At 45.0% G+C, this 264,647-nt stretch overlaps 2 protein-coding genes across 4 annotated transcripts; both read left to right on the forward strand.

Annotated features, from left to right (window-relative positions):
* Positions 1 to 5,250: 5,250 nt before the first annotated feature.
* LOC115130242 (isocitrate dehydrogenase [NADP] cytoplasmic-like) lies at positions 5,251 to 19,304 on the forward strand. 3 transcript variants are annotated; one of them, XM_029661174.2, is made up of 9 exons: positions 5,251 to 5,336; positions 8,253 to 8,382; positions 11,785 to 12,076; positions 16,220 to 16,322; positions 16,738 to 16,915; positions 17,170 to 17,321; positions 18,182 to 18,322; positions 18,629 to 18,791; positions 18,887 to 19,304. In XM_029661174.2, the coding sequence occupies exons 1-9, from the start codon at positions 5,303 to 5,305 to the stop codon at positions 18,978 to 18,980; spliced, it is 1,287 nt and encodes a 428-aa protein (XP_029517034.1). In that variant the 5' UTR covers positions 5,251 to 5,302; the 3' UTR covers positions 18,981 to 19,304. The 3 variants fall into 3 exon arrangements, with proteins under 3 accessions (XP_029517034.1, XP_029517025.1, XP_029517042.1); XM_029661165.2 differs by lacking the exon at positions 5,251 to 5,336 and adding an exon at positions 5,373 to 5,433; XM_029661182.2 differs by lacking the exon at positions 5,251 to 5,336 and adding an exon at positions 7,252 to 7,359.
* A 7,731-nt stretch (positions 19,305 to 27,035) lies between these two features.
* On the forward strand, positions 27,036 to 192,478 carry LOC115130232 (pleckstrin homology domain-containing family M member 3-like). The gene is made up of 9 exons (XM_065018943.1): positions 27,036 to 27,163; positions 29,355 to 30,299; positions 42,173 to 42,413; positions 42,660 to 43,441; positions 62,382 to 62,527; positions 62,741 to 62,934; positions 99,603 to 99,666; positions 126,524 to 126,681; positions 191,942 to 192,478. Exons 2-9 carry the CDS (start codon positions 29,816 to 29,818, stop codon positions 192,102 to 192,104), a joined length of 2,232 nt encoding a protein of 743 aa, XP_064875015.1. The 5' UTR covers positions 27,036 to 27,163; positions 29,355 to 29,815; the 3' UTR covers positions 192,105 to 192,478.
* Positions 192,479 to 264,647: the final 72,169 nt, after the last annotated feature.

Here is a 264,647-nt window from a genome sequence, read left to right on the forward strand (position 1 = left end):
CTATGATGGATGACATCATCAACTGGGGGTCCACAAAAGAAGAACACGATGCGAGAGGGAGACAAGTGCTGGACCTGACACGGAAAGTCAACCTAAAACTAAACAAGGACAAATCCGAGTTTGGTGTGAAAACACTTACCTTCGTGGGAGATGTACTTTCTGAGGACGGAGTCAAACCAGACCAGAGGAAAACATCAGCCATTAACAACATGGAACGTCCGAAGAACAAGGACGATGTGAGACGCTTCATGGGCATGATCACCTACCTTGCAAAGTTCATACTTCAACTGCCAGCACAGTCCGCTTCACTCAGATGTCTTCTGGAACAGAAAAATGAATGGGAATGGTCCCATGAACAGGAAAACTGCTTCAAAAACCTAAAGAAGACAATCACAGAAGAGCCAGTGCTCAGGTTCTATGATCCACAGAAAAGCACAAGGATTTCTGCAGACGCGTCACAGTTTGGCCTGGTAGCAGTTCTTCTGCAACAGCATGACGACACATGGCAACCCGTCGCTTATGCGTCCAGAGCCTTGACAGGCGCAGAGACAAGTTATGCACAAATAAAGAACTACTGGCGAGCACATACGCTTGCGAAAGGTTTCACCAATACATCTACGGACGAGACTTTGAAGTAGAAACCGACCACAAACCATTGGTGTCAATCATGTCTAAGCCACTGAATGATTGTCCAATGAGAATCCAGAGAATGTTGATCAGACTGCAAAAGTATGATGTGAAGATGATCTATACCCCGGGAAAGTTCATGTTCGCCGCCGACACTCTTTCTCGAGCAGTTGACAAGGAGAGCTTCGACACACAGAAAAACACTGAGATTCAGGCCTACGTCGACATGATCGTAGCATCACTTCTTGTGTCTTCTGAGAGTGGAGCAGATCAAAAGAGAGACCTCAGCTGACCAAACAATGACAGAGTTGAAAGAAACAACACTAGGATGGCCTGCACAGAAAAACAACTGTCCAAGGAGAATACAGAGCAGAGCTCACCGTTGTGGTTGACACAGTGTTCAAAGGCAACAAGATTGTCATTCCCATGACACTACGCAAAGAAATGCTACATAAAATACACAAGGGCCACTTGGGTGAGGAAAAATGCAAACGACGAACACGAGAAGTAATGTACTGGCCAAGAATGAACCAGGAAATCAGCCAGACCACTGCTTCATGTGAACTGTGTTTGACCTACAGGCCAAAGCAGCAAGCAGAGCCGCTAATGCCTCATCCAGTACCCAACAGACCCTACTACAAAGTTGGAGTTGACCTTTTTGACTGCAATGGCAAAAGTCACATTGTTGTTACTGACTACTACTCAAACTACCCTGAAGTAGCAACACTGCCAACTACCTCCAGCAAAGCTGTAGTCACCTACCTGAAATCAGTCTTTGCAAGACATGGAGTTGCGTCTGAACTGTACTCGGACAATGGCCCGCAGTTCTCAAGTTCCGAATTCCGATCGATCACTGACGACTGGGGATTCCGACACAACACCTCCAGCCCCAACTACCCAAGGTCCAATGGCTTAGCAGAGAGTTCAGTCAAAATTGTCAAAGGTCTGATGAAAAAGGCACATGGTGGAAAGGAGGATTTCCTAAAAAATCTGATCTACCGCAGCGCACCGTGGCAGAACAGACTTTCACCTGCACAAATGTTGATGGGACATCGCATCAGAACCAACCTACCCATCCATGAGGACTTGCTAACACCCAGAGGTGTTAGCAAGTCCAACAAAAATAGCAACACGAGAAAAGTACAAGACACTTACCTGAACTGAAACCTGGAGATCATGTACGACTCCGAGACATCACTACAGGAACCTGGATGCAGCAAGGGTGTGTGCAGGGAGAAGTTGCACCACGATCCTATGAGATCCAAACGGAGCATGGATCACAACTGAGACGAAACAGAGTGGATCTAAGGCTTCAGCCATTCACTCAAGGGACTGAGGATCATCAGGAGGATACTGCTGAAGCGTCAAATGCCTTTAGAAATGGACAATTCAGTCAGAACACTGACAATGAACGCTGTCCAACTGTTTCAGGAAGCACTTCAGCAGAACGACCAAAAAGGTCTGTCTGAGCCCCTGAAAGGCTTATTGAGAATTGCTAAATATATACAGTGGGGAGAACAAGTATTTGATACACTGCCGATTTTGCAGGTTTTCCTACTAACAAAGCATGTAGAGGTCTGTAATTCTTTATCATCTCCAGACCTGAACCCAATAGAAAATCTTTGGAGGGAGCTGAAAGTCCGTATTGCCCAGCGACAGCCCCGAAACCTGAAGGATCTGGAAAAGGTCTGTATGGGGGAGTGGGCCAAAATCCCTGCTGCAGTGTGTGCAAACCTGGTCAAGAACTACAGGAAACGTATGATCTCTGTAATTGCAAACAAAGGTTTCTGTACCAAATATTAAGTTCTGCTTTTCTAATGTATCAAATACTTATGTCATGCAATAAAATGCAAATTAATTACTTAAAAATCCTACAATGGGATTTTCTGGATTTTTGTTTTAGATTCCGTCTCTCACAGTTGAATGACAGACCTCTAAATGCTTTGTAAGTAGGAAAACCTGCAAAATCGGCAGTGTATCAAATATATATAAATACAAAAAGGGGCACCTGGACCGAATGTTTTGTTAATGTGAAAAGAAATAGAGCCACAATAGAGTATTGTTGGACAGACTATATTTAGTTGAATTTCTTTTTTAAATTTAAGGAAAAACATTTGGGGAAAGAAATGTGTGTTATTGAAAATGGCATGTTTTGCAGGTTGAGTAAACAAATGTGATGTGGCGTGTAATAACATAAAAAAGTAGTTTTCTTTTAAAGGAAAGAAGATGTTGTGTTAATAAGATTTAGACTACGTTACCCAGCAGGCTATGCGGGCTATGCGAATGGTTAAAGAACGCTTTGCATGGCTAAACATGGAATTTTCTAGCTGAAGTATATGTTCATTATTAAAAGTAGTTAAACCTACGCCCCGGTTTGTCATTATATAAGGAACAAACATAACAGCAAGCAAAGTTGATTATTCAATTAAAATATGTGACGTCAAAGTTATATGGTTAGCTAAAGTTGAAACGTTATTAGAATTTGAGCAGGTTTGTAAGATAGCTAGCAGAAAAAAGGCTACTTTAAGTCGCCACTTTACAAGCTTGCCAGCGAACTCCTTCAAACAGTATTTCATTCTTTGCCAGCCTGCCATTGGCAATTAGCTTATTTCATTATTTGCCAGCCTGACATTGGCAATTAGCCTATTTCATTATTTGCCAGCCTGACATTGGCAATTAGCTTATTTCATTATTTGCCAGCCTGACATTGGCAATTAGCTTATTTCATTATTTGCCAGCCTGACATTGGAAATTAGCTTATTTCATTATTTGCCAGCCTGACATTGGCAATTAGCCAATTTTAATTTTACCCAGCCTGACATTGGCAATTAGCCTTTTTCATTATTTGCCAGCCTGACATTGGCAATTAGCATACCAAGGAAATGTCTGTAGAGCGCCGAGGCACAGATATGGAGAAGGGTACTTATGATGGCTTATGGTAGAGAAATTAACATTTACATCTCCGGCAACAGATTTGGTGGACATTTCTGCAGTCAGCATGCCAATTGCACGTTCCCTCAACTTGAGACATCTGGCATTGTGTTGTGTGACACATGCACATTTTAGTGGCCTTTTATTGTCCCCAGCACAAGGTGCACTTGTGTAATGATCATGCTGTTTAATCAGCTTCTTGATATGCCACACCTGGCAGTTGGATGGATTTTCTTAGCAAAGGCGAAATGCTCACTAACATGGATGTAAACAAATGTGTGCACAACGTTTTAGATAAGCTTATTGCGCATATGGAACATTTCTGGGATCTTTTATTTCAGCTCATGAAACATGGGACCAACACTATATGTTGCGTTTATATTTTTGTTATATATATATGTGTGTTTGTGTGTACAAAACATTAAGGACACCTGCTCTTTCCATGACAGACTGACCAGGTGAAAGCTATGATCCCTTATTTGATGTCAAGGTTTGTGTCAAGACTGCAAATAAGACTCACATCAAAAATAAGTTACAAAGACAAATAGAAAAAAATGTGTATATTTGGGACTCGAGCATGATACATTACCCAACACTGTCAACCAAGAGTCAGGACTAAACCAATTCACCTTGGTGGTGTGCAGACTGGTTTTATATTATTCTTAACGATTTCGCACAAACCGGGAAAAAAATGCAACAATATGTCTGTGAAACTATACATTCACAGTATTATGAATGAATTGTGGTTTATTTGGTAGCACTTCATAGTGTGACTCATTTTACTAATTGCATTAATACTGTACAAAGTTAAAGGTGCGCTATATGATAGATTTCCCGCTTCCCCTAGCTAGGGCCTCTAGTGGGGAGACCTGAGGTCAACCTACCCCCGCCCTACCTCCTACTTCTGAATGGGAGACCTTCCCATGCAGTAGCTTGCCTAGCTCAAACTAGAATCAGGGCGTCCACTCCGACAAGGTTAATTGACGGTCAGTCCCACACGGTGACATATCATTGGTTAATTGACGGGCAGTCCCACACGGTGACATATCATTGGCGTGACGTGAAAATGAGCGATAGAAAACCAGTCGCGGCTGCCCATGTCGCCGATACCTAAAATCCTCCACTGGATCAAGAATGATCCTCCACCCAAAGGACATTCAACCAACTTGACAACTGTGGGAAGAATTGGAGTCAACATGGGCCAGCATCCCCGTGGAACGCTTTCGACACCTTGTAGAGTCAACATGGGCCAGCATCCCCGTGGAACGCTTTCGACACCTTGTAGAGTCCACGCCCCGACGAATTGAGGCTGTTCTGATGGCAAAAGAGGGTGCAACTCCATATTAGGAAGTTGTTCCTAATTTTTCTGTATTTTTATCCGTCCGATGTTGCCACAGCACTGTGTTCTTTTTAGAGTTCAACGTTGTGCAACATTGCAACACAAGCATTAAGGGTGGGGTGCCGTTGTTGATTTGGCAATGTGATCATAAACTTATAGAAAACACCCAGGCGAGTGTATATCATAAGTCTATCCTCGCCTGGGTGTTTTTTATAAGTTAATGATCATATTGCCAAATCAACATAATGCTCGTGTTGAAATGTTGCACAACATTTTACTTTAAAAATAAGCCCTCCGTGCTGTAGCAACATCGACCTGATCAAAACATTGAACGCGTCTGTCATTCATTGTAGGCATACGTTCTTTGAGGCAGACGAAGCTCCCTATACTTCGTTTAACGAAGACATGCTCGGTGCGCCAGATCGACTACGGTTTGGAGGTCAGTAATGATCATACATTTTCGCACTTGTGCATTGATGAGGCCACCTCAATGAACAGTCTGTTCAAAAAGCTGCAGAGACGACGATTTACATACGGTGAGAGAGTAGGAACGGCAGAATTGTGATAGCCTAGGTTAGTTGTGTTGAAATGGGTGTGTTTGGGAACCTAAAATCAACTGCATTTCCTAATAATTTAACATGAACTGTTACATTTTTTTATTTTTTTTATTAAAAGGATTCGCGCAGAGCAATTGAGTCCGCCGCGTAGCACAAACAACCCTCTTGGAAAAAACCAACTACCCGCCCATAAACACCCTCCCATAGCCGTGTGGGATTACTCTATTGGCTGGTTTAGGAAAAGATGGTGGATAAATGAAGGTAGTGAACTAAGACAGTTTACCATTGACGTTTCAGTCAACTTAACTGGGTGTGTCTCCCACAGACACCAATGTAATAGCCGCTGGATCTGGTCTACGTAATACATTATTTCATTGAGAACAAAAACAGCGAGTTTGGTTTAGGTTTTGACATTTCCCCTGATTGGCTCAGGGAGTGTCTGTCTTGCGGGTGAGTTCACTGGTGCTGACCAGGAGGGGATTCGATTAATGGCGTGGGTAAACCGGGTTAGCATTGATTACGAGGATGAACCGGTTTCCCCAGTTAAAGCCGAAGATGAAGTTGGCTGAAAACCAAAATGGCATAGTTATTTTTTTATTTCACCTTTATTTAACCAGGTAGGCTAGTTGAGAACAAGTTCTCATTTGCAACTGCGACCTGGCCAAGATAAAGCATAGCAGTGTGAACAGGCAACACAGAGTTACACATGGAGTAAACAATTAACAAGTCAATAACACAGTAGAAAAAAAAGGGAGTCTATATACATTGTGTGCAAAAGGCATGAGGAGGTAGGCGAATAATTACAATTTTGCAGATTAACACTGGAGCGATAAATGATCAGATGGTCATGTACAGGTAGAGATATTGGTGTGCAAAAGAGCAGAAAAGTAAATAAATAAAAACAGTATGGGGATGAGGTAGGTCATTTGGGTGGGCTATTTACCGATGGACTATGTAAAGCTGCAGCGATCGGTTAGCTGCTCAGATAGCAGATGTTTGAAGTTGATGAGGGAGATAAAAGTCTCCAACTTCAGCTATTTTTGCAATTCGTTCCAGTCACAGGCAGCAGAGAACTGGAACGAAAGGCGGCCAAATTAGGTGTTGGCTTTAGCGATGATCAGTGAGATACACCTCATGGAGCGCGTGCTACGGGTGGGTGTTGCCATCGTGACCAGTGAAATGAGATGAGGTCGGAGCTTTACCTAGCATGGACTTGTAGATGACCTGGAGCCAGTGGGTCTGGCGACGAATATGTAGCGAGGGCCAGCCGACTAGAGCATACAGGTCGCAGTGGTGGGTGGTATAAGGTGCTTTAGTGACAAAACGGATGGCACTGTGATAAACTGCATCCAGTTTGCTGAGTAGAGTGTTGGAAGCAATTTTGTAGATGACATCGCCGAAGTCGAGGATCCGCTAGGTGGGTTCGCTAGGTGGGTTGGCGGGTGGGTAGGGTTCGCTAGGTAGGTTGGCGGGTGGGTAGGGTTAGCTAGTTCTATGTAGGCCAGTGTTTTTACAGACAAAAGTTTTGCTCTTTATATAAACACATCATTTTACCTGCCTCCCCAAGGGAAACTACTTAAATTATTATATTTATTTATTAGAAAATACATGTTTTATGTTTATGAGCGATGTATCATGTTATTTTGTTGACATTGTGGCCCTGTCCAGCTCTATTTGAGCCAGGCGCTCCTCCCTTACCGCTTTTGCCCGGTGAGGGGCAATAAACCCGTTTTATTCCGGTTCAGTGTAATCAAACTCCCTCCTGGTTGACGCCTCTATTTATATGAAACCGCGCCTCTCCTCTCGTCAGTTGTAGCCGCAGCCTTCTAGAATCAGTCCGTGCAGAACAAGCCGCTCTACAGCCTAAACTATTACCAACATATTGTGGTTCTGTTAGAAACGAAGGTAGGCACTCATAGTATCTACTGCTTAGGTATATAGGGTCTAAACGCTTTTATTTGGTCTGATCATCGCTAAATCCCCGTTGTCTGGCAACAGTGGCTACAATAGCCCAACTAACCATTGTTGGACATAACAAATACCATCGGGGTCTTAAAATACAGTGGCCTATTTGATACGAACATGTATATTGCAATATGTGTTATGGAGAGAGATGTAGGTAGGCCTGTTGAGTTTTGTTGTGAACATAGATAATGACAACTCTCACACCGGCTGATTGTGCACACATTCAGTAAATTAATATTCACGATTAACATTAGGTAATTTAGCCCAGACTAACGTTAGATTCTTTAACTTCGTCTAGTCTTTGCCAGTATCCCTAGACTCCTCATCATACGATGGCCAGTCGGTGTTCAATTTATGTAACATTCTGGGGTTATCTTTTCCGGGTGGAATGTTACAACATTGTTACGAAGTTTTCAGAAGAAGCAATGTATCGACTCAGCTGAAGCACCAGTACTGCCTTGTTGATTGGATGCGTTTTATCTCAAGGTTTCTTGCCTGTAGCTAATGTAGGCTATCCCATGTTCAGTTTCGAGAAATGGGCCATAGGTGCTAAAACTAATTCTGGTTCAGGTGAAGTTGTTATTACTTGTAAAACTAGAGGTTGGAATCTCTTTGAAACTGTCCCTGTTTAGCAAAATGGCATTTAATACAAGAGAAATGCTGACTCACTGGTCTAGTAAGCCAAGTTGTAAATGAATTTGATATGTACTTTAGACCAGGGGGAAATTGCCTTGACTGTATCACTGCTGAAATAACTTCCACATGCAGAAGGCTTGCCAGCTGCCATTTTCTTGTTACTATTGACTGACTGACTCCTACTCTGCCTCCCCCAGGTTTCAGGATGTCCCAGAAGATCAAGGCAGGGTCGGTGGTGGAGATGCAGGGGGATGAGATGACCAGAGTCATCTGGGAGCTCATTAAGGAGAAGCTCATCTTCCCCTACCTGGAGATGGACCTGCACAGGTGACTGGTACCTGCTGCTACACCTGGGCTTGTAGTCATTACTGTACGCCGTAGCAAAGGGTAACGGGAAACATTTTACAATGAAAATGAGCACTTCTTATTGGACAAGTTCAGGTAGTCCACCCTGTTTTGACACAGTTCCTATACCTTAAATACATAGCTAGAACTGGAATGAATAGAGCAAAGTTATAGCAGTGTTCTGAATCTACGTGGGTAGGGTTCGCTAGGTGGGTGGGCGGGTGAGTAGGGTTCGCTAGGTGGGTGGGCGGGGGAGTAGGGTTCGCTAGGTGGGTGGGCGGGTGAGTAGGGTTCTCTAGGTGGGTGAGTAGGGTTCGCTAGGTGGGTGGGCGGGTGAGTAGGGTTCGCTAGGTGGGTGGGCGGGTGAGTAGGGTTCGCTAGGTGGGTGGGCGGGTGAGTAGGGTTCGCTAGGTGGGTGGGCGGGTGAGTAGGGTTCGCTAGGCGGGTGGGTATATAAATATCACCAAGGACAGGTTTGTTAGTTGTCGCTGCACATTATTGTGCAACGTGTTCTGTATTGTACTCTCATGCTATCCTGTATTAGATGTCTGTTCAGAACATGTGGCATGTTTCAAGTGTTGGGTAAAAGGTATTGTGATGGACAGATCAAAGGGACTTGTATAATCATTTACCATTTTTGAAAAGACAAATGCATTTTGAAACTGTGAGGACCAGTTTGTTCCTAGAGGTAGCTGTTTTAAAGAGCAGTGTATTACCCAACCCCCCAGACAATCTGATCACATGATGTCAGCAGACTAGTTGAGCTGGATGTGGCGTGATTGATCCAGAACCAATCCTTTCCAAGAGCTACAACTCTGGTCTGTCAAATCTGAACTGTTCAAGTCCTCTGCTCTAGTCCAATCCTCTGCTCTAGTCCAGTCCTCTGCTCTAGTCCAGTCCTCTGCTCTAGTCCAGTCCTCTGCTCTAGTCCAGTCCTCTGCTCTAGTCCAGTCCTCTGCTCTAGTCCAGTCCTCTGCTCTAGTCCAGTCCTCTGCTCTAGTCCAGTCCTCTGCTCTAGTCCAGTCCTCTTTGCACTAGACCTTCAGACTGTGGACTGATATTAAACACACGCAGGACATTGGCTGCAGTGCTGTGATTATTACAATTGTACATGAGCTTTTCAGTGTCTTAAAACCGTTAGAAAAGTTGATGTTTTTAAGAACTGGCAGTTAAAGGATAAACGCATACGGACTGTTTTAAGAACTTCGGAGTTCTTACTACTTTTACAATATTTCCAGAATTGATGCAACATGATAGGTTGTAATGGATATTCTATAACCAACAAGAACCCATGACCTCATACCAGTGTTCCAAACCCATGATCTAACCTGGTCTCCAGGCTATTGTGCACAGCACATAATAAGCCTGGTACATCAACTATTCAAATTTGGTCTGTGGGAATGACCATTTAGAATTTGGTGGGAGTGACCTTAATGAGTGAACTATTTTAATTTTGGCGAAACACACTACTGAGGTGGGCTCTGTGCTTGTGGTGTGCTATTGTATGGGAGGGTTAGGGGGAAGGTGTTGTGGGTAAAATAAGCTGATGTCAATGCGTCGGGAGTTTCTCCTGGGCTTTCTGCTAACGAAGGTCAAGTTTGACGTGTTCGTCCACTAGACTCTACGTGCATTTGTGAAGAAGTGTTCTGGAAAGAGATTACCCATGTCCTGACCTGGGTCATGCCCATGACCACATGACCTGACCTGTGGTCATGCTTGTTACCCATGTCCTGGGCAGATTTATTAATTTTGTAATTTTTTTATCTCCAGTAATTAAAAAATGTATCAAATTATTGGCATCTGAAGTTGGTCAAGTGAGAAGGATAGCTTAAGTTTTTTAAATTCATTTTTATTCTTGCAGGTTTGTTTTATTCCTGCTGTCCCAGTTTCTGTGTCTGTAAGGCACACTCATTGGTTTCACAAATCTTAGGAATGCATTCGGTCTGGTTGGGGATGTGGGGTGTGTGGACGGGTCATCTTGGTCAACCACAGTGCGCACACAGTCCTCAGGCAATTTATCGCCATCTCGCACCATTACACAACAGCTGTAGTGCTGTATCACAGTATCAGATGTGCTGATTTCCCAATGGCATTGAGATGCACATCTAACCTGCGGTTGTCTGTGGAGTTGCACATTGTTGTAGTACTAGGCCAAGGGGGAGGGAGAAACTGGGTGAAAGGTTGTTGAACAAAACCCAGTTTACACAAGGAAAGGCTTACAAGGAAATGAGCTATTTATGCTTAGTCTTGTCTTTTTTGATGTACGGGTGCAGTGCACTTTATTTGTGGGGTGATTTCAATTTAGTGTTAAATCAATAAACAAATAAAAAGTTCCTTCTTGCATTGTTGGGGTGGCAGGGTAGCCTAGTGGTTAGAGCGTTGGACTAGTAACCGGAAGGTTCTGCCCCTGAACAGGCAGTTAACCCAACCCACTGTTTCTAGGCCGTCATTGAAAATAAGAATTTGTTCTTAACTGACTTGCCTAGTTAAATAATGGTAAAAAATGTGTTGTAGTTTGTGAGCAGACAACCCGGTCTCTAACTGTTTGTAGAACTGGGAAGTTGGTTATGTAATAATACCTCAAACTAATAGTTCATTGCCGTCCAGGAGTAGCACGTCAGTCATCACTAGCTGTCATAAACCCTGCCTATTATTACAATTTCTCTTGAAATAACATTTTAAACAACCTTAATCACACTGCTAACCTTATGCCTAACCTTAAATTTAAGACCAAAACGACACCGTTAAAAAAAAGATCTAGCCAATTGACTTTTTGCTTGCGGTAACTAGTGGAAAACAAGAGCACCCCATCGCCTGCTAGGATGTGTTGGGTCTTTCAGAGGAGTAATTCATTAGTTCAGTCACGTAGCAGCAGCCTGCGAAGACTGGCCTCTTTGTTCACATGTTAGCATCTTGTATACTGTTTCTGGTTCAGCCTCTCACCAAGCTTACTCTATAGTGATGACACTATGTGACATCATTTCACACTGATTTGAATGTTGCTCTGTTCGACAAAATACATTCTACTTTTTGCAATTGTTTAATTCCTGCTGCATTTGAAACGGGAAGGTTTTGTTTACTGGGTCCTGTTTTGATTGGTAGTGTGTGGCTCTGTTAGACCTGATAGAGTAGGGAACTCCCTGATGAGGTGGTTCAGTCATCAGAGGTAGGATTTTCATTGGGAATCCCCACTGACTTCATTATAGAAGGCTACATGACATCAAACAAAAACACACAGTAAATGTATTAAACTTTATTCTGATAGAAACATTAACTTTTTAATTGGTTTCACAGGCCCACATACTCTTCATAGCATTTGTCCTCCCATGAACCCTAAAGGTAACAATTCTCCTCCTCCCTGCTGCTCTTCTGCCCTTCCCTCAGCTACGACCTGGGCATGGAGAACCGCGATGCCACGGACGACAAGGTGACGGTTGAGGCGGCGGAGGCGACGCGGCGCTACAACGTGGGCATTAAGTGTGCCACCATCACGCCGGATGAAAACCGGGTGGAGGAGTTCAAGCTAAAGCAGATGTGGCGCTCACCCAACGGGACCATCCGTAACATCCTGGGAGGCACCGTGTTCAGGGAGGCCATCATCTGTAAGAACATCCCCCGCCTGGTGCCCGGCTGGGTCAAACCCATCATCATCGGCAGGCATGCCCACGGAGACCAGGTAACCTTTTACCACCCCTTCAGTAGTAGAACCCTTGCTAACCATTCATCAAAATTAGAGGTCGACCGATTAATTGGAAGGGCCGATTTCAAGTTTTCATAACAATCGAAATCTGTATTTTTGGACAACCATTTTTAATTATTATTATTTTTTTACAACTTTATTTAACGAGGCAAGTCAGTTAAGAACACATTCTTATTTTCAATGATGGCCTAGGAACAGTGGGTTAGTTGCCTTGTTCGGGGGCAGAACGACAGATTTTCACCTTGTCAGCTCAGGGATCCAATCTTGCAACCTTACGGTTAACTAGTCCAACGCTCTAACCACCTGCCTCACGAGGAGCCTGCCTGTTACGCGAATGCAGTAAGAAGCCAAGGTTAGTTACTAGCTAGCATTAAACTTATCTTAGAAAAAACAATCAATTAATCATAATCACTAGTTATAACTACACATGGTTGATGATATTACTATTTTATCTAGCGTTTCCTGCGTTGCATATAATTGATGCGGTGCGCATTCGTGAAAAAGGACTGTTGCTCCAACGTGTACCTAACCATAAACTACAATGCCTTTCTTAAAATCAATACACAGAAGTATATATTTTTAAACCTGCATATTTAGCTAAAAGAAAGGTTAGCAGGCAATATTAACTAGGTGAAATTGTCATTTCTCTTGTGTTCATTGCACGCAGAGTCAGGGTACAGTGGGGCAAAAAAGTATTTAGTCAGCCACCAATTGTGCAAGTTCTCCCACTTAAAAAGATGAGAAAGGCCCGTAATTTTCATCATAGGTACACTTCAACTATGACAGACAAAATAAATAAAAAATTCTCCAGAAAATCACATTGTATGATTTAAAAAAAAAAAGAATTTATTTGCAAACTATGGTGGAAAATAAGTATTTGGTCACCTACAAACAAGCAAGATTTCTGGCTCTCACAAACCTGTAACTTCTTCTTTAAGAGGCTCCTCTGTCCTCCACTCGTTACCTGTATTAATGGCACCTGTTTGAACTTATCAATATAAAAGACACCTGTCCACAACCTCAAACAGTCACACTCCAAACTCCACTATGGCCAAGACCAAAGAGCTGTCAAAGGACACCAGAAACAAAATTGTAGACCTGCACCAGGCTGGGAAGACTGAATCTGCAATAGGTAAGCAGCTTGGTTTGAAGAAATCAACTGTGGGAGCAATTATTAGGAAATGGAAGACATACAAGACCACTGATAATCTCCCTCGATCTGGGGCTCCACGCAAGATCTCACCCCGTGGGGTCAAAATGATCACAAGAACGGTGAGCAAAAATCCCAGAACCACATAGGGGGACCTAGTGAATGACCTGCAGAGAGCTGGGACCAAAGTAACAAAGCCTACCATCAGTAACCCACTACGCCGCCAGGGACTCAAATCCTGCAGTGCCAGACGTGTCCCCCTGCTTAAGCCAGTACATGTCCAGGCCCGTCTGAAGTTTGCTAGAGAGCATTTGGATGATCCAGAAGAAGATTGGGAGAATGTCATATGGTCAGATATAAAATATAACTTTTTGGTAAAAACTCAACTCGTTGTGTTTGGAGGACAAAGAATGCTGAGTTGCATCCAAAGAACACCATACCTATTGTGAAGCATGGGGGTGGAAACATGTTTTGGGGCTGTTTTTCTGCAAAGGGCGACTGATCCGTGTAAAGGAATGAATGAATGGGGCCATGTATCGATTTTGAGTGAAAACCTCCCATCAGCAAGGGCATTGAAGATGAAACGTGGCTGGGTCTTTCAGCATGACAATGATCCCAAACTCACCGCCCGGGCAACGAAGGAGTGGCTTCGTAAGAAGCATTTCAAGGTCCTGGAGTGGCCTAGCCAGTCTCCAGATCTCAACCCCATAGAAAATCTTTGGAGGGAGTTGAAAGTCCGTGTTGCCCAGCAACAGCCCCAAAACATACATCATTGCTCTAGAGGAGATCTGCATGGAGGAATGGGCCAAAATACCAGCAACAGTGTGTGAAAACCTTGTGAAGACTCACAGAAAACGTTTGACCTCTGTCATTGCCAACAAAGGGTATATAACAAAGTATTGAGAAACTTTTGTTATTGACCAAATATTTATTTTCCACCATAATTTGCAAATAAATTCATTATAAATCCTACAATGTGATTTTTCTGGATTTTTTTTCTTCTCATTTTGTCTGTCATAGTTGAAGTGTACCTATGATGAAAAATTAAAGGCCTCATCTTTTTAAGTGGGAGAACTTGCACAGTTGGTGGCAGACTAAATACTTTTTCTCCCCACTGTATATGCAACAGTTTAGACCGCTTGGGTCATTGCGAACTAATTTGCCAGAATTGTACGTAATTATGACATAACATTGAAGGTTGTACAATGTAAAAGGAATATTTAGACTGATGGATGCCACCCGTTAGATAAAATACGGTTCCGTATTTCACTGAAAGAATAAACGATTTGTTTTCGAAATGATAGTTTCCGTTTTTGACCATATTAATGACCTACGGCTTGTATTTCTGTGTGTTATTATGTTATAATTAAGTCTATTTGATAGAGCAGTCTGACTGAGCAGTGGTAGGCAGCAGCAGGCTCGTAAGCATTCATTCAAACAGCACTTTCGTGCGTTTTGCCAGCAGCTCTGCTGTTTATGAATTGAAGCCTATCAACTCCCGAGATTAGGCTGGTGTAACCGATGTGAAATGGCTAGCTAGTTAGCGGGGTGCGCCCTAATAGCGTTTCAAACGTCACTCGCTCTAAGACTTGGAGTAGTTGTTCCCCTTGCTCTGCATGGGTAACGATGCTTCGAGGGTGGCTGTTGTCGTTGTGTTCCTGGTTCGAGCCCAGGTAGCGGCGAGGAGGGGGACGGAAGCTATACTGTTACACTGGCAATACTAAAGTGCCTATAAGAACATCCAATAGTGAAAGGTTAATGAAATACAAATGGTATAGAAAGAAATAGTCCTATAATTCCTTTAACTACAACCTAAAACTTCTGACCTGGGAATATTGAAGACTCGTGTTAAAAGGAACCACCAGCTTTCATGTTCTGAGCAAGGAACGTAAACGTTAGCTTTCTTACATGGCACATATTGCACTTTTACTTTCTTCTCCAACACTTTGTTTTTGCATTATTTAAACCAAATTGAACATGTTTCATTATTTATTTGATGCTAAATTGATTTTATTGATGTATTATATTAAGTTAAAATAAGTGTTCATTCAGTATTGTTGTAATTGTCATTATTATAAATAAATAAAAAATCGGCATCTGCTTTTTTTGGTCCTCCAATAATCGATATCGGCGTTGAAAAATCATAATCGGTCGACCTCTAATCAAAATGTCTTTATATCATGCCCCCCCCACCCCTAATGATTGGCTCTCTAGGTTTCTCTAGGCCCTTCCTCACTCACTTCCTTGAATCTGATTTTACCTCGAGAGACAGAGGATGGAGAGCTATGTGTTAGTGGTACTCCGTCTGTTAACACGTTTTTAATTAAGGGCGATATTGTACAGTCTCCAGGTGATCACATGTTAACTTCATGCCGACTAGAGGTGTGATGGTCAGGCCTGCTCACAGAGAGACAAATAGACTGGTTTTGTCACTGAACGCTCAGTCACTGATTTAAAATGGCTTTGTTGTCCTTTAGACCATGATGTCGCTCCACGTCTCAAAGTGGAACGTCATTCATACTGTACTGCAGCTAGAGAACAATGTAACCTCTACGTGGCACCATGCCGTTGTCAATACGCTTCAACTCCATTGAGAAATGAGGTGGGAACTTGACCTTTTGGTTGGTTACTGTATTTGACAATCACGTCACGGTATGGCCTGGATTTTTTAATATTGTAATGCAGTGCTATTTCGGATTGCTCTTTCGGTTGCATCCACACTACTGTTTGGTTGAAGACAACCATAACAATGATTCATTTTGACCAGACACATCTGTTTTTCAGATCTCTAAAAGCAATGTAACCTGTCATCTATTCTGAGATTACAGGTTACTGTCATCTACCCAGTGAACAGTAGTCCAGTGCCTGGTTGCCCCAGACAGGGATTGCCCTTTTATTTTCCTCCACTAGATGGAGCCCTTGTCTGTTTCATCTATGACCTCTCCACTCTCTCTCTCTCCCCTTTGCAGTACAAGGCCACAGACTTTGTGGTACCTGGACCTGGGAGACTGGAGATGAAATTCACACCCAGGATTGGGGAGCCAATGAACTTTGTCGTCCATGACTTTGAAGGTAAAACCACAAGTTTTACTTGTCAATGAAAATCAATCTTAAAATGTAACCTTTGCTTGTAAGGGAAAATAATGTCCAGAATAGATTTTGTCTGTTATATAATATTGTGTTAGCCTATGGTGCCAGCCTGTGTATGTCAATATGACAATCTTTACATATGTTTGCTTTGTAAATATTACAATATGAGAACGGCAGTATCTGATTTAACTCTGAATGATAAATCAGCTGTGTACCTCCCTCTTCTGCACATACTGTAGACAAACAGAATTTTGATTAACTAGAGGTTGTGATTAAGGTTGGCTCCATTGTTCTGTTTGCAAAATGGGGGAGGGGGGAGGTGGCTGTCTTAGTATGTGTGGTGTATTCATGTGAGTGTACAGTATCTTCATGAGAATGATGTGTCTTTGTCCTCCAGGTTCAGGTGGTGTGGCTCTGGGGATGTACAACACAGACAGCTCCATCAGGGACTTTGCCCACAGCTCCTTCCAGATGGGGCTGCAAAAAGCCTGGCCTCTGTACCTCAGCACAAAGAACACCATCCTCAAGAAGTACGACGGACGCTTCAAAGATATCTTCCAGGAGATCTATGAAAAGTATGTCTGCCTGGCCTCAGACATTTAATTGCTGAGTAAATATTTATTTTCCCTATTGACAATATATTTTTCAGCATTGTAGACTATACACACGAGTCACATACCCTTTATCGTCAACCATACATTGTAATTGGCCGACAAGCCCCGCCCCCCCACCTACTATGCAAATGTTCAATTTCTGACTCCTTTATAAAGGACAGTATGAGGTTTAGGTGTGTAAACCCTGTTCTCAGACCTGTACCTGTGTGTCCCAGGCAGTACCGCTCTAAGTTTGAGCAGAAGGGGATCTGGTATGAGCATCGCCTGATTGATGACATGGTGGCTCAGGCCATGAAGTCTGATGGAGGATTCATCTGGGCCTGCAAGAACTACGACGGGGACGTCCAGTCTGACTCTGTAGCCCAAGGTAAGACCAGCTAGTCCAGTCTAGTGTACTCTGTAGCCCAAGGTAAGACCTGCTAGTCTAGTCTGATTCTGTAGCCCAAGGTAAGACCAGCTAGTCCAGTCTAGTGTACTCTGTAGCCCAAGGTAAGACCAGCTAGTCTAGTCTGACTCTGTAGCCCAAGGTAAGACCCGCTAGTCTAGTCTGACTCTGTAGCCCAAGGTAAGACCCGCTAGTCTAGTCTGACTCTGTAGCCCAAGGTAAGACCCGCTAGTCTAGTCTGACTCTGTAGCCCAAGGTAAGACCCGCTAGTCTAGTCTGACTCTGTAGCCCAAGGTAAGACCCGCTAGTCTAGTCTGACTCTGTAGCCCAAGGTAAGACCCGCTAGTCTAGTCTGACTCTGTAGCCCAAGGTAAGACCAGCTGGTCGAGTCCAGTCTGACTCTGTAGCTCAAGGTAAGACCAGCTAGTCCAGTCTCGTGTACTCTGTAGCCCAAGGTAAGACCAGCTAGTCTAGTCTACTCTGATGTAGACTCTGTAGCCCAAGGTAAGTCCAGCTAGTCCAGTCTGGTGTACTCTGTAGCCCAAGGTAAGACCAGCTAGTCCAGTCTAGTGTACTCTGTAGCCCAAGGTAAGACCAGCTAGTCCAGTCTAGTGTACTCTGATGTAGTCCAGACGCTAGTCCATTTTTGAATTAGTCTTAAAATATTCCTTAAAATATTCCTTAAAATACACTATCTCAATAGAATGCCTTTTAGTTCCAGAACACAGGAGAATGCTGATATATATATTTTGTCTTGGCACTACTGTCCCTGAGCGTTTATATTCAGTTAGCTGTTAAGTACTTTGTGACAGATGTATTTAATACCTCTGTGTGTACCCCAGGTTATGGGTCCCTTGGTATGATGACCAGCGTGCTCATCTGTCCTGACGGTCGTACGGTGGAGTCGGAGGCGGCCCACGGCACGGTAACACGCCACTACAGACAGCACCAGCAGGGCAAGGAGACATCCACCAACCCCATCGGTAAATTAGACACGGATACCATGCATGTTCTATTTCATTCGGTCTCCGACTGATAATGCCTGTTCTATAAAAACCATTCAGCCTCATTCCCCTTCTGGATGTAGATCTGCATGTAGCAGGGGTGTATTCATTACACTGATTATGTTGCAAAATGTTTCTTACACCAAACTGGGAGGGACCTACCTGAATTTGTCCAATAGAAACTGTGTTTTCTATTGATTACAGCACAGAGAAACACAGGCAACACGAGGACCTAGAGCTCAATGTTTTGACATGTCCCTAACGTGTGTGTGTGTGTGCGCGCAGCGTCCATCTTTGCGTGGTCGCGGGGGCTGCTGCACCGGGCGAAGCTGGATGACAACGCAGAGCTGCGTGTGTTTGCTGAGGCCCTGGAGGTCGTCTGCGTGGAGACCATCGAGGCTGGCTTCATGACCAAGGATCTGGCTATCTGTATCAAAGGCATGGCAGGGTGAGTAGCATGCATACATATGCACAGTAAATCTGACTCTGAAACTAGACTGACTCCAACGGTCTTTCTTTCCTTCATCTTCTCTTCTCCCTTAGTACCAAACGCTCAGACTACCTGAACACCTTTGAGTTCCTGGATAAACTGTCAGAGAACCTGAAGACCAAGATGTCCAACCAACCCAAACTGTGATCACCTCATCTCCCAACTTTAAACACACACACTATTGACAGCAGGGACTATGGGCCCCGGCCAACACTGAACCACGGGGGACTGTCTGCCCAGAACGCAACCAGAGCTTCTAGAAGACCTAGGACCCTCGAGACTTAATCATTCCCTCCACAAGCAGGTTGTCTGCTTCAAGGAGGTGTCTTGTCCAGGGGGGGATGTCCTCCCAAAGCTAATTAATCATTCCTATCTAAACTACTTGCCATTGCTGTCCCACTCTCCCCATGCTTGCTGTTGCTTGGCAATATGAATATTCATGTGGACTCATTAAACTCAACTTGCCTCTTATTTCATTGCTGTTCTGGACTGTTTCAATGTTACCCAACAATACAGACCTACTCCTTCTGCATCATAAAAGCTGTTGACCCCCTACAACTCTAATGCCATCTGCTCTGCCCCTTGAACACGCCCCCAACTCTCCTGATGAACTAGCTGGCCAAGTCAACACTGCTCTGTCTCCCTCAATTCCCCACTGTCAGCAAACTACTTCAGCCTCGTGACGACGCCTTCTCTACTCCCTCCACTGAACTCTGCAATTCCTTCCGTCAGCTATTTTCAAGGAAGAGCTCACCAAAATACACTTCACTGACTGATCAATCTCTCTTATCCGCCCCTCCCCCCGTCAACCGTCACCCCTGAAACCCGGCTCTACGAATTTGCACTCATTGACTCTCCCTATATCTCAAAATTCATGTCATCAACACCACAACTTACTCATCACAGCTCTGTTCTCATTAAAGCCTGCCTGCTCTCTGTCCATCCCTGGATCCTCTCCCTACTGTTCTCATTAAAGCCTGCCTGCTCTCTGTCCATCCCTGGATCCTCTCCCTACTGTTCTCATTAAAGCCTGCCTGCTCTCTGTCCATCCCTGGATCCTCTCCCTACTGTTCTCATTAAAGCCTGCCTGCTCTCTGTCCATCCCTGGATCCTCTCATTAAAGCCTCCCTACTGTTCTCATTAAAAGCCTGCCTGCTCTCTGTCCATCCCTGGATCCTCTCCCTACTGTTCTCATTAAAGCCTGCCTGCTCTCTGTCCATCCCTGGATCCTCTCCCTACTGTTCTCATTAAAGCCTGCCTGCTCTCTGTCCATCCCTGGATCCTCTCCCTACTGTTCTCATTAAAGCCTGCCTGCACTCTGTCCATCCCTGGATCCTCTCCCTACTGTTCTCATTAAAGCCTGCCTGCTCTCTGTCCATCCCTGGATCCTCTCCCTACTGTTCTCATTAAAGCCTGCCTGCTCTCTGTCCATCCCTGGATCCTCTCTCTACTGTTCTCATTAAAGCCTGCCTGCTCTCTGTCCATCCCTGGATCCTCTCCCTACTGTTCTCATTAAAGCCTGCCTGCTCTCTGTCCATCCCTGGATCCTCTCCCTACTGTTCTCATTAAAGCCTGTCTGCTCTGTCCATCCCTGGATCCTCTCCCTACTGTTCTCATTAAAACCTGCCTGCCCTCTGTCCATATATCACACACCATCAACCTTTCCCGTGCCCACGGATCTCACCCCTCCAACTACAGAACAGCTGCAGGCACCCCTCCCCCATCTTAAAAATGCCAGGAACGGACACCATCTTTCTGCACAATTTCCAACCTTCCTATCCAAGACTCTGGAAGAGACGGTTTCCTCCCAATTCAAACCCACCTGCTAGTAAACAAAGAATTCAAGCCCCTCCATTCTGGTTTCCACCACAGTACTGAAACTGCACTCAAAGTTGTGAATGACCTCACCTCTGCTGGTGCTGATGTCCTTAACATCCTGATTCTCCTTGACCGGAGTGCCACTTTTAGCACTGAGTCATCAGATTGAGGGTACAGCACTTTCCTGGCTACAATCATAAACCGGACCCACTACATCTCCCTCAATGGCCATACCTCAGACGCCACGGCAGTCACACAGGATCACCTCGGCACCAAATCCCTATTCGACCCACATTGAATTTCCTTTCTCGGCAATAAAAACATGGCTGCAACAACACTTCCTCAAGCTAAACATTTATAAAACGTAACTCCTACTCATAAGGCACCAAATCCATCTTCACCAAAGCTGGTAATCTTGCGATTGACACCACTGTCTCCCCCCACACACACAACCTTGGCTTCACCCTCTCCTTTGACCATCACATAAGATGGACAGACTGGCAAATTGTCATTCTTCCACCTCCGCAACATTGCCAAAGTCAGGTCCACCTGTCCTGCCGTTGAAACACGCATTCATCTCCTCCTGTCTTGACTACTGTAACTCACTACTCTCTAGCGCCAACTCAAGCTCCCTCCATAAGCTCCAAAAGGTTCATAACTCTGCAGCCCGACCCCCTCACCCACACTAAGTACTGGTAGCACATCTCCTCTGTGAACTTCACTAGCTCCCTGTCTCTCAACGCATTGATTACAAGCTCTTCTTTCTGACCTACAAAGCCCTTCACCACCTTGCCCCCCCCCCCCCCCACCTCTGACATTCTTGTCCCCTACCAACCCACATGCCCCTTACCCTAAACCAGGTTCGTATCCTAACCCTCCCCTCCCCTCCCCCACCTCTGACATTCTTGTCCCCTACCAACCCACATGCCCCTTACCCTAAACCAGGTTCGTATCCTAACCCCAACCCTCCCCTCCCCATACACTGATACATCTCTTATTTCAGCCCACCCACCTCTTTATTCATGTTTTTGTAAACTTTCTTTTTTTCTTTTCTTTTTTTACAATTGTTTAGACTTTGGTCCTTGAAAAGTGCTATATTAATCCCATGTTGTTTTACTATATGTAGGGTTCAGATGTAGGTTGAGTTTATTTGTATTTTTACAGGGACAGTGCACATTAATCAACGTTTCAGTAAAAGTGCTGGTTTTAGCCAGCCGACTAATTTTCAACCGCAGTCCCTGGGCAGGTTGTTGATGTGAGGCCCTCTTCTCCATTGATTTACCACTATGGTCTAGCCATATCTTTTGGTAACACTCAGCCAATCTAAGTGGCCTGAATCCTAATTTGAGATCCACAAGCATAACTTGTGATTTTTAAGCAATCGCCTAGTGAAAAATGTGTTTATAATTCTGCCAAGTATGACTGTTTTTAATGAATGATGGACACAGAAATAAGCAGTGTTCTTTACGCTAATTGCACTAAGGTCCCCCTATGGTTGTATTTTTTTTGTGTGTGTGTGTTGTCGGTCAGTGAGCAGTGATCGCTAGTCCTGCCTGAGGGTGATCTTACCCTTCTGTTGCCTTATGTAACATGACTTCAGTCTGTCACACCATTTTATATATATATATTATGCCATGACGACTACTGTAGCCTGTTTAGATTTTGACTGTCTTGACTTGGTGTCATTGATTCACAAAGCTATACTAGCATCACTCACTCCCTGTTTGTGGTTATGGAAGTGGTCGTAAGATATTAAAAACACACTTAACACCTTACCCCCTCATACAGAAACGAGTGTCCAAGTACCTTCCTCTGCCAGTAAGCACACACAACCAGGGGATGCAGGTTTGTACTCCACAGTGTGGTCAGAATATCAACTCAATAAATGGGTTTTGGAGGAAATTGTCTAGTGCTTTTAGTATTTATTTTCTATTACCCCATAAATGTTGTGTTGTAAAACTTTATCTAGTGCCACGGTCTTACAAAAAACACTTTGGAAGATTTTAGTCTTAGTTTGCCACCAGATGGTGCCATTGTAATCTGAGTGACATTGTTCATCAGGTGTAATGCATCTTATCTGCATGAAATGGAAGAAGCAAATGACTGTATCCAACATATTATCAGTTGCAGCACAACATCCCTCAAATCCTTCTAAAGCACCGACTATGGTATGTCCACATGGAGTATAGGCCTACTGCGATGCACCTTCCACATGTACAGTCAGGAGCACCCTTGGCATGATTAGCTTTTCTGCACCAGATGGAATCCACATGGTTAATCCTAGCGGGAGCGGCGATGGGTGGATAGACCCAGAGGAAAAGAAAGGAAACTGAGGCACTCAGACTTCCAATGGAAGATGGCGAGAACCAAGGCTTCCAAAAAGGTATCAAAGCCTGGAGGGCTGCTACTATTGTCCCAATGTAATTGGATTTTGTCTGGGAGAAGGAAGTCTCATTTTACCAGTCTGAGGCTCCACATGGATCACTTGCCACTGAAAGAGCAGGATTGTTAGCTGCGAATGGGAACAGTGGTTACTATTTTTAAAACCTGGCTGGATGGGACAACATAGCTTATGTGGGGCTTCTTGATCTATCAACTCTGAGGGAGTAAACACATTAGCTGGTATTGAACCAAAACTCATTTGTCAGTCTTAAAGAACTTCCAGCAAAAAAATGATATCTAAAAAGGTAAATATATTCACAAGGCCCACAGCAGTAAGAGACTACCATAGAGATGGCCATCTCTGCATTGTAGGAAGGCTGATGTTCTGAGGCTTGTTTTTATTTTTTACATTCGGCATCACTACGTCGAGGTAAATATCTTTGTTAGAAAGAATACTATACATGTATTTCAGGATGTGTATCCCTGGAAATATTCAGAATTCATGTACACAAGCTTTGAAAACATCGCTTGTTCAAAAAAAAAAAGTGGTCTCTTGGTGCATCTTATGTAAATTGAGGTGCCTTGGGGTAAGTGGGTGCTGATATCGTGTGCTGGTAGGTCAAAGTTGAATTCATGGAAAAGGGGTGTGGTATACTGTATATCTTAAATGTATGCCTACATTCAGATAAAGATCTCTCAGTTCAATATCACTTACCCTTCCATTTCTTGACCAGTTGTCTGGAATGTTATTTCGATGTTCCAATTTGTAGGCAAGTTCTCTGCATTTCAGGTTACTTAGCCCATGAAACTGTTCAGAAGATTCTTGATATGTTAAGCTAACTTTTTTTGTTGTCAATGAATCCCTTCAATGTCATTGTCTGTTTTCCTCACTTGTTGCTGCTCTAATGGATATCTTCCCTTCATGGGGAATGACGGTCTGCTTTGAAACAATGCAAATGCACTATCTGGAGTTCATATGCATGACATGTTGCAAAAATATTGCATAAAACGGACTAAATTATAGTAATTTGTATGGGGTATGGTGGCCATTGGCACAACTTACCCCAAGGCAAACAAGTTGATATCACCCACACAGAAAAGGTTTATCAAGATCGGTGTGGAATAATTTGATTGGCCTGCACTGATCTCAACCCCATCGAACTCCTTTGGGATGAGGTGGAACGCCAACTGCGAGCCGGTCCTAATCAACCAACATCAGTGCCCGACATCACTAATGCTCTTGTGACTGAGTGGAAGCAAATTCCCACAGCAATGTTCCAACATCTAGTGGTAAGCCTTCCCAGAAGTGGGGAGACCAACTCCATACTAATGCCCATGATTTTGGAATGAGATGTTTGATGAGCGTCCACATTGGTCATATAGTGTATGTTGACACCGTGTTGGTTTAGTCTGTGCTTTGAACACATTCAGGATCTCTAGTTTTGTGGTCCTAAATGTTTATTGCTACACATTTGGCTGCCTTTCAAAGCAGTCTTTGTCAATCCTCACTCTGATATCCTATATGAATGATGTTTAAATAATAAGGCAAGAGGGTGTGTGGTATATGGCCAATATCCCACTGCTAAGGGCTGCTCTTAATCACAACGCCTAAGAACAGTGGTGGTTCGAGCCCTGAATGCTGATTGGCTGACAGCTGTGGTATATCAGACTGTATACCACGGGTATGACAAAACATTTCTTGTTAGTGCTCTAATTATGTTGATAACCAGTTTATAATAGAAATAAGGCACCTTGAGGGTTTGTTGTATATGGCCAATATACCACGGCTAAGGGCTGTATCCAGACACTCTTGCGTTGCGCATAAGAACAGCCCTTAGGCATGGTATATTGGCCATATACCACACTCCCACGTGCCTTATTTCTTAATTATAACATACTATGCTCTATACAAGCGCTATGGTACAGCACATATAATGGCAACATAATGGTACATGATTGTTCTGTTTGACCTTTTTACCTAGGATTGAAATGTACTGGATGTCTAAGGGACTTAACATTACCTATCAAAAAGACATTCTGGCAAAAAAAAATGCCATTCCAGTATAAAGAAAACTGATCATAATACAAAGACAAATTGAACCTATTTCTCCTGAAATCACTTCCTGTCCAAAGATTTATAAGATAAGAGCTGTGTTTTTCTTTCTTTGTCTGTCTGTCGGTCTTTAAACTTTGTCTCTGTTCTGATATGAGAACACCTTGCTCCGGTAGGTAGGACATAAGAGGCCTCCTCGCTGCAGTTTCCATGGGGACCCAACAGCCACTCTACTCTTCAAAAGCGGGGAGCAGAGCAGAGGTAGTGGGCCTTTTGTGTTGGAGAGGGAGAGAGCAGAACAACACTGGCCAGATGAAAGCATTGCCATCCTTAAACCCAATCATAATTTAGTCATCAGTACAGGAGGATATAATCAAAATAAAGGGGTAGATGGATGGGAGAGATAGCCAGAGAGAAACGAGAAATAGGGGGAGGGAGAGTGGAGTTCGTAGGTCAAGGAACGAGAGAGGGAGAGAGTGCTGTTAGATGTAAAAAATTAGAGAGGATATGGATAGACATGATTTTGTTCTTAACGTTGACGGTACCTTATTTGCAATGTCAATCTCGTATCCACTTAGATTGAAAGGTTTGTTGTGTCTTTCCTGGAGCAAGATGACAAATAATATTACAACGTCACTGACCAGGACATTGTACTCCACAAATATATGTAATCAATATGGGACAAATGAACATTTCTACTTTATTGGGAAAATTAACATTTATTTTGAGTATCCGAATGAAGCAACAAATACCATTCAATGTTAGTAGTGTTTGTGCTACATGTTATATCATTGTGTCAAATGCCCTGGTGTCCTTGAGGTTATCATACTATATTTCTCTATTTATTTATACATCCCATTTGAGAAGGCATTTATACATTACAGTATTACAGCTGTAAGACGTATCCAACTAGAAGTACCTCTCTGCTTCCTCCTGCATCTCTACCAAAGGGCCCAATTGCTGACTGCCATAATTGACTCTCCTCTCAGAACAAAATAAAAGAGAGGAGTTTGCTGGGACAAATAGCATTTAGCAAGAGTTCACATGCAGCTCTATGTAGGTCATACACAATATGGCGTCTGCAAGTTTACAGCTGGGGCTCATAGAGCCATTATCCCACAACAATGCTCCGGAGAGGAACATATTTGAGCCCATTAGCCCGGGCAGGGCCCCCTCCTCCTTCATTAGAGAAGGACTTTTTTAAACGAGCCTAGACAATAAGCACATAGAAAGGGTACAGGGGGGCTCTGAGGGACCGAAGGAGGGGTGGTTGCATGTTTAGCCGAGAGAGCCCACGATAATTACTGTGTTTCTCTCTCTGGCCTGAAAGAGACCAATGTTTCTCTTTCTGTAGGGTCAGCACAATGGACGCTGGGTAGCTTCAAGCACCGCTAGCTTTGCCCCATTAGGAAAAAAATATGCTCCGTTCTCTCCCTGCTCACCCCCCTTTCCTCCACCCCTCCACTCAGATTCGTCATTAGAGAAATGTCTTTATGACCTTTGTTGGAGGATTTTCAGTTTGATATGTGGTCCCTGCTGCTGTCACCTGCCTTCGTCATTAAATTAGTAATATATTGGTTTTGCCGCAACTATAGGTTAATTTGTGTGATGTTGGGGAATGGGTATGGAACATGGTTGGAGTAATTTAAAAGGACTTTAAATGTTCAGTTACAAAAAAGCTATGTTATTTTCGTGCAAAACACAGGGGGACAATGAGACATAGGGATTATTATTGCTACACACACTTGTGTAATAATGATCATGTTGTTTCCATCCATGTTGAGATTATAATTACACCAGAATTATCATGTTAGTAGTGCCATACTATTGTATTATTACTTATAGAATCAATCATAAATCCCATGTTATTGCAGAATTGACAACTCTCTGCAGTAATTTCTCTGAACTGATCTGGGGAAAATGAATGGTTGAGAATCAGGACACCCTTTCTCCAGAATGCATGGCCAACTCACACAAGTTGCAAGAGACGGAACATTTAACGAAGGAACTATCAGTTCTGTTCGGTGAACGTTTCCTCTGACGGACCAGAAAATCATATATTTGTAAACAGAATCAGGTGAGTCGAGACTTGTTAATTATTCTTTCGACACCGAGTTTGTGGTTATTTAGCATATTTTTTTTCCGAACAATGATATTAACAAATATAGATACATATTTGCGCGTGTAGCTAGATGATTTTTACCGCTAGAATGGAAATGACATTGTTCAAGGATGGGAGGCTAGTTGACGTTGCTAACTAGATGATGGACACTCGCACCTGCTAGCTAACAGAGCCGTTTATCTCGCTAGCTTGGTAGGCAAGCTTTACTAAGTATTATGTCAACGACGAATGTTAGAAGTGAACCGATATTCGGTGTTAGCTTGGAACTAGCTAGCTAACTATGTTAGTGAACCACTGAACTAGGATGTAGCTGGTCTGGGTGTATATGTAAAACGATAACTAACTAGCTTGCTAGGATAGCTGCATTGATTGCGTTACATGCTGCACTGTTGTCAGAAGTTATACGCAAGGCACCTGTCTTGACAGCGCTGTCCCCTTGTGTTGATCAATGAATTGTTAACTACACCAGAGTTAGTTACCCCATTCATGTCAAATGAATAGATCATATACAGATGTGTAGACTACATGCACACACACACACACACCTGTCCTAGCTACTGCAATGAGGGAAGATATGATGCCTGCTGTGTGAGAGGGCTATAAATAGACCGTCAGTGAGGAGAGACTGTGTGCTTCTGTGTCACACCTGCCAGTCTGCTGGGTAAGGTGAGGACACACAGTCGTGACTGCTGCTCCTTGCTGCTGGTGGTGCTGCTTGCCTCAGACAGTCATGCACTAGGTCACTCAGACAGTCATGCACTCGGTCACTCAGACAGTCATGCACTCGGTCACTCAGACAGTCATGCACTCGGTCACTCAGACAGTCATGCACTAGGTCACTCAGACAGTCATGCACTAGGTCACTCAGACAGTCATGCACTAGGTCACTCAGACAGTCATGCACTAGGTCACTCAGACAGTCATGCACTAGGTCACTCAGACAGTCATGCACTAGGTCTCTCAGACAGTCATGCACTAGGTCTCTCAGACAGTCATGCACTAGGTCACTCAGACAGTCATGCACTAGGTCACCAGGATGTGTTTATTTTTTTTACACAAGCTCTTCGGGATAGTTGAATATGTTTTTCTAGTTTTGAGCTGGTCGTTCTCGTTAGTGCAGGATGATTGTCTGTGTGAACATAGCCATGATGACAATGTTTCATTGGATGCAGTGAACTCATTGATGAGACAGATCCCTGTAGCTACTGTACCTGGAGTTGTACATGGAGTTGCAGAGTTACACCCTGCCCAGGGCTCCCCCAGGGGCTTGTTGTCACGACGACAACATTCCTAAGCACAGCCTCATCTGGCCTGGCTGCCCTCCTTGATCCCTCCACCTCACCCCTCCCTCCACCTCATCCCTCTCTCCACCTCCCTCTCCTCACGTCACCCCCCTTTCCCAGTGAAGTGCTGCCTGTATGCCATCCAGGGATAGGCTAGTGGTGATGTCCTCTAAATAATTCATGTCTGGAAGAAGGTGAAAGAGCTGGGAGGGAGCAATGGGCCTGTCAGTGACAGAGAGAGAGAGAGGTAGCGAGGGGTGAGGAACCCTGGAAGTGAGAGGCTAAACTGTCTGGCCAGAAGGAAGGGAACCCCGCCCCAACCAGGTTGGTCCAAGCCTGAGGCACAGGTTAGCTGTCTGTGTGTTAGGCTAGGCTATTCCATTTACTCCCTCTACCCGGGTTGGTCCAAGCCTGAGGCACAGGTTAGATGTCTGTGTGTTAGGCTAGGCTATTCCATTTACTCCCTCTACCCGGCTTGGTCCAAGCCTGAGGCACAGTTTAGCTGTCTGTGTGTTAGGCTAGGCTATTTCATGTACTCCCTCTACCCGGGTTGGTCCAAGCCTGAGGCACAGGTTAGCTGTCTGTGTGTTAGGCTAGGCTATTCCATTTATTCCCTCTACCCGGGTTGATCCGAACAGCCGAGGGAGCATCCGATGGTTGAGGGTAGCTGATTGATTGTAGGTAATTGTCTTTGATTTACAATAGTGTTTGTAAACTGTTATCTGTCAACTGGATAATGCCTATGTTGTTTGATGAGATCAGGAAATGTTATGCTTGCTAAGCCTTGTTCATTGCTAAACATATCTGATCTTCACCCTGTTCAGCGTCCCTTTTTCTGTTCCCTTTTCTGTCCCATGACACAGTGAAGCCTCACATTGTGCCCTTTTGATGGCATCATCATCATCATCCAATGTGGAGGAGGAGCATTCTTCTTTGTTACACACATCCTCATGTGGATTCATGTGAGAGCTGACTCACACAGAGAGAGAGAGAGAGAGAGAGCCATCAGCCTGTGTAAGAAAAGCAGTGCCACCCCAAGACTGTGTCATAAGAATTTCTGGCAAAGGCCAGAGCTATCATAAACTCAATAAGAGTGTCCGCCTCTAGCTAGTTGATTAACAGAGCTGTGTTAACGAGGAATTGTTTTCCTGGAAGAAGCCTCCTACCCTCGAGGAACACGGCTTCCCTCTGGGGCTCAGACTGCAGATGCTTCAGCTGCGAGGTCCAGAACCGCTTGGATCGTCCCCTGCCCAGAGAACCACCCAGCCCCATAGAGAACCACCTGCCCTAACAGCCTCCACACGGGGCCAAGCCGAGGAGCACCATGGAGGAGGTAGAGGACATTAGCCCTGCCCTGGAGGCCACCGAGGACTTCCTACACTGCCTGGACGGAGGTGGAGGCCAGGGAGGGGAGGGGGTCCGGCAACCCAGGCAGCACCACCCCAAGCTGCAGGAGATGTCTGTAGCCCTGGGGAAGCTGAGCTCTAGCGGGGTGTGGGGCCTGCTGGCTGGGGAGCAGGGAACAGAGGTGTCCCCGCGTAACGTGGCCTGGGCTGACCAGCCCTCGGCCTTCAGCGTGCTGGCTCTGAGGCAGGGGAAAAGGAGCCGTGCTTGTTCCACTAATGACCTGGCCGCCCACACCAAGGACACCAACAACACCTCCTCTAACGCCGCCTTTAACAAAGGCCACAACCGCTCGCGGTCTGATGTTAATTACCGGCCGTCCTACATGGACAACGCTAACGGCCTGCCTGCTGTGGACAAGAATACGCTGAAGAACATGGCTCTCAACGACCATAGAGAAGAAGGTAAGGCAGGAAGGAGAGAGTGTGTCCTTCTTTGGTTAGCTGATAAGGACATACTGCCTATTTTTTATTGGTTGATACTCAAATCAATGTCAGTGTCTATGAGCTTCAAACAAATCTTCAAAATGTTTGCTAAATAGGCTGTCATGACGTGCTTTAGAGCTGGGACGATAAACCGAAAGTGATGGACGCCGACCATACCGATCACTTATCGCATTTTACTGATATTGTTTATTACGATAAGTAGCCTATACTAGAGAAATGTAAAGTTTGAAATGAAGTAAGTGTGCTAATATGGGTGATTGTTAAATGGGACAATTGATGGCTACAACCATCAAACTAGTTGTAGTAGTTTAAAGGATAATTAAACACAAACTGTAGTTCACATTGTTATACACATATAGTTCTATTTATAGTTATCACATCAACTCAGGTAATTTATCGCCCAGTTTTAGTACTTATGTTATCGTGACACTTGTCCTCTGTGTCAGAGACTAGATTAAGCCTGGGACTAGCTTCCACTTCCACGTTATGAAGATGATTTCAGTGTCCTACAGAAAACAATTGGGCCTAGACTGTACTGCAGCAGCCAGCATTTTATTCGGATGGAACTGAGTTTCCACTGCAGTGACCAGGATGTGGTGAATAATACCAACCTCCCTGACACATTGTTTAGTCTGCCTGTTTGTGCTTGTTTAGAGATGTGATTGTGAAGATTTTCACCAAAGACCATAATAGGATGTAATTCTGTCACCAAACAGACCCAAATAAGGAGAAAGAGAGTGGCCCAATTATCCCTCGTATTAGGAAGGATTAGCATATGGCTGAAAAGGCCTTAGTTGGCTCTGGGCAGGGAGGAGGGATGGATAGTTGGGCTACACAAGAGGACAGTAAAAGCATGGGCTGCATTCAACAGCACTTTGCATCAGAATACATACTGCTCTTTGCCAGTCGTTACGGTTGGCAATGCTTTCATACACTGTAGCCTAATTGTATCCTCTCGTGCCCTGTAAACATGTTTCCATGACGTGTGAAGTGTGTAGGTAGGCCTAGGCAAGGGCCCATCTCTTCTTAGGACAAACCTCAGCATATCTGTTTAATTGCTAAGAGAGAGAACCATGACATCCCCACTACCTTGAATAACATGGGGTTCCACTGCAGTTCATGTTTTCACATTGGATGCAACAGGGAAAGGAGGCTTTGTAGCTACTGGCATGCAAGAATGCTTTCACTCTGTCTCACTGGTAGCTGTTCCCCCATAACGAGCCCAGCCCACACACTGCTACTGAGTCCCCGTGGGGTGACACTTACTGATTTCCTCAGCAACACACACGCTAATGTTGATGGATCAGTTGATTTCGGCATGCGAGAGCGAGCAGGCGTCACTGAGCCTTCAGCTGTCAGTGTTCTAGTGCTGTAGAGGTTTTACATCATTTACCACTCTACTCTGTAAGGTTTTATATTGCCCTCTGAATACATTAGAGCAGACATGTACCTCAGGGATTTGAATGTATAGCCTAGCTTTATTAGCTGTTTAATGGTCTTTCCGTTGGTTCATTCATCTAATGAATCTCTGTTATTTTGGCTTTTGATTTAATTAGGTACACCACAGAATTAAATACAACACTTAATATATGTATCTTCACATAATTGTTTTATTTTTTAAATTCACCTTTATTTAACTAGGTAGGCCAGTTGAGAACAAGTTCTCATTCACAACTGCGACCTGGCCAAGATAAAGCAAAGCAGTGCGACAAAAAAAAACACAGAGTTACACATGGAATAAACAAACGTACAGTCAATAACACAATAGAAAACTCTATCTACAGTGTGTGCAAATTGAGTAAGGAGGTAAGGCAATAAATATGCCATAGTAGCGAGGTAATTACAATTTAGCAAATTAACACTGAAGTGATAGATGTGCAGATGATGATGTGCAAGTAGCAATACTCTGTTAACTAACTCTGTTAACTAACTCTATGTTAATTAACTATGTTATAACTATGTTAACTAACTCTATGTTAACTAACTACATTATAACTCTGTTAACTATGTTATAACTATGTTAACTAACTCTATGTTAACTAACTCTTATAACTATGTTAACTAACTCTATATTAACTAACTCTATGTTAACTAACTATGTTATAACTATGTTAACTAACTACGTTATAACTCTGTTAACTAACTCTATGTTAACTAACTATGTTATAACTATATTATAAACTAACTCTATGTTAACTAACTATGTTATAACTATGCAGCTGTACATAGTCCATCGGTAAATAGCCCACCCAATTTACCTACCTCATCCCCATACTGTTTTCATTTATTTACTTTTACTTTTATTTACTTTTCTCTTTTGCACACCAGTATCTCTACCTGCACATGACCATTTGATCATTTATCACTCCAGTGTTAATCTGCTAAATTGTAATTATTTGCCTACCTCCTCATGCCCTTTGCACACAATGTATATAGACTCTTTTTTTTCTACTGTGTTATTGACTTGTTTAGTGTTTACTCCATGTGTAACTCTGTGTTGTTGTCTGTTCACACTGCTATGCTTTATCTTGGCCAGGTCGCAGTTGTAAATGAGAACTTGTTCTCAACTAGCCTACCTGGTTAAATAAAGGTGAAAAAAATTAATAAAAACTATGTTAACTAACTATGTTATAACTCTATGTTAACTAACTCTATGTTAACTAACTATGTTAACTAACTCTGTTAACTAACTATGTTATAACTATGTTAACTAGCTCTATGTTATGGATGTTTACTTTATTCCTGACCTCTTTGGGTCTGTCACGGTGTTCAGGAATCACCAGGGGGTCCAACATCTGCTTCTTTAAAGGCCAAAGTTCTAAAATGGCACTTGTTGTTATGATTGGCTGTCCCAGTCGTTGGTCTGTCTGGGTGTGGCAGTCAGTCAGTACAGTAAGATAATTGCTAGAGCAGTCCCTATCTGCCCTTTATGTCTTTGGCAGGTTTAGCTAAGTGAGCTGACCTAACCAGTTCTCCCTTTAAACTCCCTGTTTATTCCCGGAACTGTTTACAATGTTTAAGCCTCCCCCAAAAACCTTAACTGTTTAAACCCACGGAACTGTTTAAACCCCTGCTACAGTGTTTAAGCCTTACACGTGTTTAAGCCTTACGTGTTTAAACCCTGTTTAAGCTGTTTAAACCTTACACGGAACTGTTTAAACCTTACACGGAACTGTTTAAGCTGTTTAAACCTTACACGGAACTGTTTAAACACGGAACTGTTTAAACCTTACACGGAACTGTTTAAACCTTACAACTGTTTAAACCTTACAACTGTTTAAACCTTACACGGAACTGCCTTTTAAACCTTACACGGAACTGTTTAAGCCTTTTAAGCCTTACAGAAACCTGTTTAAACCTTACACGGAACTGTTTAAACCTTTTTAAACCTTACACGGAACTGTTTAAACCTTACACGGAACTGTTTAAACCTTACACGGAACTGTTTAAGCCTTACACGGAACTGTTTAAGCCTTACACGGAACTGTTTAAACCTTACACGGAACTGTTTAAACCTTACACGGAACTGTTTAAGCCTTACACGTGCATACAATTATTTTGTCCCCCTACACCAAACGCGATCACGACACACTTCAGCGAGCAGGCCTTTCTAATCGACCTGGCCCGGGTATCCTGGAAAGATATTGACCTCATCCAGTCAGTAGATGATGCCTGGTTATTCTTCAAAAATGCCTTCCTCACCATCTTAAATAAGCATGCCCCATTATAAAAATGTAACCCTTGGTTCTCTCCAGACCTGACTGCCCTTGACCAGCACAAAAACATCCTGTGGCGTTCTGCATTAGCATCGAATAGCCCTCGTGATATGCAACTTTTCAGGGAAGTTAGGAGCCAATATATACAGGCAGTTAGGAAAGCTAAGGCTAGCTTTTTCAAGCAGAAATTTGCATCCTGTAGCACAAACTCAAAAAAGTTCTGGGACACTGTAAAGTCGATGGAGAATAAGAGCACCTCCTCCCAGCTGCCCACGGCACTGAGGCTAGGAAACACTATCACCACCGATAAATCCACTATCACCACCGATAAATCCACTATAATTGAGAATTTCAATAAGCATTTTTCTACAGCTGGCCATGCTTTCCACCTGGCTACCCCTACCCCGGTCAACAGCCCTGCACCCCCCGCAGCAACTCACCCAACCCTCCCCCTTACCTCCATCTGCCAAATCCAGTCAGTTGATGTTCTGAAAGAGCTGCAAAATCTGGACCCCTACAAATCAGCCGGGCTAGACAATCTGGACCCTTTCTAAAATTATCTGCCGAAATTGTTGCAACCCCTATTATTAGCCTGTTCAACCTCTCTTTTGTATCGTCTGAGATTCCCATAGATTGGAAAGCAGTCGCGGTCATCCCCCTCTTCAAAGGGGGAGACACCCTAGACCCAAACTGCTACAGACCTATATCTATCCTACCCTGCCTTTCTAAGGTCTTCGAAAGCCAAGTTAACAGATTACCGACCATTTCGAATCGCACCGTACCTTCTCCAATATGCAATCTGGTTTCAGAACTGGTCATGGGTGCAGCTCAGCCACGCTCAAAGTCCTAAACGATATCATAACCGCCATCGATAAGAGACAGTACTGTGCAGCTGTATTCATCGTCCTGGCCAAGGCTTTCGACTCTGTCAATCACCATATTCTTATCGGCAGACTCAACAGCCTTGGTTTCTCAAATGATTGCCTCGCCTGGATCACCAACTACTACTCTGATAGAGTTCAGTGTGTCAAATTGGAGGGCCTGTTGTCCGGACCTCTGGCAGTCTCAATGGGGGAGCCACAGGGTTCAATTCTCGGGCCGACTCTCTTCTCTGTGTACATCAATGATGTCGCTCTTGCTGCTGGTGATTTTCTGATCCACCTCTACACAGACGACACCATTCTGAATACTTCTGGCCCTTCTTTGGACACTGTGTTAACTAACCTCCAGACGAGCTTCAATCCCATACAACTCCCCTTCCGTGGCCACCAACTGCTCTTAAATGCAAGTAAAACTAAATGCATGCTCTTCAACCGATCGCTGCCCGCACCTGCCTGCCCGTCCAGCATCACTACTCTGGACGGTTCTGACTTAAAATATGTGGACAACTACAAATACCTAGGTGTCTGGTTAGACTGTAAACTCTCCTTCCAGACTCACGTTAAGCATCTCCAATCCAAAATTAAATCTAGAATCGGCTTCCTATTTCGCACAAAGCACCCTTCACTCATGCTGACTCTCGCGAGCAGTGTGGGTGCAATAATTGAATAACATGGATTTCTACACGCGTATTGTCATGGATATTGCGCAGAAACGTTGCAAAATAAATGTAGAAATCCATGTTATTCAATTATTGCACCCACACTGCTCACGAGCGTCTGCGTTGCCAAAGGCTAAAATAGAACTCCTTTCTATATCTGACTCAGATCGCGCTGCAAGTCCTGCCTCTCCCATCTCCTCATTGGTTTATAGAAGTAGGTACCCACGTGCCATCTCCTCATTGGTTATACCCACGTGCCATCTCCTCATTGGTTATACCCACGTGCTATCTCCTCATTGGTTATACCCACGTGGGTGACTGAAAGACGAACGAGGTCAGTGGCGGTAAAAGGTAGCTGCTTCCCGGCTGAAGAGTTCGTGCATATATTATGATGACATTGTGTGACGTTTTTGTTCATTTAGGACTTCGATGAGGGTTGTTCGGGCACACAATGTTTTCTAGAGGCAATTTCGGAGCCAAACTCTACTCCACTTCGTCGGTGATTGGTCAAGAGTGGGGCTTGGTCAACCAGCAGCGGTCTAGCCCTACAATGTCCTACACCTCCACTGAATCGAACTGTCCTGTCCTGAACATTCTTCCATCGTCTTTTTTTTTCATTCAATGAGAGACGACTCATTTTCAGGCACATTTTTCATTGAGAAATACTGCACCAAACATCTTACTTAGATGTAAAATTCCGCGACTAAGATCTCCTCTGCAAAAATGTCTGACTTTTGAGGAAGCTGGCTACGGCGTCTCAAAATGGACAAACAGTACTATTGCAGCTTTTTTTCTCGTTTTTCATGCAAAGGTCTTTTAATGGAGTATGCAAGCACACTCGTTCGGTTCACCTTGCCGAGTTGGGCTAGCCTCCAGCTGAACTGAAGCATGCTGACGCCTTTAGTGGGATTACATCTCTGGGTGGACTGATATCCTAGTTCTGCGTTTTGACAGCAGGGTTGAGGCAATTGGGCCCGAGGCTGTGTGGCGTAACGTTAGCTTGTTTATGTCTCACAGCGTTACCGGAGCATGATGTCACGACACACGGCGGAGGTGTAATTGAACAGACACACACTGACACACTAATTCTGCTCCAAACTCCCCTGAGCGTGTCGACTGCCGATCGGAGGCTGAATCCCAATCGAGTTTCCACTGCATCCACATATTTATTAGTCCCTAAAGAGAGTTTAGTTTAGCATGCAAGTGTGAAATTCAGTGACACCTTGTCTGTCAATGATTTTGTGCAGTAAGATGGATGGGACACAGGATTCTCCCCGGGATTTATTTTTAACAAGGTGGTGCTGCTGAGTACGCTGGAGGGGGGTGTCCCGGAGGGGGGGGGGTTTAACACCTCTAACAGCCTTATATGGTAACAAATAAAGAATTAAAAATTTTTTTTAAATGATTTGTGGAGAACCCTGGGACACACCACCACCCTTCTTTACCTCCGTTATTAAAAAAGCAGGAAGGAAAGGAAACTAGGGGAGAAGGGGACCGTTGTCCATTTAACCACATTTAGCCACATATTAGGCTAGTTCATCTAGTGAAGCTATTAAGCTATCACTAGGGGACAAGGCACCATTGTAAGTTGAGTATAATATGAAGTGACGTCTTAGACACCAACAACGAGTTCATAAGATGGCCTCTCCTCACCTGCCTCTGGGCCAGACCATTCACATCACGTTAATGTTAAGACCCTGTGACGTTTCAGCAACGCTACCGCATCAGGTGGCCAGGCCAGGACAGGTCAGGCCAGGACAGGCCAGGACAGCCAGTTGAATTCAGTGGAGGTGTAGGACATTGTAGGGCTAGACCGCTGCTGGTTGACCAAGCCCAGCAAAGCAGAGCAAAGCGCAGACTGCTAATTGAGTCATGTCCGTGTGCCTTGTTTCCTCTGTAGCGTGAAATGAACAGTGACCTGCTCCGCACCCACATGCTCACGGGAGCCTTTGAAGCCCAGGGGGACAGGCGAGCCCCCTAGCACCCCCCACCGTCGCCTGAGTGGCTCCTGAAAGCCAAAGCACAGCGGTCCGGCCGTCTGGTCGTCTGCCCCGGGCTTTGCTCTTGGCATCTGCTCCTCTCACCCTGACAAACATAGACAAATTAGCCCACAACCTCAATTGCCATCGGCCTCGATTGATGGCGTTGAAGGGAGGAGGTTGGGTGAGACAGCCCCCTGAAGGGGAGTAACAGTGGTTGGTAACAGTAAATGCTGCTACACACTTCATGTAAACAGAGCGACAGAGCGTCGTATACAGTCCCATTCCAAAATTTGAGCCACACAGAAGTACGTAGAACTATGTGTGAAAACGACTTTCCATCGCTGCGTTTGTGTGAAGTGTGTAGCGGCCTTGACACTAAAGCTTAGCACAGGGATGTACTGAAATGAACTGTCTTAATCCCTGCCAATTGATTATCACTTATTATCATTGATTGGTCAAGGACTACACACACACCTGTTAACCCGGGTGTAACTAGGTTTCTGATAAGGATAAGGATGAACACAAGTATACTTTGCAACCCTCAAGGCCTAGAGTTGTTCCCTTGATATGATATTCTAGGCCTAGAGTTGTGTTCCCCTGATATTATATTCTGGGCCTAGAGTTGTGTTCCCCTGATATGATATTCTGGGCCTAGAGTTGTTCCTCTGAGATGATATTCTGGACCTAGAGTTGTTCCCCTGATATTCTGGGCCTAGAGTTGTGTTCCTTTCATATGATATTCTGGGCCTAGAGTTGTTCCCCTGAGATGATAATCTGGGCCTAGAGTTGTGTTTCCCTGATATGATATTCTGGGCCTAGAGTGAGTTGGAGAGTTACAGATAAGGAAAACATCTCCTATCTGTCTCATGGGGCAGTGCTCCGGGGCCACTGGTAGGTAGATGGAGTCTCACCCCGGTCCCTCTGCTCCGGGGCCACTGGTAGGTAGATGGAGTCTCGCCCCGGTCCCTCTGCTCCGGGGCCACTGGTAGGTAGATGGAGTCTCACCCCGGTCCCTCTGCTCCGGGGCCACTGGTAGGTAGATGGAGTCTCACCCCGGTCCCTCTGCTCCGGGGCCACTGGTAGGTAGATGGAGTCTCACCCCGGTCCCTCTGCTCCGGGGCCACTGGTAGGTAGATGGAGTCTCACCCCAGTCCGTCTGCACCCTATGTGCAGCCAATAGCACAAGTCAAAACCCATATCCACTGAGCAGGAAGCTGAGAGATGAGATTAATAAAGGAGGAATATAAAGAAAGGAGTGTGTGAAAGAAATGGAAGAGCAGAGAGAGTGTGTGCTGCAGATGAGTCAGTTTCTCCTGTTTCTCTGTTTGTGTACAGCGTTCTGATTAACAATGCTGTTTCTTCCTGCTGACCTCCGAGGAAGCACTTTTACAGCTAGCCCCGCTGAACTGGACATTCTGAACTGGACATTCTGAACTGGACATTCTGACCTGGACATTCTGACCTGGACATTCGGATCTGGACATGCTGTGGTAGATGGCACTTTTGACACGTTGTTTACCAGAGCATGTCCAGGTCCGAATGTCCAGGTCTGAATATCTAGGTCAGCGTCACTACAGACCCGGGTTCGATCCCAGGCTGTTTTCACAACCGTCCATGACCTGGAGTTCCGTAGGGCGGTGCACAATTGGCCCAGCGTCATCCAGGTTAGGGGAGAGTTTGGCCGGGGTGGACTTTACTTGGCTCATCGCTCTGTAGCGACTCCTTGTGGCGGGTCGGGTGCCTGCAGGCTGACTACTGTCGTCAGTTGAACGGTGTTTCCTACGACACATTGGTGCAGATGGCTTCCGGGTTAAGTGGGCAGGTGTTAAGAAGCGAGGTTTGGCGGGTCATGTTTCGGAAGAAGCATGACTCAACCTTCTCCTCTCCCGAGCCCGTTGGGGAGCTGCAGCGATGAGACAAGATAGCATTTGAAATTGGGAGAAAAGGGTAAAAATACCCCAAAAATAATATATATATATATATATACATACATACATACATACAGTACCAGTCAAAAGTTTGGACACACCTCATTCCACTTTATTTTACTTTGTAGAATAGTAGTGAAGACATCAAAAAAATACCACTTATGGAATCATGTATTAACCAAAAAAGTGTTAAACAAATTGAGATTCTTCAAAGTAGCTACCCTTTGCCTTGATGACATCTTTGCACACTCTTGGTATTCTCTCAACCAGCTTCAACTGGAATGCTTTCCCAACAGTCTTATGGGTTATTTCATAGTTTTGATGTCTTCACTATTATTCTACAGTGTAGAAAATAGTAAAAATAAAGAAAAATTAGTAGGTACAGTTGAAGTCGGAAGTTTACACACCTTAGCCAAATACATTTAAACTCTGTTTTTCACAATTCTTGACATTTCATCCTAGTAAAAATTCCCTGTCTTATGTCAATTAGGATCACCACTTTATTTTAACAATGTGAAATGTCAGAATAATAGTAGAATAACAGAATAATAGTAGAGTGATTTGTTTCAGCTTTTATTTCTTTCATCACATTCCCAGTGGGTCAGAAGTTTGCCTTTAAATTGTTTAACTTGGGTTAAACGTTTCAGGTCGCCTTCCACAAGCTGCCCACAATAAGTTGGGTGAATTTTGGCCCATTTCTCCTGACAGAGCTGGTGTAACTGAGTCATGTTTGTAGGGCTCCTTGCTCGCACACGCTTTTTCAGTTTTTCCCTCAAATTGTCAATAGGATTGAGGTCAGGGCTTTGTGATGGCTACTTCAATACCTTGACTTTGTTGTCCTTAAGCCATTTTGCCACAACTTTGGAAGTATGCTTGGGGTCATTGTCCATTTGGAAGGCCCATTTGCGACCAAGCTTTAACTTCCAGACTGTTGACTTGAGATGTTGCTTCAATATATCCACATAATTTTCCGTCCTCATGAAGCCATCTATTTTGTGAAGTGCACCAGTCCCTCCTGCAGCAAAGCACCCCCACAACATGATGCTGCCACCCCCGTGCTTCACGGTTGTGATGGTGTTCTTCGGCTTGCAAGCCTCCCTCTTTTTCCTCCGAACATAACGATGGTCATTATGGCCAAACAGTTCTATTTTTGTTTCATCAGACCCAAGGACATTTCTCCAAAAGTACGATATTTGTCCTCATGTGCAGTTTCAAACCATAGTCTGGCTTTTTTATGGCGGTTTGGAGCAGTGGCTTCTTCCTTGCTGAGCGGCCTTTCAGGTTATGTCGATATAGGACTCGTTTTACTGTGGATATAGATACTTCTGTACCTGTTTCCTCCAGTATCTTCGCAATGTACTTTGCTGTTGTTCTGGAAGTGATTTGCACTTTTTGCACCAAAGTACGTTCATCTCTAGGAGACAGAACGCGTCTCCTTCCTGAGCGGTATGATGGCTGCGTGGTCCCATGGTGTTTATACTTGCGTACTAATGTTTGTACAGATGAACGTGGTACCTTCAGGCATTTGGAAATTGCTCCCAAGGATGAACCAGACTTGTGGAGGTCTACAATCCTTTGCTGAGGTCTTTGCTGATTCCTTTTGATTTTCCCATGATGTCAAGCAAAAAGGCACTGAGTTTGAAGGTAAGCCTTGAAATACATCCACAGGTACACCTCCAATTGACTCAAATGATGTCAATTAGCCTATCAGAAGCTTCTAAAGCCATGACATCATTTTCTGGAATTTTCCAAGATGTTTAAAGGCGCAGTGTCTGTATACTTCTGACCCAATGGAATTGTGATACAGTGAATTATAAGTGAAATAATCTGTCTGTAAACAATTGTTGGAAAAATTACTTGTGAATTGCACAAAGTAGATGTCCTAACTGACTTGTCAAAACTATAGTTTGTTAACAATAAATTTGTGGATTGGTTGGAAAACGACTTTTAATGACCCCAACCTAAGTGTATGTAAACTTCAGACTTCAACTGTATGTCCAAACCTTTGACTGGTACTGTATATAAAAGTGCTATCAGATTTGTGGCCCTCAAATGGGTGGAATTGCATAGTAGGCTTATTAATTTTGTGTGAAAAAGCTGGCTAGGCAAGCTGATCCTGAATAGGCTAGACATAACCTGAATAGGATAGACAGAACCTGAATAGGCTAGACAGGTCCAAGCCCCTGCTCTTAGTGATGTGTTGCGTTTGATTTGTGGTTTTTAATAAGCTGGGAATTCTATGTTTTGAAGATGTGACTTTAATGAGTGGAGAATGAATGTCCTATGTGGTATATTAGCGAGAGAACACTGAGAACACTGCTGAGTGCTGACTGACAAATGGAGGCCAAGGTTATTGATCCAATGAGCAGATAATAAAAATGAAATTGTTGCAGAGACATTCTGTGAGTGGTAGTAGTGTGTGGGGCCATTTGAATGGACTGCCCCCCCACCCCATCAGATCATCTCTATTATTTTATCCGCCCTCTGAATCTTTCAAAGGCAGTTGGCTTCTACTTGTAACCTGTTCCAGTAGGCTATATGGTATTAAATATAAGTTAGGCCTAATAAATGTAGTCCTAGTTAGTATTATTAGTATATACTTAGTATATTAAATAGTGTCTTCCGCAGATGATTCTTTTGCTGAATATACTGTGTTTTTTTGCAGGCCGTAAGGACAGCAGCGGTAGTGTGGTGAAACAGGGTACCCTGGAGCATCGTGAGGGTCAGAAGGGTTGTTGGAGCGTCTGTCACGTAGAGCTGACCCCATGTGAGCTGCGCGTCTACAGCCTGGACAGCAGCGGTAACCGGCAGCTCTGCACCTCCTACTCCCTGTCCCACTGCCAGGGGGTCAGCCAGTCCCAGCCGCCCCAGGACGGACGAGTCCTCCAGGCCCTCTTCTTCAACAGGTAATGGAAGAAAACCATGGTTCTCAACTCTTATCCTCTTGCCAGGTCTCCCTTGTAAAATAAGTCTTCTGACCTCAACAGGACTTCCTGAATAAATATAAATTAAATGTTTATGTCAATCACATAAACATGAAAGAAATGGCCTGCACTCACTTGAAAATAAGTTGTAATTTAAGCTTTGTTGTAATGTTCTTTCTCTCATAGCAACGTGTTAAAAGATCACTCACTGACCCTCTTCTTCAACAGCTCCACCCGCCTGCAGTTACGTGCCGCCTGCCAGTGGGAGGTGATAGACTGGAGGAGGCTGATCTGGGAGAGAGTACTGGCTGCCCAGCCCGCCCACAAAAATGCAGAGTGTCTTCCAGCCTTCTCCCCGTCATCTTCCGTTACCTCTGGAGGTCACGACACTAGACCAGATCCCCGTGGTCCTGCTGAGGCTGCCCTGGCCCCTGGTTGCTCCCATCTCTTCCCGGCCCGGCCCACGGCCCTGCCCCTGTTCACCCACTGCTGTACGGATATCCTCAAGGCTGGGCTCCTCCACCAGCTGACTGACCAGAACAACTGGAGGACCTTCACCTTCGTATTGAGTTGCTCCACGCTGCAGGCCTTTCCCACCGAGGGCCGGGGGCCCGTGTCTGAGCCCGTCCTCCACTACCCGCTGGCCTCCTGCCTGGCCGTGCAGAGGGACGAGGCCGAGGGGGTGAGCGCTGGCTGCTTCCAAGGCGTCTTCCCCAGCGAGGTGCTCCGTCTGCGGGCTGAGAGAAAACTCAAGGCCCAGGACTGGGTGGAGGCCCTGCAGATGGCCGTGGCAGCCCAGAGGCCCCAGGGTGAGGAGGGACAGGGTTCCGGCCAGGCCCAGCCGGGTGCAGTGTCAACGGGGATTCTGCTGAGGAGCAAGCCCTCCAGGGAGAGGAGGCAGAGGGACACCCAGAGGGCCAAGAGACAGTCAGTCACCACCAGCTTCCTCAGTATCCTCACTTGCCTGGCTGTGGAGAAGGGCCTGACCACCCAGAGCTTCCGGTGTGCAGGTAGAGACCTGCACCTCTTACCAACCACACACACACACACACACGCACAGAGTGATAAAGTGACACATTCTTCACTAGAAGAATATCCTGTCACTTCACACCCCACATAATGGTTCACCTACATATCTCTGTTAATGGAAAGATACATGCCAAATGGCTACCTGGACTATTTGCATTTTGTGTGTGTGTGTGTGTGTGTGTGTATTTGTGTCCCCCAACCCCTCTTTTACGCTGCTGTTTACTCAATGTTTATCATCTTTGCATAGTCACTTTAACTATACCTACATCTACATATTACCTCAAATAGCCCAACTAACTGGTGCCTGTATATAGCCTCTCTACTGTATATAGCCTCTCTACTGTATATAGTCTTGCTACTGTTATAGCCTCGCTACTGTTATAGCCCCTCTACTGTATATAGGCTCTCTACTGTATATAGCCTCTCTACTGTATATAGTCTTGCTACTGTTATAGCCTCGCTACTGTTATAGCCCCTCTACTGTATATAGTCTTGCTACTGTTATAGCCTCGCTACTGTTATAGCCCCTCTACTGTATATAGCCTCTCTACTGTATATAGCCTCTCTACTGTATATAGTCTTGCTACAGTTATAGCCTCGCTACTGTTATAGCCCCTCTACTGTATATAGCCCCTCTACTGTTATAGCCTCTCTACTGTATATAGCTCCTCTACTGTTATAGCTCCTCTACTGTATATAGCCTCTCTACTGTATATAGCCTCTCTACTGTTATAGCCTCTCTACTGTTATAGCCTCTCTACTGTTATAGCCTCTCTACTGTATATAGCCTCTCTACTGTATATAGCCTCTCTACTGTTATAGCTGTTATAGCCTCTCTACTGTTATAGCCTCTCTACTGTTATAGCCTCTACTGTATATAGCCTCTCTACTGTATATAGCCCCTCTACTGTATATAGCCTCTACTGTTATAGCCTCTCTACTGTATATAGCCTCGCTACTGTTATAGCCTCTCTACTGTTATAGCCTCGCTACTGTTATAGCCTCTCTACTGTATATAGCCTCGCTACTGTTTTAGCCTCTCTACTGTATATAGCCTCTCTACTGTATATAGTACTGTTATAGCCTCTCTACTGTATATAGCCTCTCTACTGTATATAGCCTCTCTACTGTTATGTTATAGCCCCTCTACTGTATATAGCCTCTCTACTGTATATAGCCTCTCTGTATATAGTCTTGCTACAGTTATAGCCTCTACTGTATATAGCCTCTCTACTGTATATAGCCTCTCTACTGTTATAGCCTCTACTGTATATAGCCTCTCTACTGTTATAGCTCCTCTACTGTATATAGCCTCTCTACTGTATATAGCCTCTCTACTGTTATAGCCTCTACTGTATATAGCCTCGCTACTGTTATAGCCTCGCTACTGTTATAGTCTCTCCTGTATATAGCCTCTCTACTGTATATAGCCTCGCTACTGTTTTAGCCTCTCTACTGTATATAGCCTCTCTACTGTTATAGCCTCTCTACTGTATATAGCCTCTCTACTGTTATAGCTCCTCTACTGTATATAGCCTCTCTACTGTATATAGCCTCTCTACTGTTATAGCCTCGCTACTGTTATAGCCTCGCTACTGTTATAGTCTCTCCTGTATATAGCCTCTCTACTGTATATAGCCTCGCTACTGTTATAGCCTCTCTACTGTTACAGCCTCTACTGTAAATAGCCTCGCTACTGTATATAGCCTCGCTACTGTATATAGCCTCGCTACTGTTATAGCCTCGCTACTGTATATAGCCTCGCTACTGTATATAGCCTCTCTACTGTATATAGCCTCGCTACTGTTATAGCCTCGCTACTGTATATAGCCTCGCTACTGTTATAGCCTCTACTGTATATAGCCTCGCTACTGTTATAGTCTCTCTCCTGTATATAGCCTCTCTACTGTATATAGCTTCGCTACTGTTATAGCCTCGCTACTGTATATAGCCTCGCTACTGTATATAGCCTCGCTACTGTTATAGCCTCTACTGTATATAGCCTCGCTACTGTTATAGCCTCGTTACTGTTATAGCCTCTCTACTGTTACAGCCTCGCTACTGTTATTTTCACGTCTTTTTACTGTTGTTTTTATTTCTCTACTTATCCATTGTTCACCTACTACGTATTCTTTACTTAAAAATTGCACTGTTGGTTTGGCGGATGCCAGGAAAACGTTACCTGCCCCAATGCATAGTGTCAACTGTAAAGTTTTGGTGAAGGAGGAATAATAGTTTGGGGCTATTTTTTATGGTTTGGGCCTCTTGTAAGATGGCGCCAGAGAAGAAGGCAGACGTTTTACCTGATTGTGTTTTTTTTTGTTAGTTTATTTGCGTTGTTTGTAACTTTAAAAAAGTAATTAAACTTATTTTGTACATAATGTTGCCGCTACCGTCTCTTATGACCGAAAATAACTTCTGGACATGCGATTTCTCGCCACGGACTGGCAGAATACTTTTTTTCCGAGTCTGACGAGGCCGACGCGAACGATATACTGCTTTCTCGGGAACAGGCCCAGATCCCTGTGATTTGCGTGAAGAGGTGGAGAAAAAGGGGCCGGAGGGCAGGCTGCCTTCTGAGAATTCATAGGCGATCGAATAAATCCCCACTTCCTTCCATTCTGCTAGCGAACGTGAAATCTTTGAACAATAAAATAGATGACCTACGCGGAAGATTAAACTACCAATGGGACATTAAAAACTGTAATATCTTATGCTTCACGGAGTCGTGGCTGAACGACGACACTATCAACATACAGCTGGCTGGTTATACGATGTACCGGCAGGATAGAACAGCGGCGTCTGGTAAAACAAGGGGCGACGGACTATGTATCTTTGTAAATAACACCTGGTGCACGGTATCTGAGGATGTCTCGAGCTATTGCTCTCCTGAGGTAGAGTTTCTCATGATAAACTGTAGACCACACTACCTACCTAGTTTTCATCTGTATTTTTCCATAGCTGTACATACCGCCACAGTCAGAGGCTGGCACTAAGACGGCATTGAATGAGCTGTATTCCGCCATAAGCAAACAAGAAAACCTTCACCCAGAGGCGGAGCTCCTAGTAGCCGGGGACTTTAATGCAGAGAAACTTAAGTCCGTTTTACCAAATTACTATCAGCATGTTAAATGTGCAACCAGAGGAAAACAAAAACTCTGGACCACCTTTATTTACTCCACACACTGAGATGTAAACAAATCTCTCCCTCGACCCCATTTGGCAAATCTGACCATAATTCTATCCTCCTGATTCCTGCTTACAAGCAAAAAATGAAGCAGGAAGCACCAGTAACTAGATCAATAAAAAAATGGTCAGATGAAGCAGATGCTAAGCTACAGGACTGTTTTGCTAGAACAGACTGGATTATGTTCTGGGATTCCTCCGATGGCATTGAGGAGTACACCACATCAGTCATTGGCTTCATATATAAGTATATTATGCATTCTAAATTACCGCCCATTTGGAAAAGGAAAATGCAATAAATATTTACTCTGAGCTGCGCTTCAGTAGGTTGGTGGTAGGTGGAAGGCCGTGTTGCCAAACCGAGTCCTCTGTCCTTTGAAGAATGTCTCTGGTGGTCACTTGGATAAGTTGTAGTAACGTCGTTGTGTGGTAGATGGGATACTCTGTCTGTTCCTTCCTAACCTGCTTTTGCAGCTGCGGTCGCTAACTCAACGGCTAGGAGGTATCACTTCTGTCGTGAATAAGAGTTCAAAGTTCATACCATTCGCAACCAAAGCTCATGCTAATGTTGGCTTCGTTCTGTAGTTTTTTCCTGAACCATTCTTACATAGGACCATCATCTCACATCCGCGGAACAGATAGTTATGTTGTAGTCAAGAGCTTATATGGGAAGGAAGAGGAGGGTGTGTTTGAAAAGTTTTACAGCCTTTGTCCCTTCACAGGGGAGGGCCACTGATTGAGCAGCCCTAACTTATGAAAATCAGAATCTCACATTATAGAAGCTAAAATCACATTTCATCCCATCACAAATAATTCATATTCAAACATTTAAATTGAACAACAATTCCATGTGAATCTGATAACTCTGATGTATAGACTTTCCACTGTGGAGTTTATGTCATCTTATCATTGATGAGAATGTCTCAGATGACAACCGAACTGACATCATATTCATTAAGTACCACTGCATATGTTCAATTGGTCGGATTACCAGAATATAGTTCATTTCGCTCCACATACTAACGTTCCCAGAATCTCTATGTTAACCAAGGTTTTTTTTAAATGTAACCTCAGTAGGTTAGAGAAGAGAAAAGGGGGGAAGAGGTATTTATGACGGTCATAAACCTATCCCCTAGGCCAACGTCATGACACTACCGACCCGTAGCACTGTAGCCTGTAGCCATGAAGTGCTTCAAAAGGCTGGTCATGGTTCACATCAACACCATCATCCCAGAAACCCGAGAGCCACTCCAATTTGCATACCGCCCCAACAGATCCACAGATGATGCAATCTCCATTGCACTCCACACTGCCCTTTCCCACCTGGACAAAAGGAACACCTATGTGAGAATGCTATTAATTGACTACAGCTCAGCGTTCAACACCATAGTGCCCTCAAAGCTCATCAATAAGCTAAGGACCCCAGGACTAAACACCTCCCTCTGCAACTGGACTTCCTGATGGGCTGCCCCCAGGTGGTAAGGGTAGGTAGCAACACATCCACAATGCTGTTCTTCAACACTGGGGCCCCTCAGGGGTGCATGCTCAGTCCCCTCCTGTACTCCCTGTTCACTTATGACTACATGACTCCAACACCATCATTAAGTTTGCCGATGACACAACGGTGGTTTCCTGATCACCGACAATGACGAGACAGCCTATACGGAGGGAGGAGGTCAGAGACCTGGCCATGTAGTGTCAGGACAACAACCTCACCCTCAACGTGATCAAGACAAAGGAGATGATTGTGGACTACAGGAAACAGAGGACCGAGCACGCCCCCATTCTCATCGACGGGGCTGCAGTGGAGCAGGTTGAGAGCTTGAAGTTCCTTGGTGTCCACATCACACCAAGACAGTCGTGAAGAAGGAACGACAAAACCTATTCCCCCTCAGGAGACTGAAAAGATTTTGCATGGGTCCTCAGATCTTCGAAAGGTTCTACAGCTGCACCAATCATCCCCAGCTTACAATTGGCTCATTCATCCCCTCTCCTCTCCCCTGTAACTATTCCACAGGTCGTTTCTGTAAATGAGAATCTGTTCTCAGTCAACTTACCTGGTAAAATAAGGGTTAAATAAAATAGATAAACTCTACAGCATACAATGACATTCTAGATGATTATGTGCTTCCAACTTTTTGGCAACAGTTTGTGGAAGGCCCTTTCCTGTTTCAGCATGACAAGCCCCTGTGCACAAAGCGAAGGTCCATGCAGAAATGGTTTGTGGAGATTGTTATGGAAGAACTTTACTGGCCTGCACAAAGCCCTGACCTCAACCCCATCGAACACCTTTGGGATGAATTGGAACGCCTACTACAAGCCAGGCCTAATCGCCCAACATCAGTGCCCGACCTCACTAATGCTCTTGTGGCTGAATGGAAGCAAGTCCCTGCAGCATTGTTCCAACATCTAGTGGAAAGCCTTCCCAGAAGAGTGGAGGCTGTTATAGCAGCAAAGGGGGGGTCCCACTATTAATGCCCATGAATGAGATGTTTGATGAGCAGGTGTCCACATACTTATGTTCACTACCGGAGGGTTAGTAGTGGTCTGGAAACATGTCCCGAGGATTGTATACGTTTTTCTTTCTTTATTTAACTAAATCAGTTAAGAACAAATTCTTATTTACAATGACGGCTGAACCTGGACGACACTGGGCCAAATGTGCGCTGCCCTATAGTACTCCCAATCACGGCCGGTTGTGAAACAGCCTGGAATCGAACCAGGGTCTGTAGTGACGCCTCTAGAACAGAGATGCAGTGCCTTAGAATGCTGTACTCTGTTCAGTAGGCATTCTTGTCGTCTCTGTGTATAATTCAGTGGAGGTTAGGAGGGAGGTCAGCTATCTAAGGACTGTCAGATGGTGCAATGCAGGTCTTGTCTCTGAGTCCAATATAAGTAGAACAGACAAACAGAGATAAGCATAGGCCCTGTTGAAGAAGTCCAGTGTGACATTAGCCAATGGGTGCATAATATCCTAAACCCTATCAGAAGGACTCGTCCCTTATCCTCTTCGTCAATCTTGACCTTTGACCTCTTAACCCCTTTGAGGTTACACAAGGAAGTGTGCGGGTGGGTGCGGCGTATCTGTTCATCAACCCACATTTCACCACGTTTATGACGCCAACTTGAACGGCATGTCCAGACCTGAGTAAGACCAGTGTCCTTGAATCCTTCGCCGTTCCTCTTTCCCTCCAAACAAACAATCAAACAAGCGGACAGCAGCTCTCCAAAGCAACACTTGATAGAACGTCAGATTCTTTTTTAGTCTGAACCTCAACCCAAACACAGACCCTTTTTTGTTTGTCTTCATTTTCCATGGTATTCCCCAGAGTCCTGTGCAGTGACAAAGCAGCTTTGTTGTGGTTAGCTTCAAAACGGCGGCTGGGGGTCATGGTTTCTGGGTCTCTCACCCACCACCATCAGTTCTTTTGAGCTCAGATCATCTGTTACACTACTGGGGGTCACAGACACCTCCCCAAAATTAACACCTTACACACACACACACACACACACACACACTGGCCATTGTCTGGTGGTAAATGTTTTAGTATTCACTATGGCCTGTCTGTAATATATGAGTTCCATTACTATGCAATTGAAATGCAATTACTCAAGTACTATCTATGTAACAACACGTTATTACAATGTTGATACTAGTGTAAATAGTACACAGTTATAAGAGCAACTTAATGTAAATTGTCATCTAGAGATATAGTTCATAATTCCCCCTAGAGATGTCCTACTCCCCACTATATCTGTTTGCGTCATCAGCCTCTGGACCCTAACTGATATGTCACTACCAGATACAGAGAGACTTCACAAGCTGACTGACAGACAGCTCAGTAAATGGAACCATGGCGGCGTTGTGTTTGGTCTCTCTGGGTGTGAAATGTGTGCTCACTAAGAGGGATGAATGAGGTGCTTTCCTCCTCTTCTGTAACCAGTCCTCTATTAATGCATGCCATCTGAAAGGTCCTCTGAACAAGGAGAGCGGGCACCTGACAATAATTGGCCGGCATAAAGCGGACGGGGAAAAAAATCCTTTTTTAGAATCAAAGACAGGCGGCCGGGCGGCCGGGATGCTATGGTCAATGCGGAAGCTAATTGTTTGATTCAGAGGCTCTGTTCTGTTCGCTTTGGCTGCAAAGGTGTTTGAATGAGGCGTGTCGAGACCCAAGCTTAGAATAACAGCTGGATACAGCTTTTTCCATGCTCTGTTCACACACCTCTTTTATTATGTTCTCTCCCCATTTATCCTCTTTCCTTTCTCGTTCATTCAGACTCACTCGTCTCTCAGGCTCTCACTGTTTTCACTGAACTCTAGTCTCTCTCTCTCTCTCTCTGTCCCGCTCTCTCTCTCTTTCTCTGTTCCCTCTTTCTGTCTAACTCTCTCTGTCCCGGCCTGGCTCCTTGGTAGCGTGCCAGTTTCCTTTTGACTGCTTGGTCTTGTCAGTCACTTATCTTAGGACAGAGAGTCAGGGGCCAGTCTGTTGTATTACACTTTAATCACTTTTCCCTAAACAAATATCTCTGGCCACCAGGGCTCGTTTAGGGGGATTAGGGGGCGTGAGGACAGCAGGCAAAGGCAGGGACAGAGTACGAGAGAGCTAGTGGAAGAGAGAGATAATGGAAGTTAGAGAGGGGGGGAGCATAGAGGGGAAGTTACCATTGTGGGGTCTGACAGAGGGGGAAGTTACCATTGTGGGGTCTGACGGAGGGGGGGGTCTGAAGTTACCATTGTGGGGTCTGACGGAGGGGGAAGTTACCATTGTGGGGTCTGACGGAGGGGGAAGTTACCATTGTGGGGTCTGACAGAGGGGGAAGTTACCATTGTGGGGTCTGACCGAGGCGGGAAGTTACCATTGTGGGGTCTGACAGGGTCTGACAGAGGGGGAAGTTACCATTGTGGGGTCTGACAGAGGGGGAAGTTACCATTGTGGGGTCTGACAGAGGGGGAAGTTACCATTGTGGGGTCTGACAGAGGGGGAAGTTACCATTGTGGGGTCTGACAGAGGGGGAAGTTACCATTGTGGGGTCTGACAGAGGCGGGAAGTTACCATTGTGGGGTCTGACAGAGGCGGGAAGTTACCATTGTGGGGTCTGACGGAGGGGGGAAGTTACCATTGTGGGGTCTGACAGAGGGGGGAAGTTACCATTGTGGGGTCTGACAGAGGGGGGAAGTTACCATTGTGGGGTCTGACAGAGGGGGGAAGTTACCATTGTGGGGTCTGACGGAGAGCACAATGTCCAGGGAGTGTAGGAGGGGGTTTGGGGGTCCCCATTACTGTAGCTTTTGCCCCTCACCTCTCTGTCTATTTGGGGTCTGTGATTGAGCACCCCACCGCCCAACACCCCCCATGTCCCAATTTGTTACCCCCTCCCCCCACAAAGGATAGATGGTGGATTGGCCCCTCTCCTGTGCCTGTGTGAAGGGCTCTGGGGGGGAGCATGTGCACCCTCCTTTCAGCTGGGCTCTGATGTCTCCTAATTACCCATCAGGCCTCAGCAACTTAGTGGACTAGGAATTTGTAGAAGAGGCCAGAGCACAATGGATAGAAAAATGCAACACCAGAATTAACCAAAAACAATTGTTGTGTTGAATCTTCCTGTCTGCCTTCCCTCCTGCCTTGCCCTGTCCTTTTCCCTGGTAGCTTCTTCCCTCCTGCCTTGCCCTGTCCTTTTCCCTGGTAGCTTCTTCCCTCCTGCCTTGCCCTGTCCTTTTCCCTGGTAGCTTCCTCCCTCCTGCCTTGCCTTGTCCTTTTCCCTGGTAGCTTCTTCCCTCCTGCCTTGCCCTGTCCTTTTCCCTGGTAGCTTCTGCCCTCCTGCCTTGCCCTGTCATTTTCCCTGGTAGCTTCTTCCCTCCTGCCTTGCCTTGTCCTTTTTCCTGGTAGCTTCTTCCCTCCTGCCTTGCCCTGTCCTTTTCCCTGGTAGCTTCTTCACTCCTGCCTAGCCCTGTCCTTTTCCCTGGTAGCTTCTTCACTCCTGCCTAGCCCTGTCCTTTTCCCTGGTAGCTTCTTCCCTCCTGCCTTGCCCTGTCCTTTTCCCTGAGTATCATTGTTAGAGCAGCGGTTTGTCATGAGGAATTTTGGCCTGGCGTTTCAAAGCTACTTACTCACATGAACCACAAACAACATTCTCAAAAATTTTCTGGCCTGGCTGAACACATTCAATGTATCAGTTCTTGATGAATATTGAACTTAAGACCTGAATGCCACTATTATATTAACTGGCCAGATGAATACTACTATTTGAATGCACTACAGTGAATTCGGAAATTATTCAGACCCCTTGACCTTTTTCCACATTTTCTTACGTTACAGCCTTATTCTAAAATGGATTAAGTAGTTTTTTCCCCTCATCAATCTACACACAATACCCCATAATGACAAAGCAAAAAACAGGTTCTTAGACATTTTTGCAAATGTATTAAAAATTAAACATCACATTTACATGAGTATTCAGACCCTTTACTCAGTACTTTGTTGAAGCACCTTTGGCAGAGATTAGAGCCTAGAGCCTGTATTTGGGGAGTTTCTCTCATTCTTCTCTGTAGATCCTCTCAAGTTCTGTCAGGTTGGATGGGGAGCGTCGCTACACAGCTATTTTCAGGTGTCTCCAGAGATGTTCAAGTCCAAGCTCTGGCTGGGTCACTCAAGGACATTCATAAACCTTTCCCGAAGCCACTCCTGTGTTGTCTTGGCTGTGTGCTTAGGGTCGTCCTGTTGGAAGGTGAACCTTCGCCCCAGTCTGAGGTCCTGAGAGCCCTGGAGCAGGTTTTCATCAAGGATCTCTGTACTTTGCTCCATTCATCTTTCCCTCGATCCTGACTAGTCTCCCAGTCCCTGCCGCTGAATAACATCCCCACAGCATGATGCTGCCAACACCATGCTTCACCGTAGGGATGGTGCCAGGTTTTCTCCAGACATGACATTTGGCATTCAGGCCAAAGAGTTCAATATTGGTTTCATCAGACCAAATAATATGTTTTCTTATGTTCTGAATGTCCTTTACTTGCCTTTGTGACAAAGTCCAAGCGGGCTGTCATGTGTCTTTTACCAGGGAGTGGCTTCCATCTGGCCTCTTTACCATAAAGGCCTGATTGGTGGAGTGCTGCATAGATGGTTATCCTTCTGGAAGGTTCTCCTATCTCCACAGAGGAACTCCGGAGCTACAGTGGGGCAAAAAATAATTTAGTCAGCCACCAATTGTGCAAGTTCTCCCACTTAAAAAGATGAGAGGCCTGTAATTTTCATCATAGGTACACTTTAACTATGACAGACAAAATGAGAAAAAAAAATCCAGAAAATCACATTGTAGGAATTTTTATGAATTTATTTGCAAATTATGGTGGAAAATAAGTATTTGGTCAATAACAAAAGTTTCTCAATACTTTGTTCTCAATACTCCTTCATTGCCCGGGCGGTGTGTTTGGGATCATTGTCATGCTGAAAGACCCAGCCACGTTCCATCTTCAATGCCCTTGCTGATGGAAGGAGGTTTTCACTCAAAATCTCACAATACATGGCCCCATTCATTCTTTCCTTTACACGGATCAGTCGTTCTGGTCCCTTTGCAGAAAAACAGCCCCAAAGCATGATGTTTCCACCCCCATGCTTCACAGTAGGTATGGTGTTCTTTGGATGCAACTCAGCATTCTTTGTCCTCCAAACACGACGAGTTGAGTTTTTACCAAAAAGTTCTATTTTGGTTTCATCTGACCATATGACATTTTCCCAATCTTCTTCTGGATCATCCAAATGCTCTCAGACGGGACTGGCCTGGACATGTACTGGTTTAAGCAGGGGGACACGTCTGGCACTGCAGGATATGAGTCCCTGGTGGTGTAGTGTGTTACTGAATGTAGGCTTTGTTACTTTGGTCCCAGCTCTCTGCAGGTCATTCACTAGGTCCCCCCGTGTGGTTCTGGGATTTTTGCTCACCGTTCTTGTGATCATTTTGACCCCACGGGGTGAGATCTTGCGTGGAGCCCCAGATCGAGGGAGATTATCAGTGGTCTTGTATGTCTTCCATTTCCTAATAATTGCTCCCACAGTTGATTTCTTCAAACCAAGCTGCTTACCTATTGCAGATTCAGTCTTCCCAGCCTGGTGCAGGTCTACAATTAAGTTTCTGGTGTCCTTTGACAGCTCTTTGGTCTTGGCCATAGTGGAGTTTGGAGTGTGACTGTTTGAGGTTTATACTGATAACAAGTCCAAACAGGTGCCATTAATACAGGTAATGAGTGGAGGACAGAGGAGCCTCTTAAAGAAGAAGTTACAGGTCTGTGAGAGCCAGAAATCTTGCTTGTTTGTAGGTGACCAAATACTTATTTTCCACCATAATTTGCAAATAAATTCATTAAAAATCCTACAATTTCTGGATTATTTTTCTCATTTTGTCTGTCATAGTTGAAGTGTACATATGATAAAAATTACAGGCCTCTCTCATCTTTTTAAGTGGGAGAACTTGCACAATTGGTGGCTGACTAAATACTTTTTTGCCCCACTGTATGTCAGAGTGACCATTGGGTTCTTGGTCACCTCCCTGACCAAGGCCCTTCTCTCCCGATTGCTCAGTTTGGCCAGGCGACCAGCTCTAGGAAGAGTCTTAGTGGTTCCACACTTCCTCCATTTAAGCATGATGGAGATCGCTGTGTTCTTGGGGACCTTCAATGCTGAAGAAATGTTTTTGTACCCTTCCCCAGATCTGTGCCTCGACACAATTCTGTCTCAGAGTTCTACAGACAATTCCTTTCACCTCATGGCTTGGTTTTTGCTCTGACATGCACTGTCAACTGTGGGACCTTTTATATAGACAGGTGTGTGCCTTTCCAAATCATGTCCAATCAATTGAATTTACCACAGGGTGGACTCCAATCAAGTTGTAGAAACATCTCAAGGATGATCAGTGGAAACAGGATGCAGCTGAGCTCAATGTCGAGTCTCATGGCAAAGGGTTTGAATACTTATGTATGTAAAGTATTTCTGTTTTTAAGTTTGCAAACATTTCTGTAGATTTATGTGGAAAATGTCTCATTTAATCCTTTTAGAATAAGGTTATAACATAACAGAATACTTTCAGAATGCCCTGTATATTAGCAAATCTATACAATCATCTACACTGGTCTATATCTTGTTGGCCAGTCATGCAGGACTCACCATGAAAGACCTTCCACCCGTGTGTTGTCTTCGTCAATTTGTTTCAACTGAATAGAATTGCACCACATATGCATATGCGAGCCCCACCCCCTTCCACGACAAGTGATTGTTCACATCAAACCCATACTGAACCAGTATTTAATTAGCAATATTTATTCAGCAAATTACACATGGAGGAACACAGGGTTGTTCTTTTGTGGCCGGTGTTCGTTTGAAGCCTGAGACCCCCCCAATACCACCACTAGCCCTCGATGGGGTGCAGAATGTACCCCCAGGTTCCTCTCAAAGTTTGCTTGATCCTGCTCATTCAGCTTGTGTGGATTCACAGGGTCCGCAGAGGAGAGGGCTTTGTAGGGACAAGGAGGAGAGGAGAACTGAGGAGAGAACTGCACTGTCCATGCACTCACTGTGTTCACTGCATTCTCTACTATTCCGCTCTGTGCTTTTCTCTCTCTTTCTTTCTGTCTCTCTCTCTCTCTCTGTCTCTGTGTTTCTGTCTCTCTTTCTGTCTCTCTCTCTGTGTTTCTGTCTCTCTGTTTTCCACCATAATTTGCAAATAAATTCATTTAAAATATCCTACAATGTGATTTTCTGGATTCTTTTTCTCATTTTGTCTGTCATAGTTGAAGTGTACCTATGATGAAAATTACAGGCCTCTCTCATCTTTTTAAGTGGGAGAACTTGCACAATTGTTGGCTGACTAAATACTTTTTTGCCCCACTGTATATGTTGAAGAGGGTGGGGCTTAAGCTGCATCCCGGTCTCACCCCACGGCCCTATGGGAAGAAATTAGTGTTTTTTGCCAATTTTAACCGCACACTTGTTGTTTGTGTACATGGATTTTATAATGTCGTATGTTTTACCCCCAACACCACTTTCCATCAGTTTGTATAGCAGACCCTCATGCCAAATTGAGTCTAAGACTTTTTTGAAATCAACAAAGCATAAGAAGACTTTGCCATTGTTTTGGTTTGTTTGGTTGTCAATTAGGGTGTGCAGGGTGAATACATGGTCTGTTGTACGGTAATTTGGTAAAAAGCCAATTTGACATTTGCTCAGTACATTGTTTTCACTGAGTCTGCTGTTAATGATAATGCAGAGGATTTTCCCAAGGTTACTGTTGACGCATATCCCACGGTAGTTATTGGGGTCAAATTTGTATATTGGGGAAGATGCCAGAGCTAAGGATGATGTTAAATAGTTTTAGTGTAGCCAATTGGAATTTGTTGTCTGTATATTTAATAATTTCAGTAAGAATACCATCATCAACACCACAGGCCTTTTTGGGTTGGAGGGTTTTTATTTAGTCCTGTAGCTCATTCAAGGTAATTGGAGAATCCAGTGGGTTCTGGTTGTCTTTAATAGTTGATTCTAAGGTTTATATTTTATCCTGAATATGTTTTTGCTCTTTATTCTTTATTATAGAGCCAAAACGATTGGAGAAGTGGTTTACCCATACTTCTCCATTTTGGATAGATAATTCTTCGTGTTGTTGTTTGTTTAGTGTTTTCCAATTTTCCATGGGTGTTTCGGTCTCTCTTTCTCTGTGTTTCTGTCTCTCTTTCTCTGTCTCTGTGTGTCTTTCTCTGTGTTTCTGTCTCTGTTTCTGTCTCTGTGTTTCTGTGTCTCTCTCTCTGTGTTTCTGTCTCTGTGTCTCTGTGTCTCTGTCTCTGTGTTTCTGTCTCTGTGTTTCTGTCTCTGTGTCTCTGTCTCTGTGTTTCTGTCTCTGTGTTTCTGTCTCTGTGTCTCTCTGTGTTTCTGTGTCTCTGTCTCTGTGTTTCTGTCTCTGTGTTTCTGTGTCTCTGTCTCTGTTTCTGTGTTTCTGTGTCTCTGTCTCTGTGTTTCTGTCTCTGTGTTTCTGTTTCTGTGTCTATGTCTCTGTCTCTGTGTTTCTGTCTCTGTGTCTCTGTCTCTGTGTTTCTGTCTCTGTGTCTCTGTCTGTGTCTTGTGTTTCTGTCTCTGTGTGTTTCTGTCTCTGTGTTTCTGTCTCTGTCTCTGTGTCTCTGTGTTTCTGTCTCTCTGTCTCTCTGTCTCTGTCTCTGTGTTTCTGTCTCTGTGTTTCTGTCTCTGTCTCTGTGTTTCTGTCTCTGTGTTTCTGTCTCTGTGTCTCTGTCTCTGTGTCTCTGTCTCTGTGTTTCTGTCTCTGTGTCTCTGTGTCTCTGTCTCTGTGTTTCTGTCTCTGTGTTTCTGTCTCTGTGTTTCTGTCTCTGTCTCTGTGTTTCTGTCTCTGTCTCTGTGTTCTGTGTTTCTGTCTCTGTGTTTCTGTCTCTGTGTGTTTCTGTCTGTCTCTGTCTCTGTGTCTCTGTCTCTGTGTCTCTGTCTCTGTGTTTCTGTCTCTGTGTCTCTGTCTCTGTGTTTCTGTCTCTGTCTCTGTGTTTCTGTCTCTGTCTCTGTGTTTCTGTCTCTGTGTTTCTGTCTCTGTGTCTGTGTGTCTGTTTCTGTCTCTGTCTCTGTGTTTCTGTCTCTGTGTCTCTGTCTCTGTGTCTCTGTCTCTGTGTTTCTGTCTCTGTGTTTCTGTCTCTCTCTCTCGGTCTCTGTGTTTCTGTCTCTGTGTTTCTGTCTCTGTGTGTCTGTGTTTCTGTCTCTGTGTTTCTGTCTCTGTGTTTCTGTCTCTGTGTCTCTGTGTTTCTGTCTCTGTGTTTCTGTCTCTGTGTTTCTGTGTGTTTCTGTCTCTGTGTTTCTGTCTCTCTCTGTGTTTCTGTCTCTGTCTCTCTGTGTTTCTGTCTCTGTCTCTGTGTTTCTGTCTCTGTGTTTCTGTCTCTGTCTCTGTGTTTCTGTCTCTGTCTCTGTGTCTCTGTCTCTGTGTTTCTGTCTCTGTGTTTCTGTCTCTGTGTCTCTCTCTGTGTTTCTGTCTCTGTGTTTCTGTCTCTGTGTTTCTGTGTTTCTGTCTCTCTCTCTGTGTTTCTGTGTTTCTGTCTCTGTGTTTCTGTGTTTCTGTCTCTGTGTTTCTGTCTCTGTCTCTCTGTCTCTGTGTTTCTCTCTCTGTGTTTCTGTCTCTGTGTTTCTGTCTCTGTGTTTGTGTTTCTGTCTCTGTGTTTCTGTCTTTGTCTCTGAGTCTCTGTCTCTGTGTTTCTGTCTCTGTGTTTCTGTCTCTGTGTTTCTGTCTCTGTGTCTCTCTGTCTCTGTCTCTCTGTCTCTGTGTCTCTGTCTCTGTGTTTCTATCTCTGTGTCTCTGTCTCTGTGTTTCTGTCTCTGTCTGTGTTTCTGTCTCTGTGTCTCTGTCTCTGTGTTTCTGTCTCTCTTTGTACACATTTTAATTTGAGTGTTGAATGAGACACATCAAAGAAGAGGCCTCTTGTGTTTGCCCCCTGTGTGCGCACACACACACACACACACACACACACACACACACAGAGGTGTAAACCGTCGGACAGTTGAAAGCGTGGCTGAGTGGGAGCCCCTTTCTGGGGACGACAGAGCAGAAAGACCCTCTCTAGCTATGGGACTGGGGAACAGGGGCCACAGATTCACCATAGAAGGCAGGCCTGGGGGGCCTCAGTATTAGAATAGTGTTTCTGTTCTAATCTACGGTGGCCTCTCAAGTGGGAGCATGAGATGAGGGGCGGGAGTCATGGTTTGATACCTCTTCTTCTTTCCCACTTCCCACACTGGTGGACACAGGATTTCCAAGAGGGCATGTTGTTCCCATGAGCACCACTGCTCTGTCCCTCTGCCCTCTACACTCTACCTTAGAAGGCTTCTAGAATGCATCCAGCTGTGTTAGTGAGCTGTGGTTCTTTGGGGAGGACATATACACATGAAGTAGCTCCACATGCGTTTGTGATTATAATTTTTTGTGCAAGGGTTTTTCTTGTTTGTTTTCTTTACTGACCATTTCAGCAGTGCTGTCCACATGACCCAGCACCCAGCTGGGTCAGAGCGTTTGGCCACTGGCACTGACCATCCTCTCTGCTGGCTGGACATTCTCCCTGGAGGCCTTGGCTTCCATCTCACTCTCACTAAGGGAATCCACATTGTCCACATCATTAGTATAGGAGCCGCACCATCCAACACAAGTTAAGGTCCAGATTTAGAGATGCTGGTCTATTTCAGAGAATATAGACCATACAGAAGCCAAGGTGTAGTTGTGTAAACGACGATGTTAGCGATTTGGTAACTTAACAATCATCAATAATTTCTGAGGAACCCTTTTGAGAAAAACCCCAATGGCTAAACCCCATCCATCCGCTGTGAGTTGAGTGGATGGGTAGCAGAGCAAGCGGGTTTCTGGGGGGGTGGATGTATTTATGGAGCAGGGGTGGTTAGTGTGGGTTTGTGCTGCGCTCCTACGTTGATGACAGGGCAGCCTCGACACACGACACCCCACTGCGTGGTCTGTGGTACGCTCTGCACTGCAGCCTCCAGGGCGTGTGTGGTGTGTGTGTGTGTGTTGTTTATGCTCAGGGTTGGATGGTAGAGAGGGGACTAGAGTTGAGGGGGGAAGACACCAACTCTGTCTTTTTATAGCTTGGGGTCCCTGCCCCAAAAAGCTCAAGTTGACATTAGCTCCAGTGTGCCTGATGGTAGCTGGCGGGTGCATAGCTAGCTCCTAACCTCAGCCAGTGGCAGGGCAGCCCCTGTATTTATGCCATATTGGTTTGGGTTTAGGAAGGCATAAGGAGGAGATGGTCTCTCTCTCCAAGAGAAACAGGGTCACACATCAGTCCCTGCTTAGTAATTTATCATACTCATTTATAATGGGGCCTCTGTTATATTGCGTTGGGTTGAGTTCTAAGTTTTTCCCTCTGACAGAATAATAAAGTAGAAACTAATGGTCCCCGAAGTCTGAGGGGACCTTAAGGGAGACATTACTCTAATGAAGATGTCAGCTGGGGAGGTTTTGTGGTTTATGTATTCTTTGAGGGCTGTAAGGTTTTTTACATCGACTTCTCTTTTGTCCACAGTGGGGAATGGAATACCAACTCCCAGATTAATTTTACACTTGGCCCTCCATTAAAAGTGCTAGGCTTCATCTGGGTCCAGGAATACTCTTGAACCGGCCCTTTATGTGTTTTAGTTGACCTATTACCCTTTGTTTTCTCTCTGTATCCCTAGAGCAGTAGAGCCAGTCTCACTTCCTCTTCATTGACAGAGCTTCAACAACAGCCAATAGAAAGCCTCCGCAGATAAATAGCAGAAAACAGAGACTTGCAATGTTGTTCACAAAAGTTCAATCAGGAAGGCTGATCTGAATGCTCAATCAGGAAGGCTGATCTGAATGCTCAATCAGGAAGGCTGATCTGAATGCTCAATCAGGAAGGCTGATCTGAATGCTCAATCAGGAAGGCTGATCTGAATGCTCAATCAGGAAGGCTGATCTGAATGCTCAATCAGGAAGGCTGATCTGAATGCTTGTTTTTCAGCAACAGTCTTGGACAACCCTCCGCACCCCCCACCCCCACCAGCTATAATAACCTGAAGGCCCATTACTGGACCTCCTTTCCCCCAGCGGGGGGGTTTCGATACCAGCTGCCCAGCAGAGGGCTACCTGTCATCAGCATCTGGCTCCAAGGAGACGAGGCCATACCCCAAACTATTTAATAAAATTCCATATTGCATTCTGTCTCTGTTGTCCATTCAGTTAATTAAGCCTGTAGTCGATTGCATAGGGTTAATTCTGAACCTCTCTCCGGTCCAGATCGGCTGTTCTGATAGCCGCTGTTGGTGTGTTATCCTCTGTTTTTTCTCTCCTCCGTCTCTTTCCTTCTTTCTCTCTATCCACGTCTGATCTCTTCCCCGTCTCGTCTCTGTGAAGTACAGAGGCAGAGGCGCTACGCTCCACCGGAAAAGACAAAGAGCGTGCAAGTCCATATCCGTCTGCGCTCCCTCTCCCTCCCCCTCCATTACCTTCTCCATCTCCTTCTTCCCTTGTTCCTTTCTTCCTCCGTGGCGTCCTGGGCCCCGTCCCTCCCAGATCGTCCTGGGGATAAGGGACACCTGCCGTTGCCGCGGTCACCTGTTTGGGTTCTGAGCGTGGCCCATGGCGTGGGCCCAGAGTGTTTGGGGGAGCGCAGACAGGAACAACAAAGAGACCAAGACAAAGCAGAGAGTTTTCAGAGGATAGCAGCACTACTGAAGGACATCAATAGAAGCCTAGGATATTTCCTTTCTACTGTTTTCTAAGACAGTAGAGCATTGAATTCCCCTCTTATTGTGACTACAGGGAGGAGTGGGGAAACCTCCGCTTCAACTGGGTTGGAGGGATTCACTGAACGGGATGTTTTTGGAAGTCCTTGTAGTTCTAGATGTTGGTTTGCTTGGTTGCAAGTGGTTTGTGTGGTATTGAGAGAGAGGTACATATGAAAGTCTTGCAGACTGGGACTCTAATCATTAACCATGGCAAATCTGTTTTTCTGTCTCCTGACCTTTGACCTGTGGAGGTCAACAGCCGCTCAATCGTTGACCTGCAAGGCTGTTGCAACGTCTAATAACAGCTAATAAATTAGGGACTTCATCACTCACCTTTTTGAATTCTAGATACAGAGAGTGTTTGGTGGTTTAGTTTATCTGTAGACCCATACACTCATTCACACACACACACTCCCTCACCCAGTATCTCCTCTCTATCTCTGTGCAGGGTGTCAGAAGCAGGTAGGGTTGTCGCGGGGCAAGGCCAAGGTGTGTTGCTACAGTGGCTGGTACTACTGCCAGAGCTGTCACCAAGACAACCTGTTCCTCATCCCTGCCCGCCTGCTGCACAACTGGGACACCAACAGACACAAGGTGAGAATGGTGACGTTCTACACACGTCGTCTGAGTCATTTACCAGAGTGACTTGTATGTGTTCATATCCACTCGCACGCAACATATTCAGAAACCTACAGAAAAATTCTGAAACACCCACTGAGTGAGAAAGTTTTAGTTACATACACTTCTGAAGTTAGGATTTGACCTTACACACACACAGCCCACCCCTCCTCTCCCTATTCTGTCCAGGTGTCCAAGCAGGCCAAGGAGTTCCTGGAGTTTGTTTATGAGGAGCCCCTACTGGATGTGCAGCAGTTGAACCCGTGTCTGTATGAACACTGTGGGGGCCTGGCTGCAGTCCTACGCCTGAGACAGCAGCTCCAGTCCCTCAGAGCATACCTGTTCAGCTGCCGCGCCGGCGTGGCCGAGGACCTCCGGAGAAGGTGAGAGGGGAGGGGAGAAGATGCTGTATGGGTATGGAGTGTGAGGGGGGTGTAGGGTAGAAGAGGCTGTATGGAGTGTGAGGGGAGGGGAGGGTATAAGAGGCTGTATGGAGTGTGAGGGGAGGGGAGGGTATAAGAGGCTGTATGGAGTGTGAGGGGGTGTAGGGTAGAAGAGGCTGTATGGAGTGTGAGGGGAGGGGAGGGTAGAAGAGGCTGTATGGAGTGGGAGGAGGGGGGAGAAGAGGCTGTATGGAGTGTGAGGGGGTGTAGGGTAGAAGAGGCTGTATGGAGTGGGAGGGGAGGGGAGGGAGAAGAGGCTGTATGGAGTGTAAGGGGAGGTAGAAGAGGCTGTATGGAGTGTAGGGTAGAAGAGGCTGTATGGAGTGTGAGGGGGTGTAGGGTAGAAGAGGCTGTATGGAGTGTAAGGGGAGGGAGGGTAGAATAGGCTGTATGGAGTGTGGGGGGGGTGTAGGGTAGAAGAGGCTGTATGGAGTGTAAGGGGAGGGAGAAGAGGCTGTATGGAGTGTGAGGGGAGGGAGAAGAGGCTGTATGGAGTGTGAGGGGAGGGGAGGGTAGAAGAGGCTGTATGGAGTGGGAGGGGAGGGTAGAAGAGGCTGTATGGAGTGTGAGGGTAGGGTAGAAGAGGCTGTATGGAGTGTAAGGGGAGGGAGGGTAGAAGAGGCTGTATGGAGTGTAAGGGGAGGAGGGTATAAGAGGCTGTATGGAGTGTGAGGGGAGGGGGGAGAAGAGGCTGTATGGAGTGTGAGTGGAGGGAGGGTAGAAGAGGCTGTATGGAGTGTGAGGGGGGGGAGAAGAGGCTGTATGGAGTGTGAGGAGGGGAGGGTAGAAGAGGCTGTATGGAGTGGGAGGGGAGGGAGGGGAGAAGAGGCTGTATGGAGTGTAAGGGGAGGGAGGGTAGAAGAGGCTGTATGGAGTGTGAGGGGAGGGAGGGTAGAAGAGGCTGTATGGAGTGTGAGGGGGTTTAGGGTAGAAGAGGGTGTATGGAGTGTGAGGGGAGTGTAGGGTAGAAGAGGCTGTATGGAGTGTGGGGGTGTAGGGTAGAAGAGGCTGTATGGAGTGTGAGGGGAGGGGAAGAGGCTGTATGGAGTGTGGGGGGAGGGGAGAAGAGGCTGTATGGAGTGTGAGGGGAGTGGAGGGTAGAAGAGGCTGTATGGAGTGTAAGGGGAGGGTAGAAGAGGCTGTATGGAGTGTAAGGGGAGGGGAGAAGAGGCTGTATGGAGTGTAAGGGGAGGGTAGAAGAGGCTGTATGGAGTGTGAGGGGTGGAGGGTAGAAGAGGCTGTATGGAGTGTGAGGGAGTGTAGGGTAGAAGACGCTGTATGGAGTGTGAGGGAGGGAGGGTAGAAGAGGCTGTATGGAGTGTGAGGGGAGGGGAGGGTAGAAGAGGCTGTATGGAGTGTGAGGGGTGTGTAGGGTAGAAGAGGCTGTATGGAGTGTGAGGGGAGGGGAGGGGAGAAGAGGCTGTATGGAGTGTGAGGGGGTGTAGGGTAGAAGAGGCTGTATGGAGTGTGAGGGGAGGGGAGGGAGAAGAGGCTGTATGGAGTGTAAGGGGAGGGTAGAAGAGGCTGTATGGAGTGTGGGGGTGTAGGGTAGAAGAGGCTGTATGGAGTGTGAGGGGGTGGAGGGTAGAAGAGGCTGTATGGGGTGTAAGGGGAGGGGAGGGTATAAGAGGCTGTATGGAGTGTGGGGGGTGTAGGGTAGAAGAGGCTGTATGGAGTGTAAGGGGGAGGGAGAAGATGCTGTATGGAGTGTGAGGGGAGGGTAGAAGAGGCTGTATGGAGTGGAGGGGAGGGAGGGTAGAAGAGGCTGTATGGAGTGTGAGGGGAGTGTAGGGTAGAAGAGGCTGTATGGAGTGAGAGGGGAGGGTAGAAGAGGCTGTATGGAGTGTAAGGGGAGGGGAGGGTAGAAGAGGCTGTATGGAGTGTAAGGGGAGGGGAGGGTAGAAGAGGCTGTATGGAGTGTGAGGGAGGGGAGGGTAGAAGAGGCTGTATGGAGTGGGAGGGGAGGGGAGGGGAGAAGAGGCTGTATGGAGTGTAAGGGGAGGGGAGGGTAGAAGAGGCTGTATGGAGTGTGAGGGAGGGGAGGGTAGAAGAGGCTGTATGGAGTGTGAGGGGTGGAGGGTAGAAGAGGCTGTATGGAGTGTGAGGGGGAGGGGAGGGTAGAAGAGGCTGTATGGAGTGTGAGGGGGTTTAGGGTAGAAGAGGCTGTATGGGTGTGAGGGGAGTGTAGGGTAGAAGAGGCTGTATGGAGTGTGGGGGTGTAGGGTAGAAGAGGCTGTATGGAGTGTGAGGGGAGGGAGAAGAGGCTGTATGGGTGTGGGGGGGAGGGAGGGAGAAGAGGCTGTATGGAGTGTGAGGGGGTGGAGGGTAGAAGAGGCTGTATGGAGTGTAAGGAGGGTAGAAGAGGCTGTATGGAGTGTAAGGGGAGGGGAGAAGAGGCTGTATGGAGTGTGGGGGAGGGGAGGGGAGAAGAGGCTGTATGGAGTGTGAGGCGGGTGTAGGGTAGAAGAGGCTGTATGGAGTGTGAGGAGGGTGTAGGGTAGAAGAGGCTGTATGGAGTGTGAGGGGGTGTAGGGTAGAAGAGGCTGTATGGAGTGTGAGGGGAGGGGGTAGAAGAGACTGTATGGAGTGTGAGGGGGTGTAGGGTAGAAGAGGCTGTATGGAGTGTGAGGGGAGGGGAGGGTAGAATAGGCTGTATGGAGTGTGAGGGGGTGTAGGGTAGAAGAGGCTGTATGGAGTGTGAGGGGTGTAGGGTAGAAGAGGCTGTATGGAGTGTGAGGGGAGGGAGGGTAGAATAGGCTGTATGGAGTGTGAGGGGGTGTAGGGTAGAAGAGGCTGTATGGAGTGTGAGGGGGTGTAGGGTAGAAGAGGCTGTATGGAGTGTGAGGGGAGGGGAGGGTAGAATAGGCTGTATGGAGTGTGAGGGGAGGGTAGAATAGGCTGTATGGAGTGTGAGGGGGGTAGGGTAGAAGAGGCTGTATGGAGTGTGAGGGTGTAGGGTAGAAGAGGCTGTATGGAGTGTGAGGGGAGGAGGGTAGAAGAGGCTGTATGGAGTGTGAGGGGAGTGTAGGGTAGAAGAGGCTGTATGGAGTGTGAGGGGAGGGGGGAGAAGAGGCTGTATGGAGTGTAAGGGGAGGGAGGGTAGAAGAGGCTGTATGGAGTGTAAGGGGGGAGGGTATAAGAGGCTGTATGGAGTGTGAGGGGAGGGGAGGAGAAGAGGCTGTATGGAGTGTGAGGGGAGGGGAGGGTAGAAGAGGCTGTATGGAGTGTGAGGGGGGGAGGGGAGAAGAGGCTGTATGGAGTGTGAGGGGAGGGGAGGGTAGAAGAGGCTGTATGGAGTGTGAGGGGGTGTAGGGTAGAAGAGGCTGTATGGAGTGTGAGGGGGAGGGAGGGAGAAGAGGCTGTATGGAGTGTGAGGGGGTGTAGGGTAGAAGAGGCTGTATGGAGTGTGAGGGGGTGTAGGGTAGAAGAGGCTGTATGGAGTGTGAGGGGGTGTAGGGTAGAAGAGGCTGTATGGGTGTGAGGGGAGGGGAGGGTAGAAGAGACTGTATAGAGTGTGAGGGGGTGTAGGGTAGAAGAGGCTGTATGGAGTGTGAGGGGGTGTAGGGTAGAAGAGGCTGTATGGAGTGTAAGGGGAGGGAGAAGAGGCTGTATGGAGTGTGAGGGGAGGGAGGGTAGAAGAGGCTGTATGGAGTGTGAGGGGAGGGTAGAATAGGCTGTATGGAGTGTGAGGGGTGTAGGGTAGAAGAGGCTGTATGGAGTGTGAGGGGGTGTAGGGTAGAAGAGGCTGTATGGAGTGTGAGGGGAGGGGGGTAGAAGAGGCTGTATGGAGTGTGAGGAGTGTAGGGTAGAAGAGGCTGTATGGAGTGGAGAGGAGGGTAGAAGAGGCTGTATGGAGTGTAAGGGGAGGGGAGGGTAGAAGAGGCTGTATGGAGTGTAAGGGGAGGGAGGGTATAAGAGGCTGTATGGAGTGTGAGGGGAGGGGAGAAGAGGCTGTATGGAGTGTGAGTGGAGGGGAGGGTAGAAGAGGCTGTATGGAGTGTGAGGGGAGGGGAGAAGAGGCTGTATGGAGTGTAAGGGTAGGGGAGGGTAGAAGAGGCTGTATGGAGTGTGAGGGGAGGGGAGGGTAGAAGAGGCTGTATGGAGTGTAAGGGGAGGGTAGAAGAGACTGTATGGAGTGTGAGGGGAGTGGAGGGTAGAAGAGGCTGTATGGAGTGTGAGGGGAGTGTAGGGTAGAAGAGGCTGTATGGAGTGTGAGGGGAGGGGAGGGTAGAAGAGGCTGTATGGAGTGTGAGGGGAGGGGAGGGTAGAAGAGGCTGTATGGAGTGTGAGGGGGTGTGTAGGGTAGAAGAGGCTGTATGGAGTGTGAGGGGAGGGGAGGGGAGAAGAGGCTGTATGGAGTGTGAGGGGGGTGTAGGGTAGAAGAGGCTGTATGGAGTGTGAGGGGAGGGGAGAAGAGGCTGTATGGAGTGTAAGGGAGGGTAGAAGAGGCTGTATGGAGTGTGGGGGTGTAGGGTAGAAGAGGCTGTATGGAGTGTGAGGGGGTGTAGGGTAGAAGAGGCTGTATGGAGTGTAAGGGGAGGGGAGGGTAGAAGAGGCTGTATGGAGTGTGGGGGTGTAGGGTAGAAGAGGCTGTATGGAGTGTAAGGGGAGGGGAGAAGAGGCTGTATGGAGTGTGAGGGGAGGGTAGAAGAGACTGTATGGAGTGGGAGGGGAGGGGAGGGTAGAAGAGGCTGTATGGAGTGTGAGGGGAGTGTAGGGTAGAAGACGCTGTATGGAGTGAGAGGGGAGGGTAGAAGAGGCTGTATGGAGTGTAAGGGGAGGGGGGTAGAAGAGGCTGTATGGAGTGTAAGGGGAGGGGAGGGTATAAGAGGCTGTATGGAGTGTGAGGGGAGGGTAGAAGAGGCTGTATGGGAGTGGGAGGGGAGGAGAAGAGGCTGTATGGGTGTGAGGAGGGGAGGGTAGAAGAGGCTGTATGGAGTGTGAGGGGAGGTAGGGTAGAAGAGGGTGTATGGAGTGTGAGGGGGTGTAGGGTAGAAGAGGCTGTATGGAGTGTGGGGGTGTAGGGTAGAAGAGGCTGTATGGAGTGTGAGGGGAGGGAGAAGAGGCTGTGTGGAGTGTGAGGGGAGGGGAGGGGAGAAGAGGCTGTATGGAGTGTGAGGGGAGTGGAGGGTAGAAGAGGCTGTATGGAGTGTGAAGGGGAGGGTAGAAGAGGCTGTATGGAGTGTAAGGGGAGGGGAGAAGAGGCTGTATGGAGTGTGAGGCGGGTGTAGGGTAGAAGAGGCTGTATGGAGTGTGAGGGGTGGTAGGGTAGAAGAGGCTGTATGGAGTGTGAGGGGGTGTAGGGTAGAAGAGGTTGTATGGAGTGTGAGGGGAGGAGGGTAGAAGAGACTGTATGGAGTGTGAGGGGGTGTAGGGTAGAAGAGGCTGTATGGAGTGTGAGGGGAGGGGAGGGTAGAATAGGCTGTATGGAGTGTGAGGGGTGTAGGGTAGAAGAGGCTGTATGGAGTGTGAGGGGGTGTAGGGTAGAAGAGGCTGTATGGGTGTGAGGGGAGGAGGGTAGAATAGGCTGTATGGAGTGTGAGGGAGGGTAGAATAGGCTGTATGGAGTGTGAGGGGGGGAGGGTAGAATAGGCTGTATGGAGTGTGAGGGGGTGTAGGGTAGAAGAGGCTGTATGGAGTGTGAGGGGTGTAGGGTAGAAGAGGCTGTATGGAGTGTGAGGGGGTGTAGGGTAGAAGAGGCTGTATGGAGTGTGAGGGGAGGGGAGGGTAGAAGAGGCTGTATGGAGTGGGGGAGGGGAGGGTAGAAGAGGCTGTATGGAGTGTGAGGGGAGTGTAGGGTAGAAGAGGCTGTATGGAGTGAGAGGGAGGGTAGAAGAGGCTGTATGGAGTGTAAGGGGGGGAGGGTATAAGAGGCTGTATGGAGTGTGGGGGAGGGGAGGGTAGAAGAGGCTGTATGGAGTGGGAGGAGGGTAGAAGAGGCTGTATGGAGTGTGAGGGGAGGGAGGGTAGAAGAGGCTGTATGGAGTGTGAGGGGGTGTAGGGTAGAAGAGGGTGTATGGAGTGTGAGGGGAGTGTGTGGGGTAGAAGAGGCTGTATGGAGTGTGAGGGGGTGTAGGTAGAAGAGGCTGTATGGAGTGTGAGGAGGGGGAAGAGGCTGTATGGAGTGTGGGGGAGGGGAGGGGAGAAGAGGCTGTATGGAGTGTGAGGAGTGGAGGGTAGAAGAGGCTGTATGGAGTGTAAGGGGAGGTAGAAGAGGCTGTATGGAGTGTAAGGGGAGGGGAGAAGAGGCTGTATGGAGTGTGGGGGGGGGAGGGGAGAAGAGGCTGTATGGAGTGTGAGGGGGTGTAGGGTAGAAGAGGCTGTATGGAGTGTGAGGTGTAGGGTAGAAGAGGCTGTATGGAGTGTGAGGGGGTGTAGGCTAGAAGAGGCTGTATGGAGTGTGAGGGGAGGGGAGGGTAGAATAGGCTGTATAGGGGGTGTAGAGTGTGAGGGGGTGTAGGGTAGAAGAGCTGTATGGAGTGTGAGGGGGTGTAGGGTAGAAGAGGCTGTATGGAGTGTAAGGGGGGGAGGGTAGAATAGGCTGTATGGAGTGTGAGGGGAGGGGAGGGTAGAATAGGCTGTATGGAGTGTGAGGGAGGGGTAGAATAGGCTGTATGGAGTGTGAGGGGAGGGGAGGGTAAATAGGCTGTATGGAGTGTGAGGGGGGTGTAGGGTAGAAGAGGCTGTATGGAGTGTGAGGGGGTGTAGGGTAGAAGAGGCTGTATGGAGTGTGAGGGGGTGTAGGGTAGAAGAGGCTGTATGGAGTGTGAGGGGGAGGGTAGAAGAGGCTGTATGGGTGTGAGGGGAGGGTAGAAGAGGCTGTATGGAGTGTGGGGGAGGTAGGGTAGAAGAGGCTGTATGGAGTGAGAGGGGAGGGGGTAGAAGAGGCTGTATGGAGTGTAAGGGGAGGGAGGGTAGAAGAGGCTGTATGGAGTGTAAGGGAGAGGGAGGGTATAAGAGGCTGTATGGAGTGGGAGGGGGGAGGGTAGAAGAGGGTGTATGGAGTGGGAGGGGAGGGAGGGGAGAAGAGGCTGTATGGAGTGTAAGGGGAGGGAGGGTAGAAGAGGCTGTATGGAGTGTGAGGGAGGGAGGGTAGAAGAGGCTGTATGGAGTGTGAGGGGGTTTAGGGTAGAAGAGGGTGTATGGAGTGTGGGAGTGGGGGAGTGTAGGGTAGAAGAGGCTGTATGGGTGTGGGGGGTGTGTGAGGGTAGAAGAGGCTGTATGGAGTGTGAGGGGAGGGGAGAAGAGGCTGTATGGAGTGTGGGGGAGGGAGGGGAGAAGAGGCTGTATGGAGTGTAAGGGGAGTGGAGGGTAGAAGAGGCTGTATGGAGTGTAAGGGGAGAGGGTAGAAGAGGCTGTATGGAGTGTAAGGGGAGGGGAGGGAAGAGGCTGTATGGAGTGTGGGGGAGGGAGGAGGAGAAGAGGCTGTATGGAGTGTGAGGGGGTGTAGGGTAGAAGAGGCTGTATGGAGTGTGAGGGGGTGTAGGGTAGAAGAGGCTGTATGGAGTGTGAGGGGGGTGTAGGGTAGAAGAGGCTGTATGGAGTGTGAGGAGGGAGGGTAAAGAGGCTGTATGGGTGTGAGGGGGTGTAGGGTAGAAGAGGCTGTATGGAGTGTGAGGGGGGGAGGGTAGAAGAGGCTGTATGGGTGTGAGGGGAGTGTAGGGTAGAAGAGGCTGTATGGAGTGTGAGGGGGGTAGGGTAGAAGAGGCTGTATGGAGTGTGAGGGAGGGAGGGTAGAATAGGCTGTATGGAGTGTGAGGGGGTGTAGGGTAGAAGAGGCTGTATGGAGTGTGAGGGGGTGTAGGGTAGAAGAGGCTGTATGGAGTGTGAGGGGGGGGGGTAGAAGAGGCTGTATGGAGTGTGAGGGTGTAGGGTAGAAGAGGCTGTATGGAGTGAGAAGGGTAGAAGGCTGTATGGAGTGTGAGGGGGAGGGGGGGTGTAGGGGCTGTAGGTGTAGAAGGGGTAGGCTGTATGGGGAGGGGAGAAGAGGCTGTATGGAGTGTAGGGAGGGGAGGGTATAAGAGGCTGTATGGAGTGTGAGGAGGAGGGTAGAAGAGGCTGTATGGAGTGTGAGGGAGGGGAGGGTAGAAGAGGCTGTATGGAGTGTGAGGGAGGGGAGGGTAGAAGAGGCTGTATGGAGTGTGAGGGGGGAGGGTGTAGAAGAGGCTGTATGGGTGTGAGGGGGGGAGGGTAGAAGAGGCTGTATGGAGTGTGAGGGGAGGGGTAGGAGTAAGAGGCTGTATGGATGGTGGAGGGTAGAAGGCTGTATGGAGTGGGAGGGGGTGTAGGGTAGAAGAGGCTGTATGGAGTGTGAGGGGGAGGGTAGAAGAGGCTGTATGGAGTGTGAGGGGAGGGGAGGGTAGAAGAGGCTGTATGGAGTGTGAGAGGAGGGTAGAAGAGGCTGTATGGAGTGTGAGGGGAGGGGAGAAGAGGCTGTATGGAGTGTGAGGGAGGGGGGTAGAAGAGGCTGTATGGAGTGTAGGGGTGGAGGGTAGAAGAGGCTGTATGGAGTGTAAGGGGAGGGAAAGAGGCTGTATGGGGGAGTGTGGGGGGGAGGGTAGAAGAGGCTGTATGGGTGTGAGGCGGGTGTAGGGTAGAAGAGGCTGTATGGAGTGTGAGGGGTGTAGGGTAGAAGAGGCTGTATGGAGTGTGAGGGGGTGTAGGGTAGAAGAGGCTGTATGGAGTGTGAGGGGAGGAGGGTAGAAGAGGCTGTATGGAGTGTGAGGGGGTGTAGGGTAGAAGAGGCTGTATGGAGTGTGAGGAGGAGGAGGAGGGTAGAATAGGCTGTATGGAGTGTGAGGGGGTGTAGGGTAGAAGAGGCTGTATGGAGTGTGAGGGTGTAGGGTAGAAGAGGCTGTATGGAGTGTGAGGGGAGGGGAGGGTAGAATAGGCTGTATGGAGTGTGAGGGAGAGGGGTAGAATAGGCTGTATGGAGTGTGAGGGGAGGGGAGGGTAGAAGAGGCTGTATGGAGTGTGAGGGGTGTAGGGTAGAAGAGGCTGTATGGAGTGTGAGGGGTGTAGGGTAGAAGAGGCTGTATGGAGTGTGAGGGGGTGTAGGGTAGAAGAGGCTGTATGGAGTGTGAGGGGAGGGGAGGGTAGAAGAGGCTGTATGGAGTGGGAGGGAGGGAGGGTAGAAGAGGCTGTATGGAGTGTGGAGGGGAGGGTAGAAGGGCTGTATGGGTGAGAGAGGAGGGGTAGAGGCTGTATGGAGTGTAAGGGGAGGAGGGTAGAAGAGGCTGTATGGAGTGTGAGGGGAGGAGGGCTGTAGGGGAGGGTATAAGAAGATAGGCTGTATGGGTGTAAGGGGGGAGGGTAGAAGAGGCTGTATGGAGTGTGAGGGGAGGAGGGTAGAAGAGGCTGTATGGAGGGGGGTTTAGGGTAGGAGGTGGGAGTGTGAGAAGGTAGGAGGCTGTATGGAGTGTGGGGGTGTAGGGTAGAAGAGGCTGTATGGGTGTGAGGGGAGGGGAGAAGAGGCTGTATGGAGTGTGAGGAGGAGGGAGGGTAGAAGAGGCTGTATGGAGTGTGAGTGGAGGGGAGGGTAGAAGAGGCTGTATGGAGTGTGAGGGGGAGGGGAGGGAGAAGAGGCTGTATGGAGTGTAAGGGTAGGGGAGGGTAGAAGAGGCTGTATGGAGTGTGAGGGAGGAGGGTAGAAGAGGCTGTATGGAGTGTAAGGGGAGGAGAGGCTGTATGGAGTGTGGGAGGGTAGAAGAGACTGTATGGAGTGTGAGGGAGGGAGGGTAGAAGAGGCTGTATGGAGTGTGAGGGGAGTGTAGGGTAGAAGAGGCTGTATGGAGTGTGAGGGGGTAGGGTAGAAGAGGCTGTATGGAGTGTGAGGGGAGGGGAGGGTAGAAGAGGCTGTATGGAGTGTGAGGGGTGTGTAGGGTAGAAGAGGCTGTATGGAGTGTGAGGGAGGAGGGGAGAAGAGGCTGTATGGAGTGTGAGGGGGTAGGGTAGAAGAGGCTGTATGGAGTGTGAGGCTGTAGGGTAGAAGAGGCTGTATGGAGTGTGAGGGGGTGTAGGGTAGAAGAGGCTGTATGGAGTGTGAGGGGAGGGAGGGTAGAAGAGGCTGTATGGAGTGTGAGGGGAGGGTAGAAGAGGCTGTATGGAGTGTGGGGAGGGGAGGGTAGAATAGGCTGTATGGAGTGTGAGGGGGTGTAGGGTAGAAGAGGCTGTATGGAGTGGGAGGGTGTAGGGTAGAAGAGGCTGTATGGAGTGTAAGGGAGGGGAGAAGAGGCTGTATGGAGTGTGAGGGGAGGAGGGTAGAAGAGGCTGTATGGAGTGTGAGGGGAGGGTGAATAGGCTGTATGGGTGTGAGAGGTGTATGGTGAGAGAGGCTGTATGAGTGTGAGGGTGTAGGGTAGAAGAGGCTGTATGGAGTGTGGGGGAGGGGAGGTAGAAGAGGCTGTATGGAGTGTGAGGGGAGTGTAGGGTAGAAGAGGCTGTATGGAGTGAGAGGGGAGGGTAGAAGAGGCTGTATGGAGTGTAAGGGGAGGGGAGGGTAGAAGAGGCTGTATGGAGTGTAGGGGAGGGGAGGGTATAAGAGGCTGTATGGAGTGTGAGGGGAGGAGGAGAAGAGGCTGTATGGAGTGTGAGTGGAGGGGAGGGGAGAAGAGGCTGTATGGAGTGTGAGGGGAGGGTAGAAGAGGCTGTATGGAGTGTGAGGGGAGGGAGGGTAGAAGAGGCTGTATGGAGTGTGAGGGGGGAGGGTAGAAGAGGCTGTATGGAGTGTAAGGGGAGGGGAGAGGCTGTATGGAGTGTAGGGGAGGGTAGAAGAGACTGTATGGAGTGTGAGGGGAGTGGAGGGTAGAAGAGGCTGTATGGAGTGTGAGGGGAGTGTAGGGTAGAAGAGGCTGTATGGAGTGTGAGGAGGGGAGGGTAGAAGAGCTGTATGGAGTGTGAGGAGGGGAGGGTAGAAGAGGCTGTATGGAGTGTGAGGGGGTGTAGGGTAGAAGAGGCTGTATGGAGTGTGAGGGGAGGGGAGGGTAGAAGAGGCTGTATGGAGTGTGAGGAGGGCTGTAGGGTAGAAGAGGCTGTATGGAGTGTGAGGGGAGGGAGGGTAGAAGAGGCTGTATGGAGTGTGAGGGGGGGGGTAGAAGAGGCTGTATGGAGTGTGAGGGGGGGGTAGAAGAGGCTGTATGGGTGTAAGGAGGGTGAGGCTGTATGGAGTGTGAGGGTGTAGGGTAGAAGAGGCTGTATGGAGTGTGAGGGGAGGGTAGAAGAGGCTGTATGGAGTGTGAGGGGAGGGTAGAAGAGGCTGTAGGAGTGAGGGAGGGAGGGTGAAGAGGCTGTATGGAGTGTGAGGGGAGGGGAGGTAGAAGAGTATGGAGTGTGAGGGGGGAGGGTAGAAGAGGCTGTATGGAGTGTGAGGGGAGGGGAGGTAGAAGAGGCTGTATGGAGTGTGTGGAGGAGGGGTGAAGAGGCTGTATGGGTGTAGGGGAGGGAGGTATGGAGTGTAGGGTAGGGGAGGGTAGAAGAGGCTGTATGGAGTGTGAGGGGAGGAGGGTAGAAGAGGCTGTATGGAGTGTAAGGGGAGGGTAGAAGAGGCTGTATGGAGTGTGAGGGGAGGTAGGGTAGAAGAGGCTGTATGGAGTGTGAGGAGTGTAGGGTAGAAGAGGCTGTATGGTGAGTGTAGGGTAGAAGAGGCTGTATGGAGTGTGAGGGGAGGGGAGGGTAGAAGAGGCTGTATGGAGTGTGAGGGGGGGGAAGGGTAGAAGAGGCTGTATGGAGTGTGAAGGGTAGGAGGCTGTATGGAGTGTGAGGGGGAGGGGAGGGGAGAAGAGGCTGTATGAGGGGGGTGTAGTGGAGGGGGGGAGAAGAGGCTGTAGGGTAAAGAGAAGAGGCTGTATGGAGTGTGAGGGGGTGTAGGGTAGAAGAGGCTGTATGGAGTGTGGGGGGGGGGAGGGTAGAAGAGGCTGTATGGAGTGTGAGGGGTGTAGGGTAGAAGAGGCTGTATGGAGTGTGAGGGGAGGGGAGGGTAGAAGAGGCTGTATGGAGTGTGAGGGGGTGTAGGGTAGAAGAGGCTGTATGGAGTGTGTGTAGGGGAGGAGGGAGAAGAGGCTGTATGGAGTGTGAGGGGAGGGGAGGGTAAAGAGGCTGTATGGAGTGGGAGGAGGGTGTGAGGGTAGAAGAGGCTGTATGGAGTGTGAGGGGAGGGAGGGTAGAAGAGGCTGTATGGATGTAAGGGTGAGAAGGGCTGTATGGAGTGTGAGAGGGGAGGGTAGAAGAGGCTGTATGGAGTGTGAGGGGTAGGGTAGAAGAGGCTGTATGGAGTGTGAGGGGAGGCTGTAGGAGTGGGGAGGGAGAAAGAGGCTGTATGGAGTGTGAGGGGAGGGGAGGTGTAGAAGGGCTGTATGGAGTGTGAGGGGTGTAGGGTAAGAGGCTGTATGGAGTGTGGGGAGGAGAAGGGGAGTGTGGCGGGGGGAGAAGAGGCTGTATGGAGTGTGAGGGGGGTGTAGGGTAGAAGAGGCTGTATGGAGTGTGAGGGGGGAGGGTAGAAGAGGCTGTATGGAGTGTGAGGGAGGAGGGTAGAAGAGGCTGTATGGAGTGTGAGGGGAGGGGAGGGTAGAAGAGGCTGTATGGAGTGTGAGGGGAGTGTAGGGTAGAAGAGGCTGTATGGAGTGTGAGGGAGGGTAGGGTAGAAGAGGCTGTATGGAGTGAGGGGGGGTAGGGAAGGGGTATGGAGTGTGAGGGTAGAAGAGGCTGTATGGAGTGTGAGGGGGGTAGGGTAGAAGAGGCTGTATGGGTGTGAGGGGGGTAGGGTAGAAATAGGCTGTATGGAGTGTGAGAGGGTAGAAGAGGCTGTATGGAGTGTGAGGGGGAGGGAGAAGGTAGGCTGTATGGAGTGTGAGGGGAGGGTAGAAGAGGCTGTATGGAGTAAAAGAGGCTGAGGGAGGGGGTGGAGGGTAGAAGAGGCTGTATGGAGTGTGAGGGGTATGTAGGGTAGAAGAGGCTGTATGGAGTGTGAGGGGGAGCAGTGTATGGGTGTGAGGGAGTGTAGGGTAGAAGAGGCTGTATGGAGTGTGGGGGAGGGTGTAGGGTAGAAGAGAGGCTGTATGGAGTGTGAGGGAGAGGGGAGAAGAGGCTGTATGGAGTGTGAGGGAGGAGGGTAGAAGAGAGCTGTATGGAGTGTGAGGGAGGGAGGGTAGAAGAGGCTGTATGGAGTGTAAGGGTGGGGTAGAAGAGGCTGTATGGAGTAAGGGGAGGGGAGAAGGGCTGTATGGAGTGTGGGGGAGGGAGGGGAGAAGAGGCTGTATGGAGTGTGAGGGGGTGTAGGGTAGAAGAGGCTGTATGGAGTGTGAGGGGGGTGTAGGGTAGAAGAGGCTGTATGGAGTGTGAGGGGGTGTAGGGTAGAAGAGGCTGTATGGGTGTGAGGAGGGGAGGGTAGAAGAGACTGTATGGAGTGTGAGGGAGGGGGTAGAAGAGGCTGTATGGAGTGTGAGGGGGTGTAGGGTAGAAGAGGCTGTATGGAGTGTGAGGGGAGGAGGGTAGAATAGGCTGTATGGAGTGTGAGGGTGTAGGGTAGAAGAGGCTGTATGGAGTGTGAGGGGGTGTAGGGTAGAAGAGGCTGTATGGAGTGTGAGGTAGGGTAGAAGAGGTTGTATGGGTAGAGGGGAGGGTAGAAGCTGTATGGAGTGTGAGGGGAGGGAGGGTAGAAGAGGCTGTATGGAGTGTGAGGGGAGGGTATGGAGTGTGAGGGGAGGGAGAAGAGCTGTATGGAGTGTGAGTGGAGGGGAGGGTAGAAGAGGCTGTATGGAGTGTGAGGAGGGGCGAAGAGGCTGTATGGAGTGTAAGGAGGGGGAGGGTAAAGAGGCTGTATGGAGTGTAAGAGGGAGGGTAGAGAGCTGTATGGAGTGTGAGGGGAGTGGAGGGTAGAAGAGGCTGTATGGAGTGTGAGGGGGTGTAGGGTAGAAGAGGCTGTATGGAGTGTGAGGGGAGGGTAGGCTGTATGGAGTGTAGGAGGCTGTATGGAGTGTGAGGGGGAGGGGAGGGTAGAAGAGGCTGTATGGAGTGTGAGGGGGAGGGAGAAGAGGCTGTAGGGTGTAGAGGGGGAGGCTGTATGGAGTGTGAGGGAGGGAGGGTAGAAGAGGCTGTATGGGTGTGAGGGGGTGTAGGGTAGAAGGGAGGAGTGTGAGGGGGAGGAGAAGAGGCTGTATGGAGTGTGGGGGGTGAGGGTAGAAGAGGCTGTATGGAGTGTGAGGGAGGGAGGGAGAAGAGGCTGTATGGAGTGTGAGTGGAGGGAGGGTATAAGAGGCTGTATGGGAGTGTGAGGGGAGGGAGGGGAGAAGAGGCTGTATGGAGTGTGAGTGGAGGAGGGTAGAAGAGGCTGTATGGAGTGTGAGGGGAGGGAGAAGAGGCTGTATGGAGTGTAAGGGTAGGGGAGGGTAGAAGAGGCTGTATGGAGTGTGAGGGGAGGGGAGGGTAGAAGAGGCTGTATGGAGTGTGGGGAGGGGGAGGCTGTATGGAGTGTAAGGGGAGGGTAGAAGAGGCTGTATGGAGTGTGAGGGGAGTGGAGGGTAGAAGAGGCTGTATGGAGTGTGAGGGAGGGTAGGGTAGAAGAGGCTGTATGGAGTGTGAGGGGAGGAAGGTAGAAGAGGCTGTAGAGGGGAGGGGAGGGTAGAAGAGGCTGTATGGAGTGTGAGGGGGTGTGTAGGGTGAAGAGGCTGTATGGAGTGTGAGGGGAGGGGAGGGTAGAAGAGGCTGTATGGAGTGTGAGGGGGTGTAGGGTAGAAGAGGCTGTATGGAGTGTGAGGGGAGGGAGGGAGAAGAGGCTGTATGGAGTGTAAGGGAGGGTAGAAGAGGCTGTATGGAGTGTGGGGGTGTAGGGTAGAAGAGGCTGTATGGAGTGTGAGGGGTGTAGGGTAGAAGAGGCTGTATGGAGTGTGGGGGGGGAGGGTAGAAGAGGCTGTATGGAGTGTGGGGGGTGGAGGGTAGGGAGTGTAAGGAAGAGGCTGTATGGAGTGTGAGGGGAGGGTAGAAGAGACTGTATGGAGTGGGAGGAGGGGAGGGTAGAAGAGGCTGTATGGAGTGTGGGGGAGTGTAGGGTAGAAGAGGCTGTATGGAGTGAGAGGAGGGTAGAAGAGGCTGTATGGAGTGTAAGGGGGAGGGGAGGGTAGAAGAGGCTGTATGGGTGTAAGGGGAGGGGAGGGTATAAGAGGCTGTATGGAGTGTGAGGGGAGGGTAGAAGAGGCTGTATGGAGTGGGAGGGAGGGGAGGGGAGAAGAGGCTGTATGGAGTGTAAGGGGAGGGTAGAAGAGGCTGTATGGAGTGTGAGGGGAGGGTAGAAGAGGCTGTATGGAGTGTGAGGGGGGAGGGTAGAAGAGGCTGTATGGAGTGTGAGGGGAGGTAGGGTAGAAGAGGCTGTATGGAGTGTGGGGGGTGTAGGGTAGAAGAGGCTGTATGGAGTGTGAGGGGAGGGAGAAGAGGCTGTATGGAGTGTGGGGGAGGGAGGGAGAAGAGGCTGTATGGAGTGTGAGGAGTGGAGGGTAGAAGAGGCTGTATGGAGTGTAAGGGGAGGGAAGAGGCTGTATGGCGTGTAAGGGGAGGGGAGAAGAGGCTGTATGGAGTGTGAGGCGGGTGTAGGGTAGAAGAGGCTGTATGGAGTGTGAGGGGGTGTAGGGTAGAAGAGGCTGTATGGAGTGTGAGGGGGTGTAGGGTAGAAGAGGTTGTATGGAGTGTGAGGAGGAGGGTAGAAGAGACTGTATGGAGTGTGAAGGGTAGGGCTGTATGGAGTGTGAGGGAGGAGGGAATAGGCTGTATGGAGTGTGAGGGTGTAGGGTAGAGGCTGTATGGAGTGTGAGGGGGTGTAGGGTAGAAGAGGCTGTATGGAGTGTGAGGGGAGGGAGGGTAGAATAGGCTGTATGGAGTGTGAGGGGGGTGTAGGGTAGAATAGGCTGTATGGAGTGTGAGGGAGGGAGGGTAAAATAGGCTGTATGGAGTGTGAGGGTGTAGGGTAGAAGGGCTGTATGGAGTGTGAGGGGGTGTAGGGTAGAAGAGGCTGTATGGAGTGTGAGGGGGTGTAGGGTAGAAGAGGCTGTATGGAGTGTGAGGGAGGGAGGGTAGAAGAGGCTGTATGGAGTGGGAGGGGAGGAGGGTAGAAGAGGCTGTATGGAGTGTGAGGGGAGTGTAGGGTAGAAGAGGCTGTATGGAGTGAGAGGAGGGTAGAAGATGCTGTATGGAGTGTAAGGGGAGGAGGGTAGAAGAGGCTGTATGGAGTGTGAGGGGAGGGGAGGGTAGAAGAGGCTGTATGGAGTGTGGGGGGGGAGTAGAAGAGGCTGTAGGGTGAGGGGAAGAGGCTGTATGGAGTGTGGGGAGGGGGGAGGCTGTATGGAGGGTGAGGGGAGGGAGGGTAGAAGAGCTGTATGGAGTGTAAGGGGAGGGAAGAGGCTGGGAGTGTAAGGGGAGGGAGAAGAGGCTGTATGGAGTGTGAGGGGGAGGGGAGGGAGAAGAGGGTAGAAGAGGGTAGAAGAGGCTGTATGGAGTGTGAGGGGGGTGTAGGGTAGAAGAGGCTGTATGGAGTGTGAGGGGGTGTAGGGTAGAAGAGGCTGTATGGAGTGTGAGGGGAGTGTAGGGTAGAAGAGGTTGTATGGAGTGTGAGGGGAGGGTAGAGGGTAGTGTAAGAGGCTGTATAGAGTGTAAGGGGAGGGGAGGGTAGGTATGGGTGTGAGGGAGGGTAAGAGGCTGTATGGAGTGTGAGGGAGGGGAGGGTAGAAGAGGCTGTATGGAGTGTGAGGGGAGGAGGCGAAGAGGCTGTATGGAGTGTGAGGGGAGGGGAGGGTAGAAGAGGCTGTATGGAGTGTAGGGGAGGGTAGAAGAGACTGTATGGAGTGTGGGGAGGGAGGGTAGAAGAGGCTGTATGGAGTGTGAGGAGTGAGGGTAGAAGAGGCTGTATGGAGTGAGAGGAGGGTAGAAGGGCTGTATGGGTGTAAGGGGAAGAGGCTGTATGGAGTGTGAGGGGGGAGGGTAGAAGAGGCTGTATGGAGTGGGAGGGGAGGGAGGGAGAAGAGGCTGTATGGAGTGTAAGGGGAGGGTAGAAGAGGCTGTATGGAGTGTGAGGGGGGGAGGGTAGAAGAGGCTGTATGGAGTGTGAGGGGGTGTGGGGGGGGTGTATGGAGTGTGAGGGGGGAGGGTAGAAGAGGCTGTATGGAGTGTGGGGGGTGTAGGGTAGAAGAGGCTGTATGGAGTGTGAGGGGAGGGGAGAAGAGGCTGTATGGAGTGTGGGGGGGGGAGGGAGAAGAGGCTGTATGGAGTGTGAGGGGAGGGAGGGTATAAGAGGCTGTATGGAGTGTGAGGGAGGGGAGGAAAAGAGGCTGTATGGAGTGTGAGTGGAGGAGGGTAGAAGAGGCTGTATGGAGTGTGAGGGGGAGGGAAAAGAGGCTGTATGGGTGTGAGAAGGGTAGAAGCTGTATGGAGTGTGAGGGGAGGGGAGGTGTATGGAGTGTAAGGGTAGAAGAGGCTGTATGGAGTGTGAGGGTGGGGTAGAAGAGGCTGTATGGAGTGTGAGGGAGGGGAGAAGAGGCTGTATGGAGTGTGAGGGGGGGGGAGGGTAGAAGAGGCTGTATGGAGTGTGAGGGGAGTGGAGGGTAGAAGAGGCTGTATGGAGTGTGAGGGGAGGCGTGTAGGGTAGAAGAGGCTGTATGGAGTGTGAGGGGGTGTAGGGTAGAAGAGGCTGTATGGAGTGTGAGGGGAGGGGAGGGTAGAAGAGGCTGTATGGAGTGTGAGGGGTGTAGGGTAGAAGAGGCTGTATGGAGTGTGAGGGGAGGGAGGGTAGAAGAGGCTGTATGGAGTGTGAGGGGGGGTAGGGTAGAAGAGGCTGTATGGAGTGTGAGGGGAGGGGAGGGTAGAATAGGCTGTATGGAGTGTGAGGGGTGTAGGGTAGAAGAGGCTGTATGGAGTGTGAGGGGGGTAGGGTAGAAGAGGCTGTATGGAGTGTGAGGGGGAGGTAGAATAGGCTGTAGAAGAAGGCTGTATGGAGTGTGAGGGGAGGGGAGGGTAGAAGAGGCTGTATGGAGTGTGAGGGGGGAGGGTAGAAGAGGCTGTATGGAGTGAGGGGGCGTAGGGTAGAAGAGGCTGTATGGAGTGTGAGGGGAGTGGAGGAGAAGAGGCTGTATGGAGTGTGAGGGGAGGGAGGGTAGAAGAGGCTGTATGGAGTGTGAGGGGAGGGGAGGGTAGAAGAGGCTGTATGGGAGTGTGAGGGGGGGGAGGGTAGAAGAGGCTGTATGGAGTGTAGAGGGGAGGGGGAGAAGAGGCTGTATGGAGTGTAAGGGGAGGGGAGGGTAGAAGAGGCTGTATGGAGTGTGAGGGGAGGGAGGGTAGAAGAGGCTGTATGGAGTGTGAGGGAGAGGGAGAAGAGGCTGTATGGAGTGTGAGGGGAGGGGAGAAGAGGCTGTATGGAGTGTGGGGGAGGGAGGGGAGAAGAGGCTGTATGGAGTGTGAGGGGGAGTGGAGGGTAGAAGAGGCTGTATGGAGTGTAAGGGGAGGGTAGAAGAGGCTGTATGGAGTGTAAGGGGGGAGAAGAGGGGAGGGGGGGAGAAGAGGCTGTATGGAGTGTGAGGGGGGGTGTAGGGTAGAAGAGGCTGTATGGAGTGTGAGGGGGAGGGGAGGGAGAAGAGGCTGTATGGAGTGTGAGGGGGGTGTAGGGTAGAAGAGGCTGTATGGGAGTGTGAGGGGAGTGTAGGGTAGAAGAGGCTGTATGGAGGAGAGGGGAGGGTAGAAGAGGCTGTATGGAGTGTAAGGGAGGAGGGGAGAAGAGGCTGTATGGAGTGTAAGGGGGAGGGTATAAGAGGCTGGGGTGTGAGGGGAGAGAAGAGGCTGTATGGAGTGTGAGGGGGGGAGGGTAGAAGAGGCTGTATGGAGTGTGAGGGAGGGGCTGTATGGAGTGTGAGGGAGGGGGAGGGGAGAGGCTGTATGGAGTAGAAGGTAGAAGGCTGTATGGAGTGTGAGGGGGTGGAGGGTAGAAGAGGCTGTATGGAGTGTGAGGGGGGTAGAAGAGGCTGTATGGAGTAGAGGGGAGGGTAGAAGAGGCTGTATGGAGTGTAGGGGAGGGGAGAAGAAGAGGCTGTATGGAGTGTGAGGGGGGAGGGTAGAAGAGGCTGTATGGAGTGAGAGGTGAGGCTGGAGTGTAAGGAGGGTAGAAGAGGCTGTATGGAGTGTGAGGGAGGGGAGGGTAGAAGAGGCTGTATGGAGTGTGAGGGGGGGTAGGGTAGAAGAGGCTGTATGGAGTGTGAGGGGAGGGGAGGGAGAAGAGGCTGTATGGAGTGTGAGGGGAGTGTAGGGTAGAAGAGGCTGTATGGAGTGTGAGGGAGGGGAGAAGAGGCTGTATGAGTGTGAGGGGGGGAGGGTAGAAGAGGCTGTATGGAGTGTGAGGGGAGGGAGGGTATAAGAGGCTGTATGGAGTGTGAGGGGAGGGGAGGGGAGAAGAGGCTGTATGGAGTGTGAGGGGAGGGAGAAGAGGCTGTATGGAGTGTGAGGGGGGGGAGGAGGCTGTATGGAGTGGTAGAAGAGGCTGTATGGAGTGTGAGGGGAGGGGGAAAGAGGCTGTATGGAGTGTAAGGGTAGGGAGGGTAGAAGAGGCTGTATGGAGTGTGAGGGGAGGGAGGGTAGAAGAGGCTGTATGGAGTGTAAGGGGGGAGGCTGTATGGGGGAGGGTAGAAGAGACTGTATGGAGTGTGAGGGGAGGGAGGGTAGAAGAGGCTGTATGGAGTGTGAGGGGAGTGAGGGTAGAAGAGGCTGTATGGAGTGTGAGGGGAGGGGAGGGTAGAAGAGGCTGTATGGAGTGTGAGGGGAGGGAGAAGAGGCTGTATGGAGTGTGAGGGGGTGTGTAGGGTAGAAGAGGCTGTATGGAGTGTGAGGGGAGGGGAGGGGAGAAGAGGCTGTATGGAGTGTGAGGGGGGTGTAGGGTAGAAGAGGCTGTATGGAGTGTGAGGAGGGAGGGGAGAAGAGGCTGTATGGAGTGTAAGGGGAGGGTAGAAGAGGCTGTATGGAGTGTGGGGGTGTAGGGTAGAAGAGGCTGTATGGAGTGTGAGGGGGTGTAGGGTAGAAGAGGCTGTATGGAGTGTAAGGGGAGGGGAGGGTAGAAGAGGCTGTATGGAGTGTGGGGGGTGTAGGGCAGAAGAGGCTGTATGGAGTGTGGGGAGGGAGAAGAGGCTGTATGAAGGGGAGTAGAAGAGACTGTATGGAGTGGGAGGAGGGTAGAAGAGGCTGTATGGAGTGTGAGGGGAGTGTGGGAGGGGAGGAGAGGGAGGGTAGAAGAGGCTGTATGGAGTGTGAGGGGAGTGTAGGGTAGAAGAGGCTGTATGGAGTGTGGTATAAGAGGGGAGGTGAGGAGGGGGTAGAAGAGGCTGTATGGAGTGTAAGGAGGGGAGGTAGAAGAGGCTGTATGGAGTGTGAGGGAGGGTAGAAGAGGCTGTATGGAGTGTGAGGGGAGGGGGGTAGAAGAGGCTGTATGGAGTGTGAGGGGGGGAGGGTAGAAGAGGCTGTATGGAGTGTGAGGGTGTAGGGTAGAAGAGGCTGTATGGGTGTGGAAGAAGAGGCTGTATGGAGTGTGAGGGAGGGGAAGAGGCTGTAGGAGTGTGGAGGAGAAGAGGCTGTATGGAGTGTGAGGGGGGAAGGTAGAAGAGGCTGTATGGAGTGTAAGGGGAGGGTAGAAGAGGCTGTAGGGTGTAGGGGAGGGAAAGAGGCTGTATGGAGTGTGAGAGGGGTGTAGGGTAGAAGAGGCTGTATGGAGTGTGAGGGGGGTGTAGGGTAGAAGAGGCTGTATGGAGTGTGAGGGGAGGGCAGAAGAGGTTGTATGGAGTGTGAGGAGGGAGAAGAAGGCTGTATGGAGTGTGAGGGGGTGTAGGGTAGAAGAGGCTGTATGGAGTGAGAGGGGGGGAGGGTAGAATAGGCTGTATGGAGTGGAGGGGGTGTAGGGTAGAAGAGGCTGTGGAGTGTGAGGGGGTGTAGGGTAGAAGAGGCTGTATGGAGTGTGAGGGGAGGGGAGGGTAGAAGAGGCTGTATGGAGTGTGAGGGGAGGGGGTAGAATAGGCTGTATGGAGTGTGAGGGGAGGGGAGGGTAGAAGAGGCTGTATGGAGTGTGAGGGGAGTGTAGGGTAGAAGAGGCTGTATGGAGTGTGAGGGGTAGGGTAGAAGAGGCTGTATGGAGTGTGAGGGGAGGGTAGGGTAGAAGAGGCTGTATGGAGTGTGAGGAGGGAGGGTAGAAGAGGCTGTATGGAGTGTGAGGAGGAGGGTAGAAGAGGCTGTATGGAGTGTGAGGGGAGGGGGTAGAAGAGGCTGTATGGAGTGTAAGGGAGGGTAGAAGAGGCTGTATGGAGTGTGAGGGGAGGGGAGGGTAGAAGAGGCTGTATGGAGTGTGAGGGGAGTAGGGTAGAAGAGGCTGTATGGAGTGTGAGGGGGTGTAGGGTAGAAGAGGCTGTATGGAGTGTGAGGGGAGGGGAGGGTAGAAGAGGCTGTATGGAGTGTAAGGAGGGGAGGGGAGGGTAGAAGAGGCTGTATGGAGTGTGGGGGAGGGGAGGGTAGAAGAGGCTGTATGGAGTGTGGGGGAGTGAAGAGGCTGTATGGAGTGTGAGGGGAGGGGAGAAGAGGCTGTATGGAGTGTAAGGAGGGGAGGGTAGAAGAGGCTGTATGGAGTGTGAGGGGGGAGGGTAGAAGAGGCTGTATGGAGTGTGAGGGGAGGGTAGAAGAGGCTGTATGGAGTGTGAGGGAGGGTGTAGGGTAGAAGAGGCTGTATGGAGTGTGAGGGAGGAGGGTAGAAGAGGCTGTATGGAGTGTGAGGGGGTGTAGGGTAGAAGGGCTGTATGGAGTGTGAGGGGTGGAGGGTAGAAGAGGCTGTATGGAGTGTGAGGGGAGGGGAGGGTAGAAGAGGCTGTATGGAGTGTGGAGGGGGGAGGGTAGAAGAGGCTGTATGGAGTGTGAGGCTGTATGGAGTGTGAGGGGAGGGGAGGGTAGAAGAGGCTGTATGGAGTGTGAGGGGAGTGTAGGGTAGAAGAGGCTGTATGGAGTGTGAGAGGAGGGTAGAAGAGGCTGTATGGAGTGTGAGGGGGGGGGAGGGTAGAAGAGGCTGTATGGAGTGTAAGGGGAGGAGGGTATAAGAGGCTGTATGGAGTGTGAGGGGAGGGAGAAGAGGCTGTAGGAGTGGGAGAGAAGAGGCTAGAGGCTGTATGGAGTGTGGGGGGAGGGGAGGGTAGAAGAGGCTGTATGGAGTGTGAGGGGAGGGTAGAAGAGGCTGTATGGAGTGTGAGGGGTGTAGGGTAGAAGAGGCTGTATGGAGTGTGAGGGGGTGTAGGGTAGTAAAGAGGCTGTATGAGTGTGAGGAGGGAGGGTATAAGAGGCTGTATGGAGTGTGAGGGGAGGAGGGTAGAAGAGGCTGTATGGAGTGTGGAGGGGAGGAGAAGAGGCTGTATGGAGTGTGAGAAGAGGCTGTAGGAGGGAGGCTGTAGAAGAGGCCAGGGTGAGGGGAGGGTAGAAGAGGCTGTATGGAGTGTGAGGGGGGAGGGTAGAAGGGCTGTATGGAGTGTGGGGGGTGTAGGGTAGAAGAGGCTGTATGGGAGTGTGAGGAGGGGAGAAGAGGCTGTATGGAGTGTGAGGGGGAGGGGGAGGCTGTAGAAGGGGGAGGGGGTAGAAGCTGTATGGAGTGTGAGGGGGGTGTAGGGTAGAAGAGGCTGTATGGAGTGTGAGGGGGGGTGAAGAGACTAGGGTAGAAGAGGCTGTATGGAGTGTGAGGGGGGGGAGGGTAGAAGAGGCTGTATGGAGAGGTGAGGGTGGAGGGTAGAAGAGGCTGTATGGAGTGTGAGGGGAGGGTAGAAGAGGCTGTATGGAGTGTGAGGGGAGTGTAGGGGTAGAAGAGGCTGTATGGAGTGTGAGGGGAGGTAGGGTAGAAGAGGCTGTATGGAGTGTGAGGGGAGGGGAGGGTAGAAGAGGCTGTATGGAGTGTGAGGGAGGGGAGGGTAGAATAGGCTGTATGGAGTGTGAGGGAGAAGAGACTGTAGGGGAGGGTAGAAGAGGGGCTGTATGGAGTGTGAGGGGGTGTAGGGTAGAAGAGGCTGTATGGGTGAGGGGGAGGGTAGAAGAGGCTGTATGGAGTGTGAGGGGAGGGAGGGTAGAAGAGGCTGTATGGAGTGTGAGGGGGGAGGGTAGAAGAGGCTGTATGGAGTGTGAGGGGGTTAGGGTGTAAGAGAAGAGGCTGTATGGAGTGTGAGGGGAGGGGAGGGTAGAAGAGGCTGTATGGAGTGTGAGGGGGTGTAGGGTAGAAGAGGCTGTATGGAGTGTGAGGGGGGAGGGTAGAAGAGGCTGTATGGAGTGTGGGGGTGAGGGTAGAAGAGGCTGTATGGAGTGTGGAGGGGAGTGGAGGGGAGAAGAGGCTGTATGGGTGTGAGGGGAGGAGGGTAGAAGAGGCTGTATGGAGTGTAAGGGGGGGTAGAAGAGGCTGTATGGGTAGAAGGGGAGAAGAGGCTGTATGGAGTGTGGGGGGAGGGGAGGGTAGAAGAGGCTGTATGGAGTGTGAGGGGGGTGTAGGGTAGAAGAGGCTGTATGGAGTGTGAGGGGGGTGTAGGGTAGAAGAGGCTGTATGGAGTGTGAGGGGGGAGGGTAGAAGAGGCTGTATGGAGTGTGAGGGGGGGAGGGTAGAAGAGGCTGTATGGAGTGTGAGGGAGGGGGAGAATAGGGTATGGAGTGTGAGGGGGTGTAGGGTAGAAGAGGCTGTATGGAGTGTGAGGGGGTGTAGGGTAGAAGAGGCTGTATGGAGTGTGAGGGGAGGGGAGGGGGTAGAAGAGGCTGTATGGAGTGTGAGGGGAGGGAGAATAGGCTGTATGGAGTGTGAGGGGGGGAGGGTAGAAGAGGCTGTATGGAGTGTGAGGGGGTGTAGGGTAGAAGAGGCTGTATGGAGTATGAGGGGGTAGGGTAGAAGAGGCTGTATGGAGTGTGAGGGGGGTGTAGGGTAGAAGAGGCTGTATGGGTATGAGGGGAGGTAGGGTAGAAGAGGTTGTATGGAGTGTGAGGGGAGGGGAGGGTAGAAGAGGCTGTATGGAGTGTGAGGGGAGTGTAGGGTAGAAGAGGCTGTATGGAGTGAGAGGGGAGGGTAGAAGAGGCTGTATGGAGTGTAAGGGGAGGGGAGGGTAGAAGAGGCTGTATGGAGTGGGAGGAGGGAGGGTATATAGAGGCTGTATGGGAGTGTGAGGAGGGGGAGAGGGTAGAAGGGCTGTATGGAGTGTGAGGAGGGGAGGGTAGAAGAGGCTGTATGGAGTGTGAGGGAGGGGAGAAGAGGCTGTATGGAGTGTGAAGGGTAGGGGAGGGTAGAAGAGGCTGTATGGAGTGTGAGGAGGGAGGGGTAGAAGAGGCTGTATGGAGTGTAAGGGGAGGGAGAAGAGGCTGTATGGAGTGTAAAGGGAGGGGAGGGTAGAGACTGTATGGAGTGTGAGGGGAGTGTAGGAGTAGAAGAGGCTGTATGGAGTGTGGGGAGGAGGGTAGAAGAGGCTGTATGGAGTGTGAGGGAGGGAGGGTAGAAGAGGCTGTATGGAGTGTGAGGGGGGGAGGGTAGAAGAGGCTGTATGGAGTGTGAGGGGGTGGGGTAGAAGAGGCTGTATGGAGTGAGAGGGGAGGGGAGAAGAGGCTGTATGGAGTGTGAGGGGGGTGTAGGGTAGAAGAGACTGTATGGAGTGTGAGGGGGTGGGGTAGGGTAGAAGAGCTGTATGGAGTGTGAGGGAGGGTAGAAGAGGCTGTATGGAGTGTGAGGGGGTGAGGGGTAGAAGAGGCTGTATGGAGTGAGGGGGAGGGGCAGAAGAGGTGTAGGAGTGTAGAAGAGGCTGTATGGAGTGTGAGGGGGAGGGAGGGTAGAATAGGCTGTATGGAGTGTGAGGGGAGGGTAGGGTAGAAGAGGCTGTATGGAGTGTGGGGGAGTGTAGGGGTAGAAGAGGCTGTATGGAGTGTGAGGGGGAGGGTAGAAGAGGCTGTATGGAGTGTGAGGGGAGGGGAGGGTAGAAGAGGCTGTATGGAGTGTGAGGGGGGGGGAGGGTAGAAGAGGCTGTATGGAGGTGAGGGGAGGGTAGAAGAGGCTGATGGAGAAGTAGGGAGGGAGGGTAGAAGAGGCTGTATGGAGTGTAAGGGGAGGGGAGGGTAGAAGAGGCTGTATGGAGTGTGGAGGGGAGGGGGAGGGTAGAAGAGGCTGTATGGAGTGTGAGGGGAGGGGAGGGTAGAAGAGGCTGTATGGAGTGTAAGGGGAGGGTAGAAGAGGCTGTATGGAGTGTGAGGAGGGGAGGGTAGAAGAGGCTGTATGGAGTGTGAGGGGAGTGTAGGGTAGAAGAGGCTGTATGGAGTGTGAGGGGAGGAGGTAGAAGAGGCTGTATGGAGGAGGAGGAGGTAGGGTAGAAGAGGCTGTATGGAGTGTGAGGGGAGTGTAGGGTAGAAGAGGCTGTATGGAGTGTGAGGGGGGGAGGGTAGAAGAGGCTGTATGGAGTGTGGAGGGGAAGTAGGGTAGAAGAGGCTGTATGAAGAGAAGAGACTGTATGGAGTGTGAGGGGAGTGGAGGGTAGAAGAGGCTGTATGGAGTGTGAGGGAGGGGAGGGTAGAAGAGGCTGTATGGAGTGTGGGGGAGTGGAGGGTAGAAGAGGCTGTATGGAGTGTGAGGGAGAGGGTAGAAGAGGCTGTATGGAGTGTAGGAGGGAGGGGAGAAGAGGCTGTATGGAGTGTGGAGGGAGGAGAAGAGGCTGTATGGAGTGTGGGGAGGAGGAGAAGAGGCTGTATGGAGTGTGAGGGGAGTGTAGGGTAGAAGAGGCTGTATGGAGTGTGAGGGGGGTGTAGGGTAGAAGAGGCTGTATGGAGTGTGAGGGGGGTGTAGGGCAGAAGAGGCTGTATGGAGTGTGAGGAGGAGGGTAGAAGAGACTGTATGGAGTGTGAGGGAGGGAGGGTAGAAGAGGCTGTATGGAGTGTGAGGGGAGGGGAGGGTAGAATAGGCTGTATGGAGTGTGAGGGGGTGTAGGGTAGAAGAGGCTGTATGGAGTGTGAGGGGGTGTAGGGTAGAAGAGGCTGTATGGAGTGAGGAGGATGGTAGAAGAGGCTGTATGGAGTGTGAGGGGAGGGGAGGGTAGAATAGGCTGTATGGAGTGTGAGGGGAGGGGGAGGGCAGAATAGGCTGTATGGAGTGTGAGGGGAGGGAGAGTGTAGGGTAGAAGAGGCTGTATGGAGTGAGGGGGTAGAAGAGGCTGTATGGAGTGTGAGGGGGGTAGGGTAGAAGAGGCTGTATGGAGTGTGAGGGGAGGAGGGTAGAATAGGCTGTATGGAGTGTGAGGGTGTAGGGTAGAAGAGGCTGTATGGAGTGTGAGGTGTAGGGTAGAAGAGGCTGTATGGAGTGTGTGGGAGGGAGGGTAGAAGAGGCTGTATGGAGTGTGAGGAGGAGGTAGAATAGGCTGTATGGGAGTGTGAGGGGGTGTAGGGTAGAAGAGGCTGTATGGAGTGTGAGGGGTGTAGGGTAGAAGAGGCTGTATGGAGTGTGAGGAGGGGAGGAGAAGAGGCTGTATGGAGTGTGAGGGAGGGGAGGGTAGAATAGGCTGTATGGAGTGTGAGGGGTGTAGGGTAGAAGAGGCTGTATGGAGTGTGAGGGGTGTAGGGTAGAAGAGGCTGTATGGAGTGTAGAGGGGTGTAGGGTAGAAGAGGCTGTATGGGTATGGAGGGTAGGGTAGAAGAGGTTGTATGGAGTGTGAGGGAGGAGAGGGGAGGGTAGAAGAGGCTGTATGGAGTGTGAGGGGAGTGTAGGGTAGAAGAGGCTGTATGGGTATGGAGGGTAGGGTTGAAGAGGCTGTATGGGGGGGTAGAAGCTCCAGTCCTTCAGAGCATACTTGTTCAGCTGCCTTGCTGATATCACCGAGGACCTCTGTAGAAGGGGAGGGCTGGACAGGGGAGGGGTAAGGGGGAGGGGTAAGGACGAGGGAGGGATGGACAGGGGAGGGGGATGAGGTATGATTCATCAAGGCCTTGATTGTTAATTAAATCCATTTTGACTAGAGATGAATATGGTTGTCAATGGGCAAGATGTTGGGGGATGAGAGTGAAAGGATGACGCAGTACCATAGTAGGAAGATGAAGGAGGAAAACAGAGAATGGTTTTATGAGACTGGGAACATCAAAGTACGCTTTCAAAAAACACAGGAACATAATGGAGAAGTATGGAATGGTAATTGTATGTCTGATGTCCATTGAAAGCACCTTTTGTTGACTTGATTCCTAGTCCATGTTAAGCATGAATGTGTGAAGTGTATCCTGAAGGCTCCTCTGAGGCCAGTATGTGAGTGTATGATGGGAATGTGTTTATGTGAGGGTGCCCAGACTTAAAGGCCTGTCTCTGGGGTGATGGACGCTCTCTGACTCTCCCTAACCCCTCCTCAACCTCCACACACACTAGCTCTGTTTGATACATCAACTTTCAACATGTCTGTGAAAACAGTGTTCTCAGGTCAGTCAATTTGTAATTGAGAAGCTCATTTCCCCCATCAATTCCTGGCATTCAAAAAAATATATACAGTTGAAGTCAGAAGTTTACATACACGTTAGCCAAATACATTTAAACTCAGTTTTTCACAATTCCAGACATTTAATCCTAGTAAAAATGCCCTGTTTTAGGTCAGTTAGGATCCTCACTTTATTTTAAGAATGTGAAATGTCAGAATAATAGTAGAGAGAATGATCTTTTTCAGTTTACATACAGTCAATTACTATTTGGTAGCACTGCCTTGAAATTGTTTAACTTGGGTCAAACGTTTCAGGTAGCCTTCCACAAGCTTCCCACAATAATCTGGTTGAATTTTGGCCCATTCCTCCTGACAGAGCTGGTGTAACTGAGTCAGGTTTGTAGGCCTCCTTGCTCGCACACAATTTTTCAGTTCTGCCCACACATTATCTATAGGATTGAGGTCAGGGCTTTGTGATGGCCACTCCAATACCTTGACTTTGTTGTCCTTAAGCTATTTTGCCACAACTTTGGAAGTATGCTTGGGGTCATTGTCCATTTGGAAGGCCCATTTGCGACCAAGCTTTAACTTCCTGACTGATTTCTTGAGATGTTGCTTCAATATATCCATATAATTTTCCGTCCTCATGATGCCATCTATTTTGTGAAGTGTACCAGTCCCTCCTACTGCAAAGCACCCTCACAACATGATGCTGCCACCCCCGTGCTTCACGGTTGGGATGGTGTTCTTCGGCTTACAAGCCTCCCCCTTTTTCCTCCAATTATAACGATGGTCATTATGGCCAAACAGTTCTATTTTTGTTTCATCAGACCAGAGGACATTTCTCCAAAAAGTACGATCTTTGTCCCCATAAACCGTAGTCTGGCTTTTTTATGGTGGTTTTGGAGCAGTGGCTTCTTCCTTGCTGAGCGGCCTTTCAGGTTATGTCGATATAGGACTTGTTTTACTGTGGATGTAGATACTTTTGTACCTGTTCCCTCCAGCATCTTCAAGGTCATTTGCTGTTGTTCTGGGATTGATTTGCACTTTTTGCACCAAAATAGTTCATCTCTAGGATACAGAACGCGTCTCCTTCCTAAGCGGTATGACGGCTGCGTGGTCCCATGGTGTTTATACTTGCGTACTATTGTTTGTACAGATGAACGTGGTACCTTCAGGCATTTGGAAATTTCTCCCAAGGATGAACCAGACTTGTGGAGCTCTACATTTTTTTTGCTGAGGTCTTGGCTGAGACGAATGGAGAGAGTGGGGCTCTGAGACGCTCCTACTCCACACACACCCTGGGCTACAGAGTTATCCCAGCTGGTTGTCGGAAGGGGAAGAAGGCCGTGGTGTTTACGGCAGTGTTGGCGACCCCGGAGTGCTCCTCTCTCGCTAGAGACCCTGTTTACCACTACACCATTAGCGCTCGGCGACTAACGCCCTGCCCTTCAAAACACTGCAGGATTAATGAGGCCGGTGGTGCTAAACCCTTCCCCCGGCCAACCATGGACCCTCTATTGGCCAACCATGGACCCTCTATGGGCCAACCATGGACCCTCTATGGGCCTACCATGGACCCTCTATCTATGGGCCTACCATGGACCCTCTATCTATGGGCCTACCATGGACCCTCTATCTATGGGCCTACCATGGACCCTCTATGGGCCAACCATGCACCCTCTATGGGCCAACCATGGACCCTCTATGGGCCAACCATGGACCCTCTATGGGCCTACCATGGGCCATGGACCCTCTATGGGCCTACCATGGGCCATGGACCCTCTATGGGCCTACCATGGGCCATGGACCCTCTGGGCCCTCTGGGCCTACCGTCGGCCATCCATGGACCCTCTATGGGCCTACCATGGGCCATGGACCCTCTGGGCCAACCATGGACCCTCTATGGGTCTACCATGGGCCATGGACCCTCTGGGCCTACCGTCGGCCAACCATGGACCCTCTATGGGCCTACCATGGGCCATGGACCCTCTATGGGCCTACCGTCGAGCTATCCATGGACCCTCTGGGCCTACCGTCAGCCTGGAGGGGGCGCTGAGGAGGCCTGTCATGGCCATCACCGCCCGCACTGATCTAACACACACCTCTGAACCCCACGGATGTACCACACACACACATAAGGATGCACACATAGTACACGTTAGACACACAGATCTGCTGCATACGTGTGGATAGTCTGCACGCACACACACATGCACATATGAACACAGGCAGTCATTTATACTATTTAAAGACATGGTTCTGTACTACAGTCATATACCCTTTAAAGACATGGTTCTGTACTACAGTCATATACTGTTTAAAGACATGGTTCTTTACTACAGTCATATACTGTTTAAAGACATGGTTCTGTACTACAGTCATATACTGTTTAAAGACATGGTTCTGTACTACAGTCATATACTGTTTAAAGAGATGGTTCTGTACTACAGTCATATACTGTTTAAAGACATGGTTCTGTACTACAGTCATATACTGTTTAAAGACATGGTTCTGTACTACAGTCGTAAACTGTTTTAAAGACATGGTTCTGTACTACAGTCATATACTGTTTAAAGACATGGTTCTGTACTACAGTCATATACTGTTTAAAGACGTGGTTCTGTACTACAGTCATATACTGTTTAAAGACATGGTTCTGTACTACAGTCATATACTGTTTAAAGACATGGTTCTGTACTACAGTCATATACTGTTTAAAGACATGGTTCTGTACTACAGTCATATACTGTTTAAAGACATGGTTCTGTACTACAGTCATATACTGTTTAAAGACATGGTTCTGTACTACAGTCATATACTGTTTAAAGACATGGTTCTGTACTACAGTCATATACGCTCTAATAGCGTTTCAAACTTTACTCGCTCTGAGCCTTGGGGTGGTTGTTTAGCTTGCTCTGCATGGGTAACGCTGCTTCGATGTGGTGGCTGTTGTCGTTGTGTTCCTGGTTCGAGCCCAGGGAGGAGCAAGGAGAGGGACGAAAGCTATACTGTTACACTGGCAATACTATAGTGCCTATAGGGGCGGCAGGGTAGCCTAGTGCTTAGAGCGTTGGACTAGTAACCAAAAGGTTTCATGTTCAAATCCCCGAGCTGACAAGGTACAAATCTGTCGTTCTGCCCCTGAACAGGCAGTTAACCCACTGTTCCTAGGCCGTCATTGAAAATAAGAATTTGTTCTTAACCTGTTCAACCTATGGGGGCGCTATGTCATTATTGGATAAAAAGACGTGCCCGTTTTAAGCGCAATATTGCATGGAATTTAAGCTCGACTATGCATGGAATTGACAGCCTTGGAAAGACAAAACTCTGACGTCTCCAAAACTGCAAAGATATTATCTGTAAGTGCCCCAGAACTAATGCAACAGGCGAAACCAAGATTAAGTTTCATACAGGAAATGCCCCAGATTCTGAAGGCGCTGTGTTCCAATGTCTCCTTATATGGCTGTGAATGCGCCAGGAATGAGCCTGCGGTTTCTGTCTATTCCCCGAGGTGTCTGCAGCATTGTGACGTGTTTGTAGGCATATCATTGGAAGATTGACCATAAAGAGACTACATTTACCTGGTGTCCCGCCCGGTGTCCTGTGTGCGTAATCTGTAGGTCCATGCGCGTTCCATTTCTTCAGAAGAGAAAGTAAACTGCCACGATGGATTTTATCGTCGATAGATATGTGAAAAACACCTTGAGGATTGATTCTAAACATCGGTTTGCCATGTTTCTGTCGATATTATGGAGTTAATTTGGAAAAAAGTTAGCGTTTTAATGACTTAATATATATATATATATTTTTTTTCCCTCCCCAAATGTGATGAACAAAACGGAGCGATTAGTCGACACAAATAATATTTTTTGTGAAAACGGAACATTTGCTATCTGAGAGTCTCCTCATTGAAAACATCCGAAGTTCTTCAAAGGTAAATGATTTTATTTGAATGCTTTTCTGGTTTTTGTGGAAAATGTTGCATGGTGAAAGAGAGGCATAATACGATGCTAGGCTATCAATACTGTTACACAAATGCTTGTTTAGCTATGGTTCAAAAGCATATTTTGAAAATCTGAGATGACAGTGTTGTTAACAAAAGGCTAATAAGCTTGAGAGCAAATAGATTAATTTCATTTCATTTGCGATTTTCATGAATAGTTAACGTTGTGTTATGCTAATGAGCTTACGGATAGATTTACACAATCCTGGATACAGGTTTTTTTTCGTAGCTAAACGTGACGCAGAAAACGGAGCGATTTGTCCTAAACAAATAATCTTTCAGGAAAAACTGAACATTTGCTATCTGAGAGTCTCCTCATTGAAAACATCTGAAGTTCTTCAAAGGTAAATTATTTTATTTGAATGCTTTTCTGGTTTTTGTGAAAATGTTGCCTGCTGAATGCTAACGCTAAATGCTACGTTAGCCATCAATACTGTTACACAAATGCTTGTTTTGCAATGGTTGAGAAGCATATTTTGAAAATCTGAGATGACAGTGTTGTTAACAAAAGGCTAAGCTTGAGAGCAAATAGATTAATTTCATTTCATTTGCGATTTTCATGAATAGTTAACGTTGCGTTATGGTAATGAGCTTGAGGCTGTATTCACGATCCCGGATCCGGGATGGCTCGACGCAAGAAGTGACTGACTTGCCTAGTTAAATAAAGGTAAAAAGAATACATCAAAATAAGAACATCCAATAGTCCAAGGTTAATGAAATACAAATGGTATAGAGGGAAATAGTCCTATAATAACTACAACCTAAAACTTCTTACCTGGGAATATTGAAGACTCATGTTAAAAGGAACCACCAGCTTTCATATGTTCTCATGTTCTGAGCAAGGAACTTAAACGTTAGCTTTCTTACATGGCACATATTGCACTTTTACGTTCTTCTCCAACACTTTGTTTTTGCATTATTTAAACCAAATTGAACATGTTTCATTATTTATTTGATGCTAAATTGATTTTATTGATGTATTATATTAAGTCAAAATAAGTGTTAATTCAGTATTGTTGTAATTGTCATTATTACAATAACATGTTTTTTTTTAATCGTCCGATTAATCGGTATCAGCTTTTCTGGTCCTCCAATAATCGGTAGTCTTGATTATGGAACAGGTTGCAGCTGGTGGGGATCTGCTCTGCCTCCAGCACACCTGTCTCTACTCACACAATCAGAAACACCCACACAGAGGGAGAGAGCACTGGGGGAGTGGCGGCAGGTTAGGGAGACACGGGATGAGAAGTAGAGGGCGTGGAAGGGACAGATGTAACTCACGTATACAGTATATGCACTCAAATTCACATTCATATAGATACTACTACCCCTTCCCACAAAGGTTTCCATGGTATCTGCATAGAGCTGTGTGTCCGTCCCTCTACACTCCCAGGAGAGGCATTGGAGCTGTGTGTCCCTTCAGTGTTAATGCAGAGAGGGACAGCATTGTGTTATTAGTGCAGAGAGGGACAGCATCGCGTTATTAGTGCAGAGATGGACAGCATCGCGTTATTAGTGCAGAGAGGGACAGCATGGTGTTATTAGTGCAGAGAGGGACAGCATGGTGTTATTAGTGCAGAGAGGGAACACATGGTGTTATTAGTGCAGAGAGGGAACCCATGGTGTTATTAGTGCAGAGAGGGACAGCATCGAGTTATTAGTGCAGAGAGGGACAGCATGGTGTTATTAGTGCAGAGAGGGACAGCATGGTGTTATTAGTGCAGAGAGGGAACGCATGGTGTTATTAGTGCAGAGAGGGAACGCATGGTGTTATTAGTGCAGAGAGGGACAGCATGGTGTTATTAGTGCAGAGAGGGACAGCATGGTGTTATTAGTGCAGAGAGGGACAGCATGGTGTTATTAGTGCAGAGAGGGACAGCATGGTGTTATTAGTGCAGAGAGGGACAGCATGGTGTTATTAGTGCAGAGAGGGACAGCACGGGGTTATTAGTGCAGAGGGACAGCGTGGGGTTATTAGTGCAGAGGGACAGCGTGGGGTTATTAGTGCAGAGAGATACAGCGCGGGGTTATTAGTGCAGAGAGAGACAGCGTGGGGTTATTAGTTCTGAGGGGGACAGCGTGGGGTTATTAGTTCTGAGGGGGACAGCGCAGGATTATTAGTGCAGAGAGGGACAGCGCAGGGTTATTAGTGCAGAGGGGGACAGCGTGGGGTTATTACTGCAGAGAGGGACAGCATCGCGTTATTAGTGCAGAGATGGATAGCGCAGGGTTATTAGTGCAGAGAGGGACAGCGCAGGGTTATTAGTGCAGAGAGGGACAGCGCAGGGTTATTAGTGCAGAGGGGGACAGCGTGGGGTTATTACTGCAGAGAGGGACAGCATCGCGTTATTAGTGCAGAGATGGATAGCATCGCGTTATTAGTGCACAGAGGGACAGAATCATGTTATTAGTGCAGAGGGACAGCATCGTGTTATTAGTGCAGAGAGGGACAGCATCGTGTTATTAGTGCAGAGAGGGACAGCATGGCGTTATTAGTGCAGAGAGGGACAGCATCGCGTTATTAGTGCATGTCTGGCAGACATATCCGTGTGGATGACGGATCACCACCTCAAGCTGAACCTCGGCAAGACGGAGCTGCTCTTCCTCCCGGGGAAGGACTGCCCGTTCCATGATCTCGCCATCACGGTTGACAACTCCATTGTGTCCTCCTCCCAGAGCGCTAAGAACCTTGGCGTGATCCTGGACAACACCCTGTCGTTCTCAACTAACATCAAGGCGGTGGCCCGTTCCTGTAGGTTCATGCTCTACAACATCCGCAGAGTACGACCCTGCCTCACACAGGAAGCGGCGCAGGTCCTAATCCAGGCACTTGTCATCTCCCGTCTGGATTACTGCAACTCGCTGTTGGCTGGGCTCCCTGCCTGTGCCATTAAACCCCTACAACTCATCCAGAACGCCGCAGCCCGTCTGGTGTTCAACCTTCCCAAGTTCTCTCACGTCACCCCGCTCCTCCGCTCCCTCCACTGGCTTCCAGTTGAAGCTCGCATCCGCTACAAGACCATGGTGCTTGCCTACGGAGCTGTGAGGGGAACGGCACCTCAGTACCTCCAGGCTCTGATCAGGCCCTACACCCAAACAAGGGCACTGCGTTCATCCACCTCTGGCCTGCTCGCCTCCCTACCACTGAGGAGGTACAGTTCCCGCTCAGCCCAGTCAAAACTGTTCGCTGCTCTGGCCCCCCAATGGTGGAACAAACTCCCTCACGACGCCAGGACAGCGGAGTCAATCACCACCTTCCGGAGACACCTGAAACCCCACCTCTTTAAGGAATACCTAGGATAGGATAAAGTAATCCCTCTCACCCCCCCCTCCTTAAAAGATTTAGATGCACTACTGTTCCACTGGATGTCATAAGGTGAATGCACCAATTTGTAAGTCGCTCTGGATAAGAGCGTCTGCTAAATGACTTAAATGTAAATTAAATTAGTGCAGAGAGGGACAGCATGGTGTTATTAGTGCAGAGAGGGACAGCATGGTGTTATTAGTGCAGAGAGGGACAGCATGGCGTTATTAGTGCAGAGAGGGACAGCATCGCGTTATTAGTGCAGAGAGGGACAGCATGGTGTTATTAGTGCAGAGAGGGACAGCATGGTGTTATTAGTGCAGAGAGGGACAGCATGGTGTTATTAGTGCAGAGAGGGACAGCATGGTGTTATTAGTGCAGAGAGGGACAGCATGGTGTTATTAGTGCAGAGAGGGACAGCATGGTGTTATTAGTGCAGAGAGGGACAGCATGGCGTTATTAGTGCAGAGAGGGACGGCACGGTGTTATTAGTGCAGAGAGGGACGGCGCGGTGTTATTAGTGCAGAGAGGGACGGCGCGGGGTTATTAGTGCAGAGGGACAGCGTGGGGTTATTAGTGCAGAGAGGGACAGCGCGGGTTTATTAGTGCAGAGAGGGACAGCGCGGGGTTATTAGTGCAGAGAGGGACAGCGCGGGGTTATTAGTGCAGAGGGGGACAGCGCGGGGTTATTAGTGCAGAGAGGGACAGCGCGGGGTTATTAGTGCAGAGAGAGACAGCGCGGGGTTATTAGTGCAAAGAGAGACAGCGCGGGTTATTAATGCAGAGGGACAGCGTGGGGTTATTAGTGCAGAGAGGAACAGCGTGGGGTTATTAGTGCAGAGAGGGAAAGCGCGGGTTATTAGTGCAGAGGGACAGCGTGGGGTTATTAGTGCAGAGAGAGACAGCGCGGGGTTATTAGTGCAGAGGGGGACAGCGTGGGGTTATTACTGCAGAGAGAGACAGCGCAGGTTTATTAGTGCAGAGAGGAACAGCGTGGGGTTATTAGTGCAGAGAGAGACAGCGTGGGGTTATTACTGCAGAGAGAGACAGCGTGGGGTTATTAGTGCAGAGAGAAACAGCGCGGGGTTATTAGTGCAGAGAGAAAGTGTGGGGTTATTAGTGCAGAGAGGAGTAGCGCGGGGTTATTAGTGCAGAGAGAGACAGCGTGGGGTTATTAGTGCAGAGAGTCTATATGATCCCATCTCTCGCCCTCTCCATCTTTCACTCCAACTCCCACCTCTCTGTCTCTTGCTATGTCACTTTGTGGATCCTTGAACTGTAACGTGAGCTGGTGTGGGTGAGTGTGTGTGAATTACTGTGTGTGTGTAGGTTTGGTAGAGAGTGTTGTGCAGAGGGCTATAATAGCGAGAAGGAGAGAGCAGAGAGAGACCTCCACTTCGCTCCATTATAAGGCAGAGAGCTTTTAAACACCCATTCCCCTTCTGCCCCAGCCCGACTCTCATTCTATTGAATTAACCCCCATTTTCTCTGCAATTTGGCCCCGCCGTTACCATGGTTACACAGGCACTATCATGGTCCGTGTGTGTATGTGTGACATGACTCATCGTGTACAGTTTGTTATCGTCCTTTATGAATCTCAACATGAACCTCACATCTCCTTCCTGTCATGTTTTAATATATGATAAACCATTTCACCAGCGTTGCTGTTCCAGGTCAGTACAGTGAGAGACAATGACACACACCATTGAATTCTACTTTTTATTGGTGGGGCCACCCATACACACAGTGCTGTAAGTCTGCTCAATGGCATGTAATATTACATTTTCTGAAAGGATCTGACTTATGCTTCTAAGAAAATTGCATAACTAAAATGGTCAAAATGTTGGTCTTTCTCTCTCCCCTAAAGGATCTTCCCCAGAGATTACCTACTGCAACATATCCACCTGTACTCACTGGCTGACCTGCAACAGGTAATACACACTACACACATACTGTATAGTGGACACACTCACTTTCAAACATCAGACCGTTACAGGCACACACTACACACTCACTGTGTTATATTTAAGCAGTCAGGTGTGGTATATGATCAATATACCACGGCTAAGGGCCGTTCTTATGCTTGACGCAATATAATGCCGTGATATAATGGCCATATACCACAAACCCCCGAGGTGCCTTATTGCTATTATAAACTGGTTACCAACATAATTAGAGCACTAACAAGAAATGTGTTGTCATACCCGTGGTATATGGTCTGATATACCACGGCTGTTAGCCAATCAGCATTCAGGGTTTGAACATTCAGTTTACACGTGTCAGGACAATGCATGGCTGCTCGGACTCAGACAGGCATGTGGAGCTAAAGCAGTCCCTCCCAGTGAAGAGGTGCTCTGTCTCTGACACCTCAACCTGCTAGCAGCACTAGGCACTGGGAGAAGAGCTCACAGTCTGAGGACAAATTGTCCTTTGCCAGTTACAGTGGGGAGAGTTTCCCTCAGCCCTCTTTACAGTGGGGAGAGTTTCCCTCGGCCCTCTTTACAGTGGGGAGAGTTTCCCTCAGCCCTCGTTACAGTGGGGACAGTTTCCCTTAGCCCTTGTTACAGTGGGGAGAGTTTCCCTCAGCCCTTGTTACAGTGGGGAGAGTTTCCCTCTGCCCTCGTTACAGTGGGGAGAGTTTCCCTCTGCCCTCGTTACAGTGGGTAGAGTTTCCCTCAGCCCTCTTTACAGTGGGGAGAGTTTCCCTCTGCCCTCGTTACAGTGGGGAGAGTTTCCCTCAGCCCTTGTTACAGTGGGGAGAGTTTCCCTCTGCCCTCGTTACAGTGGGGAGAGTTTCCCTCAGCCCTCTTTACAGTGGGGAGAGTTTCCCTCTGCCCTCGTTACAGTGGGGAGAGTTTCCCTCTGCCCTCGTTACAGTGGGGAGAGTTTCCCTCTGCCCTCGTTACAGTGGGTAGAGTTTCCCTCAGCCCTCTCACTAGCAGTTTCTAGGCTGTTATGAAGGCATGAATAACTGTTATTGGGATGAGGGTTACTTTGGTTTGGCGTAATCTCTTGCCTCTCTCTCCCACCCCTTCTCTCTGATCCCCCTCCCCCAACCTGGAGTTCTTCCACACTACTACTCTCCCATATCTTCCACCTTCCCCACCCAGCCCCCTCTGCACCACCCAACCTCTCTCCCTCTCCCCTTCATGTTCCCCTCACTAATTACAGACATTCAGAATCAACAAGCAGAAAAACTAGTGTGTTAAAGTCCACCATTCTTCCCTACATCCCCTGGCCTGACACTCTTCTCCCCCTCTCGCTCTCTCTCGCGCTCGCTCTCTTTCTCTCTTTCCCTCACTCTCTTTCTCTCTATTCATCTCTCTCTATCATAGCTTACTCTCTCTCGCTGTGTCTTTCTCTCCCCCTCCTCTTTCTCTCTCTGTGTCTTTCTCTCCCCCTCCCCTTTCTCTCTGTGTGTCTTTCTCTCCTCCCCTTTCTCTCTGTGTGTCTTTCTCTCCTCCTCCCCTTTCTCTCTCTGTGTCTTTCTCTCCTCCCCTTTCTATCTGTGCCTTTCTCTCCCCCTCCCCTCTCTCTCTGTGTGTCTTTCTCTCTCTGTCTTTCTTTTCCCCTCTCCTCTCTCTGTGTGTGTTTCTCTCCCCCTCCTCTCTCTCTCTCTGTGTCTTTCTCTCCCCTTTCTCTGTGTGTGTCTTTCTCTCCCCCTCCCCTTTCTCTCTGTGTGTCTTTCTCTCCCCCTCTCCTCTCTCTGTGTGTTTCTCTCCCCCTCCTCTCTCTCTCTCTCTCTCTCTCTCTCTCTCTCTCTCTCTCTCTCTGTTTCTTTCTCTCCCCCTCCTCTCTCTGTGTGTCTTTCTCTCCCCTCCCCTCTCTCTCTCTGTTTCTTTCTCTCCCCCTCCTCTCTCTGTGTGTCTTTCTCTCCCCCTCCCCTCTCTCTCTCTGTGTCTTTCTCTCCCCCTCCCCTCTCTCTCTCTCTTTACAGCTAATTGGCTTTCCATATTAACAAGCTGTTTCTTTTATTTCTCCTGAATAATCAAAGCTCGTTCATCAAGCCTGGCTTTTATTGTTTCACAGTGAGGTTCAATAAAGACCGTCTCCCTGGCTAGTTATAGAGTAGACCCAGTCCTTCATGGAAAGCAGTAGTGCACTTGGCTCTCTTTGCTATTGAAATCCCAACAAACACCTCCTATTAGGAGCAGCCTTTCTATATTTAAAGCAGTGTACTGTTTGCCCAGGGCCTGCCCAGAGGCTGGACTAGTTTGGCTACTGGCCCTTTTGTTGCTGCATTAAAACGTTTGTTTTTCCAGTTGTGGAGAGGTGGGCTTGTTGTAAAGTAGTGGAGAGGTGGGCTTGTTGTAAAGTAGTGGAGAGGTGGGCTTGTTGTAAAGTAGTGGAGAGATGGGCTTGTTGTAAAGTAGTGGGGTAGTGGAGAGATGGGCTTGTTGTAAAGTAGTGGGGTAGTGGAGAGGTGGGCTTGTTGTAAAGTAGTGGGGTAGTGGAGAGGTGGGCTTGTTGTAAAGTAGTGGGGTAGTGGAGAGGTGGGCTTGTTGTAAAGTAGTGGGGTAGTGGAGAGGTGGGCTTGTTGTAAAGTAGTGGAGAGGTGGAATTGTTGTAAACTTGTGGAGAGGTGGGCTTGTTGTAAAGTAGTGGGGTAGTTGGCTTGTTGTAAACTTGTGGAGCGGTGGGCTTGTTGTAAAGTATTGGAGTGGTGGACTTGTTGTAAAGTAGTGGAGTGGTGGACTTGTTGTAAAATAGTGGAGAGGTGGGCTTGTTGTAAAGTAGTGGAGAGCTGGGCTTGTTGTAAAGTAGTGGAGAGATGGGCTTGTTGTAAAGTAGTGGAGAGATGGGCTTGTTGTAAAGTAATAGAGAGGTGGGCTTGTTGTAAAGTAATGGAGAGGTGGGCTTGTTGTAAAGTAGTGGAGTGGTGGGCTTGTTGTAAAGTAATGGAGAGGTGGACTTGTTGTAAAATAGTGGAGAGGTGGACTTGTTGTAAAATAGTGGAGAGGTGGACTTGTTGTAAAATAGTGGAGAGGTGGGCTTCTTGTAAAGTAGTGGAGAGGTGGGCTTCTTGTAAAGTAGTGGAGAGGTGGACTTCTTGTAAAGTAGTGAAGAGGTGGGCTTGTTGTAAAGTTGTGGAGAGATGGGCTTGTTGTAAAGTAGTGGAGAGATGGGCTTGTTGTAAAGTAGTGGAGAGATGGGCTTGTTGTAAAGTAGTGGAGAGATGGGCTTGTTGTAAAGTAGTGGAGAGATGGGCTTGTTGTAAAGTAGTGGAGAGGTGGGCTTGTTGTAAAGTAGTGGCGTGGTGGAGAGGTGGGCTTGTTGTAAAGTAGTGGAGAGATGGGCTTGTTGTAAAGTAGTGGAGAGATGGGCTTGTTCTAAAGCAGTGGAGAGATGGGCTTGTTGTAAAGTAGTGGGGTGGTGGAGAGGTGGGCTTGTTGTAAAGTAGTGGAGAGCTGGGCTTGTTGTAAAGTAGTGGAGAGCTGGGCTTGTTGTAAAGTAGTGGAGAGCTGGGCTTGTTGTAAAGTAGTGGAGAGCTGGGCTTGTTGTAAAGTAGTGGAGAGCTGGGCTTGTTGTAAAGTAATGGAGAGGTGGGCTTGTTGTAAAGTAGTGGAGTGGTGGGCTTGTTGTAAAGTAATGGAGAGGTGGACTTGTTGTAAAATAGTGGAGAGGTGGACTTGTTGTAAAATAGTGGAGAGGTGGGCTTGTTGTAAAGTAGTGGAGAGGTTGGCGTGTTGTAAAGTAGTGGGGTAGTGGAGAGGTGGGCTTGTTGTAAAGTTGTGGAGAGATGGGCTTGTTGTAAAGTAGTGGCGTGGTGGACTTGTTGTAAAGTAGTGGGGTGGTGGAGAGGTGGGCTTGTTGTAAAGTAGTGGCGTGGTGGACTTGTTGTAAAGTAATGGAGAGGTGGACTTGTTGTAAAGTAGTGGAGTGGTGGGCTTGTTGTAAAGTAATGGAGAGGTGGAATTGTTGTAAAATAGTGGAGAGGTGGACTTGTTGTAAAATAGTGGAGAGGTGGACTTGTTGTAAAGTAGTGGAGAGGTGGACTTATTGTAAAGTAGTGGAGAGGTGGGCTTCTTGTAAAGTAGTGGAGAGGTGGGCTTCTTGTAAAGTGGTGGAGAGGTGGGCTTGTTGTAAAGTAGTGGGGTGGTGGACTTGTTGTAACGTAGTGGGGTGGTTGGCTTGTTGTAAAGTAGTGGAGAGGTGGGCTTGTTGTAAAGTAGTGGAGAGGTGGGCTTGTTGTAAAGTAGTGGAGAGGTGGGCTTGTTGTAAAGTTGTGGAGAGATGGGCTTGTTGTAAAGTAGTGGAGAGATGGGCTTGTTGTAAAGTAGTGGAGAGGTGGGCTTGTTGTAAAGTATTGGGGTGGTGGAGAGATGGGCTTGTTCTAAAGCAGTGGAGAGATGGGCTTGTTGTAAAGTAGTGGGGTGGTGGAGAGGTGGGCTTGTTGTAAAGTAGTGGAGAGCTGGGCTTGTTGTAAAGTAGTGGAGAGGTGGGCTTGTTGTAAAGTAGTGGAGAGCTGGGCTTGTTGTAAAGTAGTGGAGAGGCTTGTTGTAAAGTAGTGGAGAGCTGGGCTTGTTGTAAAGTAATGGAGAGGTGGGCTTGTTGTAAAGTAGTGGAGTGGGAGAGGTGGGCTTGTTGTAAAGTAATGGAGAGGTGGACTTGTTGTAAAATAGTGGAGAGGTGGACTTGTTGTAAAATAGTGGAGAGGTGGGCTTGTTGTAAAGTAGTGGAGAGGTTGGCGTGTTGTAAAGTAGTGGGGTAGTGGAGAGGTGGGCTTGTTGTAAAGTTGTGGAGAGATGGGCTTGTTGTAAAGTAGTGGCGTGGTGGACTTGTTGTAAAGTAGTGGGGTGGTGGAGAGGTGGGCTTGTTGTAAAGTAGTGGAGAGTGGACTTGTTGTAAAGTAATGGAGAGGTGGACTTGTTGTAAAGTAGTGGAGAGGTGGGCTTGTTGTAAAGTAATGGAGAGTGGAATTGTTGTAAAATAGTGGAGAGGTGGACTTGTTGTAAAATAGTGGAGAGGTGGACTTGTTGTAAAGTAGTGGAGAGGTGGACTTGTTGTAAAGTAGTGGAGAGGTGGGCTTGTGGAAAAGTGGTGGAGAGGTGGGCTTGTTGTAAAGTAGTGGTGGACTTGTGGACTTTGGCTTGTTGTAAAGTAGTGGAGAGGTGGGCTTGTTGTAAAGTAGTGGAGAGGTGGGCTTGTTGTAAAGTAGTGGAGAGGTGGGCTTGTTGTAAAGTAGTGGAGAGGTGGGCTTGTTGTAAAGTAGTGGAGAGGTGGGCTTCTTGTAAAGTGGTGGAGAGGTGGGCTTGTTGTAAAGTAGTGGGGTGGTGGACTTGTTGTAACGTAGTGGGGTGGTTGGCTTGTTGTAAAGTAGTGGAGAGGTGGGCTTGTTGTAAAGTAGTTTAGAGTTGGGCATGTTGTAAAGTAGTGGAGACGTGGGCTTGTTGTAAAGTTGTGGAGAGATGGGCTTGTTGTAAAGTAGTGGAGAGGTGGGCTTGTTGTAAAGTAGTGGGGTGGTGGAGAGGTGGGCTTGTTGTAAAGTAGTGGAGAGATGGGCTTGTTGTAAAGTAGTGGAGAGATGGGCTTGTTGTAAAGTAGTGGAGAGATGGGCTTGTTCTAAAGCAGTGGAGAGATGGGCTTGTTGTAAATCAGTGGGGTGGTGGACTTGTTGTAAAGTAGTGGGGTGGTGGAGAGGTGGGCTTGTTGTAAAGTAGTGGAGAGGTGGGCTTGTTGTAAAGTAGTGGGGTGCTGGAGAGGTGGGCTTGTTGTAAAGTAGTGGAGAGGTGAGCTTGTTGTAAAGTAGTGGCGTGGTGGACTTGTTGTAAAGTAGTGGGGTGGTGGAGAGGTGGGCTTGTTGTAAAGTAGTGGGGTGGTGGACTTGTTGTAACATGGTGGGCTTGTTGTAAAGTAGTGGAGAGGTGGGCTTGTTGTAAAGTAGTTTAGAGTTGGGCATGTTGTAAAGTAGTGGAGAGGTGGGCTTGTTGTAAAGTAGTGGGGTAGTGGGCTTGTTGTAAAGTAGTGGAGAGGTGGGCTTGTTGTAAAGTAGTGGAGAGATGGGCTTGTTGTAAAGTAGTGGAGAGATGGGCTTGTTGTAAAGTAGTAGAGAGGTGGGCTTGTTGTAAAGTACTGGAGAGGTTGGCATGTTGTAAAGTAGTGGGGTAGTGGAGAGGTGGGCTTGTTGTAAAGTTGTGGAGAGATGGGCTTGTTGTAAAGTAGTGGCGTGGTGGACTTGTTGTAAAGTAGTGGGGTTGTGGAGAGGTGGGCTTGTTGTAAAGTAGTGGCGTGGTGGACTTGTTGTAAAGTAATGGAGAGGTGGGCTTGTTGTAAAGTAGTGGAGTGGTGGGCTTGTTGTAAAGTAATGGAGAGGTGGACTTGTTGTAAAATAGTGGAGAGGTGGACTTGTTGTAAAGTAGTGGAGAGGTGGACTTATTGTAAAGTAGTGGAGAGCTGGGCTTCTTGTAAAGTAGTGGAGAGGTGGGCTTCTTGTAAAGTGGTGGAGAGGTGGGCTTGTTGTAAAGTAGTGGGGTGGTGGACTTGTTGTAACGTAGTGGGGTGGTTGGCTTGTTGTAAAGTAGTGGAGAGGTGGGCTTGTTGTAAAGTAGTTTAGAGTTGGGCATGTTGTAAAGTAGTGGAGAGGTGGGCTTGTTGTAAAGTTGTGGAGAGATGGGCTTGTTGTAAAGTAGTGGAGAGATGGGCTTGTTGTAAAGTAGTGGAGAGGTGGGCTTGTTGTAAAGTAGTGGGGTGGTGGAGAGGTGGGCTTGTTGTAAAGTAGTGGAGAGATGGGCTTGTTGTAAAGTAGTGGAGAGATGGGCTTGTTGTAAAGTAGTGGAGAGATGGGCTTGTTCTAAAGTAGTGGAGAGATGGGCTTGTTGTAAAGTAGTGGAGAGCTGGGCTTGTTGTAAAGTAGTGGAGAGCTGGGCTTGTTCTAAAGCAGTGGAGAGATGGGCTTGTTGTAAAGTAGTGGAGAGGTGGGCTTGTTGTAAAGTAGTGGAGAGGTGGGCTTGTTGTAAAGTAGTGGAGAGGTGGGCTTGTTGTAAAGTAGTGGAGAGCTGGGCTTGTTGTAAAGTAGTGGAGAGCTGGGCTTGTTGTAAAGTAGTGGAGAGCTGGGCTTGTTGTAAAGTAGTGGAGAGCTGGGCTTGTTGTAAAGTAGTGGAGAGCTGGGCTTGTTGTAAAGTAATGGAAGGTGGACTTGTAGTGGAGAGCTGGGCTTGTTGTAAAGTAATGGAGAGGTGGACTTGTTGTAAAGTAGTGGAGAGGTGGACTTGTTGTAAAGTAGTGGAGAGGTGGACTTCTTGTAAAGTAGTGGAGAGGTGGACTTCTTGTAAAGTAGTGGAGAGGTGGACTTCTTGTAAAGTAGTGGAGAGGTGGGCTTGTTGTAAAGTAGTGGAGAGGTTGGCGTGTTGTAAAGTAGTGGGGTAGTGGAGAGGTGGGCTTGTTGTAAAGTTGTGGAGAGATGGGCTTGTTGTAAAGTAGTGGCGTGGTGGACTTGTTGTAAAGTAGTGGGGTGGTGGAGAGGTGGGCTTGTTGTAAAGTAGTGGCGTGGTGGACTTGTTGTAAAGTAATGGAGAGGTGGGCTTGTTGTAAAGTAGTGGAGTGGTGGGCTTGTTGTAAAGTAATGGAGAGGTGGACTTGTTGTAAAATAGTGGAGAGGTGGACTTGTTGTAAAGTAGTGGAGAGGTGGACTTATTGTAAAGTAGTGGAGAGGTGGGCTTCTTGTAAAGTAGTGGAGAGGTGGGCTTCTTGTAAAGTGGTGGAGAGGTGGGCTTGTTGTAAAGTAGTGGGGTGGTGGACTTGTTGTAACGTAGTGGGGTGGTTGGCTTGTTGTAAAGTAGTGGAGAGGTGGGCTTGTTGTAAAGTAGTTTAGAGTTGGGCATGTTGTAAAGTAGTGGAGACGTGGGCTTGTTGTAAAGTTGTGGAGAGATGGGCTTGTTGTAAAGTAGTGGAGAGGTGGGCTTGTTGTAAAGTAGTGGGGTGGTGGAGGTGGGCTTGTTGTAAAGTAGTGGAGAGATGGGCTTGTTCTAAAGCAGTGGAGAGATGGGCTTGTTGTAAAGCAGTGGAGAGATGGGCTTGTTGTAAAGTAGTGGAGAGGTGGAGAGGTGGGCTTGTTGTAAAGTAGTGGAGAGGTGGGCTTGTTGTAAAGTAGTGGAGAGGTGGGCTTGTTGTAATGTAGTGGAGAGCTGGGCTTGTTGTAAAGTAGTGGAGAGCTGGGCTTGTTGTAAAGTAGTGGAGAGCTGGGCTTGTTGTAAAGTAGTGGAGAGCTGGGCTTGTTGTAAAGTAGTGGAGAGCTGGGCTTGTTGTAAAGTAATGGAGAGGTGGACTTGTTGTAAAATAGTGGAGAGGTGGACTTGTTGTAAAGTAGTGGAGAGGTGGACTTATTGTAAAGTAGTGGAGAGGTGGACTTCTTGTAAAGTAGTGGAGAGGTGGACTTCTTGTAAAGTAGTGGAGAGGTGGACTTCTTGTAAAGTAGTGGAGAGGTGGACTTCTTGTAAAGTAGTGGAGAGGTGGGCTTGTTGTAAAGTAGTGGAGAGGTTGGCGTGTTGTAAAGTAGTGGGGTAGTGGAGAGGTGGGCTTGTTGTAAAGTTGTGGAGAGATGGGCTTGTTGTAAAGTAGTGGCGTGGTGGACTTGTTGTAAAGTAGTGGGGTGGTGGAGAGGTGGGCTTGTTGTAAAGTAGTGGCGTGGTGGACTTGTTGTAAAGTAATGGAGAGGTGGGCTTGTTGTAAAGTAGTGGAGTGGTGGGCTTGTTGTAAAGTAATGGAGAGGTGGACTTGTTGTAAAATAGTGGAGAGGTGGACTTGTTGTAAAGTAGTGGAGAGGTGGACTTATTGTAAAGTAGTGGAGAGGTGGGCTTCTTGTAAAGTAGTGGAGAGGTGGGCTTCTTGTAAAGTGGTGGAGAGGTGGGCTTGTTGTAAAGTAGTGGGGTGGTGGACTTGTTGTAACGTAGTGGGGTGGTTGGCTTGTTGTAAAGTAGTGGAGAGGTGGGCTTGTTGTAAAGTAGTTTAGAGTTGGGCATGTTGTAAAGTAGTGGAGACGTGGGCTTGTTGTAAAGTTGTGGAGAGATGGGCTTGTTGTAAAGTAGTGGAGAGGTGGGCTTGTTGTAAAGTAGTGGGGTGGTGGAGGTGGGCTTGTTGTAAAGTAGTGGAGAGATGGGCTTGTTCTAAAGCAGTGGAGAGATGGGCTTGTTGTAAAGCAGTGGAGAGATGGGCTTGTTGTAAAGTATTGGAGAGGTGGAGAGGTGGGCTTGTTGTAAAGTAGTGGAGAGGTGGAGAGGTGGGCTTGTTGTAAAGTAGTGGAGAGGTGGGCTTGTTGTAAAGTAGTGGGGTGGTGGAGGTGGGCTTGTTGTAAAGTAGTGGGGTGGTGGAGAGGTGGGCTTGTTGTAAAGTAGTGGAGAGGTGGGCTTGTTGTAAAGTAGTGGCGTGGTGGGCTTGTTGTAAAGTAGTGGGGTGGTGGAGGTGGGCTTGTTGTAAAGTAGTGGAGAGATGGGCTTGTTCTAAAGCAGTGGAGAGATGGGCTTGTTGTAAAGCAGTGGAGAGATGGGCTTGTTGTAAAGCAGTGGAGAGATGGGCTTGTTGTAAAGTAGTGGAGAGGTGGGCTTGTTGTAAAGTAGTGGAGAGGAGAGATGGGCTTGTTGTAAAGTAGTTGTGGTGGAGAAAGTGGGCTTGTTGTAAAGTAGTGGAGAGGTGGGTTTGTTGTAAAGTAGTGGCGTGGTGGACTTGTTGTAAAGTAGTGGGGTGGTGGAGAGGTGGGCTTGTTGTAAAGTAGTGGGGTGGTGGACTTGTTGTAACATGGTGGGCTTGTTGTAAAGTAGTGGAGAGGTGGGCTTGTTGTAAAGTAGTGGAGAGGTGGGCTTGTTGTAAAGTAGTGGAGAGCTGGGCTTGTTGTAAAGTAGTGGGGTGGTGGAGAGGTGGGCTTGTTGTAAAGTAGTGGAGAGGTGGGCTTGTTGTAAAGTAGTGGCGTGGTGGACTTGTTGTAAAGTAGTGGGGTGGTGGAGAGGTGGGCTTGTTGTAAAGTAGTGGGGTGGTGGACTTGTTGTAACATGGTGGGCTTGTTGTAAAGTAGTGGAGAGATGGGCTTGTTGTAAAGTAGTGGAGAGGTGGGCTTGTTGTAAAGTAGTGGGGTGGTGGAGGTGGGCTTGTTGTAAAGTAGTGGAGAGATGGGCTTGTTCTAAAGCAGTGGAGAGATGGGCTTTTTGTAAAGCAGTGGAGAGATGGGCTTGTTGTAAAGTAGTGGAGAGGTGGGCTTGTTGTAAAGTAGTGGAGAGCTGGGCTTCTTGTAAAGTAGTGGGGTGGTGGAGAGGTGGGCTTGTTGTAAAGTAGTGGAGAGGTGGGCTTGTTGTAAAGTAGTGGCGTGGTGGACTTGTTGTAAAGTAGTGGGGTGGTGGAGAGATGGGCTTGTTGTAAAGTAGTGGGGTGGTGGACTTGTTGTAACATGGTGGGCTTGTTGTAAAGTAGTGGAGAGGTGGGCTTGTTGTAAAGTAGTGGAGAGGTGGGCTTGTTGTAAAGTAGTGGAGAGCTGGGCTTGTTGTAAAGTAGTGGGGTGGTGGAGAGGTGGGCTTGTTGTAAAGTAGTGGGGTGGTGGACTTGTTGTAACATGGTGGGCTTGTTGTAAAGTAGTGGAGAGATGGGCTTGTTCTAAAGCAGTGGAGAGAAGGGCTTGTTGTAAAGCAGTGGAGAGATGGGCTTGTTGTAAAGTAGTTGTTGTAAAGTAGTGAGAGGTGGGCTTGTTGTAAAGTAGTGGGGTGGTGGAGAGGTGGGCTTGTTGTAAAGTAGTGGAGAGGTGGGCTTGTTTGTAAAGTAGTGGAGAGGTGGACTTGTTGTAAAGTAGTGGGGTGGTGGAGAGGTGGGCTTGTTGTAAAGTAGTGGGGTGGTGGACTTGTTGTAACATGGTGGGCTTGTTGTAAAGTAGTGGAGAGGTGGGCTTGTTGTAAAGTAGTGGGGTGGTGTGGGCTTGTTGTAAAGTAGTGGAGAGGTGGGCTTGTTGTAAAGTAGTGGAGAGGTGGGCTTGTTGTAAAGTAGTGGAGAGATGGGCTTGTTGTAAAGTAGTGGAGAGATGGGCTTGTTGTAAAGTAGTGGAGAGGTGGGCTTGTTGTAAAGTAGTGGAGAGGTGGGCTTGTTGTAAAGTAGTGGAGAGCTGGGCTTCTTGTAAAGTAGTGGGGTGGTGGAGAGGTGGGCTTGTTGTAAAGTAGTGGAGAGGTGGGCTTGTTGTAAAGTAGTGGCGTGGTGGACTTGTTGTAAAGTAGTGGGGTGGTGGAGAGATGGGCTTGTTGTAAAGTAGTGGGGTGGTGGACTTGTTGTAACATGGTGGGCTTGTTGTAAAGTAGTGGAGAGGTGGGCTTGTTGTAAAGTAGTGGAGAGCTGGGCTTGTTGTAAAGTAGTGGAGAGAAAAAAGTAGTGGGGTGGTGGAGAGGTGGGCTTGTTGTAAAGTAGTGGGGTGGTGGACTTGTTGTAAAGTATGGAGAGGTGGGCTTGTTGTAAAGTAGTGGAGAGATGGGCTTGTTCTAAAGCAGTGGAGAGAAGGGCTTGTTGTAAAGCAGTGGAGAGATGGGCTTGTTGTAAAGTAGTGGAGAGGTTGGCGTGTTGTAAAGTAGTGGGGTAGTGGAGAGGTGGGCTTGTTGTAAAGTTGTGGAGAGATGGGCTTGTTGTAAAGTAGTGGCGTGGTGGACTTGTTGTAAAGTAGTGGGGTGGTGGAGAGGTGGGCTTGTTGTAAAGTAGTAGTGGCGTGGTGGACTTGTTGTAAAGTAATGGAGAGGTGGGCTTGTTGTAAAGTAGTGGAGTGGTGGGCTTGTTGTAAAGTAATGGAGAGGTGGACTTGTTGTAAAATAGTGGAGAGGTGGACTTGTTGTAAAGTAGTGGAGAGGTGGACTTATTGTAAAGTAGTGGAGAGGTGGGCTTCTTGTAAAGTAGTGGAGAGGTGGGCTTCTTGTAAAGTGGTGGAGAGGTGGGCTTGTTGTAAAGTAGTGGGGTGGTGGACTTGTTGTAACGTAGTGGGGTGGTTGGCTTGTTGTAAAGTAGTGGAGAGGTGGGCTTGTTGTAAAGTAGTTTAGAGTTGGGCATGTTGTAAAGTAGTGGAGACGTGGGCTTGTTGTAAAGTTGTGGAGAGATGGGCTTGTTGTAAAGTAGTGGAGAGGTGGGCTTGTTGTAAAGTAGTGGGGTGGTGGAGGTGGGCTTGTTGTAAAGTAGTGGAGAGATGGGCTTGTTCTAAAGCAGTGGAGAGAGATGGGCTTGTTGTAAAGCAGTGGAGAGATGGGCTTGTTGTAAAGTAGTGGAGAGGTGGAGAGGTGGGCTTGTTGTAAAGTAGTGGAGAGGTGGGCTTGTTGTAAAGTAGTGGAGAGGTGGGCTTGTTGTAATGTAGTGGAGAGCTGGGCTTGTTGTAAAGTAGTGGAGAGCTGGGCTTGTTGTAAAGTAGTGGAGAGCTGGGCTTGTTGTAAAGTAGTGGAGAGCTGGGCTTGTTGTAAAGTAGTGGAGAGCTGGGCTTGTTGTAAAGTAATGGAGAGGTGGACTTGTTGTAAAATAGTGGAGAGGTGGACTTGTTGTAAAGTAGTGGAGAGGTGGACTTATTGTAAAGTAGTGGAGAGGTGGACTTCTTGTAAAGTAGTGGAGAGGTGGACTTCTTGTAAAGTAGTGGAGAGGTGGACTTCTTGTAAAGTAGTGGAGAGGTGGACTTCTTGTAAAGTAGTGGAGAGGTGGGCTTGTTGTAAAGTAGTGGAGAGGTTGGCGTGTTGTAAAGTAGTGGGGTAGTGGAGAGGTGGGCTTGTTGTAAAGTTGTGGAGAGATGGGCTTGTTGTAAAGTAGTGGCGTGGTGGACTTGTTGTAAAGTAGTGGGGTGGTGGAGAGGTGGGCTTGTTGTAAAGTAGTGGCGTGGTGGACTTGTTGTAAAGTAATGGAGAGGTGGGCTTGTTGTAAAGTAGTGGAGTGGTGGGCTTGTTGTAAAGTAATGGAGAGGTGGACTTGTTGTAAAATAGTGGAGAGGTGGACTTGTTGTAAAGTAGTGGAGAGGTGGACTTATTGTAAAGTAGTGGAGAGGTGGGCTTCTTGTAAAGTAGTGGAGAGGTGGGCTTCTTGTAAAGTGGTGGAGAGGTGGGCTTGTTGTAAAGTAGTGGGGTGGTGGACTTGTTGTAACGTAGTGGGGTGGTTGGCTTGTTGTAAAGTAGTGGAGAGGTGGGCTTGTTGTAAAGTAGTTTAGAGTTGGGCATGTTGTAAAGTAGTGGAGACGTGGGCTTGTTGTAAAGTTGTGGAGAGATGGGCTTGTTGTAAAGTAGTGGAGAGGTGGGCTTGTTGTAAAGTAGTGGGGTGGTGGAGGTGGGCTTGTTGTAAAGTAGTGGAGAGATGGTAGCTTGTTCTAAAGCAGTGGAGAGATGGGCTTGTTGTAAAGTGGAGTGGAGAGATGGGCTTGTTGTAAAGTATTGGAGAGGTGGAGAGGTGGGCTTGTTGTAAAGTAGTGGAGAGGTGGAGAGGTGGGCTTGTTGTAAAGTAGTGGAGAGGTGGGCTTGTTGTAAAGTAGTGGGGTGGTGGAGGTGGGCTTGTTGTAAAGTAGTGGGGTGGTGGAGAGGTGGGCTTGTTGTAAAGTAGTGGAGAGGTGGGCTTGTTGTAAAGTAGTGGCGTGGTGGGCTTGTTGTAAAGTAGTGGGGTGGTGGAGGTGGGCTTGTTGTAAAGTAGTGGAGAGATGGGCTTGTTCTAAAGCAGTGGAGAGATGGGCTTGTTGTAAAGCAGTGGAGAGATGGGCTTGTTGTAAAGCAGTGGAGAGATGGGCTTGTTGTAAAGTAGTGGAGAGGTGGGCTTGTTGTAAAGTAGTGGAGAGCTGGGCTTGTTGTAAAGTAGTTGGGTGGTGGAGAGGTGGGCTTGTTGTAAAGTAGTGGAGAGGTGGGTTTGTTGTAAAGTAGTGGCGTGGTGGACTTGTTGTAAAGTAGTGGGGTGGTGGAGAGGTGGGCTTGTTGTAAAGTAGTGGGGTGGTGGACTTGTTGTAACATGGTGGGCTTGTTGTAAAGTAGTGGAGAGGTGGGCTTGTTGTAAAGTAGTGGAGAGGTGGGCTTGTTGTAAAGTAGTGGAGAGCTGGGCTTGTTGTAAAGTAGTGGGGTGGTGGAGAGGTGGGCTTGTTGTAAAGTAGTGGAGAGGTGGGCTTGTTGTAAAGTAGTGGCGTGGTGGACTTGTTGTAAAGTAGTGGGGTGGTGGAGAGGTGGGCTTGTTGTAAAGTAGTGGGGTGGTGGACTTGTTGTAACATGGTGGGCTTGTTGTAAAGTAGTGGAGAGATGGGCTTGTTGTAAAGTAGTGGAGAGGTGGGCTTGTTGTAAAGTAGTGGGGTGGTGGAGGTGGGCTTGTTGTAAAGTAGTGGAGAGATGGGCTTGTTCTAAAGCAGTGGAGAGATGGGCTTGTTGTAAAGCAGTGGAGAGATGGGCTTGTTGTAAAGTAGTGGAGAGGTGGGCTTGTTGTAAAGTAGTGGAGAGCTGGGCTTCTTGTAAAGTAGTGGGGTGGTGGAGAGGTGGGCTTGTTGTAAAGTAGTGGAGAGGTGGGCTTGTTGTAAAGTAGTGGCGTGGTGGACTTGTTGTAAAGTAGTGGGGTGGTGGAGAGATGGGCTTGTTGTAAAGTAGTGGGGTGGTGGACTTGTTGTAACATGGTGGGCTTGTTGTAAAGTAGTGGAGAGGTGGGCTTGTTGTAAAGTAGTGGAGAGGTGGGCTTGTTGTAAAGTAGTGGAGAGCTGGGCTTGTTGTAAAGTAGTGGGGTGGTGGAGAGGTGGGCTTGTTGTAAAGTAGTGGGGTGGTGGACTTGTTGTAACATGGTGGGCTTGTTGTAAAGTAGTGGAGAGATGGGCTTGTTCTAAAGCAGTGGAGAGAAGGGCTTGTTGTAAAGCAGTGGAGAGATGGGCTTGTTGTAAAGTAGTGGAGAGGTGGGCTTGTTGTAAAGTAGTGGGGTGGTGGAGAGGTGGGCTTGTTGTAAAGTAGTGGAGAGGTGGGCTTGTTGTAAAGTAGTGGCGTGGTGGACTTGTTGTAAAGTAGTGGGGTGGTGGAGAGGTGGGCTTGTTGTAAAGTAGTGGGGTGGTGGACTTGTTGTAACATGGTGGGCTTGTTGTAAAGTAGTGGAGAGGTGGGCTTGTTGTAAAGTAGTGGGGTAGTGGGCTTGTTGTAAAGTAGTGGAGAGGTGGGCTTGTTGTAAAGTAGTGGAGAGGTGGGCTTGTTGTAAAGTAGTGGAGAGATGGGCTTGTTGTAAAGTAGTGGAGAGATGGGCTTGTTGTAAAGTAGTGGAGAGGTGGGCTTGTTGTAAAGTAGTGGAGAGGTGGGCTTGTTGTAAAGTAGTGGAGAGCTGGGCTTCTTGTAAAGTAGTGGGGTGGTGGAGAGGTGGGCTTGTTGTAAAGTAGTGGAGAGGTGGGCTTGTTGTAAAGTAGTGGCGTGGTGGACTTGTTGTAAAGTAGTGGGGTGGTGGAGAGATGGGCTTGTTGTAAAGTAGTGGGGTGGTGGACTTGTTGTAACATGGTGGGCTTGTTGTAAAGTAGTGGAGAGGTGGGCTTGTTGTAAAGTAGTGGAGAGGTGGGCTTGTTGTAAAGTAGTGGAGAGCTGGGCTTGTTGTAAAGTAGTGGGGTGGTGGAGAGGTGGGCTTGTTGTAAAGTAGTGGGGTGGTGGACTTGTTGTAACATGGTGGGCTTGTTGTAAAGTAGTGGAGAGATGGGCTTGTTCTAAAGCAGTGGAGAGAAGGGCTTGTTGTAAAGCAGTGGAGAGATGGGCTTGTTGTAAAGTAGTGGAGAGGTGGGCTTGTTGTAAAGTAGTGGAGAGCTGGGCTTGTTGTAAAGTAGTGGGGTGGTGGAGAGGTGGGCTTGTTGTAAAGTAGTGGAGAGGTGGGCTTGTTGTAAAGTAGTGGCGTGGTGGACTTGTTGTAAAGTAGTGGGGTGGTGGAGAGGTGGGCTTGTTGTAAAGTAGTGGGGTGGTGGACTTGTTGTAACATGGTGGGCTTGTTGTAAAGTAGTGGAGAGGTGGGCTTGTTGTAAAGTAGTGGGGTAGTGGGCTTGTTGTAAAGTAGTGGAGAGGTGGGCTTGTTGTAAAGTAGTGGAGAGGTGGGCTTGTTGTAAAGTAGTGGAGAGATGGGCTTGTTGTAAAGTAGTGGAGAGATGGGCTTGTTGTAAAGTAGTGGAGAGGTGGGCTTGTTGTAAAGTAGTGGAGAGGTGGGCTTGTTGTAAAGTAGTGGGGTAGTGGGCTCTTTGTAAAGTAGTGGAGAGGTGGGCTTGTTGTAAAGTAGTGGAGAGATGGGCTTGTTGTAAAGTAGTGGAGAGATGCGCTTGTTGTAAAGTAGTGGAGAGATGGGCTTGTTGTAAAGTAGTGGAGAGGTGGGCTTGTTGTAAAGTAGTGGAGAGGTTGGCGTGTTGTAAAGTAGTGGGGTAGTGGAGAGGTGGGCTTGTTGTAAAGTTGTGGAGAGATGGGCTTGTTGTAAAGTAGTGGCGTGGTGGACTTGTTGTAAAATAGTGGAGAGGTGGACTTGTTGTAAAGTAGTGGAGAGGTGGACTTATTGTAAAGTAGTGGAGAGGTGGGCTTCTTGTAAAGTAGTGGAGAGGTGGGCTTGTTGTAAAGTAGTGGGGTGGTGGACTTGTTGTAACGTAGTGGGGTGGTTGGCTTGTTGTAAAGTAGTGGAGAGGTGGGCTTGTTGTAAAGTAGTGGAGAGGTGGGCTTGTTGTAAAGTAGTGGAGAGATGGGCTTGTTGTAAAGTAGTGGGGTGGTGGGCTTGTTGTAAAGTAGTGGGGTGGTGGGCTTGTTGTAAAGTTGTGGAGAGATGGGCTTGTTGTAAAGTAGTGGAGAGATGGGCTTGTTGTAAAGTAGTGGAGAGGTGGGCTTGTTGTAAAGTAGTGGGGTGGTGGAGGTGGGCTTGTTGTAAAGTAGTGGGGTGGTGGAGAGATGGGCTTGTTGTAAAGTAGTGGAGAGATGGGCTTGTTGTAAAGTAGTGGAGAGATGGGCTTGTTGTAAAGTTGTGGAGAGATGGGCTTGTTGTAAAGTAGTGGAGAGATGGGCTTGTTCTAAAGCAGTGGAGAGATGGGCTTGTTGTAAAGCAGTGGAGAGATGGGCTTGTTGTAAAGTAGTGGAGAGGTGGGCTTGTTGTAAAGTAGTGGAGAGGTGGAGAGGTGGGCTTGTTGTAAAGTAGTGGAGAGGTGGGCTTGTTGTAAAGTAGTGGAGAGAGGGGCTTGTTGTAAAGTTGTGGAGAGGTGGTCTTGTTGTAAAGTAGTGGGGTGGTGGAGAGGTGGGCTTGTTGTAAAGTAGTGGAGAGGTGGGCTTGTTGTAAAGTAGTGGAGAGGTGGGCTTGTTGTAAAGTAGTGGAGAGGTGGGCTTGTTGTAAAGTAGTGGAGAGGTGGGCTTGTTGTAAAGTAGTGGAGAGATGGGCTTGTTGTAAAGTAGTGGGGTGGTGGAGGTGGAGGTGGGCTTGTTGTAAAGTAGTGGGGTGGTGGAGAGATGGGCTTGTTGTAAAGTAGTGGAGAGATGGGCTTGTTGTAAAGTAGTGGAGAGATGGGCTTGTTGTAAAGTAGTGGAGAGGTGGGCTTGTTGTAAAGTAGTGGAGAGGTGGGCTTGTTGTAAAGTAGTGGAGAGGTGGGCTTGTTGTAAAGTAGTGGAGAGAGGGGCTTGTTGTAAAGTTGTGGTGAGGTGGTCTTGTTGTAAAGTAGTGGGGTGGTGGAGTTGAGGTGGGCTTGTTGTAAAGCAGTGGAGAGATGGGCTTGTTGTAAAGCAGTGGAGAGATGGGCTTGTTGTAAAGTAGTGGAGAGGTGGGCTTGTTGTAAAGTAGTGGAGAGGTGGGCTTGTTGTAAAGTAGTGGAGAGAGGGGCTTGTTGTAAAGTTGTGGAGAGGTGGTCTTGTTGTAAAGTAGTGGGGTGGTGGAGAGGTGGGCTTGTTGTAAAGTAGTGGAGAGGTGGGCTTGTTGTAAAGTAGTGGAGAGGTGGGCTTGTTGTAAAGTAGTGGAGAGGTGGGCTTGTTGTAAAGTAGTGGCGTGGTGGACTTGTTGTAAAGTAGTGGGGTGGTGGAGAGGTGGGCTTGTTGTAAAGTAGTGGGGTGGTGGACTTGTTGTAACATGGTGGGCTTGTTGTAAAGTAGTGGAGAGGTGGGCTTGTTGTAAAGTAGTTTAGAGTTGGGCATGTTGTAAAGTAGTGGAGAGGTGGGCTTGTTGTAAAGTAGTGGAGAGATGGGCTTGTTGTAAAGTAGTGGAGAGATGGGCTTGTTGTAAAGTAGTGGAGAGATGGGCTTGTTGTAAAGTAGTGGAGAGATGGGCTTGTTGTAAAGTAGTGGAGAGAGGGGCTTGTTGTAAAGTTGTGGAGAGGTGGTCTTGTTGTAAAGTAGTGGAGAGGTGGGCTTGTTGTAAAGTAGTGGAGAGATGGGCTTGTTGTAAAGTAGTGGAGAGGTGGGCTTGTTGTAAAGTAGTGGAGAGGTGGTCTTGTTGTAAAGTAGTGGAGAGGTGGGCTTGTTGTAAAGTAGTGGAGAGGTGGGCTTGTTGTAAAGTAGTGGAGAGCTGGGCTTGTTGTAAAGTAGTGGGGTGGTGGAGAGGTGGGCTTGTTGTAAAGTAGTGGGGTGGTGGACTTGTTGTAACATGGTGGGCTTGTTGTAAAGTAGTGGAGAGATGGGCTTGTTCTAAAGCAGTGGAGAGAAGGGCTTGTTGTAAAGCAGTGGAGAGATGGGCTTGTTGTAAAGTAGTGGAGAGGTGGGCTTGTTGTAAAGTAGTGGGGTGGTGGAGAGGTGGGCTTGTTGTAAAGTAGTGGAGAGGTGGGCTTGTTGTAAAGTAGTGGCGTGGTGGACTTGTTGTAAAGTAGTGGGGTGGTGGAGAGGTGGGCTTGTTGTAAAGTAGTGGGGTGGTGGACTTGTTGTAACATGGTGGGCTTGTTGTAAAGTAGTGGAGAGGTGGGCTTGTTGTAAAGTAGTGGGGTAGTGGGCTTGTTGTAAAGTAGTGGAGAGGTGGGCTTGTTGTAAAGTAGTGGAGAGGTGGGCTTGTTGTAAAGTAGTGGAGAGATGGGCTTGTTGTAAAGTAGTGGAGAGATGGGCTTGTTGTAAAGTAGTGGAGAGGTGGGCTTGTTGTAAAGTAGTGGAGAGGTGGGCTTGTTGTAAAGTAGTGGGGTAGTGGGCTCTTTGTAAAGTAGTGGAGAGGTGGGCTTGTTGTAAAGTAGTGGAGAGATGGGCTTGTTGTAAAGTAGTGGAGAGATGGGCTTGTTGTAAAGTAGTGGAGAGATGGGCTTGTTGTAAAGTAGTGGAGAGGTGGGCTTGTTGTAAAGTAGTGGAGAGGTTGGCGTGTTGTAAAGTAGTGGGGTAGTGGAGAGGTGGGCTTGTTGTAAAGTTGTGGAGAGATGGGCTTGTTGTAAAGTAGTGGCGTGGTGGACTTGTTGTAAAGTAATGGAGAGGTGGGCTTGTTGTAAAGTAGTGGAGGGCTTGTTGTAAAGTAATGGAGTGGTGGGCTTGTTGTAAAGTAATGGAGAGGTCGACTTGTTGTAAAGTAGGGTGGGGACTTGTTGTAACGTACTTGTTGTAAAGTAGTGGAGGTGGGCTTGTTGTAAAGCTTTAGTTGTAAAGTAGTGGAGAGGTGGGCTTGTTGTAAAGTAGTGGAGAGGTGGGCTTGTTGTAAAGTAGTGGAGAGATGGGCTTGTTGTAAAGTAGTGGGGTGGTGGGCTTGTTGTAAAGTAGTGGGGTGGTGGGCTTGTTGTAAAGTTGTGGAGAGATGGGATTGTTGTAAAGTAGTGGAGAGATGGGCTTGTTGTAAAGTAGTGGAGAGGTGGGCTTGTTGTAAAGTAGTGGGGTGGTGGAGGTGGGCTTGTTGTAAAGTAGTGGGGTGGTGGAGAGATGGGCTTGTTGTAAAGTAGTGGAGAGATGGGCTTGTTGTAAAGTAGTGGAGAGATGGGCTTGTTGTAAAGTTGTGGAGAGATGGGCTTGTTGTAAAGTAGTGGAGAGATGGGCTTGTTCTAAAGCAGTGGAGAGATGGGCTTGTTGTAAAGCAGTGGAGAGATGGGCTTGTTGTAAAGTAGTGGAGAGGTGGGCTTGTTGTAAAGTAGTGGAGAGGTGGGCTTGTTGTAAAGTAGTGGAGAGGTGGGCTTGTTGTAAAGTAGTGGAGAGAGGGGCTTGTTGTAAAGTTGTGGAGAGGTGGTCTTGTTGTAAAGTAGTGGGGTGGTGGAGAGGTGGGCTTGTTGTAAAGTAGTGGAGAGGTGGGCTTGTTGTAAAGTAGTGGAGAGGTGGGCTTGTTGTAAAGTAGTGGAGAGGTGGGCTTGTTGTAAAGTAGTGGAGAGGTGGGCTTGTTGTAAAGTAGTGGAGAGATGGGCTTGTTGTAAAGTAGTGGGGTGGTGGAGGTGGGCTTGTTGTAAAGTAGTGGGGTGGTGGAGAGATGGGCTTGTTGTAAAGTAGTGGAGAGATGGGCTTGTTGTAAAGTAGTGGAGAGATGGGCTTGTTGTAAAGTAGAGGAGAGGTGGGCTTGTTGTAAAGTAGTGGAGAGGTGGGCTTGTTGTAAAGTAGTGGAGAGGTGGGCTTGTTGTAAAGTAGTGGAGAGATGGGCTTGTTGTAAAGTAGTGGAGAGAGGGGCTTGTTGTAAAGTTGTGGAGAGGTGGTCTTGTTGTAAAGTAGTGGGGTGGTGGAGAGGTGGGCTTGTTGTAAAGCAGTGGAGAGATGGGCTTGTTGTAAAGCAGTGGAGAGATGGGCTTGTTGTAAAGTAGTGGAGAGGTGGGCTTGTTGTAAAGTAGTGGAGAGGTGGGCTTGTTGTAAAGTAGTGGAGAGAGGGGCTTGTTGTAAAGTTGTGGAGAGGTGGTCTTGTTGTAAAGTAGTGGGGTGGTGGAGAGGTGGGCTTGTTGTAAAGTAGTGGAGAGGTGGGCTTGTTGTAAAGTAGTGGAGAGGTGGGCTTGTTGTAAAGTAGTGGAGAGGTGGGCTTTTGTAAAGTAGTGGCGTGGTGGACTTGTTGTAAAGTAGTGGGGTGGTGGAGAGGTGGGCTTGTTGTAAAGTAGTGGGGTGGTGGACTTGTTGTAACATGGTGGGCTTGTTGTAAAGTAGTGGAGAGGTGGGCTTGTTGTAAAGTAGTTTAGAGTTGGGCATGTTGTAAAGTAGTGGAGAGGTGGGCTTGTTGTAAAGTAGTGGAGAGATGGGCTTGTTGTAAAGTAGTGGAGAGATGGGCTTGTTGTAAAGTAGTGGAGAGATGGGCTTGTTGTAAAGTAGTGGAGAGATGGGCTTGTTGTAAAGTAGTGGAGAGAGGGGCTTGTTGTAAAGTTGTGGAGAGGTGGTCTTGTTGTAAAGTAGTGGAGAGGTGGGCTTGTTGTAAAGTAGTGGAGAGATGGGCTTGTTGTAAAGTAGTGGAGAGATGGGCTTGTTGTAAAGTAGTGGAGAGGTGGGCTTGTTGTAAAGTAGTGGAGAGGTGGTCTTGTTGTAAAGTAGTGGAGAGATGGGCTTGTTGTAAAGTAGTGGGGTGGTGGGCTTGTTGTAAAGTAGTGGGGTGGTGGAGAGGTGGGCTTGTTGTGGAGGACTGAGCACTGCCATGTAGATGCTAATTGTATTGTGTGCCATGGCAGCAGCGCTGGTCCTGCCAACGACCTACAAACAACTGGAGGGGACAAAAGGGCATTGAGGGACCCGGCCCGGACTGGCTCAGCAGCCACGGGGACACACACTTACATGCAGGGAGGCAGATTCCCACACTGATACCCTGGTATGCAGCATATGCAGGCCACAAACTATGTAGTAATCAAATCAAATCAAATGTATTTATAAAGCCCTTCTTACATCAGCTGATATCACAAAGTGCTGTACAGAAACCCAGCCTAAAACCCTAAACAGCAAGCAATGCAGGTGTAGAAGCACGGTGGCTAGGAAAAACTCCCTAGAAAGGCCAAAACCTAGGAAGAAACCTAGAGAGGAACCAGGCTATGAGGGGTGGCCAGTCCTCTTCTGGCTGTGCCGGGTGGAGATTATAACAGAACATGGCCAAGATGTTCAAATGTTCATAAATAACCAGCATGGTCAAATAATAATAATCACAGTAGTTGTCAAGGGTGCAGCAAGTCAGCACCTCAGGAGTAAATGTCAGTTGGCTTTTCATAGCCGATCATTAAGAGTATCTCTACCGCTCCTGCTGTCTCTAGAGAGTTGAAAACAGCAGGTCTGGGACAGGTAGCACGTCCGGTGAACAGGTCAGGATTCCATAGCCGCAGGCAGAACAGTTGAAACTGGAGCAGCAGCACGGCCAGGTGGACTGGGGACATCAAGGAGTCATCATGCCAGGTAGTCCTGAGGCATGGTCCTAGGGCTCAGGTCCTCAGAGAGAGAGAGAGAAAGAAAGAGAAGAGAGAATTAGAGAGAGCATACTTAAATTCACACAGGACACCGGATCAGACAGATGTCGTAGCCACCCTGACGTAGCCACAAGGACTCTCTAGTACAGACACCAACACTTTCACATCAACATCCTGCAGGTATAGACACAGGCAGTATGCCCATGTATGCCCTTACAATGTCACTGGGTTAGGGGCATGTTGGTCATCTTGAGAACTGTTGGTAAATTATAATTATGCTGTTTTTGCGTGGAAGATATTACAAGTATTTCTGCATTAAAGAAAAAAACTCAAACACGACTGCCTCTCTTTCCCACAGGCATTCTCACTCTCTATCTCTCACACGTTAGTCCATAATCACTCTATACGTCTTCTGTAATCACTCTATACATCTTCTGTTATACGTCTTCTGTAATCACTCTCTACGTCTTCTGTAATCACTCTCTACGTCTTCTGTAATCACTCTCTACGTCTTCTGTAATCACTCTCTACGTCTTCTGTTATACGTCTTCTGTAATCACTCTCTACGTCTTCTGTAATCACTCTCTACGTCTTCTGTAATCACTCTCTACGTCTTCTGTAATCTCTCTCTACGTCTTCTGTAATCACTCTCTACGTCTTCTGTAATCACTCTCTACATCTTCTGTTATACGTCTTCTGTAATCACTCTCGTCTTCTGTAATCACGTCTTCTGTAATCACTCTCTACGTCTTCTGTATAATCTCTCTCTACGTCTTCTGTAATCACTCTCTACGTCTTCTGTAATCACTCTCTACGTCTTCTGTAATCTCTCTCTACGTCTTCTGTAATCTCTCTCTACGTCTTCTGTAATCACTCTCACGTCTCAATCGTCTTCTGTAATCACTCTTCTCTCGCCTTCTGTAATCACTCTCTACGTCTTCTGTAATCACTCTACGTCTTCTGTAATCTCTCTCTACGTCTTCTGTAATCACTCTCTACGTCTTCTGTAATCACTCTCTACGTCTTCTGTTATACGTCTTCTGTAATCTCTCTCTACGTCTTCTGTAATCTCTCTCTACGTCTTCTGTAATCACTCTCTACGTCTTCTGTAATCTCTCTCTACGTCTTCTGTAATCACTCTACTTCTGTAATACGTCTTCTGTAATCACTCTCTTCTGTACATCTTCTGTTATACGTCTTCTGTAATCACTCTCTCACGTCTTCTGTAATCACTCTCTTCTGTAACGTCTTCTGTAATCTCTCTCACGTCTTCTGTAATCTCTCTCTCTCACGTCTTCTGTAATCACTCTCTGTAATCACTCTCACGTCTTCTGTAATCACTCTCTGTACGTCTTCTGTAATCACTCTGTAATACGTCTTCTGTAATCACTCTCACGTCTTCTGTAATCTCTCTCTGTAATCGTCTTCTGTAATCACTCTCTACGTCTTCTGTAATCACTCTCTACGTCTTCTGTTATACGTCTTCTGTAATCTCTCTCTACGTCTTCTGTAATCACTCTACGTCTTCTGTAATCTCTCTCTACGTCTTCTGTAATCTCTCTCTACGTCTTCTGTAATCACTCTCTACGTCTTCTGTAATCAAAGTCTGTCACTCACTAGTAGACAGACTCTCCTCTCTGCACACTGGGGGCTGGTGGTAATCCTGTTTGGTGAGTGGGGTGGCAGGGAGCGTGTTATCCAAACAGAGCTCACCATGTCTTTATGTGTGTAATCCGGGTGGCTTTCTTAGCATCACTAATGGAGGTTCCAGGCCTTCATCAGGGGAACACTAGAGAGGGATAACGTAGCGGGTGTTAAATAGAGGTTTTAGGGGATTAAGCCGTTTGGACCACAAAGCCCCCTGCACGGGACAGGGCCAGAGGGGCGTGACTTTATCGGATGTGAGGGATGAGGAGGATTTGGGGAGGGTGGAAGAAGTTGGGGGTGGTTTGTTCCAGGAACAGTCACAATGACACTGCAGCGAAGGAAGGCAGCTGTAGGCAGGACAAATAAACGGTGGCCCCTCTCCGCTCTGCTCTGCACCCCTTCTTCAGACCAGCTCTGGGTGGAGGGTCACTTCTCTGTGGAGAATGTATCCACCTGGTTGGCAAAGACAGGGAGCCCTAGTGCTACTGTCATCCAAAGCATCCCCCTGTTCATTCATACCTCTCCCGCCATTTATTTTCCCTCCCTCCCTCAGTTTCCCTTAATCTCCCTCAGTTTCCCTTAATCTCCCTCCCTCCCTCCCTCCCTCACTCAGTTTCCCTTAATCTCCCTCCCTCCCTCAGTTTCCCTTAACCTCCCTCCCTCCCTCAGTTTCCCTTAATCTCCCTCTCTCCCTCCCTCCCTCAGTTTCCCTTAATCTCCCTCTCTCCCTCCCTCCCTCAGTTTCCCTTAATCTCCCTCTCTCCCTCCCTCCCTCAGTTTCCCTTAATCTCCCTCCCTCCCTCCCTCAGTTTCCCTTAATCTCCCTCCCTCCCTCACTCAGTTTCCCTTAATCTCCCTCCCTCCCTCAGTTTCCTTAACCTCCCTCCCTCCCTCCCTCCCTCCCTACCTCCCTCAGTTTCCCTTAATCTCCCTCCCTCCCTCCCTCACTCAGTTCCCTTAATCTCCCTCCCTCCCTCCCTCAGTTTCCCTTAACCTCCCTCCCTACCTCCCTCAGTTTCCCTTAATCTCCCTCTCTCCGTGTCCACTGAGCATCAGTCACATTCAGAACCCAGCGTGGTGTGGTGCCAGTTGTTTCATTCAGCTTAGCTAAATGATGGAGTGTCTTAATTACCCCTGGTGTCAGCTTTGATCAGGGGGGGCATATATCATCTGGACTAGGCTAGGGGATGAGGGACATGCTGGCTGCTCTGCCTGGCTGGCTGGCTGCTCTGCCTGGCTGGCTGTTCTGTCTGGCTGCTCTGCCTGCTCTGCCTGGCTGTCTGGCTGCTCTGCCTGGCTGGCTAGCTGCTCGGCCTGGCTGGCTGGCTGCTCGGCCTGGCTGGCTGGCTGGCTAGCTAGCTGCTCGGCCTGGCTGGCTGGCTGTTCGGCCTGGCTGGCTGGTTGCTCAGCCTGGCTAGCTGGCTGCTCGGCATGGCTGACTGGCTGCGCGGCATGGCTGGCTGGCTGCTCGGCATGGCTGGCTGGCTGCTCGGCCTGGCTGGCTGGCTGCTCGGCCTGGCTGGCTGGCTGCTCGGCCTGGCTTGGCTGGCTGCTCGGCTTGGCTGGCTGCTCGGCCTGGATTGGCTGGCTGCTCGGCTTGGCTGGCTGCTCGGCATGGCTGGCTGGCTGGCTGCTCGGCATGGCTGGCTGGCTGCTCGGCCTGTCTGGCTGGCTGCTCGGCCTGACTGGCTGGCTGCTCGTCCTGGCTGGCTGACTCCCTACCTGCTCCACACTACGCACAGCCTTTGATTGGTGGGCAGCAGCATGACTCATGTCACCATTCTAAACAGCATTATTAACAGTGTTGTATCTCTCCCAGAATGGAGGGAACACAGCCTCTGGGATGGAGGAATAGGGGGGGGCTGTGTTTTCAGCCACTGCTTGAGGTGTTACTGTGTAAGGACTATTCCTGGTTGTCGCCCATTCTTTAGGTCAGGGATCATCAACTGGATTCAGCCGCGGGACGATTTTTGTGTTGAGTGGATGGTCAGGGGGCCAGAACATAATGACAAATCATTTGTAGACTGCAAATTGACCAAAAGAAGCACAAACAGATATAACATTTGACTTAAACGTAATTTCAAACATGGCTTACATTTGTATGCAATCACATACAGCACCAGTCAAAAGTGTGGACACACCTACTCATTCCAGGGTTTTTCTTTATTTGGACTGTTTTCTACATTGAAGTCATCAAAACTATGAAATAACACATATGGAATCATGTCGTAACCCAGAAAGTGTTAACACAAATCAAAATATATTTGTCTTTCTCTGTCCAAACCATCCAGACATAACCTCCCCCTCCCCTGCAGAGTATCCATCTCCAGTAGGGGGGGGGGTTGGGGTGGTCTCCTTTCTCCTTCACCCTCTCCTTCCCTCTGCCCTTCTCTCTCTCTCTTTCTCATTCTCTTCTCTCCCCCAGGCTGAAGAATGCCTGGCAGGCCCTTTAATTGGTGCAGCCAGGGCCAGGTGTAGCCACTTGTCTCAGCCTCCCTCAGTGTTCTCTGGAGGTCTACTCAGGCTGGGCCCCTTCCCTTCCCCAGACTCATTCAAAGGGGCCACAATGCTCTCTCTATCAGGCCCCCAAGATTCAAAGGCCCTGCTGGTTTTTAACTACGCACCCCCCAGTCCAGTAAATGGCGTTCACATATCATTTTTTTTTGCTAAAACGGCCTCTCACAAAAAAAGGACTCCCCCTCATGTTACCCCCCAACACCTCCTTCCCAGGCCTCTCCAGCCTCCAGTTCTTTCTCCCAGGGTCTTTATTAGTTTTGTGAATTCCTGACGAACTCTTGTCCATCTCTTTGCAGTGGCTCCCGTTGGGACCTGTATCAACCCTGTTTGTCCTCCCAAGGAAAATCCTCCTGTCTTGTTCTCTCTCTATAGTAGAATATATGACTGCAGGGAATTCATGCAGATGGGAAATAGAATTTGATTTAGAATGAGAATTTAGAAAATGTCCTATTTTTTCCCTCCCCCTGTCCCTACAGGTGATAGATGGGACGCTGGCCCCCTTCCTCTCCAAGGTGATTCAGTTTGCCAGTTCCCACGTCTACAGCTGCAGACAGTGCAGAGAGAAGGGCTTCATCTGTGAGATGTGTCAGAACGGACAGGTCATCTACCCCTTCCAGGAGAGTGCTACTAAGAGGTGAGTCCCCTGTATGCACAGATCTAGGATCAGCCCAATATCCCACTAACCCGCAACCAGGAAATGGCGGAGCGATTTCTGCATGTCGCACCTTTAGCTTTTCGGGGTAATGCAGTAAACTGATCTTAGATCATGATGGCATCCTGGAGAATGAATGGAGTAAAGAGGAGTGTGTCTCTGTCTCTTGCCTTATGACATGCTACTGAGAAGGAATGGCCCTCTCTCACCTCAGGGAGGTTTGATGTTTCACTGAAAAGGAATGGAGGAGAGGAGAGGACAGAGAGGAGATCAGGAAGGAAGAGGAGAGGACAGAGAGGAGGTCAGGAAGAGGAGAGGAGAGGACAGAGAGGAGGTCAGGAAGGAAGAGGAGAGGACAGAGAGGTCAGGAAGGAAGAGGAGAGGACAGAGAGGTCAGGAAGGAAGAGGAGAGGACAGAGAGATCAGGAAGGAAGAGGAGAGGACAGAGAGGAGGTCAGGAAGGAAGAGGAGAGGAGGAGGAGTCAGTAAGGAAGAGGAGAGGACAGAGAGGAGGTCAGGAAGAGGAGAGGACAGAGAGGAGATCAGGAAGAGGAGAGGAGAGGACAGAGGAGATCAGGAAGGGAGAGGAGAGGTCAGGAAGGAAGAGGAGAGGTCAGGAAGGAAGAGGAGAGGTCAGGAAGGAAGAGGAGAGGACAGAGAGATCAGGAAGGAAGAGGAGAGGTCAGGAAGGAAGAGGAGAGGTCAGGAAGGAAGAGGAGAGGTCAGGAAGGAAGAGGAGAGGACAGAGAGATCAGGAAGGAAGAGGAGAGGTCAGGAAGGAAGAAGAAAGGAGGAGGTCAGTAAGGAAGAGGAGAGGACAGAGAGGAGGTCAGGAAGAGGAGAGGAGAGGACAGAGAGGTCGGGAAGGAAGAGGAGAGGAGAGGACAGAGAGGTCGTCAGGAAGGAAGAGGAGAGGACAGAGAGGTCAGGAAGAGGAGAGGAGAGGACAGAGAGGAGGTCAGGAAGGAAGAGGAGAGGACAGAGAGGAGGACAGAGGAGATCAGGAAGAGGAGAGGACAGAGAGGAGATCAGGAAGAGGAGAGGACAGAGAGGAGATCAGGAAGGGAGAGGAGAGGACAGAGAGGTCAGGAAGGAAGAGGAGAGGACAGGGAGGAGGTCAGGAAGGAAGAGGAGATGTCAGGAAGGGAGAGGAGAGGACAGAAAGGGAGAGGAGAGGACAGAAAGGAAGAGGAGAGGACAGAGAGGTCAGGAAAGAAGAGGGGAGGACAGAGAAGTCAGGAAGGAAGAGGGGAGGACAGAGAGGAGGTCAGGAAGGAAGAGGAGAGGACAGAGAGGTGGTCAGGGAGGAAGAGGAGAGGACAGAGAGGAGGTCAGGAAGGAAGAGGAGAGGACAGAGAGGAGGTCAGGAAGGAAGAGGAGAGGAGGAGGTCAGTAAGGAAGAGGAGAGGACAGAGAGGAGGTCAGGAAGAGGAGAGGACAGAGAGGAGATCAGGAAGAGGAGAGGAGAGGACAGAGGAGATCAGGAAGGGAGAGGAGAGGACAGGGAGGAGGTCAGGAAGGAAGAGGAGAGGTCAGGAAGGAAGAGGAGAGGTCAGGAAGGAAGAGGAGAGGACAGAGAGATCAGGAAGGAAGAGGAGAGGACAGAGAGGTCAGGAAGGAAGAAGAAAGGAGGAGGTCAGTAAGGAAGAGGAGAGGACAGAGAGGAGGTCAGGAAGAGGAGAGGAGAGGACAGAGAGGTCGGGAAGGAAGAGGAGAGGAGAGGACAGAGAGGAGAGAACAGAGAGGAGGTCAGGAAGGAAGAGGAGAGGACAGAGAGGTCAGGAAGAGGAGAGGAGAGGACAGAGAGGAGGTCAGGAAGGAAGAGGAGAGGACAGAGAGGAGGACAGAGGAGATCAGGAAGAGGAGAGGACAGAGAGGAGATCAGGAAGAGGAGAGGACAGAGAGGAGATCAGGAAGGGAGAGGAGAGGTCAGGAAGGAAGAGGAGAGGACAGGGAGGAGGTCAGGAAGGAAGAGGAGATGTCAGGAAGGGAGAGGAGAGGACAGAAAGGGAGAGGAGAGGACAGAAAGGAAGAGGAGAGGACAGAGAGGTCAGGAAAGAAGAGGGGAGGACAGAGAAGTCAGGAAGGAAGAGGGGAGGACAGAGAGGAGGTCAGGAAGGAAGAGGAGAGGACAGAGAGGTGGTCAGGGAGGAAGAGGAGAGGACAGAGAGGAGGTCAGGAAGGAAGAGGAGAGGACAGAGAGATCAGGAAGGAAGAGGAGAGGAGAGGACAGAGAGGAGGTCAGGGAGGAAGAGGAGAGCACAAAGAGGAGGTCAGAAAGGGGAGAGGACTGAAGAAATCAGTCAGAGGAGAGGACAGAGAGGTCAGGAAGGGAGAAGACAGAGTGGAGGTCAGGAGAGAGCACTCTAGGCCATATTTAAAATGTGTTTATTCTTTTGGAATGTTTACTGTTAATTTTTGTTTGTTTGTTTCACTTCACTTTTTTTTGGCAATGTTAACATGTGTTTCCCATGTCAATAAAGCCCTTAAATTGAATTGAGAGAGAGAGCTCTAGGCCAGAGAGGGAGAGTGAGAGAGCTCTGAGCCAGAGAGCGAGAGAGCTCTAGGCCAGAGGGGGAGAGAGCTCTAGGCCAGAGGGAGAGAGAGCTCTAGGCCAGAGAGGGAGAGAGCTCGAGCTCTAGGCCAGAGAGAGAGAGAGCTCTAGGCCAGAAAGAGAGGGAGAGAGAGAGAGGCCAGAGAGAGAGAGAGAGCTCTAGGCCAGAGAGGGAGAGCGAGCTCTAGGCCAGGGAGGGAGAGAGAGAGAGAGAGAGAGGGAGAGAGAGAGAGCTCTAGGCCAGAGGGGGAGAGAGCTCTAGGTCAGAGAGAGAGAGCTATAGGCCAGAGAGGGAGAGAGAGAGAGAGCTCTAGGCCAGAGAGAGAGAGAGCTCTAGGCCAGAGCGGGAGAGGGAGGCTCTGCTCACACTTACTGGCCTGAGGCCAAACCACGACCAACAACATTGGACCCTTTATGGAACGAAAAGCCTTCACTATATCATCCTGGAATATCCAAGGCCTGAGGTCATCTGCCTTTGGCCTAAAGAGCAGGAACCCGGACTTCACCAAAGAAATCGGTAATACAGACATTGTCATCCTGCAAGAAACCTGGTATAGAGGAGACAGACCCACTGGTTGCCCTCTAGGTTACAGAGAGCTGGTAGTCCCATCCAACAAACTACCAGGTGTGAAACAGGGAAGGGACTCAGGGGGTATGCTAATTTGGTATAGAGCAGACATAACTCACTCCATTAAATTAATCAAAACAGGAACATTTTACATTTGGCTTGAAATTCAAAAGGAAATTATCTTAACAGAGAAAAATGTCCTCCTGTGTGCTACCTATATCCCCCCACTAGAAGCCCCATACTTTAATGAAGACAGCTTCTCCACCCTGGAGGGGGAAATCAATCATTTCTAGGCCCAGGGACATGTACTAGTCTGTGGCGACCTAAATGCCAGAACCGGACAAGAACCTGACACCCTCAGCACACAGGGGGACAAACACCTGCCTGGAGGTGACAGCATTCCCTCCCACATATGCCCCCCTAGGCACAACTATGACAACATAACCAACAAAAACGGGTCACAACTCCTGCAGCTCTGTCGCACGCTGGGTATGTACATAGTCAATGGTAGGCTTCGAGGGGACTCCTATGGTAGGTACACCTATACCTGTTCCAAAAAAGATGCAGTCACCAGGACCACAAATACAAATTCCATCTAGACACTGTTGCCCTAGAGCACACAAAAAACTATACATACCTTGGCCTAAACATCAGCGCCACAGGTAACTTCCACAAAGCTGTGAACGATCTGAGAGACAAGGCAAGAAGGGCATTCTATGCCATCAAAAGGAACATAAAATTCAACATACTAATTAGGATTTGGCTAAAAATACTTGAATCAGTCATAGAGCCCATTGCCCTTTATGGTTGTGAGGTCTGGGGTCCGCTCACCAACCAAGACTTCACAAAATGGGACAAACACCAAATTGAGACTCTGCACGCAGAATTCTGCAAAAATATCCTCTGTGTACAAGGTAGAACACCAAATAATGCATGCAGAGCAGACTTAGGCCGATACCCACTAATTATCAAAATCCAGAAAAGAGCCGTTAAATTCTATAACCACCTAAAAGGAAGCGATTCCCAAACCTTCCATAACAAAGCCATCACCTACAGAGAGATGACCCTGGAGAAGAGTCCCCTAAGCAAGCTGGTCCTGGGGCTCTGTTCACAAACACACCCTACAGAGCCCCAGGACAGCAGCACAATTAGACCCAACCAAATCATGAGAAAACAAAAAGATAATTACTTGACACATTGGAAAGAATTAACAAAAAAACAGAGCAAACTAGAATGCTATTTGGCCCTACACAGAGAGTACACAGCGGCAGAATACCTGACCACTGTGACTGACCCAAGATTAAGAAAAACTTTGACTAAGTACAGACTCAGTGAGCATAGCCTTGCTATTGAGAAAGGCCGCCGTAGGCAGACATGGCTCTCAAGAGAAGACAGGCTATGTGCTCACTGCCCACAAAATGAGGTGGAAACTGAGCTGCACTTCCTAACCTCCTGCCCAATGTATGACCATATTAGAGACATATTTCCCTCAGATTACACAGATCCACAAAGAATTCGAAAACAAATCCAATTTTGATAAACTCCCATATCTACTGGGTGAAATTCCACAGTGTGCCATCACAGCAGAAAGATTTGTGACCTGTTGCCACGAGAAAAGGGCAACCAGTGAAGAACAAACACCATTGTAAATACAACCCATATTTATGCCTATTCATTTTATCTTGTGTCCTTTAACCATTTGTACATTGTTAAAACACTGTATATATATATAAATTACATTTGTAATGTCTTTATTGTTTTGAAACGTCTGTATGTGTAATGTTTACTGTTAATATACAAAAGTGAAATAAACAATCAAAATTATCTACCTCACTTGCTTTGGCAATGTTAACACATGTTCCCATGCCAATAAAGCCCCTTGAATTCAATTGAATTGAGAGAGAGCTCTAGGCCAGAGAGGGAGAGAGAGAGAGAGAGAGATCTCTAGGCCAGAGAGGGAGAGAGAGACCACTCTAGGCCAGAGAGAGAGAGAGCTCTAGGCCAGAGAGGGAGGGAGGGAGGGAGGGAGAGAGAGAGAGATCTAGGCCAGAGAGGGAGAGAGAGACCACTCTAGGCCAGAGAGAGAGAGACCACTCTAGGCCAGAGAGGGAGGGAGGGAGAGAGAGAGAGATCTAGGCCAGAGAGGGAGGGGGGTGGGAGCTATAGGCCAGAGAGAGAGGGAGGGAGAGTAAGATCTCTAGCCCAGAGAGAGAGGGAGGGAGGGAGAGATCTAGGCCAGATAGGGAGGGAGGGCGGGAGCTCTAGGCCAGAGAGAGAGAGAGGGAGGGAGAGTGAGATCTCTAGCCCAGAGAGAGAGGGAGGGCGAGAGCTCTAGGCCAGGGAGGGAGGGAGGGAGAGAGAGATCTAGGCCAGAGAGGGAGGGAGGGTGATCGCTCTAGGCCAGGTAGGGAGGGAGAGATCTAGGCCAGAGAGGGAGGGAGGGAGGGAGGGGCGGGAGAGAGAGCTCTAGGCCAGAGAGAGAGGGAGGGAGGGAGGGAGGGCGAGAGCTCTAGGCCAGAGAGAGAGCGAGGGAGGGCGAGAGCTCTAGGCCAGAGAGGGAGGGAGGGCGAGAGCTCTAGGCCAGAGAGGGAGGGAGGGCGAGAGCTCTAGGCCAGAGAGGGAGGGAGGGCGAGAGCTCTAGGCCAGAGAGGGAGGGAGGGCAAGAGCTCTAGGCCAGAGAGGGAGGGAGGGCGAGAGCTCTAGGCCAGAGAGGGAGGGAGGGCGAGAGCTCTAGGCCAGAGAGGGAGGGAGGGCGAGAGCTCTAGGCCAGAGAGGGAGGGAGGGCGAGAGGGAGGGCGAGAGAGGGAGGGAGGGCGAGAGCTCTAGGCCAGAGAGGGAGGGAGGGCGAGAGCTCTAGGCCAGAGAGGGAGGGAGGGAGGGAGGGAGGGCAAGAGCGAGAGCTCTAGGCCAGAGAGGGAGGGAGGGCAAGAGCGAGAGCTCTAGGCCAGAGAGAGACCTGCTCCTCTCCTGGTCTGGTTGTGTCAGTATTAATAACATAACCTTGGACACTCAGTCAGTTTGCCCTTGGCATTTTTTCAATTTTGTTGCCTTACAACCTGGAATTAAAATGTGATTTTTGGGGTGTTTGTATCGTTTGATTTACACAACATGCATACCATTTTGAAGACACAAACAAGAAATAAGACAAAAAAAAAACAGAAAATGTCAGCGTACATAACGATTCACCCACCCAAAGTCAATACTTTGTAGAGCCACCTTTTGCAGGAATTACAGCTGCAAGTCTCTTGGGGTATGTCTCTATAAGCTTGGCACATCTAGCCACTGGGATTTTTGCCCATTCTTCAAGGCAAAACTGCTCCAGCTCCTTCAAGTTGGATGGGTTCCACTGGTGTACAGCAATCTTGAAGTCATACCACTGATTCTCAATTGGTTTGAGGTCTGCGCTTTGACTAGGCCATTCAAAGACATTGAAATGTTTCCCCTTAAACCACTCAAGTGTTTCTTTAGCAGTATGCATGGGGTCATTTGGGGCGGTAGCATAGCCTAGTGGTTAGAGCGTTGGACAAGTAAACGAAAGGTCAAGATCAAAGCCCTGCGCTGACAAGGTACAAATCTGTCGTTCTGCCCCTGAACAAGGCAGTTAACCCTAGGCCGTCATTGAGAATAAGAACTTGTTCTTAACTGACTTGCCTAGTAAAATAAAGGTAAAATATATATATATATTTTAATTGTCCTGCTGGAAGGTGAACAGGTTTCCCTCAAGAATTTCCCTGTATTTAGCGCCACATTCCTTCAATTCTGACCAGTTTCCCAGTCCCTGCCGATGGGGAAAAACATCCACACAACATGATGCTGCCACCACCATGCTTCACTGTGGGGATGATGTTCTCGGGGTGATGAGAGTTTTTTTCCTTGATGGCCAAAAAGCTGCATTTTTGTCTCACCTTCTTCCATATGTTTGGGGAGTCTCCCACGTGCCTTTTGGGAAACACCAAACATGTTTGCTTTCTTTAAGCAATGGCTTTTCTTCTGGCCACTTTTCCGTAAAGGCCATCACTGTGGAGTGTACGGCTTAAATTGGTCCTATGGACAGATACTCCAATCGCCGCTGTGGAGCTTTGCAACTCCTTCAGGGTTATTTTTGGTCTCTTTGTTGCCTCTCTGTTTAATGCCCTCCTTTCCTGGTCTGTGAGTTTTGGTGAGCGGCCCTCTCTTGGCAGGTTTGTTGTGGTACCATATCCTTTCAATTTAATTAATGGTTCTGTGGGATGTTCAAAGTTTCTGATATTTTTTTTATAACTCAACCCTAATCTGTACTTCTCCAAAACGTTGTCCCTGACCTGTTTGGAGAGCTCCTTGGTCTTCATGGTGCCACTTGCTTGGTGGTGCCCCTTGCTTTCTGGTATTGGAGACTCTGGGGCCTTTCAGAACAGGTGTGTGTATGTATGTGTATATATACAGTTGAAGTCGAAAGTTTACATACACTTAGGTTGGAGTCATTAAAACTCATTTTTCAACCACTCCACAAATGTCTTGTTATCAAACTATAGTTTTGGCAAGTCAATTACGACATCTACTTTGTGCATGACTCAAGTAATTTTTCCAACAATTGTTTTTCCAACAATTCCAGTGGGTCAGAAGTTTACATACACTAAGTTGACTGTGCCTTTTAAACAGCTTGGAAAATTCCAGAATTGTTTTAGATGCTTCTGATAGGCTAATTGACATAACTTGAGTCAATTGGGGGTGTACCTGTGGATGTATTTCAAGGCCTACCTTCAAACGCAGTGAAATCAGCCAAGACCTCAGAAAAATATTATAGACGTCCACAAGTCTGGTTCATCCTTGGGAGCAATTTCCAAACGCCTGAAGGTACCACGTTCATCTGTACAAACAATAGTATGCAAGTATAAACACCATGGGACCACGCATCCGTCATACCGCTCAGTAAGGAGACGCGTTCTGTCGCCTAGAGATTAACATACTTTGGTGCGAAAAGTGCAAATCAATCCCAGAAGAACAGCAAAGGACCTTGTGAAGATACTGGAGGAAACAGGTACAAAAGTATCTATATCCACAGAAAAATGAGTCCTATATCGACATAACCTGAAAGGCTGCTTAGCAAGGAAGAGGCCACTGCTCCAAAACCGCCATAAAAAAGCCAGACTACAGTTTGCAACTGCACATGGGGACAAAGATCGTACTTTTTGGAAAAATATCCTTGGGTCTGATGAAACAAAAATAGAACTGTTTGGCCATAATGACCATCGTTATGTTTGGAGGAAAAAGGGGGAGACTTGCAAGCCAAAGAACACCATCCCAACTGTGAAGCACAGGGGTGGCAGCATCATGTTTTGGGAGTGCTTTGCTGCAGGAGGGACTGGTGCACTTCACAAAATAGATGGCATCATGAGGACGGAAAATTATGTGGATATATTTAAGCAATATCTCAAGACATCAGTCAGGAAGTTAAAGCTTGGTCGCAAATGGGTCTTCCAAATGGACAACGACCCCAAGCATACTTCCAAAGTTGTGGCAAAATGGCTTAAGGACAACAAAGTCAAGGTATTGGAGTGGCCATCACAAAGCCCTGACCTCAATCCTATAGAAAATGTGTGGGCAGAACTGAAAAGGCATGTGCGAGCAAGGAGGCCTACAAACCTACAAACATAATTAGTTAAATAAAGTCCACCACTTAGATTGCACACAGGTGGACTTTATTTAATGGACTTTTAACTAATTATGTGACTTTAAGGTAATTGGTGGCTCCAGATCTTATTTCGGGGCTTCATAGCAAAAGGGGTGAATACATATGAACAGACCACTTTTAAGTGTTTTATTTTTCAGTATTTTTTTAAACAAGAAATTTTTCATTTCACTTCACCAATTTGGACTATTTGTGTATGTCCATCACATGAAATCCAAATAAAAATCAATTTAAATTACAGGTTGTAATGCAACAAAATAGGAAAAACACCAAGGGGGATGAATACTTTTGCAAGGCACTGTATGCACTGTTAACCATCAAGTGGTGCAGAATTGGATTCTATTGGACTGGTGCCCCGTTTTGGCACAAATGTCATAACCAATGCTATAGATCAAATCAAAGTTTATTTGTCACGTGCGCCGAATACAACAGGGGTAGAGGCCTTACAGTGAAATGCTTACTTACAGGCTCTAACCAACAGTGCAAAAAAGGTATTAGGTGAACAATAGGTAAGTAAAGAAATAAAACAACAGTAAAAAGACAGGCAGTAGCGAGGCTATAAAAGTAGCGAAGCTACATACAGACACCGGTTAGTCAGGCAGATTGAGGTAGTATGTACATGTAGATATGGTTAAAGTGACTATGCGTATATGATGAACAGAGAGTAGCAGAAGCGTAAAAAGAGGGGTTGGCGGGTGGTGGGACACAATGCAGATAGCCCGGTTAGCCAATGTGCGGGAGCACTGGTTGGTCGGCCCAATTGAGGTAGTATGTACATGGATGTATAGTTAAAGTGACTATGCATATATGATAAACAGAGAGTAGCAGCAGCGTAGAAGAGGGGTTGGGGGGGGGGGGGGGCAGCACACAATGCAAATGGTCCAGGTAACCATTCAGGAGTCTCATGGCTTGGAGGTAAAAACTGTTGAGAAGCCTTTTTGTCCTAGACTTGGCACTCCGGTACCGCTTGCCTTGCGGTAGTAGAGAGAACAGTCTGTGGGTGGGGTCTTTGACAATTTTTAGGGCCTTCCTCTGACACCGCCTGGTGTAGAGGTCCTGGATGGCAGGCAGCTTAGCCCCAGTGATGATCTGGGCCGTACGCACTACCCTCTGTAGTGCCTTGCGGTCAGAGACCGAGCAGTTGCCGTACCAGGCAGTGATGCAAACAGTCAGGATGCTCTCGATGTTGCAGCTGTAGAACCTTTTGAGGATCTCAGGACCCATACAAAATCTTTTTAGATTCCTGAGGGGGAATAGGCTTTGTAGTGCCCTCTTCACGACTGTCTTGGTGTGTTTGGACCATTCTAGTTTGTTGGTGATGTGGACACCAAGGAACTTGAAGCTCTCAACCTGCTCCACTACAGCCCCGTTGATGAGATATGTTGATATGTTGAGTCTGATGCATTCCATAATCATGCTCTACAATATTGTGTATTCCAATTTATTGTCTCTTTTGACCCTTCAAAATGTCTCTCTAAATGTTGTTCTTTTCAGGCACAGTAGATGCTTTCACCATTCTATGTTCCATACGTTTTAGGATGCAATCTCATCTTTTCTTCTAGTCATTGAGATACTTACAGCGCTTTCAGAAAGTTTTCACAGCTCTTGTCTTTTACCAAAATCAAATCAAATGTATTTATATAGCCCATCGTACATCAGCTGATTTCTCAAAGTGCTGTACAGAAACCCAGCCTAAAACTCCAAACAGCAAGTAATGCAGGTGTAGAAGCACGGTGGCTAGGAAAAACTCCCTACCACATTTTGTTGTGTTACAGCCTGAATTTAAAATAGATTACATTTAGATTTTGTGGCACTGGCCTACACACAATACCTAATGTCAAAGTGGAATTACGTTTCTTTTTTAATAAAATATTGTACAATCCAGGTGTGTAAAGCTCTTAGAGAATTACCCATAAAGACTCACACATTTGGCAGCAATGATTCTAACATGTATTGACTCAGGGGTGTGAATACTTATGTAAATTTGATATTTCTGTATTTCATTTTCGATAAATGTGCACTTTGCCATTATGGGGTATTGTGTTTAGATGGGGGAGAAAGAAATCAATTGAATCCATTTTGAATTCCGGCTGTAACACAACCAAATGTGAAATAAGTCAAGGGGTACTTCCTGAAGGCATGTATGTAGTAAAGATGCATATGTATTGCTCAGCTGATGGAATGATGGATGGAATGATGAATGGAATGATGGATGGTATGATGAATGGAAGGATGGAATGATGAATGGAATGATTGATGGAATGAATGGAATGATGGAATGATGAATGGAAGGATGGAATAATGGATGGAATGATGAATGGAATGATTGATGGAATAATGAATGGAATGATGGATTGAATGGAATGATGGATGAAAAATGATGAATGGAATGATGGATGAAATTATGGAATGATGGTATGATTGATGGTGTGATTGATGGTATGATTGATGGTATGATTGATGGTATGATGAATGGAATGATGAATGATGGATGAAATGATGGATGTAATAATGAATGGAATGATGAAATGATGGATGGAATGATTGATGGAAATGATGAATGGAATGATGAATGGAATGATGGAGGGAATGATGAATGGAATGATGGATGGAATGATGAATGGAATGATGGATGGAATGATGGATGGAATGATTGATGGAATGATGGATGGAATGATGAATGGAATGATGGATGGAATGATGAATGGAATAATGAATGGAATGATGAAATTATGGATGGAATGATGAAATGATTGATGGAATGATGAATGGAATAATGAAATTATGGATGGAATGATGAAATGATTGATGGAATGATGAATGGAATGATGGATGGAATGATGAAATTATGGATGAAATGATGGATGGAATGATGAATGGAATGATGGATGGAATGATGAAATTATGGATGGAATGATGAAATGATGGATGGAATGATTGATGAATTGATGGAATGATGGAGGGAATGATGAATGGAATGATGGATGAATTGATGGAATGATGAATGGAATGCTGAAATGATGGATAGAATGATGGAGGGAATGATGGATGGAATGATGGATGGAATAATGAATGGAATGATGAAATTATGGATGGAATTATGAAATTATGGATGGAATGATTGATGGAATGATTGATGGAAGGATGAATGGAATGATGAATGGAATGATGAATGGAATGATGGATGGAATGATGGATGGAATGATGGATGGAATGATGAATGGAATAATGAATGGAATGATGAAATTATGGATGGAATGATGAAATGATGGATGGAATGATGAAATGATGGATGGAATGATTGATGGAATGATGAATGGAATGATGGATGGAATGATGGATAGAATGATGAATGGAATGCTGAAATGATGGATGGAATGATGGATGGAATGATGAATGGAATGATGGATGGAATGATGAATGGAATGATGGATGGAATGATGGATGGAATGATGAATGGAATGATGGATGGAATAATGAATGGAATGATGAAATTATGGATGGAATGATGAAATTATGGATGGAATGATGAAATGATGGATGGAATGATGGATGGAATGATGAATGGAATGATGGATGGAATGATTGATGAAATGATGGATGGAATGATGAATGGAATGATGGATGGAATGATTGATGAAATGATGAATGGAATGATGGATGAATTGATGGAATGGAATGATGAATGGAATGCTGAAATGATGGATGGAATGATGAATGGAATGATGGATGGAATGATGAATGGAATGATGAATGGAATGATGAAATGATGGATGGAATGATGAATGGAATGATGAATGGAATGATGGATGGAATGACGAATGGAATGATGGATGGAATGATTGATGGAATGATGAATGGAATGATGGATAGAATGATGAATGGAATGCTGAAATGATGGATGGAATGATGAATGGAATGATGGAGGGAATGATGAATGGAATGATGGATGGAATAATGAATGGAATGATGAAATTATGGATGGAATGATGAAATTATGGATGGAATGCTGAAATGATGGATAGAATGATGGAGGGAATGATGGATGGAATGATGAATGGAATGATGGATGGAATGATTGATGGAATGATGGATGGAATAATGGAATGGAATGCTGAAATGATGGATGGAATGATGAATAGAATGATGAAATGATGGATGGAATGATGAAATGATTGATGGAATGATGAATAGAATGATGAATGGAATGATGGATGGAATGATGGATAGAATGATGAATGGAATGCTGAAATGATGGATGGAATGATGAATGGAATGATGGAGGGAATAATGGAGGGAATGATGAATGGAATGATGGATGGAATAATGAATGGAATGATGAAATTATGGATGGAATGATGAAATTATGGATGGAATGATGAAATGATGGATGGAATGATGAAATGATGGAATGATGAAATGATGGATGGAATGATGAATGGAATGATGAATGGAATGATGGATGGAATGATTGATGGAATGATGAATGGAATGCTGAAATGATGGATGGAATGATGAAATGATGGATGGAATGATGAAATTATGGATGAAATGATGGATGGAATGATGAAATGATGGATGGAATGATGAATGAATTGATGGAATGGAATGCTGAAATGATGGATGGAATGATGGAATGATGGATGGAATGATGAAATTATGGATGGAATGATGAAATGATGGATGGAATGATGAAATGATGGATGGAATGATTGATGAAATGATGAATGGAATGATGGAATGGAATGCTGAAATGATGGATGGAATGATGAATAGAATGATGAAATGATGGATGGAATGATGAAATGATTGATGGAATGATGAATAGAATGATGAATGGAATGATGGATGGAATGATGAATAGAATGATGAATGGAATGATGGATGGAATGATGGATAGAATGATGAATGGAATGCTGAAATGATGGATGGAATGATGAATGGAATGATGGAGGGAATAATGGAGGGAATGATGGATGGAATGATGGATGGAATAATGAATGGAATGATGAAATTATGGATGGAATGATGAAATTATGGATGGAATGATGAAATGATGGATGGAATGATGAAATGATGGAATGATGAAATGATGGATGGAATGATGAATGGAATGATGAATGGAATGATGGATGGAATGATTGATGGAATGATTGATGGAATGATGAATGGAATGCTGAAATGATGGATGGAATGATGAAATGATGGATGGAATGATGAAATTATGGATGAAATGATGAAATGATGGATGGAATGATGAATGAATTGATGGAATGGAATGCTGAAATGATGGATGGAATGATGGATGGAATGATGAAATGATTGATGGAATGATGGATGGAATGATGAATGGAATAATGAATGGAATGATGAAATGATGGATGGAATGATGAATGGAATGATGGATGGAATGATGGAATGATGAATGGAAGGAAGGATGGAATGATGGAATAATGGATGGAATGATGGAATGATGAATGGAATGATGGATTGAATGGAATGATGGATGAAATGATGAATGGAATGATGGATGAAATTATGGAATGATGGTATGATTGATGGTGTGATTGATGGTGTGATTGATGGTATGATTGATGTAATGATTGCTGGTATGATGAATGGAATGATGAATGATGGATGAAAAATGGATGTAATAATGAATGGAATGATGAAATTATGGATGAAATGATGGATGGAATGATTGATGGAATGATGAATGGAATGATGAATGGAATGATGGATGGAATGATGGATGGAATGATGAATGGAATAATGAATGGAATGATGAAATTATGGATGGAATGATGAAATGATTGATGGAATGATGAATGGAATGATGGATGGAATGATGTAATGATTGCTGGTATGATGAATGGAATGATGAATGATGGATGAAAAATGGATGTAATAATGAATGGAATGATGAAATTATGGATGAAATGATGGATGGAATGATTGATGGAATGATGAATGGAATGATGAATGGAATGATGGATGGAATGATGGATGGAATGATGAATGGAATAATGAATGGAATGATGAAAATATGGATGGAATGATGAAATGATTGATGGAATGATGAATGGAATGATGAATGGAATGATGAATGGAATGATGGATGAAATGATGGATGGAATGATGAAATGATTGATGGAATGATGAATAGAATGATGAATGGAATGATGGATGGAATGATGGATAGAATGATGAATGGAATGCTGAAATGATGGATGGAATGATGAATGGAATGATGGAGGGAATGATGAATGGAATAATGAATGGAATGATGAAATTATGGATGGAATGATGAAATGATGGATGGAATGATGAATGGAATGATGGATGGAATGATTGATGGAATGATGAATGGAATGCTGAAATGATGGATGGAATGATGAAATGATGGAATGATGGATGGAATGATGAAATTATGGATGGAATGATGAAATGATGGATGGAATGATGAATGAATTGATGGAATGGAATGCTGAAATGATGGATGGAATGATGGAATGATGGATGGAATGATGAAATGATTGATGGAATGATGGATGGAATGATGAATGGAATAATGAATGGAATGATGAAATTATGGATGGAATGATGAATGGAATGATGGAATGATGAATGGAAGGATGGAATGATGGAATAATGGATGGAATGATGGAATGATGAATGGAATGATGGAATAATGAATGGAATGATGGATGAAATGATGAATGGAATGATGGATGAAATTATGGAATGATGGTATGATTGATGGTGTGATTGATGGTATGATTGATGTAATGATTGCTGGTATGATGAATGATGGATGAAAAATGGATGTAATAATGAATGGAATGATGAAATTATGGATGAAATGATGGATGGAATGATTGATGGAATGATGAATGGAATGATGAATGGAATGATGGATGGAATGATGAATGGAATGATGGATGGAATGATGGATGGAATGATGAATGGAATAATGAATGGAATGATGAAATTATGGATGGAATGATGAAATGATTGATGGAATGATGAATGGAATGATTGATGGAATAATGAATGGAATGATGGATTGAATGGAATGATGGATGAAATGATGAATGGAATGATGGATGAAATTATGGAATGATGGTATGATTGATGGTATGATGAATGGAATGATGAATGATGGATGAAATGATGGATGTAATAATGAATGGAATGATGAAATGATGGATGGAATGATTGATGGAAATGATGAATGGAATGATGAATGGAATGATGGAGGGAATGATGAATGGAATGATGGATGGAATGATGAATGGAATGATGGATGGAATGATGGATGGAATGATTGATGGAATGATGGATGGAATGATGAATGGAATGATGGATGGAATGATGAATGGAATAATGAATGGAATGATGAAATTATGGATGGAATGATGAAATGATTGATGGAATGATGAATGGAATAATGAAATTATGGATGGAATGATGAAATGATTGATGGAATGATGAATGGAATAATGAAATTATGGATGGAATGATGAAATGATTGATGGAATGATGAAATTATGGATGGAATGATGAAATGATGGATGGAATGATTGATGGAATGATGGATGAATTGATGGAATGATGAATGGAATGATGGATGGAATGATGAATGGAATGATGGAGGGAATGATGAATGGAATGATGGATGAATTGATGGAATGATGAATGGAATGCTGAAATGATGGATAGAATGATGGATGGAATGATGGATGGAATAATGAATGGAATGATGAAATTATGGATGGAATTATGAAATGATGGATGGAATGATTGATGGAATGATGAATGGAATGATGAATGGAATGATGGATGGAATGATGGATGGAATGATGGATGGAATGATGAATGGAATAATGAATGGAATGATGAAATTATGGATGGAATGATGAAATGATGGATGGAATGATTGATGGAATGATGAATGGAATGATGAAATGATGGATAGAATGATGAATGGAATGCTGAAATGATGGATGGAATGATGAATGGAATGATGGATGGAATGATGAATGGAATGATGAATGGAATGATGGATGGAATGATGGATGGAATGATGGATGGAATGATGAATGGAATAATGAATGGAATGATGAAATTATGGATGGAATGATGAAATGATGGATGGAATGATGAAATGATGGATGGAATGATGAATGGAATGATGAAATGATGGATAGAATGATGAATGGAATGCTGAAATGATGGATGGAATGATGAATGGAATGATGGATGGAATGATGGATGGAATGATGAATGGAATGATGGATGGAATAATGAATGGAATGATGAAATTATGGATGGAATGATGAAATTATGGATGGAATGATGAAATGATGGATGGAATGATGGATGGAATGATGGATGGAATGATGAATGGAATGATGGATGGAATGATGGATGGAATGATTGATGGAATGATGGATGGAATGATGAATGGAATAATGAATGGAATGATGAAATTATGGATGGAATGATGAAATGATGGATGGAATGATGAAATGATGGATGGAATGATTGATGAAATGATGAATGGAATGATGGATGAATTGATGGAATGGAATGATGAATGGAATGCTGAAATGATGGATGGAATGATGAATGGAATGATGGATGGAATGATGAATGGAATGATGAATGGAATGATGAAATGATGGATGGAATGATGAATAGAATGATGAATGGAATGATGAATGGAATGATGGATGGAATGACGAATGGAATGATGGATGGAATGATGAATGGAATGATGGATGGAATGATGGATAGAATGATGAATGGAATGCTGAAATGATGGATGGAATGATGAATGGAATGATGGAGGGAATGATGGAGGGAATGATGAATGGAATGATGGATGGAATAATGAATGGAATGATGAAATTATGGATGGAATGATGAAATGATGGATAGAATGATGGAGGGAATGATGGATGGAATGATGAATGGAATGATGAATGGAATGATGGATGGAATAATGAATGGAATGATGAAATTATGGATGGAATGATGAAATGATGGATGGAATGATGGATGGAATGATGAATGGAATGATTGATGGAATGATGGATGGAATAATGAATGGAATGATGAAATTATGGATGGAATGATGAAATGATGGATGGAATGATGAAATGATGGATGGAATGATTGATGAAATGATGAATGGAATGATGGATGAATTGATGGAATGGAATGCTGAAATGATGGATGGAATGATGAATAGAATGATGAAATGATGGATGGAATGATGAAATGATGGATGGAATGATGAAATGATTGATGGAATGATGAATGGAATGATGGATAGAATGATGAATGGAATGCTGAAATGATGGATGGAATGATGAATGGAATGATGGAGGGAATAATGGAGGGAATGATGGAGGGAATGATGGAGGGAATGATGAATGGAATGATGGATGGAATAATGAAATTATGGATGGAATGATGAAATTATGGATGGAATGATGAAATGATGGATGGAATGATGAAATGATGGATGGAATGATGAATGGAATGATGGATGGAATGATGGATGGAATGATTGATGGAATGATTGATGGAATGATGAATGGAATGCTGAAATGATGGATGGAATGATGAAATGATGGATGGAATGATGAAATTATGGATGGAATGATGAAATGATGGATGGAATGATGAAATGATGGATGGAATGATGGATGGAATGATGAATGGAATAATGAATGGAATGATGAAATTATGGATGGAATGATGAAATGATGGATGGAATGATGGAATGATGAAATGATTGATGGAATGATGAATGGAATAATGAATGGAATGATGAAATTATGGATGGAATGATGGATGGAATGATGAATGGAAGGATGGAATGATGGATGGAATGATGGAATGATGAATGGAATGATGAAATGATGGAATGATGGATTGAATGGAATGATGGATGAAATGATGAATGGAATGATGATGAAATGGAATGATGGTATGATTGATGGTGTGATTGATGGTGTGATTGATGGTATGATTGATGTAATGATTGCTGGTATGATGAATGGAATGATGAATGATGGATGAAAAATGGATGTAATAATGAATGGAATGATGAAATTATGGATGAAATGATGGATGGAATGATTGATGGAATGATGAATGGAATGATGAATGGAATGATGGATGGAATGATGAATGGAATGATGGATGGAATGATGAATGGAATAATGAATGGAATGATGAAATTATGGATGGAATGATGAAATGATTGATGGAATGATGGATGGAATGATGGATGGAATGATGGATGGAATGATGAAAGGAATGATGAATGGAATGATGGATGAAATGATGGATGGAATGATGAAATGATTGATGGAATGATGAATAGAATGATGAATGGAATGATGGATAGAATGATGAATGGAATGCTGAAATGATGGATGGAATGATGAATGGAATAATGGAGGGAATAATGGAGGGAATGATGAATGGAATGATGGATGGAATAATATATGGAATGATGAAATTATGGATGGAATGATGAAATTATGGATGGAATGATGAAATGATGGATGGAATGATGAATGGAATGATGATGGAATGATTGATGGAATGATGAAATGATGGATGGAATGATGAAATGATGGATGGAATGATGAAATTATGGATGGAATGATGAAATGATGGATGGAATGATGAAATGATGGATGGAATGATGAATGAATTGATGGAATGGAATGCTGAAATGATGGATGGAATGATGGAATGATGGATGGAATGATGAAATGATTGATGGAATGATGGATGGAATGATGAATGGAATAATGAATGGAATGATGAAATTATGGATGGAATGATGAAATGATGGATGGAATGATGGATGGAATGATGGAATGATGAATGGAAGGATGGAATGATGGATGGAATGATGGAATAATGGATGGAATGATGGAATGATGAATGGAATGATGAAATGATGGAATAATGAATGGAATGATGGATTGAATGGAATGATGGATGAAATGATGAATGGAATGATGGATGAAATTATGGAATGATGGTATGATTGATGGTGTGATTGATGGTGTGATTGATGGTATGATTGATGTAATGATTGCTGGTATGATGAATGGAATGATGAATGATGGATGAAAAATGGATGTAATAATGAATGGAATGATGAAATTATGGATGAAATGATGGATGGAATGATTGATGGAATGATGAATGGAATGATGAATGGAATGATGGATGGAATGATGAATGGAATAATGAATGGAATGATGAAATTATGGATGGAATGATGAAATGATTGATGGAATGATGAATGGAATGATGGAATGATGAATGGAATGATGGATGGAATGATGAATGGAATGATGAATGGAATGGATGGAATGATGAATGGAATGATGGATGGAATGATTGATGGAATGATGAAAGTATGGATGGAATGATGAAATTATGGATGGAATGATGAAATGATGGTTGGAATGATTGATGGAATGATGGAATGATGAATGGAATGCTGAAATGATGGATGGAATGATGAATGGAATGATGGAGGGAATGATGGATGGAATGATGAATGGAATGATGGATGGAATGATGGATGAATTGATGGAATGATGAATGGAATGCTGAATGGAATGATGGATGGAATAATGAATGGAATGATGAAATGATGGATGGAATGATGAATGGAATGATGGATGAATTGATGGAATGATGAATGGAATGCTGAATGGAATGATGGATGGAATAATGAATGGAATGATGAAATTATGGATGGAATGATGAAATTATGGATGGAATGATTGATGGATGGAATGATGAATGGAATAATGAATGGAATGATGAAATTATGGATGGAATGATGAAATGATGGATGGAATGATTGATGAAATGATGAATGGAATGATGAATGGAATGATGGATGGAATGATGAATGGAATGATGGATGAAATGATGGATGGAATGATGAATGGAATGATGGATGGAATGATTGATGGAATGAATGATGGAATTATGGAATGATGAATGGAAGGATGGAATGATGGAATAATGGATGGAATGATGAATGGGATGATTGATGAAATGATGGAATAATGAATGGAATGATGGATTGAATGGAATGATGGATGAAATGATGAATGGAATGATGGATGAAATTATGGAATGATGGTGTGATTGATGGTATGATTGATGGTATGATTGATGGAATGATGAATGATGGATGAAATGATGGATGTAATAATGAATGGAATGATGAAATTATGGATGGAATGATGAAATGATGGATGGAATGATTGATGGAATGATGAATGGAATGATGGATGGAATGATGAATGGAATGATGGATGGAATGATTGATGGAATGATGAAAGTATGGATGGAATGATGAAATGATGGATGGAATGATTGATGGAATGATGGATGAATTGATGAAAGTATGGATGGAATGATGAAATGATGGATGGAATGATTGATGGATGAATTGATGGAATGATGAATGGAATGCTGAAATGATGGATGGAATGATGGATGGAATGATGGATGGAATGATTGATGGAATGATGAAAGTATGGATGGAATGCTGAAATGATGGATGGAATGATGGATGGAATGATGATGGAATGATGGATGGAATGATGGATGAATTGATGAAAGTATGGATGGAATGATGAAATGATGGATGGAATGATGGATGGAATGATGAATGGAATGATGAATGGAATGATGGATGGAATGATGGATGGAATGATGGATGAATTGATGGAATGATGAATGGAATAATGAATGGAATGATGAAATTATGGATGGAATGATGAAATTATGGATGGAATGATTGATGGAATGATGAATGGAATGATGGATGGAATGATGGATGGAATAATGAATGGAATGATGAAATTATGGATGGAATGATGAAATTATGGATGGAATGATGAAATGATGGATGGAATGATGAAATGATGGATGGATGGAATGATTGATGGAATGATTGATGGAATGATGAATGGAATAATGAATGGAATGATGAAATTATGGATGGAATGATGAAATGATGGATGGAATGATGGATGAATTGATGGAATGGAATGATGAATGGAATGATGGAAATGATGGATAGAATGATGAAATGATTGATGGAATGATGAAATTATGGATGGAATGATGAAATGATGGATGGAATGATGAAATGATGGATGGAATGATGAATGAATTGATGGAATGGAATGCTGAAATGATGGATGGAATGATGAAATGATGGATGGAATGATGAAATGATTGATGGAATGATGGATGGAATGATGAATGGAATAATGAATGGAATGATGAAATGATGGATGGAATGATGGATGGAATGATGGAATGATGGATGGAATGATGGAATAATGGATGGAATGATGAATGGAATGATGGATGAAATGATGGAATAATGAATGGAATGATGGATGAAATGATGGATTGAATGGAATGATGGATGAAATGATGGATGAAATTATGGAATGATGGTGTGATTGATGGTATGATTGATGTAATGATTGATGGAATGATTGCTGGTATGATGAATGGAATGATGAATGATGGATGTAATAATGAATGGAATGATGAAATTATGGATGGAATGATGAAATGATGGATGGAATGATTGATGGAATGATGAATGGAATGATGAATGGAATGATGGATGGAATGATGGATGGAATGATGGATGGAATGATGAATGGAATAATGAATGGAATGATGAAATTATGGATGGAATGATGAAATGATTGATGGAATGATGAATGGAATGATGAATGGAATGATGAATGGAATGATGGATGGAATGATGGATGGAATGATGGATGGAATGATGAATGGAATAATGAATGGAATGATGAAATTATGGATGGAATGATGAAATGATGGATGGAATGATGAAATGATGGATGGAATGATGAATGGAATGATTGATGGAATGATGAAATGATGGATGGAATGATGAAATGATGGATGGAATGATGAAATGATGGATGGAATGATGAAATGATGGATGGAATGCTGAAATGATGGATGGAATGATGGAATGATGGATGGAATGATGAAATGATTGATGGAATGATGGATGGAATGATGAATGGAATAATGAATGGAATGATGAAATTATGGATGGAATGATGAAATGATGGATGGAATGATGGATGGAATGATGGAATGATGAATGGAAGGATGGAATGATGGATGGAATGATGAATAATGATGGAATGATGGAATGATGAATGGAATGAATGAAATGATGAAATTAATGGAATGGAATGATGGATTGAATGGAATGATGATGAAATGATGAATGGAATGATGGATGAAATTATGGAATGATGGTATGATGATGGTGTGAATGGAATGATTGATGGAATGATGGGTATGATGAATGAATGATGAAATGGATGAAAAATGGATGGAATAATGAATGGAATGATGAAATTATGGATGAAATGATGGATGGAATGATTGATGGAATGATGAATGGAATGATGAATGGAATGATGGATGGAATGATGGATGGAATGATGAATGGAATAATGAATGGAATGATGAAATTATGGATGGAATGATGAAATGATTGATGGAATGATGAATGGAATGATGGAATGATGAATGGAATGATGGATGGAATGATGAATGGAATGGATGGAATGATGAATGGAATGATGGATGGAATGATTGATGGAATGATGAAAGTATGGATGGAATGATGAAATTATGGATGGAATGATGAAATGATGGTTGGAATGATTGATGGAATGATGGAATGATGAATGGAATGCTGAAATGATGGATGGAATGATGAATGGAATGATGGAGGGAATGATGAATGGAATGATGGATGGAATGATGGATGAATTGATGGAATGATGAATGGAATGCTGAATGGAATGATGGATGGAATAATGAATGGAATGATGAAATGATGGATGGAATGATGAATGGAATGATGGATGAATTGATGGAATGATGAATGGAATGCTGAATGGAATGATGGATGGAATAATGAATGGAATGATGAAATGATGGATGGAATGATGAAATGATGGATGGAATGATGAAATGATGGATGGAATGATGAATGGAATTGAATGGAATGATGAAATGTAATGGATGGAATGATGAAATGATGGATGGAATGATGATGAAATGATGAATGGAATGATGAATGGAATGATGGATGGAATGATGAATGGAATGATGGATGAAATGATGGATGGAATGATGAATGGAATGATGGATGGAATGAAATTGATGGAATGAATGATGGAATGGAATGATGAATGGAAGGATGGAATGATGGAATAATGGATGGAATGATGAATGGGATGATTGATGAAATGATGGAATAATGAATGGAATGATGGATTGAATGGAATGATGGATGAAATGATGAATGGAATGATGGATGAAATTATGGAATGATGGTGTGATTGATGGTATGATTGATGTAATGATTGATGGTATGATTGATGGAATGATGAATGATGGATGAAATGATGGATGTAATAATGAATGGAATGATGAAATTATGGATGGAATGATGAAATGATGGATGGAATGATTGATGGAATGATGAATGGAATGATGAATGGAATGATGGATGGAATGATGGATGGAATGATGGATGGAATGATGAATGGAATAATGAATGGAATGATGAAATTATGGATGGAATGATGAAATGAATGAATGGAATGATGAATGGAATGATGGATGGAATGATGAATGGAATGATGGATGGAATGATGGATGGAATGATGGATGGAATGATGAATGGAATAATGAATGGAATGATGAAATTATGGATGGAATGATGAAATGATTGATGGAATGATGAATGGAATGATGGATGGAATGATGAATGGAATGATGGAATGATGAAATGATGGATGGAATGATGATGGAATGATGGATGGAATGATGATGGAATGATGAAATGTATGGATGGAATGATGAAATGATGGATGGAATGATTGATGGAATGATGGATGAATTGATGGAATGATGAATGGAATGAAATGATGGATGGAATGATGAATGGAATGATGGATGGAATGATGGATGGAATGATGATGGAATGATGATGAATGATGGAATGATGAATGAATGCTGAAATGATGGAATGATGAATGGAATGATGAAATGATGGATGAATGATGGAATGATGATGGAATGATGAATGGAATGATGGATGGAATAATGAATGGAATGATGAAATTATGGATGGAATGATGAAATTATGGATGGAATGATGAAATGATGGATGGTATGATGATGGAATGATTGATGGAATGATGGATGGAATAATGAATGGAATGAATGATGAAATTATGGATGGAATGATGAAATGATGGATGGAATGATGGATGAAATGATGAATGAATGATGAATGGAATGATGGATGAAATGGAAATGATGGATGGAATGATGATGGAATGATTGATGGAATGAATGATGGAATGGAATGGAAGGATGGAATGATGGATGGAATGAATGAATGATTGGAATGATGGAATGAATGAATGATGATGAAATTATGGAATGATGGATGATTGATGGATGGAATGGAATGATGAAATGATTGATGGAATGATTGATGGAATGATTGATGGAATGATGAATGGAATGATGAATGATGAAATGATGAATGGAATGATGAAATTATGGATGGAATGATGAAATGATGAATGGAATGATGGATGGAATGATGGATGGAATGATGGAATGGAAATGATGGAATGATGAAATGATGGATGAAATGATGGATGGATGGAATGATGGAATGATTGATGGAATGATGAATGGAATAATGAATGGAATGATGAAATTATGGATGGAATGATGAAATGATGGATGGAATGATGGATGAATTGATGGAATGGAATGCTGAAATGATGGATGGAATGATGGATAGAATGATGAAATGATTGATGGAATGATGAAATTATGGATGGAATGATGAAATGATGGATGGAATGATGAAATGATGGATGGAATGATGAATGAATTGATGGAATGGAATGCTGAAATGATGGATGGAATGATGAAATGATGGATGGAATGATGAAATGATTGATGGAATGATGGATGGAATGATGAATGGAATAATGAATGGAATGATGAAATGATGGATGGAATGATGGATGGAATGATGGAATGATGAATGGAATGATGGAATGATGGATGGAATGATGGAATGATGAATGGAATGATGGATGAAATGATGGAATAATGAATGGAATGATGGATGAAATGATGGAAATGGAATGATGGATGGAATGATGGATGAAATTATGGAATGATGGTGTGATTGATGGTATGATTGATGTAATGATTGATGGAATGATTGCTGGTATGATGAATGGAATGATGAATGATGGATGTAATAATGAATGGAATGATGAAATTATGGATGGAATGATGAAATGATGGATGGAATGATTGATGGAATGATGAATGGAATGATGAATGGAATGATGGATGGAATGATGGATGGAATGATGGATGGAATGATGAATGGAATAATGAATGGAATGATGAAATTATGGATGGAATGATGAAATGATTGATGGAATGATGAATGGAATGATGAATGGAATGATGGATGGAATGATGGATGGAATGATGGATGGAATGATGGATGGAATAATGAATGGAATGATGAAATTATGGATGGAATGATGAAATGATTGATGGAATGATGAATGGAATGATGGATGGAATGATGAATGGAATGATGAATGGAATGATGAATGGAATGATGGATGGAATGATGAATGGAATGATGGATGGAATGATTGATGGAATGATGAAAGTATGGATGGAATGATGAAATTATGGATGGAATGATGAAATGATGGATGGAATGATTGATGGAATGATGGATGAATTGATGGAATGATGAATGGAATGCTGAAATGATGGCTGGAATGATGAATGGAATGATGGAGGGAATGATGGATGGAATGATGGATGAATTGATGGAATGATGAATGGAATGCTGAATGGAATGATGGATGGAATAATGAATGGAATGATGAAATTATGGATGGAATGATGAAATTATGGATGGAATGATGAAATTATGGATGGTATGATTGATGGAATGATTGATGGAATGATGGATGGAATAATGAATGGAATGATGAAATTATGGATGGAATGATGAAATGATGGATGGAATGATTGATGAAATGATGAATGGAATGATGAATGGAATGATGGATGAAATGATGGAATGGAATGATGAAATGATGGATGGAATGATTGATGGAATGAATGATGGAATGATGAATGGAAGGATGGAATGATGGAATAATGGATGGAATGATGAATGGAATGATTGATGAAATGATGGAATAATGAATGGAATGATGATGAAATGGATATGGAATGATGGTGAAAAGATGATGGAATGATGAATGATTGATGGAATGATTGAATGATTGATGGAATGATTGATGGAATGATGAATGGAATGATGAATGATGGATGGATAATGAATGGAATGATGAAATTATGGATGGAATGATGAAATGATGGATGGAATGATGAATGAATGATGAAATGATGAATGGAATGATGGATGGAATGATGAATGGAATAATGAATGGAATGATGAAATTATGGATGGAATGATGAAATGATTGATGGAATGATGGATGGAATGATGAATGGAATGATGAATGGAATGATGGATGGAATGATGATGGAATGATGAAAGTGGATGGAATGATGAAATGATGGATGGAATGATGGATGAATGATGAAATGATGATGGAATGATGAAATGATGGATGGAATGATTGATGGATGAATTGATGGAATGATGAATGGAATGAATGAAATGATGGATGGAATGATGAATGGAATGATGGATGGAATGATGGATGGAATGATGAATGGAATGATGAATGGAATGATGAATGGAATGATGAAATTATGGATGGAATGATGAAATGGATGGAATGATGAAAATGATGGAAATGATTGATGGAATGATGAATGGAATGATGAATGGAATGATGAATGAAATGAATGAAATTATGGATGGAATGATGAAATGATGGATGGAATGATTGATGAAATGATGAATGGAATGATGAATGGAATGATGGATGAAATGATGGATGGAATGATGGATGGAATGATGAATGGATGAATGATGAAATGGATGGAATGATGAAATGATGAAATGATGGATGGAATGATGGAATGATGGATGAATGGAATGGATGGATGGATGGAATGATGATGGAATGATGGATGGAATGATGAATGGAATGGATGGAATGATGATGAAATGAATGGATGGATGATGAAATTATGGATGGAATGATGGATGAATTGATGGAATGATGAATGGAATGATGAAATGATGGATGGAATGATGGAATGGAATGATGGAATGATGGATGGAATGATGAATGAATGATGGAATGATGGATGGAATGATGAATGATGAATGGAATGAATGAATGGAATGGAATGGAATGATGAAATAATGAATGGAATGATGAAATTATGGATGGAATGATGAAATGATGGATGGAATGATGAATGGAATGATGAATGGAATGATGGATGGAATGATGATGGAATGATGGATGGAATGATGGATGGAATGATGAATGGAATGATGAATGGAATGATGAATGGAATGATGAAATTATGGAATGGAATGATGAAATGATGATGGAATGATTGATGAAATGATGGAAATGATGGATGGAATGATGAAATGATGAATGGAATGCTGAATGATGGATGGAATGATGAATGATGATGAATGATGGATGGAATGATGAAATGATGGATGGAATGATGATGGAATGATGGATGGAATGATGAATGGAATGATGGAATGGAATGATGATGGAATGGAAATGATGGATGGAATGATGAAATGATGGATGGAATGATGATGGAATGAAATGGAATGGATGAATGATGAATGATTGATGGAATGATGGATGGAATGATGAATGGAATAATGAATGGAATGATGAAATTATGGATGGAATGATGAAATGATGGATGGAATGATTGATGGAATGATGAATGGAATGATGGATGGAATGATGGATGAATAATGAATGGAATGAAATGATGGATGAAATGATTGATGGAATGATGAATGAATGATGGATGAATGATGAAATGATGGATGGAATGATGAATGGAATGATGGATGGAATGATGGATGGAATGATGGATGGAATGATGAAATGATGGAATGATGGATGGAATGATGAATGATGGAATGATGGATGGAATGATGGATGAAATGATGGATGGAATGATGAAATGATGGATGGAATGATGAATGGAATGATGGATGGAATGATTGATGGAATGATGAATGATGAATGGATGGATGGAATGATGAAATGAATGATGGAATGATGAATGGAATGATTGATGGAATGATTGATGAAAAATGGAATGGAATGATGGATGAAATTGATGGAATGATGGAATTGATGGAATGATTGATGGAATGATTGAATGATGAAATGATGGATGGAATGATGATGGAATGATTGATGGATGATGAATGGAATGATGAATGAATGAATGAATGGAATGATGAAATTATGATGGAATGATGAAATGATGGATGGAATGATTGATGAATGATTGAAATGATGGATGGAATGATGAATGGAATGATGAATGGAATAATGAATGGAATGAATGAATGATGAAATGATGGATGGAATGATGAAATGATTGATGAATGGAATGATGGAATGATGGAAATGATGGATGGAATGATGAATGGAATGATGAATGGAATGAAATGAATGAATGATGAAATGATGGATGGAATGATGAAATGATGAAAATGATGGAATGATGAAATTATGATGGAATGATGAAATTATGGATGGAATGATGATGAATGATGGATGGAATGATGAATGGAATGATGATGGAATGATGAATGGAATGATGGATGGAATGATGAAATGATGAATGGAATGATGGATGGAATAATGAATGGAATGAAAATTATGGATGGAATGATGAAATTATGGATGGAATGATGATGGAATGATGGATGGAATGATGAATGATTGAATGGAATGATGAATGGAATGATGAAATTATGGATGGAATGATGAAATTATGGATGGAATGATGAAATTATGGATGATGAATGAATGAAAATGATGGATGGAATGATGAAATGGAATGATGGAAATGATGGAATGATGGATGGAATGATGAATGGAATGATGAATGATGAATGATGGAATGAATGATGGAATGATGAAATGATGAATGGAATGAATGGAATGATGAAATAATGAATGGAATGATGAATGGAATGATGGATGAATTGATGGAATGATGAATGGAATGGAATGAATGGAATGATGGATGGAATGATGAATGGAATGATGAATGATGAATGGAATGATGAATGATGGATGGAATGATGAAATGATGGATGGAATGATGAATGGAATGATTGATGGAATGATGATGGATGGAATGGAATGATGAAATTATGATGGAATGATGAAATGAATGAATGATTGATGGAATGATGAATGGAATGATGAATGGAATGATGAAATGAATGATGAATGGAATGATGAAATGATGGATGGAATGATGAAAATGATGGATGGAATGATGAATGAATGATGGAATGATGAAATGAATGGAATGATGAATGGAATGATTGATGAAATGATGATGGAATGAATGGAATGATGATGAAATGATGGAATGATGGAAATGATGAAATGATGGATGGAAATGATGAATGATTGATGGAATGATTGATGGAATGATTGATGGAATGATGAATGGAATGATGAATGATGGATGAATAATGAATGGAATGATGAAATGGATGGAATGATGAAATTATGGATGGAATGATGATGGAATGATGGATGGAATTGATGAAAGTATGGATGGAATGATGAAATGATGGATGGAATGATTGATGGATGAATTGATGGAATGATGAATGGAATGATGAAATGATGGATGGAATGATGGATGGAATGATGGATGGAATGATGATGAATGATGAATGGAATGATGAATGGAATGATGGATGGAATGATGGATGGAATGATGGATGAATTGATGGAATGATGAATGGAATAATGAATGGAATGATGAAATTATGGATGGAATGATGAAATTATGGATGGAATGATTGATGGAATGATGAATGGAATGATGGATGGAATGATTGATGGAATGATGGATGGAATGATGAATGGAATAATGAATGGAATGATGAAATTATGGATGGAATGATGAAATTATGGATGGAATGATGAAATGATGGATGGAATGATTGATGGAATGATGAATGGAATGATGGATGGAATGATGAATGGAATGAATGAAATGATGGATGGAATGATGAATGGAATGATGAATGGAATGATGGATGGAATGATGAAATGATGGATGGAATGATGAAATTATGGATGGAATGATGAAACTGGATGGAATGATTGATGATGGAAATGATGGATGGAATGATGAATGGAATGATGAATGGATGGAATGATGAAATTATGGATGGAATGATGAAATGATGATGGAATGATGAATGAATGATGAATGGAATGATGAATGGAATGATGATGGAATGATGGATGGAATGATGAATGGAATGATGATGAATGATGATGAAATGATGGATGGAATAATGAATGGAATGATGAAATTATGGATGGAATGATGAAATGATGGATGGAATGATTGATGGAATGATGAATGAATGATGGATGGAATGATTGATGGAATGATGAATGAATGATGGAATGATGAAATATGGATGGAATGATGAAATTATGGATGGAATGATGAAATGGATGGATGATGAATGGAATGATGAATGGAATGATGGATGGAATGATGAATGGAATGATGGATGGAATGATGATGAATTGATGAAATGATGGATGGAATGATGATGGAATGATGGATGGAATGATGAATGGAAATGATGAATGGAATGATGGATGGAATGATGAATGGAATGATGGATGGAATGATGAATGGAATGATGAAAATGATGGATGGAATGATGGATGGAATGATGATGGATGGAAATGATGGAATGATGAATGATGGATGGAATGATGATGGAATGATGAATGGAATGAATGGAATGAAATGATGATGAATGGAATGCTGAATGAATGATGGAATGATGGATGGAATGATGAAATGGAATGATGATGGAATGAATGGAATGATGAAATTGAATGATGAAATGATGGATGGAATGATGATGGAATGATGAATGGATGAATGGAATGATTGATGGAATGAATGGAATGATGAATGGAATGATGAAATATGATGGAATGATGAAATGATGGATGGAATGATGAATGGAATGATGGATGGAATGATGAATGGAATGATGGATGGAATGATGGATGGAATTATGGATGAAATGATGGATGGAATGATGGATGAATGATGGAATGATGAATGGAATGATGGATGAATGATGAAATGATGGATGGAATGATGAATGGAATGATGGATGGAATGATGATGGAATGATGGATGAATGATGGATGGAATAATGAAATTATGGATGGAATGATGGATGGAATGATGAATGGATGAATAATGATGGATGAAATGATGGATGGAATGATTGATGGAATGATGAATGGAATGATGGATATGAATGATGAATGATGGATGGAATGATGAATGGAATGATGAATGATTGATGAAATGGAATGATGAATGATGAAATGATGGAATGGAATGAAATGATGATGGAATGATTGATGGAATGATGATGAATGGAATGATGGATGGAATGATGAATGGAATGATGATGGAATGATGGATGGAATGATGAAATGATGGATGGAATGATGAATGGAATGATGGAATGGAATGATGAATGGAATGATGAATGAATGGATGGAATGATGAATGGAATGAATGAATGGAATGAAAATGATGGATGGAATGATGGAAATGAATGATGGAATGATTGATGGAATGATGAATGGAATGATGAATGGAATGATGAATGGAATAATGATGAATGATGAATGATGAAATGAAATTGAATGGAATGATGGAATGATGAAATGATGGATGGAATGATTGATGGTATGATTGATGGAATGATTGAATGGAATGATGGAATGGAATGATGAATTGATGGATGATGAATGGAATGATGAATGGAATAATGAATGGAATGATGAAATTATGGATGGAATGATGAAATGATGGAATGATGAAACGAATGATGGATGGAATGATGAATGGAATGATGAATGGAATGATGAATGGAAATGAATGAATGGAATGATGAAATGATGGATGGAATGATGAAATGATTGATGAATGATGGATGGAATGATGGATGGAATGATGGATGGAATGATGATGGAATGATGATGAAATGATGGATGGAATGATGATGGAATGATGGATGGAATGATGAAATGGATGGAATGATGAAATGATGATGGAATGATTGATGGATGATGGATGATGGAATGATGAATGGAATGATGGATGAAATGATGGATGGAATGATGAATGGAATGATGGATGATGATGGAATGATGAATGATGGATGGAATGATGAATGGAATGATGAATATGGATGGAATGATGAAATGGATGGAATGAATGGAATGATGATGGAATGATGGATGGAATGATGGATGGAATGATGGATGGAATGATGGATGGAATGATGAATGGAATGATGAAATTATGGATGGAATGATGAAATGATGGATGAATGATTGATGGAATGATGAATGGAATGATGGAATGGAATGATGATGAAATGATGAATGGAATGAAATGATGGAATGATGAATGGAATGATGGATGGAATGATGGATGGAATGATGATGGAATGATGATGGAATGATGAATGGATGGATGGAATGATGGATGGAATGATGGAATGAATGGATGGAATGATGGATGGAATGATGAAATGGAAATGATGGATGGAATGATGAATGGAATGATGGATGGAATGATGAATGATGAATGCTGATGGAATGATGAAATGAATGGAATGAATGGAATGGATGGATGGAATGATGGAAATGATGAATGATGATGAATGGAATGATGAATGGAATGATGAAATGATGGATGGAATGATGAATGGAATGATGGATGGAATGATGATGAAAATGATGAATGGAATGATGAATGGAATGATGGATGGAATGATGGATGGAATGATGATGGAATGATGGATGGAATGATGGATGGAATGGAATGGAATGATGGAATGGAATGATGGAATGATGATGGAATGATTGATGGAATGATGGATGGAATGATGAATGGAATGATGAATGGAATGATGAAAAAGATGGATGGAATGATTGATGGAATGATTGATGGAATGATGGATGGAATGATGAATGGAATAATGAATGGAATGATGAAATTATGGATGGAATGATGAAATGATGGATGGAATGATTGATGATGGAATGATGGATGGAATGATTGATGGAATGATGGATGATGATGGAATGAATGATGAATGGAATGATGAAATTATGGATGGAATGATGGATGGAATGATGGATGGAATGATTGATGGAATGATGATGGAATGAATGGAATGATGGAATGATGAATGGAATGGAATGAATGAATGGAATGATGGAATGAAATTATGATGGAATGATGAAATTATGGATGGAATGATGGATGGATGAATGATTGATGGAAATGATGGATGGAATGATGAATGAATGATGAATGAATGATGGATGGAATGATGAATGGAATGATGATGGATGGAATGATGATGGATGGATGGAATGATTGATGAATGATGATGATGGAATGATGGAATGATGAAAATGATGGATGGAATTGATGGATGAATGAATGGAATATGAATGGAATGATGAAATGATGGATGGAATGATGGATGGAATGATGATGAAATGATGGATGGAATGATGAAATGGATGGAATGATGAATGAATGATGGATGGAATGATGAATGGAATAATGAATGGAATGATGAAATTATGGATGGAATGATGAAATGATGGATGGAATGATTGATGGAATGATGAATGGAATGATGGATGGAATGATGATGGAATGATGGAATGGAAATGATGGATGGAATGGAATGGAATGAATGGAATGATGAAATGATGGATGGAATGATGAAATGATGGATGGAATGATGAAATGGAATGGATGGAATGATTGATGAATGAATGATGGAATGATGAATGGAATGAATGAATGATGGAATGATGAATGGAATGATGATGAATGATGGATGGAATGATGAATGGAATGATGAATGGAATGAATGATGGAATGATGAATTAATGGATGGAATGATGAAATGATATGGATGGAATGATGAAATGAATGATGATGGAATGATTGATGGAATGATGAATGGAATGATGAATGGAATGATGAAATTATGGATGGAATGATGAAATGATGGATGATGAATGATGAATGGAATGATGGATGGAATGATGAATGGAATGGAATGATGAATGGATGGAATGATGAAATGATGGAATGATGAATGGAATGATGAAATGATGGATGGAATGATGATGGAATGAAATGATGAATGATGATGGAATGGAAATGATGGATGAATGATGATGAATGAATGATTGATGGAATGATGGATGAAATGGATGGAATGATGGATGGAATGATGGATGGAATGATGATGGAATGATGAATGATGAAATTAATGAATGATGAATGGAATGGAATGAAATGATGAAATGATGAATGGAATGGAATGGAATGATGGATGAATGATGATGGAATGATGGATGGAATGATGAATGGAATGATGAATGGATGGAATGATGAATGGAAATGATGGAATGGAATGATGGATGGAATGATGAATGGAATGATGAATGGAATGATGGATGGAATGATGAAATGGAATGATGAAATGATGGATGGAATGATGAATGGAATGATGAAAATGATGGATGGAATGATGAAATGATGATGGAATGATGAATGGAATGATGAATGGAATGATGAATGGAATGATGGATGGATGGAATGATGATGAATGGAATGATGAATGGAATGATGATGAAATGATGGATGGAATGATGAAATTATGGAATGATGGAATGATGATGGATGGATGGAATGATGAAATGATGGATGGAATGATGAAATGATGGATGGAATGATGAAATGATGGAATGGAATGATGAAATGATGGATGGAATGATGAAATGATGGATGGAATGATGAATGGAATGAATGGATGGAATGATGAATGGAATGATGATGAAATGATGGAATGATGGATGGAATGATGAAATGATGATGGAATGATGATGGATGGATGGAATGATGGAATGGAATGATGGAATGATGGATGGAATGATGAAATGATGAAATGATGGATGGAATGAATGATGGAATGAATGATGGAATGATGAAATGATTGATGGAATGATGAAATGAATGGAATGATGAATGATGATGTATGATGAATGGAATGATGAAATGATGGATGGAATGATGAAATGATGGATGGAATGATGATGGAATGATGAATGGAATGATGAAAATGATGGATGAAATGATGGATGGAATGATGAATGGAATGATGAATGGAATGAATGGAATGATGAAATGATGGATGATTGATGAATGATTGATGGAATGATGGATGGAATGGATGGAATGATGATGGAATGGAATGATGAAATGATGGATGGAATGATGAAAGAATGATGGATGGAATGATGAATGGAATGAAATGATGAAATTATGGATGGAATGATGAAATGATGGATGGAATGATGATGAAATGATGAATGGAATGATGAATGGAATGATGATGGAATGATGGATGGAATGATGAATGGAATGATGGATGGAATGAATGGAATGATGATGGAATGAATGGAATGATGAAATGATGGATGGAATGATGAAATGAATGATGGAATGATGAATGGAATGATGGATGGAATGATGGATGGAATGGAATGATGAAATGATGATGGAATGATGGATGGAATGATGGATGGAATGATGGATGGAATGATGATGGAATGATGAATGGAATGATGAATGGAATGATGATGGAATAATGAATGGAATGATGAATGGAATGATGAAATGGATGGAATGATGAAATTGGAATGATTGATGGAATGATGGATGGAATAATGAATGGAATAATGAATGGAATGATGAAATGATGGATGGAATGATGAAATGATGGATGGAATGATGGAATGGAATGATGGATGAAATGATGGATGATGAATGATTGATGGAATGATGGAAATGAATGGAATGAATGGAATGATGAAATGAATAATTGATGATGGAATGGAATGATGGATGAATGATTGATGAAAAAGATGGATGGAATGATGATGATGGAATGATGATGGAATGGAATGATGGTAATGATTGAAATGAATGATGATGATATGGAATGATGAATGATGGAATGATGAATGGAATGATGAATGATTGATGGAATGATGAAATGGAATGAATTGATGGAATGATGGATGGAATGATGAAATGATGGAATGGAATGATGAATGGAATGATGAATGAAAGATGGAATGATTGATGGAATGAATGGAATGATGAATGGAATGATGAAATGATGGAATGATTGATGGAATGATGGAAATGATGAATGAAAATGATGGATGGAATGATGAAAATGGAATGATGGATGGAATGGAATGATGAAATGATGGATGGAATGATGAAATGATGGATGGAATGATGAAATGGAATGATGGATGGAATGATTGAATGGAATGATGAATGAAATGATGGATGAAATGATGAATGGAATGATGAAATGGATGGATGGAATGATGAAATGATGGATGGAATGATTGATGGAATGATGAATGGAATGATGAATGGAATGATGAATGGAATAGATGGAATAATGAATGGAATGATGAAATTATGGAATGATGAAATGATGGAATGATGGAAATGGAATGAATGATGAATGGAATGATGGATGGAATGATGAATGAATGATGGATGGAATGATTGAAATGATGGAATGATGAATTGGAATGATGGATGATGAAAATGATGGATGGATGAATGGAATGATGATGGATGATGAATGAATGGAATGAATGGAATGATGGATGGAATGATGAATGGAATGATGAATGAATGGAATGATGGATGGAATAATGAATGGAATGATGAATGATGGAATGGATGAATGATGATGAATGAATGATGATGAATGGAATAATGAATGGATGAATGATGAATGGAATGATGGATGGAATGATGATGGAATGATGGAATGATGATGGAATGATGGATGGAATGATGAATGGAAATGGAATGAATGGAATGATGATGGAATAATGAATGATGATGGAATGATGAAATGATGGATGGAATGATGAAATGATGAATGATGATGGAATGATGATGGAATGATGAAAGATGGATGGAATGATGAATGGAATGATGGATGGAATGATGATGGATGAATGATGAATGATGGATGGAATGATGAATGATGGAATGATGGATGGAATGATGATGGAATGATGAATGGAATGATGATGAATGATGGATGAATGAAATGGATGAATGATGAATGGAATGATGAATGATGAATGATGAATGATGAAATTATGATGGAATGATGAAATTGATGGATGGAATGATGATGATGGAATGATGAATGAATGATGATGGAATGATGAAATGGAATGAAATGGATGGAATGATGAAATTATGGATGGAATGATGAAATGATGGATGGAAATGATGGAATGATGGAATGATGGAATGATGAATGATTGATGGAATGAAATGATGAATGGAATGATGAATGGAATAATGAATGAATGATGAATATGATGGAATGATGAATGATGGATGGAATGATGGATGGAATGATGAATGATGGAATGAATGGAATGATGAAATGATGGATGGAATGATGATGGAATGATGAATGGAATGATGGATGAATATGGAATGATGAATGATGGAATGAATGATGGATGGAATGATGATGGAATGGAATGATGGAAATGATGAATGGAATGATGAATGGAATGATGAATGGAATGATGAAAATGATGATGGAATGAATGGAATGATGATGAAAATGATGGAATGGAATGATGAAATGATGGATGGAATGATGAATGGAATGATGGATGGAATGATTGATGGAATGATGATGGAATGATGAATGGAATGATGATGGAATGATGATGGAATGATGGAATGGATGTGAAATGATGATGGAATGATTGATGAAATGATGGATAATGATGAATGGAATGATGGATGAATGATGATGGAATGATGGTGTGAAATGATGGATGGAATTGATGGAATGATTGATGAATGATTGATGGAATGATTGATGGAATGATGAAATGATGAATGAATGATTGAATGAATAGAATGATGAATGGAATGGATGATGAATGATGATGGAATGAATGAATGATGAAATTATGAATGATGGAATGATGGAAATGATGATGGAATGATGGATGGAATGATTGATGGAATGATTGATGGAATGATGATGGAATGATGAATGGAATGAATGAATGGAATAATGAATGGAATAATGGATGAAATTATGGATGGAATGATGAAATGATTGATGGAATGATGAATGGAATGATGGATGGAATGATGGATGGAATGATGGATGGAATGATGGATGGAATGATGAATGGAATGATGGATGGAATGATGAATGGAATGATGGATGGAATGATTGATGGAATGATGAAAGTATGGATGGAATGATGAAATTATGGATGGAATGATGAAATTATGGATGGAATGATGGAATGATGAATGGAATGCTGAAATGATGGATGGAATGATGAATGGAATGATGGATGAATTGATGGAATGATGAATGGAATGATGGATGGAATAATGAATGGAATGATGAAATTATGGATGGAATGATGATGGAATGATTGATGGAATGATGGATGGAATGATGAATGGAATAATGAATGGAATGATGAAATTATGGATGGAATGATGAAATTATGGATGGAATGATGAAATGATGGATGGAATGATTGATGAAATGATGAATGGAATGATGAATGGAATGATGGATGAAATGATGGAATGGAATGATGAAATGATGGATGGAATGATGAATGGAATGATGGATGGAATGATTGATGGAATGAATGATGGAATTATGGAATGATGAATGGAAGGATGGAATGATAGATGGAATGATGGAATAATGGATGGAATGATGAATGGAATGATTGATGAAATGATGGAATAATGAATGGAATGATGGATGAAATGATGAATGGAATGATGGATGAAATTATGGAATGATGAATGATTGATGGTATGATTGATGAATGATGATGGAATGATTGATGGAATGATTGATGGAATGATGAATGGAATGATGAATGATGGATGAAATGATGGATGTAATAATGAATGGAATGATGAAATTATGGATGGAATGATGAAATGATGGATGGAATGATTGATGGAATGATGAATGGAATGATGGATGGAATGATGAATGGAATAATGAATGGAATGATGAAATTATGGATGGAATGATGAAATGATTGATGGAATGATGGATGGAATGATGGATGGAATGATTGATGGAATGATGAAAGTATGGATGGAATGATGAAATGATGGATGGAATGATTGATGGATGAATTGATGGAATGATGAATGGAATGCTGAAATGATGGATGGAATGATGAATGGAATGATGGATGGAATGATGGATGGAATGATGAATGGAATGATGAATGGAATGATGAATGGAATGATGGATGGAATGATGGATGAATTGATGGAATGATGAATGGAATGATGAAATTATGGATGGAATGATGAAATTATGGATGGAATGATTGATGGAATGATGAATGGAATGATGGATGGAATGATTGATGGAATGATTGATGGAATGATGAATGGAATAATGAATGGAATGATGAAATTATGGATGGAATGATGAAATTATGGATGGAATGATGAAATGATGGATGGAATGATTGATGGAATGATGGATGAAATGATGGAATGGAATGATGAATGGAATGCTGAAATGATGGATGGAATGATGAAATGATGGATGGAATGATGAATGGAATGATGAAATGATGGATGGAATGATGAAATGATTGATGGAATGATGAATGGAATGATGAATGGAATGATGGATGGAATGATGAATGGAATGATGGATGGAATGATGGATGGAATGATGAATGGAATGCTGAATGGAATGCTGAATGGAATGATGGATGGAATGATGAAATTATGGATGGAATGATGAAATTATGGATGGAATGATTGATGGAATGATGAATGGAATGATGGATGGAATGATGAAATTATGGATGGAATGATGAAATTATGGATGGAATGATGAAATTATGGATGGAATGATGGATGAATTGATGGAATGATGAATGGAATGATGAAATGATGGATGGAATGATGAATGGAATGATGGAGGGAATGATGGATGGAATGATGGATGGAATGATGGATGAATTGATGGAATGATGAATGGAATGCTGAAATGATGAATGGAATGATGGATGGAATAATGAATGGAATGATGGATGGAATGATGGATGAATTGATGGAATGATGAATGGAATGATGGATGGAATAATGAATGGAATGATGAAATTATGGATGGAATGATGAAATTATGGATGGAATGATGAAATTATGGATGGTATGATTGATGGAATGATTGATGGAATGATGGATGGAATAATGAATGGAATGATGAAATTATGGATGGAATGATGAAATGATGGATGGAATGATTGATGAAATGATGAATGGAATGATGAATGGAATGATGGATGAAATGATGGAATGGAATGATGAAATGATGGATGGAATGATGGATGGAATGATTGATGGAATGAATGATGGAATGATGAATGGAAGGATGGAATGATGGAATAATGGATGGAATGATGAATGGAATGATTGATGAAATGATGGAATAATGAATGGAATGATGGATGAAATTATGGAATGATGGTGTGATTGATGGTGTGATTGATGGTATGATTGATGTAATGATTGATGGTATGATTGATGGAATGATTGCTGGTATGATGAATGGAATGATGAATGATGGATGTAATAATGAATGGAATGATGAAATTATGGATGGAATGATGAAATGATGGATGGAATGATTGATGGAATGATGGATGAATTGATGAAAGTATGGATGGAATGATGAAATGATGGATGGAATGATTGATGGATGAATTGATGGAATGATGAATGGAATGCTGAAATGATGGATGGAATGATGGATGGAATGATGGATGGAATGATGAATGGAATGATGAATGGAATGATGAATGGAATGATGGATGGAATGATGGATGGAATGATGGATGAATTGATGGAATGATGAATGGAATAATGAATGGAATGATGAAATTATGGATGGAATGATGAAATTATGGATGGAATGATTGATGGAATGATGAATGGAATGATGGATGGAATGATTGATGGAATGATGGATGGAATGATGAATGGAATAATGAATGGAATGATGAAATTATGGATGGAATGATGAAATTATGGATGGAATGATGAAATGATGGATGGAATGATTGATGAAATGATGAATGGAATGATGGATGAAATGATGGAATGGAATGATGAAATGATGGATGGAATGATGAATGGAATGCTGAATGGAATGATGGATGGAATGATGAAATTATGGATGGAATGATGAAATTATGGATGGAATGATGAAACTATGGATGGAATGATTGATGGAATGATGAATGGAATGATGGATGGAATGATGAATGGAATGATGAATGGAATAATGAATGGAATGATGAAATTATGGATGGAATGATGAAATGATTGATGGAATGATGGATGGAATGATGAATGGAATGATGGATGGAATGATGGATGGAATGATTGATGGAATGATGAAAGTATGGATGGAATGATGAAATGATGGATGGAATGATTGATGAATTGATGAAAGTATGGATGGAATGATGAAATGATGGATGGAATGATTGATGGATGAATTGATGGAATGATGAATGGAATGCTGAAATGATGGATGGAATGATGAATGGAATGATGAATGGAATAATGAATGGAATGATGAAATTATGGATGGAATGATGAAATTATGGATGGAATGATTGATGGAATGATGAATGGAATGATGGATGGAATGATGAATGGAATAATGAATGGAATGATGAAATTATGGATGGAATGATGAAATGATGGATGGAATGATGAAATGATGGATGGAATGATTGATGAAATGATGAATGGAATGATGAATGGAATGATGGATGAAATGATGGAATGGAATGATGAATGGAATGCTGAAATGATGGATGGAATGATGAAATGATGGATGGAATGATGAAATGATGGATGGAATGATGAAATGATTGATGGAATGATGAATGGAATGATGAATGGAATGATGGATGGAATGATGAATGGAATGATGGATGGAATGATGGATGGAATGATGAATGGAATGCTGAATGGAATGATGGATGGAATGATGAAATTATGGATGGAATGATGAAATTATGGATGGAATGATGGATGAATTGATGGAATGATGAATGGAATGATGAAATGATGGATGGAATGATGAATGGAATGATGGATGGAATGATGAATGGAATGATGGATGGAATGATGGAATGATGAATGGAATGATGAATGGAATGATGAATGGAATGATGAATGGAATGATGGATGGAATAATGAATGGAATGATGAAATTATGGATGGAATGATGAAATGATGGATGGAATGATGAATGGAATGATGAATGGAAAGATGGATGGAATGATTGATGGAATGATTGATGGAATGATGGATGGAATGATGGATGGAATGATGAATGGAATAATGAATGGAATGATGAAATTATGGATGGAATGATGAAATGATGGATGGAATGATTGATGAAATGATGGATGAATTGATGGAATGGAATGCTGAAATGATGGATGGAATGATGAATGGAATGATGAAATGATGGATGGAATGATGAATGGAATGATGGATGGAATGACGAATGGAATGATGGAGGGAATGATGGATGGAATAATGAAATTATGGATGGAATGATGAAATGATGAATGGAATGATGAATGGAAAGATGGATGGAATGATTGATGGAATGATTGATGGAATGATGGATGGAATGATGAATGGAATAATGAAATTATGGATGGAATGATGAAATGATGGATGGAATGATTGATGAAATGATGGATGGAATGATGGATGGAATGATGGATGAATTGATGGAATGGAATGCTGAAATGATGGATGGAATGATTGATGGAATGATGAATGGAATGATGGATAGAATGATGAAATGATGGATGGAATGATGAATGGAATGATGGATGGAATGACGAATGGAATGATGGAGGGAATGATGAATGGAATGATGGATGGAATGATGAATGGAATGCTGAAATGATGGATGGAATGATGAATGGAATGATGGATGAAATGATGGAATGGAATGATGAAATGATGGATGGAATGATGAATGGAATGATGAATGGAATGATGGATGGAATGATTGATGGAATGATGAATGGAAGGATGGAATGATGGAATAATGTACGGAATGATGAATGGAATGATTGATGAAATGATGGAATAATGAATGGAATGATGGATGAAATTATGGAATGATGGTGTGATTGATGGTGTGATTGATGGTATGATTGATGTAATGATTGATGTAATGATTGATGGTATGATTGATGGAATGATTGCTGGTATGATGAATGGAATGATGAATGATGGATGTAATAATGAATGGAATGATGAAATTATGGATGGAATGATGAAATGATGGATGGAATGATTGATGGAATGATTGATGGAATGATGAATGGAATGATGAATGGAATAATGAATGGAATAATGAATGGAATGATGAAATTATGGATGGAATGATGAAATGATTGATGGAATGATGAATGGAATGATGGATGGAATGATGGATGGAATGATGGATGGAATGATGAATGGAATGATGAATGGAATGATGGATGGAATGATGGATGGAATGATTGATGGAATGATGAAAGTATGGATGGAATGATGAAATTATGGATGGAATGATGAAATGATTGATGGAATGATGAATGGAATGATGGATGGAATGATGGATGGAATGATGAATGGAATGATGAATGGAATGATGGATGGAATGATGAATGGAATGATGGATGGAATGATTGATGGAATGATGAAAGTATGGATGGAATGATGAAATTATGGATGGAATGATGAAATTATGGATGGAATGATTGATGGAATGATGGATGAATTGATGGAATGATGAATGGAATGCTGAAATGATGGATGGAATGATGAATGGAATGATGGATGAATTGATGGAATGATGAATGGAATGCTGAATGGAATGATGGATGGAATAATGAATGGAATGATGAAATTATGGATGGAATGATTGATGGAATGATGGATGGAATAATGAATGGAATGATGAAATTATGGATGGAATGATGAAATTATGGATGGAATGATGAAATGATGGATGGAATGATTGATGAAATGATGAATGGAATGATGAATGGAATGATGGATGAAATGATGGAATGGAATGATGAAATGATGGATGGAATGATGAATGGAATGATGGATGGAATGATTGATGGAATTATGGAATGATGAATGGAAGGATGGAATGATGGAATAATGGATGGAATGATGAATGGAATGATTGATGAAATGATGGAATAATGAATGGAATGATGGATGAAATGATGAATGGAATGATGGATGAAATTATGGAATGATGGTGTGATTGATGTAATGATTGATGGTATGATTGATGGAATGATTGCTGGTATGATGAATGGAATGATGAATGATGGATGAAATGATGGATGTAATAATGAATGGAATGATGAAATTATGGATGGAATGATGAAATGATGGATGGAATGATTGATGGAATGATGAATGGAATGATGGATGGAATGATGAATGGAATAATGAATGGAATGATGAAATTATGGATGGAATGATGAAATGATTGATGGAATGATGGATGGAATGATGGATGGAATGATGGATGGAATGATTGATGGAATGATGAAAGTATGGATGGAATGATGAAATGATGGATGGAATGATTGATGGAATGATGGATGAATTGATGAAAGTATGGATGGAATGATGAAATGATGGATGGAATGATTGATGGATGAATTGATGGAATGATGAATGGAATGCTGAAATGATGGATGGAATGATGGATGGAATGATGAATGGAATGATGAATGGAATGATGAATGGAATGATGGATGGAATGATGGATGAATTGATGGAATGATGAATGGAATAATGAATGGAATGATGAAATTATGGATGGAATGATGAAATGATGGATGGAATGATTGATGGAATGATGGATGAAATGATGGAATGGAATGATGAATGGAATGCTGAAATGATGGATGGAATGATGAAATGATTGATGGAATGATGAATGGAATGATGAATGGAATGATGGATGGAATGATGAATGGAATGATGGATGGAATGATGGATGGAATGATGAATGGAATGCTGAATGGAATGATGGATGGAATGATGAAATTATGGATGGAATGATGGAATAATGAATGGAATGATGGATGAAATTATGGAATGATGGTGTGATTGATGGTGTGATTGATGGTATGATTGATGTAATGATTGATGTAATGATTGATGGTATGATTGATGGAATGATTGCTGGTATGATGAATGGAATGATGAATGATGGATGTAATAATGAATGGAATGATGAAATTATGGATGGAATGATGAAATGATGGATGGAATGATTGATGGAATGATTGATGGAATGATGAATGGAATGATGAATGGAATAATGAATGGAATAATGAATGGAATGATGAAATTATGGATGGAATGATGAAATGATTGATGGAATGATGAATGGAATGATGGATGGAATGATGGATGGAATGATGAATGGAATGATGAATGGAATGATGGATGGAATGATGGATGGAATGATTGATGGAATGATGAAAGTATGGATGGAATGATGAAATGATGGATGGAATGATGAATGGAATGATGAATGGAATGATGGATGGAATGATGGATGGAATGATGAATGGAATGATGAATGGAATGATGGATGGAATGATGAATGGAATGATGGATGGAATGATTGATGGAATGATGAAAGTATGGATGGAATGATGAAATTATGGATGGAATGATGAAATTATGGATGGAATGATTGATGGAATGATGGATGAATTGATGGAATGATGAATGGAATGCTGAAATGATGGATGGAATGATGAATGGAATGATGGATGAATTGATGGAATGATGAATGGAATGCTGAATGGAATGATGGATGGAATAATGAATGGAATGATGAAATTATGGATGGAATGATTGATGGAATGATGGATGGAATAATGAATGGAATGATGAAATTATGGATGGAATGATGAAATTATGGATGGAATGATGAAATGATGGATGGAATGATTGATGAAATGATGAATGGAATGATGAATGGAATGATGGATGAAATGATGGAATGGAATGATGAAATGATGGATGGAATGATGAATGGAATGATGGATGGAATGATTGATGGAATTATGGAATGATGAATGGAAGGATGGAATGATAGATGGAATGATGGAATAATGGATGGAATGATGAATGGAATGATTGATGAAATGATGGAATAATGAATGGAATGATGGATGAAATGATGAATGGAATGATGGATGAAATTATGGAATGATGGTGTGATTGATGTAATGATTGATGGTATGATTGATGGAATGATTGCTGGTATGATGAATGGAATGATGAATGATGGATGAAATGATGGATGTAATAATGAATGGAATGATGAAATTATGGATGGAATGATGAAATGATGGATGGAATGATTGATGGAATGATGAATGGAATGATGGATGGAATGATGAATGGAATAATGAATGGAATGATGAAATTATGGATGGAATGATGAAATGATTGATGGAATGATGAATGGAATGATGGATGGAATGATGGATGGAATGATTGATGGAATGATGAAATGATGGATGGAATGATGAAATGATGGATGGAATGATTGATGGAATGATGGATGAATTGATGAAAGTATGGATGGAATGATGAAATGATGGATGGAATGATTGATGGATGAATTGATGGAATGATGAATGGAATGCTGAAATGATGGATGGAATGATGAATGGAATGATGAATGGAATGATGAATGGAATGATGAATGGAATGATGGATGGAATGATGGATGAATTGATGGAATGATGAATGGAATAATGAATGGAATGATGAAATTATGGATGGAATGATGAAATTATGGATGGAATGATGAAATGATGGATGGAATGATTGATGGAATGATGGATGAAATGATGGAATGGAATGATGAATGGAATGCTGAAATGATGGATGGAATGATGAAATGATTGATGGAATGATGAATGGAATGATGAATGGAATGATGGATGGAATGATGAATGGAATGATGGATGGAATGATGGATGGAATGATGAATGGAATGCTGAATGGAATGATGGATGGAATGATGAAATTATGGATGGAATGATGAAATTATGGATGGAATGATGAAATTATGGATGGAATGATTGATGGAATGATGAATGGAATGATGGATGGAATGATGAAATTATGGATGGAATGATGAAATTATGGATGGAATGATGAAATGGATGGAATGATGAATGGAATGATGAAATGATGGATGGAATGATGAATGGAATGATGGAGGGAATGATGGATGGAATGATGAATGGAATGATGGATGGAATGATGGATGAATTGATGGAATGATGAATGGAATGCTGAAATGATGGATGGAATGATGAATGGAATGATGAATGGAATGATGGATGGAATAATGAATGGAATGATGAAATTATGGATGGAATGATGAAATGATGGATGGAATGATGAATGGAATGATGAATGGAAAGATGGATGGAATGATTGATGGAATGATTGATGGAATGATGGATGGAATGATGAATGGAATGATGAAATTATGGATGGAATGATGAAATGATGGATGGAATGATTGATGAAATGATGGATGGAATGATGGATGAATTGATGGAATGGAATGCTGAAATGATGGATGGAATGATGAATGGAATGATGGATAGAATGATGAAATGATGGATGGAATGATGGATGGAATGATGGATGGAATGACGAATGGAATGATGGAGGGAATGATGGATGGAATAATGAATGGAATGATGAAATTATGAATGGAATGATGAAATGATGGATGGAATGATGAATGGAATGATGAATGGAAAGATGGATGGAATGATTGATGGAATGATTGATGGAATGATGGATGGAATGATGAATGGAATAATGAATGGAATGATGAAATTATGGATGGAATGATGAAATGATGGATGGAATGATTGATGAAATGATGGATGAATTGATGGAATGGAATGCTGAAATGATGGATGGAATGATTGATGGAATGATGAATGGAATGATGGATAGAATGATGAAATGATGGATGGAATGATGAATGGAATGATGGATGGAATGATGGATGGAATGACGAATGGAATGATGGAGGGAATGATGGAGGGAATGATTGATGGAATGATGAATGGAATGATGAATGATGAATGGAATGCTGAAATGATGGATGGAATGATGAATGGAATGATGGATGAAATGATGAATGGAATGATGAATGGAATGATGGATGGAATGATTGATGGAATGAATGATGGAATTATGGAATGATGAATGGAAGGATGGAATGATAGATGGAATGATGGAATAATGGATGGAATGATGAATGGAATGATTGATGAAATGATGGAATAATGAATGGAATGATGGATTGAATGGAATGATGGATGAAATGATGAATGGAATGATGGATGAAATTATGGAATGATGGTATGATTGATGTAATGATTGATGGTATGATTGATGGAATGATTGCTGGTATGATGAATGGAATGATGAATGATGGATGAAATGATGGATGTAATAATGAATGGAATGATGAAATTATGGATGGAATGATGAAATGATGGATGGAATGATTGATGGAATGATGAATGGAATGATGGATGGAATGATGAATGGAATGATGAATGGAATAATGAATGGAATGATGAAATTATGGATGGAATGATGAAATGATTGATGGAATGATGAATGGAATGATGGATGGAATGATGAATGGAATGATGGATGGAATGATTGATGGAATGGATGGAATGATGAAATGATGGATGGAATGATTGATGGAATGATGGATGAATTGATGAAAGTATGGATGGAATGATGAAATGATGGATGGAATGATTGATGGATGAATTGATGGAATGATGAATGGAATGCTGAAATGATGGATGGAATGATGGATGGAATGATGGATGGAATGATGAATGGAATGATGAATGGAATGATGGATGGAATGATGGATGGAATGATGGATGAATTGATGGAATGATGAATGGAATAATGAATGGAATGATGAAATTATGGATGGAATGATGAAATTATGGATGGAATGATTGATGGAATGATGAATGGAATGATGGATGGAATGATTGATGGAATGATGGATGGAATGATGAATGGAATAATGAATGGAATGATGAAATTATGGATGGAATGATGAAATTATGGATGGAATGATGAAATGATGGATGGAATGATTGATGAAATGATGAATGGAATGATGAATGGAATGATGGATGAAATGATGGAATGGAATGATGAAATGATGGATGGAATGATGAATGGAATGCTGAATGGAATGATGGATGGAATGATGAAATTATGGATGGAATGATGAAATTATGGATGGAATGATGAAACTATGGATGGAATGATTGATGGAATGATGAATGGAATGATGGATGGAATGATGAAATTATGGATGGAATGATGAAATTATGGATGGAATGATGAAATTATGGATGGAATGATTGATGGATGGAATGATGGATGAATTGATGGAATGATGAATGGAATGATGAATGGAATGCTGAAATGATGGATGGAATGATGAATGGAATGATGGAGGGAATGATGGATGGAATGATGAATGGAATGATGGATGAATTGATGGAATGATGAATGGAATGCTGAAATGATGGATGGAATGATGGAGGGAATGATGAATGGAATGATGAATGGAATGATGAATGGAATGATGGATGGAATAATGAATGGAATGATGAAATTATGGATGGAATGATGAAATGATGGATGGAATGATGAATGGAAAGATGGATGGAATGATTGATGGAATGATGGATGGAATAATGAATGGAATAATGAATGGAATGATGAAATGATGGATGGAATGATGAAATGATGGATGGAATGATTGATGGGATGATGAATGGAATGATGGATAGAATGATGAAATGATGGATGGAATGATGAATGGAATGATGGATGGAATGATGGATGGAATGACGAATGGAATGATGGAGGGAATGATTGATGGAATGATGAATGGAATGATTGATGGAATGATGAATGGAATGATGGATGGAATAATGAATGGAATAATGAATGGAATGATGAAATGATGGATGGAATGATGAAATGATGGATGGAATGATGAATGGAATGATGGATGAATTGATGGAATGGAATGCTGAAATGATGGATGGAATGATTGATGGAATGATGAATGGAATGATGGATAGAATGATGAAATGATGGATGGAATGATGAATGGAATGATGGATGGAATGATGGATGGAATGACGAATGGAATGATGGAGGGAATGATTGATGGAATGATGAATGGAATGATTGCTGAAATGATGGATGGAATGATGAATGGAATGATGGAGGGAATGATTGATGGAATGATTGATGGAATGATGGATGGAATGATGAATGGAATGATGAATGGAAAGATGGATGGAATGATTGATGGAATGATTGATGGAATGATGGATGGAATGATGAATGGAATAATGAATGGAATGATGAAATTATGGATGGAATGATGAAATGATGGATGGAATGATGAATGGAAAGATGGATGGAATGATTGATGGAATGATGGATGAAATGATGGATGTAATAATGAATGGAATGATGAAATTATGGATGGAATGATGAAATGATGGATGGAATGATTGATGGAATGATTGATGGAATGATGAATGGAATGATGAATGGAATGATGAATGGAATAATGAATGGAATGATGAAATTATGGATGGAATGATGAAATGATTGATGGAATGATGAATGGAATGATGGATGGAATGATGAATGGAATGATGGATGGAATGATTGATGGAATGGATGGAATGATGAAATGATGGATGGAATGATTGATGGAATGATGGATGAATTGATGAAAGTATGGATGGAATGATGAAATGATGGATGGAATGATTGATGGATGAATTGATGGAATGATGAATGGAATGCTGAAATGATGGATGGAATGATGGATGGAATGATGGATGGAATGATGGATGGAATGATGGATGAATTGATGGAATGATGAATGGAATAATGAATGGAATGATGAAATTATGGATGGAATGATGAAATTATGGATGGAATGATTGATGGAATGATGAATGGAATGATGGATGGAATGATTGATGGAATGATGGATGGAATGATGAATGGAATAATGAATGGAATGATGAAATTATGGATGGAATGATGAAATGATGGATGGAATGATGAAATGATGGATGGAATGATTGATGAAATGATGAATGGAATGATGAATGGAATGATGGAATGGAATGATGAAATGATGGATGGAATGATGAATGGAATGCTGAATGGAATGATGGATGGAATGATGAAATTATGGATGGAATGATGAAATTATGGATGGAATGATGAAACTATGGATGGAATGATTGATGGAATGATGAATGGAATGATGGATGGAATGATGAAATTATGGATGGAATGATGAAATTATGGATGGAATGATTGATGGATGGAATGATGGATGAATTGATGGAATGATGAATGGAATGCTGAAATGATGGATGGAATGATGAATGGAATGATGGATGGAATGATGGATGGAATGATGAAAAATGATGGATGGAATGATGATGGAATGATGAATGGAATGATGAATGGAATGATGAATGGAATGATGAATGGAATGATGAATGGAATGATGGATGGAATAATGAATGGAATGATGAAATTATGGATGGAATGATGAAATGATGGATGGAATGATGAATGGAAAGATGGATGGAATGATTGATGGAATGATGAATGGAATGATGGATGGAATGATGGATGAATTGATGGAATGGAATGCTGAAATGATGGATGGAATGATTGATGGAATGATGAATGGAATGATGGATAGAATGATGAAATGATGGATGGAATGATGAATGGAATGATGGATGGAATGATGGATGGAATGACGAATGGAATGATGGAGGGAATGATTGATGGAATGATGAATGGAATGATTGCTGAAATGATGGATGGAATGATGAATGGAATGATGAATGGAAAGATGGATGGAATGATTGATGGAATGATTGATGGAATGATGGATGGAATGATGAATGGAATAATGAATGGAATGATGAAATTATGGATGGAATGATGAAATGATGGATGGAATGATGAATGGAAAGATGGATGGAATGATTGATGGAATGATTGATGGAATGATGGATGGAATGATGAATGGAATAATGAATGGAATGATGAAATTATGGATGGAATGATGAAATGATGGATGGAATGATTGATGAAATGATGGATGGAATGATGAATGGAATGATGGATGGAATGATGAAATTATGGATGGAATGATGAAATTATGGATGGAATGATGAAACTATGGATGGAATGATTGATGGAATGATGAATGGAATGATGGATGGAATGATGAAATTATGGATGGAATGATGAAATTATGGATGGAATGATGAAATTATGGATGGAATGATTGATGGATGGAATGATGGATGAATTGATGGAATGATGAATGGAATGATGAATGGAATGCTGAAATGATGGATGGAATGATGAATGGAATGATGGAGGGAATGATGGAATGGAATGATGGATGAATTGATGGAATGATGAATGGAATGCTGAAATGATGGATGGAATGATGGAGGGAATGATGAATGGAATGATGAATGGAATGATGAATGGAATGATGGATGGAATAATGAATGGAATGATGAAATTATGGATGGAATGATGAAATGATGATGGAATGATGAATGGAAAGATGGATGGAATGATGAAATGATGGATGGAATAATGAATGGAATAATGAATGGAATGATGAAATGATGGATGGAATGATGAAATGATGGAATGAATGATGGATGAATGATGGGAATGATGAAATGATGGATGGAATGATTGATGAATGATGAATGGATGGAATGATGAAATGATGGATGGAATGATGAATGGAATGATGGATGGAATGATGATGGAATGATGAATGGAATGATGAAATGATGAATGATGAATGGAATGATGGAATGGAATGATGGATGGAATGATGAAATTAATGATGGAATGATGAAATGATGGATGGAATGATGAAATATGGATGGAATGATGAATGGAATGATGGATGGAATGATGAAATTATGGATGGAATGAAATGATGATGGATGGAAATGATGAATGGAATGATGGATGGAATGATTGATGGATGGAATGATGAATGGAATGATGATGGAATGATGATGGAATGATGAATGGAATGATGGAAATGATGGATGGAATGATGAATGGAATGATGGAAATGATGGATGGAATGATGAATGGAATGATGGATGAATGATGATGGAATGATGAATGGAATGATGATGGATGGAATGATGAATGGAATTGATGGAATGGAATGGATGAAATGATGGATGGAATGAAATTGATGGAATGATGAATGGAATGATGGATGAGAAATGGATGGAATGATGATGAATGATGGAATGATGGATGGAATGATGATGGAATGATGGATGGAATGATGAATGGAATGATGGATGGAAATGATTGATGGAATGATGAATGGAATGGATGGAAAATGATGGATGGAATGATGAATGGAATGATGAATGGAATGATGGAAATTATGGATGGAATGATTGAATGGAATGATGGATGGAATGATGAATGGAATGATGGATGGAAAGATGAATGGAATGATGGATGGAATGATTGATGGAATGATGGATGGAATGATGAATGGAATGATGATGGAATGATGAAAGTATGGATGGAATGATGAAATGATGGATGGAATGATTGATGGAAAGATGGATGGAATGATGATGGAATGAAATGATGGATGAATGATGAATGGAATGATGAATGGAATGAATGAATGGAATGATGGAAATGATGGATGGAATGATGGAAATGATGGAATGATGAATGAATAATGAATGGAATGATGAAATTATGGATGGAATGATGAAATGGATGGAATGATGGATGGAATGATGAATGGAATAATGAATGGAATGGAAATGGAAATGATGGATGGAAATGATGATGGAATGATGGAATGATGAATGGAATGATGGATGGAATGATGAAAATGATGGATGGAATGATGAATGGAATGATGGATGGAATGATGATGGAATGATGAATGGAATGATGGATGGAATGATTGATGGAATGATGAATGATGGAATGATGGATGGAATGATGAATGGAATGATGGAGGGAATGATGGAGGAATGATTGATGGAATGATGAATGGAATGATGGATGGAATGATGAATGGAATGAGAAATGGATGGAATGATTGATGGAATGATTGATGGAATGATGGATGGAATGATGAATGGAATAATGAATGGAATGATGAAATTATGGATGGAATGATGAAATGATGGATGGAATGATGAATGGAAAGATGGATGGAATGATTGATGGAATGATTGATGGAATGATGGATGGAATGATGAATGGAATAATGAATGGAATGATGAAATTATGGATGGAATGATGAAATGATGGATGGAATGATTGATGAAATGATGGATGGAATGATGAATGGAATGATGGATGGAATGATGGATGAATTGATGGATTGGAATGATGAAAATGATTGATGGAATGATTGATGGAATGATTGATGGAATGATTGATGGAATGATGAATGGAATGATGAATGGAATGATGAATGGAATGATGGATGGAATGATGGATGGAATGATGGATGGAATGATTGATGGAATGATGGATGGAATGATGAAATGATGGATGGAATGATGAATGGAAAGATGGATGGAATGATTGATGGAATGATTGATGGAATGATGGATGGAATAATGAATGGAATGATGAAATTATGGATGGAATGATGAAATGATGGATGGAATGATTGATGAAATGATGGATGGAATGATGAATGGAATGATGGATGGAATGATGGATGGAATGATGGATGAATTGATGGAATGGAATGCTGAAATGATGGATGGAATGATTGATGGAATGATGAATGGAATGATGGATAGAATGATGAAATGATGGATGGAATGATGAATGGAATGATGGATGGAATGATGGATGGAATGACGAATGGAATGATGGAGGGAATGATTGATGGAATGATGAATGGAATGATTGCTGAAATGATGGATGGAATGATGAATGGAATGATGGAGGGAATGATGGAGGGAATGATTGATGGAATGATTGATGGAATGATGGATGGAATGATGAATGGAATGATGAATGGAAAGATGGATGGAATGATTGATGGAATGATTGATGGAATGATGGATGGAATGATGAATGGAATAATGAATGGAATGATGAAATTATGGATGGAATGATGAAATGATGGATGGAATGATGAATGGAAAGATGGATGGAATGATTGATGGAATGATTGATGGAATGATGGATGGAATGATGAATGGAATAATGAATGGAATGATGAAATTATGGATGGAATGATGAAATGATGGATGGAATGATTGATGAAATGATGGATGGAATGATGAATGGAATGATGGATGGAATGATGGATGAATTGATGGATTGGATTGCTGAAATGATTGATGGAATGATTGATGGAATGATTGATGGAATGATTGATGGAATGATGAATGGAATGATGAATGGAATGATGAATGGAATGATGGATGGAATGATGGATGGAATGATGGATGGAATGATTGATGGAATGATGGATGGAATGATGGATGGAATGATGAAATGATGGATGGAATGATGAAATGATGGATGGAATGATGAAATGATGGATGGAATAATGAATGGAATGATGGATGGAATGATGAAATGCCCTACCCTGTGCTCTGACCTCTTTCTCCCCTCTCTCTCCAGATGAAATCTTGCGTCTTGTGACGGCCGGCCGCCCAACAACCTGCCCGCTTGACCCTATCCCCTCCTCTCTTCTCCAGACCATTTCCGGAGACCTTCTCCCTTACCTCACCTCGCTCATCAACTCATCCCTGACCGCTGGCTACGTCCCTTCCGTCTTCAAGAGAGCGAGAGTTGCACCCCTTCTGAAAAAACCTACACTCGATCCCTCCGATGTCAACAACTACAGACCAGTATCCCTTCTTTCTTTTCTCTCCAAAACTCTTGAACGTGCCGTCCTTGGCCAGCTCTCCCGCTATCTCTCTCAGAATGACCTTCTTGATCCAAATCAGTCAGGTTTCAAGACTAGTCATTCAACTGAGACTGCTCTTCTCTGTATCACGGAGGCGCTCCGCACTGCTAAAGCTAACTCTCTCTCCTCTGCTCTCATCCTTCTAGACCTATCGGCTGCCTTCGATACTGTGAACCATCAGATCCTCCTCTCCACCCTCTCCGAGTTGGGCATCTCCGGCGCGGCCCACGCTTGGATTGCGTCCTACCTGACAGGTCGCTCCTACCAGGTGGCGTGGCGAGAATCCGTCTCCACACCACGTGCTCTCACCACTGGTGTCCCCCAGGGCTCTGTTCTAGGCCCTCTCCTATTCTCGCTATACACCAAGTCACTTGGCTCTGTCATAACCTCACATGGTCTCTCCTATCATTGCTATGCAGACGACACACAATTAATCTTCTCCTTTCCCCTTCTGATGACCAGGTGGCGAATCGCATCTCTGCATGTCTGGCAGACATATCAGTGTGGATGACGGATCACCACCTCAAGCTGAACCTCGGCAAGACGGAGCTGCTCTTCCTCCCGGGAAGGACTGCCCGTTCCATGATCTCGCCATCACGGTTGACAACTCCATCGTGTCCTCCTCCCAGAGCGCTAAGAACCTTGGCGTGATTCTGGACAACACCCTGTCGTTCTCAACTAACATCAAGGCGGTGGCCCGTTCCTGTAGGTTCATGCTCTACAACATCCGCAGAGTACGACCCTGCCTCACACAGGAAGCGGCGCAGGTCCTAATCCAGGCACTTGTCATCTCCCGTCTGGATTACTGCAACTCGCTGTTGGCTGGGCTCCCTGCCTGTGCCATTAAACCCCTACAACTCATCCAGAACGCCGCAGCCCGTCTGGTGTTCAACCTTCCCAAGTTCTCTCACGTCACCCCGCTCCTCCGCTCTCTCCACTGGCTTCCAGTTGAAGCTCGCATCCGCTACAAGACCATGGTGCTTGCCTACGGAGCTGTGAGGGGAACGGCACCTCAGTACCTCCAGGCTCTGATCAGGCCCTACACCCAAACAAGGGCACTGCGTTCATCCACCTCTGGCCTGCTCGCCTCCCTACCACTGAGGAAGTACAGTTCCCGCTCAGCCCAGTCAAAACTGTTCGCTGCTCTGGCCCCCCAATGGTGGAACAAACTCCCTCACGACGCCAGGACAGCGGAGTCAATCACCACCTTCCGGAGACACCTGAAACCCCACCTCTTTAAGGAATACCTAGGATAGGATAAAGTAATCCCTCTCACCCCCCCCTCCTTAAAAGATTTAGATGCACTACTGTTCCACTGGATGTCATAAGGTGAATGCACCAATTTGTAAGTCGCTCTGGATAAGAGCGTCTGCTAAATGACTTAAATGTAAATGTAATGAAATGATGGATGGAATGATGAAATGATGGATGGAATGATGAAATGATGGATGGAATGATGAAATGATGAATGGAATGATGGATGGAATGATTGATGGAATGATGGATGGAATGATGAATGGAATAATGAATGGAATGATGGATGGAATGATGAAATTATGGATGGAATGATGAAATTATGGATGGAATGATGAAATGATGAATGGAATGATTGATGGAATGATGAATGGAATGATGAAATTATGGAATGATGGATGGAATGATTGATGGAATGATGGATGGAATGATGAATGGAATGATGGATGGAATGATTGATGGAATGATGATGGAATGATGAAATGATGGATGGAATGATGATGGAATGATGATGAATGATGAAAGTATGGATGGAATGATGAAATGATGGATGGAATGATTGATGGAATGATTGATGGAATGATGAATGGAATGCTGAAATGATGGATGGAATGATGGATGGAATGATGAATGGAATGATGAATGGAATGATGGATGGAATGATGGATGGAATGATGGATGATTGATGGAATGATGAATGGAATAATGAATGGAATGATGAAATTATGGATGGAATGATGAATGATGGATGGAATGATTGATGGAATGATGGATGGAATGATGGATGGAATGATTGATGGAATGATGGATGGAATGATGAATGGAATAATGAATGGAATGATGAAATTATGGATGGAATGATGAAATTATGGATGGAATGATGAAATGATGGAAATGATTGATGGAATGATGAATGGAATGATGAATGGAATGATGGAAAATGGAATGGAATGATGAAATGATGGATGGAATGATGAATGGAATGCTGAATGGAATGATGGATGGAATGATGAAATTATGGATGGAATGATGAAATTATGGATGGAATGATGAAACTATGGATGGAATGATTGATGGAATGATGAATGGAATGATGGATGGAATGATGAAATTATGGATGGAATGATGAAATTATGGATGGAATGATGAAATTATGGATGGAATGATTGATGGATGGAATGATGAAATTATGGATGGAATGATGAAATGATGGATGGAATGATTGATGAAATGATGAATGGAATGATGAATGGAATGATGGATGGAATGATGAAACTATGGATGGAATGATTGATGGAATGATGATGGAATGATGAAATGATGGAATGGATGGAATGATGAAAATGATGGATGGAATGATGAAATTATGGATGAATGATGGATGGAATGATGGATGAATGATGGATGGAATGATGATGAATGGAATGAAATTGATGGAATGATGAATGGAATGATGAAATGATGGATGGATGGAATGATGGATGAATGATGGAATGGAATGAATGAATGGAATGATGGATGGAATGATGGATGAAATTGATGGAATGGAATGCTGAAATGATGGATGGAATGATGATGGAATGATGAATGGAATGATGGATGGAATGATGAAATGATGGATGGAATGATGAATGGAATGATGGATGGAATGATGGATGGAATGATGAATGGAATGATGGAGGGAATGATGAAATGGAATGATGAATGGAATGATTGAAATGATGGATGGAATGATGAATGGAATGATGGAGGGAATGATGGAAATGATTGATGGAATGATGGATGGAATGATGAATGGAATGATGAATGGAATGATGGATGGAATGATGGATGGAATGATTGATGAAATGATGGATGGAATGATGAATGGAATAATGAATGGAATGATGAAATTATGGATGGAATGATGAAATGATGGATGGAATGATGAATGGAAAGATGGATGGAATGATTGATGGAATGATTGATGGAATGATGGATGGAATGATGAATGGAATAATGAATGGAATGATGAAATTATGGATGGAATGATGAAATGATGGATGGAATGATTGATGAAATGATGGATGGAATGATGAATGGAATGATGGATGGAATGATGGATGGAATGCTGAAATGATGGATGGAATGATGAATGGAATGATGGATAGAATGATGAAATGATGGATGGAATGATGAATGGAATGATGGATGGAATGACGAATGGAATGATGGAGGGAATGATTGATGGAATGATGAATGGAATGATTGCTGAAATGATGGATGGAATGATGAATGGAATGATGGATGAATGATGGATGGAATGATGATGGAATGATTGATGGAATGATGGATGGAATGATGAATGGAATGATGAATGGAAAGATGGAATGATTGATGGAATGATTGATGGAATGATGGATGGAATGATGAATGGAATGATGGAATGATGAATGATGGAATGATGAAATGATGGATGGAATGATGAATGGAAAGATGGATGGAATGATTGATGGAATGATTGATGGAATGATGGATGGAATGATGAATGGAATGATGAATGGAATGATGAAATTATGGATGGAATGATGAAATGATGGATGGAATGATTGATGAAATGATGGATGGAATGATGAATGGAATGATGGATGGAATGATGGATGAATTGATGGATGGAAAATGATTGATGGAATGATTGATGGAATGATTGATGGAATGATTGATGGAATGATGAAATGATGAATGGAATGATGAATGGAATGAATGGATGGAATGATGGATGGAATGATGGATGGAATGATGAAATGATGGATGGAATGATGAAATGATGAATGGAATGATGAATGGAAAGATGGATGGAATGATTGATGGAATGATGGATGGAATGATGAATGGAATAATGAATGGAATGATGAAATTATGGATGGAATGATGAAATGATGGATGGAATGATTGATGAAATGATGGATGGAATGATGAATGGAATGATGGATGGAATGATGGATGGAATGATGGATGAATTGATGGAATGGAATGCTGAAATGATGGATGGAATGATTGATGGAATGATGAATGGAATGATGGATAGAATGATGAAATGATGGATGGAATGATGAATGGAATGATGGATGGAATGATGGATGGAATGACGAATGGAATGATGGAGGGAATGATTGATGGAATGATGAATGGAATGATTGCTGAAATGATGGATGGAATGATGAATGGAATGATGGAGGGAATGATGGAGGGAATGATTGATGGAATGATTGATGGAATGATGGATGGAATGATGAATGGAATGATGAATGGAAAGATGGATGGAATGATTGATGGAATGATTGATGGAATGATGGATGGAATGATGAATGGAATAATGAATGGAATGATGAAATTATGGATGGAATGATGAAATGATGGATGGAATGATGAATGGAAAGATGGATGGAATGATTGATGGAATGATTGATGGAATGATGGATGGAATGATGAATGGAATAATGAATGGAATGATGAAATTATGGATGGAATGATGAAATGATGGATGGAATGATTGATGAAATGATGGATGGAATGATGAATGGAATGATGGATGGAATGATGGATGAATTGATGGATTGGATTGCTGAAATGATTGATGGAATGATTGATGGAATGATTGATGGAATGATTGATGGAATGATGAATGGAATGATGAATGGAATGATGAATGGAATGATGGATGGAATGATGGATGGAATGATGGATGGAATGATTGATGGAATGATGGATGGAATGATGGATGGAAATGAAATGGGATGGAATGATGAAATGATGGATGGAATGATGAAATGATGGATGGAATAATGAATGGAATGATGGATGGAATGATGAAATGCCCTACCCTGTGCTCTGACCTCTTTCTCCCCTCTCTCTCCAGATGAAATCTTGCGTCTTGTGACGGCCGGCCGCCCAACAACCTGCCCGCTTGACCCTATCCCCTCCTCTCTTCTCCAGACCATTTCCGGAGACCTTCTCCCTTACCTCACCTCGCTCATCAACTCATCCCTGACCGCTGGCTACGTCCCTTCCGTCTTCAAGAGAGCGAGAGTTGCACCCCTTCTGAAAAAACCTACACTCGATCCCTCCGATGTCAACAACTACAGACCAGTATCCCTTCTTTCTTTTCTCTCCAAAACTCTTGAACGTGCCGTCCTTGGCCAGCTCTCCCGCTATCTCTCTCAGAATGACCTTCTTGATCCAAATCAGTCAGGTTTCAAGACTAGTCATTCAACTGAGACTGCTCTTCTCTGTATCACGGAGGCGCTCCGCACTGCTAAAGCTAACTCTCTCTCCTCTGCTCTCATCCTTCTAGACCTATCGGCTGCCTTCGATACTGTGAACCATCAGATCCTCCTCTCCACCCTCTCCGAGTTGGGCATCTCCGGCGCGGCCCACGCTTGGATTGCGTCCTACCTGACAGGTCGCTCCTACCAGGTGGCGTGGCGAGAATCCGTCTCCACACCACGTGCTCTCACCACTGGTGTCCCCCAGGGCTCTGTTCTAGGCCCTCTCCTATTCTCGCTATACACCAAGTCACTTGGCTCTGTCATAACCTCACATGGTCTCTCCTATCATTGCTATGCAGACGACACACAATTAATCTTCTCCTTTCCCCCTTCTGATGACCAGGTGGCGAATCGCATCTCTGCATGTCTGGCAGACATATCAGTGTGGATGACGGATCACCACCTCAAGCTGAACCTCGGCAAGACGGAGCTGCTCTTCCTCCCGGGGAAGGACTGCCCGTTCCATGATCTCGCCATCACGGTTGACAACTCCATCGTGTCCTCCTCCCAGAGCGCTAAGAACCTTGGCGTGATTCTGGACAACACCCTGTCGTTCTCAACTAACATCAAGGCGGTGGCCCGTTCCTGTAGGTTCATGCTCTACAACATCCGCAGAGTACGACCCTGCCTCACACAGGAAGCGGCGCAGGTCCTAATCCAGGCACTTGTCATCTCCCGTCTGGATTACTGCAACTCGCTGTTGGCTGGGCTCCCTGCCTGTGCCATTAAACCCCTACAACTCATCCAGAACGCCGCAGCCCGTCTGGTGTTCAACCTTCCCAAGTTCTCTCACGTCACCCCGCTCCTCCGCTCTCTCCACTGGCTTCCAGTTGAAGCTCGCATCCGCTACAAGACCATGGTGCTTGCCTACGGAGCTGTGAGGGGAACGGCACCTCAGTACCTCCAGGCTCTGATCAGGCCCTACACCCAAACAAGGGCACTGCGTTCATCCACCTCTGGCCTGCTCGCCTCCCTACCACTGAGGAAGTACAGTTCCCGCTCAGCCCAGTCAAAACTGTTCGCTGCTCTGGCCCCCCAATGGTGGAACAAACTCCCTCACGACGCCAGGACAGCGGAGTCAATCACCACCTTCCGGAGACACCTGAAACCCCACCTCTTTAAGGAATACCTAGGATAGGATAAAGTAATCCCTCTCACCCCCCCCTCCTTAAAAGATTTAGATGCACTACTGTTCCACTGGATGTCATAAGGTGAATGCACCAATTTGTAAGTCGCTCTGGATAAGAGCGTCTGCTAAATGACTTAAATGTAAATGTAATGAAATGATGGATGGAATGATGAAATGATGGATGGAATGATGAAATGATGAATGGAATGATTGATGGAATGATGGATGGAATGATGAATGGAATAATGAATGGAATGATGGATGGAATGATGAAATTATGGATGGAATGATGAAATTATGGATGGAATGATGAAATGATGGATGGAATGATTGATGAAATGATGAATGGAATGATGAATGGAATGATGGATGGAATGATGGATGAATTGATGGAATGGAATGATGGATGGAATGATTGATGAAATGATGAATGGAATGATGGATGGAATGATGGATGAATTGATGGAATGGAATGATGAATGGAATGCTGAAATGATTGATGGAATGATTGATGGAATGATTGATGGAATGATTGATGGAATGATGGATGGAATGATGGATGGAATGATGAAATGATGGATGGAATGATGGATGGAATGATGAAATGATTGATGAATGGGATGATGAATGGAATGATGGATGGAATGACGAATGGAATGATGGATGGAGAGACAGCCACCTGTGTAGTATGCTGTCCTGTCCTATAGACACCTGGCAGGATGGCAACAGGTGGTACATCTTAGACAGACTGGGCTGAACTGAACAGGGCCATTAAAACTACATTTTATCCACATTTTTACTATTGTGATGTTTTCCCTCTGATTTACAATTTTCTGACATTGGTGAAATCGACCAGCCTACAATCACCAGAGATTGTTGTTGTATTTTGGTGTGTGTGTGATCCAGATGTGATGTCTGCGGAGCGGTGTTCCATGCAGAGTGTCGTCAGAAGGCCCAGCCATGTCCACGCTGTGTCCGCAGGGAGCTCCACCACACGAGAACCTCGTCCTTCTGGAGCCCTAACGACGATACACCAGGCTGCTTCACAATGCCCTACCAGGACACCTGATCACACACAGAGAGAGAAACAGCGGACCCACCTCAGAGCTGCTCTTACCAAAGTGTGTGTGTGTGTGTGTGTGTGTGTGTGTGTGTGTGTGTGTGAGAGAGAGAGTCGGCCAGGATACACAGTAACAGAAGTGTCGATGACTAAGCAAGGATCATGCTCCCTGACACACCTGCTTTTTGATCTGACATCACTCTCACCTGGGAGAGATTGACACTAACGCAACACCCACTGGAGAGGAACTACTCTGCTTTCTGCATGAGAAACACTATTTTCACGCCACTTTAAACAGCTATGACCGGAAGCAGGGGTTGGAACCATTTGTTTTTAAATTTCATTCCACTGTTCTGATCTGCAAAATAAAGTTCCAAAAAGTACTGGTTTATATGGTTCTTCTGTTCCTTTTTAAACCTCCGAAATATATACACTACCAATCACAAATTGACACACCTAGTCATTCAAGTGTTTTTCTTTATTTTGACTATTTTCTACATTGTAGAATAATAGTGAAGACATCAAAACTATAAAAATTACACATATTGAATCATGTAGTAACCCCCAAAAGAGTTAGACAATCGGTGGCTACTTACTTTGGTTACTACATGATTCCATATGAGTTATTTCATAGTTTTTGATGTCTTCACTATTACTCTACAATGTAGAAAATAGTCCAAATAAAGAAAAACCCTGGAATGAGTAGGTGTGTCCACACTTTTGACTGGTACTGTATATTTTTGACATTTAGCTGGACATGAAAGCAATTTCATCTCCATAGGAAAGTCGTTAAGAGCTAATTGTATTTTGCCGTAAGAGCATGGTTTAATCAGGAAGAGAGAGGATGGAGGAAGCTTGCCGTAAGAGCATGGTTTAATCAGGAAGAGAGAGGATGGAGGAAGCTTGCCGTAAGAGCATGGTTTAATCAGGAAGAGAGAGAGCATGGTTTAATGAGAGAGGATGGAGGAAGGAGAGCATGGTTTAATCAGGAAGAGAGAGGATGGAGGAAGCTTGCCGTAAGAGCATGGTTTAATCAGGAAGAGAGAGGATGGAGGAAGCTTGCCGTAAGAGCATGGTTTAATCAGGAAGAGAGAGGATGGAGGAAGCTTGCCGTAAGAGCATGGTTTAATCAGGAAGAGAGAGGATGGAGGAAGCTTGCCGTAAGAGCATGGTTTAATCAGGAAGAGAGAGGATGGAGGAAGCTTGCCGTAAGAGCATGGTTTAATCAGGAAGAGAGAGGATGGAGGAAGCTTGCCGTAAGAGCATGGTTTAATCAGGAAGAGAGAGGATGGAGGAAGCTTGCCGTAAGAGCATGGTTTAATCAGGAAGAGAGAGGATGGAGGAAGCTTGCCGTAAGAGCATGGTTTAATCAGGAAGAGAGAGGATGGAGGAAGCTTGCCGTAAGAGCATGGTTTAATCAGGAAGAAGGAGGATGGAGGAAGCTTGCCGTAAGAGCATGGTTTAATCAGGAAGAGAGAGGATGGAGGAAGCTTGCCGTAAGAGCATGGTTTAATCAGGAAGAGAGAGGATGGGGAAGCTTGGTTTAATCAGGAAGAGCATGGGGAAGCTGGTTTAATCATGGAAGAAGAGAGGATGGGGAAGCTTGCCGTAAGAGCATGGTTTAATCAGGAAGAGAGAGGATGGAGGAAGCTTGCCGTAAGAGCATGGTTTAATCAGGAAGAGAGAGGATGGGGAAGCTTGCCGTAAGAGCATGGTTTAATCAGGAAGAGAGAGGATGGGGAAGCTTGCCGTAAGAGCATGGTTTAATCAGGAAGAGAGAGGATGGAGGAAGCTTGCCGTAAGAGCATGGTTTAATCAGAAGAGAGAGGATGGGGAAGCATGGTTTAATCAGGAAGAGAGAGGATGGAGGAAGCTTGCCGTAAGAGCATGGTTTAATCAGGAAGAGAGAGGATGGAGAAGCTTGCCGTAAGAGCATGGTTTAATCAGGAAGAGAGAGGATAGGGAAGCTTGCCTTAAGAGCATGGTTTAATCAGGAAGAGAGAGGATGGGGAAGCTTGGCGTAAGAGCATGTTTTAATCAGAAGAGATGGTTTAATCAGGAAGAGAGAGAATGGAGGAAGCTTGCCGTAAGAGCATGGTTTAATCAGGAAGAGAGAGGATGGGGAAGCTTGCCGTAAGAGCATGGTTTAATCAGGAAGAGAGAGGATGGGGAAGCTTGCCGTAAGAGCATGGTTTAATCAGGAAGAGAGAGGATGGAGGAAGCTTGCCGTAAGAGCATGGTTTAATCAGGAAGAGAGAGGATGGGGAAGCTTGCCGTAAGAATCATGGTTTAATCAGAGAGAGGATGGAGAAGCTTGCCGTAAGAGCATGGTTTAATCAGGAAGAGAGAGGATGGGGAAGCTTGCCGTAAGAGCATGGTTTAATCAGGAAGAGAGAGGATGGGGAAGCTTGCCGTAAGAGCATGGTTTAATCAGGAAGAGGAGAGAGGATGGGGAAGCTTGCCGTAAGAGCATGGTTTAATCAGGAAGAGAGAGATGGAGGAAGCTTGCCGTAAGGTTTAATCAGCATGGTTTAATCAGGAAGAGAGAGGATGGGGAAGCTTGCCGTAAGAGCATGGTTTAATCAGGAAGAGAGAGGATGGAGGAAGCTTGCCGTAAGAGCATGGTTTAATCAGGAAGAGAGAGGATGGGGAAGCTTGCCGTAAGAGCATGGTTTAATCAGGAAGAGAGAGGATGGGGAAGCTTGCCGTAAGAGCATGGTTTAATCAGGAAGAGAGAGGATGGGGAAGCTTGCCGTAAGAGCATGGTTTAATCAGGAAGAGAGAGGATGGGGAAGCTTGCCGTAAGAGCATGGTTTAATCAGGAAGAGAGAGGATGGGGAAGCTTGCCGTAAGAGCATGGTTTAATCAGGAAGAGAGAGGATGGGGAAGCTTGCCGTAAGAGCATGGTTTAATCAGGAAGAGAGAGGATGGGGAAGCTTGCCGTAAGAGCATGGTTTAATCAGGAAGAGAGGATGGATGGGGAAGAGAGAGGATGGAGGAAGCGTAAGAGCATGGTTTAATCAGGAAGAGAGAGGATGGAGGAAGCTTGCCGTAAGAGCATGGTTTAATCAGGAAGAGAGAGGATGGAGGAAGCTTGGTTTAATCGTAAGAGCATGGTTTAATCAGGAAGAGAGAGGATGGAGGAAGCTTGCCGTAAGAGCATGGTTTAATCAGGAAGAGAGAGGATGGAGGAAGCTTGCCGTAAGAGCATGGTTTAATCAGGAAGAGAGAGAGGAGAAGCTTGGAAGAGCATGGTTTAATCAGGAAGAGAGAGGATGGAGGAAGCTTGCCGTAAGAGCATGGTTTAATCAGGAAGAGAGAGGATGGGGAAGCTTGCCGTAAGAGCATGGTTTAATCAGGAAGAGAGAGGATGGGGAAGCTTGCCGTAAGAGCATGGTTTAATCAGGAAGAGAGAGGATGGGGAAGCTTGCCGTAAGAGCATGGTTTAATCAGGAAGAGAGAGGATGGGGAAGCTTGCCGTAAGAGCATGGTTTAATCAGGAAGAGAGAGGATGGAGGAAGCTTGCCGTAAGAGCATGGTTTAATCAGGAAGAGAGAGGATGGGGAAGCTTGCCGTAAGAGCATGGTTTAATCAGGAAGAGAGAGGATGGGGAAGCTTGCCGTAAGAGCATGGTTTAATCAGGAAGAGAGAGGATGGAGAAGCTTGCCGTAAGAGCATGGTTTAATCAGGAAGAGAGAGGATGGGGAAGCTTGCCGTAAGAGCATGGTTTAATCAGGAAGAGAGAGGATGGGGAAGCTTGCCGTAAGAGCATGGTTTAATCAGGAAGAGAGAGGATGGAGGAAGCTTGCCGTAAGAGCATGGTTTAATCAGGAAGAGAGAGGATGGGGAAGCTTGCCGTAAGAGCATGGTTTAATCAGGAAGAGAGAGGATGGGGAAGCTTGCCGTAAGAGCATGGTTTAATCAGGAAGAGAGAGGATGGGGAAGCTTGCCGTAAGAGCATGGTTTAATCAGGAAGAGAGAGGATGGAGGAAGCTTGCCGTAAGAGCATGGTTTAATCAGGAAGAGAGAGGATGGAGGAAGCTTGCCGTAAGAGCATGGTTTAATCAGGAAGAAGGAGGACGGAGGAAGCTTGCCGTAAGAGCATGGTTTAATCAGGAAGAGAGAGGATGGGGAAGCTTGCCGTAAGAGCATGGTTTAATCAGGAAGAGAGAGGATGGGGAAGCTTGCCGTAAGAGCATGGTTTAATCAGGAAGAGAGAGGATGGGGAAGCTTGCCGTAAGAGCATGGTTTAATCAGGAAGAGAGGATGGGGAAGCTTGCCGTAGAGCATGGTTTAATCAGGAAGAGAGAGGATGGAGGAAGCTTGCCGTAAGAGCATGGTTTAATCAGGAAGAGAGAGGATGGAGGAAGCTTGCCGTAAGAGCATGGTTTAATCAGGAAGAGAGAGGATGGGGAAGCTTGCCGTAAGAGCATGGTTTAATCAGGAAGAGAGAGGATGGAGGAAGCTTGCCGTAAGAGCATGGTTTAATCAGGAAGAGAGAGGATGGGGAAGCTTGCCGTAAGAGCATGGTTTAATCAGGAAGAGAGAGGATGGATGGAAGCTTGCCGTAAGAGCATGGTTTAATCAGGAAGAGAGAGGATGGGGAAGCTTGCCGTAAGAGCATGGTTTAATCAGGAAGAGAGAGGATGGGGAAGCTTGCCGTAAGAGCATGGTTTAATCAGGAAGAGAGAGGATGGAGGAAGCTGGGTTTAATCAGGAAGAGAGAGGATGGAGGAAGCTTGCCGTAAGAGCATGGTTTAATCAGGAAGAGAGAGGATGGAGGAAGCTTGCCGTAAGAGCATGGTTTAATCAGGAAGAGAGAGGATGGAGGAAGCTTGCCGTAAGAGCATGGTTTAATCAGGAAGAGAGAGGATGGAGGAAGCTTGCCGTAAGAGCATGGTTTAATCAGGAAGAGAGAGGATGGGGAAGCTTGCCGTAAGAGCATGGTTTAATCAGGAAGAGAGAGGATGGGGAAGCTTGCCGTAAGAGCATGGTTTAATCAGGAAGAGAGAGGATGGAGGAAGCTTGCCGTAAGAGCATGGTTTAATCAGGAAGAGAGAGGATGGAGGAAGCTTTTAATCAGGAAGAGCATGGTTTAATCAGGAAGAGAGAGGATGGGGAAGCTTGCCGTAAGAGCATGGTTTAATCAGGAAGAGAGAGGATGGGGAAGCTTGCCGTAAGAGCATGGTTTAATCAGGAAGAGAGAGGATGGGGAAGCTTGCCGTAAGAGCATGGTTTAATCAGGAAGAGAGAGGATGGAGGAAGCTTGCCGTAAGAGCATGGTTTAATCAGGAAGAGAGAGGATGGGGAAGCTTGCCGTAAGAGCATGGTTTAATCAGGAAGAGAGAGGATGGGGAAGCTTGCCGTAAGAGCATGGTTTAATCAGGAAGAGAGAGGATGGGGAAGCTTGCCGTAAGAGCATGGTTTAATCAGGAAGAGAGAGGATGGGGAAGCTTGCCGAGCATGGTTTAATCAGAAGAGAGAGGATGGAGAAGCATGGTTTAATCAGGAAGAGAGAGGATGGGGAAGCTTGCCGTAAGAGCATGGTTTAATCAGGAAGAGAGAGGATGGAGGAAGCTTGCCGTAAGAGCATGGTTTAATCAGGAAGAGAGAGGATGGAGGAAGCTTGCCGTAAGAGCATGGTTTAATCAGGAAGAGAGAGGATGGGGAAGCTTGCCGTAAGAGCATGGTTTAATCAGGAAGAGGAGGAGAGAGAGGGTTTATGGAAGAGAAGGATGGGGAAGCTTGCCGTAAGAGCATGGTTTAATCAGGAAGAGAGAGGATGGGGAAGCTTGCCGTAAGAGCATGGTTTAATCAGGAAGAGAGAGGATGGGGAAGCTTGCCGTAAGAGCATGGTTTAATCAGGAAGAGAGAGGATGGAGGAAGCTTGCCGTAAGAGCATGGTTTAATCAGGAAGAGAGAGGATGGGGAAGCTTGCCGTAAGAGCATGGTTTAATCAGGAAGAGAGAGGATGGAATCAGGAAGCTTGGAGGAAGCCGTAAAGAGCATGGTTTAATCAGGAAGAGAGAGGATGGGGAAGCTTGCCGTAAGAGCATGGTTTAATCAGGAAGAGAGAGGATGGAGGAAGCTTGCCGTAAGCATGGTTTAATCAGGAAGAGAGAGGATGGGGAAGCTTGCCGTAAGAGCATGGTTTAATCAGGAAGAGAGAGGATGGAGGAAGCTTGCCGTAAGAGCATGGTTTAATCAGGAAGAGAGAGGATGGAGGAAGCTTGCCGTAAGAGCATGGTTTAATCAGGAAGAGAGAGGATGGAGGAAGCTTGCCGTAAGAGCATGGTTTAATCAGGAAGAGAGAGGATGGAGGAAGCTTGCCGTAAGAGCATGGTTTAATCAGGAAGAGAGAGGATGGAAGGAAGAGCATGGTTTAATCAGGAAGAGAGAGGATGGGGAAGAGCATGGTTTAATCAGGAAGAGAGAGGATGGGGAAGCTTGCCGTAAGAGCATGGTTTAATCAGGAAGAGAGAGGATGGAGGAAGCTTGCCGTAAGAGCATGGTTTAATCAGGAAGAGAGGAGGATGGTTTAGGAAGCTTGCCGTAAGAGCATGGTTTAATCAGGAAGAGAGAGGATGGAGGAAGCTTGCCGTAAGAGCATGGTTTAATCAGGAAGAGAGAGGATGGAGGAAGCTTGCCGTAAGAGCATGGTTTAATCAGGAAGAGAGAGGATGGGGGTTTAAGGAAGAGAGAGGATGGAAGCTTGCCGTAAGAGCATGGTTTAATCAGGAAGAGAGAGGATGGAGGAAGCTTGCCGTAAGAGCATGGTTTAATCAGGAAGAGAGAGGATGGGGAAGCTTGCCGTAAGAGCATGGTTTAATCAGGAAGAGAGATGGGGAAGCTGGGAGCATGGTTTAATCAGCTTGCCGTAAGAGCATGGTTTAATCAGGAAGAGAGAGGATGGGGAAGCTTGCCGTAAGAGCATGGTTTAATCAGGAAGAGAGAGGATGGGGAAGCTTGCCGTAAGAGCATGGTTTAATCAGGAAGAGAGAGGATGGAAGGAAGGTTTAATCAGGAAGAGAGAGGATGGAGGAAGCTTGCCGAGCATGGTTTAATCAGGAGCATGGTTTAATCAGGAAGAGAGAGGATGGAGGAAGCTTGCCGTAAGAGCATGGTTTAATCAGGAAGAGAGAGGATGGGGAAGCTTGCCGTAAGAGCATGGTTTAATCAGGAAGAGAGAGGATGGGGAAGCTTGCCGTAAGAGCATGGTTTAATCAGGAAGAGAGAGGATGGGGAAGCTTGCCGTAAGAGCATGGTTTAATCAGGAAGAGAGAGGATGGGGAAGCTTGCCGTAAGAGCATGGTTTAATCAGGAAGAGAGAGGATGGGGAAGCTTGCATGGTTTAATCGGAAGAGAGAGGATGGGGAAGCTTGCCGTAAGAGCATGGTTTAATCAGGAAGAGAGAGGATGGGGAAGCTTGCCGTAAGAGCATGGTTTAATCAGGAAGAGAGAGGATGGAGGAAGCTTGCCGTAAGAGCATGGTTTAATCAGGAAGAGAGAGGATGGGGAAGCTTGCCGTAAGAGCATGGTTTAATCAGGAAGAGAGAGGATGGAGGAAGCTTGCCGTAAGAGCATGGTTTAATCAGGAAGAGAGAGGGATGGGAGCATGGTTTAAGCTTGCCGTAAGAGCATGGTTTAATCAGGAAGAGAGAGGATGGAGGAAGCTTGCCGTAAGAGCATGGTTTAATCAGGAAGAGAGGATGGAAGCTGGAAGGAAGAGAGAGGATGGAGGAAGCTTGCCGTAAGAGCATGGTTTAATCAGGAAGAGAGAGGATGGGGAAGCTTGCCGTAAGAGCATGGTTTAATCAGGAAGAGAGAGGATGGAGGAAGCTTGCCGTAAGAGCATGGTTTAATCAGGAAGAGAGAGGATGGGGAAGCTTGCCGTAAGAGCATGGTTTAATCAGGAAGAGAGAGGATGGGGAAGCTTGCCGTAAGAGCATGGTTTAATCAGGAAGAGAGAGGATGGAGGAAGCTTGCCGTAAGAGCATGGTTTAATCAGGGGGAAGAGTAAGAGCATGGTTTAATCAGGAGAGAGGATGGGGAAGCTTGCCGTAAGAGCATGGTTTAATCAGGAAGAGAGAGGATGGAAAGAGAGCATGGTTTAATCAGGAAGAGAGAGGATGGGGAAGCTTGCCGTAAGAGCATGGTTTAATCAGGAAGAGAGAGGATGGAGGAAGCTTGCCGTAAGAGCATGGTTTAATCAGGAAGAGAGAGGATGGGGAAGCTTGCCGTAAGAGCATGGTTTAATCAGGAAGAGAGAGGATGGGGAAGCTTGCCGTAAGAGCATGGTTTAATCAGGAAGAGAGAGGATGGGGAAGCTTGCCGTAAGAGCATGGTTTAATCAGGAAGAGAGAGGATGGAGGAAGCTTGCCATGGTTTAATCAGGAAGAGAGAGGATGGGGAAGCTTGCCGCATGGTTTAATCAGGAAGAGAGAGGATGGGGAAGCTTGCCGTAAGAGCATGGTTTAATCAGGAAGAGAGAGGATGGAGGAAGCTTGCCGTAAGAGCATGGTTTAATCAGGAAGAGAGAGGATGGGGAAGCTTGCCGTAAGAGCATGGTTTAATCAGGAAGAGAGAGGATGGGGAAGCTTGCCGTAAGAGCATGGTTTAATCAGGAAGAGAGGAGGATGGTAAGGCATGGTTTAATCAGGAAGAGAGAGGATGGAGGAAGCTTGCCGTAAGAGCATGGTTTAATCAGGAAGAGAGAGGATGGAGGAAGCTTGCCGTAAGAGCATGGTTTAATCAGGAAGAGAGAGGATGGAGGAAGCTTGCCGTAAGAGCATGGTTTAATCAGGAAGAGAGAGGATGGGGAAGCTTGCCGTAAGAGCATGGTTTAATCAGGAAGAGAGAGGATGGAGGAAGCTTGCCGTAAGAGCATGGTTTAATCAGGAAGAGAGAGGATGGGCTTGAAGAGCATGGTTTAATCAGGAAGAAGAGGATGGAGGAAGCTTGCATGGTTTAATCAGGAAGAGAGAGGATGGAGGAAGCATGGTTTAATCAGGAAGAGAGAGGATGGGGAAGCTTGCCGTAAGAGCATGGTTTAATCAGGAAGAGAGAGGATGGGGAAGCTTGCCGTAAGAGCATGGTTTAATCAGGAAGAGAGAGGATGGGGAAGCTTGCCGTAAGAGCATGGTTTAATCAGGAAGAGAGAGGATGGGGAAGCTTGCCGTAAGAGCATGGTTTAATCAGGAAGAGAGAGGATGGAGGAAGCTTGCCGTAAGAGCATGGTTTAAGGAAGAGAGATGGTGGTTTAATCAGGAAGAGAGAGGATGGAGGAAGCTTGCCGTAAGAGCATGGTTTAATCAGGAAGAGAGAGGATGGGGAAGCTTGCCGTAAGAGCATGGTTTAATCAGGAAGAGAGAGGATGGAGGAAGCTTGCCGTAAGAGCATGGTTTAATCAGGAAGAGAGAGGATGGGGAAGCTTGCCGTAAGAGCATGGTTTAATCAGGAAGAGAGAGGATGGGGAAGCTTGCCGTAAGAGCATGGTTTAATCAGGAAGAGAGAGGATGGGGAAGCTTGCCGTAAGAGCATGGTTTAATCAGGAAGAGAGAGGATGGGGAAGCTTGCCGTAAGAGCATGGTTTAATCAGAAGAGAGAGGATGAGGAAGCTGGTTGGTTTAATCAGGAAGAGAGAGGATGGGGAAGCTTGCCGTAAGAGCATGGTTTAATCAGGAAGAGAGAGGATGGGGAAGCTTGCCGTAAGAGCATGGTTTAATCAGGAAGAGAGAGGATGGAGGAAGCTTGCCATGGTTTAATCAGGAAGATGGTTTAATCAGGTTTAAGAAGAGAGGATGGGGAAGCTTGCCGTAAGAGCATGGTTTAATCAGGAAGAAGAGGATGAGGATGGAAGAGCATGGTTTAATCAGGAAGAGAGAGGATGGAGGAAGCTTGCCGTAAGAGCATGGTTTAATCAGGAAGAGAGAGGATGGAGGAAGCTTGCCGTAAGAGCATGGTTTAATCAGGAAGAGAGAGGATGGGGAAGCTTGCCGTAAGAGCATGGTTTAATCAGGAAGAGAGAGGATGGAGGAAGCTTGCCGTAAGAGCATGGTTTAATCAGGAAGAGAGAGGATGGAGGAAGCTTGCCGTAAGAGCATGGTTTAATCAGGAAGAGAGAGGATGGAGGAAGCTTGCCGTAAGAGCATGGTTTAATCAGGAAGAGAGAGGATGGGGAAGCATGGTTTAATCAGGAAGAGAGAGGATGGGGAAGCTTGCCGTAAGAGCATGGTTTAATCAGGAAGAGAGAGGATGGGGAAGCTTGCCGTAAGAGCATGGTTTAATCAGGAAGAGAGAGGATGGAGGAAGCTTGCCGTAAGAGCATGGTTTAATCAGGAAGAGAGAGGATGGGGAAGCTTGCCGTAAGAGCATGGTTTAATCAGGAAGAGAGAGGATGGAGGAAGCTTGCCGTAAGAGCATGGTTTAATCAGGAAGAAGGAGGATGGGAAGCTTGGGTTTAATCAGGAAGAGAGGAGGAAGCTTGCCGTAAGAGCATGGTTTAATCAGGAAGAGAGAGGATGGAGGAAGCTTGCCGTAAGAGCATGGTTTAATCAGGAAGAGAGAGGATGGAGGAAGCTTGCCGTAAGAGCATGGTTTAATCAGGAAGAGAGAGGATGGGGAAGCTTGCCGTAAGAGCATGGTTTAATCAGGAAGAGAGAGGATGGGGAAGCTTGCCGTAAGAGCATGGTTTAATCAGGAAGAGAGAGGATGGGGAAGCTTGCCGGGTTTAATCAGGAAGAGAGAGGATGGGGAAGCAAGAGCATGGTTTAATCAGGAAGAGAGAGGATGGAGAAGCTTGCCGTAAGAGCATGGTTTAATCAGGAAGAGAGAGGATAGGGAAGCTTGCCGTAAGAGCATGGTTTAATCAGGAAGAGAGAGGATGGGGAAGCTTGGCGTAAGAGCATGGTTTAATCAGGAAGAGAGAGGATGGGGAAGCTTGCCGTAAGAGCATGGTTTAATCAGGAAGAGAGAGGATGGGGAAGCTTGCCGTAAGAGCATGGTTTAATCAGGAAGAGAGAGGATGGGGAAGCTTGCCGTAAGAGCATGGTTTAATCAGGAGAGAGAGAGGATGGGGAAGCTTGCCGTAAGAGCATGGTTTAATCAGGAAGAGAGAGGATGGGGAAGCTTGCCGTAAGAGCATGGTTTAATCAGGAAGAGAGAGGATGGAGGAAGCTTGGTTTAATCAGGAAGAGCATGGTTTTAATCAGGAAGAGAGAGGATGGGGAAGCTTGCCGTAAGAGCATGGTTTAATCAGGAAGAGAGAGGATGGAGGAAGCTTGCCGTAAGAGCATGGTTTAATCAGGAAGAGAGAGGATGGGGAAGCTTGCCGTAAGAGCATGGTTTAATCAGGAAGAGAGAGGATGGGGAAGCTTGCCGTAAGAGCATGGTTTAATCAGGAAGAGAGAGGATGGAGGAAGCTTGCCGTAAGAGCATGGTTTAATCAGGAAGAGAGAGGATGGAGGAAGCTTGCCGTAAGAGCATGGTTTAATCAGGAAGAGAGAGGATGGAGGAAGCTTGCCGGAAGAGCATGGTTTAATCAGGAAGAGAGAGGATGGAGGAAGCTTGCCGTAAGAGCATGGTTTAATCAGGAAGAGAGAGGATGGAGGAAGCTTGGATGGAGGAAGCGTAAGAGCATGGTTTAATCAGGAAGAGAGAGGATGGGGAAGCTTGCCGTAAGAGCATGGTTTAATCAGGAAGAGAGAGGATGGGGAAGCTTGCCGTAAGAGCATGGTTTAATCAGGAAGAGAGAGGATGGGGAAGCTTGCCGTAAGAGCATGGTTTAATCAGGAAGAGAGAGGATGGGGAAGCTTGCCGTAAGAGCATGGTTTAATCAGGAAGAGAGAGGATGGAGGAAGCTTGCCGTAAGAGCATGGTTTAATCAGGAAGAGAGAGGATGGAGGAAGCTTGGTTTAATCAGGAAGAGAGGATAAGAGCATGGTTTAATCAGGAAGAGAGAGGATGGAGGAAGCTTGCCGTAAGAGCATGGTTTAATCAGGAAGAGAGAGGATGGGGAAGCTTGCCGTAAGAGCATGGTTTAATCAGGAAGAAGAGGATGGGGAAGCTTGAAGAGCATGGTTTAATCAGGAAGAGAGAGGATGGAGGAAGCTTGCCGTAAGAGCATGGTTTAATCAGGAAGAAGGAGGATGGAGGAAGCTTGCCGTAAGAGCATGGTTTAATCAGGAAGAGAGAGGATGGAGGAAGCTTGCCGTAAGAGCATGGTTTAATCAGGAAGAGAGAGGATGGGGAAGGAAGAGCATGGTTTAATCAGGAAGAGAGAGGATGGGGAAGCTTGCCGTAAGAGCATGGTTTAATCAGGAAGAGAGAGGATGGGGAAGCTTGCCGTAAGAGCATGGTTTAATCAGGAAGAGAGAGGATGGAGGAAGCTTGCCGTAAGAGCATGGTTTAATCAGGAAGAGAGAGGATGGAGGAAGCTTGCCGTAAGAGCATGGTTTAATCAGGAAGAGAGAGGATGGGGAAGCTTGCCGTAAGAGCATGGTTTAATCAGGAAGAGAGAGGATGGAGGAAGCTTGCCGTAAGAGCATGGTTTAATCAGGAAGAGAGAGGATGGGAAGGAAGCTTGCCGTAAGAGCATGGTTTAATCAGGAAGAGAGAGGATGGGGAAGCTTGCCGTAAGAGCATGGTTTAATCAGGAAGAGAGAGGATGGGGAAGCTTGCCGTAAGAGCATGGTTTAATCAGGAAGAGAGAGGATGGGGAAGCTTGCCGTAAGAGCATGGTTTAATCAGGAAGAGAGAGGATGGGGAAGCTTGCCGTAAGAGCATGGTTTAATCAGGAAGAGAGAGGATGGAAGCTTGCCGAAGCATGGTTTAATCAGGAAGAGAGAGGATGGAGGAAGCTTGCCGTAAGAGCATGGTTTAATCAGGAAGAGAGAGGATGGGGAAGCTTGAGCATGGTTTAATCAGGAAGAGATGGTTTAATCATGGTTTAATCAGGAAGAGAGGATGGAGGAAGCTTGCCGTAAGAGCATGGTTTAATCAGGAAGAGAGAGGATGGAGGAAGCTTGCCGTAAGAGCATGGTTTAATCAGGAAGAGAGAGGATGGGGAAGCATGGTTTATGGTTTAATCAGGAAGAGAGAGGATGGGAAGCTTGCCGTAAGAGCATGGTTTAATCAGGAAGAGAGAGGATGGAGGAAGCTTGCCGTAAGAGCATGGTTTAATCAGGAAGAGAGAGGATGGAGGAAGCTTGCCGTAAGAGCATGGTTTAATCAGGAAGAGAGAGGATGGGGAAGCTTGCCGTAAGAGCATGGTTTAATCAGGAAGAGAGAGGATGGAGGAAGCTTGCCGTAAGAGCATGGTTTAATCAGGAAGAGAGAGGATGGAGGAAGCTTGCCGTAAGAGCATGGTTTAATCAGGAAGAGAGAGGATGGGGAAGCTTGAGTATGGCATGGTTTAATCAGGAAGAGAGAGGATAGGAAGCTTGCTTGCCGTAAGAGCATGGTTTAATCAGGAAGAGAGAGGATGGGGAAGCTTGCCGTAAGAGCATGGTTTAATCAGGAAGAGAGAGGATGGAGGAAGCTTGCCGTAAGAGCATGGTTTAATCAGGAAGAGAGAGGATGGGGAAGCTTGCCGTAAGAGCATGGTTTAATCAGGAAGAGAGAGGATGGGGAAGCTTGCCCGTAAGAGCATGGTTTAATCAGGAAGAGAGAGGATGGAGGAAGCTTGCCGTAAGAGCATGGTTTAATCAGGAAGAGAGAGGATGGGGAAGCTTGCCGTAAGAGCATGGTTTAATCAGGAAGAGAGAGGATGGTTTAATCAGGAAGAGAGAGGATGGGGAAGCTTGCCGTAAGAGCATGGTTTAATCAGGAAGAGAGAGGATGGGGAAGCTTGCCGTAAGAGCATGGTTTAATCAGGAAGAGAGAGGATGGAGGAAGCTTGCCGTAAGAGCATGGTTTAATCAGGAAGAGAGAGGATGGGGAAGCTTGCCGTAAGAGCATGGTTTAATCAGGAAGAGAGAGGATGGAGGAAGCTTGCCGTAAGAGCATGGTTTAATCAGGAAGAGAGAGGATGGGGAAGTTTAATCAGGAAGAGAGAGGATGGGGAGAGCATGGTTTAATCAGGAAGAGAGAGGATGGAGGAAGCTTGCCGTAAGAGCATGGTTTAATCAGAAGAGAGAGGATGGGGAAGCTGGTTTAAATCAGGAAGAGAGAGGATGGAGGAAGCTTAATCAGTAAGAGCATGGTTTAATCAGGAAGAGAGAGGATAGGGAAGCTTGCCGTAAGAGCATGGTTTAATCAGGAAGAGAGAGGATGGGGAAGCTTGGCGTAAGAGCATGGTTTAATCAGGAAGAGAGAGGATGGGGAAGCTTGCCGTAAGATCATGGTTTAATCAGGAAGAGAGAGGATGGAGAAGCTTGCCGTAAGAGCATGGTTTAATCAGGAAGAGAGAGGATGGAGGAAGCTTGCCGTAAGAGCATGGTTTAATCAGGAAGAGAGAGGATGGAGGAAGCTTGCCGTAAGAGCATGGTTTAATCAGGAAGAGAGAGGATGGAATCAGGAAGAGAAGCTTGCCGTAAGAGCATGGTTTAATCAGGAAGAGAGAGGATGGAGGAAGCTTGCCGTAAGAGCATGGTTTAATCAGGAAGAGAGAGGATGGGGAAGCTTGCCGTAAGAGCATGGTTTAATCAGGAAGAGAGAGGATGGGGAAGCTTGGAATGGTTTAATCAGGAAGAGAGAGGATGGGGAAGCTTGCCGTAAGAGCATGGTTTAATCAGGAAGAAGAAGAGAGGATGGAGGAAGCTTGCCGTAAGAGCATGGTTTAATCAGGAAGAGAGAGGATGGGGAAGCTTGCCGTAAGAGCATGGTTTAATCAGGAAGAGAGGATGGGGAAGCTTGCCGTAAGAGCATGGTTTAATCAGGAAGAGAGAGGATGGGGAAGCTTGCCGTAAGAGCATGGTTTAATCAGGAAGAGAGAGGATGGGGAAGCTTGCCGTAAGAGCATGGTTTAATCAGGAAGAGAGAGGATGGGGAAGCTTGCCGTAAGAGCATGGTTTAATCAGGAAGAGAGAGGATGGGGAAGCTTGCCGTAAGAGCATGGTTTAATCAGGAAGAGAGAGGATGGAGGAAGCTTGCCGTAAGAGCATGGTTTAATCAGGAAGAGAGAGGATGGAGAAGCTTGCCGTAAGAGCATGGTTTAATCAGGAAGAGAGAGGATAGAGGAAGCTTGCCGAGCATGGTTTAGAGCATGGTTTAATCAGGAAGAGAGAGGATGGAGGAAGCTTGCCGTAAGAGCATGGTTTAATCAGGAAGAGAGAGGATGGGGAAGCTTGCCGTAAGAGCATGGTTTAATCAGGAAGAGAGAGGATGGGGAAGCTTGCCGTAAGCCGTAAAGCATGGTTTAATCAGGAAGAGAGAGGATGGAGGAAGCTTGCCGTAAGAGCATGGTTTAATCAGGAAGAGAGAGGATGGAGGAAGCTTGCCGTAAGAGCATGGTTTAATCAGGAAGAGAGGGGATGGGGAAGCTTGCCGTAAGAGCATGGTTTAATCAGGAAGAAGAGGATGGGGAAGCTTGCCGGAGCATGGTTTAATCAGGAAGAGAGAGGATGGGGAAGCTTGCCGTAAGAGCATGGTTTAATCAGGAAGAGAGAGGATGGGGAAGCTTGCCGTAAGAGCATGGTTTAATCAGGAAGAGAGAGGATGGGGAAGCTTGCCGGAAGAGAGAGGATGGGGAAGAGCATGGTTTAATCAGGAAGAGAGAGGATGGAGGAAGCTTGCCGTAAGAGCATGGTTTAAGAGCATGGTTTAATCAGGAAGAGAGAGGATGGGGAAGCTTGCCGTAAGAGCATGGTTTAATCAGGAAGAGAGAGGATGGAGGAAGCTTGCCGTAAGAGCATGGTTTAATCAGGAAGAAGGAGGATGGAGGAAGCTTGCCGTAAGAGCATGGTTTAATCAGGAAGAGAGAGGATGGAGGAAGCTTGCCGTAAGAGCATGGTTTAATCAGGAAGAGAGAGGTTTAATCGGGAAGAGATGGAGGAAGCTTGCCGTGGCATGGTTTAATCAGGAAGAAGGATGGGGAAGCTTGCCGTAAGAGCATGGTTTAATCAGGAAGAGAGAGGATGGAGGAAGCTTGCCGTAAGAGCATGGTTTAATCAGGAAGAGAGAGGATGGGGAAGCTTGCCGTAAGAGCATGGTTTAATCAGGAAGAGAGGGGAGGATGGTTTAATCAGGAAGCTGGGGAAGCTGCCGTAAGAGCATGGTTTAATCAGGAAGAGAGAGGATGGAGGAAGCTTGCCGTAAGAGCATGGTTTAATCAGGAAGAGAGAGGATGGAGAAGCTTGCCGTAAGAGCATGGTTTAATCAGGAAGAGAGAGGATGGGGAAGCTTGCCGTAAGAGCATGGTTTAATCAGGAAGAGAGAGGATGGAGGAAGCTTGCCGTAAGAGCATGGTTTAATCAGGAAGAGAGAGGGTTTAATCAGGAAGAGAGAGGATGGAGGAAGCTTGCCGTAAGAGCATGGTTTAATCAGGAAGAAGAGGATGGGGAAGCTTGCCGTAAGAGCATGGTTTAATCAGGAAGAGAGAGGATGGGAAGCTTGCCGTAAGAGCATGGTTTAATCAGGAAGAGAGAGGATGGGGAAGCTTGCCGTAAGAGCATGGTTTAATCAGGAAGAGAGAGGATGGGGAAGCTTGCCGTAAGAGCATGGTTTAATCAGGAAGAGAGAGGATGGAGGAAGCTTGCCGTAAGAGCATGGTTTAATCAGGAAGAGAGAGGATGGAGGAAGCTTGCCGTAAGAGCATGGTTTAATCAGGAAGAGAGAGGATGGAGGAAGCTTGCCGTAAGAGCATGGTTTAATCAGGAAGAGAGAGGAAGCTGGTTTAATCAGGAAGAGAGGATGGGGAAGCTTGCCGTAAGAGCATGGTTTAATCAGGAAGAGAGAGGATGGGCTTGAAGAGCATGGTTTAATCAGGAAGAGAGAGGATGGGGAAGCTTGCCGTAAGAGCATGGTTTAATCAGGAAGAGAGAGGATGGTTTAAAGAGCATGGTTTAATCAGGAAGAGAGAGGATGGAGGAAGCTTGCCGTAAGAGCATGGTTTAATCAGGAAGAGAGAGGATGGAGGAAGCTTGCCGTAAGAGCATGGTTTAATCAGGAAGAGAGAGGATGGGGAAGCTTGCCGTAAGAGCATGGTTTAATCAGGAAGAGAGAGGATGGAGGAAGCTTGCCGTAAGAGCATGGTTTAATCAGGAAGAGAGAGGATGGGGAAGCTTGCCGTAAGAGCATGGTTTAATCAGGAAGAGAGAGGATGGGGAAGCTTGCCATGTAAGAGCATGGTTTAATCAGGAAGAGAGAGGATGGAGGAAGCTTGCCGTAAGAGCATGGTTTAATCAGGAAGAGAGAGGATGGGGAAGCTTGCCGTAAGAGCAAGAGAGAGGATGGTTTAATCAGGAAGAAGAGAGGATGGGGAAGCTTGCCGTAAGAGCATGGTTTAATCAGGAAGAGAGAGGATGGAGGAAGCTTGCCGTAAGAGCATGGTTTAATCAGGAAGAGAGAGGATGGGGAAGCTTGCCGTAAGAGCATGGTTTAATCAGGAAGAGAGAGGATGGGGAAGCTTGCCGTAAGAGCATGGTTTAATCAGGAGCAGAGGATGGTTTAATGGTTTAATCAGGAAGAGAGAGATGGAGGAAGCTGGAAGAGCATGGTTTAATCAGGAAGAGAGAGGATGGAGGAAGCTTGCCGTAAGAGCATGGTTTAATCAGGAAGAGAGAGGATGGGGAAGCTTGCCGTAAGAGCATGGTTTAATCAGGAAGAGAGAGGATGGGGAAGCTTGCCGTAAGAGCATGGTTTAATCAGGAAGAGAGAGGATGGGGAAGCTTGCCGTAAGAGCATGGTTTAATCAGGAAGAGAGAGGATGGGGAAGCTTGCCGTAAGAGCATGGTTTAATCAGGAAGAGAGAGGATGGGGAAGCTTGCCGTAAGAGCATGGTTTAATCAGGAAGAGAGAGGATGGAGGAAGCTTGCCGTAAGAGCATGGTTTAATCAGGAAGAGAGAGGATGGGGAAGCTTGCCGTAAGAGCATGGTTTAATCAGGAAGAGAGAGGATGGGGAAGCTTGCCGTAAGAGCATGGTTTAATCAGGAAGAGAGATGGGGATGGAAGAGCATGGTTTAATCAGGAAGAGAGAGGATGGAGGAAGCTTGCCGTAAGAGCATGGTTTAATCAGGAAGAGAGAGGATGGAGGAAGCTTGCCGTAAGAGCATGGTTTAATCAGGAAGAGAGAGGATGGAGGAAGCTTGCCGTAAGAGCATGGTTTAATCAGGAAGAGAGAGGATGGAGGAAGCTTGCCGTTTAATCAGGAAGAGCAGGAAGAGAGAGGATGGTTTAATCAGGAAGAAATCAGGAAGAGAGAGGATGGGGAAGCTTGCCGTAAGAGCATGGTTTAATCAGGAAGAGAGAGGATGGGGAAGCTTGCCGTAAGAGCATGGTTTAATCAGGAAGAGAGAGGATGGGGAAGCTTGCCGTAAGAGCATGGTTTAATCAGGAAGAGAGAGGATGGGGAAGCTTGCCGTAAGAGCATGGTTTAATCAGGAAGAGAGAGGATGGAGGAAGCTTGCCGTAAGAGCATGGTTTAATCAGGAAGAGAGAGGATGGAGGAAGCTTGCCGTAAGAGCATGGTTTAATCAGGAAGAGAGAGGATGGGGAAGCTTGCCGTAGAGCATGGTTTAATCAGGAAGAGAGAGGATGGAGGAAGCTTGCCGTAAGAGCATGGTTTAATCAGGAAGAGAGAGGATGGAGGAAGCTTGCCGTAAGAGCATGGTTTAATCAGGAAGAGAGAGGATGGGGAAGCTTGCCGTAAGAGCATGGTTTAATCAGGAAGAGAGAGGATGGGGAAGCTCAGGAAGAGAGAGGATGGAGGAAGCTTGCCGTAAGAGCATGGTTTAATCAGGAAGAGAGAGGATGGGAAGAGAAGCTGGGGAAGCTTGCCGTAAGAGCATGGTTTAATCAGGAAGAGAGAGGATGGGGAAGAGAGCATGGTTTAATCAGGAAGAGAGAGGATGGGGAAGCTTGCCGTAAGAGCATGGTTTAATCAGGAAGAGAGGATGGGGAAGCTGGGTAAGAGCATGGTTTAATCAGGAAGAGAGAGGATGGAGGAAGCTTGCCGTAAGAGCATGGTTTAATCAGGAAGAGAGAGGATGGGGAAGCTTGCCGTAAGAGCATGGTTTAATCAGGAAGAGAGAGGATGGATGGGAGCATGGTTTAATCAGGAAGAGAGAGGATGGGGAAGCTGCCGTAAGAGCATGGTTTAATCAGGAAGAGAGAGGATGGAGGAAGCTTTTAATCAGGAAGAGAGGATAAGAGCATGGTTTAATCAGGAAGAGAGAGGATGGGGAAGCTTGCCGTAAGAGCATGGTTTAATCAGGAAGAGAGAGGATGGGGAAGCTTGCCGTAAGAGCATGGTTTAATCAGGAAGAGAGAGGATGGAAGCTGGAAGAGCATGGTTTAATCAGGAAGAGAGAGGATGGGGAAGCTTGCCGTAAGAGCATGGTTTAATCAGGAAGAGAGAGGATGGGGAAGCTTGCCGTAAGAGCATGGTTTAATCAGGAAGAGAGAGGATGGGGAAGCTTGCCGTAAGAGCATGGTTTAATCAGGAAGAGAGAGGATGGAGGAAGCTTGCCGTAAGAGCATGGTTTAATCAGGAAGAGAGAGGATGGGGAAGCTTGCCGTAAGAGCATGGTTTAATCAGGAAGAGAGAGGATGGGGAAGCTTGCCGTAAGAGCATGGTTTAATCAGGAAGAGAGAGGATGGGGAAGCTTGCCGTAAGAGCATGGTTTAATCAGGAAGAGAGAGGATGGAGGAAGCTTGCCGTAAGAGCATGGTTTAATCAGGAAGAGAGAGGATGGGGAAGCTTGCCGTAAGAGCATGGTTTAATCAGGAAGAGAGAGGATGGGGAAGCTTGTAAGAGCATGGTTTAATCAGGAAGAGAGAGGATGGAGGAAGCTTGCCGTAAGAGCATGGTTTAATCAGGAAGAGAGAGGATGGAGGAAGCTTGCCGTAAGAGCATGGTTTAATCAGGAAGAGAGAGGATGGGGAAGCTTGCCGTAAGAGCATGGTTTAATCAGGAAGAGAGAGGATGGGGAAGAATGGTTTAATCAGGAAGAGAGAGGATGGAGGAAGCCGTAAGAGCATGGTTTAATCAGGAAGAGAGAGGATGGAGGAAGCTTGCCGTAAGAGCATGGTTTAATCAGGAAGAGAGAGGATGGAGGAAGCTTGCCGTAAGAGCATGGTTTAATCAGGAAGAGAGAGGATGGAGGAAGCTTGCCGTAAGAGCATGGTTTAATCAGGAAGAGAGAGGATGGGGAAGCTTGCCGTAAGAGCATGGTTTAATCAGGAAGAGAGAGGATGGAGGAAGCTTGCCGTAAGAGCATGGTTTAATCAGGAAGAGAGAGGATGGGGAAGCTTGCCGTAAGAGCATGGTTTAATCAGGAAGAGAGAGGATGGGGAAGCTTGAGCATGGTTTAATCAGGAAGAGAGGGATAGGGAAGCTAAGAGCATGGTTTAATCAGGAAGAGAGAGGATGGAGGAAGCTTGCCGTAAGAGCATGGTTTAATCAGGAAGGAAGAGGATGGAGAAGCTTGGAGCATGGTTTAATCAGGAAGAGAGAGGATGGAGAAGCTTGCCGTAAGAGCATGGTTTAATCAGGAAGAGAGAGGATGGAGGAAGCTTGCCGTAAGAGCATGGTTTAATCAGGAAGAGAGAGGATGGGGAAGCTTGCCGTAAGAGCATGGTTTAATCAGGAAGAGAGAGGATGGAGGAAGCTTGCCGTAAGAGCATGGTTTAATCAGGAAGAGAGAGGATGGAGGAAGCTTGCCGTAAGAGCATGGTTTAATCAGGAAGAGAGAGGATGGGGGAAGCTTGCCGTAAGAGCATGGTTTAATCAGGAAGAGAGAGGATGGAGGAAGCTTGCCGTAAGAGCATGGTTTAATCAGGAAGAGAGAGGATGGAGGAAGCTTGCCGTAAGAGCATGGTTTAATCAGGAAGAGAGAGGATGGGGAAGCTTGCCGTAAGAGCATGGTTTAATCAGGAAGAGAGAGGATGGGGAAGCTTGCCGTAAGAGCATGGTTTAATCAGGAAGAGAGAGGATGGGGAAGCTTGCCGTAAGAGCATGGTTTAATCAGGAAGAGGGGAGCTTGCCGTAGAGATGGTTTAATCAGGAAGCTTGCCGTAAGAGCATGGTTTAATCAGGAAGGATGGAGAGAGAGCATGGTTTATGGAAGGAAGGATGGGGAAGCTTGCCGTAAGAGCATGGTTTAATCAGGAAGAGAGAGGATGGAGGAAGCTTGCCGTAAGAGCATGGTTTAATCAGGAAGAGAGAGGATGGAGGAAGCTTGCCGTAAGAGCATGGTTTAATCAGGAAGAGAGAGGATGGGGAAGCTTGCCGTAAGAGCATGGTTTAATCAGGAAGAGAGAGGATGGGGAAGCTTGCCGTAAGAGCATGGTTTAATCAGGAAGAGAGAGGATGGAGGAAGCTTGCCGTAAGAGCATGGTTTAATCAGGAAGAGAGAGGATGGGGAAGCTTGCCGTAAGAGCATGGTTTAATCAGGAAGAGAGAGGATGGGGAAGCTTGCCGTAAGAGCATGGTTTAATCAGGAAGAGAGAGGATGGGGAAGCTTGCCGTAAGAGCATGGTTTAATCAGGAAGAGAGAGGATGGGGAAGCTTGCCAGAGCATGGTTTAATCAGGAAGAGAGAGGATGGAGGAAGCTTGCCGTAAGAGCATGGTTTAATCAGGAAGAGAGAGGATGGGGAAGCTTGCCGTAAGAGCATGGTTTAATCAGGAAGAGAGAGGATGGGGAAGCTTGCCGTAAGAGCATGGTTTAATCAGGAAGAGAGAGGATGGAGGAAGCTTGCCATGGTTTAATCAGAAGCATGGTTTAATCAGGAAGAGAGAGGATGGAAGCTTGGAGCATGGTTTAAGCTGGGGAAGCTTGCGTAAGAGCATGGTTTAATCAGGAAGAGAGAGGATGGGGAAGCTTGCCGTAAGAGCATGGTTTAATCAGGAAGAGAGAGGATGGAGGAAGCTTGCCGTAAGAGCATGGTTTAATCAGGAAGAGAGAGGATGGGGAAGCTTGCCGTAAGAGCATGGTTTAATCAGGAAGAGAGAGGATGGGGAAGCTTGCCGTAAGAGCATGGTTTAATCAGGAAGAGAGAGGATGGGGAAGCTTGCCATGGTTTAATCAGGAAGAGAGGATGGGGAAGCTTGCCGTAAGAGCATGGTTTAATCAGGAAGAGCATGGTTTAATCAGGAAGGAAGGATGGGGAGCTTGCCGTAAGAGCATGGTTTAATCAGGAAGAGAGGATGGGGAAGCTTGCCGTAAGAGCATGGTTTAATCAGGAAGAGAGAGGATGGAGGAAGCTTGCCGTAAGAGCATGGTTTAATCAGGAAGAGAGAGGATGGAGGAAGCTTGCCGTAAGAGCATGGTTTAATCAGGAAGAGAGAGGATGGAGGAAGCTTGCCGTAAGAGCATGGTTTAATCAGGAAGAGAGAGGATGGAGGAAGCTTGCCGTAAGAGCATGGTTTAATCAGGAAGAGAGAGGATGGAGGAAGCTTGCCGTAAGAGCATGGTTTAATCAGGAAGAGAGAGGATGGAGAAGCTTTAATAAGAGCATGGTTTAATCAGGAAGAGGGATGGAGGAAGCTTGCCGTAAGAGCATGGTTTAATCAGGAAGAGAGAGGATGGAGGAAGCTTGCCGTAAGAGCATGGTTTAATCAGGAAGAGAGAGGATGGGGAAGCTTGCCGTAAGAGCATGGTTTAATCAGGAAGAGAGAGGATGGGGAAGCTTGCCGTAAGAGCATGGTTTAATCAGGAAGAGAGAGGATGGGGAAGCTTGCCGTAAGAGCATGGTTTAATCAGGAAGAGAGAGGATGGAGGAAGCTTGCCGTAAGAGCATGGTTTAATCAGGAAGAGAGAGGATGGGGAAGCTTGCCGTAGAGCATGGTTTAATCAGGAAGAGAGAGGATGGGGCTTGCCGTAAGAGCATGGTTTAATCAGGAAGAGAGAGGATGGGGAAGCTTGCCGTAAGAGCATGGTTTAATCAGGAAGAGAGAGGATGGGGAAGCTTGCCGTAAGAGCATGGTTTAATCAGGAAGAGAGAGGATGGAAGGAAGCTTGCCGTAAGAGCATGGTTTAATCAGGAAGAGAGAGGATGGAGGAAGCTTGCCGTAAGAGCATGGTTTAATCAGGAAGAGAGAGGATGGGGAAGCTTGCCGTAAGAGCATGGTTTAATCAGGAAGAGAGAGGATGGGGAAGCTTGCCGTAAGAGCATGGTTTAATCAGGAAGAGAGAGGATGGGGAAGCTTGCCGTAAGAGCATGGTTTAATCAGGAAGAGAGAGGATGGGGAAGCTTGCCGTAAGAGCATGGTTTAATCAGGAAGAGAGGATGGGGAAGCTTGCCGTAAGAGCATGGTTTAATCAGGAAGAGAGGATGGAGGAAGCTTGCCGTAAGAGCATGGTTTAATCAGGAAGAGAGAGGATGGGGAAGCTTGCCGTAAGAGCATGGTTTAATCAGGAAGAGAGGATGGGGAAGGATGGTTTAATCAGGAAGAGAGGATGGAGGAAGCTTGCATGGTGGTTTAATCAGGAAGAGAGAGGATGGGGAAGCTTGCCGTAAGAGCATGGTTTAATCAGGAAGAGAGAGGATGGGGAAGCTTGCCGTAAGCATGGTTTAATCAGGAAGAGAGAGGATGGTTTAATCAGGAAGAGAGAGGATGGAGGATGGTTTAATCAGCTTGCCGTAAGAGCATGGTTTAATCAGGAAGAGAGAGGATGGAGGAAGCTTGCCGTAAGAGCATGGTTTAATCAGGAAGAGAGAGGATGGGGAAGCTTGCCGTAAGAGCATGGTTTAATCAGGAAGACAGAGGATGGAGGAAGCTTGCCGTAAGAGCATGGTTTAATCAGGAAGAGAGAGGATGGGGAAGCTTGCCGTAAGAGCATGGTTTAATCAGGAAGAGAGAGGATGGAGGAAGCTTGCCGTAAGAGCATGGTTTAATCAGGAAGAGAGAGGATGGGGAAGCTTGCCGTAAGAGCATGGTTTAATCAGGAAGAGAGAGGATGGAGGAAGCTTGCCGTAAGAGCATGGTTTAATCAGGAAGAGAGAGGATGGGGAAGCTTGCCGTAAGAGCATGGTTTAATCAGGAAGAGAGAGGATGGGGAAGCTTGCCGTAAGAGCATGGTTTAATCAGGAAGAGAGAGGATGGAGGAAGCTTGCCGTAAGAGCATGGTTTAATCAGGAAGAGAGGGATGGGGAAGCTTGGCATGGTTTAATCAGGAAGAGAGAGGATGGGAAGCTTGCCGTAAGAGCATGGTTTAATCAGGAAGAGAGAGGATGGGGAAGCTTGCCGTAAGAGCATGGTTTAATCAGGAAGAGAGAGGATGGGGAAGCTTGCCGTAAGAGCATGGTTTAATCAGGAAGAGAGAGGATGGAGGAAGCTTGCCGTAAGAGCATGGTTTAATCAGGAAGAGAGAGGATGGAGGAAGCTTGCCGTAAGAGCATGGTTTAATCAGGAAGAGAGAGGATGGAGGAAGCTTGCCGTAAGAGCATGGTTTAATCAGGAAGAGAGAGGATGGGGAAGCTTGCCGTAAGAGCATGGTTTAATCAGGAAGAGAGAGGATGGGGAAGCTTGCCGTAAGAGCATGGTTTAATCAGGAAGAGAGGATGGGGAAGCTTGCCGTAAGAGCATGGTTTAATCAGGAAGAGAGAGGATGGGGCTTGCCGTAAGCATGGTTTAATCAGGAAGAGAGGATGGTTTGCACTATCATGGTTTAATCAGGAAGAGAGGATGGGGAAGCTTGCCGTAAGAGCATGGTTTAATCAGGAAGAGAGAGGATGGGGAAGCTTTTAATCAGCCGTAAGAGCATGGTTTAATCAGGAAGAGAGAGGATGGGGAAGCTTGCCGTAAGAGCATGGTTTAATCAGGAAGAGAGAGGATGGGGAAGCTTGCCGTAAGAGCATGGTTTAATCAGGAAGAGAGAGGATGGGGAAGCTTGCCGTAAGAGCATGGTTTAATCAGGAAGAGAGAGGATGGGGAAGCTTGCCGTAAGAGCATGGTTTAATCAGGAAGAGAGAGGATGGGGAAGCTTGCCGTAAGAGCATGGTTTAATCAGGAAGAGAGATGGGGAAGCTGGGAGCATGGTTTAATCAGCTTGCCGTAAGAGCATGGTTTAATCAGGAAGAGAGAGGATGGGGAAGCTTGCCGTAAGAGCATGGTTTAATCAGGAAGAGAGAGGATGGGGAAGCTTGCCGTAAGAGCATGGTTTAATCAGGAAGAGAGAGGATGGAAGGATGGTTTAATCAGGAAGAGAGAGGATGGAGGAAGCTTGCCGTAAGAGCATGGTTTAATCAGGAAGAGAGAGGATGGAGGAAGCTTGCCGTAAGAGCATGGTTTAATCAGGAAGAGAGAGGATGGAGAAGCTTGCCGTAGAGCATGGTTTAATCAGGAAGAGAGAGGATGGGGAAGGGAAGAGAGAGGATGGAGGAAGCTTGCCGTAAGAGCATGGTTTAATCAGGAAGAGAGAGGATGGAGGAAGCTTGCCGTAAGAGCATGGTTTAATCAGGAAGAGAGAGGATGGAGGAAGCTTGCCGTAAGAGCATGGTTTAATCAGGAAGAGAGAGGATGGGGAAGCTTGCCGTAAGAGCATGGTTTAATCAGGAAGAGAGAGGATGGAGGAAGCTTGCCGTAAGAGCATGGTTTAATCAGGAAGAGAGAGGATGGAATCAGGAAGCTTGGAGGAAGCGTAAGAGCATGGTTTAATCAGGAAGAGAGAGGATGGGGAAGCTTGCCGTAAGAGCATGGTTTAATCAGGAAGAGAGAGGATGGAGGAAGCTTGCCGTAAGAGCATGGTTTAATCAGGAAGAGAGAGGATGGGGAAGCTTGCCGTAAGAACATGGTTTAATCAGGAAGAGAGAGGATGGGGAAGCTTGCCGTAAGAGCATGGTTTAATCAGGAAGAGAGAGGAGGATGGAAAGCTGGTTTAATCGTAAGAGCATGGTTTAATTTAATCAGGAAGAGAGAGGATGGGGAAGCTTGCCGTAAGAGCATGGTTTAATCAGGAAGAGAGAGGATGGGGAAGCTTGCCGTAAGAGCATGGTTTAATCAGGAAGAGAGAGGATGGAGGAAGCTTGCCGTAAGAGCATGGTTTAATCAGGAAGAGAGAGGATGGAGGAAGCTTGCCGTAAGAGCATGGTTTAATCAGGAAGAGAGAGGATGGGGAAGCTTGCCGTAAGAGCATGGTTTAATCAGGAAGACAGAGGATGGAGGAAGCTTGCCGTAAGAGCATGGTTTAATCAGGAAGAGAGAGGATGGGGAAGCTTGCCGTAAGAGCATGGTTTAATCAGGAAGAGAGAGGATGGGGAAGCTTGCCGTAACAGCATGGTTTAATCAGGAAGAGAGAGGATGGAGGAAGCTTGCCGTAAGAGCATGGTTTAATCAGGAAGAGAGAGGATGGGGAAGCTGGCTCTGAAGCACTGGGTCACTATATGCAGTGTGTATGGACTATATGTGGACTCAGTTGGTGTGATGTCACTATATGCAGTGTGTATGGACTATATGTGGACTCAGTTGGTGTGATGTCACTATATGCAGTGTGTATGGACTATATGTGGACTCAGTTGGTGTGATGTGTGTATGGACTATATGTGGTCTCAGTTGGTGTGATGACACTATATGCAGTGTGTATGGACTATATGTGGACTCAGTTGGTGTGATGTGTGTACTATATGTGGACAGTGTGTATGAACTATATGTGGACTCATTTGGTGTGATGTGTGTATGGACTATATGTGGACTCAGTTGGTGTGATGTCACTATATGCAGTGTGTATGGACTATATGTGGACTCAGTTGGTGTGATGTGTGTATGGACTATATGTGGTCTCAGTTGGTGTGATGACACTATATGCAGTGTGTATGGACTATATGTGGACTCAGTTGGTGTGATGTCACTATATGCAGTGTGTATGGACTATATGTGGACTCAGTTGGTGTGATGTGTGTATGGACTATATGTGGACTCAGTTGGTGTGATGTCACTATATGCAGTGTGTATGGACTATATGTGGACTCAGTTGGTGTGATGACACTATATGCAGTGTGTATGGACTATATGTGGTCTCAGTTGGTGTGATGACACTATATGCAGTGTGTATGGACTATATGTGGAATCAGTTGGTGTGATGACACTATATGCAGTGTGTATGGACTATATGTGGTCTCAGTTGGTGTGATGACACTATATGCAGTGTGTATGGACTATATGTGGACTCAGTTGGTGTGATGACACTATATGCAGTGTGTATGGACTATATGTGGTCTCAGTTGGTGTGATGTCACTATATGCAGTGTGTATGGACTATATGTGGTCTCAGTTGGTGTGATGTCACTATATGCAGTGTGTATGGACTATATGTGGTCTCAGTTGGTGTGATGTCACTATATGCAGTGTGTATGGACTATATGTGGTCTCAGTTGGTGTGATGTCACTATATGCAGTGTGTATGGACTATATGTGGTCTCAGTTGGTGTGATGACACTATATGCAGTGTGTATGGACTATATGTGGACTCAGTTGGTGTGATGACACTATATGCAGTGTGTATGGACTATATGTGGACTCAGTTGGTGTGATGTCACTATATGCAGTGTGTATGGACTATATGTGGTCTCAGTTGGTGTGATGTCACTATATGCAGTGTGTATGGACTATATGTGGACTCAGTTGGTGTGATGTCACTATATGCAGTGTGTATGGACTATATGTGGACTCAGTTGGTGTGATGTGTGTATGGACTATATGTGGTCTCAGTTGGTGTGATGACACTATATGCAGTGTGTATGGACTATATGTGGTCTCAGTTGGTGTGATGACACTATATGCAGTGTGTATGGACTATATGTGGTCTCAGTTGGTGTGATGTCATGGACTATATGCAGTGTGTATATGGACTATATGTGGACTCAGTTGGTGTGATGTCACTATATGCAGTGTGTATGGACTATATGTGGACTCAGTTGGTGTGATGGACACTATATGATGACACTATATGCAGTGTGTATGGACTATATGTGGTCTCAGTTGGTGTGATGTCACTATATGCAGTGTGTATGGACTATATGTGGTCTCAGTTGGTGTGATGACACTATATGCAGTGTGTATGGACTATATGTGGACTCAGTTGGTGTGATGACACTATATGCAGTGTGTATGGACTATATGTGGACTCAGTTGGTGTGATGTCACTATATGCAGTGTGTATGGACTATATGTGGACTCAGTTGGTGTGATGTGTGTATGGACTATATGTGGTCTCAGTTGGTGTGATGACACTATATGCAGTGTGTATGGACTATATGTGGACTCAGTTGGTGTGATGTCACTATATGCAGTGTGTATGAACTATATGTGGAATCAGTTGGTGTGATGTGTGTATGGACTATATGTGGACTCAGTTGGTGTGATGTCACTATATGCAGTGTGTATGGACTATATGTGGTCTCAGTTGGTGTGATGTGTGTATGGACTATATGTGGACTCAGTTGGTGTGATGTCACTATATGCAGTGTGTATGGACTATAAGTGGACTCAGTTGGTGTGATGTGTGTATGGACTATATGTGGTCTCAGTTGGTGTGATGACACTATATGCAGTGTGTATGGACTATATGTGGTCTCAGTTGGTGTGATGACACTATATGCAGTGTGTATGGACTATATGTGGACTCAGTTGGTGTGATGACACTATATGCAGTGTGTATGGACTATATGTGGTCTCAGTTGGTGTGATGTCACTATATGCAGTGGTATGGACTATATGTGGTCTCAGTTGGTGTGATGTCACTATATGCAGTGTGTATGGACTATATGTGGACTCAGTTGGTGTGATGTCACTATATGCAGTGTGTATGGACTATATGTGGTCTCAGTTGGTGTGATGTCACTATATGCAGTGTGTATGGACTATATGTGGACTCAGTTGGTGTGATGTCACTGTGTGTATGGACTATGGACTATATGTGGTGTGTATGGACTCAGTTGGTGTGATGTCACTATATGCAGTGTGTATGGACTATATGTGGTCTCAGTTGGTGTGATGACACTATATGCAGTGTGTATGGACTATATGTGGTCTCAGTTGGTGTGATGACACTATATGCAGTGTGTGACATGGACTATATGTGGACTCAGTTGGTGTGATGACACTATATGCAGTGTGTATGGACTATATGTGGTCTCAGTTGGTGTGATGTCACTATATGCAGTGTGTATGGACTATATGTGGTCTCAGTTGGTGTGATGTCACTATATGCAGTGTGGACTATATGTGGTCTCAGTTGGTGTGATGACACTATATGCAGTGTGTATGGACTATATGTGGTCTCAGTTGGTGTGATGACACTATATGCAGTGTGTATGGACTATATGTGGTCTCAGTTGGTGTGATGTCACTATATGCAGTGTGTATGGACTATATGTGGACTCAGTTGGTGTGATGTCACTATATGCAGTGTGTATGGACTATATGTGGACTCAGTTGGTGTGATGTCACTATATGCAGTGTGTATGGACTATATGTGGTCTCAGTTGGTGTGATGTCACTATATGCAGTGTGTATGGACTATATGTGGACTCAGTTGGTGTGATGTGTGTATGGACTATATGTGGTCTCAGTTGGTGTGATGACACTATATGCAGTGTGTATGGACTATATGTGGACTCAGTTGGTGTGATGTCACTATATGCAGTGTGTATGAACTATATGTGGAATCAGTTGGTGTGATGTGTGTATAGACTATATGTGGACTCAGTTGGTGTGATGTCACTATATGCAGTGTGTATGGACTATATGTGGTCTCAGTTGGTGTGATGTGTGTATGGACTATATGTGGACTCAGTTGGTGTGATGTCACTATATGCAGTGTGTATGGACTATAAGTGGACTCAGTTGGTGTGATGTGTGTATGGACTATATGTGGTCTCAGTTGGTGTGATGACACTATATGCAGTGTGTATGGACTATATGTGGTCTCAGTTGGTGTGATGACACTATATGCAGTGTGTATGGACTATATGTGGACTCAGTTGGTGTGATGACACTATATGCAGTATGTATGGACTATATGTGGTCTCAGTTGGTGTGATGTCACTATATGCAGTGTGTATGGACTATATGTGGTCTCAGTTGGTGTGATGTCACTATATGCAGTGTGTATGGACTATATGTGGACTCAGTTGGTGTGATGTCACTATATGCAGTGTGTATGGACTATATGTGGTCTCAGTTGGTGTGATGTCACTATATGCAGTGTGGACTCTCATGGACTATATATATGGACTCAGTTGGTGTGATGACACTATATGCAGTGTGTATGGACTATATGTGGTCTCAGTTGGTGTGATGACACTATATGCAGTGTGTATGGACTATATGTGGTCTCAGTTGGTGTGATGTCACTATATGCAGTGTGTATGGACTATATGTGGTCTCAGTTGGTGTGATGACACTATATGCAGTGTGTATGGACTATATGTGGACTCAGTTGGTGTGATGACACTATATGCAGTGTGTATGGACTATATGTGGTCTCAGTTGGTGTGATGTCACTATATGCAGTGTGTATGGACTATATGTGGACTCAGTTGGTGTGATGTGTGTACTATATGTGGTATGGACTATATGTGGACTCAGTTGGTGTGATGACACTATATGCAGTGTGTATGGACTATATGTGGTCTCAGTTGGTGTGATGACACTATATGCAGTGTGTATGGACTATATGTGGTCTCAGTTGGTGTGATGTCACTATATGCAGTGTGTATGGACTATATGTGGACTCAGTTGGTGTGATGTCACTATATGCAGTGTGTATGGACTATATGTGGACTCAGTTGGTGTGATGTGTGTATGGACTATATGTGGTCTCAGTTGGTGTGATGACACTATATGCAGTGTGTATGGACTATATGTGGTCTCAGTTGGTGTGATGTCACTATATGCAGTGTGTATGGACTATATGTGGTCTCAGTTGGTGTGATGTCACTATATGCAGTGTGTATGGACTATATGTGGACTCAGTTGGTGTGATGTCACTATATGCAGTGTGTATGGACTATATGTGGTCTCAGTTGGTGTGATGACACTATATGCAGTGTGTATGGACTATATGTGGTCTCAGTTGGTGTGATGTCACTATATGCAGTGTGTATGGACTATATGTGGACTCAGTTGGTGTGATGTGTATGGACTATATGTGGAATCAGTTGGTGTGTGTATGGACTATATGTGGTCTCAGTTGGTGTGATGTCACTATATGCAGTGTGTATGGACTATATGTGGTCTCAGTTGGTGTGATGTGTTGGACTATATGTGGACTCAGTTGATGACACTATATGCAGTGTGTATGGACTATATGTGGACTCAGTTGGTGTGATGTGGACTATATGTGGTCTCAGTTGGTGTGATGCACTATATGCAGTGTGTATGGACTATATGTGGACTCAGTTGGTGTGATGTCACTATATGCAGTGTGTATGGACTATATGTGACTATGTGGTCTCAGTTGGTGTGATGTCACTGTGTGTGTGGACTATATGTGGTCTCAGTTGGTGTGATGACACTATATGCAGTGTGTATGGACTATATGTGGTCTCAGTTGGTGTGATGTCACTATATGCAGTGTGTATGGACTATATGTGGACTCAGTTGGTGTGATGTCACTATATGCAGTGTGTATGGACTATATGTGGACTCAGTTGGTGTGATGTGTGTATGGACTATATGTGGTCTCAGTTGGTGTGATGACACTATATGCAGTGTGTATGGACTATATGTGGTCTCAGTTGGTGTGATGACACTATATGCAGTGTGTATGGACTATATGTGGTCTCAGTTGGTGTGATGTCACTATATGCAGTGTGTATGGACTATATGTGGACTCAGTTGGTGTGATGTCACTATATGCAGTGTGTATGGACTATATGTGGACTCAGTTGGTGTGATGTATATGCAGTGTATGGACTAGTTGGTGTTGATGACACTATATGCAGTGTGTATGGACTATATGTGGTCTCAGTTGGTGTGATGACACTATATGCAGTGTGTATGGACTATATGTGGTCTCAGTTGGTGTGATGTCACTATATGCAGTGTGTATGGACTATATGTGGACTCAGTTGGTGTGATGTGTGTATGGACTATATGTGGTCTCAGTTGGTGTGATGACACTATATGCAGTGTGTATGGACTATATGTGGACTCAGTTGGTGTGATGACACTATATGCAGTGTGTATGGACTATATGTGGACTCAGTTGGTGTGATGTGTGTATGGACTATATGTGGACTCAGTTGGTGTGATGTCACTATATGCAGTGTGTATGGACTATATGTGGTCTCAGTTGGTGTGATGTGTGTATGGACTATATGTGGTCTCAGTTGGTGTGATGTCACTATATGCAGTGTGTATGGACTATATGTGGTCTCAGTTGGTGTGATGTCACTATATGCAGTGTGTATGGACTATATGTGGTCTCAGTTGGTGTGATGACACTATATGCAGTGTGTATGGACTATATGTGGACTCAGTTGGTGTGATGTCACTATATGCAGTGTGTATGGACTATATGTGGACTCAGTTGGTGTGATGTGTGTATGGACTATATGTGGTCTCAGTTGGTGTGATGTCACTATATGCAGTGTGTATGGACTATATGTGGTCTCAGTTGGTGTGATGACACTATATGCAGTGTGTATGGACTATATGTGGTCTCAGTTGGTGTGATGTCACTATATGTGGACTGCAGTGCAGTGTGTATGGACTATATGTGGTCTCAGTTGGTGTGATGTCACTATATGCAGTGTGTATGGACTATATGTGGTCTCAGTTGGTGTGATGTCACTATATGCAGTGTGTATGGACTATATGTGGACTCAGTTGGTGTGATGTCACTATATGCAGTGTGTATGGACTATATGTGGACTCAGTTGGTGTGATGTGTGTATGAACTATATGTGGTCTCAGTTGGTGTGATGTGTGTATGAACTATATGTGGTCTCAGTTGGTGTGATGTCACTATATGCAGTGTGTATGGACTATATGTGGTCTCAGTTGGTGTGATGTCACTATATGCAGTGTGTATGGACTATATGTGGACTCAGTTGGTGTGATGTCACACAGTGTGTATGGACTATATGTGGACTCAGTTGTGTGATGTGTGTATGGACTATATGTGGTCTCAGTTGGTGTGATGACACTATGTGCACTATGGACTATATGTGGTCTCAGTTGGTGTGATGACACTATATGCAGTGTGTATGGACTATATGTGGTCTCAGTTGGTGTGATGTCACTATATGCAGTGTGTATGGACTATATGTGGTCTCAGTTGGTGTGATGTCACTATATGCAGTGTGTATGGACTATATGTGGACTCAGTTGGTGTGATGTGTGTATGGACTATATGTGGACTCAGTTGGTGTGATGTCACTATATGCAGTGTGTATGGACTATATGTGGTCTCAGTTGGTGTGATGTGTGTATGGACTATATGTGGACTCAGTTGGTGTGATGTCACTATATGCAGTGTGTATGGACTATATGTGGTCTCAGTTGGTGTGATGTGTGTATGGACTATATGTGGTCTCAGTTGGTGTGATGACACTATATGCAGTGTGTATGGACTATATGTGGACTCAGTTGGTGTGATGTCACTATATGCAGTGTGTATGGACTATATGTGGTCTCAGTTGGTGTGATATGGACTATATGTGGTCTCAGTTGGTGTGATGACACTATATGCAGTGTGTATGGACTGGACTATATGTGGACTCAGTTGGTGTGATGACACTATATGCAGTGTGTATGGACTATATGTGGTCTCAGTTGGTGTGATGTCACTATATGCAGTGTGTATGGACTATATGTGGTCTCAGTTGGTGTGATGTCACTATATGCAGTGTGTATGGACTATATGTGGTCTCAGTTGGTGTGATGTCACTATATGCAGTGTGGACTATATGTGGTCTCAGTTGGTGTGATGTCACTATATGCAGTGTGTATGGACTATATGTGGTCTCAGTTGGTGTGATGTCACTATATGTAGTGTGTATGGACTATATGTGGACTCAGTTGGTGTGATGTGTGTATGGACTATATGTGGTCTCAGTTGGTGTGATGACACTATATGCAGTGTGTATGGACTATATGTGGTATATGTGGTCTCAGTTGGTGTGATGACACTATATGCAGTGTGTATGGACTATATGTGGTCTCAGTTGGTGTGATGTCACTATATGCAGTGTGTATGGACTATATGTGGACTCAGTTGGTGTGATGTCACTATATGCAGTGGTGTGATGGACTATATGTGGACTCAGGTGATGTGTGTATGGACTATATGTGGTCTCAGTTGGTGTGATGACACTATATGCAGTGTGTATGGACTATATGTGGTCTCAGTTGGTGTGATGACACTATATGCAGTGTGTATGGACTATATGTGGTCTCAGTTGGTGTGATGACACTATATGCAGTGTGTATGGACTATATGTGGACTCAGTTGGTGTGATGTGTGTATGGACTATATGTGGTCTCAGTTGGTGTGATGTCACTATATGCAGTGTGTATGTGTGTATGGACTATATGTGGTCTCAGTTGGTGTGATGTCACTATATGCAGTGTGTATGGACTATATGTGGACTCAGTTGGTGTGATGTCACTATATGCAGTGTGTATGGACTATATGTGGACTCAGTTGGTGTGATGTGTATATGCATGTATATGTGGACTCAGTTGGTGTGATGTCACTATATGCAGTGTGTATGGACTATATGTGGTCTCAGTTGGTGTGATGTGTGTATGGACTATATGTGGACTCAGTTGGTGTGATGTCACTATATGCAGTGTGTATGGACTATATGTGGACTCAGTTGGTGTGATGTGTGTATGGACTATATGTGGTCTCAGTTGGTGTGATGACACTATATGCAGTGTGTATGGACTATATGTGGTCTCAGTTGGTGTGATGACACTATATGCAGTGTGTATGGACTATATGTGGACTCAGTTGGTGTGATGACACTATATGCAGTGTGTATGGACTATATGTGGTCTCAGTTGGTGTGATGTCACTATATGCAGTGTGTATGGACTATATGTGGTCTCAGTTGGTGTGATGTCACTATATGCAGTGTGTATGGACTATATGTGGACTCAGTTGGTGTGATGTCACTATATGCAGTGTGTATGGACTATATGTGGACTCAGTTGGTGTGATGTGTGTATGGACTATATGTGGTCTCAGTTGGTGTGATGTCACTATATGCAGTGTGTATGGACTATATGTGGTCTCAGTTGGTGTGATGTCACTATATGCAGTGTGTATGGACTATATGTGGTCTCAGTTGGTGTGATGACACTATATGCAGTGTGTATGGACTATATGTGGTCTCAGTTGGTGTGATGTATGGACTATATGCAGTGTGTATGGACTATATGTGGTCTCAGTTGGTGTGATGTCACTATATGCAGTGTGTATGGACTATATGTGGTCTCAGTTGGTGTGATGTCACTATATGCAGTGTGTATGGATGTGGTCTCAGTTGGTGTGATGTCACTATATGCAGTGTGTATGGACTATATGTGGACTCAGTTGGTGTGATGTCACTGCAGTGTGTATGGACTATATGTGGACTCAGTTGGTGTGATGTCACTATATGCAGTGTGTATGGACTATATGTGGACTCAGTTGGTGTGATGTGTGTATGGACTATATGTGGACTCAGTTGGTGTGATGACACTATATGCAGTGTGTATGGACTATATGTGGTCTCAGTTGGTGTGATGTGTGTATGGACTATATGTGGTCTCAGTTGGTGTGATGACACTATATGCAGTGTGTATGGACTATATGTGGACTCAGTTGGTGTGATGTCACTATATGCAGTGTGTATGGACTATATGTGGTCTCAGTTGGTGTGATGTGTGTATGGACTATATGTGGTCTCAGTTGGTGTGATGACACTATATGCAGTGTGTATGGACTATATGTGGTCTCAGTTGGTGTGATGACACTATATGCAGTGTGTATGGACTATATGTGGTCTCAGTTGGTGTGATGTCACTATATGCAGTGTGTATGGACTATATGTGGTCTCAGTTGGTGTGATGTCACTATATGCAGTGTGTATGGACTATATGTGGTCTCAGTTGGTGTGATGTCACTATATGCAGTGTGTATGGACTATATGTGGTCTCAGTTGGTGTGATGTCACTATATGCAGTGTGTATGGACTATATGTGGTGGACTCAGTTGGTGTGATGACACTATATGCAGTGTGTATGGACTATATGTGGTCTCAGTTGGTGTGATGACACTATATGCAGTGTGTATGGACTATATGTGGTCTCAGTTGGTGTGATGTCACTATATGCAGTGTGTATGGACTATATGTGGACTCAGTTGGTGTGATGTCACTATATGCAGTGTGTATGGACTATATGTGGACTCAGTTGGTGTGATGTGTGTATGGACTATATGTGGTCTCAGTTGGTGTGATGACACTATATGCAGTGTGTATGGACTATATGTGGACTCAGTTGGTGTGATGTCACTATATGCAGTGTGTATGGACTATATGTGGTCTCAGTTGGTGTGATGTGTGTATGGACTATATGTGGACTCAGTTGGTGTGATGTCACTATATGCAGTGTGTATGGACTATATGTGGTCTCAGTTGGTGTGATGTGTGTATGGACTATATGTGGACTCAGTTGGTGTGATGTCACTATATGCAGTGTGTATGGACTATATGTGGACTCAGTTGGTGTGATGTGTGTATGGACTATATGTGGTCTCAGTTGGTGTGATGACACTATATGCAGTGTGTATGGACTATATGTGGTCTCAGTTGGTGTGATGACACTATATGCAGTGTGTGATGTCACTATATGCAGTGTGTATGGACTATATGTGGACTCAGTTGGTGTGATGACACTATATGCAGTGTGTATGGACTATATGTGGTCTCAGTTGGTGTGATGACACTATATGCAGTGTGTATGGACTATATGTGGTCTCAGTTGGTGTGATGTCACTATATGCAGTGTGTATGGACTATATGTGGACTCAGTTGGTGTGATGTCACTATATGCAGTGTGTATGGACTATATGTGGACTCAGTTGGTGTGATGTGTGTATGGACTATGTGGTCTCAGTTGGTGTGATGACACTATGTGTGTGGTCTATGGACTATATGTGGTCTCAGTTGGTGTGATGATGTCACTATATGCAGTGTGTATGGACTATATGTGGTCTCAGTTGGTGTGATGTCACTATATGCAGTGTGTATGGACTATATGTGGTCTCAGTTGGTGTGATGACACTATATGCAGTGTGTATGGACTATATGTGGTCTCAGTTGGTGTGATGACACTATATGCAGTGTGTATGGACTATATGTGGTCTCAGTTGGTGTGATGTCACTATATGCAGTGTGTATGGACTATATGTGGACTCAGTTGGTGTGATGTGTGTATGGACTATATGTGGTCTCAGTTGGTGTGATGACACTATATGCAGTGTGTATGGACTATATGTGGACTCAGTTGGTGTGATGTCACTATATGCAGTGTGTATGGACTATATGTGGTCTCAGTTGGTGTGATGTGTGTATGGACTATATGTGGACTCAGTTGGTGTGATGTCACTATATGCAGTGTGTATGGACTATATGTGGTCTCAGTTGGTGTGATGTGTGTATGGACTATATGTGGACTCAGTTGGTGTGATGTGTGTATGGACTATATGTGGACTCAGTTGGTGTGATGTCACTATATGCAGTGTGTATGGACTATATGTGGTCTCAGTTGGTGTGATGTGTGTATGGACTATATGTGGTCTCAGTTGGTGTGATGACACTATATGCAGTGTGTATGGACTATATGTGGTCTCAGTTGGTGTGATGTCACTATATGCAGTGTGTATGGACTATATGTGGTCTCAGTTGGTGTGATGTCACTATATGCAGTGTGTATGGACTATATGTGGTCTCAGTTGGTGTGATGTCACTATATGCAGTGTGTATGGACTATATGTGGTCTCAGTTGGTGTGATGTCACTATATGCAGTGTGTATGGACTATATGTGGTCTCAGTTGGTGTGATGTCACTATATGCAGTGTGTATGGACTATATGTGGTCTCAGTTGGTGTGATGTGTGTATGGACTATATGTGGTCTCAGTTGGTGTGATGACACTATATGGTGTATGGACTATATGTGGACTCAGTTGGTGTGATGACACTATATGCAGTGTGTATGGACTATATGTGGTCTCAGTTGGTGTGATGTCACTATATGCAGTGTGTATGGACTATATGTGGACTCAGTTGGTGTGATGTCACTATATGCAGTGTGTATGGACTATATGTGGACTCAGTTGGTGTGATGTGTGTATGGACTATATGTGGTCTCAGTTGGTGTGATGACACTATATGCAGTGTGTATGGACTATATGTGGTCTCAGTTGGTGTGATGACACTATATGCAGTGTGTATGGACTATATGTGGTCTCAGTTGGTGTGATGTCACTATATGCAGTGTGTATGGACTATATGTGGTCTCAGTTGGTGTGATGACACTATATGCAGTGTGTATGGACTATATGTGGACTCAGTTGGTGTGATGTGTGTATGGACTATATGTGGACTCAGTTGGTGTGATGTCACTATATGCAGTGTGTATGGACTATATGTGGACTCAGTTGGTGTGATGTGTGTATGGACTATATGTGGACTCAGTTGGTGTGATGTCACTATATGCAGTGTGTATGGACTATATGTGGTCTCAGTTGGTGTGATGTGTGTATGGACTATATGTGGTCTCAGTTGGTGTGATGTCACTATATGCAGTGTGTATGGACTATATGTGGACTCAGTTGGTGTGATGTGTGTATGGACTATATGTGGTCTCAGTTGGTGTGATGACACTATATGCAGTGTGTATGGACTATATGTGGTCTCAGTTGGTGTGATGACACTATATGCAGTGTGTATGGACTATATGTGGTCTCAGTTGGTGTGATGTCACTATATGCAGTGTGTATGGACTATATGTGGTCTCAGTTGGTGTGATGTCACTATATGCAGTGTGTATGGACTATATGTGGTCTCAGTTGGTGTGATGTCACTATATGCAGTGTGTATGGACTACTCAGTTGGACTAGTTGGTGTGATGATGTGTGTATGGACTATATGTGGTCTCAGTTGGTGTGATGTCACTATATGCAGTGTGTATGGACTATATGTGGTCTCAGTTGGTGTGATGTATATGCAGTGTGTATGGACTATATGTGGACTCAGTTGGTGTGATGTCACTATATGCAGTGTGTATGGACTATATGTGGACTCAGTTGGTGTGATGTGTGTATGGACTATATGTGGTCTCAGTTGGTGTGATGACACTATATGCAGTGTGTATGGACTATATGTGGTCTCAGTTGGTGTGATGACACTATATGCAGTGTGTATGGACTATATGTGGACTCAGTTGGTGTGATGTCACTATATGCAGTGTGTATGGACTATATGTGGTCTCAGTTGGTGTGATGACACTATATGCAGTGTGTATGGACTATATGTGGTCTCAGTTGGTGTGATGTCACTATATGCAGTGTGTATGGACTATATGTGGTCTCAGTTGGTGTGATGTCACTATATGCAGTGTGTATGGACTATATGTGGTCTCAGTTGGTGTGATGTGTGTATGGACTATATGTGGTCTCAGTTGGTGTGATGTCACTATATGCAGTGTGTATGGACTATATGTGGTCTCAGTTGGTGTGATGTCACTATATGCAGTGTGTATGGACTATATGTGGTCTCAGTTGGTGTGATGACACTATATGCAGTGTGTATGGACTATATGTGGTCTCAGTTGGTGTGATGACACTATATGCAGTGTGTATGGACTATATGTGGACTCAGTTGGTGTGATGACACTATATGCAGTGTGTATGGACTATATGTGGACTCAGTTGGTGTGATGTCACTATATGCAGTGTGTATGGACTATATGTGGACTCAGTTGGTGTGATGTGTGTATGGACTATATGTGGACTCAGTTGGTGTGATGTCACTATATGCAGTGTGTATGGACTATATGTGGACTCAGTTGGTGTGATGTCACTATATGCAGTGTGTATGGACTATATGTGGACTCAGTGTGTGATGTCACTATATGGACTATATGTGGACTCAGTTGGTGTGATGGACACTCAGTTGGTGTGAGTGTGTATGGACTATATGTGGTCTCAGTTGGTGTGATGTATATGCAGTGTGTATGGACTATATGTGGACTCAGTTGGTGTGATGTCACTATATGCAGTGTGTATGGACTATATGTGGACTCAGTTGGTGTGATGTCACTATATGCAGTGTGTATGGACTATATGTGGTCTCAGTTGGTGTGATGTGTGTATGGACTATATGTGGTCTCAGTTGGTGTGATGACACTATATGCAGTGTGTATGGACTATGGACTATATGTGGACTCAGTTGGTGTGATGACACTATATGCAGTGTGTATGGACTATATGTGGTCTCAGTTGGTGTGATGTCACTATATGCAGTGTGTATGGACTATATGTGGTCTCAGTTGGTGTGATGTCACTATATGCAGTGTGTATGGACTATATGTGGTCTCAGTTGGTGTGATGTCACTATATGCAGTGTGTATGGACTATATGTGGTCTCAGTTGGTGTGATGTCACTATATGTGTGTATGGACTAGTTGGTGTGTGTGTATGGACTATATGTGGACTCAGTTGGTGTGATGTGCAGTGTGTATGGACTATATGTGGTCTCAGTTGGTGTGATGACACTATATGCAGTGTGTATGGACTATATGTGGTCTCAGTTGGTGTGATGACACTATATGCAGTGTGTATGGACTATATGTGGTCTCAGTTGGTGTGATGTCACTATATGCAGTGTGTATGGACTATATGTGGACTCAGTTGGTGTGATGTCACTATATGCAGTGTGTATGGACTATATGTGGACTCAGTTGGTGTGATGTGTGTATGGACTATATGTGGTCTCAGTTGGTGTGATGACACTATATGCAGTGTGTATGGACTATATGTGGTCTCAGTGTGGGTGTGATGTCACTATATGCAGTGTGTATGGACTATATGTGGTCTCAGTTGGTGTGATGTCACTATATGCAGTGTGTATGGACTATATGTGGTCTCAGTTGGTGTGATGACACTATATGCAGTGTGTATGGACTATATGTGGTCTCAGTTGGTGTGATGACACTATATGCAGTGTGTATGGACTATATGTGGACTCAGTTGGTGTGATGTCACTATATGCAGTGTGTATGAACTATATGTGGAATCAGTTGGTGTGATGTGTGTATAGACTATATGTGGACTCAGTTGGTGGATGTCACTATATGCAGTGTGTATGGACTATATGTGGTCTCAGTTGGTGTGATGTGTGTATGGACTATATGTGGACTGTCAGTATGGTGCAGTGTGTATGGACTATATGTGGACTCAGTTGGTGTGATGTGTGTATGGACTATATGTGGTCTCAGTTGGTTGGTGATGACACTATATGCAGTGTGTATGGACTATATGTGGACTCAGTTGGTGTGATGTCACTATATGCAGTGTGTATGGACTATATGTGGTCTCAGTTGGTGTGATGTCACTATATGCAGTGTGTATGGACTATATGTGGTCTCAGTTGGTGTGATGTCACTATATGCAGTGTGTATGGACTATATGTGGACTCAGTTGGTGTGATGTCACTATATGCAGTGTGTATGGACTATATGTGGTCTCAGTTGGTGTGATGTCACTATATGCAGTGTGTATGGACTATATGTGGACTCAGTTGGTGTGATGTGTGTATGGACTATATGTGGTCTCAGTTGGTGTGATGTCACTATATGCAGTGTGTATGGACTATATGTATATGGTCTCAGTTGGTGTGATGTCACTATATGCAGTGTGTATGGACTATATGTGGTCTCAGTTGGTGTGATGACACTATATGCAGTGTGTATGGACTATATGTGGACTCAGTTGGTGTGATGACACTATATGCAGTGTGTATGGACTATATGTGGACTCAGTTGGTGTGATGTCACTATATGCAGTGTGTATGGACTATATGTGGACTCAGTTGGTGTGATGTGTGTATGGACTATATGTGGTCTCAGTTGGTGTGATGTCACTATATGCAGTGTGTATGGACTATATGTGGTCTCAGTTGGTGTGATGTCACTATATGCAGTGTGTATGGACTATATGTGGTCTCAGTTGGTGTGATGTCACTATATGCAGTGTGTATGGACTATATGTGGTCTCAGTTGGTGTGATGTCACTATATGCAGTGTGTATGGACTATATGTGGTCTCAGTTGGTGTGATGTGTGTATGGACTATATGTGGTCTCAGTTGGTGTGATGTGTGTATGGACTATATGTGGTCTCAGTTGGTGTGATGTCACTATATGCAGTGTGTATGGACTATATGTGGACTCAGTTGGTGTGATGTGTGTATGGACTATATGTGGACTCAGTTGGTGTGATGTCACTATATGCAGTGTGTATGGACTATATGTGGACTCAGTTGGTGTGATGTGTGTATGGACTATATGTGGACTAGTTGGTGTGATGGACTACTGGACTATTGCATGTGTGTATGGACTATATGTGGTCTCAGTTGGTGTGATGACACTATATGCAGTGTGTATGGACTATATGTGGTCTCAGTTGGTGTGATGACACTATATGCAGTGTGTATGGACTATATGTGGTCTCAGTTGGTGTGATGTCACTATATGCAGTGTGTATGGACTATATGTGGACTCAGTTGGTGTGATGTGTGTATGGACTATATGTGGACTCAGTTGGTGTGATGTCACTATATGCAGTGTGTATGGACTATATGTGGACTCAGTTGGTGTGATGTGTGTATGGACTATATGTGGTCTCAGTTGGTGTGATGACACTATATGCAGTGTGTATGGACTATATGTGGACTCAGTTGGTGTGATGTGTGTATGGACTATATGTGGACTCAGTTGGTGTGATGTCACTGTCATATGCAGTGTGTATGGACTATATGTGGTCTCAGTTGGTGTGATGTCACTATATGCAGTGTGTATGGACTATATGTGGTCTCAGTTGGTGTGATGTGGTCTATATGTGGTCTCAGTTGGTGTGATGACACTATATGCAGTGTGTATGGACTATATGTGGTCTCAGTTGTGTGATGGACTATATGTGGTGTCAGTTGGTGTGATGTGACACTATATGCAGTGTGTATGGACTATATGTGGACTCAGTTGGTGTGATGTGGTGTATGGACTATATGTGGACTCAGTTGGTGTGATGTATATGCAGTGTGTATGGACTATATGTGGTCTCAGTTGGTGTGATGACACTATATGCAGTGTGTATGGACTATATGTGGTCTCAGTTGGTGTGATGTCACTATATGCAGTGTGTATGGACTATATGTGGTCTCAGTTGGTGTGATGTCACTATATGCAGTGTGTATGGACTATATGTGGACTCAGTTGGTGTGATGTCACTATATGCAGTGTGTATGGACTATATGTGGACTCAGTTGGTGTGATGTGTGTATGGACTATATGTGGTCTCAGTTGGTGTGATGACACTATATGCAGTGTGTATGGACTATATGTGGTCTCAGTTGGTGTGATGACACTATATGCAGTGTGTATGGACTATATGTGGTCTCAGTTGGTGTGATGTCACTATATGCAGTGTGTATGGACTATATGTGGTCTCAGTTGGTGTGATGACACTATATGCAGTGTGTATGGACTATATGTGGACTCAGTTGGTGTGATGACACTATATGCAGTGTGTATGGACTATATGTGGACTCAGTTGGTGTGATGTCACTATATGCAGTGTGTATGGACTATATGTGGTCTCAGTTGGTGTGAGGTCACTATATGCAGTGTGTATGGACTATATGTGGACTCAGTTGGTGTGATGTCACTATATGCAGTGTGTATGGACTATATGTGGACTCAGTTGGTGTGATGTCACTATATGTGGTCTCAGTTGTGATGTCACTATGGTGTATGGACTATATGTGGTCTCAGTGTGGTCTCAGTTGGTGTGATGTCACTATATGCAGTGTGTATGGACTATATGTGGTCTCAGTTGGTGTGATGTCACTATATGCAGTGTGTATGGACTATATGTGGTCTATATGTGGGACTCTCAGTTGGTGTGATGTCACTATATGCAGTGTGTATGGACTATATGTGGTCTCAGTTGGTGTGATGTCACTATATGCAGTGTGTATGGACTATATGTGGTCTCAGTTGGTGTGATGACTATATGCAGTGTGTATGGACTATATGTGGACTCAGTTGGTGTGATGGTGTGTACTACTATGTGGTCTCAGTTGGTGTGATGGACTATATGTGGTCTCAGTTGGTGTGATGTCACTATATGCAGTGTGTATGGACTATATGTGGACTCAGTTGGTGTGATGTCACTATATGCAGTGTGTATGGACTATATGTGGTCTCAGTTGGTGTGATGTCACTATATGCAGTGTGTATGGACTATATGTGGTCTCAGTTGGTGTGATGACACTATATGCAGTGTGTATGGACTATATGTGGTCTCAGTTGGTGTGATGTCACTATATGCAGTGTGTATGGACTATATGTGGACTCAGTTGGTGTGATGACTATATGTGGTCTCAGTTGGTGTGATGTCACTATATGCAGTGTGTATGGACTATATGTGGACTCAGTTGGTGTGATGTCACTATATGCAGTGTGTATGGACTATATGTGGACTCAGTTGGTGTGATGACTATATGCAGTGTGTATGGACTATATGTGGTCTCAGTTGGTGTGATGTCACTATATGCAGTGTGTATGGACTATGTGTGTATGGACTATATGTGGTATGGACTCAGTTGGTGTGATGTCACTATATGCAGTGTGTATGGACTATATGTGGACTCAGTTGGTGTGATGTCACTATATGTGGTCTCAGTTGGTGTGATGACACTATATGCAGTGTGTATGGACTATATGTGGTCTCAGTTGGTGTGATGTCACTATATGCAGTGTGTATGGACTATATGTGGACTCAGTTGGTGTGATGTCACTATATGCAGTGTGTATGGACTATATGTGGTCTCAGTTGGTGTGATGTCACTATATGCATGTGTATGGACTACTATATGTGGTCTCAGTTGGTGTGATGTCACTATATGCAGTGTGTATGGACTATATGTGGTCTCAGTTGGTGTGATGTCACTATATGCAGTGTGTATGGACTATATGTGGACTCAGTTGGTGTGATGTCACTATATGCAGTGTGTATGGACTATATGTGGTCTCAGTTGGTGTGAGGTCACTATATGCAGTGTGTATGGACTATATGTGGACTCAGTTGGTGTGATGTCACTATATGCAGTGTGTGGACTATATGTGGACTAGTTGGTGTGATGTGTGTATGGACTATATGTGGTCTCAGTTGGTGTGATGACACTATATGCAGTGTGTGTGATGGACTATATGTGGTCTCAGTTGGTGTGATGATGCAGTGTGTATGGACTATATGTGATCTCAGTGGTGTGATGGTGTGTGATGGACTATATGTGGTCTCAGTTGGTGTGATGACACTATATGCAGTGTGTATGGACTATATGTGGACTCAGTTGGTGTGATGTCACTATATGCAGTGTGTATGGACTATATGTGGACTCAGTTGGTGTGATGTCACTATATGCAGTGTGTATGGACTATATGTGGTCTCAGTTGGTGTGAGGTCACTATATGCAGTGTGTATGGACTATATGTGGACTCAGTTGGTGTGATGACACTATATGCAGTGTGTATGGACTATATGTGGACTCAGTGGGTGTGATGTGTGTATAAACTATATGTGGTCTCAGTTGGTGTAATGTCACTATATGCAGTGTGTATGGACTATATGTGGTCTCAGTTGGTGTGATGTCACTATATGCAGTGTGTATGGACTATATGTGGTCTCAGTTGGTGTGATGACACTATATGCAGTGTGTATGGACTATATGTGGTCTCAGTTGGTGTGATGACACTATATGCAGTGTGTATGGACTATATGTGGACTCAGTTGGTGTGATGACACTATATGCAGTGTGTATGGACTATATGTGGACTCAGTTGGTGTGATGTCACTATATGCAGTGTGTATGGACTATATGTGGACTCAGTTGGTGTGATGTGTGTATGAACTATATGTGGTCTCAGTTGGTGTGATGTCACTATATGCAGTGTGTATGGACTATATGTGGACTCAGTTGGTGTGATGTCACTATATGCAGTGTGTATGGACTATATGTGGACTCAGTGTGGACTATATGTGACTCAGTTGGTGTGATGTCACTATATGCAGTGTGTATGGACTATATGTGGTCTCAGTTGGTGTGATGTGTGTATGGACTATATGTGGTCTCAGTTGGTGTGATGACACTATATGCAGTGTGTATGGACTATATGTGGTCTCAGTTGGTGTGATGTGTGTATGGACTATATGTGGACTCAGTTGGTGTGATGTCACTATATGCAGTGTGTATGGACTATATGTGGACTCAGTTGGTGTGATGTGTGTATGGACTATATGTGGTCTCAGTTGGTGTGATGTCACTATATGCAGTGTGTATGGACTATATGTGGACTCAGTTGGTGTGATGTGTGGACTCAGTGTGTGTGATGTGTTGGTGTGATGTCACTATATGCAGTGTGTATATGTATGTGGTCTCAGTTGGTGTGATGTGTGTATGGACTATATGTGGACTCAGTTGGTGTGATGTCACTATATGCAGTGTGTATGGACTATATGTGGACTCAGTTGGTGTGATGTCACTATATGCAGTGTGTATGGACTATATGTGGACTCAGTTGGTGTGATGTCACTATATGATGTGTATGGACTATATGTGGACTCAGTTGGTGTGATGACACTATATGGACTATATGTGGTCTCAGTTGGTGTGATGACTATATGCAGTGTGTATGGACTATATGTGGACTCAGTTGGTGTGATGTCACTATATGCAGTGTGTATGGACTATATGTGGTCTCAGTTGGTGTGATGTCACTATATGTGGTCTCAGTTGTGTATGGACTATATGTGGTCTCAGTTGGTGTGATGTCACTATATGCAGTGTGTATGGACTATATGTGGTCTCAGTTGGTGTGATGTGATGTGTGTATGGACTATATGTGGTCTCAGTTGGTGTGATGTCACTATATGCAGTGTGTATGGACTATATGTGGACTCAGTTGGTGTGATGTCACTATATGGACTATATGTGGTCTCAGTTGGTGTGATGACACTATATGCAGTGTGTATGGACTATATGTGGTCTCAGTTGGTGTGATGTCACTATATGCAGTGTGTATGGACTATATGTGGTCTCAGTTGGTGTGATGTCACTATATGCAGTGTGTATGGTGGACTCAGTTGGTGTGATGTCACTATATGCATATGTGGACTCAGTTGGTGTGATGTCACTATATGCAGTGTGTATGGACTATATGTGGACTCAGTTGGTGTGATGTGTGTATGGACTATATGTGGTCTCAGTTGGTGTGATGTCACAGTGTGTATGGACTATATGCTCAGTTGGTGTGATGTGTGTGTGGACTATATGTGGTCTCAGTTGGTGTGATATGTGGTCTCAGTTGGTGTGATGTCACTATATGCAGTGTGTATGGACTCAGTTGGTGTGATGTGGTCTCAGTTGGTGTGATGTCACTATATGCAGTGTGTATGGACTATATGTGGACTCAGTTGGTGTGATGACACTATATGCAGTGTGTATGGACTATATGTGGACTCAGTTGGTGTGATGTCACTATATGCAGTGTATGGACTATATGTGGTCTCAGTTGGTGTGATGTCACTATATGCAGTGTGTATGGACTATATGTGGTCTCAGTTGGTGTGATGTCACTATATGCAGTGTGTATGGACTATATGTGGACTCAGTTGGTGTGATGTGTGTATGGACTATATGTGGTCTCAGTTGGTGTGATGTCACTATATGCAGTGTGTATGGACTATATGTGGTCTCAGTTGGTCTCGCCTATTACCCTTTGGAGCCCCTCTATAACCCAGGGTTTCCCAAACGCGGTCCTTCAATAACCAATGGTGAGTTGGTTATTTAAAAAACATGTTTTAACCTTATTTAACTAGTTAAGTCAGTTATGAACAGATTCTTATTTACAATCATGGCCTACCCCGGGCCAAACCCGGACGAAGCTGGGCCAGTTGTGCACCATCTCTAACCTGGCAACTCTTTATCTGGACATGTTCAATAGAAGGGTCCAAGACTGACATGAAACTAGAATGAGTCATAGTCATTTCACATATCATGTATTCTTAATCCTGGTTAAATAAGGGCAACGAGTCCTGTCCTCTGAAGCTAGAGGCTGGTGGAGTTATTGACTGTCCAGTATATTCAGCAGGGAAAGCTCTTTCAGGTCAGCCCTACATCTCCAGGCCTCAGCCACAGGAGGCCCAAATTACAGTCCAGGGAAAACACCATGCGTGGCTTAGTTCTGTTACACAAGCCAAGCCGTCACAAACCCACAGGAGCTGGGACTGTGATGGCTCACTGCTCTCACTCTGGAGCCATATCAAGTGTGTGTGTGTGTGTAGGTTTTTCCATTACCGGAACTATACTTGGGGCAATAATATACATTTTTCTTTTCATTGTTGCCTTTTTCTCTCCTCTGTTTCTTGTCCTTTTTGAGGTACTGTGCTTTAATCGTGCAAAACTTTCAAAGACTGAAGTTGAGTGTCTTCCCTATGCAACTACGTCTTTATATTCATACTCTGCTTTCTCTAGAATACATTTCTCTGGTTATCACTGTCCTCTTTTCTTCCCATGTCTTCCCATCTCTCCTGGAAGGGCCCTTTATCTGGTCATCCAAGTTCTGGTAGTTTATTTGTCCATGTATTTGTATGTAAGTGTGTTAGTTTTCCTGTGGTTTACATTTGAAGTAACAAGTCATATAATTTCTGGAAATGTCTTGCATTGGGTGAAAACTGGATAATGGCTCTAAACCAGGGTGTTGGTGTTGGCTGACACTGAGCCAGCGATACTAAGCTGCACTAATGCCCCGGACAAGGTCCAATTAACAGCAGCTAAGTGGGTGTGCTTGTTTAAATGCAGCTACATTATCGTTTTGGCATGTTGCCCTATCAATTATTTTGCCAGTATTGTTTTTTGTGTTGTGTAATAAATCACCTTTCTTTTTGTGTGTGAATGCATAATGAGTACATGCTTTTGAACATTTCATTCATGCTATTTATTGAGTGTCTGTACGTTCGCCTGCCTTAACAGCCTGTTGACGTGTTCCTTACAGCGATAATGTAGTCTGTGTGAGACTGACGTGTGGGCTTCTATCTTTAATCATGCCAACGTCGCCTCAGATTCCCATTTAGTATTGAACCATGTTTCTGTTTGTTCATTGTATAGACCGAGGGCCAAAAACGACGGTCGCTGTTGCTTGAATAAGGGTGCCTACTCCAATCAGGAAGGCAACGGAGAATATATCTTAAATGTGATGTTTTCTTTTAATTGGCTTCTAGCAAAGCTCCTCAATGTACAACTAGTAATGTGCTGAGAGGACAAGGAGGGTATATCACTTCTGTTCCTTGAAGTAAAACGCTGTACATAAATGCAGTAAAATGTACATAACTAAAGTCAGAGTGCAGACTCTTACACTGCTGATGTTCACTCTGTGATCGTCTGTAACGGCTTCTCTTAACGTGTGTTGATCTTTTAAACATCAGGGATTCTGTGCACTGTAAATGGTGAACAATATTGTCCCTACTGAGGGACTGATGAGGGCATTGAACCAAAGGGAAAAATCCCCCTGGACATGTCTTTCTGTTTGGACTCGGAGTCCCAAATAGGGATTTATTTACTTCCATGTGCCTTCGCACCATGAGCCCTTGGTTTCTGAATTACTGCACCCTGCTTTTCGTTGCTGTGTTTTTATTCACTTCAGTGTTTTACTCTGCCTTTGTTACATTGTGTTACTTTGGCCCAATATTTATTGTATTTATGTTGTGCACCAACCACCATCATGTCTGTCTGGACTTCAGCACAGTTTCAGGTTAATCTACCGTTCTGCCTTGGTTTCAGACTGTATCGCAGCCAACAGACAACCTCAGTACCTGACCTTTCTGCCTTGGTTTCAGTCTGTATCGCCGCCAAAAGAAAACCTCTGTACCTGACCGTTCTGCCTTGGTTTCAGACTGTATCTCAGCCAACAGACAACCCCTGTGTCTGACCGTTCTGCCTTGGTTTCAGACTGTATCTCAGCCAACAGACAACCTCAGTACCTGACCGTTCTGCCTTGGTTTCAGACTGTATCTCAGCCAACAGACAACCTCTGTACCTGACCGTTCTGCCTTGGTTTCAGTCTGTATCGCAGCCAACAGACAACCTCTGTACCTGACCATTCTGCCTTGGTTTCAGTCTGTATCGCAGCCAAAAGACAACCTCTGTACCTGACCATTCTGCCTTGGTTTCAGTCTGTATCTCAGCTAACAGACAACCTCTGTACCTGACCGTTCTGCCTTGGTTTCAGTCTGTATCGCAGCCAACAGACAACCTCAGTACCTGACCGTTCTGCCTTGGTTTCAGTCTGTATCTCAGCCAACAGACAACCTCTGTACCTGACCGTTCTGCCTTGGTTTCAGACTGTATCTCAGCCAACAGACAACCCCTGTGTCTGACCGTTCTGCCTTGGTTTCAGTCTGTATCGCAGCCAACAGACAACCTCAGTACCTGGCCGTTCTGCCTTGGTTTCAGACTGTATCTCAGCCAACAGACAACCTCTGTACCTGACCGTTCTGCCTTGGTTTCAGACTGTATCTCAGCCAACAGACAACCCCTGTACCTGACCATTCTGCCTTGGTTTCAGTCTGTATCGCAGCCAACAGACAACCTCAGTACCTGACCCCTCGTTCCTCCTGCTGTTCTTTTCTCTTTTTTACCACTGATGCCAATAAAACAAACTACTACAGCGTGGTGTGGGCAGTGATGTTGTGATCTGGCTTGTCATTTCACATCAGCGACATGATATACTATAGGGACAGAAGGTTTTCCTGAGCAGGAGAAGTAAACCAGTTAAAAAGCATAGCCTCCACAGAGATGTTCCTTCTCTGGTCATACACGGTCTGGAAAACCAAACCCCATGGCCCTAGTTAAACAATACATTATGCACTATATATGAAATACATAATTATTCTCTGGTTATAACTCAGAACAAACCTAAGAATGGTTACAGAGTGGAACTGATTCAGTTCTGTCTATTTCTACCCCTATAGTTCTGTTAATGGTCCGGATGGTTCCTATTGGGCTTGGTTGGTCTTGGTTTGGTTTAGGGCCAGAGAAGGTCCAAACACTAACTCTTGACTCTCACTAATCCCAAATTACAACCTAACTTCCAGATGGATCAGGTTTTCTGGAGGAGAACCAAGAGCCAGCCAGAGGACCTGTCATAAACCACACTATACTACCAGCCATGTAAGATGGTGCACCAAGGATCTGATTGAGTTCTACCACTCGCTTTGTGTCCTTTTTTAATACTGAATTGTATTACATTGCTTACGCTGGCACGTTATCTCTCGTTCTATCCTTTTCAAAGGTTAAGGTCTGGAAGAACCCTAAAGACATTGTGTTAATTCATTGGCATGACCTCATGGGTGAGACAACATCCACCTGGTATCACAACTCTCCAGCCTGGCATAGGAGTAGGTAGGAGTTGCCCCGAACCACTAATACAGGGTCAGATATTATTTCATCCAACCCAATGGTTAATGGTAGGATTATCATCTGATCCTAGATCTGTGGTTGGGGCAGCCAATGGGATCCCTGTTCCATCTGTCAGGGCAAACCACTGAGTCCACACAAAGCTTGAGAAACCCACTCTCCTACCACCCCCCTGCTCTGGTGGCCTCTTCCCCAATCCCCATGTAGTTTACTTTGTCAACGCTCCACTTTTCCTCCCTGCCTTTTTTCCTGTCCTGCGGCAGGCAGCAGCCATTTCTCCTGGTCTGGTCTTTGGAGAGAGTGAGAGATGAAGCACTAAAGCTGACAGGCAGTAATCCACAGGCATCTGAGGACCCATTTGAGACCCGACGATGGGCTGCAACACGCCAGCCTGTCGTGGACGTGTGCCCGCCTGTCGTGGACGTGTGCCAGCCTGTCGTGGACGTGTGCCAGCCTGTCGTGGACGTGTGCCAGCCTGTCATGGATGTGTGCCAGCCTGTCATGGACGTGTGCCCGCCTGTCGTGGACGTGTGCCAGCCTGTCGTGGATGTGTGCCAGCCTGTCGTGCCCGCCTGTCGTGGACGTGTGCCCGCCTGTGTGCCCGCCTGTCGTGGACGTGTGCCAGCCTGTCGTGGATGTGTGCCAGCCTGTCGTGGATGTGTGCCCGCCTGTCGTGGACGTGTGCCAGCCTGTCGTAGACGTGTGACCGCCTGTCGTGGACGTGTGCCAGCCTGTCGTGGACGTGTGCCAGCCTGTCGTGGACGTGTGCCAGCCTGTCGTGGATGTGTGCCCGCCTGTCATGGACGTGTGCCCGCCTGTCGTGGACGTGTGCCAGCCTGTCGTGGACGTGTGCCAGCCTGTCGTGGACGTGTGCCAGCCTGTCGTGGATGTGTGCCAGCCTGTCGTGGACGTGTGCCAGCCTGTCGTGGATGTGTGCCCGCCTGTCGTGGATGTGTGCCCGCCTGTCGTGGACATGTGCCCGCCTTTTTCTTCATGAAGTGGCAGAGAGATCTGAAAGGTTTGGGTTGTTTTTAGAGGGTCCTTGAGCCTTGCCACTCTGTTGATTCCAAACCCCATTAAGATCTTAATGTTGGGCAGGTCAGAGTTGAAGTCTCATCTCTCTGTCCTCTCTCTCTCTTCTAAATGGAGCCCTCACACATTTATTTCCCTGGGGGACACAAGGGTTACAGGCTTTGTAACCATTTAAGATTTAAAACAGATTTTCAGTGTGAGGTTGTTTTAACTACACAAAGTATATGAGTGTTTTCTCTCTGTAAATGTATGAAATGGATGAGTGGGAGGATGGAACCATTCCATCTCTGTTATTGGAAATGCATTGTAGTTACCAGAGGAATGAAAGCCCTGTAAAATGTCAATGGCCTTTGAAACTATGAACTCTGCATGCAGTTTGCTGACATGACAAAATGTGGTTGAAAGAAAATGAGCTCAGCCTTTAGTTCCTGTCCTTGTTCCGTCTGCAGGCTTCCCAAACGAGGCAAGAGTCTGCAGGCTTTCCAACCAGTCCCAAACAATGCAAGAGTCTGCAGGCTTTCCAATCAGTCCTAAACAAGGCAAGAGTCTGCAGGCTTCCCAACCAGTCCCAAACGAGGCAAGAGTCTGCAGGCTTTCCAACCAGTCCCAAACAAGGCAAGAGTCTGCAGGCTTCCCAAACGAGGCAAGAGTCTGCAGGCTTTCCAATCAGTCCCTAACGAGGCAAGAGTCTGCAGGCTTTCCAACCAGTCCCAAACAAGGCAAGAGTCTGCAGGCTTTCCAACCAGTCCCAAACAAGGCAAGAGTCTGCAGGCTTTCCAACCAGTCCCAAACAAGGCAAGAGTCTGCAGGCTTTCCAACCAGTCCCAAACAAGGCAAGAGAAAACTGTAACAGAACAATGTGTGTGTGTTTAAACTGTGTATCGCCTGACTCATTTGCCTGTGATTTGTATTGAGGAGCAGGCAAATTGAACCTGAGTGTCGACCGCGCTTAATTGTCATTGCCAATTAGTGCGTTGTCAGCGGCCACAATGGCTCAACTGTAGCGAGCGGAACACGATCCTTTGTGCTTCTCCAGTGGCCCGGGGGCCGGTCAAGACTCATTTAGGGCCTTGACAACAAGAGAGGAGAAATGCCATCAGAAAAAGAAAACAAAAGATGGTTTAAGGAGAAAGGGACGATGGGAGAGATGATGGGTGCAGAGGGAGGAGGGAGGAGGGGGTAACATGGGATGGAACGCGAGGGGTGAGGGTCGGTGCTTGTGAAAGGAGGAAAATAGTGGCTTTGAAACCCCCCCCTCCACCATCCCCCCGTTCTCTGACACACACACACACACACTGGCCCCCTGACGTCGAGCAGCCATACAAAGGCACACTGGACCCTGCTGTTCCGGGTGACCTGGATCAGAGAGAGAGTAGCTAGTACTGCTGCTCTGGAGAATTACAACTGTTGCCTCATGGTATATTCAGACGGGGGCCTCTAGTTTGGACCTATGTCCTTGTGTGAAAGCCTATGAATCGAAATTTTAGATAGTTGGTCTGTTTAGAAAAAATTTGCTTTACTTAAGTTAGTAGATCGGTTGGGGTCAGTTCCATTTTATTAAAATTAAAATTAAAGAATTTAAGAGGCCGTTTATTTTCAAAGAGGAATTTTATATTCATTAAGTGGAATTCCAATCCACTTCCTTAGTTGACTGAAGAAATATGGAGTTGACCTATAATCTGTCACAACCCAACCAACCCCCTCTATAACCTGTCACAACCCACCCCCCTCTCTAACCTGTCACAACGCAACCCCCTCTATAACCTGTCACAACCCAACCCCCTCTCTAACCTGTCACACCCCAACCCCCTCTATAACCTGTCACAACCCAACCCAACCCCCTCTGTACCCTGTCACAACCCAAACCCCTCTATAACCTGTCACACCATAACCCCCTCTCTAACCTGTCACAACCCAACCCCCTCTCTAACCTGTCACAACCCAACCCCCTCTCTAACCCATCACAACCCAACCCAACCACCTCTCTAACCTGTCACAACACAACCCAACCCCTCTATAACCTGTCACAACACAACCCAACCCCCTCTATAACCTGTCACAACCCAACCCCCTCTCTAACCCATCACAACCCAACCCCCTCTCTAACTTGTCACAACCCAACCCAACCCCTCTCTAACCTGTCACAACCCAACCCCTCTAACCTGTCACAACCCAACCCCCTCTAAACCTGTCACAACCCAACCCCTCTAACCTGTCACAACCCAAACCTGTCACAACCCAACCCCCTCTATAACCTGTCACAACCCCCAACCCCCTCGCTAACCTGTCACAACCCAACCCAACCCCTCTAACCTGTCACAACCCAACCCAACCCCGTCTCTAACCTGTCACAACCCAAACCCAACCCACTCTCTAACCTGTCACAACCCAACCCAACCCCTCTATAACCTGTCACAACCCCCTCTAACCCAACCCAACCCCCTCTCTAACCTGTCACAGCCCAACCCCCTCTAACCTAACCTGTCACAACCCAACCCCTATAACCTCTAACCTGTCAAAACCTGTCAACCCAACCCCTCTCTAACCTGTCACAGCCCAACCCCCTCTATAACCTGTCACAACCCAACCCCCTCTCTAACCCATCACAACCCAACCCCTCTCTAACCTGTCACAACACAACCCCCTCTAACCCATCCAACCCAACCCCTCTAACCTGTCACCTCTCTAACACAACCCCAACCCCCTCTATAACCTGTCACAACCCAACCCCCTCTAACCTGTCACAACCCAACCCCTCTATAACCTGTCACAACCCAACCCCTCTCTAACCTGTCACAACCCAACCCCCTCTCTAACCTGTCACAACCCAACCCCCTCTCTAACCCAACCCCCTCACAACCCAACCCCCCCTCTAACCTGTCCCAACCCAACCCCCTCTCTAACCTGTCCCAACCCAACCCCCCTCTCTAACCCATCACAACCCGACCCAACCCCCCCCTCTCTAACCCATCACATCAACAACCCAACCCAACCCCTCTCTAACCTGTCACAACCCAACCCCCTCTCTAACCTGTCACAACCCAACCCCTCTCTAACCTGTCACAACCCAACCCCTCTAACTCCATCACAACCCAACCCCTCTGTCACAACCCAACTCCCTCTCTAACCTGTCACAACCCAACCCAACTCCTCTCTCTAACCTGTCACAACCCAACCCAACCCCCTAACCTGTCACAACCCAACCCCTGTCAACCCAACCCCTCTCTAACCCAACCCCAACTATAACCTGTCACAACCCAACCCCCTCTCTAACCTGTCTAACCTCTCTAACAACCCAACCCCCTCTAAACCTGTCACAACCCAACCCCCCCCTCTCTAACCTGTCACAACCCAACCCCCTCTCTAACCTGTCACACCCAACCCAACCCCCTCAACAACCCAACCCCTCTATAACCTGTCACAGCCCAACCCAACCCTAACCTGTCCCAACCCAACCCCTCTATAACCTGTCACAACAACCCAACCCCCTCTCTAACCTGTCACAACCCAACCCCCCCTCTATAACCCATCAACATCTAACCTGTCACAGCCCAACCCCCTCTCTAACCTGTCACAACCCAACCCCCTGTCACAACCCAACCCCCTATAACCTGTCACAACCCAACCCCTCTAACCTGTCACAACCCAACCCCCTCTCTAACCCATCACAACCCAACCCCTCTCTAACCTGTCACAACCCAACCCCCTCTCTAACCTGTCACATCCCAACCCAACCCCTAACCTGTCTAACCCAACCCCTCTCTAACCTGTCACAGACCCAACCCCCTCTCTAACCCATCACATCACAACCCAACCCCCTCTCTAACCTGTCACAACCCAACCCCCTCTCTAACCTGTCACAACCCAACCCCCTCTAACCTAACCTGTCACAACCCAACCCCCCTCTAACCTGTCACAACCCAACCCCAACCCCCTCTCTCTAACCTGTCACAACCCAACCCAACCCCCTCTAACCTGTCACAACCCACCCCAACCCCCCTCTCTAACCTGTCACAACCCAACCCCCTCTCTAACCTGTCACAACCCAACCCAACCCCCCTCTAACCTGTCACAACCCAACCCAACCCCTCTAAACCTGTCACAACCCAACCCCCCCTCTCTAACCTGTCACAACACAACCCCCCTCTATAACCTGTCACAACAACCCCCTCTCTAACCTGTCACAGCCCAACCCCTAACCTGTCACAACCCAACCCCCTCTATAACCTGTCACAGCCCAACCCCTCTCTAACCTGTCACAACCCAACCCAACCCCTCTCTAACCTGTCCCAACCCAACCCCTCTATAACCTGTCACAACCCAACCCAACCCCCTCTATAACCTGTCACAGCCCAACCCCTCTAACCCATCAACCTGTGTCACAACCCAACCCCCTCTCTAACCCTCACAACCCAACCCCCTCTAACCCATCACAACCCGCCCAACCCCTCTATAACCTGTCACAACCCAACCCCTCTCTAACCTGTCCCAACCCAACCCCTCTCTAACCTGTCACAACCCAACCCAACCCCCTCTATAACCTGTCACAACCCAACCCCCTCTCTAACCTGTCACAACCCAACCCCCTCTCTAACCTGTCACAACCCAACCCCTCTCTAACCCATCACAACCCAACCCCCCCTCTAACTAACCAACCCAACCCCTGTGTCACAACCCAACCCCTCTCTAACCCCCTCCCAACCTGTCACAACCTGTCACAACCCAACCCAACCCAACCCAACCCCCTCTCTAACCTGTCACAACCCAACCCAAACCTGTCCAACCCAACCCCCTCTCTAACCCATCACATCACAACCCAACCCCCTCTCTAACCTGTCACAACCCAACCCCTCTATAACCTGTCACAACCCAACCCCCCCTCTAACCTGTCACAACCCAACCCCCTCTATAACCTGTCACAAACCCAACCCCCTCTCTAACCTGTCACAACCCAACCCCCTCTATAACCTGTCACAACCCAACCCAACCCCCTCTATAACCTGTCACAACCCAACCCCTCTCTAACCTGTCACAGCCCAACCCCCCTCTAACCTGTCAACCCAACCCCCTCTCTAACCTGTCACAGCCCAACCCCTCTCTAACCCACAACCCAACCCAACCCCTCTATAACCTGTCACAGCCCAACCCAAACCCACAACCCAACCCCTCTCTAACCTGTCACAGCCCAACCCCCTCTCTAACCTGTCACAACCCAACCCAACCCCTCTATAACCTGTCACAACCCAACCCCCCTCTATAACCTGTCACAACCCAACCCCTCCTAACCTGTCAACCCCCCCCTCTCTAACCTGTCACAACCCAACCCCCTCTCTAACCCATAACCTGTCACACAACCCAACCCCCCCTCTAACCTGTCACAACCCAACCCCCCACAACCCAATAACCTGTCACAACACAACCCAACCCCCCCTCTATAACCTGTCACAACCCAACCCCCTCTCTAACCTGTCACAACCCAACCCAACCCTAACTATAACCTGTCACAACCCAACCCCCTCTCTAACCTGTCACAACCCAACCCAACCCCTCTCTAACCTGTCACAACCCAACCCAACCCCCCTGTCACAACCCAACCCAACCCCTCTAAACCTGTCACAACCCAACCCCCCTCTAAACCTGTCACAGCAACCCCCTCTAAACCTGTCACAGAACCCAACCCCTATAACCTGTCACAGCCCATCTATAACCTCACAACCCAACCCAACCCCCTCTAACCTGTCACAACCCAACCCCTCTCTATAACCTGTCACAACCCAACCCCCTCTCTAACCTGTCACAAACCCAACCCACAGCCCAACCCAACCCCTAAACCTGTCACAACCCAACCCAACCCCTCTAACCTGTCACAACCCAACCCCCTCTCTAACCCATCACAACCCAACCCAACCCCCTCTCTAACCTGTCACAACCCAACCCAACCCCCTCTATAACCTGTCACAACCCAACCCCCTCTAACCCATCAACCTGTCACAGCCCAACCCCTCTCTAACCTGTCACAACCCAACCCCTCTCTAACCTGTCACAACCCAACCCAACCCCCCCTCCTGTCACAACCCAACCCAACCCCCTCTATAACCTGTCACAACCCAACCCCCTCTATAACCTGTCACAACCCAACCCAACCCCAACCCTCTAACCTGTCACAGCCCAACCCCTCTATAACCTGTCACAGCCCAACCCCCTCTCTAACCTGTCAACCCAACCCCCTCTCTAACCTGTCACAGCCCTCTCAGTCGACTGATGCTCTCTTTGCCCTCTGACTAGAAGTCTGAACATGTTATTGTTTGCAGGGCTGTTTGCAGGGCCCAGGCTCATGGATAGAGACATTTAGTCAGGGTATATTCCTGGCCCTAGTTATGTTTTATAAATAGGCCCAGGCTCATGGATAGAGACATTTAGTCAGGGTATATTCCTGGCCCTAGTTATGTTTTATAAATAGGCCCAGGCTCATGGATAGAGACATTTAGTCAGGGTATATTCCTGGCCCTAGTTATGTTTTATAAATAGGCCCAGGCTCATGGATAGAGACATTTAGTCAGGGTATATTCCTGGCCCTAGTTATGTTTTATAAATAGGCCCAGGCTCATGGATAGAGACATTTAGTCAGGGTATATTCCTGGCTCTAGTTATGTTTTATAAATAGGCCCAGGCTCATGGATAGAGACATTTAGTCAGGGTATATTCCTGGCCCTAGTTATGTTTTATAAATAGGCCCAGACTCATGGATAGAGACATTTAGTCAGGGTATATTCCTGGCCCTAGTTATGTTTTATAAATAGGCCCAGGCTCATGGATAGAGACATTTAGTCAGGGTATATTCCTGGCCCTAGTTATGTTTTATAAATAGGCTCAGGTCTTTTTTCTACCTTTTACCATGTCAACTAACCAGGAAAAACTGTGGCCCTGCTTATAGGCTGAGGCTCCTCACTGTGTGACAACACTGTAGAAAGAGAATACGACTGTTATGCGAAATACTGCTATTATAAAGATGAGATTAGGTTTACATAATTTTATCACACAAAATGTGGGATTTACACATGGTTGTTGGTCCCTAAATGTGGGATTAGGGGTGTTTATGAGTAATTGTGTCTGGTATTGTGTAACCCTGACCTCATGTCTCTGTACATAAAGGATAAACCAGAGAGAGGAAGGAAGAGTGGAGACTGGAAAATGAGAATGCATTTACAAACGTGAACATTTGTAACATTTTGTCATCAGCCTTTTGTGTGTGTGTGTGTGTTTCTATGGAGGGGGCTGAATGAGGAGTAGGATAAAGGCTTTTGTGTAGACACCTGTACGGGCATGCAGGCTCATCCCTGGCTCTGGAAGGAGGGAGGTGGTGAGAGGGGGGTGCCAGGGAGGAGTGTGGACACAGCACTCCATTTCGTTCACATACCCAAGCTAACTGAAATGGAGCCCACAATCATTACCGTGTGTTTTTTGTGGGTGAGCGATTCCAGAGAAAGAAGAAGTGACAATCAAGTGATTGGTTGTTGGGTCACCCTGTCTGATCACAGAGCAGCACTGCCTGTGTGGGCAGTTGATGACTAGGTGTGCCTAGCTGTCAAATCTGTTGATATGCTGTGCTCTGTAACCATTGGTTAGCAGATTTGTCAATGATGCAGGTCAGGGTTGGTTTGAATGTGTTCCTTCAGTGTTAAGTCTTAGTCAAAAATCTTAGGCCTTAGGACTTCAGAAAGCCTCAACACCCTTAGAGAGGTGGAGAGAGGTGGAGAGAGACAGAGAGAGAGACAGAGAGAGGAGACAGAGAGAGGAGACAGAGACAGAGACAGAGACAGAGAGAGACAGAGACAGAGAGACAGAGAGACAGAGAGATTGACTGCACATAGTAAAGAAACCATAACTATTCTCCTGAGCAATGTAGTGTTGTAGGTGGGGTATACTCTAGTACCCACACATCAACCACACCACACCCATGCTAATGCTATCTATCTACACCTATGGTATGTGGTGTACTTTGTATTTCAAAGCAATTAGGTAAACATTGTACAGTCAGTTTGTATCAGAGTAACAAAGTTGGAGTCTGTTTGAGTGATAGGACAAGAAGAGCAAATCTAGTTGTGTGAGAAAATATCAACCCTATCCTGTATGAATGTTCCCTGACCTTAAAGAGACAGGTCAAGAGAAACAGGCTAAGAGTGAAAACATGGCCTTCGTCCCAAATGGCCCCCCATCTTCGCTATATAGTGCACAAATAGAGTGTACTGAAGAGGGAGCCATTTGGGACACAGCCATGCTTTGTGGAAGAGCCCCTCCATGTGAACACAGGGCAGTGTTCTTGCGTGTTGGACCCATTGTCATGCATGTTTAGACTCAGTCCTGCTAGGTCAACACACAAAGCATGCCTGTTGTCTTATCTACCAACATAGACAGGGCTCTAACTCCTCTAGCTCCACAATGAAATAGGGTGCAGGCCAGGCAGCAGGCTATTAGCCAGCCTGCCAGCATAGTGGAGTCTGCCACTAGCATAGTCAGTGTAGTCAGCTCAGCTATCACCATTGAGACCGTGTCTGTGCCTCGACCTAGGTTGGGCAAAACTAAACATGGCGGTGTTCGCCTTAGCAATCTCACTAGGATAAAGACCACCTCCATTCCTGTCATTACTGAAAGAGATCATGATACCTCACATCTCAAAATAGGGCTACTTAATGTTAGATCCCTTACTTCAAAGGCAATTATAGACAATGAACTAATCACTGATCATAATCTTGATGTGATTGGCCTGACTGAAACATGGCTTAAGCCTGATGAATTTACTGTGTTAAATGAGGCCTCACCTCCTGGCTACACTAGTGACCATATCCCCGTGCATCCCGCAAAGGCGGAGGTGTTGCTAACATTTACGATAGCAAATTTCAATTTACAAAAAAAAAAAAAAAATGACGTTTTCGTCTTTTGAGCTTCTAGTCATGAAATCTATGCAGCCTACTCAATCACTTTTTATAGCTACTGTTTACAGGCCTCCTGGGCCATATACAGCGTTTCTCACTGAGTTCCCTGAATTCCTATCGGACCTTGTAGTCATTGCAGATAATATTCTAATCTTTGGTGACTTTAATATTCACATGGAAAAGTCCACAGACCCACTCCAAAAGGCTTTCGGAGCCATCATCGACTCAGTGGGTTTTGTCCAACATGTCTCTGGACCCACTCACTGTCACAGTCATACACTGGACCTAGTTTTGTCCCATGGAATAAATGTTGTGGATCTTAATGTTTTTCCTCATAATCCTGGACTATCGGACCACCATTTTATTACGTTTGCAATTGCAACAAATAATCTGCTCAGACCCCAACCAAGGAACATCAAAAGTCGTGCTATAAATTCACAGACAACACAAAGATTCCTTGATGCCCTTCCAGACTCCCTCTGCCTACCCAAGGACGCCAGAGGACAAAAATCCGTTAACCACCTAACTGAGGATCTCAATTTAACCTTGCGCAATACCCTAGATGCAGTTGCACCCCTAAAAACTAAAAAAATTTCTCATAAGAAACTAGCTCCCTGGTACAACGAAAATACCCGAGCTCTGAAGCAAGCTTCCAGAAAATTGGAACGGAAATGGCGCCACACCAAACTGGAAGTCTTCCGACTAGCTTGGAAGGACGGTACCGTGCAGTACCGAAGAGCCCTTACTGCTGCTCGATCATCCTATTTTTCTAACTTAATTGAGGAAAATAAGAACAATCCGAAATTCCTTTTTGATACTGTCGCAAAACTAACTAAAAAGCAGCATTCCCCAAGAGAGGATAACTTTCACTTTAGCAGTGATAAATTCATGAACTTCTTTGAGGAAAAGATTATGATTATTAGAAAGCAAATTACGGACTCCTCTTTAAACCTGCGTATTCCTCCAAACCTCAGTTGTCCTGAGTCTGCAAAACTCTGCCAGGACCTAGGTTCAAGAGAGACGCTCAAGTCTTTTAGTACTATATCTCTTGACACAATGATGAAAATAATCATGGCCTCTAAACCTTCAAGCTGCATACTGGACCCTATTCCAACTAAACTACTGAAAGAGCTGCTTCCTGTGCTTGGCCCTCCTATGTTGAACATAATAAACGGCTCTCTATCCACTGGATGTGTACCAAACTCACTAAAAGTGGCAGTAATAAAGCCTCTCTTGAAAAAGCCAAACCTTGACCCAGAAAATATAAAAAAACTATCGGCCTATATCGAATCTTCCATTCCTCTCAAAAATTTTAGAGAAGGCTGTTGCGCAGCAACTCACTGCCTTCCTGAAGACAAACAATGTATACGAAATGCTTCAGTCTGGTTTTAGACCCCATCATAGCACTGAGACGGCACTTGTGAAGGTGGTAAATGACATTTTAATGGCATCGGACCGAGGCTCTGCATCTGTCCTCGTGCTCCTAGACCTTAGTGCTGCTTTTGATACCATCGATCACCACATTCTTTTGGAGAGATTGGAAACCCAAATTGGTCTACACGGTCAAGTTCTGGCCTGGTTTAGATCTTATCTGTCGGAAAGATATCAGTTTGTCTCTGTGAATGGTTTGTCCTCTGACAAATCAACTGTAAATTTCGGTGTTCCTCAAGGTTCTGTTTTAGGACCACTATTGTTTTCACTATATATTTTACCTCTTGGGGATGTTATTCGAAAACATAATGTAAACTTTCACTGCTATGCGGGTGACACACAGCTGTACATTTCAATGAAACATGGTGAAGCCCCAAAATTGCCCTCGCTAGAAGCATGTGTTTCAGACATAAGGAAGTGGATGGCTGCAAACTTTCTACTATTAAACTCGGACAAAACAGAGATGCTTGTTCTAGGTCCCAAGAAACAAAGAGATCTTCTGTTGAATCTGACAATTAATCTTAATGGTTGTACAGTCGTCTCAAATAAAACTGTGAAGGACCCTCGGTGTTACTCTGGACCCTGATCTCTCTTTTGAAGAACATATCAAGACCATTTCGAGGACAGATTTTTTCCATCTACGTAACATTGCAAAAATCAGAAACTTTCTGTCCAAAAATGATGCAGAAAAATTAATCCATGCTTTTGTCACTTCTAGGTTAGACTACTGCAATGCTCTATTTTCCGGCTACCCGGATAAAGCACTAAATAAACTTCAGTTAGTGTTAAATACGGCTGCTAGAATCCTGACTAGAACCAAAGAATTTGATCATATTACTCCAGTGCTAGCCTCTCTACACTGGCTTCCTGTCAAAGCAAGGGCTGATTTCAAGGTTTTACTGCTAACCTACAAAGCATTACATGGGCTTGCTCCTACCTATCTCTCTGATTTGGTCCTGCCGTACATACCTACACGTACGCTACGGTCACAAGATGCAGGCCTCCTAATTGTCCCTAGAATTTCTAAGCAAACAGCTGGAGGCAGGGCTTTCTCCTATAGAGCTCCATTTTTATGGAACGGTCTGCCTACCCATGTCAGAGACGCAAACTCGGTCTCAACCTTTAAGTCTTTACTGAAGACTCATCTCTTCAGTGGGTCATATGATTGAGTGTAGTTTGGCCCAGGAGTGGGAAGGTGAACGGAAAGGCTCTGGAGCAACGAACCGCCCTTGCTGTCTCTGCCTGGCCGGTTCCCCTCTTTCCACTGGGATTCTCTGCCTCTAACCCTGTTACGGGGGCTGAGTCACTGGCTTACTGGGGCTCTCTCATGCCGTCCCTGGGGGGGGGTGCGTCACCTGGGTGGGTTGATTCACTGTTGTGGTCAGCCTGTCTGGGTTGGCGCCCCCCTTGGGTTGTGCCGTGGCGGAGATCTTTGTGGGCTATACTCGGCCTTGTCTCAGGATGGTAAGTTGGTGGTTGAAGATATCCCTCTAGTGGTGTGGGGGCTGTGCTTTGGCAAAGTGGGTGGGGTTATATCCTTCCTGTTTGGCCCTGTCCGGGGGTGTCCTCGGATGGGGCCACAGTGTCTCCTGACCCCTCCTGTCTCAGCCTCCAGTATTTATGCTGCAGTAGTTTATGTGTCGGGGGGCTAGGGTCAGTTTGTTATATCTGGAGTACTTCTCCTGTCCTATTCGGTGTCCTGTGTGAATCTAAGTGTGCGTTCTCTAATTCTCTCCTTCTCTCTTTCTTTCTCTCTCTCTGAGGACCTGAGCCCTAGGACCATGCCCCAGGACTACCTGACATGATGACTCCTTGCTGTCCCCAGTCCACCTGGCCATGCTGCTGCTCCAGTTTCAACTGTTCTGCCTTACTATTATTCAACCATGCTGGTCATTTATGAACATTTGAACATCTTGGCCACGTTCTGTTATAATCTCCACCCGGCACAGCCAGAAGAGGACTGGCCACCCCACATATGCTCTCTCTAATTCTCTCTTTCTTTCACTCTCTCGGAGGACCTGAGCCCTAGGACCGTGCCCCAGGACTACCTGACATGATGACTCCTTGCTGTCCCCAGTCCACCTGACTGTGCTGCTGCTCCAGTTTCAACTGTTCTGCCTTATTATTATTCGACCATGCTGGTCATTTATGAACATTTGAACATCTTGGTCATGTTCTGTTATAATCTCTACCCGGCACAGCCAGAAGAGGACTGGCCACCCCACATAGCCTGGTTCCTCTCTAGGTTTCTTCCTAGGTTTTGGCCTTTCTAGGGAGTTTTTCCTAGCCACCGTGCTTTTACACCTGCATTGTTTGCTGTTTGGGGTTTTAGGCTGGGTTTCTGTACAGCACTTTGAGATATCAGCTGATGTACGAAGGGCTATATAAATAAATTTGATTTGATTTGATTTTGTTTATTTGATTTTGTTTATCTTACCTATAGGCTTACCTACCTACCAACCTCCCTCCCTACCTACCAATCTCTCTCCCTACCTACCCTACCAAACCTCCCCTCCCTACCTACCAACCTCCCTACCTACCAATCTCCCTACCTACCAACCTACCTCCCTACCAATCTCTCTCCCTACCTACCAATCTCTCTCCCTACCTACCAACCTCTCTCTACCTACCTACCAACCTCTCTCCCTACCTACCAATCTCTCTCCCTACCTACCAACCTCCCCACCTACCAATCTCTCTCAACCTACCTACCAACCTCCCTCCCTCCCTCCCTCCCTCCCCTCCTCCCTCCCTCTCCCCCTCCTCCCAACCAATATCCTCTCTACCCTAACCTCCTTCCTTCTTTCCTCCCTCCCTTCCTCCCTACCAACCTATTGCCCTACCTACCCAATCTCTCCTGCCTACCTACCTCCCTCCCTCCCCTACCTACCTACCTACCTACCTACCTACCTACCTACCTACCTACCCACCTACCATAATCTCTCCCTGCCTACCTCCCTACCTCCCTACCTTCCTTCCTTCCTTCCTTCCTTCCTTCCTTCCTTCCTTCCTTCCTTCCTTCCTTCCTTCCTTCCTTCCTTCCTTCCTTCCTTCCTTCCTTCCTTCCTTCCTTCCTTCCCTACCTACCTACCTACCTACCTACCTACCTACATACCTATCAATGTCTCTCCCTACCTACCTGCTTGCCTGCCTGCCTGCCTGCCTGCCTACCTACCTACCTACCTACCTACCTACCTACCTACCTACCTTCCTTCCTTCCTTCCTTCCTACCCTCCCTATCTAACTACCTACCTGCCAACCTATCTCTCTCTCTCTCTCTACCTACCTACCTACCTACCTACCTACCTACCTACCTACCTACCTACCTACCTACTTCCCTCCCTCCCTCCCTCCCTATCTACCTACCTACCTGCCAACCTATCTCTCTCTCTAGGACCTAGGATCAAGAGAGACACTCAAGTGTTTTAGTACTATATCTCTTGACATAATGTGGAAATAATCATGGCCTCTAAACCTTCAAGCTGCATACTGGACCCTATTCCAACTAAACTACTGAAAGAGCTGTTTTCTGTGCTGGGTCCCCTATGTTGAATATAATAAACGGCTCTCTATCCACCGGATGTGTACCAAACTCACTAAAAGTGGCAGTAAAAAAGCCTCTCTTGAAAAAGCCCAACCTTGACCCAGAACATATAATAATATAATAATATAAAAAACGATCGGCCTATATCGAATCTTCCATTCCTCTCAAATATTTTAGAAAAGGCTGTTGCAGCAACTCACTGCCTTCCTGAAGACAAACAATGTATACGAAATGCTTCAGTCTGTTTTTAGACCCCATCATAGCACTGACACTGCACTTGTGACGGTGGTAAATGACCTTTTAATGGCGTCAGACCGAGGCTCTGCATCTGTCCTCGTGCTCCTAGACCTTAGTGCTGCTTTTGATACCATCGATCACCACATTCTTTTGGAGAGATTGGAAACCCAAATTGGTCTACACGGTCAAGTTCTGGCCTGGTTTAGATCTTATCTGTCGGAAAGATATCAGTTTGTCTCTGTGAATGGTTTGTCCTCTGACAAATCAACTGTAAATTTCGGTGTTCCTCAAGGTTCCGTTTTAGGACCACTATTGTTTTCACTATATATTTTACCTCTTGGGAATGTCATTCGAAAACATAATGTTAACTTTCACTGCTATGCGGATGACATACAGCTGTACATTTCAATGAAACATGGTGAAGCCCCAAAATTGCCCTCACTAGAAGACTGTGTTTCAGACATAAGGAAGTGGATGGCTGCAAACTTTCTACTTTTAAACTCTGACAAAACAGAGATGCTTGTTCTAGGTCCCAAGAAACAAAGAGATCTTCTGTTGAATCTGACAATTAATCTTAATGGTTGTACAGTCATCTCAAATAAAACTGTGAAAGACCTCGCCGTTACTCTGGAACCTGATCTCTCTTTTGAAGAACATATCAAGACTGTTTCAAGGACAGCTTTTTCCATCTACATAACATTGCAAAAATCAGAAACTTTCTGTCCAAAAATGATGCAGAAAAATTAATCCATGCTTTTGTCACTTCTAGGTTAGACTACTGCAATGCTCTACTTTCCGGCTACCCGGATAAAGCACTAAATAAACTTCAGTTAGTGCTAAATACGGCTGCTAGAACCAAAACATTTGATCATATTACTCCAGTGCTAGCCTCCCTACACTGGCTTCCTGTCAAGGAAAGGGCTGATTTCAAGGTTTTACTGCTAACCTACAAAGCATTACATGGGCTTGCTCCTACCTATCTCTCTGATTTGGTCCTGCCGTACATACCTGCACGTACGCTACGGTCACAAGACGCAGGCCTCCTAATTGTCCCTAGAATTTCTAAGCAAACAGCTGGAGGCAGGGCTTTCTCCTATAGAGCTCCATTTTTATGGAATGGTCTGCCTACCCATGTGAGAGACGCAAACTCGGTCTCAATCTTTAAGTCTTCACTGAAGACTCATCTCTTCAGTGGGTCATATGATTGAGTGTAGTCTGGCCCAGGAGTGTGAAGGTGAACGGAAAGGCTCTGGAGCAACGAACCGCCCTTGCTGTCTCTGCCTGGCCGGTTCCCCTCTTTCCACTGGGATTCTCTGCCTCTAACCCTATTACAGGGGCTGAGTCACTGGCTTACTAGGGCTCTTTCATACCGTCCCTAGGAGGGGTGCGTCACTTGAGTGGGTTGAGTCACTGATGTGATCTTCCTGTCTGGGTTGGCGCCCCCCCTTGGGTTGTGCCGTGGCGGAGATCTTTGTGGGCTATACTCGGCCTTGTCTCATGATGGTAAATTGGTGGTTGAAGATATCCCTCTAGTGGTGTGGGGGCTGTGCTTTGGCAAAGTGGGTGGGGTTATATCCTTCCTGTTTGGCCCTGTCCGGGGGTGTCATCGGATAGGGCCACAGTGTCTCCTGATCCCTCCTGTCTCAGCCTCCAGTATTTATGCTGCAGTAGTTTGTGTCGGGGGGCTAGGTTCAGTTTGTTATATCTGGAGTACTTCTTCTGTCCTATCCGGTGTCCTGTGTGAATTTAAGTATGCTCTCTCTAATTCTCTCTTTCTCTTTCTTTCTCTCTCTCGGAGGACCTGAGCCCTAGGACCATGCCTCAGGACTACCTGGCATGATGATGCCTTGCTGTCCCCAGTCCACCTGGCTGTGCTGCTGCTCCAGTTTCAACTGTTTTGCCTGTGATTATTATTATTTGACCATGCTGGTCATTTATGAACATTTGAACATCTTGGCCATTTTCTGTTATAATCTCCACCCGGCACAGCCAGAAGAGGACTGGCCACCCCACATAGCCTGGTTCCTCTCTAGGTTTCTTCCTAGGTTTTGGCCTTTCTATGGAGTTTTTCCTAGCCACCGTGCTTCTACACCTGTATTGCTTGCTGTTTGGGGTTTTAGGCTGGGTTTCTGTACAGCACTTTGAGATATCAGCTGATGTACGAAGGGCTATATAAATAAATTTGATTTGACCTACCTACCTACCTACCTACCTACCTACCTACCTACCTATCTACCGACATTGCTACCTAACTGCCTAAACTTCCTACCTACCCACCAACCTCTCCCTCCCTCCCTACCTCCCTCCCAACCTCCCTCCCTACCAACCTGTCTCCCTACCTACTTGCCTACCTACCTCCCTCCCTCCCTACTTCCCTCCCTCACTCCCTACCTACCTCCCTCCCTACCAACCTCCCTCACTCCCTACTTAGCTACCTCCCTCCCTACCAACCTGTATCTCTACCAACCAACCAACCAACCTCCCTCCCTACCAACCTACCTACCTATCAACTTCTCTCCCTACCTACCTACCTACCTACCTACCTACCTACCTACCTACCTACCTACCTACCTACCCACCTACCTACCTACCTACCTACCTACCTAACCAACCAACCAACCTACCTACCTACCTACCTACCTACCTACCTACCTACCTACCTACCTACCTACCTACCTACCTACCAACCAACCAACTAACCTACCTACCTACCTACCTACCTACCTACCTACCTACCTACCTATCAATTTCTCTCCCTACCTACCTACCAACCTACCTAACTACCCAACCTACCTACCAACCTCTCTCCCAATCTACCTCCCTACCTATGTTTTTTTTCTGCAGGTGTGTGTTGATGATTCAGGCTGCAGGAATGGGTCCCTTGCACAGGAAGCTGCTGAGGGGAGAACAGCTCATAATAACGCCTGGAAACCATGTGTTTTGATGTATTTGATGCCATAATCCCTATTTTTTATACCAATGATACCATAATCCATTACATGTAAGCTATTACAAAAAACACAATAACTGTAATCCGTTATGACCTCTAGGGTAAACACTCACGGATTACATGTAATCCATTACATTTAAGGGATTACAAAAAATGGTAACTGTAATCCATGATGTTACCAGCAAAAATATTGTAATTGAATTACAGATACTTTTGAAAACCAAATGATTACTTCGAGGATTACTTTTAAATTCAGAAAGGATGTTTGTGATTTTTTTTTCTCAATGACATTCAATTCGGCATTGAAAAAAGGCCCAAGTTTCAGTTTGTTCCACCTGAGAGAGTCAGACCACAAGTCAGAGACCACTGTGATGTCAGAGACCACTATGATGTCAGAGACCACTGTGATGTCAGAGACCACTGTGATGACACACCAAATGTGTTTGATGGATTGCTGGAAAAGAGCACAAATAGGCTTTTGTAGGCTACAGTCCAAGCTATGTCTTCCAATGGTGCGAATGCTGTCGGCATCCAAAGATTATACAACTTGAATAAACGCTTGGAGGTAAGCAGTGGTGTAGTCTACGGTGATACGGATATCACTTATTATTGATATCTACATGGTGCATTGATGTGAATCACACTGCTACTCTCTCATTTAGCTATTTGCACCTTACAGATTGTGGATGGCTGTTCACAAAACTAAATGTGTATTTGAACCCAATAATGGTTGATTTCAACAAGTTTAAGCTGCCTATCAATCATTGTTTTTGAAACCAGTGGACAGCCAGTGAAAAATGCAGTCTTGCTGCAGTGCGGATCCAAGCCTATGGAATACAAGTGCGGCTTTTATTTTGGCATTAATACATGTCACATATCAGTTTGCAAACAATAAAGCAGCATACAAACATTGTCTCTTTTTTGTTTTCTTGACTAATGCAGCTCCAAAATGTAGGTGTTTCAGCCTAGCTCAGTGCTTTCTGTGGTGGTGGGGCAAGCCAGCAGAAAATGTGGAGCATTGCGCCGTGATTGGCTCAGTGTTCTGTCACTCATGGGGAAACTACGTCATTGTGAAGTGTAAGGGGAGACCTCGAAAATTCTAACCCTTTGGCTGTTGTCATAGCGTTACATTAGAGGTGCCCATCCAAGAAGGCTCAAGGTCATTGGCCACACACAGATAGAATGACGTCAAATCACGTTATATGTACAGGTGCTTTGATTGGACTGATCATGTCAACATTATACTTTCAAAATCTTAGCTAGCAGTCATCATCATGAATCAAGTCTACAATATGTTGGCCAATCCTTTTCAATCCTTGTCATGTGAAGATAAATAATGAGGAGAAACTATAGATAAAACATATCGGTGTCATTGGACATAAACATTATGGAAATTGCAAATTCAACAATGAGTGGTTTGGAAGGAAGTGAGCACAGCACAAGGTGAGTCCAAAAATGTTGCTGCATAAATGATGTAATATGCCATGGAGATATGTATACTGTAGCTAATAAAGTAATAACGTTACTTGCTCTGTTATGTAGTAAGCTGTTAGTAGACCATGTGCCTCATGCAAATAATTTGGTCCCTTTTCCCCTCTTAATTAGCCTTTAGCCTGTTTTAGAGAAATGTAATCATTGAATATTGTAAGAGCTTTCAATGTCTGCATATATGCCCCCGTTATTTATCCTACGGTTCTGACTTGGTGTACAGGGAGAACACTGTAAGAACTGCCCATGTTCTGAATTCTGTCGCTGTACATTTCAAAAGTGCTGAACAAATAGTTATATTGACAACGTCCGTCCTAGCTTGCTCATTAATGTCTTAATCGGATTCCATTTTATCTGCTCATCATTCTCTTATGCCATAGTTTGTACATGTCAATTGTCAGTAGAATCCACATTTGTTTAAACAAGTCAGCCATATCAGCTATGTTTTTAAAAAAGCCAGTAAATGAGGCTGAATCTCTGCCAGACAAGGTTCCCCTGATAGCCAGGTGTAGCAGTGGTAAGGTGTTGGGACTGCTGTTGGGACAGCTTTATGTAGGCCATTACAGTATGTGGGCACCGTTTGTCACCGTTATAGTGTAATTAATGTATTGTTTAGTGTTGTAATAGTGGCATTGCTGGCATGCATCATTCTTTTATTTGTTTGCCCCACCAAGATTTGCATGCTTAAAATCACCACTGGGTTATGCTCAGGTAAAACAATTTGGCTAATCTATACTTCCATATTTCCAATATTTCTGGAATTCTGATAGACTTGGTTTTTCAATTGAAAGATATGATTTAATCGTATTATTATATGTAGTAGAAAATGACGTGTTAGAAGAAGCCTACATAACCAACCCATAAAGTCAAATGTATTATCCATATATGGCCAGCTATGTAAACTTTAATATTGATTTATCCTGCAATAGATGTCTTTCAATTGGTAACATACATTTTGGTCTTCTAATGCTTCTTAAGGGGAAAGTAATCTAAAAGTAACAAAATGTAATCAGATTACGTTACTGATTTTGGGTAATCCAAAAGTTACATTACTGATTACAATTGAGGACAGTTAACTAGTAACTG

Source organism: Oncorhynchus nerka, linkage group LG1 (assembly GCF_034236695.1).
Source record: "Oncorhynchus nerka isolate Pitt River linkage group LG1, Oner_Uvic_2.0, whole genome shotgun sequence".
NCBI classification, from domain to species: Eukaryota; Metazoa; Chordata; class Actinopteri; order Salmoniformes; family Salmonidae; genus Oncorhynchus; species Oncorhynchus nerka.

What these genes read in the sequence shown, in the direction of transcription:
- LOC115130242 (XM_029661165.2), top strand. Translation starts at nt 5,388, where the DNA reads ATGAACAGTCTGTTCAAAAAGCTGCAGAGACGACGATTTACATACG. An exon ending in GAGACGACGATTTACATACG is followed by an intron (nt 5,434 to 8,252) that starts GTGAGAGAGTAG and finishes TGCCTCCCCCAG; the next exon opens with GTTTCAGGATGTCCCAGAAG. An exon ending in TTCCAGGAGATCTATGAAAA is followed by an intron (nt 16,916 to 17,169) that starts GTATGTCTGCCT and finishes TGTGTGTCCCAG; the next exon opens with GCAGTACCGCTCTAAGTTTG.
- LOC115130232 (XM_065018943.1), top strand. Translation starts at nt 29,816, where the DNA reads ATGGAGGAGGTAGAGGACATTAGCCCTGCCCTGGAGGCCACCGAGGAC. An exon ending in CAGGCCCTCTTCTTCAACAG is followed by an intron (nt 42,414 to 42,659) that starts GTAATGGAAGAA and finishes CTTCTTCAACAG; the next exon opens with CTCCACCCGCCTGCAGTTAC. An exon ending in CCAGAGCTTCCGGTGTGCAG is followed by an intron (nt 43,442 to 62,381) that starts GTAGAGACCTGC and finishes ATCTCTGTGCAG; the next exon opens with GGTGTCAGAAGCAGGTAGGG.